The sequence below is a fragment of the Tamandua tetradactyla genome, chromosome 5, assembly GCF_023851605.1.
Source record: "Tamandua tetradactyla isolate mTamTet1 chromosome 5, mTamTet1.pri, whole genome shotgun sequence".
Taxonomy (NCBI): domain Eukaryota; kingdom Metazoa; phylum Chordata; class Mammalia; order Pilosa; family Myrmecophagidae; genus Tamandua; species Tamandua tetradactyla.
In genome coordinates this window covers 66,897,832-67,141,624 of record NC_135331.1, presented here as the reverse complement: position 1 = coordinate 67,141,624, position 243,793 = coordinate 66,897,832, and the positions used below count along the sequence as shown (strand labels likewise).

Here is a 243,793-nt window from a genome sequence, read left to right as displayed (position 1 = left end):
TTAGGGGGAAAATTTTCAGTTTTTCCCCATTGAGGATGACGTTAGCTGTGAGTTTTCCATATATCCCCTTTATCACATTGAGGAAGTTCTCTTCTATTCCTATCCTTGGAAGTGTTTTCAACAAGAAAGGATATTGAATTTTGTCAATTGCCTTTTCTGCATCAATTGAGATGATCATGTGGTTTTTCTACTTGGATTTGTTGATATGGTGTATTACATTAATTGATTTTCTTATGTTGTTAATTGATTTTCTTGCATACCTGGGATGAATCCTACTTGGTGATGGTGTATGCTTCTTTTAATGTGCTGCTGGATTCAATGTGCAAGAATTTTTTTGAGCATTTTTGCATCTATATTCATTAGAGAGATTGGCCTGTAGTTTTCTTGTAATATATTTGGTATGGGGGTGACGTGGGTTTCATAGAATGAGTTAGGTAGCTTGCCATCCTCTTCAATTTTTTTTGAAGGGTTTGAGCAGGGTTGGTACTAATTCTTTCTTGAATGTTTGTTAGAATTCACATGTGAAGCCATCTGGTCCTGGACTTTCCTTTTAATGACTGATTCAATTTCTATACTTGTGATTGGTTTGCTGAGGTCGTCTATTTCTTCTCCAGTCAATGTTGGTTGTTCATGCCTTACTAGGAAATTGTCCATTTCATCTACATTGTCGAGTTTATTAGCATAAAGTTGTTCATAGTTTCTTCTCATTACTTCTTTTATTTCTGCAGGGTCCGTGGTTATGTCTCCTCTTCCATTTCTGATTTTATTTGTATCCTCTCTCTTCTTCTTTTTGTCAACCTTGCTAAGGGTCCATCAATCTTATTGATTTTCTCATAGAACCAACTTCTGGTTTTGTTGGTTTTCTTGATTGTTTTCATGTTCTCAATTTCATTTATTTCTGCTCTAATCTTCATTATTTCTTTCCTTTTGCTTGCTTTGGGGTTAGTTTGCTGTTCTTTCTCTAGTTCGCCCAAGTGGACAGTTAATTCCTCGATTTTTGCCCTTTCTTCTTTTTTGATAAAGGCATTTAGAGCAATAAATTTACCTCTCAGCACTGCCTTTGCTGCATCCCATAAATTTTGATATGCCATGTTTTCATTTTCATTTACCACTGGATATTTACTGATTTCTCTTGTAATTTCTTCCTTGACCTACTGGTTGTTTAAGAGTGTGTTGTTAAGCCTCCACATATTTGTGAATTTTCTGGCACTGTGCCTATTATTGATTTCCAACTTCATTCCTTTATGATCTGCGAAAGTGTTTTGTATGACTTCAATCTTTTTACATTTATTGAGACATGCTTTGTGACCCAGCATATGGTCTTATCCTTGAAAATGATCCATGAGCACTTGAGAAAAAGTTGTATCCTGCTGTTGTGGGATGTAATGTTTTATAAATGTCTGTTAAGTCTAGCTCATTTATTGTATTATTCAAATTCTCTGTTTATTGATCCTCTGTCTATATGTTCTGTCCATTGATGAGAGTGGGGGATTGAAGTCTCCAACTATTATGGTAGATGTGTCTATTTCTCTTTTCAATGTTTTCAGTGTTTGCTTCATGTATTTTGGCACATTCTGGCTCGGTGCATAAATATTTATGATTGTTATGTCTTCTTGTTGAATTGTTCCTTTTAGTAATACATAGTGTCCTTCTTTGTCTCTTTTAACTGTTTTATATTTGAAGTCTAACTTTTTGGATATTAGTATAGCTACTCCTGCTCTTTTCTGATTGTTATTTGCATGAAATATCTTTTCCCAACTTTTCACTTTCAACCTATGTTTATCCTTGGGTCTAAGATGCGTTTCCTGTAGACAGCACATAGATGTGTCCTGTTTTTAATACATTCTGCCAGTCTATGTCTTTTGAGTGGGGAGTTTAATCCATTAACATTTATTGTTATTACTGTATGGGCAGTACTTTCTTCTACCATTTTGCCTTTTGGATTTTATATGTGATGTCTAATTTTTCTTCTTTTTACCTTTATTGATAGCCTTCACTTCTACATTATTCTCTGCACCTCTCTCTTCTGTCTTTTTGTATCTGTCTCTAGTGCTCCCTTTAGTATTTCTTGCAGAGCTGGTCTCTTGGTCAAAAATTCTCTCAGTGATTTTTTGCCTGAAAGTGTTTTAATTTCCCCCTCATTTTTGAAGGACAGTTTTTCTGGATATAGAATTCTTGGTTGACAGTTTTTCTCTTTTATTAATTTAAATATATCATCCCATTGTCTTCTCATCTCTATGGTTTCTGCTGAGAAATCTACACATAGTCTTATTGGGCTTCCCTTGTATGTAATGGATTGCTTTTTTCTTGCTGCTTTTAAGATTCTCTCTTTCTCTTTGACCTCTGACATTCTGATTAGTAAGTGTCTTGGAGTATGTCTGTTTGGATCTATTCTGTTTCAGGGATGCTGCACCTCTTGGATCTGTCATTTTAAGTCTTTCATAAGAGTTGTGAAATTTTCAGTACTGATTTCCTCCATTAGTTTTCCTCCCCTTTTTCCCTTCTCTTCTCCTTCTGGGGCACCCACAACTTGTATATTCGTGTGCTTCATGCTGTCATTCAATTCCATGAGTCCCTGCTCATATTTTCCTGTTCTTTTCCCTATATTTTCATTTGCTTGTCAGATTTCAGATGTCCTGTCCTCCAGTTCACTAATACTAACTTCTGCCTCTCGAAATCTAACACTGTAGGTTTCCATTGTTTTTTTTCATCTCTTCTACTGCGCCTTTCATTCCCATAAGTTCTGCGATTTGTTTTTTCAGACTTTTGATTTCTTCTTTTTTTCCTTCTTTGCCTTCTTTATATCCTCCCTCAATTCGTTGATTTGATTTTTGATGAGGTTTTCCATGTCTGTTCAAACATTCTGAATTGTTTCAACTCCTGTATCTCATTTGAATTATTGGTTTGTTCCTTTGACTGGGCCATATCTTCAATTTCCCTAGTATGGTTCTTATTTTTCCTGGCATCTAGGCATTTAATTGCCTTAATTAGTTTATTCTGGAGATTGTTTTCACTTTTTTAACCTAGGATTTTCTTGCTGGATGACTTTATTGTCTATCTGTTCTTTGACATTCAGTTCAGCTTATTCTGGACCTCTAGCTTAGGTTTTGTTTAACAGAGGAAAATTTTTCAGTTCTTGTTTTCTTGTTTCTTGCCCTGCCTGTATGGTGCCTTTTCCCCTTTCTCCCCACCTTAGAAGGGTCTACTTAGGTTTTATAGTCCCCAGCCAGATTTTCCCAGACCAAACTGGCCTCCTGTCGAGGAAAGAGTCACCTGCAACAGGTTTCCCTGTGGGTGAGACCCAGCAGATTGAAAGGCTTTCCTGTGAAGCCTCTGGGCTCTCCATTTTTCCTATCCTGCCCAGTATGTGTCACTTGTCTGCCTGCAGGTCCCACCAGCATAAGGTGATGCGATACCTTTAACTTCAGCAGACTCTCCCTGCTGGGGGCATGGTGGAGACAGAGGAGAGGTTGTAGTTTGGTTTTAATCACTTCACTTTTCCAGACCCTGGTGTCTGAATTCCTTGAGGGAGGGATTCCACATGAGCCGGGCCCCACCCCTCTCTTAGGGCAGGCACAGGCTCCAGACAAGCACTCAAACAAGCTTAATTCTGCCTATGTCAGGGGCAGCTGGAGCCTGAAAAGTCTTGCAGCTGTATCCAAATAGCCATCCAGCTGTAGAAACACAGCTACAAAAAAAGGAAAAGAAGAATCCTTTTCAGAGCAGGATCCCTGGTCCTTGGGTTTGCCAATCAATAGCTTAAGTTGGTACGTTGCTCTGTGTATCACCTGGTCCTATGTGCCCCCTCCTTTCCTTCAGGGCCCAGACCTTTTCAAATAAAAAAAACCCTGTGTTTATTTTTAGTAGTCAGAATTTGTTAATTAATTCCACAATTGGAGCTTGGTTGTACTCAGCCCCTGCTGCTGGCAAAGTCTATTTCCTTTCCCCTCTGGGAAGCAGCCTGTGGGGAAGGGGCACCGGCTGCCATGGCTTGGGGAAATCACAGTTCTGGGGGGGCTCATAGCTGGTCCAGCTGGTCCAGACTGGGGTATGCTGTGTGTCTGGTCACTGATGTGGCCCCAGCAGTTATTCTGTACTGTTTCTGGCTATTTATTAGCTAATCTGGAGGAGAACTAAATCTCACACCTTGCTAACCCAATGTCTTGGCTCGTTCCTTGGTGAGTAGCTTTGAATCTGTTGAATTTGTTCAGGAGAGGAGAGACACATGCCAGTTTCAAAGAGGTGGAAATAGAATCATATATATCCTCTCTCTGAGAAGGAGAATATTCAAGTTAGAAAAGTGCAACTTCCTTTAAGAAGGGATCCCATGGTAATTAAACAGAATTGATGGAACAAATTATGGTGAAAGTACTTTTTAATTGGCTTTCTCTGCTTATTATTGGGGACTGAATCACATCCCCCAAAAATGACATGTGCAAGTCTTAACCTGTGGGTGTGAACCCATTTGTAAATAGGACCTTTGAAGATGTTATCATTTCAGGGGGGTGGGGCTTAATCCACATAAAATGTCCTTATCAGGAGAAGCAATTCCAAGGCAGTCAGGAGGAACCAGAGGAGACAGAAAGAGAGAGACTGCCAGGTGATGGAGGATTGCCACCACCTCAGCACTAGATTACTACAGCTGTGGGAGGAAGCATGGCCTGTTGATGCTTTGATGATGATTTCTATGAGCCAATAAATTTCTATTGTTTAAGTCAAGCAGTACATGATAATTGCCATAGCTTCCCTGGCGGACAAAGATTCTGATAAGCAAAGCTAAAGGATAAAATACATATTTACAACTCAGGTTGTTAAACCAAGGGCTTGTTTGCTAAGTAGTCTGGTTCAGAAAACTCTAAAGCAAAGATGCAAGTGAAGATTTTGCTCCATCACAAGTAGTAGATTTTCTCTGGTTGAGTTTTTATGATATTCTTCTTAAAATAGGAGGACTCTCTTACTGTCAAATTCTTATATCTATCTGAATTGCAAACCTTTGTTTGTCAATAACTCTGAAATACGTGTAGAAAATTATGAAACTGAATATAAGGCTAAGATCAGAAATGATGGTTTATGCAAGGAACTATCGCCATCTCTTCCGATGTATCTGAACTTAAAATTAACATTGACATTGCCCACAAAAAAGCAGCCTTTTGTTCTCCAAAACAAAACAAAAAAATGTCAGAACAGCATTTGGCTTTTGAAATGTTGGCCACAATTCCCTGTCTCTTTTTTGTAAAAGTTTTAAAGCGAGCTTGAAAAAAATAAGATTTCTCTTCTGACAACTTCTAAATTTAAACATAACAAGGAACTTTGCTCATAATTCGCAATTGTAGCAAGGAAAGTTAGAGTGGGGAGGACCTTAGAAAGTAAAATAATCTTTAAGAGGCAGTAGAGATTTCTAAATGGTTCATCATCTGAAACTCCAACCTGAAATTGTCATTCCTATGAATTAAGGTTTGTTGAACCTATCAAAATGAAAATATGCCTGAGAAGAGTGACATAATGTTGCTAGCATTTCGTGTGAACCAGTAGTTTCCTAACGGATTGAAGGGACCAAGCAGGGACACTTTGTACCCTTCACATGACAGATTCTTCAAATGATGGGAAGTCATTTAGCCTTCCAATTATTTTCTATATTAGCTTTTAAACTTTGTTTTTGTAATGTCAGCACCTTTTATTGGAAAATAAAGTTTGAACAATTTTATTAGATACTTTATTATCTAATCGCTAATACATGTTAGATACCTATTAAGAGATTTATCCCAAAATTTCAGTTCTCAAATTAGACGCAAAAGGCTCAAGCTGACACCTTTAAAGAGTTTTGGTTTTATCACAACCACCTTCAGCTAGTCTTTCCCTTGTGCCTAAGAAATGAAAGGGGGGCAGGGCAAGTAGCTCTTCAGCTATGCAACATTAACCTCCTACCTTTTGTCTAATTTATACAAAATCTTGGGATTCTAAGTTATTTTTCTATAAGTACTTTGCATTACTAGTTTATCCAAAAAGACAAAGAAAAAAAAGGACAAATAGATTTCATCATGGCAGATAAACTTCTGATTTTATTTGATTTCCCAACTGGATTAATTTCCCTGGAGACCCTGGCACTGAAAAGATGATAGCACTCTTTGTAAACAAGGAAAAACAAGTCCAAACTATGAAATGCTAGCAGGGAATCTGACAAGGTATTTATATTTTGCATGATGACTACTTCGGTGATTTTTTTTTGGAAATATGAATTATCTAATTAAAAAATTTTGTTGGGGGAGGGGGAGAGTTGTCTCTTTTGCTGGAAACTTCAGCATATATTTGGCCTTGACCTTGGCTCATCCAGTCCACATTTTTCCATGACAAAACAACCACTCTCCACATGAAGCTGGCTCAGCTCCAGGGCTTCTGTCCCTTGGGAACAGGCTTACCAGTTAATAAACAGGTTTTTTTGTTTTGTTTTGTTTTTTTAATAATTGCTTATGTCCGCCACTGGGCCAGGTGCTGCAGGGAACTCCAAGAAGCCTTGTAAGTTTGAGGGTGGTCATTTCATTCTGAAGTCTGTAATCTGGTAGAGAAAGATGAATTATATAGAAAATGAGGCATTTGGGTTGTTGGGCAATGTGGATTTGGAGTGGGGTATATGGGAGGCACTTTAGAAAGAAGTTGAACTTGTGCTTTTTTTTTCATTTAAATTTTAATTTATATTTTGAGTAAGAGATACATTCACAAATTTCAAAATTCCAAAGGCCTTCCTTTCTACCCTGACCTTCAATTCGAATTCCTTTCCTCAAAATCAATCAATGTTACCAGCTTTTTGTATATATTTTTTCAGAGATAGTGGATGCTACAAATACAATTGTGAATTCACATGATTTCTTTCATCTTTAGAGTTACAAATGGTAGCCGCCCTGTGCCCTGCAATGTGGAGGAGTAATGTGGCATAGCTATTAAGTGCCGAGATTCTAGAGCCTGGGCTCAAATGAGGGCTCTGTCATTTCCTAACAATGTGACCTTGGGCAAGTCTTCATCTCTAAAATCAGGGACAATACCCACCTCATAAGGTTGGTGAGAAGATTATATTAATTACTAAGTGCTTAAAATAGCGAACCTACAAAGCACTGCAATGTGTTAGGTATTGTTATTTTTACTTAATGAATCTTGGAGATTGTTTCATATCAGCACAATTAGAGGAATCTTATTCTTTCTTCAATGGTTGCTTAATTTTGCATTGAAGGACATACTTTATTATACCTGACCTTGAGATTTAGGATTTAGAAAATTAGGAAAAGGGTAATGTTAAGGGCTTTCAGAAGGTAGATCAAAAGGAAGTGGTAACTATTACCCATCTTTAATTGGCTAAAATTAAAAAGACCGTCCATGTTGAGTGTCGGTGAGGATACGGAGCAACTGGAAAGCTCTCAACTACTGCTGGTGAGAATGTAAAATGGTGCAATGACATTGGAAAACAACTTGACAGTATGACAGCCTCTTATAAAATTAGACAAATATCTACCATAAGATTCAGACATTCTACTCCTAGGTACTCACCCTGTTACCATCAGAAAACACGGCCCTAACTATTCAGCCCTGCCTGATCCCACAGCAGAGAAACAAGTCTCTTTGTCTTGGTTGAGAAGGTGAGTTTATTGAAGATGCATCATCAAGGAACTGGAGGAAGAACTTTCCAAGACCAGTTCAGAGTGGGAAGGGTGATTTCGGTTTTTATAACCCCAAACGGAGAAAGAAATGGCCAGGATCCAGGAGAAGGCAAAAGAGAAAAAAAATAGAGGAGGAAAAACTGTTTGGTCAACACGTCCTTTTAACTTGTAGGCCCCTCTTGTTGTTGGCTACTTGGGCTTTTGATCTTGTCCTTCAAAAGGGAGGAAGGTGCTGTATTAGTTCATCCGATGCTGCACTCCTGCAAGCAGAGCAAGTTGGGGGTGTGCTTCTGGGAACAGAGAGTAAGTTTTTTGCTATTAGACCAACAGCAAACTATTTCAACAAGGGCTTTTTATGCTTCGAATAACTGCAAGCCTAACTGAGTGAAGTGATCATAAGAAAACATTTTTCAATCTACTGAAGACTATACTAAGCATTTTTAGTTAAAGGATTATATTGAGTTTTTTCTATTTATCCAGCTATTGATCTGAGAGAAATGAAAACATATGTCCACATAAAGACTTATTAACAAATGTTCGTAACAGCTTTATTTTCAAGAGCCAAAACCTGGAAACAACCAATGTGTCCATCAATAATGGATAACCATATATTGCTAGTTCTTCTAAACCAATGCATATGTACTAAGAAATGATGATCATGTATCTATGTGATGATGTTAAGAATTAATTATTGCATATGTAGAATGGTATGATCTCTAAATGTTGGGTTAATTTCTTTTTTTCCGTTAATTAAAAAAAAAAAAAAAAAGAGAAGGGATAATTGGAGCTGAAGGGATACAGACTGTACAACGGGACTGGATATAAAAACTCAGAAATGGACAGCACAATACTACCCAATTGTAATGCAATTATGTTAAAACACTGAATGAAGCTGCATGTGAGGTATAGGTTTTTTGTTTTTTTTGTTTTTTTTTTTTTGTATTTTTTTTCTTTCTATTATTGTTTTAATTCTTATTCTGTTGTCTTTTTATTTCTTTTTCTAAATCGATGCAAATGTACTAAGAAATGATGAATATGCAACTATGTGATGTTATTAAGAATTACTGATTGTACATGTAGATTGGAATGATTTCTAATTGTTTTGTTAATTCTTTTTTTAATTAATAAAAAAAAAATGGATAACCAAGTTTTGGTAAATCTATATAATAGAATACTACTGTCTTAGTTTGCTAAATGCTGCTGGAAGGCAATACACGATAAATGGACTGGATTTTATGAAGGGAATTTATTTAGTTATGAATTCATAGTTCTTTGGAGGAAGAACAGTTGGCTTTCCTCTGGTTTTCTCTGTTATATGGGAAGGCACACGGCAAAGTTTACTGGCCTTCCCTCCTGGCTTCTGGATTCACACGGCTTTTCCTGGGGTGATTCCTTTCTGCATCTCCAAATGTCTGGGTCTGAGCTTTCTCCAAAATGCTTCCCCTTTTAAAGGACTCCAGTAAACTAATTATGGCCCACCTTGAATGGGTGGGACCACACCTCCATATAATTAAAAGGTCACACCCAAAACTAGATGTGTCAATCTCCATGGAAACAACCTAATCAAGAGGTCCCACCCTACAGTATCAGGTCAGGATTAAATGAACACGACTGCCCCCACGAAATTGGATTAGGGTTAAAAGAACATGGCGGGCAGGCCACGGTGGCTCAGCAGGCAAAAATGCTTGCCTGCCGTGCCAGAGGACCTGGGTTCGATTCCCGGTGTCTGCCCATGTATTAAAAAAAAAAAAAAAAAAGAACATGGCCTTTCGGGAGAACATAACAGTTTCAAACCAGCACAGTTACTTAGCATTAAAAATGGGCAAATGATACATGCTACATGGAGGAATTCAAAAATATGATGCAAAAGTGTACATAATCTCATTTATGTAAAATTATAGAAAATACAAACTAATCTGAACTGAAATGCAAACTAATCTGAATCTGAAAGCACATCAGTGCTTGTTCAAGGAAAAGTGGGGGTGAGGAGAGAGATCACAGGGACACTGAGAAACTAGTTATAGTTATTTGTTATCTTGATTGTGGTGACAGTGTCACAGGTATGTACATTTTTCAAAATGTATCAGATTGTGTACTCTAATTTATCATGCTTAAATATACCTTAGTAAGGTTGGGGGATAAAGAAGAAAATGACCATACGTATTCAGAGCAAAAAGCATCAAAGTTTACCATAGCAAGCTAATAGAAAAACTACAATTTGTTGAATGCCCCCAAATAGTCAATTTGAATATGCATGCAAATGTGGCATAATATACCCAAATAATCTAAAAACACTTGTATTGTAGCTGTTATTTTGTGCTTTTCCTTCCCTGCTCCCATATCCAAACTAAGTATGTCTTTATTATTCAGTTGGGGAATTTTTTCTTTTAATTGTTTTGTTGAGTATCTTAATATTTACTTGTTGATATACTTTTTTTAAAGTAGGAGATGAGAAAAAGCTAGATTGGTGGTGTGTTTGCATGTGTTGTATATGGGTTATGTATGTTGTGGCTCTTTAGGAGGGAGGTGTGTAGAGAGGTGGTTGGTAAGTGGCAGTGCTGTCTCAGTACAAAGCATTGTTTTCTTATAGCAGTGGAATGTTTCAGCCTCAGTTCCATCTTTGCTTAAAAAAATTATTGCCTGAGTGAGATTAGCCAGAAACAAAAGGACAAATACTGTATAGTCTCACTGATATGAACTGACATTAGTGAATAAACTTGGAGAATTTCACTGGTAACAGAGACCATCAGCAGATAGAAACAGGGTAAGATATAGGGTAATTGGAGCTGAAGGGATACAGATTGTGCAAGAGGACTGATTGTAAAAATTCAGAAATGGATAGCACAATACTACCTAACTGTAATACAATAATGTTAGAACACTGAATGAAGCTGAATGTGAGAATGATAGAGGGAGGAGGGCTGTGGGCACAAATGAAATCAGAAAGAAAGATAGACAGTAAAGACTCAGTATAATCTAGGAATGCCTAGACTGTATAATGATAGTGACTAAATGTACAAATTTTAAAAATGTTTTTGCATGAGGAAGAACATAGGAATGTCATTACCACAGGGTGTTGAGAATTGATAGTAATTAATATTTTAAAATTTTAGCTTATGTGCGAGACTAAAGCAAAAAATATTTATTTGGTACAAAATTTATATTTTGACTAGTGCATTTCTTAATATAACTTATGTAGACAGCTTAATTGAACACCATAAGTATATGGAACCTTGAGTAGGGCATGAGATTTTGTTAGTTTGTCCAGAGTGATGCCCCGATGAATCCCAGAGTGATTTGAACAGTGAATAAAAAAGTATTTGCAAAGTCCCCTTTGGGGAATGGTGAGAACAGGGGAAAATTCAACTTTCCCAAGTTGAATTCTTGATATTCTCACAAGCAGTGCAGACAACCAAATCTATAGGCTGAGCCCCCAATCTTGGGGGTTGTTTATATGAAACTTAACCCCACAAAGGATAGGTCAAGCCTACTTAAAATTAGAACTAAGAGTCACCCCCAAGAGAACCTCTTTTGTTGCCCAGATGTGGCTTCTCTCTCCAGCCAACACAAGAAGTAAACTCACCACCCTCCCCCTGTCTGCGTGGGACATGACTCCCAGGGGTGTGGACCTTCCTGGCAACGTGGGACAGAAATCCTAGAATGAGCTGAGACTCAGCATCAAGGGATTGAGAAAACCCCTAGAATGAGCTGAGACTCAGCATCAAGGGAAAACCTTCTCGACCAAAAGGGAGAAGAGTGAAACGAGACAAAATAAAGTGTCAATGGCTGAGAGATTCCAAACAGAGTTGAGAGGTTATCTTGGAGGTTATTCTTATGCATTAAATAGATATCACCTTGTTAGTCAAGATGTAACGGAGAGGCTGGAGGGAACTGCCTGAAATTGTAGAGCTGTGTTCCAGTAGCCATGTTTCTTGACGATGATTGTATAATGATATAGCTTTCGCAATGTGACTGTGTGATTATGAAAACCTTGTGTCTGATGCTCCTTTTATCTACCTTATCAACAGACGAGTTGCACCCTTATATACTTTATACTGGTATGGTCCTTCAAACATTATTCAAAGGATAAATTTAACTCGTTTTAGTTTCACAGCATCTTATGGCATAAATTTATTGGTTATGATCCCCCACTTTGCAGAAGAGGGCACTGAAGAAGAAGGAAATAATTACCCTCGTCTAGGACACCACAGCTTGCTGGTAATAGAACTGGGACTGATCATTAGCTCATTGTTTGCTTTGTTATACTACGTTGCCTTTTCTCTACTTGACTCCTTTCTAAATAAGAAATTTTTTAATAAAAAAAATTATTGCATGAAAGTCCCTTGAGGGGTGGGGGAAAAATACGGAACTATTAAACTTTACTACTGTGTCAAGCCTTAGGGACACCCAAATCAATAGGCCATGCCCTCGATTGGGAGGCTTACTCTTGTGAAGCTCATGTAGGTAGCATAGAAGCTTAGACTACCTATAGGTATGCCTAAGAGTTACTTCTGGAGGACCTCTGTTGCTGCTCATATGTGGCCTCACTCTCTCTAAGCCCAACTCTGAAAGTGAAATCACTGCCCTCCCTGCTACATGGGACATGACATCTAGTGGTGAAAGTTTCCCTGGTGGTGTGGGAGATAACTCCCCGAGATGAATCCAGCCCTGGCACCATGGGATCAACAATTCCATCTTGATCAAAAGGGGGAAAAGAAGTGTAACTAATAAAGTATTAGTGACTGAGAGAGATCAAATAGAGTCAAGAGGCTACTCTGGAGGTTGCTCTTACACAAACTTCAGTTAGACATTGCTACCTAGCATAACTTGCCAAACCCTAACCAAAACCATTCCTGCCAATCCTAAAGAACACGTAGGGAAATTTGTAAGATTCCACAAGGGTTCCAGGCACTAGAATAACTTGCCAGAAACCTGCAACCTCAAGATGGGTCCCTGGTCCAGGTAAGTCCTGAAACCTAGCTCAGCCTCTCCAGGACATCAGACAGTTCCATCTCCCTACCCTATATTATTGATGGCCCCTTCCAACATGAAAAGTTAGAATGGGCGTAGCCCAAATACCCCTAAAGAGTGAGATAGAAAGATCAAATATGATGGTGGAATTATACGAAGAAGGTAGGGTTGAACAAGTGAATATGATTGCTGAATCATTAAATTGGTACTTCTTTTATTCTCCAGTATCTTAGAGCAGCTAGAAGTATAAGCCTAAAATTGTGAAATTGTAACCCATACCGAACTGTGAAATCTGTTCTACAACTAATTGTTGTGCTATGCTTTGAAATTTATTGCTTTTTTGTAAATATGTTATTTTTCACAAAAAATTTTAAAAAGTTGATTGTGATAAAAAAATATTTATTCTTTCTAGGCACTATGTTCTAGAGCAGCTAGAAAGAAAAATCTGAGAGGATGGTATGGTAGCCCATAACACACTCTGGAATCTGTCCTGTAACAACTTGTTGAAGAGTGCTTTGAAAACTATTGCTTTTTTCTTTCTTTGCTTTGTATGTATGTTATATTATCAATAAAAAAAGTTTAAAAAATTTATTACATCTTTAGAACACTTTTGTTTAAATGGGTTATGAGTATCAATATTTACTGTATTAGAAATTAAAACAGAATTCAAAAATATTTATGAATTCATTTTTAACAAAAATTCATTGCATGTTAACATTAGTAACATTTTTATTTTTCCAATACACAACAAACTTAGAAGAAAGGTATTGTTTTGTTTTGTTTTTACATTTTGCCATTCTCTGTAATGTCTGGCTTAAAAGAAGAAAACTGGATTCTCAGACCTGCTTCTTCATTCAATCTGTAGCAAAATCACATCTCATGTAGCCTCTTGGGAACTACTGTACAGACATGAGAGAATGAGAGAGAAAAGGGCAAATAACATCATAGTATTGTTATGAAAATTGTTTTGATGTCAAGGGCCTCAGTGAAATCATGTGTGCGTGCATGTGTGTGCATATGCGCATGTGTGTGCGTGTGTGTGTGTGCGTGTGCGTGTGCCCAAAATCTCTTCTTTGAGAACATTGAGTCCATGTGTTGGAGAACCACACTTAAGTCACAACATACAGCTGAACATGTTTTTGAAGAAAAGTATGTTGAAAGGAGGTCAACAACTTTCTCAATTTTACAAAATATTTACCAGATAAAACAGCTAGAAATGTTAGACTGGAAAAAAAATTGACTATGTTGGCAAACAACATCAGGAACATTGTATATCTAATTAACATTTGTCCCCAGAGCCTTATAGAATAAATCTAAAACTGGATCTTAAAAATTTTTAATTTTTAATATGGCCATACTTTGCTAAAAATTGTCCTACTGCCAATAAAACACCTCAAGTTGCTGTAGCAATAAAGAAACAGTCTCCTGACCACATTTTTCCTAAATGGCAACAGAGTTTCCAGCGTCTTCAGGACAACAACAGTTAGTCATTAGTGGCACATTTTGAACAGAACATGGTCTTCGTGGCATGTGTGAACTGGTGGATTCATTTAATGTAATTATGTAGCAGAAACCCAATATTGTGTGTAAATGATGCTGTTCCTTGCCACAGGATTTGGACATTAGTAGTGATTGGGCCTCCAGAATAGGTCTAACTTCATTTAATACACAAATTATATAAAGAATATTTAAGGAGCAAAAAAGTCAGTAGGCTTTGATTATGCATTGGTTCTTGTGGTTAAGCGCATGCTTTCCTCGTGGGGGAAAAAAATAAAGTACCCTCATTAAAAACCAAAGCAAAATCCCGATGGCAAAATCCCTCCTTTCCCACACCCCAGGAGTTCTCTTGGATTGCTTCTCTTTCCATTCAAATGTGTTTAATTTCATCCCATGAACGTAATGCGGAAGACATGTGATGAATAAGGGTAGAATGTTATTCCTGAGGATTTTCCTGGAACTAGTGGTACAGGACTTTGGAACTAATGAATGTGGGGAAGGAGGTGTGTTTTCTAAATTTAGAACAGCATAACTTAATATCATGTGTGGATCAAATAAATAAATATATGCAAAAGAAACCTACACAAATACAAATTGTTCCATCATCAGCAAATATTTATTGACCCCCACAATGTGCTGGGCCAGCGGTGATCAGTGTGTGCCATACTGGGCAATGTGCAAGATCTACTGAGGTGTGAAGTGGCCCCTACTCTTGGGATTTTCACACTCTAATTGCAGAGATCGGTACACGAGGTAATATTAGATCATTACAGAGGGGTGGCAGACAGTAAGAGGTCCAAGCCTGCCAAAGGCCAACAGATCACTCCTTCTGTCTGCAATTGTCCCAGATAGGTTTGTGGGTGTGCTGTAATCTGAGTACCTGGGACTGGAAGAACATGGGCCCCCAGAACGCATATGGACTGGATGATGTTATCAGCACTGCTGTTATTATTCGTGGCTTCCTGGTCTGAAGAGATTTAAGGTGGTGTCAGATGCTGAAAATGCCTGGTATAAACTTTACTCTCCTCTCTCCCGCCCATCCACCCTACACTCCCAACTTTTAAAAAAGAGAAGTTTCCATTGTGAAATGTTTTAATGAGTTTAGTGTAAATGATTCAGAAGCATAAGGATTCAATTTCCCTTCAAATAAATGGAGATTCCAGACCCAGGGGGAAACATCTGGCCTGATGCAGCTGCTGTTTCCTCAGGAGCATTTTGGGCACATGGGAGGGAGATGGGTGGGGAGGTGTTTGACCAGAGTGCTGGTATGGCTGTCTCTTTGCCACAGGTGGAGCCTATTGCTATGAAGAACCCTTTTTGCTATTTCAGAAATTGGTTGTTGTTCCCATTTTGTTTGAGTAAATTACTTTCTCAGGAGAGAAACTGGACATTTTAATTAGATGCTTCCCTAGAAAAATCTAATGGAATAAATTCTTTTGTAGGTGCATAGGCACATCTGAATGTTCTACAAAAATCCCTACCAGCTGAGCTATCCGATTCTGGCCTTGCTTAGTAAAGCGCAAGTTAGGATAAGACTCCCATCTTAATTCAGGAGAAAACACATTAAAAGAGAAGGACAAGGGGGAGGCAGGGCAAGATGGTGATATAGGAAGGTGTGGAATGTAGTTATCCTCTAGAGCAACTAGTAAATAGCCGGGAACTGTCTGGAACAACTGTGTGGGGGACACCTGTGACAGGACACACATTGCACACCAGCCTAGAAAGGGTGGAAGGGCTGAGATCACGTCACAGAACTGTGAACAAAGCCCCCAGAATCTGAAGGCCAGTGCCCCCCGCCCCCGCCCCACTGGCGTAGTAGGCTCAGTTGGAAACACTTCCCCATGGGAAAAAGAAGAGGTCTCTGCTGGGAGCAAGGAAAGGCAGCCCAGCCAAGCTTCAATTGCAGTTTTAATCACCAAATTTGGTCTGCTGAATACAAGCTCCAAGCACAGATAAACCGAGAGCCAGCAGGGAAGATATACTGAGATTTCTCTGGGCAGATAGAAGGTAGGGTAATTGAAAAGGTGGGGGGGGGAGGGGGGCTTTGGAGTAGGCCCAGCTCAGAATACTGGAAAAGGTCTGTGCCCTAAGGCATGTAGAGCCAGGTACCAACTCCAGCTGTTGACAGGTGAACTTTGAGGGCCAACAATTTTCAATTGTTGGCCCTGATCCAGGTGAGGGCAAAGTCAAGCTAGGTCTGAGAGTCAAATTAACAAGCCTAGTGAAGGAAATAAACTTCTCTAAAGGGTTTACCTTCCCTAGGAAAAGGAGGTGGGGGTGGAGGTGGGGAGCAGGGCCCACCTCAATGGGTAACCCTCAATCAGAGAATTCAGATTCCAGGGGCTAAGTCAAATTCCCACCTTTTATCTTAGCCTCTGTCTCAACCATGCCCCCGGCAACTACATGGTCAGCTTAGAATTAAAGGCACCACACCGCTTTATTCTGGTGCAGAGCTACAGGCTAACAAACACCACCTACTGAGAAGGATAGGAAAAGCACAGAGTCTGGAGGCTTCACAGGAATCTCTAAGAACCTGCTGGGCTGGGTCTCATCCTCAGGGAAACTTAAAGCTGGTTACACCCTCCTGCTGAGACCTGGGCCTATCTTGTCTGGGAAAATCTGACTGGGGTCAATGATACCCGGGGAGGTCATCATAAAAAGAAATAAGGCCCTACTTAGGCAGGGCAAGAAGCAGAAAAACAAGAGCTGAAAAATTTTGAACAGCTAATTAGAAGCTATGCTAGAGGTCTAGAATAAGTTGAAATGAATACCAAAAAATCAGATAGAGAACAAAGCCAACCAACAAGAAAATCCTAGGTAAAAAAGTAAAAATGACCCCCAGAATAAACTAATCAAGGAAATCAGATGCCAAGACACCAGAGGAAAATTATGAGCCATACTAGGATAAGCAAAGATATGGTCCAGTCAAATGAACAAACTAACACTTCAAATGAGGTACAGGAGTTGAAAAAACTAATTGATGTTCAATCAAACATACTAAATCAAATAAAAAATCAAATCAACAAGTTGAGGAAAGGTATGGCAAAAAAGAGATAAAGGATATAAAGAAGACATTGGACAACCATAAAAAAGAACTAGAAAGTTTGTAAAAGCAAATGGCAGAATTTAGGGGAATAAAAGGCACTAAAGAAGAGTTGAAAACACAATGGAGACTTACAGCAGCAGATTTGAAAAGGCAGAAGAAAGGATTAGTGAACTAGAGGACAAGATATACGAAATCCTGCACACAAAAGAACAGATAGGGAGAAGAATGGAAAAATATAATCAGGGTCTCAGGGAATTAAATGACAACATGAAGCACATGAATATATATGTTATGGGTGTCCCAGTAGAAGAAGAGAAGGGAAAAGGGGTAGAAAGAATAATGGAGGAAATAATCACTGAAAATCTTCCATTTCTTATGAAAGACGTAAAATTACAGATCCAAGAAGTGCAGCACACTCCAAACAGAACAGATCCTCATCTACCTACTCCAATACACTTACTATTCAGATTGTCAAATGTCAAAAGCAAAGAGAGAATTCTGAAAGCAGCAAGAGAAAAGCAATCCATCACATACAAGGGAAGCTCAATCAGACTATGTGTTGATTTCTCAGCAGAAGCCATGGAGGCAAGACAGCATTTCAGAAGATCATGAAAGAGAAAAACTGTCAACCAAAAAGTCTATGCCTGGCAAAACTGTCCTGGGACATGACTCACAGTAGTGTAAATCTCCTTAACAACACAGAACTTGCCTCCCAGGGATGAGCTTGGCCTTGGCATCATGGGATTGAGAAAGCCTTCTTGACCAAAAAGAGGAAGAAAAATGAAACAAGATAAAATTTCAGTGGCTGAGAGACTTCAAAGAGAGTCAAGAGGTCATTCTGGAGGGTATTCTTATAGCTATCCCTTTTTCAGTTTTTGGTTTATTGGAGTAGCTAGAGGGAAATACATGAAACTATTGAAATATAATCCAATAGCCCTGATTCCTGAAGATTACTGAATAAGTATAGAGCTTTAAAGGTGTGACTGTCATGTGATTGTGAAAACCTTGTGACTGATACTCCCTTTATCCAGTGTATGGACAGATGAGTAAGAAAAAAACAAAGACAAAAACATAAATAGTGGGGATGGAAGGTATAGGATGTTTTGGGTGTTCTTTTTCACTTCTATTCTTTTCTTTTTTTGGAGTAATGAAAATGTTCAAAAATCTATTGTGATTATGAATGCACAGCTATATGATGATACTGTGAACCACTGATTGTATATTTTGAATCATTATATGGTATGTAAATATGTATCTCCATAAAATTGCATTTAAACATAAAAAAATAAAAAATAAAGAGAATATTAAGGGCAGTTTGAAGGGAAAAGAGGACATATACATGCATAAAGATACCCATTGAAATATTTTTATAAGTGCAAATAGAGAACTGATTATATAAATTATACTTCATAGAGTGGACAATTGTGTATTTATTTTAAAAATCAGTGTGATGGTTAATTTCGTGTGTCATCTTGGCTGGATTATGGTGTCCACTTGTTTGGTCAAGCAAAAGCTGGGCTGATTGTTACTGTGAGGGCATTTCATAGATGGATTTATATCATTTATCAGTTGATTGTATCTACTACTGATTGCATTTACAATCAACAAAGATGATTGCCTTCAACAATGAAGAGAGTCTCTTCATCCAGTCAGTTGGAGGTCTTAAAGCCAGAACTAAGAATTTCAGAGGTCAGAAAGAAGCATTTCTATTTCTACTTCAGCCAGCCAAGTTCTTCTGGGGATTTCAATGTCACTTTCATTGAGTTTTCAACTTGCAGCCTACCCTACAGAATTCAGACTTGCCAAACTCCACAGTCATGTGAACCAATTCCTAAATATCTCTTTCTCCCCCAACCCCCATTTCTCTGGAGAAGTCTGACTAATACAATCAGGTAGATAAATGTGTGTCAATATGAAAAGATCAATATAAAAAAATTAGCTTATTGAATTGTAAGAGCAATGTACAAAGAATACCCCCTTTTCTCCCTTTCTCATTAGTTAGCTCTGAAAGAAGAGCATGTGCTTTAATGAAGAAGTAAGTAAAGTAGAAATTTAGGCATTTTCTTTGGGGTGATGTGTCCTAACTTGGGCACCAGGACTGGTAGTTTGTTTTGAGACTGGAAAGAGTAAAACAGAGAAAGAGGAAGAGTCACTCCAAGGTGTGTTAGGGAGGGAATGCTGCTGTGGGCAACAGTAGTTCACTTGCTTTTATTAGTTAAAAAAGCATAGAGAAAAATAAGTAGCTAAAATTCATAACAATGGCAATGGTCTAATATTTTTAAACAATATTTTCTTCTTAGTATGTGACATTCCTTTGCAAATCCTCCCTAACTGAAATCTTGTTTTGAGTTTCCCACAGAAAGTAGATAAGTCCAGACCCCATGACTGATTACTTAAAATCATGAAGTTTAGAAGTAACCCTGGGAAAAGCAAGACATGACCAAAGAATGAGGAAAACAAACTGTGATTAACACCAAAGACTGAGCTCAAACAATCATGGGTAAGTTTATGTGACTATGTCTTAGGTTAATTTAACCAGAGACCCATGCCTCTATGTATAAAAACCCTAAATCATCCCCACTTCAAGCCGGCTTTGGAAAGTCTCCCCCAGCCCCATGCCAGTGCACTTGCAATAAATTTTCTCAAGGAGAGGCATGTTTCTCTTTTGTAATGTCAGATTGGAGGGACCCTTCAGAAAAAGCCATGCTTGTGGCATCACTTTGCGGAACCCCTGATGAAACATGTAAAATGTACCTCAAAACTGTCAGTCCACAGGACAGAGGAGGGGAGCATGCATCTGCTGGCTCCATCCCTCATTGGTAAAGGTCCACCTGGAGAGTGTTAACTAATGGGCACTTCCAGACTTGCGCCCAAGTAGGACATCTGGACAGTTTCCACAAGCAAGTCCCAAGGCAGAGAGGAAGAGCCCCTGGGTTCAGCGAGAAGGGTCCTGTGAAGTTATGCCTTCATGTAGCTGATTGTCCCAGCAATGGCCAGAACACAATGTGGGCTAAAAGGATATGAGATGGAGCATAAAAGATATCTGATATGGAGTGGGCTTTTGATATTTATCCAAAAACTTGATTTCCTAGAAGAGGTAGAATTTCAGGAATCCCAGGTGAAATTAAGACCAAGGGAAGACTTGAGGTCAGAATGCAGCTGATAAAAGGGAGGCTAAAACTAAGTACCCCGCTTTCAACTTTTCTCATTTGTTGGTCTTTTCTACCGTAGCAGATAGGCTCGCCCCTTCTCTCTGCTGGATCCTCATAGCTGCTTTTGGTCTTCCCGTAACCTCTCTCAGGGGTTCCTGGGAGGAGTCTAGGCTTACAAGGCAGTGTCGGCCTCCACTATCTGAGTCCCACCCCCTGCAAGGCCAACTTGCCTTCCACCTCCTCCCAAGAGCCCGACTACCTTACTGCTTACACAGAGCTCTCCCTCTTCTGAAATTCTTTTATGGTCTGACCACCAACTCTATATTTAAACTCACATGGTCAAATATTTAGGTAATATCTGGAGGATTTACATTTTGTTTCCTGGGTGGGCCACAGTGGCTCAGCAGGCAGAATTCTTGCCTGCCATGCTGGAGACCTGGGTTCGATTCCCAGTGCCTGCCCATGCAAGAAACAAAAAAAAGACAGGGTTACATCTTGTTTCATGATGCAGAGCCATGAATTGTATCCCTTTGCATCCATTAATGGCAGGTAAAGGCATTATAAGCAATAGATGTTCAATAAATCTGTGGTTAATTGCTGATACAGGGCTGTATTCTGCAGAGCAGTAAGAGCAGCTGATTTCAGGGCAAATGAATGAGAACAAGAGTACAGCAGTTTTTCATGTGTGACAAAGTGGCTAAATCTGCTCACCCTCATGAAGACAATGAATAGACTATGAGCCAGCTTGGGTAGGCAAATTCTATTATCGAGCAATCACTCATTTTCAAGGGGACATTTCTGGTAAAGCCCTGAGTTTAGGCTGCCAAGATTCTGTGCATTAGCCATTAAAGAACATGACAATAAAAGTGACATGGGGAAAATATACCTTAGAGCAAAGAATACAATGGGCTTGCTTTAGGATATAAAACAGAAGTCACTAGCTAGTAGAATGGTCAATACTTTCCTCAGTCATTACCTTAATGTTTCCGTTAGCTTCTTGAGTACGGGGTTGCAGTAAGTATTACTACCGCACACCAGTATTTACAGTTCTTCTCCCCTTCCTGGATCTATCGGGGGAAGTCACTTTTCTGACCCTTTTGAATTCAGGTGGTCTTGTGGATTGCTTTGGCCAATGAAATGTTTGTGGAACCGATGCCCCTCACTTCCAGGGAAAAGCATTTAAGAGCCTGTGCCCAATTCCCCAAGCTCTCTACACTTGCCGCATGGGAACAGTCATGGGAACAGGAGTTCAGGTAGAGACGCAATCAGGTTGGAGCAGGGAGGTGAAGGAGTGCATTTCCTCATTCGGTATTTACTGAGCACCAGCAGTGGGTGCAGTTCTGCTAGACACTGGCTGTGCATTGGTCCACAAGGCAGACGGAGTGTCTGCTCTCAGGCACTTTCCTTCTGGGGTGCAGAAATCTACTTTTAAGTTATATAAATCATTATTTAATTGTCGTTGTGACCTATTATAAAGGGAGGTAGAGCATGTCTAGAGAGCACATGACACAGGGATCCTGAGGCCTGAGGTTTAATGGGGGATTGATTTAAGAATAAGTAGGAGGGGCCATGGTGGCTCAGCAGGCAAGAATGCCTGCCTGCCAGGCCAGAGGACCCAGGTTCGATTCCCAGTGCCTGCCCATGTTAAAAATAAATAAATAAATAAGTAGGAGACATCAATTAAAGGACATTCCAGGTAGAGGTTCTGAGGCAGGTAAGTGAAAGTGCAGAAAAAAAGAAGATCGGTGTGGCTGGAATAAGTGGGAACTGTCCATCAGGCTTGTGAGATGAACAGAAATCAGTTTATGTAGGGCTTTGTGGACTCTGTTTTAAGTAAAAAAACTTAGATCTTTTATTCCAAAACTTATTATGAGTAATCTTGAAACAAACAGTTAATGGTCACTTACCACCCTCCTCTTATGCTTTTCTTCACCCCCAGTGAGCCCTGTTGAGTGGCTCTGAGCGCCTCCTGGTTGGGAGGGAGCTAAGAGGGTTGAGAGACTAAGCAGTGCTCATTTTATGAGGTCTGTTAGTGATTTCTCCCACTCCTCCGGAAGCCACTGCCGCCCTCTGCCACCCCAGGAGGCAGGGCTCCTTGGCAGAGGCCACGATCTGCTCTGGCTAGATTTAATAGAAAGGGATTTGTTACAGCTATTAAATAGCTCAAAGAATCACGGAGAGGGCTGTAGAAACAGGTTTTAAGTTATGTTTCCAGGAAGAACAACTCAAATCATGCCACAAACCATGTTGTCCTTATAATAAAGGGCTTGGCTGGTCTTCAGCCTTGTTTCTGGGAATACCGTCTAGGACTTAGGAAAGTCCCACAGTCTGAGTGTCTTTTGTTAGGACCCTCTAGACCATACCTGAGGTGCCACTGAGATGACTCAGGGTGGGGCCGGTCACAGCTGTAGGCTTAGGGTGGGGGCTGGTCACACCAGAAGGACCAACCCTAAGACTAGGGCAGTGAGGCTGTTGAGCCAGGTCACGTCAGCCTGACTTCAAGGGAGGGGAGAGGAGACTGGAGATTGAGTTCAACCATGTGTGTGCTGAGTCAATAAAATCACTCCCAGCAATGAGGCCCAATGAAAAACCCAATGAAAAAACATGGATGCTCAAGTGCGCTTCCCTGATTGGTGATACACGCTGATGTACCAGAAGGGTGATGTTCTGACTCCATGAATAGAGGACATGGACACTTGGTGTGGGGATGTCCCAGACCTCACCCTATGCATCTCTCTCTCTTTTTTTTTTTTTTTTTTTTGGCTTCTTAATTGTATCCTTTTGCTATAGCAAAATTTAATCATTTAAGTATAGTGCTTTTCTGAGGGAGTGGTGGGAACCCCTAAGTTTGCAGCCAGCTGGTCAGAAGTGTGGATGGCCTGAAAACCTCCAAATCTGTGGCTTGTGTTTGAAGAGCAACTCTATAGAGGATTGTGCCTTTAACCTGCGGAGACTAATCTACCTCTTGGTAGTTGAGTCAGAATTGTATTAGGGGATGCAAAGATAGTTCAGTGGTAGAATTCTCCCCTGCCATGTGGGAGACCTGGGTTCAATTCCCAGCCCACGCACTTTCCCAAACAAACAAACAAAAAACAAACAAGTATTCAATAAGTGGTGCTGCAATAATAGGGTACTCACATGTACCCAAAGGAATGAAATGTGATCCCTGTCATACACGTGTGCTGGTTTGAAAGGAAGTATGCCCCCTAGAAAAGCCATGTTTTAATCAAAATCCCATTTCATAAAGGTAGAATAATCTCTATTCAATACTGTATGTTTGAAACTGTAATCAGATCATCTCCCTGGATGATGTGATTTAGTCAAGAGTGGTTGTTAAGCTGGATTAGGTGACAGCATGTCCTCACCCATTTGGGTGGGTCTTGATAAGTTTCTGGAGTCCAATAAAAGAGAAAGCATTTTGGAGAATGAAGGAGATTCAAAGAGAGCAGAGAATGCTGCAGCACCATGAAGCAGAGAGTCCATCAGTCAGCACTTCGGAGATGAAGAAGGAAAATGCCTCCCGGGGAGCTTCGTGAAACAGGAAGCCAGGAGAAGAAGCTAGCAGATGACACCATGTTTGCCATGTGCCTTTCCAGATGAGAGAGAAACTCTGACTGTGCTCGCCATGTGCCTTCTCACTTGAGAGAGAAGCCCTGAACTTCATCGGCCTTCTTGATTCAAGGTATCTTTCCCTGGATGCCTGTGATTGGACATTTCTATAGACGTGTGGCATTTTCTTGGTCTTAGAACTGTAAACTAGCAACTTATTAAATTCCCCTTTTTAAGAGCCATTCTGTTTCTGCTATACTGCATTCTGGCAGCTAGCAAACTAGAACATACAGCATACCAAAAAAAGTCAGAATTGCGTTGTTTTGGTGTCACCCAGACAGCTGCTGCCATGACACGGTAAGGACACTTCCTATTGTAACTAGAAGTGCTGCCCCAGCTGCTGGCTGGAAACCATGCATTGGGAAAAAGGATGTTATATGATTTGCCTCTCCCATATGACTAAGTTGCAAATTCAAGTTTTGCACAAAGACAAGGGATCAGCAGAAACTAAATCACACCCAGAACCTAGATTCAAGGGAGGATGGGAAAAATTGTCTTACCTTTTTTAGCCTCTGCAGTAAGGAGTATCACTAGAAGAGGGTTGAAAGAGAGGTTGAGTGTACAATTCACCATATTTGTCACACCGCATATCAGAAGCATCGATGTTGACAAGTGGGCTCCCCACTTTTGAAGGTCTTCCGATTCTCAATTTCATATGTATTGTGAATATAATTAATATCACTGAATTGTACACATGAAAGTGTTTAAAATGGGAAACTTGTGTAGTGTGTGTTACTACAATAAAAAGAAAAATTTAAAAAGAATGCAACCACTGTAAAAGAGTGCATTTCTCCATCTCGTCTGCACTTGGTTAATGCGTGTGTCTTTCTGTCTATTACTTGTTTTAGGAACATGAGAGGCTATAAGAGGGCTAGCTCTTCATCACAGATGAGCTTTGTCAGGATCCAGCACCCCCGTAATATACATATTGGTTTATTATACCAGTGCTACTTGTTTCATTAAGTTCCTCCATAAGTTGCTACTGACTCTTGGGAAAGTTTAAAAGGGAGCCAGGCAGTGCAATTGGGATGAGCTACGCTGAGCATTTAGTTTCAGAAACAGTGGTCAGTAGATATATTAGACTTTCCTGGGTCTATATTCTTTTGCATGACTACTTGGACAGTGCTTTTATGGCCCTCTAACTCTCTTCATTTCTTTCACCTTAGGCTGCTTTTGTGATCAGGATATGTTTAAATAGACCTCGGATTCTGAGGATTTTGTGTGATCTTGATATTTTCTTGGTGCTGGCCTTGGGGAGGTGATATGCAGGTTAGCAAAATATAGTAGAACCTCTAGATCCACCTGGGAACTGTTAAAGCTCAAGAGGATGTGTTCTGCATGTTACACCTTGCCAAAAAGGAGACAAGTTCATTAGAAGAGATACCTAAAAACATCTAAAGACCAAAATCCACAAAAAAAGACGTGAAGATCACATAGGCAAGCTTGGTCATATATCCTTGCTGATAAAGGGTTGCTCGGCTGCTTTGATGATGGCAGGGGACTAAGTGTGGAGGGTTGTGAAGACGTGGAGTAGGCCGGAAGGACCTGTATAAAATCTTGTCTAATTTTTATTTATTTTATCTTGTATTAAGAGCTGGCAATTAAGATCCTGTGCTCAAGGATGGTCTGTATTCTCTGTTACCTTGGGACCCCTTTTAGTTTTGTTTGTTTCCAATAGCATTGACTGCTATTCATTCATGTTAAATCACCCAAAATGATATCTTATGCATTTAAGTGCTCAATAATATAAATGACTGAACAAATCCATTTCAACGGATACTCAATATCCCACCTAGTAGGTCACTTCAACACAGCCTCATGACATTGCCACACCAAAACAGTACTTTATTTTGTAAATTTTGACCCATTATTACTCCCATGTTATGGGTGTATCATCTGCCAAGCGTCAAGGGAAGAAAAATTTTAGTTAAATGGGGGTTGCACCAGGAAAACAAATTTCTTAAATTCCATATACAGGCTTCAAAACTGCTGGGTTCCAAGTTCTTTGAACTCTAGGACTGCAGGTATCATGTGCGACATACTATAGGTAACCTACCTGATGAACTTACTAGTTCTGCATAAGTCAGGTCAATCAATGTGTCAACCTGTCACAGACTGAACATAGGGTCCCAAGGGGCGGGGCCCCACAGCCAAGAGAAAACATCATTCTTTCTCCCCCAGCAGTTATTTCTAGATCTGCACACGAGCATCAGATTAGTGCCGGTGGTTGGAGATGTCAGAGTAAAGGCAGCACCTGAAAGTCCTAGGAAGGTGATGGTGGTGGTGGTGGTGGTGGTGATGGTGATGATATCAGAATCTGGCCTTTATTGAGTGCCTAACACTATAATAAGCACCTGACATGTGTGATCTCATTTAATCATCACAGAAACCCTCTGGGTTTTATATTATTATTATAACTCCTATTTACAGAAGACGATATTGAGGTTTGCAGATGTTCAGGGTCACCCCAAAATTCTGACTTTTAACGACCCAGAGGTAGATCAGGCTCCCCAGGTTAAGGGCACATTCTTCTATAAAGTTGCCCTTCAGACACCAGCCACAGTTTGGGTTTTTCTTGACCACCTGCACTTCTGACCAGCTGGCTGCAAATTTGAGGGCTCCCATCACCCCCTCAGAAAAAAAAAGTGGTTGTTGAGGAGCTCTGTGGCGAAATCTCTCTCCACCCCAGTGCCACTTGAACATTTACGATGTTATTAGCTTTTATCCCTTTTTTGTGGAAAACAAACGCGGTGAGAAAAGTATGACTCTTGTCTAATGCTCCACGTAAATTACACCAAGAGCTATGCACACCTTTTCCAGCAAGTTAAATTTCATATAATACAACAAATGAAACAATGATTGTGAAATTCCTGGGATAAAGCTTCCAAACTATCTTACCCCTTAATATTATTAGTAATGACCTGAGAAGGAGCTGCCCAGGTCATTTAACCTGCCAGAGGTTAGATAATGGTGATAGGAATGGGTGACATCCTTGGCAGTTGTTCCTGCTCCAGGGAAGATAATAAAAAAAGGCAGAATCCCTGCTTTGCATGATGCACCTGGATGTAAGCAAAGCCTTGTATCCCACCCTCCCCAAAGCAAAGGGTTTGGAAAGTTGGACAATGCCTGAGGACTGCTTAAAATTCTTTTGGATAGAGACCATAGCCATGGAAGCAAAACCCTTTATCCCTCTCTCGAGGTCCTGAAATTTCCACCTCATCACTTATTTGAAAAGAAACAAATTTAGCCTCCCCAGAAGATGGTGTAGCCCCTGATACCAGCAAGATGGCCCAAGTGATGAATGGATGAGCACATCTCTTATCCACTCAGTCTACCATAGACTCATTTATTGGGAAATCTCCTGGCCTGGTGCTTCTGACCCAAAGTGGTGGCCAAGTTACCAGGGAAGACTGGCTCTGCCCACTGTCCCTGAGCAACCTGCTACATTTCTGGCTTTGTGACTTTGATAAAATCATTTCCTTCAGCTCAAATGCCTTCCTCTCTCCGTAATTTCTAGTGTCTTCAATTTCTGACATTTATGTAAAGAAGGAAAACAAGTGTTACTGAATCCCTATATGTGTTGGGAACCGCGCTAGTTATTTCCACATTTTTTTTTTCGCTTATCCTCACAGCCTTTCCTTGTCCTGTTCAACAGGTGACAGATTATGCATGAAGGCTTAGGAAGATGAAATGACTTGTCTAAGGCCACCCAGCCAGTTAGTGATGTCAGGTTTAGAACTCAGATGATTGACTCCAAAGTCTATGCTCTCTTTGGGTATGAATATTTTGATTTTCCCTTTTGAGTCACGCTCCTGGACGGCAGAAAAACTGTCTTATTCATGGCTATCCTTCTCCCTGCCTCCACTACCAAACCCTGGAGGAGCTCCTACAGGTGCTCAGTAATTATGTGCAGTTGCTTGAATACCCGTTGTATGAAAGAGACTTTGAGGCTGGATATCTGAGACCCGAGACACAATGTGATGAGGAATTACAAGGATGCCCTACACATACATGCTACACGAGCAGTGGGAGAGTCCAGACCCGCTGGGAAATAATGGTGGACCTTTGCTGAGAATCTTCCTTACTAGGCTTTGGAGAAACCACTGATTACCCAGCTAAGTCACTGATAAATAAAACAGATTAAATACTCGAAGAAATTCAGGCAAGGGGAATGTTAGTTCTTAAAAGCTGTCCTGGTCTCTTTTTGTGTGTGCCTTGGGGCCCTCAGCTGCCTCAGCGTGTGACCAAACAACTCCTTCCTGCCGCTGGCTGCCGGGAGCTCTCTGAAGTGGACAATGAACGCAAACTTGGTACCCTCGGTGAGAGGTGAACCGCCACAGAAGTTGCTGCTGACGCTCTGGGTGATGTGGTCCAGATCTGTGGTGGAAATGACAAAGCATGCTTCTCCATGAAGCAGGGTATCTTGACCCATGGCCATGACCATCTCTAACTGAGTAAGGGGCACTCCTGTTATAGACCAAGAAGAAATGGGGGGGAAAGCACAAATCTGTTCGGGGTTGGGTTGTGGATGCCAATCTGAGTGTACTCAACTTGGTTTTTGTAAAAAAAAAAAAAAAAAAAGAAGAGAAGGAAATTTCTGGACTGATACTACTGTGCCTCATCACCTGGGGCCCAAAAGAGCCAGCAGAATCCGCAAAGCTTTCAATCTCCCTAAAGATGATGATGTACACAAGGAAAGTTGTGAGAAAGCTGCTCAACAAAGAAGGGCTGGGAACCCAGGACCAAAGCACCTGGCTTTCAGCATCTGGTTACTGCATGGGCCCTGCAACATAAACGTTGTTGGAAGAAACAGTGTCTAAGAAAAATAAGAAGGAGGTTGCAGAATATGCTAAATTTTTGGCCAAGAGAGTGAAGGAGGCCAAAGAAAAATGCCAGGAACAAACTGCCAAGAGGTGGAGGCAGTCCCCTCTGAGAGCTCCTGCCTCTGAGTTCAGCCAAAGATAAGATTTTCAAAGAGTAACAAATAAGATCAGACTTTAAAACAAAGAAAAACCTGTCCTGGAAAACCAGTCTGTTGTAATTCTAGCCTCTAAAGGTCTTTAAATAATTTCCAATTCTTTGATTATCTGAATGGCAGCATATTTTCAAGAGAAAATTAAACATTTTTCCTAACTCTAAGTAAAATCTTATTTCTTTTACAACTCAGGAATCTTCTTTCTCTCTGTATTTGTTTTCATCAAAATTCTGAGGAATGCAATTAGGAAAAGATTCTATGTAAATTGCAAATTCAAACAAGTAAAGAAAATACTGAATTCATCTTTCACACAAACTACATATAACAAAGCTTTCAGGGATTTATAAGTCCCAGTCTTGCTCTTTGAGAATATGGTTTTGGGAACAAATTGTGTCAGCAGCATGTGAGGGTACCATGGCTCCAGGGTGGGGAGACTTAGGAAGTTTCTGTTTCTTGAGGTTGTGCCCTATCAAAATCTCTCTTATTTCTAGCTGCAGAATTCAATGAGTGTTCAAGTGTCAAAATTCTTTCTTTTCCTTTCTTGATAAGTAAACTCCTCTCACTAATGTCCTCGTGGCGCCATGTTCCCGGACTCCCTGCTATTGCACGATCTTGGCTTTAGGTACGACACCACCCGAGGGAAAACACACAAAGTCACACTCCTTTCTACAGAAGATGATGGAAGGTGCTTTATGGGTTTTGGAAAAGATTCCATTTCATCTCTTCTTGAGGTTAAAGCTTGAATATGCAAAAGGTACCAGTTGTAACTGGAAACATATATGGACACCAATATTACAGAGTAGATGGAGCCCTGTGCATGTCTCAAGGCTGGAAGGTTCTCTGCTTCAGATGCCAGTGGTCCTTGAAGCGATCTACTCTGCTCCTCTCAGTGAGTGAGTGGCGGTCAAGAGCCCACCCCAGAGTCGGTTATGTGTCCTGGGGTGGGAAATGCAATTCAACAGATAAACTTCTTCCAGATTTTAAACTAATTATCCAGTGGTCAGCCCTGTCCACACCCCACCACTTCAATGACTGAATCTTTGGGAATTCTGATTTTGACATCTGAAAATTTTGTTTCCCCCACTCTTGCAGGAACTTAACTTTAAAGGCACTTCAACTTATCCATCTGCTCTCTAGATTCCAGAATTTCGCTGAGCATATCCAGTTCTCTGTCTTTACAGATTTGTGAAGTTGATTTGTTTTTTTAATCCCTTTAACTGTTGTTTAAATGAGGTTCTAGAAACCTTCACCACGCTTTTTGTAAATTCCTTTTCTGCTTAAATTAACTGGGTATATTAGTATTAACTAAAGTGCTGGAAATATATCAACAGTGATGACTTTCCTGACAATCGTTCTGCAAAGGGCTGATTTAAGCTTATTACACGCTGCATACCACATCACATTTGAGGCTGAGTGACTAAGTTTTATGCAGAAAGAAAACTGCATCTCCTTTTGACAAGCATTAAAAGTATGCTTCACTCTGAAAAAAAAAAAGAATAAAAAGTTTTAGATCTGTGAAAGTATTCCTCAAATATTTTAGTTTTTTTTAATTAGAAGAGTCTTAGGTTTACAGAAAAATTGTGTAGATAGTACAGAGTTCCCATATAAAATCCCCTCCCCAAATGCAGTTTTCCCTATTATTAACATTTTCCATTGCTGTAGTACCTTTGTTACAATTGACAATGAAACATTAGTATAACTATTGTTCTAGTTTGCTAGCTGCCAGAATGCAATACACCAGAAATGGAATGGCCTTTAAAAGGGGGAATTTAATGAGTTGCTGGTTTACAGTTCTAAGGCAGAGAAAATGTCCCAATTAAAGCAAGTCGATAGAAATGTCCAATCTAAGGCATCCAGGAAAAGATACCTTGGTTCAAGAAGGCTGATGAAGTTCAGGGTTTCTCTCTCAAGTGGAATGGCACATGGCAAGCACAGTCAGGGCTTCTCTCTCTCATCTGGAAGGGCACATGGCAAACACGGCATCATCTGCTAGCTTCTTCTCCTGGCTTCCGGTTTCATGAAGCTCCCCGGGAGGCGTTTTCCTTCTTCATCTCCAAAGGTCACTGGCTGGTGGACTCTCTGCTTCTTCGTGTTGCTCTCTCTGAATCTCTTTCTCCAAAACATTTCCCCTTTTATAGGACTCCAAGAAACCAATCAAGACTCACCCAAATGGGTGGAGACATGTCGTCCCCTAATCCAGTGTAACAACCATTCTTGACTAAATCACATCATCCAGGGAGATGACCTGATTACAGTTTCAAACATACAGTATTGAATAGAGATTATTCTACCTTTATGAAATGATATTTTGATTAAAACATGGCTTTTTTAGGGGGCATACTTCCTTTCAAACCAGGACAATTATAATTAGACTATATTAGCTATAGTGCATAGTTTGCATTAGGACTGTACTTTGTATTATAGAATTCTATGTTTTTTTAAAATTTTTATTCTGGCAATATATATATATATATATATGATCTGAAATGTCACATTTTATCCACTATCAATTGTACAACTCAGTGGTGTTAATTAAAAATTTTAAATATATGTTAAGCCCAAGCTTATAGATGAAAAATAGAGTTAAGTTATTCTTCATTTTTGCAAAAATTAATAAAAACAGTTCAAGTGCAAGAGTCATAATAGATGTCAAATATGTATCTTTGTTGTGGTTTCATAGCAAATAACCTTACCTACTGAGAGCGTAGGAATTATGGGAAGTAACTGCTCAATAAATGTTGTTAAGTTGAATTGAAATGCCAGCCATTGGTTTTCCCAAAGGGCTCTTAAACTAATGTCTTTGGTCTTGGGAGAAGAAACAAACCCACAGTTTTTAGCTACTATGTTCTGTAGGGTTGTTATGCTGTGATCTGCAAATTTCCTCAAATACAATTTCTAGGATTCTTTACTTCACAAAGTAAATTCCAGTGCAGAGATGGGGGGGAGGGGGGATGGGAAGCCTATATAAGCAGGTTTTAAAAGTTTGAATCGGAATAGAGAGCCTGAGAATTTTCATCTACAGGGAAATGATCCAAACACATTTTGAAGAAAAATTATCCTTCCTGTGTGAGCATGATAACCTACCCCTTGAGAAATAGGTGAGATGCTTTCTCCTTTTCTCTCCCAAGTCTCCCTTCTGCTTCCTGGCTCCTTTTTTGATTCCTTCTTAGGCTCTCAGTTGCTCCCTTCTCCTGAGTTTACGTTCCTCTCTACCTTCCCTTTGTTCCCGCTTCTATCCCCTTGGGTTCCAGCGTTGATGTTTGCCTTCCTGGCTCCCCAGCTTCTGCTCCTTCTGCTACTTGTGTGCTAATTGGCACCGAGAGCCCAGCTGCACCCAGCAGCTGGGTGGGGTTTCACTTGGGTAAATTAACCACATCCTGGAGTGCAGTCCAGCTGGTATTTTCTTAAGCGTTGGGAGTTGGAGTCAGGTCAATGGAGGTGGGGTGGGGACTAGTGAAAACATTTATTGGAATAGTTCCCCAGAGAATGGCCCTGTATAAATCTCCCAAAAGGTGAAATTGGGTGAAAATGAAATGGAGGTAAGTGGATGTGGGCCTGAGGACATGCAAAGGAGAGGAGCCCATGGTGTGTGGGGAGAGCCAGGGTGGGGTAATTGGAAGACTGAGTTAAGGCCATTCAATGGGCTTTCCTCCTTCCCCACCCAATTCTCTAACGCTCTGAGCAGCTGTGGTGCTGCCGCCTGGGGGACTGCCTGGTGCCATCGCTGCCTGTGGCTGGGTGAACGTGGGGTGGGCCCTGCTCCAATTTGAAAAGAGAACGGATGCCTAATTGTGACTCCCAAAGCAGTGCTCCAGGTGCAGGGCATATCGCCCACTTAACCCCTTCCCCCAAAGTTCTCAGACACCCTCAAGAAGCAGAAAGGTGGGTTCTGCAAGGTCATTTTTAGGAGCTCTGTGCAAAATGTTTTCTGAGCCACTCTGGAACATAGCATTGCAGAAAGAGCTATTCTACAGGGAGGATGCCACAAGTATTGTAGTTTCAAGAATTCTTAACAGGCCCTGTCCAAAGACTTGATATGATCTAAATTCCATTTACAGGATCTGAAATTCCATTCATAGATTTATGCCTTTAAGTCTTTAAACTAATGAAATGTAAACAAATGTAAGCAAATCCCAGGAGGGCTAGTAAATTAACACTTATGAATCATTTTAGCCTCAAATCACAACAAGTTTGTCCCTAACCTCCATCCCCTATATCTCGTATTCCTGCAAAAGAGAATTCTTGCCTCGAGCCAATCCTTGGCTCCTTCAGACCTCCATGCCCCCAAGCCTTTGATCTGCTATTTCTTCTGCCTAGGACTTGCGTCCCTCTTTTGCTATTTAGGTAGTACTTCAAAATCCAGGCAATGAGAGCTGGCAGCCTCTCCAGAACATCAACTAGTTCCATCCCGCTACCCCATATTATTGACAGCCTCTACCAAAATGAAAAAGTTAGATTGGCCATAACCCAATCTTTCCTTAAAGAGTGGGAAAATATTGAAAGGTGATGGTAGAGTTATTATAGAGAAGGTCGGGTTTAACAAATGAGTATGATTGCTGAATCATTATACTGATATTTCTTTTAGTCTCCAGTATCTTAGAGCAGCCACAAGTAAAAACCTAAAATAGTGGAATTGTCACTCATACCAACTCTGAAATCTGTTCTGCAACTAATTGTGGCAATGTACTTTGAAATTTATTGCTTTTTTTGTATATATGTTATTTTTCACAAAAAAAAAAAGAAAGAAAAAAGAAAACCAAATTTCTTTTAGTCTCCAGTGTTTTGGAGCAGCCAGAAGGAAGAATCTGAAATAGTGGAAAGTAACCCATAATGAACTCCGAAATCTGTTCTGTATCTCGTGATTGAAGTTTACTTTGAAAACCTTTGCTTTCTCTTTCTTTTCATTGTATATATACATTATATTTAACAATATAAAACATTAAAAAAGAAAAAGAAAAATCCCAGGCTCAAAGGTTATGGCAGGCTTAGTAACGCCACTATAGCCCCTTATCCCAGTGTAATCATTGGCAGATAGGTACGTCTTCCCACCGGCTTCTCAAAAAAATGTTTATGGAGTGAATGAATTCTTTACTGTTAACATGTTTTTAATGGGGTGATGGTGCAGGGCTGAAATAGAGAAAGAGTGAGACCGACCTCCAAGAGAAAAAATAAGGATATGCAAAGATAAGAGAGCGGGTTACTGGACACAAATTCCTCTTGGTGACAGGAGGCATCCTAAATCCTTCCTTACTAAAGTCTATGAGAATGTAGCTCCCTGTCCACCATTTACGTTTAAAATGTATTGACACCCTTGATACACTTGTCAAAGTGGTGTTTAATAATCAATTCTCCTGCAATAAAATAGGGCAAAGTTAAAAAGTCAAATTTGCTTTGGATTTGTCCCTGTTACCACCCGTTGATTCCTGGATCCTGAGTTACATCATTTTTGTTTTTATGTTAAAACATTACCAGTGATAAAAACAAAAAGAAAAGTGGAAGAAGGAGACGAGGAAGAGGAAGACAATTGAGTAGGGGAGGATGTTTCTATTTCACATGGGTTTGAAAGTCTTACTTTCTTCTCAGAGATACTAGAAAAACAGGAAGAGGTCTTATGGAGAAAGATCCCCTTTAACTTGACCATGATTCAAACAAAGAAGAAAAAATCCTCAGGGGAAAAGACTAAACTCCAGTCTTCATTTGTCAACAAATTCTTCCCGGGCTCAGAACTCAGGTCCTTCAAAGCTGAAAGCAGAAGAGAGAGCAATGACCTTCAAGAAACTGATTCCCATCCCAGCAATGGGACACAGTTGACAGCCATCTCAGACAATAAGTAGCTGCTGACTGCTGTTATTTCTTTATTTTTGAGAATAATATTTTTTCCTAAAAAAATTTTATGGGCTAAATTAAAAGAAATCTGTCTCTGTTCTAAACATTTGCTATGTTATTTAAATGCTTTAAATTTCCTGATTTTACTTTTAACATACTCCAAAATAATTTAACACTGTAGGAAGTTTCAAGGAAAATACTGAATTTCCTTTCATCATAGCACAAATGACCATTTTCCCAAGATTTTTTGTCTTTTTTTTTTTAATGTATATCCATTTATTTGTTCAGTAAATCAGCCAATCAACAAACATTGATTGAGTGCCTAGTATGGGCCAGGTATTATTCTAATTGTTGGAATAGCAGCCATGAACAAAAGGAGCTTATGCAAAAAAAAAAAAGAAACAAAAACACATATCATTTCAGGAGGTGATAGGACTATGGAGAAAGATAAAGCCAGATAAAAAGGAAGAGAATGATGGGATGGTAGTGCTGTTTTAGATGGGATTGGAGAGGAGTCTCTGATTTGGTGGCATTTGAGCAGAGATCTGAATAGTCAGTCATTTAGATATTGGTGGGAATAGCTTTGCAAGTAAAAGGATGTGTAAGTGCAAAGGCCCCCAGGTGGGACTGAGCCTGGAGTATTTGAGAGAGAGCCAGGCAAGTGTGGATGCTTAGGCAGGATAAGAGCAGAGGAGAGGGAGAGTGTAGTAGGAGAGCTAGCGGGGGCCAGAGCCTGCATTTTTCATACAGTTGCAATAGTTTACAAACCCTCACTGAGCTTTCATGGAGCCAGGTATCCTACTTCTGTACAACATTCTCACACTACTATATTTCCAGATGTATATTTAATATGCATATTCCATTACATACATATGTCATGTCTACTTAATAAGTTCCTTTCCTTGCCTTTCAGTGAATATCTTTGTCTTTCCATCTCCTCCATCCCCTGCTTCATCGTATTTCAGCTATCTTAGTATAAATTCCCAAAATAGGTATTACAGATTCAAGGGTTATGAAACATTTTGTAGTTCTAAGTAAGTATTGCCAAATTTTGCCCGCAAGTGATGTATCCTATACAATGCTTTCAATCTATTATCATATTAAATTATCAACCCATGGCCAGTCTTGCTTCATTTATGCCTACCCATATGTATACAAGATTTTTTTTAACATCATATCCCAAGCATAACATCTTTTTTTTTTGTATGTTGTATGGCAGGGTCATATTTCATTCTTTTTCAGTGTGAGTATCCCGTTATTGCAGTACCGTTTGTTGAATTTTTGTTTGTTTTGTTGGTTGATTGGTTTGGGAAGCACACAGGCTGGGAATCGAACCCAGAGCTCCCACATGGCAGATGAGAATTCTACCACTGAACTACTCTCACACCCCCAATATCATTTTATCTGTAATTAATTAAGTGTATTTTTAAATGTTTTTCCATAACTAGTGTTCTAGTTTGCTAGCTGCTGGAATGCAATATACCAGAAATGGAATGGCTTTTAACAAGGGGAATTTAATAAGTTGCAAGTTTACACTTCTAAGGCCTAGAAAATGTCCCGATTAAAACAAGTCTAAAGAAATGTCCAATCAAAGGCATCTAGGGAAAGATACCTTGGTTCAAGAAGGCCGATGAAGTTCAGGGTTTCTCTCTCAAGTGAGAAGGCACGTGGCGAACACAGTCAGGGCTTCTCTCTCAGCTGGAAGGGCACATGGCGAACACAGCGTCATCTGCTAGATTTCTCTCCTGGCTTCCTGTTTCATGAAGCTCCCCGGGAGGCATCTTCCTTCTTCATCTCCAAAGATCACTGGCTGAAGGACTCTCTGCTTCGTAGTGTTGCTCTCTCTGAATCTCTCTGAATCTCTCATTCTCCTTTTATAGGACTTCAGAAACTAATCAAGACCCACTCAAATGGGTGGAGACATGTCATCCCCTAATCCAGTTTAACAACCATTCTTAACTAAATCACATCAACCAGGGAGATGATCTCATTACAGTTTCAAATATACAGTATTGAATAAGGATTATTCTACCTTTTAGAAATGGGATTTATATCAAAACATGGCTTTTCTTAGGGGGCATAGTTCCTTTCAAACCAGCACAACTAGGAAGTTAATCTCTCTTTAAAAGAAGGCATTTCCTATCTGAAAATTGTTCACTTGGCCCTAAATATGATTCGTAGCTTCAGGAAAGTGGTTAATGCATGTCTGTGATTGTGATTAAATTAACTTGACAAAATCAAGTAGCTGGTCACCTCTGTGGGGGCAGCCCTGACCGCTTGGCTTCTCCATTTCCAAAAATCAGTGGCTCCCCGAACTATGCGATTCGGTCCCTGAGAAGCTCTGGGGTCTGGTTCTTGCTCTCCATGGCTGTTGTCTGGAGCTCGCTGCCTCTTGTTCTGACCCCTGCAATCACTTCCGAACCGGCTTCCCTGCTTTTAGTCCTGCTCTCTTGCCAACCCGCCCTCCACTCTGCCGCCGGGTGCCCTTTCTGAACCACAAATATGATCACATCTCATCTGCTTAAAATCCTTCACTGAGTATCTCTAGCTTTGAAGAGAAAATTGACACTCCCAGGTCTGACCTTCGATGTGTTTATGATCAGTTTGGTATCTCTTCATCACTTGTGACTTCCCCAAACCCCCATCACGCTCCCACATTCTCCCTCCACCCCTGATATGCTGATTGCCTGCAATTTCCTGAACCGGTCACGCTTTCCTAGGCACTTCCCTTTGCCAGGAAAGTGCTTCCCTTGTGCCACACCCCTCCCTCTGCAACCCTCCCCTCTTACCTCTCCCCTCCCTTGCACCTACCTGGCTGGCCTCTGCACATCCCTTAATGTGCAGTTCAAGCAGCACTTTTTCTGGAAAGCTCTCCCAGACCCACCCACCATACCTGGCTTACCTGTTGTCACTAACACTTTCTGTCATACATCCTCTGTATCTCTTTGACATTACACTTCTCATTTGTATTATAACTGTGGCTTTCTTGTCTGCCTCCCTTGTTAGACAGATAGCTCCTTGAAAACAGGAACTTTTCTCCTTATCTTAGCTCCCTGGACAGTACCACCTATATTACAAAAAAAAAAAATCATATTCCATACAAGGGTGAGGATTCTTGGTTGTAAGCAACGGAAACCAACCCTGATTGATTTAAACTGGAAAGGAACTTAATGGGGACATGCCGCTTACCTGACAGAATTTACCTGTAGGGCTAACAGGTTGGTTCAGAGGCAAAGCAGCCAGGAAAAGACTCTGAAGCACTTCACATAACTCTGGGGTAACTTTTGCTTCCTCCACAGAAGACCAGTCCTCCCACCACCACTAACCCCTAGTAGCCTGAATCATCTGTTGTGCATATTGAGCCATGACATAACTTATCCGTTGATGAAAGGGTTTCCTAGATTAATAATAATTTAAAATGCACAGGGTTATGAGGAGGTGTCCAGAGGTTTTATAAGTTAGTACTCATATTTATACTTGTGTTTTAATAATGATTTATCAGGTTCATTTGTTTTGGTAATTGAGGAACTCTTAAAACATTAATTGTCCAATCATTCATTCATTCAACAAATATTTACCAAGTATCTTCCCGTGTAGAAATCTGTTTCAGATTGCTAAAGCAGCTGAATGCAATATACCAGAAATGGATTGGCTTTTATAGAGGGGATTTATTAAGTTACAAGTTACAATTCTAAGGCCATGAAAATATCCAAATTAAGGCACCAACAAGAGGATACCTTCTGGGAGGAAAGGCATCCGGGTTCCTCTGCACGTGGGAAGGCACATGGCGACATGTGCTGGCCCCTCTCTCCTGGGTTGGTTTCAAAATGGCTCTCTCAACTTCTGTGGGTCCTTCCGGCTTCTGCTGGGGCATTTTCTTTCTCCAAGCATCCTTCACTTGGTTCATCTCTCTGATCTCTCTGTGTTGGCTCTGAGCTCTCTTTATGTTTTCTGCCTTTTATTCTCTTCATAGAAGACTCCAGTAAAAGGATTAAGACCCACCCTGAATTGGGAGGTCCACATCTTCATGAGAACAATCTAATCAAAAGCCCCCACCCGATTATAACAGGTCTGCCTTCACAAGGTTGAATTAAATGAACATGGCTTTTCTGGGGTACATGACAGTTTCAAACCAGCACAAAGGTACTGCAGATTCTCATCTACCTAGGAGACATAAGTAATTTAACTCCCAACACTCTGGAGAAATGAACCAGGCAGGAACTATAGCCTCTCAGAGGTTAAGTGACTTGCACACCTGATGGTCCCCCAGCTCCAGTTAGATCTTCTGCCCTGCTGCCGTGGGCTTCTCAGTGTAATGGTATTAAACATCACTGAGTGCCCACGCGGGATAAAAATGAAAATGGAACGAAAAGAGATTTTGTAATCTTTCCATTGCTAGATCATAATTGGCGACCTTTGAGAAACAATTTGGGTAAATAAGTGTGACAACAGCAGTATAAAGGATTACTCAATAAATGTGGCAAGGAAATGGTGCCAGCAAAGATAAACCATTCTTTCAAAACATTTGAGAGTAAAAGAAATGATCAACAGAGCAGTGACTTGAGGAGTGAACAGAAAAAGGAGGAGGGTTTGGTGGGGCTGGAACTTGAGCATGATCATAGGTTGAATCTATGGTGATACGAAAAAAGGGCTAAAGCAAGAGTGAAAGCAAAAAGATGCAATGCTGAAAAATTCTTTCAAATACAAAATAAAACAGACTGCTCTGGGTTCAAATTCTGGCTCTGCTTCTTACTAATTAACGGTCTCGCTGGGTCTCAATTTCCAAATCTATGAAATAAAGTAACTGTGACTCCTTGCATTGATTTTAGACAGAATGTCCCGTGCTGGCTGGTAAGAAGCAGTCCCTCCAGTCCTCCATCCACACCTCCCTTTTGCCCCAGCCCAAATTGGGATTACCAGATAAAACACATGCAATATTTGGAACCCACTTTTACTAAAAAATTACTCATTATCTATCTGAAATTTACATTTAACTAGGTGTCCTGTTTCATGTTTCCTACCCCCTCTAAATTTGACAACCCTGCCCAAAATAAATAACCTTGTCTCCAATGTACCAATAAAAATTGAAGGCCAGGCAAGCAACAGTGGCTTAGTGGCAGAATTCTTGCCTGCCATGCCAGAGACCCGCGTTCAATCCCTGCAGCTTGCCCATGCCAAAAAAAAAAAAAAAAAAAAGCAAAAAGAAATGAAGGCCAGCATGAAGAAGTAAAATTCCACTCTACTGGTGGACTATGACAACAGCAAACATTCCAGCAAAGATGAGCACCCTATGATGGTTCTCTTAATAAAAAAAGTAAAAATAAAAATAGCAAGCCACACCTTAGATCTAATATCTTTTATCTAAAATTTTTTACTATTGCAATCCTACTATCTTCGTTTTCATCAGTACCAATGTTTCTTTTGACCTATGTGGTTTTCTACCTTTTTGTCAAGGTTAGTAGAATATTACTGCATATTCACAACTTATGGTTTCTTATTGGCCTCTAGTATACTTTTCCTTCATGCTTGTTCCAATTTAGCTCTTGAAGAGTTTAGGTCAAGATGCTTTGGTCTTGACCAAAGAACACATCAAGTGCGGAGTTAGACATGAATTTTATTAGGACTTACTAACAGGAGAAGATTCTTCCCCATGGCAGCCGTTTGGGAAATGAAGTCAGTACTCTGCAAGGGAGGGTGGGGTGCAAGGGGCAGCTTATCAGGGTTTAGGATGAGGACATTCCATAGGCTATGAGAACAGAGTTTCATCAGGGTTTGGAGATTTGTTATCAACATACCAGGGAAGAAGAGTTTCAATGCTTTGCAAGATAAGTGGTTTATCATACTATCTGTACATTCTTTTCCTCCCTGAGAAGGTCTGTTGATCTTTACTTCTGTCCAGGTTATGTAGGAGGCTGCGTGCAGCAACTTACTCTCCCTATGGAGGGGGAGCCAAGGTTCTGGGTCTCCACAATGTTTAAAATCGTACATCCTTACTTACAATATCACTTTAAAATCTGTATTAGTTTACAGGTTGCCAGAATGTGATAAACCAGAATTGGAATGGCTTTTTAAAAGGGGAATTTAATAAGTTGCAAGTTTACAGTTCTAAGCCTATGAAAATGTCCAATGTCCGATGTCCAGGGAATGATGCCTTAATTCAAGAAGGGCAGATGGGTTGAATGCCTCTGTCAGCTGGGTAATACATGGCTGGCATCTGCTGGTCCCTTGCTCCTGGGCTCTGTTGCTTTCAGCTTCTGTTTCTGTGGGGGACTTTGCTTCTCCAGAGTAGGCTTTTATCTCTTGGCTTCCCTTGGCTCTCTACAGATTCTGACTTGCTTAATATCTCATGCGTCAACTGTTGGGCTCCAAACAGTCTCCAAACATCGTGTCTCTGTTCTCGGCTTGTCAGCTCTGCTCTGAAGTTTCTGACTTTCACCAAAATGTTTCCTCTTTTAAAAGATTCCAGTAAACTAATCAAGACATACCCGGAATGGGTGGAGACACATCTCCATCTAATCAAGAGGTCACACCCTCAGTTGGGTCACATCACCATGGAGATAATCTAATCAAAAGATTTCAATCTACATTAGTGAATCAGGATTAAAAGAAATAGCTACACCCATAAGATCGGATCAGGATTAAAACATGGCTTTTCTGGGGTACATAATACTTTCAAACTGGCACAAAGTCACTGTCAGTACATGTATGCAATGTACTTAACATTGCATTTTTCAAAAACGTTTTCCTTATAAAAGTATGCTGTGTTTTAAATGTTGACACATAAAGTAGGGGAAGCACTGGTACATAGTACACACTGAATAAAATTTTACTCTTTGATGCTATGGTGATATGATGTCAGTGTTATTTTAGCGAAACTTGAATAGGGGGTCACATAAGAGGTCCTCTAATAACAAGAAGAACAAATAAGGCTTTTGGAAAGTATTTTCTGGCAGGAGTTTGGAATATCCAAAAGCTCCCCAGTGGCACTACCATCTCTGGATTTGTGCTTGCCAGTTGAATGGTCTACAAATCAAGCAGCAAATATTTCGCTCACTCTCTGTAACCATCTGAAATGCATGGCTGTGATTTCAACTCTTCCTCTCCTTCACCTCTTTGGTTTTAGGAGACAAAAACCTGTGCTCCCAACCCCACCCCTATCCCCAGATGCAATTATCAAAGATATCTGTGTCCTTCAAGCAGCAAGCATCTTAAACACTGTGCTAACAGATTTACCACTTGCCTAGAAACACAACATCTTCAAATGAGAAACCCAGGTCAGATCATGAAAGAAAAGCCATTTAATTTCTCAGACAATTTTATAAAAAAAGAGGTTACCAGAAGTGGTCAGTGCCTGAGCTGACAGCAGGAACAGTGGTGAAGTTTATCCCCTTTCTGAATTGAGTTTTACAAGGGACCCACTCATGGTTGTTCTCTCCTTTTCACTTGCTTTTTGTGGCCATTATGCATCTTTAATATGATTAGAGATTAACAGCAAATTCTACTTTATTCTTGATATAGCTTAGCCTCAGCCTCTCAGTTCAGAAGTGGAATTGGATCCCGGAGAGAGAAAAATGAGCAATTCCTCCAGAAGCTGGGCAGAAGGCTGTCTACAAGTGTCTGAATCTGAATAACTGTAGATTAGCCACGGCAGTGGGGGAACTGGGTCTGCAGGCAGTCCCCTAGTGTGGGGGAATATCAGGCCTTCAGGTGGAGACGAGCAAGCAAACACACTCAGTTACCACCTGGCAACTCCAAGGACTGATGGCTGGTCCCGGACCCTCCAAGGAATAACAGCTACACCACTTTCTTTTTTTTTTTTTTAAAGCAAACGGATTGATCCTCAAGCTTCAAAGTCTGAGCTGAGTTGAAGAGGAAAGCTCATTTGTTTTTCTGAGCAATTTTATCTACCTACTGATTGCCTCTTGCTCCCTGAAAAACATCTGTTCTTGCATATGAAATAAACTCACAAAATTCATCCATAAAATTGAGCCCACTGGGAATTTAAAAGAGTATTGGGTTTAATTATCTGTGGAATGAAAAGTATAACAACCATGTGCCTACTGTATACACCTTTTGCACACAAAAGTATGATTATCAATTGTTACCCTTAATCAGGAGCTTTGTTGTGAAGGTCCCCCAGCAACACACATACACACCACCATCATCCCCTTTTCTCTTCTACGTGCCTTAATCCCTTTTTTTTTTTTTAATATGCTTGTTCTAGTTTGCTAACTGCTGGAATGCAATATACCAGAAATGGAATGGCTTTTAAAAAGGGGAATTTAATAAGTTGCTAGTTTACAGTTCTAAGGCCAAGAAAATGTCCCAATTAAAACAAATCTATAGGGTGGGCCACGGTGGCTCAGCAGGTAAGAATGCTTGCCTGCCAAGCCCGAGGACCCGGGTTCGATTCCTGGTGCCTGCCCATGTAAAAAAAAAAACAAGTCTATAGAAATGTCCAATCTAAGGCATCCAGGGAGAGAGACCTTGGTTCAGGAAGGCCGATGAAGTTCAGGGTTTCTCTCTCAAGTGAGACGGCACATGGTGAACACAGTCACAGTTTCTCTCTCATCTGGAAGGGCACATGGCGAACATGGCACTATCTGCCAGCTTCTTCTCCTGGCTTCCTGTTTCAAGTGCCCCGGGAGGTATTTTCCTTTTTCATCTCCAAAGGTCGCTGGCTGTGGACTCTCTGCTTCGTGGTGCTGCAGCATTCTCCACTCTCTGAATCTCCCATTCTCCAAAATGTTTCCTCTTTTATAGGACTCCAATAAACCAATCAAGACTCACCCAAATGGGTGGAGACATGTCATCATCTAATCCAGTTTAACAACCACTCATGACTAAATCACATCATCCAAGGAGATGATCTGATTACAGTTTCAAACATACAGTATTGAATAGGAATTATTCTACCTTTATGAAATGGGATTTTGATTAAAACATGACTTTTCTAGGGGGCATACATCCTTTTAAACCAGCGCAATGCTTTATGGCGGGATCACATTTAATTATTTTTCCATGTAAGATTCCCATAACTGCAGCACCATTTGTTGAATTTTTTGTTTGTTTTGCTTGTGTTTTTGGGGCAGTGCATGGACCGGAATCGAACCAGGGTCTCCCTCAAGGCAGGCAGGAATTCTACCTCTGAACCACCCTTGCACCCCACCTGCCTTAATTCTTTAATCAAATTAGATGTGTTCACCAGAAGAGAATTATCCAACAAACCATGTTTTGAATGAAGGGCCCTTAACTATTTTAATTAAAATCCATGCGGGGTGGTACCAAGATGGCTCAGCGGGCAGAGTTCTCGCCGGCCGTGCCCGAGACCCGGGTTCAATTCCTGGTGCCTGCCCATGCAAAAAAAAAAAAAAAAAAAAAATCCCTGCCATTACATTTGGGCACAGGTCTCAAGAGATTCCATTGAATCTTTTTCTCACATAGTGACTTCACTTAACTAGCAGTGGCAGAGACTCAGAAAAGCTTCCAAACAGGCTTCCTGACCCTGTAAATCTCCACAAGGTGGTCCATGTAAATATGCGCAAAAGGTTTTCAAGGTGTGGCTGCCCAGGTAAAGAAACGGTAAGAGGCCCCACCCATCTCAGCGGCTCCAGCCCACAGAGCATTTCCCAGGTCAGTCGGCCCGCGGATCCGATGGGATGACGCTGAGGGATGTTAGCAGGTTTTGCAAATCAAAGGATTAGTGAACACATCACAGTAACAGCGGAAGCAGCTGTCCTAGCCGCGATAATAGTAGAATTAGCGCGATTATGACTGGGTTCAACTATGATAAAATGCGGTATGTGAAATCTTATGGAGTTATTGCATTTTCAGAGTGCAGTTATTTGGCAGAAATAGAAAATGCATCAAGAAATGGGATATGTAAATGTCACAATTTCTCCAATTGCATGGCTGGGAGGGTCCTGCTTTGCTGAAAACATCCTCCCCACTCCCCACCACCTTCCATCTTCGTACAGGCTATTTATCGCTAATCACAAATGCCATACGCAAATCTCTATTTTCTTCTGTTCACTTCTAGTTGCCTTGCTGTCTTTTCTCCCAGACTTGGAAGAACTGGATATTTCCTGGAATGATTCCATTGGGAGAACCCTTCATTCAGTCACCCAGCACATGCATCTTATCAGCAAATTAAAAATCCTGAGGCTGAGTAGTTGCAGACTCACTGCCGCTGATGTCCGAGCACGGGGTATGATGAATGAAACTTTAATCCAAACCCCCAGGGACAGACTGTTTATGGCACTGCCTGCGGGAGTCATGGATATGGGGACTCTACATGAGGTAATGCTGTGTAAGCAATCATGTACCTTCTAAACAAATAGCTATGAGACCCATGCCTGCTGTTGTGCTAAGCTCTGGGGATAAGAGAAAGAAACAAGCTGATCATGTAAGCTCACAGAGCTGGAAATGGAAGTAATCGCAAAACTTACCCGCTCTGATTCTTGGTTACCTCATCCATAAAATGGAGCATTTGGAGTAGACGATAAAGTTATTTTTCCCATTTCAAAATAATACTTCCCTCTTCTATTTTCCCATCCCCCTTTTAAAAATTGATCAAAACAAAAATTTTTAACTAAAGGCAATGGTTTCATTAGAGCCTTAATTAAGTTAGTCAATACACTGAATAAAATCCATAGTAAGTCATGCTACTTACCCAACTGCTTTACCAAAATGTTTGCTGGTTTGTTAGACGTCATTGATATTTTTATTCTTTTGGCCTAAAGTTTCTTATTTTGATCAGCTATATCTCTAAAAAGATTTCTGTAGAAACACCCAGATTTATGCCTAATGGTTATGAGAATGGAAATGATCTGCCAAAACACATCTCTACTAATTTTTCTTCCAAAAATGTGCAGAAACTACCAAAGCAATAAACTGGGTCTCCATGCCCTTCCTTGGTCTAGACCATTTTGTGTGTGTGTGTGTGTGTGTGTGTGTGTGTGTGAGAGAGAGAGAGAGAGAGAGAGAGAGCAAAGTGGATGGTTTGTACTAAGCCAGGAACTGCAGTGAACAAAATTGTGAGGCAGGTACGGTTTGGCTTTGCTCTCCTATTCACTCCTAGGCAGTGGAGGATAACGTAGCCCACCCATTCTGTAGGAAAATTAAAACCCTGGAGTTGGCCAGACTTTAGTTGAATTTCTAGTCCCATATCTACCTAGCTGTGGCACTATGGACAAATGAACTTTTCCGTGCCTCAGTTTTCTTATCTTTGAAATGGGAGTGATAGCCATCTCAAAAAAAAATTGTTGTGAGGAATAAATAATGTAATATGCAAAAAGTGCCTACTACATGCTGGCACACAGTAAATGCTCAATAATTGGTAGCCCCTTCTTTCCCTTTCCTCATCCAATATTAGCTTTCTGTGGGTTTACATGACCAACTTAGTCTCATTCACCTGCAGGGTGGTTATTGTGTAGCAGAGTTGCAAATTTAATATACTGCTGCTCAGATGTGAAAAGAAAATGTAGTATCTTTACTTTCTATGATTTGCCTAATCTTGTGCATGATCCTCTGCCCTTGGGAAGCCAGGAAATGCTTATTACTTCTGCCCTGTAACCTACCCCAAACTTTCCTGATCCATGAGGCAGTCTAGGAGAGAGTCTACCCTCTTGTCTCTCTAATATTTTGTGCCTTCCACCCTCTCCCAGAGCCTTCCTGTACTCTGGAAGGATTTTTGCATCCTCTCCCACCAGGAGACACTTGTCTTTTCATTTATACTCTGTCCTCCAACCTTAGCCTAAATGGCAGATGAGGTACAAAGAGAAAAAAAAAAAAGGTTTACTGATAAGAGAATATAAATCAGGAGGTACTCCAAAATGATCATACCTGTTTACAGTTGCTTCATGCAGGATGGTAAATCCTCCTATACAATGTCTGCTGACATTGTCTCTTCCTCCCTGATTCTGGAAGATGCCTCAAAGCTATAGAAAACCACCCCCGATCCACTGGCAACAGTGCTCGAGATGACACCTATTGAGCTTAACATGCTATGCATTTTAACCTGGAGCTCCCGGACCCCCAAAACCTTAATCCATGGAGCGAATAACCAATAGTGGAAGTTCATGCCCAGCTGCAGACAGTAGAAGAGAGGCTTCTGGACACGGAGGGCTTCCCAGTACCCTTGATCATTCAGTTGTTAAGAAGGGCTCTGCAAGTTGGGGATATTTTCCACGGGTATGTCTCTCCACCCTGCCTACCCTTAAGGCAGTGAAATCCTTCCTGCGGCTGATCTGTCTGGACTCTTGCCCTATTTTTTCCCAGCCTCTACACTGTAGTCAGTACTCGGATGCTTTCCTGTGAAACATGGTTTTAGAAATGTCCAGCTTCACCACTCCCTCACTGCACCGCCCCCCATCCCAGCAGCTGTCAGAAGCGGCTAGCGCCTGATGGCCTCCTTTTTTTCTCATCGTGTAGTGTTCACTTTCTTGTTCATGGTAAACACAAGCCTTTGGCATTTATTACAATTGCAATTAATTATGTGCCCTATTATTGCTATTAAATGTCCACACTAACATCCTACACTCAGTGGGTGGATTAAGACTATGTATTTTTTTTTCATTTATCATCACAATCGACCTTTTCTTTATTTTTTGTGTGAAAAATAATATATACACAGAAGCAATAACTTTCAAAGAACTGATATCCTCTTATTAGTTCCTTCCTGATATTCTTGATGTCCAGGTAAGCTTTACTCCATGGTGGCCATTTCTTTGCTTTGCCTCACCTCCACCTTCGTGACCAAGGTCGTTGGAAATGCTGGTCCTGTGGAAGGTGGATAAAAGAAAGTAGAGGGAGTGGTGCAAATATTTACTACTACAAAAATAACTCAGTAAAGCCACACTACCACTAGTAGTGGCTTTTTTCTAACAATGAGAAATTTTAGCTTGTAAGCATTGTTTCAGAATTTTAGAGGGACTAGAATTGTTATGTCTGTAAATAACGAGGCATGACCTGCCGTGCGTGGACAGAGGCTGGGACTCTTCTTCTGTTCCTCAGCAGCTAAGCAGCACTGGTCTAGCTTCGATACTCCATGAATATGTTGTCCTGGTTTTTAAATGAATTTCCTGTTCTGTGGGTCATCCATCAGCCAGCCTCTGGGCCATTTTGTAACAGACAAAGCCCTTAAAACAATCCCTGACTTTGAAGAGCTCAGTTTGTCCAGGAACAGCAAAGTCGGAGGGAACTTGCCTCTGATTCTCCAGAAGGTCCAAGAAGGGGGCAAAATACAAACACTTGAGCTTGTGGATTGTGACCTCACATGAGAAGATGGAGCCTTTGTTGGTAAGTGGGACTTGGAAGAGGCCTTCCCAGGAAGAAAAAAAAATGTGGAGATGCGTGATTGGATGGCTTGCAAGACTAGATTTGCTGTGTCTTCGTGTACCCTGAATTTCAGGGGTAGAGGGGTTGGTTGTCTATATCCTCAGGTCACACTAAACTGTATTCCCTCCTCCTCTCTGCCCCGACTTTCATTTTCACACGTTGGTAGAGCATTGCCTTTCACTTTTTGCTTTCCTTCTTCCTTCCGGGTGATTTGCTATCTATGTTGCAAAATCTCGAAGTACTAGATTTTTCCATTTACCGAAACATTGGAAGCAGTTTAAACAGTCTTGCTTGGAGATTAAAAAACACCTCAAATCTGAAAGTATTGAAGTTGTATTCATGTGGATTCTCACAAAAAAGTGTCAAAATATTGGATGAGTTAATAATGACTGAATTTAAGGCATGCATTTTTAAAAGCTGTTAGGAAATACAATGGCATGAAAAGGGTGGTTGTGTTGCAAAACGAGATTATGGGTAATTTAAATCCTTACGTTTTATTTATTTTCTAAATCTTTTACAGAGAACATATAATTTCACGATTACAAAAATAAGTGTTGTAACTGGCCGACAGGATATTTTAGGTTTGAGATAGACAGTGGGGGCAAAATAAATGTTTCTGTGCTACTGAAGCTGCCAGTTTTCCTCTTTGAAAATGCCATCATTAATTTATGTTTAGCAATGGGGAGGAGTTGGCTTTAGCGAAAGGAATGGCTTCAGTGGCATCTATGTTTAAACTGTCTCCTATATAGAATATCCACATTAATGGAGAATATGAAATGAAATTGTGTTTTTTCCTTTGATATACAGAGCCTATAAAATCATTCACTTTAATATCTATTAAAACCCTAATGCTCAAATGTAGAAGGAAGGGAGTCAGTTCCAAGATTCAGGTCAAAATCATAATCAATGCAGATAATGGAGAAAATGAAAATCATAATCAATGCAGATCACAGAGAGAATAGTTTTAAAATTGTAGTCAGGTCTGTAGAGCGCTGGAGGGTAGGAAGTCTATTTCTTTGGTTTTTGTTAACACAGTGCACTCAAATCTCCTTTCTTGCAGACACGCCCCTTTCCCTGCTACACTCCTTCCTACCACCTTGCAGTATGTCAGAATAGAACTTTGACTTTCTTTGCAGATACTGCTCTTCCATATTTGTGGGAGCTAAGAAAATTAGACCCTTCTTGCAAGAAGGAGCTGGGTGGTGATTCTGAAGACTCGGCAGCTCAGCTGGCTCCACTGAGGCCCCTGCAGGTCCCGGGTCCTCACCAGTGCTCACTCCCAGCAGGCCATAGAACGTCACTGAGGAACTAGATCCTGCAGAGTGGAGCAATGACTTTTGAACCCTTGGCAGATATTTGGAAACTTGGCAATTTGAGATGTACATGTAAACTTGATTTTTCCGAGGCAATTGGGAGATTTAAATAATAAAAGTTCTATGAACACCCCCAGCACATTATTTAGCTTGTATCAAATGCCTAGTAAATGTTAGTGAATCTAAATTCCTCCCGTACATGTCTATAAATGATAGGTCTGGCATTTGAAGGGAAAGAATTGAATTTATGTTGTTTTTTAGAAATGAATGTCAGTGTCACAAAGTTTATTACAAATGGGTCTATAGAGAGAAAGCCAAAACAAAGGATGTTGAGGCTTTTTGACTAAGTGAAGTTAAACCACTAAGCTACAAATGAAGTTACAGAAAACGTCAATGAATGCTCCCTACAACTTTGAGTGAGTATACTTACTTTCCAACCACAAATGTAGTCCTGTAATTATAATGTATACTATGTAAATGCAATTTCCCATGACAAACAGAGGAAGCATAGCCTTGTGATTAAGAGTTGTACGCCATCTGTGACCACAATAAACCTTCAAAATACATCCGGCATCTGATCACAGCTCACCATCTCCACCTCTACCACCCTACAGGTCACTGTCATCTGCTGTCACGATTATTTATTGCAAGAGCCCAAAACTGGTGTCCCTGTTCTTATATCACTCTACTTCTCTTACCCTTTCCCTGCTTTGACTCTCTTCTAGCCACACCATCCTTGCTGACCCTCAGACCCACCACCCATGCATGACTTGGGGCTTTTGCCCTCATTCTCCCTCTACCTGGGAACTCCCCTCAGCGTACTCTCCCACTTTCTCAGGTGTCAGTTCAATTATCACCTTATTAGTGAGGTCCTCATGACCATCCTATTTAATTCAACACTCCCACCTCCTTCCAACCATTCCCTATTCCCCTTGCCCATCTTCCTCGCTATTCAAAGTGTCTTCCGTGGACCAGCAGCTTGGACATCCCCTGGGAACTTGCTAGAAACACAGACTCTCAGGCCCTAGCCCAGACCTACTGAATTGGAATTTGTATATTTAAGATCCCGATGGTGATTCCCATGCAAGGTAAAGTATGACAAACACTTGGTCCCAGATCAAGATAGAATAGATGCACTTTCCCAATTCCTCCTGCTATGTTCAGCTAAAACTCTCTACAAAGAGATAACAAATGATAAACTAAAATGGAATTCTTAAAAAAAAAAAGCTTAAATATCCCATAGGCAGGCAGGAAAATGAAAACAGAGGGACAAACAGAAAAAAATTTAAATGGCCCTAGCATTGTAATAATTGCATTAACTGTAAATGGTCTAATTACACTAATTAAAATACAGAGGTTGGCAGAATGGATCCTAAAAACAGGACCCAACTGTAAGCAATGACATTTGCTAAATGAAAAAAGGCAAAAGGCCACATACTGTATGATTCCATTTATATAACATTCTCACTATGACAAAATTATAGAGATGGAGAACAGATTAGTAGTTGGTAGAGGTGAAGATGGGGGGTGGGTATAATGAAAGTGGGGTCACAATGGAGATCTTCATGGTGCTGGAATAGTTAGGTATCTGGAATGAGGTGGTGGTTACATGAGCTACATGTGATAAAATTTATAGGAAGACAAACATATTGTACCAACATCAGTTTCCTGATTTTGCATTATACTAGAGTTACAGAACATGTTACCATGTTGGGAAACTGGGTGAAAGGTACATGAGAAGGGTGCTGTAATGTTTTTTGCAACTTCCTAGGAATCTCTAATTATTTCAAAATAAAAATGTAGTAAAAACAGTGCCTAAATTTTTCTCTGTAGTCATAACATCATTAATATAAATTTGGTTTTTTGTATTAATGCCCCCCAACCAGAAGTGAAGCTCTATGAGATCAGGGACCTTGCTGGATTTGTTCATGGCTATACCGCTATGTGAGAGATTTCCTGGCTTGTAGAATGTGCTCATTTGGTATCTGCAGAGTGAAGGAAAGATTGCTGCATTTTCACAGTCAGTATATCTCAAGGGAAATATCCAGGAGATAATTACTTTATAAAAAGATACAGCATAAATAGAAATCAGAGCAGAACAGAACTTTACCCCAACTAAGCTTAAGATACTCTTATAATCTGTTAGATATTTATAATCTTTTATAAATATCCTATTCCTTTTGGTGTTTCCTAGCAAAAAAAAAAAGAAATACTGGCTAACACAACTTTTCATTTTCTTTTCAAAGCACCTGCCAATAAATCACACCCACCCCCACTCCCATTAAGAGTTCCTCATTAGCACAGCTAACTGCTACTTGGGGCTTTTGGCTTCATTTATGATTAGTAGCCAAGGATGAATCAAACATCAAATAAAATGGGGTTTATAATTTTCTGTTTCCATATAAGGCTGCCCTATAAATCCATGGGTTTACTAGTTGTGTGATTTAGATCCAGACACTTTTGTGTCCCTGAACCTTATTTCCTTCAGCTTTAAATGCTATAAACCCATGGGGTTCCCAGATTGAAGTCCATAGCCCCTTTCTGCATCTCTTCCTCCTATTTCACCAGTATTCCTGCCCTCCTTTTCAGTTCTTAGGAAAAGATCCGGTTGTATAAATATAGAGGGCACTGTGTGACTTCTCCCGAGGATATCTGCAGTGTAAGGTATCGCTCACATTTGGACCGAAGACTTTGTCTTCAACTAAGGAATCCAGGAGTATTAGGAAAAGAGTGAGGAGAGGCAGGCATCTTGCCCCCAGGCTTACACCATGCAGGCAGTCCTCTGCTCTTTCTGCAGGAATGGCCTGGCTGGCTTGGGGTCAGCTGGTGAGGAAGGCTGTTTACAGAGAGACTATTTTTAATGAGATGTTGGAAGGTGGTGGCAGGGACCCTTTGTTAGAGTGGAGTGATGGAAAAGGGCTGGGCATAGAGCCCAGTAAGCCCTGCCTCTGTGCTTACTAGTTGTGTAACTTAGTTCTATACTCTTGCATCCCTGAAACTTACTTTCCTCAGCTTTAAAATGGGGACCCCAATGCTGTCCTCCTTCTTCACAGGCCAGACCATGGGCTCCTCCAGGATAGGGGCATCATCTCTCCATTGTTTGAGCACATAGTTGGCAGCCAGTACATGCTTGTTGAATATGTGATTGAATGAACGGATAGAGAAAAAGAATAAAGACAATTTTAGTTGAATGCAGTTTGGGGCGGAAAACAGTAAAATGTTTTTTTACATCTAACATTTGTTTTTTTAGACCTGTTAAATTATTTTTCAGAGTCTCATCCATCATGTTGTGAAAATGAGAAGAGTTCAAGTCTTTCCTGAAGATTTTCATGTAACATAACAATTGCCTTTTGAGTTGTAGGTGGAGCATTATGGGATGCCACCATCCTCTTTTACTCATCATAGCATGAGTGACATCCCTGAGGAGACACCCTGTGCTGGTTTGAAAGGATGCATGTCCACTAGAAAAGCCATGTTTTAATACTAATCCCATTTTGTAAAGGCAGCCGTTTCTTCTAATCCCTATTCAGTATTGCATGTTTGAATTAGATCATCTCCCTAGAGATGTTATTTAATCGAGAGTGGTTGTTAAGCTGAATTAGGTGGAGGCGTGTCTCCACCCATTTGGGTGGGTCTTGGTTAGTTTCTGGAGTCCTATAAAAGAGGAAACATTTTGGAGAAGGAAAGAGATTCGGAGAGAGCAGAGAATGCTGCAGCACCACGAAGCAGAGAGTCCACGAGCCAGCGACCTTTGGAGATGAAGAAGGAAAACGCCTCCCAGGGAGCTTCATGAAACAGGAAGCCAGGAGAAAAAGCTAGCAGATGACGCCGTGTTCACCATGTGCCCTTCCAGATGAGAGAAACCCTGACCCTGTTTGCCATATGCCTTCTCACTTGAGAGAGAAACTCTAAACTTCATTGGCTTTCTTGAACCAAGGTATCTTTCCCTGGATGCCTTAGATTGGACATTACTATAGACTTCTTGTAATTGGACATTTTCTCTGCCTTAGAACTGTAAGCGAGCAACTTATTAAATTCCCCTTTTTAAAAGCCCTTCTGTTTCTGGTATATTGCATTCTGGCAGCTAGCAAACTAGAACACACCCATAAGTCTTCAGTCCATTAGATTCCAAATGAAGGATTCCTTTGACATAACTAAATAAAAACAAATACCACATGCTCATCTCTGTGTTAGAGGAACATGTTAGAGGAACTCAATTGGTATCACTCTTTACAGAGGGATTAGCCTTCCTTAGGTAGGTACAGAGGTGCCAACACGGTGAATGGCCTTGGAAAGCTAACGATTATTTAATAACTGTTGCAAATTGCATTGCTTTCCTCCTGTTTGGTTTTGGAAAGATAGAAATGGAGATGCATTCCGCTTTAAACATTGTGATGTTAAATAACTGAACATTCTTTTACCTGATAGCTCCAAGGAAATAGAATTAAGGGTCATTTAGCCAACAACTATTGATTAAACAGCTGATTCTGTAAGGCATTGTCATGTGGGCTACAGAAAATACAAATAGTTAAAAAGCTTGTCTAGTGGGGCAGGAATAAAACAATACATTTCTAGATTACATGGTGAAACACAAAGTGCTGAGGGAGATTTGCAGAGGGAGGAATCATAGCTGTTGAAATCACAAGTGCCAGTCTGCCCTTCACCTTTCTCTCCGCCCGGCCTCCTCCTTCCTTCCACTAACAGTTGTCACAGGCCTGTGGTCCTCTAGGTACTGACCTAGGCTTGGGACATGGAGCTGCCTTCTAGTGAAGGAAGACAGAAAATAAACAAATGCGTAAACAAAACAATCAGGTAATGGTGGGTGCTGTGATAGTGACCGAGAGGTCACTTTGGCTTGGTGGCCTTGGAAGTTTCCTTGGTGGAGGTGACATCTAAGCTGGGCTTTGCATGACGAGTCAGCCTCACAGAGATCCACGGAAACTGTTTCTTGGGTTGGTGAGAGCTAGGGCAAAGGCCCTGAGTCAGGAAAAGTAGCAGGAAGAAGGCTGGGGTATAATGAGCTAGGGGTAAGTACCTCCTGGCCTGGCAGGGGTCCTCAGGACCCCACTCCAGTGCTATTACCCACAGGTACCTGTTCTGATGGCCTGATACCATTGTCTGAAATTCTGAGGAAAGAATGATAATATACATTAGTTGAGCAATTATTATGTGCCAGCTGCTGTGTCAAGCACTTTAACATACCAAGTGATTTTACCTTCCCATTTCATGGTTAGAATATTGAGGTTCAGATGGGTTAAGTCATTTGTCGAAACTCCCACAGCTCTTTAGTAGCAGAGTCAGGATTAGAACCCACTTCTATCTACCTCCAGAGTCTTGACTCTTCACTTCTAGTCTGGAAAGTGGCTCGGAAGTAGAGAAGCACAAGCTGTGTACTGGGAAGTATGCTGGTTTGCATGGAGAGGGTGTGTAAGGGAGGGCAGGGGTCAAACTGGGGAGAGCTTTGGTTCCCAGATTAAGGAGTTTGTGGAAACACAAGACTCAGAAGACTTTTGGTGAGATGGTGCCTAAATCATGTCACTGTGTGATATTTTACCAGCCTAGATCATTCCGTTACTCTCGAATCTTCGAGAATGGAATTTATCAGCCAATAAAATGATGGGCAGCTCTTCTGATAACCTACTCAGCAGGCTCTGAGTCTTACCAGCATTGAAGTCATTGCTGATTAATAACCGTGAAAGTGAAACTTTCACAGCTCTTGGTAAGAGAATTTCCCTGGAAGTACTCTATAAAAATATGTGAGAGAAGAAGCCTCTTTTTACCTCTCTACATATGAATTTCATTCCAAGACTCAGTCATAGGCAGAGTTGTAGAGCACAAATTTGTCCTTTTGTCAGGAAATAAGCCCTCTTGAAAGAATCTTAAATGATTCTGACATTTGCAGACTGAACATTTAAAATGTAAAGTGTAAAGTGTGAGTAACCAACGCTGGAGGTCCGCTCCCATAGTAACTTGCAGCTTTACTGCGGGGTCCTGTGCCCTGGGGTTGTGGTGAGTCTCATGGGGAAAGTGAGACAATGACTAGTGAGTGAGCCCAGCTGACTGCCTGGACTTGCTCCACTCTCTCAGGAACCCAGGCCTGCCTGAGGGCAGTGTGTACGTCCCAGCCGAGGTCAAGGAACTACTGAAGCTGAAACTTCTGCTCACTCGGAGGCAAGAGCATGGTCATCAAGTAGAGGGAGATATTTTCAGGCACAGGGATCTTGCAGCACTTTTCTGAAGATATCACTCAGGCTGCCAACACGCCGTGCATATGGCTTCTAGTGAATCAGTGATTTGCTTGAAGGGCTCACAAGTCTCAGCATCCAGTTGGCTAATACTCAGGGCTAATCCTAATTAGAGTGAAGTGATACAAAGCAAGATCAGCTAAGGGAAGTGAAGTCCAGAGGAAACCAAGCACAAACTCCTGAGAGTCCTCTCCCAGTGGATGCACTTAATTCCTTCAGCAATGAGTTGTGATGGCATATGTGAGGTGTTTCTACCAGGGAAGCTCACTTAAGCCTTGGAGTTCAGGGTTTTTATTGGGGGTCAATCACAGAGCCACCCTCTGCCTAGCATGTATCAAAATTCCAGACTCCCAGAAGGAAAGCAGGTGTGGAGCATAAACCACATTGCTTGCACAAACCCATGAGGCTCAGTAAACCACCCTTATGACGTGGGGCATAGGAGGAGCACTCCCGAAATCCAAGTTCCCAGGTGCCAGACAAGGGCCAGCCCCGCAAATAGGCCTTTTTAAGAAAAGCTGTCTCTGACCTGTTAAGTTGGTTCTTTCCTGCACACATACACAGGGCTAGAGTTGGATTCTGGTACTTCCTGGATAATGAGGAGAACAGAGTCCTTCTCTCTGACCCTGTCCCAAGTGTTATGTCAGTTGACACTTCCTTAAAAATGAATTACACTATGGACCAGACAAAGACATGTTCTTTATCATTTCCATGGGTAAAGTTGAATGCATATTGCTTACCCCTGATTCTAGGAGCTCTGCATTTTGGGTACTCTTCCTCTCCTTGTCAGCCTAAGTATTGACTTCAACTCAGGTGGACCTGGTCTTTGCTGGTCACTGCTCCAGCCCCACCCCAAGCACCGCTCATCTAATCGCCCACGTGTCCGGATAGGGGAAAGCAGCTGGAGTCCACAGATGTGCTTTGGGGGGCGAGGGGTGGGGGGCTGGAACTTCCTAAAATTGAATTTGTGTGTGTGTGTGTGTGTGTGCATAATAAATTCTAATAAAGGTTATAAAGAAAAAGCCCAGGAGCTCTTAATTTAGATAGGGAGGTAGGTGCTGACTTAAAAAGGAACATTTACACTGAGACCTGAAAAATGAGTCATAGTTCATCACAAGGCTGGGGGGTGTGGGGGCTGGAGGGGGCAGGTAGGACATTCCAGAGAACAAGAAGTTCTCAAGACAGGAGAGGGACTGGTAATATGAAGGCAAAGAGAGAAGCCCACTGAAGCTGGGTTCATGGAGAAATGGGCAGAGGGGCCAAGAGCTACAACAGCCAGATCACCCAGGCCTTTTAGAGAACAGAAGGGAATTTGGATTTTATCTGAGGTACAATGGGGAGCTATTGACTTTCTTTCAACTGGACAGTGATAAGATACAACTTACTTTTTTTCTTGCTCCAAAGCATCTAGATTCAGACCGCTTGAATTCAAATCCTGTCTCTAGCTCTTGTGAGTTTGTGTATGTGATCTTAGGTAGTTCACATCTCTGAGCTTCAGTCTCTTCATCTGTAAAATGTAAAATGGAATGACAGTGGTACGTACCTGTTAGGGTTGTTAGAATTAAATGGGTTCATCCATGTAAAGTTCTTGGAAAAGTGGCTAGCACAGAGTAAATGATAGTCGTTAATATTTTTATGGGGCAAGAGTCTCTAACTTTCATTTTTAAAAGTAAGTTGTATCTTATCACTGTCCAGTTGAAAGAAAGTCAATAGCTCCCCATTGTACCTCAGATAAAATCCAAATTCCCTTCTGTTCTCTAAAAGGCCTGGGTGATCTGGCTGTTGTAGCTCTTGGCCCCTCTGCCCATTTCTCCATGAACCCAGCTTCAGTGGGCTTCTCTCTTTGCCTTCATATTACCAGTCCCTCTCCTGTCTTGAGAACTTCTTGTTCTCTGGAATGTCCTACCTGCCCCCTCCAGCCCCCACACCCCCCAGCCTTGTGATGAACTATGACTCATTTTTCAGGTCTCAGTGTAAATGTTCCTTTTTAAGTCAGCACCTACCTCCCTATCTAAATTAAGAGCTCCTGGGCTTTTTCTTTATAACCTTTATTAGAATTTATTATGCATTTATTTGTGTGCTTATTGAATGTCAGTATTTCCCCCAGAACGTCACCTCCTGAAGGGCAGGGATTGTGCTTATTCTTCATTTCAAACACAAAGCACGCTATAAGTATACTCTACATATTAGGTACGTAAGTAAGTAAATAAAGGGGTATGGAATTCTCCAAATCATTAATACACACACACACGCAAACACAAGCACACACACGTGCACAACAAATTCCAATGCTCAGACTAATATTCAGTTAAAGTTCCATTAAAAATACATTTGCAGGGTGTGCACGGGTAGTTCAGTGGTTAGAATGCCTGTCTTCCATGTGGGAGACCCAGGTTCGATTCCCAGACCATGCAGCACCCCCCCCAAAAATACATTTGCAGGCATATGATGTGTCATAAATATGCTTCCTGGTTGGAAAAATTTGAATTTTTTTAGAAAAAATATTTTAAATGTTTTAAAAAAAACAGCCCTTTAACATAATTAACAGCACCGAATTATATATTAGATTGTGGTTAAAAGGGGGAATTTTAAGTTATACATATGTTACTAGAATAAAATTTAAAAAAAACTATAAGACTTGACAACACATGAAACCTAATGTAAACATGGACTGTAGTTAACAGTGCAATTATAAAAATGTTCTTTCATTGATTTTGACAAACATTCCATACTAATACAAGGGGCTAATAATAGGGAGAGGGTGTATATGGGAACTCTCTATTTTTGGCATGATTTTTCCGTAAACCTGCAACAAATCTAATTATTTTTTAAAATTGCAGCCATCAACAATAACAGCTCCTTCCAGACATAGCTGTAACCCTCCAAAGATCAATAATCAAAAGCAAGTAGAGGCTACCCTAAATTACATCATGTCATATATCTACCATTCAATTTCAATTAGGATGTAAATTTAGTAAACACATATCTATCTACATCACTTCTAAAGAAAATGGAAAAAAGCTCCATTCCTTCTTCTTAATAGGTCTCTATGCCACATGAGTAGGATTTTCTTATTAGATAATATTTAAGAAAATATCATTTGTGCCTTAATTACATATTATTCTTTGGGAAAAAAGCAGAATAGTTTAAAATATAATTGACCATTATGCTTCAGAATAACTTGTTTAGGTTAATTTTAACTTTGGGGGCAACTGAGAATCAAGCAGAAAATCTTTTAATTTTCTTTAAAAATCTCTCTGAAGCACCTTAGTTCACTTCCTTGCATTAGTCATGACAGTTAAATAAACACAAATACACTTTGCTGTTTCCCAGTCCTGGGCGGTTTGGCCCTGCCTCTGAATTTCAGTGACAACTGTTCAGAGTCCTGCATATCAACCAGGACACACCCCGACATCTTGACTTAGCTGTCCCAAACCCTTTGCCTCTTTCTCCTTCCTAAATGTGAAGTGAAGGAAGGAAACCCCAGTTGACAGTGAATTCTATTTCATCAAGTTTTACTCTTCTCAAGTTTCCCACGCTGCCCCCCAAATAAACATAGCAACATAAATTGAGGCCATGAATTTCAGGCAGCAGGAACCATCCCCCACAATTTTCTCAACCCAAGTGATATTAATACATTGCCCCAGTTTATGTTCCTCAAACCCGAGGTCTGTGATCGATCAGGAAGCCTCAATTACTGCTTTTCTTATCATGATCACTTTTAGCTGAAGCCTCCATGCACCTCCCTGCCCTGGAAATACTTAACCTTTCTTGGAATAAGTGTGTTGGTGGAAACTTGAAGCTACTTCTGGAAACACTAAAGCTTTCTACGTCCAAGTGCCGAGGCTAAGCAGCTGTTCCCTGGCGGCAGAGGCCGTGGTTCTCCTGGGTCCGAATCTACTACTGTAAAGCGGTCTAGGCGTGCAGAGCCAGGTGAGCCTTCCCTGCAGAGCGCAGGCGCAGGAGGGCAAGGAAGGCGGGAAAGGCGGGCAGGGAGGGTGACTCGTCCCGGGCAGGCACCGCTGTGGGTCCCAGTGTCCCCGTGAGGGCCCGCCCCCCACCCCGGGGGGCGTGGGAGGTGCCACGCCATGTCCTCTCCTGCTCCCACTTGTGGACCCTGCCTACCCTTGAGTCTCATTTGCGGTTCCTGCCCGCTCCGTGAGGATCCCCTCTTCAAGCCTTTGGTGGAATCATGTGTTTGGGGGCCTTTGGAGGGGGCTCAGCTGCACTACACTCGTCTTCCAGTTTGCAGGCGAGGGCCTAGTAGGGAGGCTGTGCCTTCAGCCTGAATCCAAAGTCAGAGCCAGTCCGCCGCGCTTCACCCTTTTGCGGGTAACTCTGCTCCCTCGGTTGGGTCCTGGGTGACTTGCTTATTTTTTTAATTAAATACTCCTGTTTGGTTGTTTTTTTCAAAAAAGTGAGGGCAATTCCAGAGCCAAAAAAAGAAAAAAGGCAGTGTTTCATCAGAGGGGCTGGACACAGGTGGGTTGGACACAGGTGGGCTGGACACAGGTTTCATCAGAGGGGCTGGACACAGGTTCCCCCTACTCCGTCCCCCGCCCGCCCAGGTGCCTCTGTCCCACACCTGCCCCAGACACGAGAGTCCTGGCGCTCCCTATGCCAGCTCAGCCTTGCTCACTCTTCCCTCATCTACATTCTACCTTCACAAATGTTGCCCTGTCCACATGGTATCCGCATGATTAATTTTTTCTTGAAATGGACCCTTTGGCTCAAATGTATTTATTTATTTACTTACTTACGACCTGTTCCACAGGTTTGAGAACCTGAAAACCTCCCAATGATCACTGCTTCTTGCTTTTCCACCCAGACAGTGCCATTCCTTCCTCACTCCTCTCCCTTACCTGCAATGCGTCCCCTCCCCCTCTCCTCTGCATAAAACAAGAGAGGGCATTTTGTAGGGAATGCTGAGATAAGTATTGGGGTTTTTAATCATCCATGCCTGAATCATTAAACATGCACCATTGGAATGTAACATTGTTATCTAGTATGTCACTTGGTTATACTGTTTTAAATTAAAAAAAGAAAAAAGTGGTATATAAAAAAAAGAAATGTTGATCACAGCTGAAACATGGGTATCGCTGGTCATGGACATTATTAGGCAGCTGCCAGCTGAAGGCTCTGCATAGAGGCTTGTTCTCTCTTTGGTAGGAAAAGGAGATGAGAGTGTTTAAAGGCATACTATAGCACCAATATGAAATGTTCTCTGTGCCAATTTAGAAAGATGGAAAGAGAATTGAATAAGGAATAAATTTTGCACTGTGGGATTCCAGGTTATATAATATTTTACCCAAATACCCCCTAAAATCACTTCAATGCGTCCACCTCCCAATGGGAAACAATACATTTGAGACATCCCTGCTTTTCCATTAATGTTTGGACTCCATTAATGTTTGGCCATCAGCTACCAGATCTCTGAAGCAATGATCACCTCTCCAAATGAAGGGTCCAGAGCAGTCACCCCAGTCCTCGCACTTGTGTTTTCTGTGTAAATACAGCCAGCTCTGTTTGTGATATGCATTAAAAAATCACCGCACAATGGAAAAATCGCACAATGAAAACCACAGGACTTGCAGGAAATCAGGGCTAGAAGAACAATCCTCAAAAACATCATTCAGTGGCATTTAAAAAAATAGGAAATGAATAAATATGGTAGTACGGTTTGATATGCGTTAAATGGTTAAGAAATAGATGATGTTGCAAGCAAGTAAAAAAGTCCTGCGGTTTGCCTGTGGAAGTGGGCAGACAGCTCTCCTGCTGGCCTACTGGTCCCCAGGCTTGCCACTCAATGCGCAAGAGGGAGAGAACAAACGAAGATAGAAAGAACAGAGAACAGAGAGGAGCAGTACAAAATTGGTTGAGAGGATAAGGAGGGTTATCAAAAATGAAAAGATAAGTTCTAACTCCAGATGTGGCTAGGTGAGGTGCGTTGTTCGGTGAAGTGCGTGCGTGTGCGCATTCTATACATTTCCGTCTGCAGCTCTGTCCAGCTGGGTGCAGTTTTCTGCCTTCACCTAGTGTTTCTACTGGATGAATTGTGCACAAGCAAATGTGAAATTATGCTCAAATTGTTCCCTGCTATTTCCATCAGTTGGAACAAATTTGCATTTACAAAACAAGTATTATAGCAGAGCTGACTGTAATTAGAAGATGAAGAAAAAATGTGATTTTTAATTTGCATTTCCTAATGACTAATGACAGTAGACATTGTTTTTATGTGCTTGTTTGTCAACTGCATGTTTTTTTGGTGAAGTGTCTGCTCTACTCTTTTGCCTCGTCTTTTCATTCTTTTAACTGTGTCTTTGGCAGAGCAAATTTTCAATTATTGTGAAGTTTATCAGTTTTTTATTTCATGGATTGAACTTTGTTTTGTGTTGCATCTTAGAGCTATGCAAAACCCAAGTTCTCAAAGATTGTTACCATTTTTTCTTCTAGAAATTTCATATTTTATGTTTTACATTTTGCCTTATCATCCATTTTGTATTAACTTTTGTACAAGTTGTGAGATGGATAGAGAGTAATGTTTTTGGATGGCTATACAATTGTTCAAGCACCATTAATTGAAAAAACTAACCTTTCTCTGTTGAATTGCCTTTGCACTTTTGTCAAAAATCAGTTGGCCACTTGGAGATGATTGTATAATGATATAGCTTTCACAATGTGACTGTGTGACTGTGAAAACCTGTCCGATGTTCCTTTTTTCTATCTTATGAACAGATGAGTAAAACATATGGAATAAAAATAAATAATAGGGGGAACAAAATGGTAAAATAAACTTAGATTGAAATGCTAGTGATCGATGAAAGGAAGGGGTGAGGGGTATGGTATGTATAAATTTTTTTCTGTTGTCTTTTTATTTCTTTTTCTGAATTGATGCAAATGTTCTAAGAAATGATCATGATGATGAATGGGCAACTATGTGATGATATTGTGAATTGGATTATATATGTAGAATGGAATGATCATATGTTAAGAATGTTTGTGTTTCTTTCTTGTCATGTTTTTTTTAAAAATTTAAAAATTAATTAAAAAATAAAAAAATCAATTGGCCATATTTGTATGGGTCTATTCCTGGACTCTCATTGGTTCCATTGATTTACGTGTCTGGGCTTTGACCAATACCATACTGTCTTGATTATTGAATCTTTATAAAGAGTCTTGAAATTGGGTAGTATGAGCCCTCTAACTTTTTTCTTTTCAAATTTTAGGTTATTCTGGCCTTTCCATATAAATTTTAGAGTCAGCTTGTTGATTCCTACAAAAGACCCTGTTGGAATTTTTATTAGGATTGCACTGAATCAATAGATCAATTCAAAGAGAAACTTTGAATTCAGAGAGAGACTCTTATTGAGTATCCAACCCATAAACAAAGGATATCTTTCTATTTACTTTAGTAATCTTTGATTTCTTTCACTGATGTTTTGTAGATATTAGCATACAGATCCCACACATATTTTGTTAAATTTATATCTAAGTATTTCATTTTTAATACTGTTATTAAAAGATGTGATATAAAATTTTTGGATTCTAACTGTTCATTGCTGTGGTATGTAGAAAAACGATTGAATTTGTATATTGACATTTTCCTTTGACCTTGCTAAACTACTCTCCTAGTTCTAGAAAAATTTTGGCAGATAATCTATGGGATTTTCTACATAGACAATCACTCCATCTGTGATTAGAGGCAGTTTGATTTCTTCTTTTCCAGTCTGTATATTTTTATTTATTTTTCTTGGTTATTTAACTGGGTGGGATTTCCAGTATGATGCTGAATATGGGAAGTGTGGACACCTTTACCTTTTTCCCAATCTTAGAGGAAATGTTCAGTCATTTACTTTAAGTATGAAGTTAGTTATAGGCTTGTTTTTATTTTTTTTTATTTTCCATGGGCAGGCACCGGGAATCGAACCCAGGTCTCCGGCATGGCAGGCTAGAACTCTGCCTGCTGACCCACTGTGGCCCATCCTGTTTTTATTTTTGTTTGTTTGTTAGTATGGAGAATATTCATTGATTTTCAGTGTTGGATCAGCCTTACATTCCCAGGATAAACTCTGCATGGTCATATTTTTTATACATTGTCAAATTTTATTTGCTGATATTTTGTTGAAGTTATTTATCTCTATGTTCATGAGGGATAATGGTCTATAGTTTTCTCTTCTTGTAATGTCTTTGTCTGGATTTGGTATCAGGGTAATTTTGGCCTCATAAAATGAATTAGGAAGTGTTCCTTCCTCTTTATTTTCTGTAAGTACATAGAATTGGTATTTGTTCTTCCTTAAATATTTGACAAAGTTTATCATTCATTTGAGTTTGGAGTTTTCTTTGGGGGAAGTTTTTAAACTACAGAATCAATTTTGAAAATAGATAAGGGACACTATTTAGGTTATGTGTTTCTTCTCTAGTGAGTTTTGTTAGTTTGTGTCTTTAAAGGATCTATTTCCTTAGAGCCAGGAGAAAGCCAGCAGACATAGCCATGTTCACCTATGCCCTTCCAGCTAAGAGAGAAATGTTGAATGTCATCAGCCTCCTTGAGCCAAGGTATCTTTCCCTGGATGCCTTAGGTTGGACATTTCTATAGACTTGCTTTAATTGGGACATTTTATTGGCCTTAGAACTTTAAGCTAGCAACTTATTAAATTCCCTTTTTTAAAATCTTTTCTGTTTCTGCTATATTGCAGTCTGGCAGCTAGCAAACTACAACAGCTTTTGGAATGAGAGAGTGGGTTGCTGCTGCATTTTGCAAATACCAAACATATTGGAAGAGTTTTTTAAATGGATAAGGGGAAGATTTTGGAAGGGTTGTGAGGAGTTTGATAGAGAAGGCCTAGAATGCTTTGAAGAGACTGTTGGCAGAAATGTGGACTCTAAAGATACCTCTGAGCAGGCTCTACACAGAAATGAGGTGTGTTTTATTGCAGACTGGAAGGAAGGCGATCCTTATTTTAAAATGGCAAATAGTGCTTGCTTCAGCAGCACATATACTAAAATTGGAACAATACAGAGAAGATTGGTATGGCCCCCGTGCAAGGATGACATGCAAATTCATGAGGCATTCCATATTTTTAGAAAAAAATTTTTTTAATAAATTAATAAATTAATAAATAAAATGGCAAATAATCTGGCAAAACTGATTAGTGGCTTTAGCTGGAAGGCAGATTTTAAAAGTCATAAACTTGGATATTTAGCAGAAGAGATTTCCAAATTGAATGTGGAAAGTGCAGCCTGGTTTCTCTTTGCAGCTTACAGCGAAATGCAACAAGAAAGAGATAAGCTGAGAACTGAACTCTTGGATACAAAGAAACCAGATATTGGAGTTCTGGAAAATTCTGGGCCTCCAGAAAGGGAGACCCCAGAGAATGGTGCCCCACATGAGGATTTAACCAAATGTGGAACCAGCCAGCCATTTCAGAGAAAGCCAGGATCGGACATGGAGTTATCCAGGAAGGATTTGTGGAAACTCCTTATGTCTGATGGGCATGATCCGAAGCTACTGCATAGAAAGCCAATGAGAGTGTTGTGGGATCTGTATAAAGAGAACCACTGCCAGTTTGGACTGAGAGGGTCAGAGAAGGGACACATTGGAGGAAAAATAACTTCAGAGGCAAAGCCATGGAGGCCGGGGTCTAAAGTCAAGAAGCCTTGGACCAGGAGAGCGGACCCACCCAAGTATGTGGAGAGGGTAAGTTTGCCCCTCCATACTCAGAGGATGGGCCTTCCACCTCATTACAGTGGAAGAGTCATGCTGCCTCAGGCCTTGGAGAGGGTGAAGCATATTCCTTGGGTTTGGGGAGGGCCAGGCTGTCACCACATGGAGGGGTTGAGCATGTGCCTGGAGATGGCAAGAGAGCCTGGGTGCAGCCCCGATGCTTAGAGAGGGTGGAGCCAAGAAAAAGGTGGTTTCTCCAGTGTCCCCCAAGGTTGCGTTAGGAAAGAGGCAGGCTTCTGTGTAGGCCCTTGGAAAGGGTGGGACTGCCGCTTCCTAAAGCCCTGAGGATAAATGACTCTCAGACTTTGAAATCTAATGGACTTTGACCTGCAGGTTTTCGAAACTGCTTGGGTCCAGTGACCCCTGTGTTCCTTCCTCCCTATGGAAATGGATATATGTGTCCTATGAATGTTCCTCTTTTGCAGGTTGGCAGTAAATAACTTTATTCTGAGTTTTACAGGTCCAGAGCCAGAGGAGAATTGTGCCTTAGGACAGCCCATGCCTGCAACTGACTTTGATGAGATTTTATACTGTTTCTAACTTTGTATTGTATTTGTATTGTTAATGAAATGGTTTAAGGCTTTCTGATATTGTTATAGAATGAATGCATTTTGCATTTGGAAATAACATGTCTTTTGGGGGTTCAAAGGGTAGAATGTGCCAGTTTGAATTTGTGGTGGACCCCAGAAAAGCTATGTCCTTTAATCCTCATTCAATGTTGCTGGGTGGGAGCATTTTGATTATTCTCATGGAGATGTGACCCACACAATTGTGGATGATAACTTTTGATCAGATAGCTTCCATAGAGTTGTGACTCCACCCATTAATCCTTTAACAGAGGAAACATTTTGAGAGAGTGCCTTTTTGTAGAGCCACAAGAAAGCCAGCAGATGCCACCATGTTTGCCATGTGCCCTTCCAGTTGAGAGAGAAACATTGAACGTTGTCTGCCTCCTTGAACCAAGGTATCTTTCCCTGGATGCCTTAGATTGTACATTTCTATAGACTTGTTTTAATTGGGACATTTTATTGGCCTTAGAACTGTAAACTAGCAACTTATTAAATTCCCCCTTTTAAAATCTTTTCTGTTTCTGGTATTTTGCATTTTGGCAGCTAGCAAACTAGAACACTTAGTCTACCTATAGGTGTGTTTAAGAATTACTTTCAGAGATCATTTTTGTTATTCAGATTTGGCCTCTCTCGCTCTCTAAATCAACTCTGCAAGTGAAATCTTTGCCCTCCCCACTACATGGGCACATGACATCCAGGGGTGAATGTCTCCCTGGTGGTATAGGAGATGACTCCCAGGGATGAGTCTGGCCCTGGCACTGTGGGGTCAACAATGCCATCCTGACCAAAAGGGGGGAAATAAGTATAACAAATAAAGTATCAGTGGCTGAGAGAGTTCAAATAGAGTTGAGAGGCTATTCTTGAGGTCACTCTTACACAAGCTTCAGTTAGATATTGCTACCTACCATAACCTGCCAAACCTGAACCAAAACTATTCCTGCAGCTCCTAAAGAACTCCTGGGTCATTATATATGATTCTATAAAGGTTCCATGCACTAAGGTAACTTTCCAGAAACCTACAGCCTCCAGATGGGTACCTGGACCACATAAGTCCAGAAATGCAGAAGGGCCAGTCTCTCCAGAACATCAGTTAGTTCCATCATCTTACCCCATATTATTGACAGCCCCTTCCAACATGAAAAAGTTAGAATGGCATAACCCAAATGCTCCTAAAAAGTGGGAGAGAGATCAAAAGTGATGGTGAAGTTATACAAAGAAGGTTGTGTTTAACAAGTGAGTAGGATTGCTGAATCAGTTGATATTTCTTTCAGTCTCCAGTATCTTAGAGCACCTAGAAGTAAAAACCTAAAATTGTGGAATTGTCTCCCATACCAAACTCTGAAACCTGTTCTACAACTAATTTTTTTTTGCATGTGCTTTGAAATGTATTGCTTTTTTTCTATTTATATTATTTCTCACACAAAAAAATTCCTTTAGCCTCTAGTGTTTTTGGAACAGCTAGAAGAAAAAAACTGAAATACTGGGAATGAAACCCATAACAAACTCGGATATCTGTTCTGTAACTACTTGTTGAAGTGTACTTTGAAAATCATTGCTTTTTTTTTCTTTTCTTTGAATATATGCTATATTTTACAATAAAAACTTTTAAAAAAAGAAAGGGGGGGTGGGCCACGGTGGCTCAGCAGGCAGGGTTCTCACCTGCCATGCAGAAGACCCGGGTTCCATTCCCGGTGCCTGCCCATGTAAACAAACAAAAAAAAGGATCTAATTCACTATAGGGCTGTAGTGATGTCCCATCTTAATTACTGCTATTAGTAAATGTGGTCTTCTCTCCTTTAGTTCTTGGCAAGTTTGCCTAAATTTGAATTCATTTTCTATTGCTGCATGGCAAATTAATTTGTGGCTTAAAACAATACCTAGTTATTAGTTTATAGTTCTGTATATCAGAAGTCTAGCACAGTTTGTCTACACGATCTGCTCGGGGTATAAGGGTAAAAGAAAGCTATCCGCCAGGGTGAATTCTCATCTGGAGACTCTGGGGTGGATCCGTTTTCCAGCTCATTCTTGTTGTATGCAAAATTTAGTTCATTTCAGATATAGGACTAAGGTTCTCATTTCCTTGCTAGCTTTTACCTGGGGCTGCTCTCACCTATTAAAGGCCATCCGCTTTTCCTTGACTCCTGATCCTCTCATCTTCAAGAAGCAATGGAGTGTCAGTCCTTCTCATACTTCAAATCTCCCTGACTTCTTCTTTGACCCTCTTTCTCTTATGACACCAGCTGGAGGAAAGTCTGCTTTTAAAGGGTTTGTACAATTGGCTTAACCCTACTTGAATAATTTCCTTTAAGTCAACTGTGTCACATCACATAGTCTAACACAAGAATAAAATCCATCATTCTGAGAATGAGTGTGGAAATCTTGGAAGTCATTTTAAGACTCCACAAGAGGTTTATCAATGTTGTCTTCTCAAAGCATCAGCCTTTGTTATCATTGGCTTTTTCACTAAATTGGAAAACATTAAATATATTTATTTCACTTAAAGTATTTAATTAAAATTTGTTTCCCATTGGGAAAAGAAAACAATTACTATAGTCCACAATCCTACTACTCAGACTTTAAAAGCATGTAAAAATATAAAATATAATAGGGTAGTTACATGATTGGTACAGCATAGAAAGGTAAAATGAAAAATAAAAATCCTCTTCCTCTCTTAGCAGATCAGTGTCTCCTTCCTGAATGTACACATACACATGGTTAAGAAATTACTATTAATCTTATTTGATACCATAGAGTTCGAGTGACTATAAAAATAAAAGTTACTTATTTGTTATAGATGTACAATCAATTATAAGTGAAATGACTTATTTCATTTCTTTCTTTCTTTATTTCAGAGTGTCTTCTGCAATGAGTAACATTTAATCTAATCTAATCGCTAGAAGGCTTTTAAGGAGAACTCAGAAGAGACCATCACCCTTACCTCCCCACTATTGCCCAGCCAGCCTCTCTAGAGACTTCACTGAGGACCTCAAACAGAGCCAGCTTGTGACCTGCCCTGCAGACCTTGGACTCTACATCCCCATGGTTATGTGAGATACTTTTATAAATTCCATATTTACAGATATCTCCTGCTGATTCTGTTTCTCTAGAGAACACTAGCTAATACAGTGGATAATATGGGGGTTCCCTCTCTTATTTGAAAATTTCTACAAAACAAATTTTTTAAACGGAAAAAACATGCACATTGTCCATCTTAGTTTGTGAGAGCTGCTGCTGCAAGCACCACAAATGGGTTGGCTTAAACAACAGGTATTTATTGGCTCATGGTTTTGAGACTAGAAATCTAAAATCAAGACTTGCTTTTTGAGTGGACCACAGTGGCTCAGCAGGCAGAGTACTCGCCTGCCATGCCAGAGACCTGGGTTCGATTCCTGGTGCCTGCCCATGCAAAAAAAAAAAAAAAAAGACTTGCTTTTTCCCAGAGTCTGTTTATTCTGGAATTGGCTGCCGGCAATTCTGTGGTTCCTTGGCTTGTACATCTGTCTCCCGTGACATGGCAATATCCTCTCCTCCCTGGGTTCTGTGACTTCCTGGTTCTCCTTAGAAGGCCTCCAGGGCTCCATATTGAGAACCACCCTCATTCAGTGGCCACACCATTACTAAAAATAACATCTTTGTTTCAGTTTCCTAAAGTTGCAGGAATGCAATATACCAGAAATGGATTTCTGGATCCCCAGAAAGGGGATTTATTAGATCAGAAATTTGCAGTTCTAAGGCTGTGAAAATGTCCAAATTAAGGCATCAACAGGATGATACCTGGACACTGAAGAAGGCTGCCAGCATCTGGGATACCTCTGTCAGCTGGGAAGGCACATGGCTAGTGTCTGCTGGTCCTTGCTCCCTGTTTGTTGCTGTCAGCTTAAGATTCCAGGGTCCTGTCTTAGCTTCTCTAAGGCAAACTCGGGGTTTCATCTCTTAGCTTAGTATCTCCTGGGGTGTTTTATGTCTCCAAGCATCTGCGCTTTTCTCCAAAATGTCTCTCTGTTAAAGGACTCCAGTAAATGGATTAAGATCCACCTTGAATGGGTGGGTCACATCTCCATAGAAACAACCTAATCAAAAGGTCACACCCAACAACAGATCTGCCCCCACAAGACTGGATTAGAAGAACATGGCTTTGCTGGGGTACGTCACAGTTTTAAACCAGCACAGTCTTCAAAAGGTCTTATTTACAATGAGGTCACATTTACAGAGACACAGATTATGATGAAGTATATGTGTTTGTTGAGGTACATAAATGAACTGCCACAGTGTCTTTAAGAGTTTAGCTATGTCTTCAGAATATTTTGAGTAATGTTGTGAGACTGAAGACAGAAAGGAAGAGAGACACACTGGCATGGATACCCAGTGACAGACTGGGTTGTGCATAGACTGCTAAAATCTCAAATGTGCTGTGGAATCAAACTGTTGACAAGTACAAGCAATGGGGTTCTGCTTGGTCTGGAAGCCATGCCACATGGGGAATGTTTGAAAGAAAAGAGGAATGCTTAGCCTTACATGGAAAAGATTTGGTGGAGACCTGACTCTTGTATAAGGGTTTGCATGAGGAAGAGGGAGCTGAATTTTCCATCTGGCTGAGGAAGGCATGGGTGAAAGTCACCATCAGGCTGATTGAGGCTCAGAAGAAAGTGTTCCTCTTGCTGAGATCTGCATCACAACATTCTGGGCAACCTTGAAAGGGTGCTTGAGGCAAAAATAAGATGGTCACCATAGAGGACTGTGAAAGGGATTCTTCTCTTGATTGTTGATCAGGAAGTTGAATGAAGAGATTTCCAAAATCTCTTCCAGTTCCAGATTGTATGCTAGTCATCTGATCTCTGTAATCTCTTCCTGCTTCTGGGTAAAAAGGAAATTATGTGCCATTTGCCACAGGTTTCCCTCCTACCTCCTCTTTTGGAAGTTATCCTTTCTTGACTTCATCCTTAACTATTCTTTATTAAGTGCCATTGTAGATAGTACTGTAATATGCAGGATTAAAGGGGAAATAGTTCCAGTATCAGGAGTCTGTATTTTGAATTAAAAATTATCCAGATATGTTCTACACGTGGAAGGTGCCCAAATAAATAATTGTTGAATAAAGATTGACTGAATGAATGAGCAATGCACAATATAAAAGTATTAAGTAACATGACTATTTACAAATGATTTTCGACTAAAGCCAATGAGCCATCACTCTTCCCATCTAATTAGAGAAAGTCTAAAGGGAAAACCTGGACTTTAGTGGCAGAGAGCAAGACCTTGAAACAAAAAGAACTTTGGGTTGAAAGAGAAAAAAAAATCCATTTTCAAGATGTACAGGATATACTAGTGAGGGCTCTCCATAAAAACAGAAGTCCTTAAGTCCAAATTTCCAGGGGAAGCTGGCTGGCAGGAAATTCTGGTAGGAACCAATGTTGAAATTGAGGAGAAATTCTCCCGACCTCTAAAATCCTCAGTTCTGACTATTACGACTCCAATTGACTGGAAGAGGAAATGTCCACATCACTGATGGTAACCTCCTTTGTTGATGCAGACGCAATCCACTAATTGTCGGTACAAATCCCATCTATGAAATACCCTAAGAGTACAAGGAGGCCAGTGCTAGACCAAACAGTGAGACACCATAAATCTAGCCAAGCTGACCCATGAAATTAACCATCTCATGGTGGGATGTGCAAAATAAAGCTGGTAGATAATAAATTATACTTGATTCCTAATCTGGTCATTGTTAATTCTGGAAATAAAGTGTTTGGGGGAAGTGGAAACTAGCCACAGTAGAAAATATTCCCTGTATATACAGCATTTAGAGTTGATTTTGCTTTACAGCATCGGTAACACAGACAGGGTCATCTGGCCAAACTACAGAACCTCGACCTGAGCTGCAATGACAGCATTTGTGATGTAGAACGGGCCATCTTCTGCCAAAATATGCAGTTCCTCAAAGAGTTGACTGAGCTGGCTAATCGCCTTTGACCATCACATTTTTGAGAGTGTGGAAACGGCTTAGGCACTTGTTACATGCCATGACCAAACTTCCTGGAATTGCTGAAATAGGAATGAAAAGATGGAGTCTCCTAGCTTCCCAGGAGGAAGAAGTGAAACGCTACCTCCATGATCACAAAAGCTTTTCTTTGACCATAGCGGGTTTCAGTAAGCCAACCTGCCAAGTCTCACTGGGCCATAAATCATTATCCAAAGGAGGAAAAGAAAATGGATGAATCCCAAGGTCATCAGCTGAGTATTACCTTCTGGGCCTTTTAACTTATAGGAACTTTGTAAATATATGTGTATTGTGGTCTAATATGAATGTGCCTTTATTCTCTATCTTAGAAACAAGGATGACAATTTTCAACGGACTTTCATTTGTTTTGGTTTGGATGTATAATCAGTTCATTTAATGGTTAGAAAGCACGCTAGAAATGTTTAGAGTCTGGTAACGTATCTGCTTTCTTTCTTGTCTTGGAATTTTCTGCCTCTCTTCCTATATGTTAAATGTTTTTAATATAAGTATGTGTGTATGTGTGCGTAATTCTAATGTGAAAAGCACTAGCTATGTAAACATTTCATGTTATCTTTATTATTATTAAGTATATCATAATGTGGTCCGCTTACGTTTTTATCAGAAAGAATATCCTTCAGGGTTTCTTGATGAGACATTTTATGTTCTGATGCCGTTTATCTCAGATATAAACCATGAGCAGAAATAAATGTGACTGACATAAATCTTAGTAAAAAGTGGTAGAAAATTCAAAATCTAATACCAAAACACATATTACTAGAACAAAGCCTTTTATCATTAAAACAAACAAATTGTTAACATATTGCCTCTGGGCATTTCTTTTGCTTAGAATTTACAACCTAAAACTATTTAGTTCATTAAAGTTTTTGTGTTGTCTAAGGAATTTCTGAAGTTTCTGATTTTTCTTTCATTAATGCATGAAAGTTACTGCCCAGCAGGGATATTTTCTCACACATTTCTATTTGATATACTCTAATCAAATTTAATCTGATCTGTTTTGTTTTCATCTCGCAGTATTAATTAGTATTACAGTCACTGGTTAAAAGGTATGTAGGATTTAAAATCCACACTACTCCAACAGAAAAGATCATTAGGACCAGGGGTTCTGAGTGGTGTAAAGGAGGATGTTTTGGGTGATGTGGATGTTCTTTATTTCTGGGTGCATTCCCATGAATATCACAAACATCTGTTTCCATGCCAAGACCAACACACAAATGTTCACAAATGCTTGATTCGTTAACAACCCACACCTGGAAAAAACCCAGTACCCTTCAGTGGACGATGGTTAAACACTCTGTGGAACCATGGAATACTACTCAGAAATAAAAAAGCATGAACTATCGATACATGCAACAACCTCGACAGCCTTCAAGGGAAAAAAGCCAATACCGAAAGGTTACTTACCACACGATTACACTTATATGATGTTCTTGAACTACAATTATAAATATGGAAAACAGATTAGTGACTGCCAGGGGGCAGGGATTGGTAGGGTGGTACTGTAGCTACAAAGGAACAGCACAAAAGGGCCTTGTGGTTTTGTATCTTGTTTGTGATGTTGGTTACACGAAGCTACATGTGATAAAATTGTGTAAAAGTACACAATATAAGTGCATGCACAATAGGCTCTGTTGACTGGACCAATGCCAACTTCCTGGTTTTGTTACTGTGCTGTAGTTATGCAGGATGTCAACACTGTCAGAGCCAGGGTGGAGGGTGCATGGAACCTCCCTGTATATCTTTGGAACTTTTCTGTGAATCTATAATTATTCTAAACTAAAAGTTAAAATAAAAGCAGACAGAGCAGACTTCTCGCCTGCTATGCCAGAGACCTGGGTTTGATTCTCAGTGCCTACCCAGGCAAAAAAAAAAAAAAAAAAAAGTAGACAGAATAGCATAATGAATGCTGTGTGCTGATCACTGCTTCTACAGTCCGCTCATGGCCAGTCCTGTTGTACTGTAGCTGTACTTAGCCCACCAATATCATTTTTCAGCAATTCTCAGGCCTCATACAATTTTATCCATAAATATTTCAGTAAAGGTAAAAATATCTTATTTTACACATAATCATAATCCTCTGATTTAATTTAATGATGTAGGCCTCTAATTCCTAGATATTCTGCCTTGGTCTTAATCTATTAAAGTTCATTATCTCAGAAATAATAGAATTATTTCTTATTTCCCTTTAAAGGTTTTCCTTTTGTGGCCTTCTTTCCTTTCTTATCTTTTGGAGAGGTCTTCCCTTTCTTTCGCATTTTCTGTAGTTCTTCAAATCTCCCGTATCCCTTCCGTACCATCGTCCCACGCCACCAGGCTTGAATCTGAAAACAAGATAAACGCAAACTCGGCATTAGCTGGTGTCATGATCGTTAGGCAAAGGGTCATTAAGGAGTCCACAGGAGACAGCGAGTCAAAGCTGAACAGATTTATTGGGGAAGAGAGAGCAGGAAGAAGCAGAAGGGAGCCACCGACACAAAGGTCTGCGGAAGTTAGAAAAATGGCTCCAACTCTTTGTTCTGGGAGTTGTGTCTTAAAGGAAAAGTGGCGCCAGGAGGGGAGATGCCAGTTGGTGGTGCATTGTCCCTTGATCGGACGGGGGCTTGCTGACTAAGGGTATGCGAGATCGCTGAGGTATTCTCCTTTGATGTGCAGGTGCACCTATCGGGCAGGGTGAGAGGCTGGCAGGCGAGGGTGATAGAAGCAGCACCGTGTGAAGGATGCAATACTAGCTAGTATGGCAATTGGTTCATATCTGGGTCCTTGGATCTGCCAAGGACACTGAGGAGGGGGGCTCTGCATCAAGAGTTCCTTTTGCTCTTAGAATTATTTTTCTGAAATCCAACAATGATAAGCTAGAGATAGTATAATGTCTCTGTTCTGGTGTGTGGTCTTGAGAATCTGGAGAATCAGATATGATTAGATCCTCAGACCTTATTTCTATCTTTCTCAATCAGCCAGTCATTCAGGCAAATTTAAAAAAAAAATGCATTTAGTGCTTGAATATGCCAGGCACTATTCTAGACACTTGGGAATCAGCAGTAAAATATCAATGCCACTACCTTCATATAACTCACATTCTAGTGGGAGGAAGAGACAATAAACAATCAACTAGGCTTCTCCTGTTTCCTAGCTCCTAGTCCCTCTCACCATTCTGGAACATTCCTCCACATTAGCTCTCCTGCCTTCCATCTATCCTCCTCCTCTCCCCTCTCTGCTGGCTCACTCCTACATCACACAGATATGCTGTTTTTTCTGCCATCCTAAATACACAGACCAAGACCCACACTTCCCTTTCTAGCCACTGACCTAGTTTCCTCTTGTACAAAAATGTATCAAAGGTGTTGTCCAAACCTGCAGTTCTCCAATTCTCCTCTAATTATTGATGAAATCCGATACTACTCTTTCGGATAGTATCTATCCAAAATAGATAGATACTATCTTTTTATACTCTTTCTTAATCTCTCATCTAGATCACCCAAGACTGCCATGCTGCTAAATCCAAAGGCTAGTTCTTAGGATTTGCCAGTAGCATTTCACATAGCTGCTCCTCTCTCCATGAAACACTTTCTTTGCTTGGCTTCCAGGATGCCCACTAGTGGCTTTCCTTCTACTTCACTGGTAATTTCTTCTCAGTCTCCTTTGCTGGTTCTCTTTACTTTTCAATGTTGGCATGTACCAGGATTCACTCAGTCCTTGAAACTCCTCTCTATTCTCACTCCCTTGGAGGTATTAAAGTCTCAGAGTTTTAAGTACCATCTATACAGGTAGAAGACTTCAAATGTCTACCTCCATTTCTGCTCTCTCCCCTGAACTCCAAACTCATGGATCCAGTAATGACTGAATATCTTCCTCTTGAGATAACTAATGGGTATCTCAAACCTAGCCTGTCCAAGATAGAAATCTTGATCTCCCTCCTCCAATAAGCTCTAGTTTTAATTTTCCCCATTTTCGTTAATGGCAACTTTATCCTTCCAGTGGCTCTAGCCAAATATTCTGGAGGCTTTCTTGACTCCTGCCCTTCTACATCCCAGATCCATTCATCAGCAGATCCAATTGGCTTGACTTTAAAAACATATCCAGAATCAGATCACTTCTTACAACTTCCAGTAAAGGAGGTGATCAAGGCCATTTTTGTCATAGCCTTGTAATGCTTTCCTTGCATGTTCCCCTACACCCTATTCTCAAAACAACACCAGATGATCTTTTAAAAACATATATTTGATTATATGAAAATCCTCTGCTCAGTACTTTCTAGTGGCTCCCCATCTCTGGAGGAATAGAAGCCAAAGTACAATGGCTTATAGGGCCTTAGGCAATCTGCCCCTCCCCCTTACATTTCTGACTGCATTTTCTAACCCACTCCCCTGCCCCCACCTTTGCTTGCTCTACCCCAGCCATGCTGGCCTCAGACACGACAGCCCCAATGCAGGGCTTTGCATTTGCTACTTCTTCTGGCAGAAGCGTTCTTCTCACTGTCCATAGGGCTCACCCCTTCCACTTCTTCAAGTGTTTGCTCAGTTGTCATCTTCTCACTAAGGATGACCCTGGCCACACCATTAAATTAATTGCCCCACTCCCACCAAACTTCTGGCAATCTCAGTCCCCCTTTAGCTTGAACCGGTTTTCTCCAATACACTTATCACTTTCAAACATGTTGCATAAGTTTTATGTTTTATATTTAACATTTTTGTTCCCCTCCCACTAGACTTTAAGCAGTAGGAGGACAGAAATACTTCTCTTTTTTGTTCACTGATGTGTTTCCAAATACCTAGAACAAGGCCTGGCCCAATGAATGAATGAATGGAGGTGGGGAAGAGTTACTCTGTTTTATATAAAGCAGATCAGGGAAGGGTTGTCTGATAAGAGGACATTTGAGCAGACACTGAATGAAGTGAAGCTCCGAACTTGCCCAGCGGTGCAGCCCTGAGGCAGGAATATGCTTCCTTTTGGAATAACCTAGGGTCTTGCTGTGACTGAGGTAAAGTGAGAAAGGGAAAGGTGAGGAGGGGAGTGGACACAGCAGATCAGATCCTGGCTGATTCTCTAGGGAACAGTGTTGCCCCCTAGAGGCAGTTTGGAAATCTACAGGAACCTTTCATTATCTTAATGTTCAGCAGTCTACATTTGAGTGAGATGGACTGTGGTTCAATAGACAAAGGTGTGTAGCAGGGATGGCTTAGAAGCAATTCATTTCCTGATCTTCACCTTCCATGTGCACTCCTTCCTAAGACAGATCTGCCTGGGCACAGCACTGCCCACCCTCCATCCCACCTTCCCCTTCATGGTTGTCCCTTTCCCACTTTACAAAAAAAGGCAAATCTCTCACCCACTTGAGTAAGCCTAGGGTACATTGCTCTGGACTGTAAAACCTCTGGGACACCAAATAAAGGGACGTTCCGAGTAGTAGTATTTATACTGGGACAGTAAGTGACCGTAAGGACTAGGCAAGCAATAACAAGTGGTTTCCAACTCTTTACCTTCAAGAAAATTGAAGGAAATCCAACTGATTTGTTAGCTAAGAGCCCGCTGTGTGATTTTTTGGCATATAAACCTGGAAGAAGTCCAGGGATGTGAGAAGTACTGTAATTTAAAACAAAATATACAGTAAAAAGCTTCCTCCCTTCTTGTCAACTTATCTAAGTGAACACCATCTTATCTGTACAAGAAAAATAGTAGTAAGTAATATTTATGTATAAATACATAAATGAAGTGAATAAAGTCCCTCTCATTAAGGTAGGTATTTCTAAAAGAATTTGTGTCAGTAATTTTCAAAATTTATATTTTATGGTATACATATAGAGATATAAATTTATATTTATAAATATAATGCAATCCAGAAAGTTAAAAAGCCTTATTATGGTCACAGAAAAAAATTTAATTTTAAAACTTAATTTATATAAATATTTTTGTGGCCTAGAAGTATGAAAAGTTAAAAAGAAATATATATATACATATAACATTAGGACAAATTCTAAGGGGACATTAGAAGGGAAATGCTATTCATAAAGAAAAAAGAATGATATAAAATTTCTGCCTATAATATAAGAACTTGTTCAAGTATTTTATAAATTGATGTTGAATAATTTATATCAAATTATCATGGTATATTAGCATCCCTTGAACATATTAAAATATTGATCTAACAGCTCTATTTTTAAAAGGGCAATATTTAAAATTCACTGGAAACCATATAACTTGCAATGATTTAAACTTAGTGGCAAATTTTTAAAATATCAGATTTTAAATATTCGAGGTGGTACAGTAGGGCTTGCATATCCAAGACCTTCCACGACGGCTAAAACCGCAGGCATCAGCCAGCACCCACAGCCTATCACACACCGCAGCAGTACAACAGAAAAACGAGCACAAATTTTGTCTTTACTCTTCATTACTTCACGAATCAAAGAGATTCCTTTTTGCCACCCAACCTCAATCTCCAGATACGGTTTTCTTTCTTTTTCAATCATATCAGGAATTTTTACTTTTTCTCCAAGGGGAAGCACACTTTGTGGCTTCTCTGAGGCTTAGAAGCTACTCACTATGCTTTGGAGACACGATTACAGTAAATAAGGGCTTTCTTATACGAAAGTCCTACTTCAATGAATGGGATCAATGAGAGCACTAGAGGTAGACTGCGTGAAAGCGTGGGAATGGGGACAAAAGCAGATGAGTCAAACACTGGCCTGGCGGACTTCACCACGTTATAGCCTGTCCTTGTTTGGCAGTGGTTTGAAACCCTAGAACCATTAACTTGTTTATTTTCTGGAATTTTCCAATTTTTTCTTTTTCTTTTTTTTTTTTTTAATGAAAACTGAATCAGGGCCACAGTGGCTCAGCGGGCAGAGTTCTCACCTGCCATGCCGGAGATCCAGGTTTGATTCCTGGTGACTGCCCATTGGAAAAAAACAAAAACTGAATCAGCAGATACCAGATCAGTAGATATGGGGCACAACTGTAATGGATTCTCAAAAAATTTTGAGGAAATACGCAATAAAAAATTATAATTTTCATTTATCCTGTGTAGTTGTTCCTGAGTATGGACATACTGCAATAAATATTTTAACATAAATTACTTCTACTTTGTGTTGCTGTTTGGGCATTATTTTATTTATTAAAATTATGTGTATTGGTAGATTAAATCACCTATGAATTTAATTTCAGAATAAAGGAGGCATCACAAAATACTTGTTATAAAGTAGAAGAGGGGGCATTAGGAGTGATAGAGTTGAGGATTACTAATGGAGGGTCTTGTAGGCCAAAGTTTTTGGCTCTTATTTCAGGTATAACGGAAAATTGTCATTTTCAGCAGAGGAGTGGCAAGATTGGATTTATGTTTTAACAATTATGGGTCTGACTGCTGAGTAGGAAGTACACTGTAGGAAGAGTAGGCATGGAAACAGAGAGATTAGTTAGAGGACTATGCCAATCATTTTGGGTGAAAGATGATGCGGTTTGGACCAGTTGGGGAGTAAGTGGACATATTCCTGGTCTTTCTCGGATATTGCTGTTTCCATGGACTCAGCCAGCAGGAGGAAAGGACACTCCATTGCTTGCAATTTGCAGGTGAGAAAACCATGCCACAAGGCTCCTTAGTTTTTTTTATCCCAGTTAGTGGCTAAGTAGACTCTGGTCTTTAGCCCTCAATCCATAAATGCTTTTATTTCTAATGTTTCGGCCTTATACTACTTCTTCTATATTAATAAGGTTTTTTTTTTCTTTTACTTCAGTGAATAGTGAAGAAGTTTAGCCTGTTTTGGGACCGACTGAAGTTTGTGAGGTTTTTTTTGCCTGTTTTTTGGCTTCTTATTTGACTAAGAGATAAGGGACATGAAAAAGAAAATCGCTAGGGCTGATGTTAAAAAAAAATTCTCATTTAGCCTTGGGGATACAAAAGGAAGAGTTTCTACCCTCAAGAACAACAGGGTTTAAATGAATAAAGTACAACACCATAGGACAATGTGTGATAGGTTTAACACCAACCCCCTTCCAAAGCAACTGTGAATGTATTAAAAATTTTTGCTGAATGTACCTTTATTGCCATTCCTTTCCTATGTCTTTTTAGCCAAAGGTATCTCCATATAGCTGCATTGCCTTCAGTGCACACTTCTATTGGGGGCTCTTCCATGGGGTTGTCCATTAGTGTCAGAACCTTTAGATTCACCAGGTTATCCAAGTTCTCTGGAAGATGGGTGAGCAAGTTGTCCTCAAGCAGTAATTCTTCCAAAGCTGGAAAGATTTTTTTTTAATGGTGGATTTATCTTAAGATTAGCAAAATTAAAACATGCATCCTTGGAATATAGGTCTGTTATAAAAAGGAATGAAGTTCTGAGACATGCAATAGGACCTGGAGGACATCACGCTGAGTGAAACAACGCAGACGCAAAAGGACAGATACTGTATTATCTTGCTGATATGAAATAGTTAGAATAAGCAAATCACAGAGTCAGAAATTAGAATTCAGGTTAGCAGGGCATAGGGTGGTGGTAGGGATTGGGGAGTTTCTGCTTTATTGATGCTGTGTTTCTGCTTAGGAGGATGGACAGTGGTGATGGTAGCACACAATTGTGAGCATAATTAACACCACTGAATTGTATGTTTTAATGTGATTAAAAAGGGGAAATTTTAGGTTGCATATACACTACTAGAATAAAATTTTTTAGAATTACACAGAAGGAAAAGGGACGTGTCATGGTCAGGTTCATGTGTCAACTTGGCCAAATGGTGGTACCCGTTTGTCTGGTTGGGCAAGGGCTGGCCTGTCTGTTGCAATGAGGACATTTCATTGAATTAAATCATGATCACATCAGCTGCATCCACAGCTGATTCCATTTGCAATGAGTAATGCTTAATCTGATCACCGGAAGCCTTTTGAGGAGGATTCAGAAGAGATAGGCTCTTCCTGCTTCGGCTGGCGAGCCTCTCCTGTGGAGTTCGTTCAGACCCTCCATAGGAATTGTTGGCTTCACAGCCTGCCCTGCAGATTTTGGATTCTGCGTTCCCACGGTCAAGTGAGACACTTTTATAAGTTTTGTATTTGCAAGTGTTCCCTGTTGATTCTGTTTCTCTGGAGAACCCTAACTAATACAGGAAGCATAGCCAGAGCTGCAGGTGTTCCTTCTGCCTGTGGTATCATATTCATTCTTAAGGAACTGAGAACTTAATCTTCCAAAATGTCAAAAAGACCATCTTATGCCCCACCTCCCACCCCAGCTCCTGCAACACAAATGTCCAGTACACCAGGGTTTTTGGGATACAATCCATACAGTCATCTCACCTACAACAACTACAGGCTGGGAGGGAACCCAGGCACCAATAGCCGGGTCACAGCATCCTCTGGTATTACGATTTCAAAACCCCCCAAAGCTACCAGATAAGCTGCTAATGCCCTACATGAGGTACAGCAGAAAGGTCTGGGATCAAGTAAAGCCTTCCAACCCTGACTTAAAGTTTTGGGAAACTGGCAAGATTATTGGTGGCATGTGGCGAGATCTCACTGATGAAGAGAAACAAGAGTATTTAAATGAATATGAAGCAGAAAAGATAGAGCACAATGAATCTATGAAAGCCTATCATAAGTCCCCTCATACCTTGCTTACATAAATGCAAAAAGTCATGCAGAAGTTGCTTTAGAGGAGGAAAGTCATCAGAGACAGTCTCACATGGAGAAAGGAGAACCTTGCATGAGCATTCAGCCTGCTGAAGATCCAGATGATTACGATGATGGCTTTTCAATGAAGCATACAGCCACCGCCCATTTCCAGAGAAACCACCGCCTCATCAGTGAAACCCTTAGTGAGAGCATGGTACCACACGTTCGGTCAGTCACCATAAAAGCCAGAATGCAGGTCCTCAAGCGACAGGTCCAGTCCTTAATGGTTCATCAGTGAAAACTAGAAGCTGAACTTCTTCAGATAGAGAAGCAACACCAGAAAAAGAAGAGGAAATTCCTGGAAAGCACAGATTCATTTAACAACGAACTTAAAAGGCTATGTGGTTTGAAGGTAGAAGTGGACATGGAGAAAATCGCAGCTGAAATTGCACAGACAGAGGAACAGGCCCACAAAAGGCAGGAGGAAAGGGAGAAAGAGGCAGTAGAACAAGTTGGACATAATCAGAGCAGTACTGTTCCTGAGGAAGAGTAAGCAACTAATAAAATCGAAGAAAAGAAGGAAGATGAGAGCATTCCAATGGAGACAGAGGAGACACACCTTGAAGAAACAACAGAAGGCCAACCGAATGGTGAAGAAGGTACATCTACTGAGGACAAGGAGCGTGGGCAAGAGGGGGTTGACAGTATGGCAGAGGAAGGCACCAGGGATAGCGACACTGGCTCAGAGAACAACAGTGCAACAGTGGAAGAGATACCAACAGATCCCATACCAGAAGAGGAGAAAAAAGAATACATGTTGCCTTGTTTTATGTGTTCTAAATACTTTTTTAAATGAAATGATGTTTTTTGGAATTAAAAAAAATAGACATAAAACTATACAATACAAACAGTAAAGTAAACTATGGACTATAGTTAATAGTACAATTATAACAATACCTTCATCAATTGTAACATTTTGTACCTAATGCAAAATGTTAATAATAGGGTGTTTTAGTGTGCTAAAGCTGCTGGAATGCAATATACCAGAAACAGAATGGCTTTTAAAAAGGGAATTTATTAACTTGCAAGTTTACAGTTCTAAGGCTATAAAAATGTCCAAACTAAGGTATCCAGAGAAAGATACCTGGACTCCAAAGAAATGACTGATGGTATTTGGGGTTTCTCTCTCAGCTGGGAAGGCATAGCTTTCTCTCCTGGCTTCTCATTTTATAAGGCTTCCCTGGGGCATTTTCCTTCTGCATCTCGAAAGGTCTCTGGCTGTGTGGACTCGAAAGCTTTTTCCAAAGTGGTTCTCTCTTAAAGGACTTTACTAAGCAACCCCACCTTGAATGGGTGGAGACACATCTCCATGGAAACCACCTAATCAAAAGGTCAGTCCACAATTGGGTAGGTCATGTCTCTGTGGAAACAACCTAATCAAGAGCTCCCCCATAAACACTATTGATCAGGATTAAATAACATGGCTTTTCTGGGGTACACAATAGTTTCAAAGTGGCAAATTCCACCCTCTGGGCCCCTAAAAGACATGTTTTTTCCATATACAAAGTACATTTTATTCCATCACAATATCACAAAGACTTAAACCATTCCAGTAAAAATACAGGTACAATACAAAATCAAAACCAGCACAAAGTCTCATCAAAGTCAGCTACAGGCATGGTCTGTCCTAAGGCAAAATTCTCCTCTGGCTGTGGACCTAGAAATAACAGGACAAGTTATATGCTGCCAACATACAAAGGAGGGACAGTCAGACGACAGACATTCCCATTGCCGTCGTGGGGAGAGCGGAAGGAACACAGGAACACTGTATGATCTTGCTGATATGAAACAGCTAGAGTAAGCAAATCACAGAGTTATGAAAACCTGAGGGCAAACTCCATTAGATTTCAAAGTCTGAAAGTCATTTATCCTTGGGGCTTGATAGAAAGGCAGTCCTACCCTTACCAAGGGCTTACACAGCAGTCCTGTTCACTTAAAATGCAAACTTTGGGGACATTGGGGAGTCTATCTTTTTCTCAGCTCCCCAAACATCTGGGCAGCACGTAGGATCTCTGTCATCTCTGGGGTACCTGCTCAACCCCTCCAGACACTGGAGTGGCAGCCAGGCCCCTCACAATCCCCAGGGAATGTGCTCCATCCTCTCGGAGGCCTGGGGCACCATAACTCTTCCAGAACATCTAAGCAGAAGGCCTGCCCTTTGCCTTCAGAGCAAACTAACTCTCTTCAAGTACATTGATGGGTCCACTCTTGTTCTAGTTTGCTAGCTGCTGGAATGCAATATACCAGAAACGGAATGGCTCTTAAGGGGAATTTAATAAGTTGCTAGTTTACAATTCTAAGGCTGAGAAAATGTCCCAATTAAAACAAGTCTATAGAAATGTCCAATTTAAGGCATCCAGGGAAAGATACCTTGGTTCAAGAAGGCTGATGAATTTCAGGGTTTCTCTCTCAATGGAAGGGTACATGGTGAACACAGCATCATCTACTACATCTGCTAGCTTCTTCTCCTGGCTTCCTGTTTCATGAAGCTCCCCGGGAGGCATTTTCCTTCTTCATCTCCAAAGGTTGCTGACTGATGGACTCTGCTTCTCATGGTTATGTTGTTTTGCTCTGCTCTCTCTGAATCTTTCATTTTCCAAAATGTTTCCTCTTTTATAGAACTTCAGAAACTAATCAAGACCCACCTAAATGGGTGGAGATATGTCGTCACCTAGTCCAGTTTAATAACCACTCTTGATCACATCACATCTCCAGGGAGATTACGTAATTACAGTTTCAAACATACAATGCTGAATAGAAATGAGAAGAAATGGCTGCCTTTACAAAATTGGATTAAGATTAAAAACTGGCTTATCTAGGGGACATACATCCTTTCAAACCAGCACAACTCTCTTGGCCTGAGGTATCCTGGCTTCAGACCTTAGCGTCTATGGTTCTGCCTTTGAAGTTATTTTTCCTTCAATTTGTCCCCTTTCTGTCCCTTTTAGTCCAGACTGGCAGTGGTTCCATTCATACAGATCCCGCAACACTCCTGTTGGTTTTCTATGTAGTATACAAGAATCATAACTATCAGACAATAGGACTTTCCACAAATCCTTCCTCGATAACTCCATCTCCAATCCTGGCTTTTTCTCAAATGGCAGACTCGTTCCGTGTTTGGTTAATTCCTCAAGTGGGGCACTGTTATCTGGGGTTTCCCTTTCTAGAAGTCAAGAATTTTCCAGACCATCAATTTCTGTTTTTTTTGTACCCAAGAGTTCAGTTCTCAGCTTATCTCTTTCCTGTAGCATTTCACTATAAGCTGCGACGAGAAACCAGGCCGCACTTTCCACATTTAATTTGGAAATATTTTCAGATAAGTATCCCAGCTAATGGCTTTTAATATCTGCCTTCCATCCAAGCCCAGTAGTCAGTTCTGCCAGATTCTTTGCCACTTTAAAACAAGGATCACCTTCCGTCCAGTTTGTAATAACACATGCATCATTTCTGTCTAAGGCCTCATCAGTATCTTCAGAGTCCACACTTCTACCACTGGTCACTTCAAAGCATTCTAGGCCTTCTCTATCAAGCTCCTCACAACTGTTCCAGAATCTCCCCCTTACCCATCTAAAAAGCTGTTTCAACATGTTTGGCATTTATAAACAACAGCACTCCACTCTCAGTACCAAAATCTGTTTTGGTTTGCTAAAACGGCCAGAATGCAATATAGCAGAAACAGAATGGCTTATTTCTTATTTTATTATTATTATTTTTTTACATGGGCAGGCACCAGGAATCGTACCTGTGTACAATTCTGGCAGGCAAGAACTCTGCCTGCTGAGCTACCGTGTCCTGCCCCAGAATGTCTTTTAAAAAGGGAATTTAGTCCTAAGGCTATAAAAATGTCCAAAATGAGGCATCCAGATAAAGATACCTAAACTTCAAAGAAATGGTCGATGATGTGCAGGTTTCTTGCTTAGCTGGGAAGGCACATGGTGACATTTGCTAGCTTTGTCTACCGGTGTGCCAGTTTTAATCTGTGGTGGACCCCAGAAAAGCCATGTCCTTTAATTCTCATTCAATATTGCTGGCTGGGAGCTTTTTGATTGTTTCCATGGAGATGTGACCTACCCAATTGTGGGAGGTAACTTTTGATTAGATGGCCTCCATGGAGTTGCTACTCCACCCCTGCCAGGTAGGTCTTGATTAATTTAATGGAGTCCTTTAAAAAAGGAAGCATTTTGGAGAGAGAGAGTGTGACTGATGAGACTCACAAGAGCCCATGAAGCCAGAGACTGTTGGAGCTGGTCTCCTGGGGGAGCTTTCATGAAACAAGAGGCTTGGAGAGAAAGTTAGCAGATGTCACCATGTTTGCGATATGCCTTTCCAGTTGAGAGAGAAACTCTGAATGTCATTGGCCTTTCTTGACTGAAGGTAACCTCTTGCTGGTGCTTTAACTTGGACATTTTTTTATAGATTTTCTTTAATTAGGGCATTTTCATGACCTTAGAACCATAAACTTGCAACTTAATAAATTCCCCCTTATAAAAGCCATTCTGAAAGCTATATATTATTCAATCATCATCAAGAAACATGGCTACTGGAACACAGCTCTACGTTGTGACTGTGTGATTGCGAAAACCTTGTGTCTGATGCTCCTTTTATTTACCTTGTCAACAGATAAGTAGAACATATGGAATAAAAATAAATAGGGGGGGACAAATGTTAAAATAAATTTAGTTTGAAATGCTAGTGATCAATGAAAGGGAGGGGTAAGGGGTGTGATATGTATAATCATTTTTTTTTTCTGTTTTCATTTCATTTCTTTTTTCTGTTGTCTTTTTATTTCTTTTTCTGAATTGATGCAAATGTTCTAAGAAATGACCATGATGATGAATATGCAACTCTGTGATGATATTGTGAATTACTGATTATATATGCAGAACGGAATGATCAAAATAGGAATGTCTGCATTTATTTGGTGTTTTTTAGTACTGAAAAAAAGAAGTTTGAGGCTTATTTCTGGGCTGATGAAAATGTTTAAGAGGTGATGGCTGAATAATTCTGGGAATAGGTACATTTTGAAAGGGTGAATTGTATGGTATGTGAATTATATGTCAATAAAGTTATTTAAAATGTAAAAAAAAAAAAGCCATTCTGTTTCTAGTGTATTGCATTCCAGCTGCTAGCAAACCAAAACAAATGACTTCTTGCTTTATAAGGCTTCTCCAGGGGTATTTTCCTTCCACATCTCCAAATGTTCCTGACTATGTGGACCCTGAAGCTTTTTTCAAAATCGTTCCTTCTTAAGGACTTCAGTAAATACCCCACCTGGAATGGGTGAAGACACATCTCCATGGAAGCCACCTAATAAAAAGGTCCCATCCACAAGGGGGTAGGTCACAGCTCCATGGAAACAACTAATCAAAAAGATCCCAACATAATTGGGTGGCTCACATCCCCATGAAACAACCTAATCAAAAGATCCCACTATAAACACTATTGATCAGAATTAAAGAACATGGCTTTTCTGGGGTATACAACAGCTTCAAACTGGCATATAGGAGAAACTATGTGTGTGAGGGAAGCTATAGGGAAACTGTATTTTCTGCATGTCTTTTCTATAAACCTACAACTTCTCCTATATATATATATGTTTTTTTTTTTTTTTTTTTTGAAGCATAGACTGACTTGTCAGGTGGGCAGAACACAGCAGCCTCAGAATAAAGCTTTTTTTAAAATCAGGCCTAAAGAGCTTTACTAGAAAATTCTGCCATTCCAAGAACAAATATATGGTATGGGCCTGTGATAGGGAACTTGGCGACCACACCTTCTCTGATGCAGTGCTTGCTCCAGGATTTCCTGCTTGTCCCACAGCATCCAATGGAGGTGCCTCATCTCCTGCTTGTATTCAGCTGTCTTGCCAGCAAAGCCCTCCTGCTGCTCTATCAAATGGTGACTGATGTCCCCCAGCTTCAGTGTTGCCTGCTTTTTGTACCCCCTATTTCTATCTCCTGATGGTCTCTGTTACCACTGTAATATTCCAGGTTTATTCACTAATGTCAGTTCGTATCAGCAAGACCACACAGAATTTGTCCTTCTGTTTTTGGCCAATCTCACTCAGCACAATGTCCTTAAGTTCCATCCATGTTGCCACATACTTCATAACTTTATTCTATCTTACAGCTACAGAATATTCCATTGTATGCATGTGCCACAGTTTGTTTAACCACCCATCTGTTGATGGACATTTTGGCTGTTCCATCTCTTGGTAACTGTAAATAATGCTGCTATAAACATTGGTGTGCAAATGCCCATTTGTGTCCTTGCCCTCATGTCCTTTGCGTAGAGACAGCATATAGATGGTTCTTGTTTTTTAATCCATTCCCCCAGTCTGTGTCTTTTGATTGGGGAGTTTAATCCATTAACATTTAGTGTTATTACTGCATGGGTAGTACTTTCTTCTACCATTTTGCCTTCTGGATTTTATATGTCATATCTAATTTTCTTTCTTTATACCTTTACTCATAGTCTTCCTTTCTATACTCTTCTCCACACCTCTCTCTTCCATCTTTTTTTATCTGTCTCTAGTGCTCCCTTTAGTATTTCTTGCAGAGCCGGTCTCTTGGTCACAAATTCTCTCAGTGATTTTTGTCTGAAAATGTTTTAATTTCTCCCTCATTTTTGAAGGACAATTTTGCTGGATATAGAATTATTGGTTGGCAGTTTTTGTCTTTTAATAATGTAAATATATCATCCCACTGTCTTCTTGCCTTCATGGTTCCTGCTGAGAAATCTATGCATAGTCTTATTGGGCTTCCCTTGTACATGATGGATTGCTTTTCTCTTGCTGCTTTCAAGATTCTCTCTTTCTCTTTGATCTCTGACATTCTGATTAGTAAATGTCTTAGAGTATGTCTATTTGGATCTATTCTCTTTGGGGTATGCTGCACTTCTTGAATCTGTAATTTTAAGTCTTTCATAAGAGTTGGGAAATTTTCAGTGATAATTTCCTCCATTAGCTTTTCTCCTCCTTTTCCCTTCTCTTCTCCTTCTGGGACACCCACAACATGTATATTCGTGCACTTCATATTGTCATTCAATTCCCTGAGTCCCTGCTCATATTTTTCCATTCTTTTCCCTATATTTTCTTTTGCTTGCCGGATTTCAGATGTTCCATTCTCCAGTTCACTAATCCTATCTTCCGTCTCTCGAAATCTACCATTGTAGGTTTCCATTGTTTTTTTTTATCTCTTCTACCATGCCTTTCATTCCCATAAGTTCTGATTTGTTTTTTCAGACTTTCAATTTCTTGTTTTTGTTCATTCCTTGCCTTCTTTATATCCTCCCTCAATTCATTGATTTGGTTTTTGATGAGGTTTTCCATGTCTGTTCATATATTCTGAATTAATTGTTTCAGCTCCTGTATCTCATTTGAATTGTTGGTTTGTTCCTTTGACTGGGTCATATCTTTAATTTTCCTAGTGTGATTTGTTATTTTTTGCTGGCATCTAGGCATTTAATTACCTTAATTAGTTTATTCTGGAGATTGCTTACACTTCTTTTACCTAGTGTTTTCTTGCTGGATGAATTTCTTGTCTATCTGTTCTTTGACAGTTTAGTTCAGCTTTATGTGGACCTCTAGCTTAGGTTTCATTTAACAGAGGAGAATTTTTCAGTTCTTGTTTTCTTGTTTCTTGCCCTGTTTGTATGATGCCTTCCCCCCACACACACACACACTTAGGAGGGTCTACTTAGGTATTATAGACCCCAGCCGTATTTTCGCAGACCAAACTGGCCTCCTATAACGAGGAAAGAGTCACCTGCATCAGTTTTCCCTGAGGGTGAGACCCAGCAGGTTGAAAGACTTTCCTGTGAAGTCTCTGGACTCTGTTTTTCTTATCCTGCCCTGTGTGTGGTGCTTGTCTGCCTGCAGGTCCCACTAGCATAAGATGATGCAGTACCTTTAACTTTGGCAGACCCTTCCTGCTGAGAGCGTGGTGGAGACAGAGGAGAGGTTTTAGGCTGGTTTTAATGGCTTCAAATTACCAAACCCTGGGGTCTGAATTCCTTGAGGGAGGGATTCCACCTGAGTTGGGCTTCACTCCTCCCCTGGGGAAGGCACAGGCTCCAGACAAGCCCTCAAATGAGCTTGTTTCTCCCTCTGTGTGGGGCAGTTGCAGCCTGAGAAGTCCTGCTGTTGTATCCAAAGGCAGTCAAGCCTCTGTAGAAACACAGCCACAAAAACCTCTGTTTCCTTTTTTTTTTTTATTTTTCTGTCAGCCCTGCCCCCTTGGCACCGGGGCAAAAATGAGCGACCTACAATTTGACCAGGTTCACCTGAGCTGGGGGCCTATTTTTAGTAGTCAGAATTTTTAAATTAATTCCACAATTGGCGTTTTGTTGGGCTCAGCCCCTGCTGCTGGTAAAGTCTCTTTTCTTCCCCTCTGGGAAGCAGCCTGTGGGGGAGGGGCGCCACCTGCCACGACTTGGGGAACTCATGGTCTGGGTGGGCTTGCAGCCAGTCCAGCTGGTCCACCTGTAGTATGCTGTGTATCCGGTCACTGACGTGGCCCAGGAGCTGTTCTGTACTGTTTCTGGCTATTTAGTAGTTGTTCTGGAGGATGAACTAAAATGCACACATTGCTAAGCTGCCATCTTGGCCCGGAAGTCAGAATAAAGTTTTACAAATAAAAAAATGTGAATGCATGTTTAAAATGGTTAAGATAAGTTCTCCTCACCTATTTTTTTATTTTTGCTTTTTGTACTCCTGAATAAAAGAATCTACCTCTTTTTTAAAAAGTGCATTCTTTAGTACAGTAACAAAAGGCATCAGATTTAATGATGTAAACCAAGTTGCCTTCTTTATGACTCCTTTGGGTGAAATTTGTTGGAGCTGGTGTAAATAAATATTAGAGAGAGGGAAAAAGTAAACACTAAAAATTTTTGAAAACATTTCATTCCTCCAAGGATAGGGTAAGAATATATGGTCAGGAGCATTAGTAAGGAGTATTGGATATCTACTTCTGCCTTCAATTTTTTAATATCTTCTGGGTAGGAGACAGTGTCCACTCTCTTATTCCTTCATCCTCTTTTCATTAAAGGAAAACAACTATAGTTTGGAACACGTCTACGAATGTGGGGATTCTGCACTCTGTGACAAAAAACATCTTTTATCTGCCCCAGTAGGTGCTCAACAAAAGCTTGTTAAGTGGTTGGATGGATTGGCAGATGGATAGAGGAAGAATGGTTTAACCCAGTGGGCCACAGTGTGTACTTAAATATGAATCATGTGATTCCCCATGTCAGTCATGTGCTGCAAAAGTCCCCCTTGTTGATGAGCCTGTCCCTAGCACCATGTGATCAACAATGCCTGACCAAAAGGGTGAAAGGAAGTGTAACAAATAAGGTATCAGTGGCTGAGAGAGTTCAAAGAGAATGAGTCTACTCTGGAGGCTACTCTTATGCAAGTTTCAACTAGACATTGCTACCTATCATGGTTTGCCAAACTCCCAACCAAAACCATGCCTGCCAACCCTAAAGAACACCCAGGGCTTTATATGAGATTCTACAAAGATTCAATGCACTATGATTACTTTCCAGAAATTGCAACCTCCAGAGGGATTTCTAGGCCAGATAAACCCTAAAACTCAGAGAAGGCAGCCTCTCCAGAACATCAGCTAGTTCCATCCCCCTTTCCCATATTATTGACAGCCCTTTTTAACATGAAAAAGTTAGAATGGGCATAGCCCAAATACCACTAAAGGGTAGGAGAAAGATCAAAGGAGATGGTGGAGGTATACAAAGAAGGTGGGGTTTAACACATGCGCAGGATTGACAAATCATAATATTGATATTTCTTTTAGGCTCCGATATCTTAGCGCAGCTAGAAGTAAAAACCTAAAATCATAGAATTGTAACCTATACCAAACTATGAAATCTGTTCTACAACTAACTGTTGTAGTGTGCTCTGAAATATATTGCTTTTTTGTATATATGTTATTTTCACAGAAAGGAAAAAGAAAGTCGATTGTGATGATCAATGTACAGCATACAATTATACTGTGGACCATGATCCTACACTTTGGATGATTACATAGTATGTGAATATATAATATATATCAATAAAATTGCATTAAAAAATAAAGTCCCCTTTACTGATTTCACTACTCTGGGCTAATATTTTTACTTTTATTCAACTGATTAATGACCAAGATGCAAATTATTGTTGGTGGTATAAAGAATGGATGGATGGATGAATGATAAATTTTCTCAGCAGTTGCTACTTACTTCTCTTTCAACGACCAGCCAACAATTCAACTTCCTTTGCAAGGCTCTTCACTGTACTAGCTTTACTAACCTAGGCCCCTAGTTGTTCCCATGTCACAGATGAGCCTGCAAGGAGGTCATGGGGTGGGGTTCGGCTCTCCAAAAACTAAGCTCCGTCTTTAGTGACACAAAGAAGCCATTAATCATGAGAAACACTGGCCCCAAACTCTGTAAGGCTGCTGATCTATTAAGATTCCTCACCGTGAGCTTGGCCAATGGTATCTGGAAGTTGCTTAAGCAAATTGTGGCGGCAATCAAGAACTTCCAGATTAGGCAGTGAACCCAAGGATACCGGCAAGTACTCCAGGTGATTATTCTCTATATGAAGCTCTTTAAGATGCTGAAACAACATGAGAGTATACTATAATGATCCTTAACCTGATAAATGAGTTATAGCAACCAGAATCACCTGTGAGTTCCACACTCTTTCACTGGGGAAATTATACATTTGGGATAAAGAGAAAACATATCTTAAAACATATTATAAAAAATTATGAAACTTGTTTCCCTTTTAAGTAGGGGAAACACAACATGGCAATCTAGTGCTTATTTGTTTCACTAGAACTTCAGGGAAAAATAATTTGAATCATTTAACTACATTTATCATTTTCTCCCTTTCAACAGCTAATTTTCTCTGGCAGCTGCTATGGAATTATAATAGCCTCAAATATCGTCTCAACATTACCCAAATGGAAATAGCCAAAATGCACAGGTCAAGATATGGATGTACTCAATTTAACTATTACAAATTCACTGGGCAAAAAATGTAATGTTTGCATTTTACCCTAGGATTTTAGAGAGCAAGATGTACAAGGGGCAAGATGTTGATGGTGCTTTATGAAGACAGGGCAAAGGAATGTACACGAACGTGCCTCTGGAGAGAAATAACTGTGCTGAACATGCTGTTGCTTGGTTCCATGACTAGGGGTTGTGCAGTGGTCCACCCTACTTGATCATTATTAAGAGTGAGGTAACAGGAACAGACAAAAATAAGAGTTCTTTAAAGTATACCTGCATGGAGGCACACTGTGTGGTACTTTGAATGAAGCTGCTTTATCACAATTCAGCACAGAACCGTGGACCCATCTTCAGCAGGAATGTTGCACAACGGTTAAATAAACCACAATTTGCTGGACAGCAGGAGAAGCTGCCACCATGTAGGGATGGGGGTCAGATCATCCCTTAAGGAGAGTCCTGGGCTCCAAAATGCAGATTCTGAGCCATGTCACCTGTGTGATCTTTAAATTCAAAATAGTAGAATTTTCAGGGGGCTACTTATGAAAAGTAGAAATTAAAGGAAGAGATGTATGAGTCATCGCTCCATATTTCTGCAACTAAAACATGCCAAACCACACAGTGGAAAGAAGTATGGCATGATATATCCAATAGCATTCACAATAAAATGTTCTTTGGGTATGGATCTGGGAGTTGTTCAGTAAGACAGTGGAAACCTCAAAATGTGAAAATGTCTGCTTGTTTGGGGCTTTGTTGGAAATCTATGATCAGTTATCCCACACCAGCCTGCAGGGACCCCTACATGTTTTCTCAGTTATCAGCCTACTGAAGAAGTCAGTGATGTATGCTTCTTTGCCTGCTCACCTGGGGAGGCTTACCTGCAGTTTCCTAATGTGCTCTGGTATACAGGTAAGCTTGACTCCTTGATCTTGCCCCAGGTATAACTTCTCTAAAGACTCTAAAGCAAAAACTTCCTCCGGAAAAGAAAAGAACTGGTTTCCTGTTAGTCCAAGTATCTTCAGTTTTGAAAGTGAGCTGAAGTTTGAAGGTAGCTAGAAGTATTCAAAAAGATAAGTTACATTTCAGTTCAAAATTATTTTTTAACAGGAAGAAAATAAACTCGGCTTTTGGCTTTGAGGCAAATTGTTAAACAAAAAGTAGAGCAATTTAGCATCTCATACCGATGAAAAGTTTGCACATGTGCTGGCGTATATAAGTATATTCGTAGATCTGAAGTCAAGAGTTCCACTTTTTGTCCTGAGCCTCTCTGTTCTTCACTTTTATGCACTATTTTAAACTGGAGCAATTCTTAACCTACTTTATTGTAAATCTGTGAACTGTAGTATGGTAAATGCTTGACACCACTGAAAGAAAAAGTACCTGCATTATTTGTGTAAAATTACAGTGATAATACAATAAATTCAGTCATTGGAATTGGTAAATTTAGCTACATGACCCCTCACTTTAAAAGGCTTTAACTCAGCAATTTTGAAATTTTAGTTGAAATCTCAGTTGGAAGTAAATATATGTATATACTATTTCTAATCAGGATTTTTTCACTTAGACTATAATGATTGATTAAGACTATTAAAGTTATTATATATTGTCATGTTCCATCTTCTAATGAATACATAGGCTGTGTGTCCTATTCATTTACTAGCTAGGCATTTCACAAGCTGCCATATTTTTAAAAGGCCCTCTGTTCTAACTTTCTAGCCATCCAGTCCATATTCAAACACCTCCTGTAATGAAAAGTTCATTGCCTTCAATGGGTTACCTCTAATCAACAGATTTTTTGTTTTTGACAACCCCAAATCTGCTTCACTATCACAATTACCTATTGGAAAACTTAGATTCTTCTTGATACATTTGACACAATCACCCTACTGATGTATAGGGTGATGCCGCATTATCTTGTAGAAGGGAGAAGCCCAGCTATGTATCTCAACAGCTTCTTAATTCACGCTGAGCCACATTTTCTTTTATCTGGCTTGTTTACTAACTGGGAAGGTTCTCTGACTTTAGCTCTTGGGCTTTCCTTGCACCCATTCCCTAATCTGCCATCCTACTTTTCCTGAGAATGGTTAGAGCTCCGCTCAGTCCCCAACTTCTCTATAGATGGGTGGAACAGACAGATAATTGGTGAATTGTTCACTCACAGTTGAGAGTATAGGGGTAACTTATCTGTAAAAATCTCACACATCTGGAATCTCTCATAAGACATTTTTCTTTTAATTGTATAAGGTGAGGACTCATTTCCCCCAAAGTGCTATAAAATGTTTCCAGTTTTATTTATTTTTTAATCAGACTAAGTCAGTCTCTGGAGAAACTGATGCTTAAGCTTTCTTCGTTGTCTATTTCAAATTGTGTGTATAGTTCTGTGTGGCTTGAAAATTTATAAATGGTATCATAATGTGCTGCAATTTGGTGGCTTTTAAAATAAACATCTTGACTTTGAGATTTACCTATATTACACACATAAATCCAGTTCATTTAAATTATTGTAAAGCATTCCATATTATGATAGGCCACAACCTGTTGGCCCATAACCTTACTGACTGAAATTTAGATGGTCTCCCATCTTTCCTGATTATAAACAATGCTACGATGAACAATTCTGAACCTACCACCTGGTGTAAACATGGCAGAGTTTTAGGGACACATCTGTTTTTGCAGTTTCCCATAACTGGAATATTAAGGACTAAGGGTGTGTTAGAAAAGTGTGCCATTTAAGCAATCCCTGACAGGAGATGGTCTTTGTTAAGAATATAGATCCTGAAGCCAGCAGCTGTAGGACAAATCCTGGCTCTATCACATACAGGTTGTGCCACCTTGGTCAGTTAGTTAAGCCCTGTATGCTTCGTTTTCCTCATTTGTTACTAAGGATAATATTGCTCACAGCAGGAGTCCTGTGAGGATTCAATGGGACGATCCTTGTACAGCACTCAGCCCAGTGAGTGCCTCATCCATGTTCTAAGTAAACATTAGCAATCATTGTAATTACTATTGTTACTTAGGGAACGAGAGTAATATAAATTGCTACCCTGTTGGATATCTTAGTTAACCCCAGATCTTTGCCCATCTAGTGAGTTGGAATAAACCACCGAGATTGGAGCTGATGTTTAGACAGAAGGGCTCTTAACGAGAACATAGAGACAGAAGGGACTCAGTACCTGTTGTATTTTATTATCATCCAGTGCCAGGATCTCCAGTTTGTTCAGAGCACAGACCTGCAAAGGGCAGGTTTCCAGGTGGTTCTGGCTGAGATCCAGGAAGCGCAGGTTGACCAGGCGCCTGAAGGAGCGTGGGAGCGCGCGCAGCCCGGTGCGGCTCAGGTAGAGCAGGTGCAGCGACGTCCACCCGCAGAGGAGGCGCGGCACCCTCTCCAGCTGGTTCCCGCTCAGCCCGATCTCCCTCATCCCTGTCAGCTCGGAGAGGGTGCTCGGGATGGCGTGGAGGACGTTGTGGGACAAATCGAGCACCGTCATGGTGCTACAGCGGCCCAGCGACTCGGGTATAAAGAGGATTTTGTTGTAAGCCACATAGAACTTCTGCAGCCTGGTCAAGTTCCCAATGTCTTCCGGGATGAAACTGAGATTGTTCTCATCCAGGTCGATGACCTCCAGGTTGTAGAGAACGCAGAGCTCCTTCGGGAAGTCTTCAAACTTGTTTTGCTTCAGGTAGATCTCCCTCAGTTTGCTCTGGTTCACCATCTCCTTGGGCAGAGATCTCAGGAGGTTTCCGGTCAGCCCCAGCAGCTCAAGATGGTGAAGGGATTTGCAGATCGCCACGGGGAACTCCTGCAGGGCCATTTTGTAGAGCCGGAGCTCGCGCAGGGGACGGATGTAGCCGATGACCTGGAGCGAGGAGAAGGGCAGCGGGTTGCAGCTCAAGTCCAGGCCCTCCAGGCGGCTCAGCAGGCCCAGTTCCGGACACAGACTCCTCAGGTTGTTCTTGTTCAGGTAGAGGATCCTGAGATTCTTTAAATGGTGAATATCCTTGGGAATTGTTTCAATCCGGTTGTTTTCCAAATGCACTTCTTCTAAGTCCTTTCCTTCTAAGACCTCCAGTGGGATGGCAGTCAGACTCCCATTAGAAGCATCAATGAAGAATGTTCTGTAACTGACCTGTTGTGGACTATTTCTCTGATGAATTTTAGACAAACATTCTACCAGCTTTATGTCCTTTGACATTATTTTGAAGGAAAGTTCAACGACTCAAAAATCTGAAATAACATGAGAAGAAAGAAAGAAAGAAAAAGCAGAATTTACCTGCCACCAGACTTAGTGTCTCCAAAAAAAGATAAAATTACAATTTAGTTCATTAAACTTAGTACTTGGAATTATGACACAATATAAAATTTGGGCTTTTGCATTTTTTGGTCCAGAGACGTGTAGACTCCTCCTTCTCCTAAGAGAGTGACTCCTATGAAATGAAACGATTGTCTAATTTCAGTTTTTTAAAATGTCTATCTTTCTCACACCTTATACAAAAATTAACTCAAAATGGATCAAAGATCTAAACATTAGGTCTAAGACCATAAAACAGTTAGAGGAAAATGTAGGGAGATATCTTACGAATCTTACAACTGGAGGCGGTTTTATGGACCTTAAACCTAAAGCAAGAGCACTGAAGAAAGAAATAAATAAATGGGAGCTCCTCAAAATTAAACACTTTAGTGCATCAAAGAACTTCATCAAGAAAGTAGAAAGACAGCCTACACAATGGGAGACAATCTTTGGAAACGACATATCAGATAAAGGTCTAGTATCCAGAATTTATAAAGAGATTGTTCAACTCAACAACAAAAAGACAGCCAACCCGATTACAAAATGGGAAAAAGACTTGAACAGACACCTACCAGAAGAAGAAATACGGATGGCCAAGAGGCACATGAAGAGATGCTCAATGTCCCTGGCCATTAGAGAAATGCAAATCAAAACCACAATGAGATATCATCTCACACCCACCAGAATGGCCATTATCAACAAAACAGAAAATGACAAGTGCTGGAGAGGATGCGGAGAAAGAGGCACACTTATCCACTGTTGGTGGGAATGTCAAAGGGTGCAACCACTGTGGAAGGCAGTTTGGCGGTTCCTCAAAAAGCTGAATATAGAATTGCCATATGACCCAGCAATACCATTGCTAGGTATCTACTCAAAGGACTTAAGGGCAAAGACACAAACGGACATTTGCACACCAATGTTTATAGCAGCGTTGTTTACAATTGCAAAGAGATGGAAACAGCCAAAATCTCCATCAACAGAAGAGTGGCTAAACAAACTGTGGTATATACATACGATGGAATATTATGCAGCTTTAAGACAAGATAAACTTATGAACCATGTAATAACATGGATGGACCTAGAGAATATTATGCTGAGTGAATCCAGCCAAAAACTAAAGGACTGTATGCTCCCACTGATGTGAACGGACATTCGAGAATAAACTTGAAATATGTCATTGGTAACAGAGTTCAGCAGGAGTTAGAAACAGGTAAGACAATGGGTAATTGAAGCTGAAGGGATACAGACTGTGCAACAGGACTAGATACAAAAACTCAAAAATGGACAGCACAATAATACCTAATTGTAAAGTAATCATGTTAAAACACTGAATGAAGCTGCATCTGAGCTATAGGGTTTTTTTTGTTTTTGTTTGCTTGTTTGTTTGTTGTTGTTGTTTTTTATTATTATTACTACTTTTATTTCTTTTCTTTATATTAACATTTTATATCTTTTTCTGTTGTGTTGCTAGTTCCTCTAAACCGATGCAAATGTACTAAGAAACAATGATCATGCATCTATGTGATGATGTTAAGAATTACTGAGTGCATATGTAGAACGGTATGATTTCTAAATGTTGTGTTAATTTCTTTTTTTTTCTTTCTGTTAATAAAAAATAAAAAATAAAAAATACAATTAAAAAAAAAAAGGTCTATCTTGGTTCTTTTTCCAAGTAAGCTGTAGAGAAGACTGCAAAAGATCATAGTTCTTACCATAACAATGATAAAACACTAGGAAAAGTCATATTTTTTTTAATTATATTTTTCTTTAAACCATTTTAAAGTAGTGGATACAAAGAAGGTTAAAAGAATTAAATCTTAGACATGGACCAGGTCTTCCAAGGTGAGGAGAGATCAGTACGCCACTTTCATGGCTGGAATCTTTATTTTTTGGTCAAGTTTGGAGAACTAGCAGGCCGAGAAGCAAGCCTTCCATAGGCATGGGCAAAGAAAGTTTCTTAAGACCAGGAGAAACCAGCGCAAATGTTCATGGCCATGTGTAGGCTGGCATAGCAGACTGGAATCAGGAAGAGCCCTAAATGCAGTGCCAATTTCCCCCCACTAGACCATAGCTGACTGAGGGGCTGTAGGGGAGGTTGCAGGTTGAACTAAAGACCAGAGACAGAGAGATCCTGTAGATTCATGTTTTGGATTGCTAAGCCATGCTGAAGGGAGGGACTTAGATCCCTAAGCAAAATATTTAAAATTGCAGCAAATTTTAGCTGAAATTAACTGAAGCTGCAAACCAGCAGCATCTCAACTCAGCCCTTGATTAGACTGAGATCAACTCCTTACTCTAGCTATCTAATGGGAAAAAGGGTGTGCTCTTTTTTTGGAAAAATAGTTCAACTACTCAAAATCTGAAATAGTATGAGAAGAAAGAAAGAAAGAGCAGAATTTAACTGCCACCAGACTTACTGTCTCTAAAAAAAGATAAAATTACAATTTTTTACTCTACCCATCTTTTATATACAGTGACAATATAGGGTATGTAAAACAGCAGGAAAACAAGACCCACAATCAAGGGGAAAATGGTCAATTTTTGGAAGAGGCTCAAAAATGTTCCAGATGTTCGAATAGGTGGATAGGAGTTTTAAAATATGTAGTATAAATATGTTAAATAATTTTGAGAAAAGATGGGCAAAATATAGAGACTTTTAGAGAGCTGGAAATTCTAAAAAACAAAAGAAATAAATGGAGATTCTAGAACTGAAAAATTCAGTATCTGAAATGAAGAATTAATTGAATGGTCTTAACAGCAACTTAGACACAGCAGAAAGCAAAAGTAATGAACTTCAGGTAAAAAAAAATTATCCAGAGAGAAAAAAGAATGAAAACAGGACAGCACGTCAAAGACCAATGTGATGACATTAAGTGGTACAATATGCATGTGACTTGAATTCTGCTAGGAGAGCAATGTGTGGCTGTAGCAGAAGAAATCTTACTGCACTAGCTGAATATTTTAATTAATTTACCAAAACTGATGGAATTATCAGCCTATAGATCTGAGAAGATCCATAAACCCCACCCAGGGTAATTACAGAAATACATATCCAAAAGTCATGCTAAAGTACATCAAAATCAAACTGCTAACAACAAAAGAGAAAGAGTTCGGGTCTGGTGCCAAAAAAAAAAAAGAGAGAAAGAGACAATCCTAAAGCAACCAGAGGAAAAAAAACCTGTTATCTTCAGGCGTACAACAGTGAGAATGATAGTTGACTTCTCATTAGAAACAATGGTAGCCAGAACTCAATAGAATGACATCTGAAAGTGCTGAAAGGAAAAACAAACATCAACTGCCAACCTAGAATTCTGTGTATGGCAAAAATATTCTTCAAAAATGAAGATGAAATAATAGCATGTTTGGATAAATAAGATGAGAGAAATCATCAGCAGAAGATTTGCACAAATTCTCCAGTCTAAAGGAAATATCAGATGGCAGCACCAATCTGCAGAAGGAAGAAATGTGTGGATAAATATAAAATAATTTTTTCATAAAATACTTTTTAAAGCAAATATAATAATAATATGTTGTGGGCCTTATAACACATATAGAAGTAAATATATGGCTATGATAGCCCAAAGGAAGGAAGTGGAAAACTAGTGGAATTATCCTGTGGTAGAGTCTTACATTGTTCTTACATTTTTTCATGAAGTGATCTGATGTTAATTCAGGGTGGACTGCGACAGGTTAGAGATGCATATTGTAATCTCAAGTATAACAGCTAAAAATAAAGACGTATAAACAGAGGTGATAAAATGAAATAATAAAGACACTTGATTCAACCAAAAAAGGCAGAAAAGGAGGATAAAGGAAACAGAATAGAGGGAAAAATAGAGAACTAGAAGTAATTCTGTTATATGAAAATAGACTAAACACTCAATTAAAAGATAGATATTATGAGACCGAATAAGAAAAGAAAGATCCATAACCTATATGAAAGCACAGAATGGAAATAGATATACATACACCATGCAAACACTAATCCTAAGAAAGTTGGTGTGACTATATTAATAACAAAGTAGAGTTTAAAACAAGGAGTATTACTGTTAAGAGAAACATTTCATAATGATAAAAATGTTACTCATTAGAAAGATATAGCAATCCTAAATTAGTATATATCTAATAACACAGCTTCAAAATACATGAAATAAAAACTCACAGAACTAAAAAAGAAATAGGCAAATACACAGAGTTGGATATTTTAACACACCTCTCTTAGTAATTGATAAACAAGCAGAACATAAACAAACAAACAAATTAATTAAACAATTGAGGATTTAGTTGTGAACATTATTAACTGATTCAACCTAATCAGCATTTATAAACCATTACACAAAGTAACTTTTCAAGTAAACATGAAACATCACCAAAACAGATATTATGCTGGTCCATAAAGCAAATCTCAATAATTTTCAAAGAGCTGAAATGATAGAGTATATTCACTGACCATAATGGAAGTAAACTAGAAATCAAAACCCACAAGACATCTAGAAAATCTGAAAATATTTGGGAATTAATTTGCCAACACATTTCTAAAAACCTATGAATTAAAGAATGGAAATTAGAAAATATTTCAAAATGGAAAGACACAAAAAATTAAAAATTGTGAAATAAAGCAGTGCTTAAGGGGAAATTTATTACTTTAATACATGAACTAGAAGAGGTTACAAATCAATGGTATTAGAAAATAGACAAAAAAAAAAAAACAAAATACATCCCGATAGAAGTTAGAAGGCACTCAATATGGAACGACACAAAAAAAGCAAATGAATAAAAGTAGGCTTTCACGTAAGTGAGGAACAAAAAGGTATAAGGCTTTTAGGTATAAAGGCTAACCAGCAAAATGGCAGAAGAATGTCCTGTATTATCAATAGTGACTTTAAATCTATATACATTAAATTCTCCAGCCCAAAAGCAGAGATTGGCAGAATAGATGAAAAAAGCATAACCCAGTTATATACTGTCTGTAAAAGACTCACTTTAAAGTCAAAGACACAAATAGGTTGAGGTAGATACAATGGAGAAAATATATACCATGCAAGGAGTAATTAAAAGAGAGTTGGAGTGGATATATTAACATCAGATAAAATAGACCTTAAGTCAAAAACAGTTATGAGAGACAAAGATGGTCTTTATATACTGATAAAGGGGACAATTCAACAGAAAGATGTAATAATGTTACAAATATGTAACAGCAGAGCCCCCAAATATATGAAGTAAATACTGACAGATTTGAAGGCAGAAGTTGACAATTCTACATTAATAGTAGGAGACTTTAACACACTACTCTCAATAACGAATAGTTCAATAAGCAAGTACAGGACTTGAATGATACGCTAAACCAACTAGACCTAACAAAACAAACACATGGAGCACTGCAACCATTGAAAACAGAATACACATTGTTCCCAAGCGCACATGGCTCATTCTCCAGGATGAGATCATATGTTGGTTCACAAAACAAGACTCAATATAGGAAAAAATACTGAAATCATACAATGTATATTCTCTGACCACAACAGATTAGAGCTAGAAATCAAAATGGAAAAAAGGGAAATTTATAAATATGTGGAAATTAGACAACATATTCTTAAACAACCAATGGATAAAAAAGGAAATAAGCAAAAGTAGGAAATATCTTGAGATGAATAAAAATGAAAACACAAAATACCAAAACTTATAGGATGCAGCAAAGGCAGTACTGAGAAGGAAATTTATAGTTGTTTTTTTTTTGCATGGGCAGGCACCAGGAAATGAACCTGGGTCTCTGGCATGACAGGCGAGAACGCCGCCTGCTGAGCCACCATGACCCACCCAAATTTATGGTTTTAAATGCTTAGATTAAAAAAAAGAAAGACATCAAATCAGAGACCTAATCGCAAAAACTGGAAAAACTAGAAAAAGAAGCACAAACTAAATTCAGTGAGCAGAAGGAAGGAAATAACAAAGATTAGAGTGCAGATAAATGTACTAGGAAATATAAAACAACAGAGAGAATCAACAAAACCAAACGCTGGTTCGTTTGAAAGATCAATAAAACTGACAAATCCGTAACGAGATTGACAAAGAAAAAAGAGAGAATACAAATAATGAAAACCAGAAATGAGAAAGGAGACATTACTACTGCCCCTGCTGAAATAAAAGGACTATAAGAGGATACTATGCACAAGTGTTTGCCAATAAATTAGATAACCGAGGTTTAATGGACAAATCCTTAGAAAGCATACAAACTACACTCATTGACTCAAGAAGAAACAGAAAAATCTCAATAAGCAAATTACTAGTAAACAGATCAAATAGGTAATAAAAAATCTCCCAACAAAGAAAAGCCCGTGACCTTCACAGGGAATTCTATCAAACAGTCCAAGAAGTCACATTCCAATTCTGCTCAAACTTCCAAAAAATTGAAGAGGAAGGAACATTCCCTGAATCATTCTACAAAGCCAACATCAGCCTCATACCAAAGCCAGATAAAGATGCCACAAGTAGAAAAAACTATAAATCAATCTCTCTTATAAACAGAGGTGCAAAAATTCTCAACAAAACACTAGTAAATCAAATCTAACAGCATATTAAAAGAATTATATACCATGATTAAGTGAGATTTATCCCTGGTATATGAGTTTGGGTCAACATTAAGAAAATCAAATAATGTAAGTTATCACATGACAGAACAAGGGGAAAAAACACACAATCGTCTCAATTGATGCAGAAAAGGCATTTGACCAAATTCAGTATCCTTCTTGAAAAAAACACTTAGAAAACTAAGAAGAGAAGGAATATTCCTCAACATAATAAAGGGCATCTATGAAAGGTCCACTGCTAACATCCATTTAACGGTGAAAGGTTGAAAGCTTTTCCTTTAATATCAGGAGCAACACAAGGATGCCCACTATCACCATTGTTATTCAACATTACACTGGAAGTTCTTGCCAGAACAATTAGTCAAGAAAAAGAAATAAAAGGGAAATTGGAAAGGAAGAAGTAAAACTTTCCCAATTTGCAGATGATATTATCCTATATACAGAAAACCTGAAAAAAACTACAACAAAGCTCCTAGAGCTTAATAAATCAATTCAGCAGAGTGGTAGGGTACAAGATCAACACCCCCAAATCAGTAATGCTTCTATCTACAAACAATGAACAATTGGGAGGCGAAATCCAGAAAAAAAATTCACAACAGCAACTAAAAGAATCAAATACCTATGATACACTAACAAAGGATTAAAGGACCTGTACACAGAAAACTAAAAAACATTGATAAAAGAAATTAAAGAAGACCTAAATAAAAGGAAGAGTATTCTGTGTTCATGGATTGGAATACTAAATATCATTAAGATGTCAGTGCTACCCAAACAATTTATAGATTCAATGCAATCCCAATTAAAATCCCAACATCTTTCTTTGCAGAAATGGAAAAGCCAGTCATCAAATTTATATGGAAGGGTAAAAAGCTCCAAATAGCTGAAGTCCTAAGGATGCATACCAGGTTTTTAGGGAAGAAATATCAATCTTTCACAAATTCCTTCAGAAAATATGGAAGAGGGAACACTTTCCAACATTTTAAAGAAGCCAGCAAAACTCTGATACCCAAACCTGATAATGATATTACAAGAAATACACAGGTATTCCTCCTGAAAATAGATGCAAAAATCCTAAACAAACTTTGTCAAATTAAGTCTAACAGATAACATTTATGTTCGCATGGGGTTTACTCCAGGAATTCAGGATTCATCTAACATTTAAATATCAAACCACGTCATTTTTTTTCAAACCATGTGATTTATTACATTAACAGAATATAGGGGGGAAATATATGATCTTCACAATAGATACCAAAAAAGCCTTTATACAATTCAGATTTAAAAATTGCCATCAAGCTGAAAATAGAAAATAATTTCCTCAATATGATAAAAGTAAATGCAAAAAAATTTGTAACATCATTTTTGGTGAAATATTGAACAATTTCACCCTACAGCTGGGGACAAGACACTTTATTCAACATTGTGCTAGAGATTCTAGCCAATGGAGAAAGGCAAGAAAAGGAAATAAAAAGCAAAACGATTGGAAAGGAAAAGGTAAAGCTGTCCCTATCTGCAGATGATATAATTGAATATAATTATGATAAGTGAATTTTTTCTGGACCATTAGACAAAATTTAAATATAAAAAATTGTATTATAAAATGTGGTAGATACATACAGTGTAATATTATTTAGCTATAAAAAGGAATGAAGTAGTTTTACACACTATAGCACGGATGAACCTTGAAAACATTATGCTAAGTAAAATACACCAGTCACTACTGATACATGTAACAACATGGGTGAATATAATAATTACTCCAAGAGAAAGAAGCCAAACAATAAAGGGCAAATACTCTATAAAAAAAGACAACCCCAGTTACAAAAGGGCAAATATCTGGAATGATCTCACTTTTATTTGGTTAAGAATTCATAGAGTCAGAATAGAGTTAGAAATTAGTATACAAATTACCACAGTCAGGGGTACAGGCAGGGAATGGGTATTTAATGCTTAATTGGGAAAGGGTTTCTGTTTGGGGTGATGGAAAAGTTTTGGAAAGGGATGGTGGTAACAGAACTTCATTGTGGATGCACCAACACCTCGGAACGGTGGACTTGAAGGTGGCTAAACGATTCACTCGAGGTTGTATACATGTTACCAGAATTTGAAACAAAACAACACAAAACTGTATGACACAAAAAGGGAACCTAATGGAAACTATGGGTTAAAAATATAATTATAATAATATTGTTTCATACGTTGTAACAGAGGTACCACTCTAATGTAAAATGTTAATAATAGGGAAAACCACGTGTGTGTTGGGAGTGGTGTACTTGGGACCTCTGTACTTTTTGTATGCTTCTGTAAACTTACAGTTGCTCTAATAAAAAATTGTTTTTAAATTTAGTTGTATTCCCATGTACCAGCAAAAACTGAAAAATAAAAATAAAATACCATTCCTAAGAGTATCACATGACTTCAAATACCTAGAAATAAATTTAACAAAAAACATAGCAGGACTTTACACTGAAAACTACCAAACAGTACAGAGGAAAGTAAAGATGACCTAAACAAATGGAAAGATAAATTATGTGTATACATTAGAAGGTACAGTAATGTTAAGGTGTCAACTCTCCCCAAATTGTTCTGTAGAGTCAGTCAAAATCTTAGTTAGTTTGTTTGTTTGTTTTTTTGGTAGACATTGACAATCTGATTCTAAAATCTATATGGAAATTCAAAGGACCTAGAAATGCCAAATAGAATCTCAAACTATAAGAACAAAATTGGTGGATTCACTCCATCTGACTTAGAAACCTTATAAATTCAAGACATTAATGTTATGTGGTGGAAGACTATTATTTTTAAAACTATTATTTTACGCCTGTTTTACAGATAAAGAAACTAAATAACTAAAAGGGTTCTTCTCAATATAACAGGAAGTAGGAGCAAGAGCAGAAAATTTGACCTGACCTCTCCTAGGTTTTTAACATCATTTTTTTTTTCTACAAGAAGCCTGGCTTTTATTAAAATCATTCTCCTAGAGTTTGACGTTTCCGTCTTGATTTTCTTTTGCAGACTTTCAGCAGTCATCTGGGGGAAATTCATGTGGACTGGCCACACCGACCCAAGTTAACACCGGGATGTCTGAGCTTGCAGGCACTTAAAAGCATTTATTTCTCCTGACATCCTGCTCCATGATTAAACCTACCTAGAATGTCTGAATGTGTGTGCAGATATATTGTTTCTCCTTAACCGTAAATCCCACGTGTCTGGAATCAGTTTGACAGACCAGTGAAAGCTATATATATATCTATATTGCGCATCCATTAGTGGACTTAATAAAAGTAGATCATAAAGGCAGGATTTATAATAGCTCTGCTGGTAATTCAGCTACAGTCAATAAATTGGGAAGTTTTCTTCCTAATTGGCCATTTTTTTCTAGGGACTGCTACGTGAATGTCATCAGATTAATTTATTATTATAATCCAATGTTACCGTGGGGTTTCAAAGCAACATAATTGTTGCATGCTCATTTCAAGGAAGCAGGGTCCTGCTATTCAATAACCAGTCCTCTGTGTAATTCTAACGCCTGAAAAAAACCACTTAGGAAACTGATCAACCCTCTCAAATTTGCTCTGAATGCTGCTATACACAAACTATAATAATGTGGTGTATAAGTCTCTCTGATTGTGTAAGTAACGATTTCCAGTTGTGTAAATAACCACTTCCAGTTAAAATAAACTTCAAGATTTTGCTTAAAACTTCACCTGTGGGTACCCGGGTGGTTCAGTGGTGGAATGCTCGCCTTCCATGAGGGAGACCAGGGTTGGATTCCCGGACCATGCACGAAAAAAATCCCCAAAACCAAAAAACTTCACCTGTGAGATCTTTTTCCACTAACAGTATACCATTGGGTCACAGACAGGCTAAAAGTAGGCAGAATAGATTTATGATTGGAGAATCATGTCATGGTCACACTACTCTCTATTGAAATAAAAACTTCTGGGAAACTATAAAATCCCTGGAAAAATGTTCACATCCCCTCTCAGGTGGTACTGAGGTGAAGTCCCGTATAGACCTCATACTCCAGGGGAAATAATTTTATAAGCAAGCAACTGAGATTTGGGGCAGGGAGTAGGGGCTCTCACAGGCTCAGCCAGGAATAAAAGCAGAGTCTGGGATATTGAAATCCTTGATAACGTTTTCTTCTTAAAAGAAATAGGAGAAGGAAAACAAAAATACGTATTAGATCATGAGCCCTGCAAGGTTTGTAGAGTGAAGTTTTATGAAGCTGTCCTATGAAAACCTCTGTGCAGTCACCTAAGGATGTAACAGGCCTTGCCCAAATATCTCTTCACCAGAATGATTTGTCCTTGTGCCGAGCAGTGCCTGCCCTCATCCTCACTCTCTCTAAATCATTGATCTGAAATAGGTTCTCAGGACCTGTTCTCTTGAAAGAGCCTCAAAAGTGGCATTTCATCTGTTTTCAAAAATGTTTCGATTATTCATTCATCTCCTGTCCACACCAACAAACTACAAATCTAGTCATGTATAGCCCCCCAAATATGTTTTGAAGAATTTGATGGTTCAAACTATTATTTTGCATGATGAGTGTGGTAGATTGAATTATGTAACACATGTTCTTAATCTTAACCTGTGTCCCATGAATGTGAACCCACAGTGAAGAGGACCTTCTGAAGATGTTGTTTTTAGTTAAGGTGTGGCCCAATTGGATTATGATGGGCCTTGATCTCTATTATTGGAGATTTTATAAAAAGCACTCACAGACCTTCGGGCCAAGATGGCGGCTTAACAATGTGCACATTTTAGTTCGTCCTCCAGAACAAAAACTAAATAACCAGAAACAGTACAGAACAGCTCCTGGGGCCACTTCAGTAACCAAACACACAGCATACCCCAGTCTGGACCAGCTGGACCAGCTGCGAGCCCCTGCAGAACCGTGAGTTCTCCAAGCCGCGGTGGCCAGTGCCCCTCCCCCACAGGCTGCTTCCCAGAGGGGAAAGGAAAGAGACATTACCAGCAGCAGGGGCTGAGCCCAACCAAATGCCAATTGTGACAGAACAAATTTTGACTACTAAAAATAGGCCCCCCAGCTCAAGTGAACCTGGTCAAAGTGAAGGTCGCTTATTTTTGCTCTGGTGCCAAGGGGGCAGGGCGGACAGAAAAAGAAAAAAAAAAAAGGAAACAGAGGTTTTTGTGGCTGTGTTTCTACAGAGGCTTGACTGCTTTTGCATACAGCAGCAGGACTTCTCAGGCTGCAACTGTCCCACGCAGAGGCAGAAACAAGCTCATTTGAGGGCTTGTCTGGAGCCTCTGCCTTCCCCAGGGGAGGGGTGAAGCCCAACTCAGGTGGAATCCCTCCCTCAAGGAATTCAGACCCCAGGGTTTGGTAATTTGAAGCCATTAAAACCAGCCTAAAACCTCTCCTCTGTCTCCACCACGCCCTCAGCAGGAAGGGTCTGCCAAAGTTAAAGGTACTACATCATCTTATGCTAGTGGGACCTGCAGGCAGACAAGCACCACAAACTGGGAAGGATAAGAAAAACAGAGTCCAGAGACTTCACAGGAAAGTCTTTCAACCTGCTGGGTCTCACCCTCAGGGAAAACCGACGTAGGTGGCTCTTTCCTCCTGGTAGGAGGACAGTTTGGTCTGGGAAAATATGGCTGGGGTCTATAATACCTAAGGAGAGCCTCCTAAGTGTGTGTGTGGGGGGAAAGGCACCAAAAATGTGGGGCAAGAAACAAGAAAACAAGAACTGAAAAATTCTCCTCTGTTAAACAAAACTTAAGCTAGAAGTTCAGATAAAGCTGAACTGAATGTCAAAGAACAGATAGACAACAAATTCATCCAGCAAGAAAACACTAGGTAAAAGAAGTGCAAGCAATTTCCAGAATAAACTAATTAAGGTAATTAAGTGCCTAGACACCAGCAAAAAATAACAAATCACACTAGGAAAACTGAGGATATGGCCCAGTCAAAGAGCAATTCAAATGAGATGCAGGAGCTGAAACAATTAATTCAGAATATACAAACAGACATGGAAAACCTCATCAAAAAACAAATCAATGAATTGAGGGAGGATATAAAGGCAAGGAATGAACAAAAAGAAGAAATCGAAAATCTGAAAAAAAAATCACAGAACTTATGGGGATGATAGGCATGATAGAAGAGATGAAAAAAACAATGGAAACCTACAATGGTAGATTTCTAGAGACAGAAAATAGGATTACTGAACTGGAGGATGGAAAATCTGAAATCTGACAAGCAAAGGAAAATATAAGGAAAAAAATGGGAACAAGTGAGCAGAGACTCAGGGAATTGAAGGACAATATGAAGTGCACAAATATATGTGTTGTGGGTGTCCCAGAAGGAGGAGAGAAGGGAAAAGGAGGAGAAAAACTAATGGAGGAAATTATCACTGAAAATTTCCCAACTCTTATGAAAGATCTAAAATTATAGATCCAAGAAGTGCAGCATACCCCAAAGAGAATAGATCCAAATAGACGTTCTCCAAGACACTTACTAATCAGAATATCAGAGGTCAAAGAGAAAGAGAGGATCTTGAAAGCAGCAAGAGAAAAGCAATCCATCACATACAAGGGAAACCCAATAAGACCATGCATAGATTTCTCAGCAGAAACCATGGAGGCGAGAAGACAGTGGGATGATATATTTAAATTACTAAAAGAGAAAAACTGCCAACCAAGAATCCTATACCCAGCAAAATTGTTCTTCAAAAATGAGGGAGAAATTAAAACATTTTCAGACAAAAAAATCACTGACAGAATTTGTGACCAAGAGACCAGCTCTGCAAGAAATACTAAAGGGAGCACTAGAGAGAGAAATGAAAAACAAAAAAGAAAGAGGTGTGGAGAAGAGTGTAGAAAAAAGGAAAATTAGATATGACATATACAATCCAGAAGGCAAAATGGTAGAAGAAAGTACTACCCATACAGTAATAACACTAAATGTTAATGGATTGAACTCCCCAATCAAAAGACACACACTGGCAGAATGGATTAAAAAACAAGTTCCTTCTATATGCTGTCTACCGGAAACACATCTTAGACCCAAAGATAAACAAAGGTTGAAAGTGAAAGGTTCCGAAAAGATATTTCATGCAAATAACAACTAGAAAAGAACAGGAGTAGCTATACTAATAGCCAACAAATTAGACTTCAAATGTAAAACAGTTAAAAGGGACAAAGGAGGATACTATGTATTAATAAAAGGAATAATTCACACGAAGACATAACAATCATAAATATTTATGCACCGAATCAGAATGCTCCAAAATACATGAGGCAAACACTGCAAACACTGAAAAGGGAAATAGACACATCTACCATAATAGCTGGAGACTTCAATTCCCCACTCTCATCAATGGACAGAACATCTAGACAGAGGATCAATAAAGAAACAGAGAATTTGAATATTACAATAAATGAGCTAGACTTAACAGACATTTATAGGACATTACACCCCACAACAGCAGGATATACCTTTTTCTCAAGTGCTCATGGAACATTCTCAAAGACAGACCATATGCTGGGTCACAAAGCAAGTCTCAACAAATTTAAAAAGATTGAAATCACACAAAACATTTTCTCAGATCATAAAGGAATGAAGTTGGAAATCAATAATAGGAAGAGGGCCAGAAAATTCACAAATATGTGGAGGCTCAACAACACACTCTTAAACAACCAGTGGGTCAAGGAAGAAATTACAAGAGAAATCAGTAAATATCTCGAGGCAAATGAAAATGAAAACACAACATATCAAAACTTATGGGATGCAGCAAAGGCAGTGCTAAGAGGGAAATTTATTGCCCTAAATGCCTATATCAAAAAAGAAGAAAGGGCAAAAATTCAGGAATTAACTATCCACTTGGAAGAACTGGAGAAAGAACAGCAAACTAACCCCAAAACAAGCAAAAGGAAAGAAATAACAAAGATTAGAGCAGAAATAAATGAAATTGAGAACATGAAAACAATTGAGAAAATCAATAAGACCAGAAGCTGGTTCTATGAGAAAATCAATAAGATTAATGGGCCCTTAGCAAGATTGACAAAAAGAAGAAGAGAGAGGATGCAAATAAATAAGATCAGAATGGAAGAGGAGACATAACCATTGACCCCACAGAAATAAAGGAGGTAATAACAGGATACTATGAACCACTTTATGCTAATAAATGCAACAATGTAGATGAAATGGACAACTTCCTAGAAAGGCATGAACAACCAACTTTGACTCAAGAAGAAATAGATGACCTCAACAAATCAATCACAAGTAAAGAAATTGAATCAGTCATTCAAAAGCTTCCCAAAAAGAAAAGTCCAGGACCAGACGGCTTCACATCTGAATTCTACCAAACATTCCAGAAAGAATTAGTACCAACCCTGCTCAAACTCTTCAAAAAAATTGAAGTGGAGGGAAAGCTACCTAATTCATTCTATGAAGCCAACATCACCCTCATACCAAAACCAGGCAAAGATATTACAAAAAAAGAAAACTACAGACCAATCTCTCTAATGAATATAGATGCAAAAATCCTCAACAAAATTCTAGCAAATCGAATCCAGCAACACATTAAAAGAATTATACATCATGACCAAGTAGGATTCATCCCAAGTATGCAAGGATGGTTCAACATAAGAAAATCAATTAATGTAACATACCATATCAACAAATCAAAGCTGAAAAACCACATGATCATCTCAATTGATGCAGAGAAGGCATTTGACAAAATTCAACATCCTTTCCTGTTGAAAACACTTCAATAAAGGAATACAAGGGAACTTCTTTAAAATGATAAAGGGAATATATGAAAAACCCACAGGTAATATCATCCTCAATGGGGAAAAACTGAAAAATTTCCCCCTGAGATCAGGAACAAGACAAGGATGTCCACTATCACCACTGTTATTCAACATTGTGTTGGAAGTTCTAGCCAGAGCAATTAGACAAGAAAAAGAAATACAAGGCATCAAAATTGGAAAGGAAGAAGTAAAACTATCACTGTTTGCAGATGATATGTTACTATATGTCGAAAATCCTGAAAAATCCACTGCAAAACTACTAGAGCTAATAAATGAGTCCAGCAAAGTATCAGGTTACAAGATCAATATTCAAAAATCCATAGTGTTTCTATACACTAGTAATGAACAATCTGAGGGGGAAATCAAGAAACAAATTCCATTTACAATTGCAACTAAAAGAATAAAATATTTAGGAATAAATTTAACTAAAGAGACAAAAGACCTATACAAAGAAAATCACAAGAAACTGTTAAAAGAAATCACAGAAGACCTAAATAGATGGAAGGGCATACCGTGTTCATGGATTGGAAGACTAAATATAGTTAAGATGTCAATTCTACCTAAATTGATTTACAGATTCAATGGAATACCAATCAAAATCCCAACAACTTACTTTTCAGAAATAGAGAAACCAATAAGCAAATTTATCTGGAAGGGCAGGGTGCCCCGAATTGCTAAAAGTATCTTGAGGAAAAAAACGAAGCTGGAGGTCTCACTCTGCCTGACTTTAAGGCATATTATAAAGCCACAGTGGTCAAAACAGCATGGTACTGGCATAAAGATAGATACATTGACAAATGGAATCGTATAGAGTGTTCAGATATAGACCCTCTCATCTATGGACATTTGATCTTTGATAAGGCAGTCAAGCCAACTCACCTGGGACAGAACAGTCTCTTCAATAAGTGGTGCCTAGAGAACTCGATATCCATATGCAAAAGAATGAAAGAGGACCCATATCTCATACCCTATACAAAAGCTAACTCAAAATGGATCAAAGATCTAAACATTAGGTCTAAAACCATAAAACAGTTAGAGGAAAATGTAGGGAAATATCTTATAAATCTTATAATTGGAGGCAGTTTTATAGATCTTATACCCAAAGCAAGAGCACTGAAGAAAGAAAGAAAGAAATGGAACTCCTCAAAATTAAATGCTTTTGTGCATCAAAGAACTTTATCAAGAAAGTAAAAAGACAGCCTACACAATGGAAGACAATATTTGGAAACGACATATAAGATAAAGGTCTAGTATCCAGAATTTATAAAGTGATTATTCAACTCAACAACAAAAAGACAGCCAATCCAATTACAAAATGGGAAAAAGACTTGAACAGACACTTCTCAGAAGAGGAAATACAAATGGCCAAAAGGCACATGAAGAGATGCTCAATGTTCCTGGCCATCAGAGAAATGCAAATTAAAACCACAATGAGATATCATCTCACACCCACCAAAATGGCCATTGTCAACAAAACAGAAAATGACAAGTGCTGGAAGGATGTGGAGAAAGAGGCACACTTATTCACTGTTGGTGGGAATGTCAAATGGTGCAACCGCTGTGGAAGGCAGTTTGGCAGTTCTTCAAAAAGCTGAATATAGAATTGCCATATGACCCAGCAATACCATTGCTGGGTATCTACTCAAAGGATATAAGGGCAAAGACACAAACAGACATTTGCACACCAATGTTTATGGCAGCGTTATATACAATTGCAAAGAGATGGAAACAACCAAAATGTCCATCAACAGACGAGTGGCTAAACAAACTGTGGTATATACATACGATGGAATATTATGCAGCTCTAAGACCGAATAAACTTATGAAGTATGTAACAACATGGGTGGACCTTGAGAACATTATGCTGAGTGAGACTAGCCAAAAACAAAAGGATAAATACTGTATGGTCCCACTGATATGAACCAACATTAGTGAATAAACTTGGAATATTTTATTGGTAACAGAGACCATCAGGAGATAGAAATAGGGTAAGACATTGGGTAATTGGAGCTGAAAGGATACAGACTGTGCAAGAGGACTGAATGCAAAAACTCAGAAATGGACAGCACAATACTACCTAACTGTAATACAATTATGTTAAAACACTGAATGAAGCTGAATGTGAGAAAGATAGAGGGTGGAGGCCTGGGGGCACAAATGAAATCAGAAAGAAAGATAGACGATAAAGATTGAGATGGTATAATCTAGGAATGCCTAGAGTGTATAATAATATGACTAAATGTACAAATTTTAAAAATGTTTTCACATGAGGAAGAACAAAGGAATGTCATATTGCAGGGTGCTGTAAATAGATGGTAATTAATATTTTAAAATGTCACCTTATATGTGAGATTAAAGCAAAAAATGTTTATTTGTTACAAAATTTATATTTTGACTAGTGCATTTCCTAATATAACTTATGTAGACAGTTTGATTGAACACCATAAGTACTTGGAATCTCAGGTAGGACATGAGATTTTGTTGGTTTGTCCAGAGTGATGCCCCAATGAATCCCAGAGTGATCTGATCAGTGAGTGGAAAAGTATTTGCAAAAGCCCTCTTTGGGGAATAGTGAGAACGGGGAGAAATGCAACTTCCCCAAGTTGAATTCTTGATATTCTCACAAGCAGTGTGGACAACCAAAGCTATAGGCTGAGCCTCCAGTCTTGAGGTTTGTTCATATGAAACATAACCCCACAAAGGATAGGTTGAATCTACTTAAAATTTAGGCCTAAGAGTCACCCCCAAGAGAGCCTCTTTTGTTGCTCAGATGTGGCCTCTTTCTCCAGCCAATATGATAAGCAGTCTCACCACCCTCCCCATCTCTGCGTGGGACATGACTTCCAGGGGTGTGGACCTTCCTGGCAACGTGGGACAAAGATCCTGGAATGAGTTGAGACTCAGCATCAAAGGACTGAGAAAAACCCTAGAATGAGCTGAGAATTAACATCAAGGGATTGAGAGAACCTTCTCGACCAAAAGGGGGAAGAGTAAAATGAGACAAAGTGTCAATGGCTGAGAGATTCCAGAGTCTAGAGGTTATCCTGGAGGTTATTCTTACGCATTAAGTAGATATCACCTTGTTGTTCAAGATGTAGTGGAGAGGCTGGAGGGAATTGCCTGAAAATGTAGTGCTGTGTTCCAGTAGCCATGTTTCTTTGTTTTTGTTTTTTTTTTTTTTACATGGGCAGGCACCGGGAATCAAACCCGGGTCCTCAGGCATGGCAGGCAAGCGTTCTTACCTGCTGAGCCACCGTGGCCCGCCCGTAGCCATGTTTCTTGATGATCATTGAACAATGATATAGCTTTCACAATGAGACTCTGTGAATGTGAAAACCTTATGTCTGATGCTCCTTTTAGCTACTATATCAACAGAAGAGTAGAACATATGGAATAAAAATAAATAATAGGGGGAACAAATGTTAAAATAAATTCAGTTTGAAATAGTGGTAAATGAAAGCGAGGGGTAAGGGGTATGGTATGTATAGCTTTTTTTTTCTCTATTATCATTTTATTTCTTTTTCTGTTGTCTTTATATTTCTTTTTCTAAATTGATGCAAATGTACTAAGAAATGATGAATATGCAACTATGTGATGATATTAAGAATTACTGATTATATATGTAGAATGGAATGATTTCTAAATGTTTTGTTTGTTAATTTTTTTTTAATTAATTAAAAAAAGATGTAATGGAGAGGCTGGAGGGAACTGCCTGAAAATGTAGTGCTGTGTTCCAGTAGCCATGTTTCTTGAGGATGATTTAATAATGATATAGCTGTCACAATGTGACTGTGTGATTGTGAAAACCTTGTGTCTGATGCTCCTTTTATCTACCCTGTCAACAAATGAGTAGAACATATGGAATAAAAATAAATAATAAGGGGAAAATGAGGGAGAAATTAAAACATTTTCAAACAAAAAAATTGCTGAGAGAATTTATGACCAAAAGACCAGCTCTGCAAGAAATACTAAAGGGAACACTAGAGACAGATACGAAAAGATGGAAGAGAGAGGTGTGGAGAAGAGTGTAGAAAGGAAGACTATGAGTAAAGGTAAAAAGAAGGAAAATTAGATATGACATATAAAATCCAGAAGGCAAAATAGTAGAAGAAAGTACTACCTATGCAGCAATAACACTGAAGTTTAATGGATTAAATTCCCCAGTCAAAAGACAAAGACTGGCAGAATGGATTAAAAAACAGGACCCATCTACATGCTGTCTCTACTCAAAGGACATGAGGGCAAGGACACAAACAGACATTTGTACACCAATGTTTATAGCAGCATTATTTACAATAATATAGCTAAACAAACTGTGGCATATACATAAGATGGAATATTAGGCAGCTGTAAGACAGAATAAAGTTATGAAGTATGTAACAACATGGATGAACCTTAAAGACATTGTGCTGAGTGTGATTAGCCAAAAACAAAAGGACAAATACTGTATGGTCTCACTGATATGAACTGACATTAGTGAATAAACTTGGAGAATTTCATTGGTAACAGAGACCATTAGGAGATAGAAATAGGGTAAGATATTGGGTAATTGGAGTTGAAGGGATACAGATTGTGCAACAGGACTGAATGTAAAAACTCAGAAATGGACAGCACAATACTACCTAACTGTAATAGAATTATGTTAAAACACTGAATGAAGCTGAATGTGAGAATGATAGAGGGAGGACATCTGGGGGCACAAATGAAATCAGAAAGAAAGATAGACGATAAAGACTGAGTTGGTATAATCTTGGAATGCCTAGAGTGTATCATGATAGTGACTAAATGTACAAATTTTAAAAATGTTTTTGCATGAGGAAGAACAAAAGAATGTCATTACTGCAGGGTCCTGAAAATAGATGGTAACTAATATTTTAAAATTTCAACTTATATGTGAGACTAAAGCAAAAAATGTTTATTTGGTACAAAATTTATATTTTGACTAGTACATCTCCTAATATAACTTATGTAGATACTTGGTTGAACACCATAAGTACATGGAACCTTGGGTAGTACATGAGATTTTGTTGGCTTGTCCAGGTGATGCCCCGATGAATCCCAGAGTGATTTGATCAGTGAGTGGAAAAGTATTTGCAAAGTCCCCTTCGGGGAATGGTGAGAACGGGAGAAAATTCAACCTCCCCAAGTTGAATTGTTGATATTCTCACAAGCAGTGTGGAAACCAAAGCTTTAGGCTGGGCCCCCAGTCTTGGTGTTTGTTCATATGAAACTTAACCCCACAAAGGATAGGTCAAGCCTACTTAAAATTAGGCCTAAGAGTCACCCCAAGAGAACCTCTTTTGTTGCTCAGATGTGGCCTCTCTCTACAGCCAACAGAACAAGCAATTTCACCACCCTCCCCCTATCTATATAAGACATGACTCCCAGGGTTGTGGACCTTCCTGGCAACGTGGGACAGAAATCCTAGAATGAGCTGAGATTCAGCATCAAGGGATTGAGAAAAACCCTAGAACGACCTGAGACTCAGCATCAAGAGATTGAGAAAACCTTCTCGACCAAAAGGGGGAAGAATAAAATGAGACAAAGTGTGAATGGCTGAGAGATTCCAGAGTAGAGAGGTTATCCTGGAGGTTACTCTTACGCATTTAGTAGATATCACCTTGTTAACCAAGATGTAATGGAGAGGCTGGAGGGAACTGGGTGCAAATGTAGAGCTGTGTTCCAGTAACCATGTTTCTTGATGATGATTGTATAGTGATATAGCTGTCACAATGTGACTGTGTGATTGTGAAAACCTTGTGTCTGATGCTGCTTTTATCTACCTTGTCAACAGATGAGTAGAACACATGGAATAAAAATAAATAGGGGGAACAGATGTTAAAATAAATTTAGTTTGAAATGCTAGTGATCAATGAAAGGGAGGGGTAAGGGGTATGGTATGTAAAATTTTTTTTTTCTGTTTTCGTTTTTTTTCCTGTTGTCTTTTTATTTCTTTTTCTGAAGTGATGCAAATGTTCTAAGAACGATCATGATGATAAATATGCAACTAAGTGATGATATTGTGAATTACTGATTATATGAGCATATATTAAGTATATATTAAGAATGTGTTTCATTATTGTAAATTTTTTTTAATTAATAAAAATTTTTTAAAAAAATGAAACACTAAAGAAAAAAAAAAGTACGAGAAGGCAGAGGGAGAAGTCAGAAGTCAGTAGAAACTGGGGGGAGGGGGAGGCAAACGCCAGGAGAGCTTGCCCACTATGTGGCAGGAGGCAGAGCTGTCAGCCAAGGAGCCCCAAGATTGCAGCAAGCCAGCACTAGAATGCTGCGGTCTTTGGGGAGAAAGCGTGGCCTTCCTAATATCTTGATTTTGGACTTCTAGCCTTCCAAATGGCGAGCCAATAAATTCCTGTCGTTAAGCCAATATGTTGTGTGCTATTTGTCATAGCAGCCCGGCAAACTAAGACAATGAATAAGATGGTTTTAGGTAGTGTTCTCATACTAATCACTGCTATATGTCTCATCTCATCACAAAATAAACATGTGAACTTTTCATACGGCTCATGTCCTTGTTATCCAGGGGACAAATAATTTTTTAAAGAATGCAACATTAATTTTGTCACCTGCATATCCAGTGCCTAGACAACACGCATACATGAACAAAACCAGAAGTCAGCACTTCAGATATTCATCAGGAAATTCAACCAGGAATGTACTCTGTTTACTAGCACTTGCTAGTAATTTGGTTAAGCCATTTGATAGTTGGAAAAAATAGCTAATGGATATCTTAAATATTAATTTCCCCAGATCCTCTAGGTTCTATGTCCATAATATCAGAAAATAACATAGCTAGAGAAATTTTTCCTAGAGAAATGATTTCCTTACATTATAATTTAAACACCATACTGGTGGCTTTTATAATAAAGTCACAACAAAAGGAACAATCACTTGAAAAATATCTTTGGATCATCTACAAAACTATAGTCATAGTCTATGAAACTACTTATATACAGATACAGGTACTAAATAGATTGAATTATGCACTCCAGAAATACATGGTATTAGTCTTAATCTATTCCTGTTAGTGAGAACCCTTTGTAAATAGGACCCTTAGAAGATGATATTCTTAGTTAAAGTGGACTGACTGAATCTGCATGGGCTTTAATCCAGATTACTTGGAGACCTTTATAAGCAGAATGAGATTGAGATGGAAAGGGAGAGCCAAAGGGAGAAGCCAGAAGTCAATGGAGCCTGGGGCAGAAAGGAGAAGGCCATCACCATGTACCTTGTCATGTGACAGAAAAGCCAAGGGCCAAGGATCACCAGCAGTCGACCCTAAAACTACACAGTCTTCACGGAAAAAGCATCACCTTGCTGATACCTCGATTTTAGACTTCTGTTAGTCTCAAAATTGTGAGCCAATGAATTTTTGCTTTTTAAACTAATCCATTGTATGGTATTTGTCACAGAAACCAGGAAATTAAGGCACCTTCTTAGTATATAAACTGCCAGGGGAAGTACCTATCAGAGAAAAGGAAATGCCATCTTTAATGGGGAATGGGACTACGTGCCCTTATGCATTCTCTTCTGCTCTCACTTCTAGAAAGCTCAGATTTATATTAGACCTCCACTCTGGATTCCTGGCAAAGAAGTACTCAGTGAACCCACTCAAGTTTCCGTGAAGCTCAGCAACTCCCTCACCCAACAGTGACTTTTAAGGGAAGGTTTTAAAAATTTGTTTTTTAAAACTGTCTTCCTCAACTGGAAATCACTGGGGGTAAGGAGAAACGTACTGACGGAAATGGATTGTGCATGTGTTCAGTCTCTTTTTGACTATCTAATTTGTTAATAATACTTTGATATTGTGAGTTGTAATTCTGTGTAAATGCTATTATTATTTTCATGCTTATTGTTTTTGTCCTCCTCGCCGGCCCCATGGCAGGCAGGGATAACAGGGCTGTACAGTACTGTTTGTCTGGATAGAGCAGCTCTGTTCTGTTTATTCTATTCTGACCCTGTTGATTAGTCACTCTCTAAAACAAAAGTCTGATTCTGTACTTCTTACTTTCCTCCCTGCAGAGGAGCAATTAATTCTCAACCTCTCCTGTCTCTGTCCTCTTAATTCAAAATAAGACTATAAACCTATAACTTCTCTAATTAAAAAAAATAATAATAGGAGGAATAGGGAAGAGTAAATGCAGAATTGTACCTGGGCTCACACTTGCTTCTTTTATTCCAAGCCACCTCTCAATTTTGTTGCCAACAGATCGGATAAATGAATACATAATTGTCTATTTTTTTTAAATCACCATCATGCCTAACTTGAAGAAATGACATTTGAAGTGATACTTAAAATCTGTAGGCTATACAGGATTTCAAGAGAACTCTACCTTGCCTAGCACAGTTTCATGACAGTGGAGGGCTGCTCTGGAATTGCCTAGCCAAGTAGCATGAGAAAGAGAAGACTCGGATGTTGTCACCTTTTAACTGTGTTCATAAACGGCCTGGTTTGATCTTAAGGGTCTTCCTTCACCTTCTCTCCAACTTTGCAAGCTACCCTAGTTAACTTCTGAGTCTTCTACACACTCCCTCAACCTTCTCTCATGTTCCTGGCCACGTCCAAATTGAAGACCTTTCCCTCACTACTTCCTCTTCCTTCCCCGCCCGAATGCCAAATCCTGATCAAGCTACCCGGTAATATTTGTAATATCACTGAGTTTTATCTCCTCTTCCTCCCCTCCCCCCTTCCCTCGTCCCCCCTCTCCTCCTCCTTCTCCTCCTCATTCTGCAACCCCCAGCCTTATCTCCCTGCCAGGTCATATCAAATGCAACCTCCATCCTGCTACTCCCATAATAGCCTTACTCATTGGAAGATTCACAGTCTCCACGTGGATCTTTTCCACTCTCGGTATTGCACTGAGCACGCAGTGTACAGATGCGTCTCCAGCACGCACCAAGCAGATCCTCCTTCGGGCAGGTTCACTAGGACCAATCTGCATGTCACCTCCTCCAGGAAGTCCTCCCAGATGTCCCCGTTCCTCGTTCCTCCCAAGAATCGTCTATGTGCTCCTTTATGTTCCCGTAACCCCGCACTCTTAATACATGCTGGTGCGACTGTCGGCTTCTGCGCTTAGCTCGGGCAGATCTGTGCCCACTTTGCGGAGGGGACTGTGTCATAATTGTCTTTGTAGGCCTGGCCCCTAACCCAACAGCAGTGCCCCCCAAACCTCGGAAACTCTTTTTCCTGCAAAGGGGCCGGAGCGCCCCCCTTTCTTGTGCTTTTAACCCAGGCAGTGGTGACTTGGGCCCGACGAGGTGACAGAGGGGCCCGCACAGAATCGGTGCTCACTGTTCGCCCAGGCAGACCTCCGGGGCCAGGCAGGGGTGTGCACGGGCGCCCCAAGCCAGCTCCTCCCCGCGATCCGGGTTTGCGCCTTCACTCCGAGCCCGCGCGCTGCGCGCTCCCGACGCAGTGGGCGCGCGCCGGCAACCGGTGCGGGGCGCGCGGGGTCGCCATGGCGATGCAGGCGCCGCGGCCAGCGAGGTAGAAGAGCATGTGGCACAATTCCGAGGAGAAGATCGCGTCCTCCTCGGCCCCGGAATCCACGCCGACTTGGGCCCCGGGTCCTACTCCGGGCCCTACTCCGGTCCCCACTCCGGTCCCCAGTCCGACCCTGGCCGCGGCCGAAGAGCTGGGTAAGAACTGGGGGCTCTTCAACGTCGGCCTGGTCGGGACCCAGGGGCCGCGCAGCAGCCGCCTCTTCCTTGCTAGCAGGTTGCGGGCCCGAGGCGGCGGGGCGAGAGGGTGCTTCTGGGCAATCCCGGTAGTGGCCGCAACTTTGGGACGCCCCCAAACACTAGCGGGAGGGGAGCCCGGGGTCCCCGCGGCGCGCCGCCCTTCGCGCGCAGACTGAGGGGGGGAGGGTGCCACACGCCGTGCACTTACCGTCTCGGGCTGGGGGGTCCCGGGGCTCTCCTCCCGACCCGGTCTTGAGGAAGCCCTAGAGAGCAGGCCCCAAGTGGGCGAGACTTTGCATCTCTCTGCCACCTCCGCTTTAAAGATTTCTGCGCCTTTGAATTATCTCCAGCAAATTAAGCATCGCCCGCTCCCACCCCCATCCCTACCCCTTCCATTTCCATTTCGGATCCCTGTTTAAAGAACGTGTTTGCACTTAAGGAAGTCGGAAGCCTGATTTAAACCTCCCTGCAAGCATGAGATGGGCATTCTTACGCTCTCCCTTTAGCAGAAGAGGAAGTTTCACCTCCAAGAATTTAAGCTCAAAATCACACAGCAGGTTGTGGAGAGGCGCCTGTGTCTGACTGTCAAAACGACGGTTTTCCAGCGGCTGGCTGCTCCTGCACAGGAGAGCATAGGGAACGGTCTCCAAAATTATTCCCGCTTTTAGAAAGTTTAAAACATGCTGCCAGGGAAAAGAAATAATTATCTGGAATTCAAGGCTTAGGCCATGAATGAAAAACGAAATTTGGGTTAAATTCTTGACATAGTCTTACGTAGCTGATTATTCCGTAGTTTTTGCTTTACATTTGCAAGACTGAAATATTGTTTTTCTCTTAACATGAATACAGTATAGGAAATAAGGTTATTAGTGACAAAATACTTAGTGAATTTTAAATAAAAGGAAGAGTAGCAGAAAAATTTAGCATAACTTTAAAATACTTAAAATCTGTGACTAATTAAATAATATTCTTGTCATTTTCTTTAGTTATATTTAGCTGGTAATCTAAGATTCCTTCACGCCTTCACAAAAATACGAGTTGTAAACCTGACACATTTTTGTGTGCCCTGGTTGGGGTGAGGGCAGCTGAGGGTAGGTACTTTATCTCAGAGAGATCTTGAGGCAATTACTCTCTTCTTTTTAATATCAAGAACACCAGAAAGTGGAAAGAGGCATTCCAAGTGAACATGATCATATAAATCTGGGAAATGCAGAATTCTTAACACCTTCATGCAAGTTCAACATTTTGAAGTCTTGGTGACACTGAGTGTTTAAAATATCTTGAAAAGTGTTTGTGGATTGGAATGTTGAGCTCTGTTCAATCCAGCACTTTCCAAACTTATTTGACAATAAAACCCATCTGTTTGGAACATCTTTCATGATCTTGTAGAAAAGTAATATCCTACAGAACACAGTTTTGGAAATATTGTGCTAAAATACTACTTAAATGCGTGAACATTTCCTAAAATTGGTGAAGGGTTTGGTGGTGTACATCCATATGACAGAAATTAGGTTGAAATTAAAATTTTTCGAAGATATCTAATGACATTGAAAACTCAGTATAGTGTTAAATGAAAAAAGCAATATGTAAAACTTTCCTGAAAGATTCCAGAATATTTTTAATCTTTCTAAAGGTTAATATTTATATATACATATAAAAGAAACACAATTAGAAGGAAATGTCCCCAGACCTCAATGGTGGTGGTTCTTTGGCAGTAGGACTCCTGATGTTTCTCTTTTTGATACTGAGATTTCCAAATAGTTTGGAATAAGCGTGTGTTAAGTTTATTTTTTAAAAGGTTATTTAAAACAAAATTATAAAACTTTGCTTTCATTCTTAATAAAATGTTCTTCCTCTTAAATCTTGGGCTGTAAATTTGCTTGGCTAACTCTTCATAGTTAGTGCAGGAATCCATTCAGCTAAGGATATTTCTGATAAGTAGAGACAAGGGGAGAAGCTGGCTCTAAAGAAACCAGGCTAATTTAAAAAAGTAATAAAGAAAGAAAGAAAAAATAAATAAAGAAACCAGGCTGGTTGAGCAGTGAGTTCTCTGAGTACAGATTTTTAAAGATATATACAAAAGGTAGAAGGATAGAAAACAGACTGTGGCATGTGCTTATAGGAAAAGAAGCAACGTAGTTTGCTTTCTTCCTGGGTATTGTGAAAAACACTTTTGAAATAATATAAAATAATATTGATAACAGAGTTGCAAGGGTACTTCAGCCTTCCAGGCGGGAGACCTGGGTTGGATTCCTGGTCCATGCACATCCCGCCTGTGCCGGTGTGAATCTGTGGTGGACCCTAGAAAAACCATGTCCTTTAATCCTCATTCAGTATTGCTGGGTGGGAGCATTTTGATTGTTCTCATGAAGAGCTGACCAACCCAACTGTGTGTGGTAGCTTTGGATTAGATGATTTCCATGGAGGTGTGTCTCCACTCATTGAAGGTGGAGTTGCTTACTGGAATTCTTTAAAAGAGGAAACGTTTGGAGAGAGAGTCCCTTTTTGTAGAGCCACGAGAAAGCCAGCAGACACCACCATGTTCGCCATGTGCCCTTCCAGCTGAGAGGGAAACATTGAACTTCACTGGCCTTCTTTAACAAAGGTATCTTTCTCTGGATGCCTTAAATTGGACATTTGTATAGACTTGTTTTAATTGGGACATTTTCTCAGCCTTAGAACTGTAAACTAGCAACTTATTAAATTCCCCTTTTTAAAAGCCATTCCGTTTCTGGCATATTGCATTCTGGCAGCTAGCAAACTAGAATACCTCCAAAAAACAAGCAAGCAAAAGAAACAAAAATTCAGCAAATGGTGCTGCAATAATGGGATACTCACATGGAAAAATATTGAAATGTGACCTTGCTATACAGCATAAAAATAGATAGATAGATAGATAGATAGATAGATAGATAGATAGATAGATAGATAGATAAACAATGAGAAAGCTGCATTTATAAAGGAGGAAAGTGATCTCAGCTTCTGCTTTGTTTCTGTTCTTCTTAAGAACTGAACAGAGAAGATTCACCTTTGAAAGAGGAAATGTAAGGCTAAGAGAGGTGAACAAGTACTATCAGCCAGGCCTTAGCTTGGAATGAGGAAGAACTGACAAGAGCTATAATCAAAGATGCCATCAATTTGGGATTGTGTAGTGGGAATTCAAGAAGCATATGGGATATGGTAATTTTTCAGACTCTTTTGAGTTTAGATTCCCTCCTACCATTGAAGCCATTATAAGAAACTATTCTAAGAAACCTTGAATAACCCTAACTGGTATAGCACAGTGGAAAGACGCTTTGGATTCAGAGTTCGTTTCTGCACTCTGCCCCTTATTAGCTGTGTGATTTTGGACAAATGATTCACCTTCTTGGGATGCCAATTTCCTTAGCTACCAGGCCTGGTACATGATTGAGGTTAGTTCTCCCTATGTCACTTCCTTTATGTTACTGCAGCCCTTTTCTGGCACGTGGTAAGGTCTGCTTTAATTGTCTTAGTTCTCCAAACAGCATTTTAATTCTTTCTTTCCCCCTTTCTTCACTTCTCTTTCTCTTTTCTCCTCCATCCTTAGTTCCTTCTGTTTCCAACCTCCACTATACATACAGATGTTCATCATTGATTGAAATAATTATAATGGGGGAGAGGGAAGCATTTAGATTAATTTGTATGATATGAAGAGTAATGTAATTATTTTTCAAACATTCCAGTATCCATTCCCAGTCTCCGAGAACATTATTGTAATCTTTGTACGGAAAAGTCCCAGAAAATTAATCCATTTATATTGAATATACTCCAGGAAGTGGATGAAGAAAGTAAAAAGAGGTAAGGAAGATAAAGAGTTGATAACATCAGTAGTATTCACTGATACTCATCTATGTGAAAATCTCGAAAATCAGGTTTTTTTGGCCATTTAAAAATGCTTCGTAAAATGGACATATCCTTTGATTCAGAAAAGTGACCCTGCTGGCAGGTCTTAGAGGCAGTGTAGTATAAAGGGACGAGCACTAGCCCAGAAGGTCTGGTCTCCAGATTTGACCTTGACTCCTGTGAGATGGGCGGATTTAGGCATATCATTGAAGTCTTTAATGCCTTTATACTGTGGGGAAACTGGGTTTTTGTGAAAACTTGAATGATATAGATTAAGGTGTTTTGTAAAATCTATAAGGATATCCAGCATTATTTAAAATTATCTTGTGTAAATCTACCACATTGTAGTACGTGCTTGGTTCCGGTAAATGCTGTCGATGATGTTACTATTTACACGTGAAGAAAAAAAAATACTTTCATTTCTTCACTGGATTTCTTTCTTCGTATTTCAAAATCTTTTTCTGTATTTTAAGACTGGAAAAAAGAATCACATTAAACATTGCTGGTAACAATCGCCTAATGCCCGTAGAGAGAGTAACAGGTGAAGATTTTTGGATTCTTTCCAGCATTTTAAAGAAAAATCCGTATATTATTGGTATGTCTCTTTAAGAATCAATACCTCCTGCTTTTCACTGTCCTGATTTTAAGTATTATAAGGAATGTCATTGCTATTCATCTGTGTCTTTCAGGTTTGGATGTTAGATATAACCTCCTCAGTGATGTGGGTGCATATTATGCTGCAAAACTTCTTGAGGTATTTTACTACAGAATATTCTTAGTTCTATTTATGGTACAGCCACTTGGTGTAATGGCACACATAGAAAACACTAGTTTTCTAGTTTCCAGGGGTCCTGCCTCTGTGCTCTTGCACCCAAAATACACTGGAAACACATTTGTGTATTTGGTCTTAGTAGAGCTCATACCTAGAGCTCCTGAGTCAACTTTTGCAAATTTGTTGTACACCATAGTTAAATAAATACATAGAACACATCCATTCATTCAATCAGTAATCAAGGCTGAATATACAGTCTTTTTCTTTTGTTTGTATTGCAATTAAATTTATTTTAAATGAGAATGGTGAATTTTTTTCCTCAGTGGTAGTTACCTTTGCTAGATTCTTTTCCTGAGTTATAAAAAAAGATTTTCTGTAGAGGTAAAAGGCTTATTTAAAGCACCTCTGAAACATATATTATTGATTGATTTCTGATAATAGATGTGTAATAGCTTCTTTTTTCTCTTTATTATAGAAACAACATAATATTACTTATTTAAATCTTATGTTTAATGATATTGGGCCCGATGGTGGAGAATTGATTGGTAAAGCGCTACATGTAAGCATTTATATACCTCAGACTAGTATTTTATTTGGGAATGTTCACCTTGGATAGTTTGTCTCCAAAAGAATCAAATGTTAATGTGAATTTGTTTTAATATTGTGGGGATATATGTTTTTAAAATTTTGTTTTATTATTTTTAAGTATTTTTATTGATAAACAACATACAACACAAACATACTTTTTTTTAGGTACAATAGTAAATATTTATTTAAAATAAGTAAAGAATAGATTACATTTTAAATACTGACAAAAATAGTAGACATTACAATATCTGGAAAAATAATAATTTTTTTTAAATACAAAGAAAACAAGCTCAAACATTCCTATTTTGATCATTCGGTTCTACATATATAATCAGTAATTCGCAATATCATTACATAGTTGCATATTCATCATCATGATCATTTCTTGGAACATTTGCATCAATTCAGAAAAAGAAATAAAATGAAAACAGAAAAAAAAAATTATACATACCATACCCTTTACCCCTCCCTTTCATTGATCACTAGCATTTCAAACTAAATTTATTTTAACATTTGTTCCCCCTAGTATTTATTTATTTTTAATCCATATGTTTTACTCGCCTGTAGATAAGGTAGATAAAAGTAGCATCAGACACAAGGTTTTCGCAATCATACAGTGACATTGCAAAAGCTGTATAATTATACAATCATCATCAAGAAACATGGCTACTGGAATACAGCTCTCCATTTTCAGGCAGTTCCCTCCAGCCTCTCCATTGCACCTTAACTAAAAAGGTGATATCAATTTAATGTGTAACAATAACCTCCAGGATAACCTCCCGACTCTGTTTGAAATCTCTGAACCATTGACGCTTTATTTTGTCTCATTTCACTCTTCCTCCTTTTGGTCGAGAAGGTTTTCTCAATCCCTTGGTACTGAGTCCCAGCTCATTTTAGGATTTCTGTCCCACGTTGCCAGGAAGGTCCACACCCCTGGGAGTCATGTCCCACATAGAGAGGGGGAGGGCAGTGAGTTTGCCTGTCGTGTTGGCTGAGAGAGAGAGGCCACATCTGAGCAACAGAAGAGGTTCTCTTGGGGGTGACTTTTAGGCCTAATTTTAAGTAGGCTTGACCTATCCTTTGCAAGGTTAAGTTTCATATGAACACCCCCCAAAATTGGGGGCTCATCCTGTTGCTTTGGCTGTCCCCACTGCTTACAAGGCAAACATTCTTAACATATAAACATTCCATACATGGTATACAATCAGTGGCTCACAATATCATTGCTTAGTAGTATATTCATTACCATGATCATATTTTAGAACATTTGCATCACTCCAGAAAAAGAAATAAAAAGAAAAAACTCATACATACCAGGCCCCTTACCCCCCTCCCTCTAATCGACCACTAATATTTCCATCCAGTATATTTTAACCTTTCTTCCCCCCCTTTTTTTTTCCCTCCTATACCCCTTACCACTCCCTTTCATTGATCACTAGTATTTCTTGCTGTCTTTTTTTTTGCATGGGCAGGCAAAAAAATCGAACCTAGGTCTCTGGCATGGCAAGCGAGAATTCTGCCACTGAGCCATTGTCGCACCGCCCTTCATCACTAGTATTTCAGTCTACTCAATTTGTTTTAACATTTGTTCCCCCTATTATTTATTTATTTTTGATCCATATTTTTCACTTATCTGTCCATACTGTAGATACAAAGGAGCATCAGACACAAGGTTTTCACAATCATGGTCACATTACAAAAGTATATCATTATACATTCATCTTCCAGAAACATGGCTACTGGAACACAGCTCTACAATTTCAGGCACTTCCCTATAGCCTCTCTAATACACCATAAACTAAAAAGGGAATATCTATATAATGTGTAAGAATAATCCCCAGGATAAGCTTTAGACTCTGTTTGAAATTTCTCAGCTACTGATACTTTATTTAGTCTCATTTTGCTCTTCTGCCTTTCGGTTGAGAAGGTTTTCTCAATCCCTTAATGCTGAGTCTCACCTCATTTTAGGATTTCTGTCCCACATTTCCAGGGAGTTTACATCCCTGGAAGTCATGTCCCACATGGAGAAGGGGAGGGCAGTGAATTTGCTTGCCATGTTGGTTGAGAGCGAGATAGGCCACATCTGAGCAACAAAAGAGGTTCTCTGGGGGTGACTCTTAGGTCTAATTTTAAGTAGGCTTAGCCTGTCCTTTGTGGGGTAAGTTTCATATGAACAAACCCTAAGATTAAGGGTTCGGCCTATTGATTTGGTTGTCCCCACTGCTTGCGAGAATATCAGGAATTCTCCAAATGAAGAAGTTGAATTTTCTACCTTTCTCGCCATTCCCCCAAGGGGACTTTGCAAATACTTCTTTATTCACTGTTTAAATCAGGGATGTATGTTTTTTTATTGCACTTTAATTTATTAAAGTATGGACATTATATGAGTACTTTTGAATTTTTTAAAAAAATAATCAGCTTTATTGAGATATAATTCACTTACGTAAAATTCACCTTTTTCGGTTAACAGTGATTTTTAGAAGTCAGGGTTGTATAAGCATCACTATTACTGCTGTCTATTTTTATAACATTTTCATCACCCCAAAAAGAAGTCCCATCTCCAATTTTGTTCCATTATTCTATATATCTTTCCTTAAGCCAGTACCACACTCTCTTGGTTACTGTAGATTTGTAGTAAGTTTTAAAATTGAAAAGTATGTCATCCAATTTTTTATTTCTTTTTTCAAAATTGTTTTAGTTATTTTAGGTACTTTGCATTTCCATATGAATTTTCAGTTCAGTCTGTCAATTTCTGCAAAAAGAAGGAGCTAAGATTTCTGTAGTAATAGTCAAGAAAGAGAATTTTGAAAGCAGCAAGAGAAAATCAATCCATCACATACAAGGGAAGCCCAATAAGACTATGTGTGGATTTCTCAGCAGAAACCATGAAGGCAAGAAGGCAGTGGGATGATATATTTAAGATTCTAAAAGAGAAAAACTGCCAACCAAGAATTCTATATCCAGCAAAACTGTCCCTCAGTAATGAGGGGGAGATTAAAATATTTTTAGACAAACAATCACTGAGAGAATTTGTGACCAAGAGACCAACTCTTCAAGAAATATTAAAGGAAGCACTAAGGCAGATAGGAAAAGGCAGGAGAGAGAAGTCTGGAGAAGAGTGTAGAAATGAAGACTATGAGTAAAGGTGTTCTAGTTTGCTAGCTGCTGAAATGCAATATACCAGAAATGGAGTGGCTTTCAAAAAGGGAAATTTAATAAGTTGCTAGTTTACAGTCCTAAGGCCAAGAAAATGTCCCAATTAAAACAGATCTTTAGAAATTACCAATCTAAGGCATCCAGAGAAAGATACCCTTCAATAAGGCCGATGAAGTTCAGGATTTCTCTCTAAAGTGGAAAGGCACGTGGCGAACTCAGTCAGAATTTCTCTCTCGGCTGGAAGGGCACATGGAGAACACAGCCTCATCAGCTAGCTTCCTTTCTAGCTCCCTTGGAGTTGTTTTCCTTCTTCATCTCCAGAAGTCACTGGCTGGTGGACTCTCTGCTTCATGGTTCTGCAGTGTTCTCTGCTCTGTGTGAATCTCCAGCTTTCTCCAAAATGTTTCCTCTTTTATAGGATTCCAGTAAAGGTAATCAAGACCCACCTGGAATGGGTGGAGACATGTCTCTACCTCATCCAGCTAAGCAACCACTCTTGACTGAGTCACATTTCCAGGGGAATGATCTAATTAAAGTTTCTAACATACTATACTGAATAGGGATTAGAAGAAATGGCTGCCTTTACAAAATGGGATTAGGATTAAAACATGGCTTTTCTAGGGTACATACATCCTTTCAAACCAGCACAAAAGAGAAAAAAAAAATAGATATGACATATAAAATCCAAAAGACAAAATGGTAAAAGAAAGTACTGCCTTTATAATAATAACATTAAATATTAATGGATTAAATTCCCCAATCATAAGATATAGATTGGGTGGGCCACTATAGCTCAGCAGGCAGAGTTCTTGCCTGCCATGCCGGAGACTGGGGTTCAATTTCCGGTGCCTGTGCATTTAAAAGAAAAAGACATAGACTGGCAGAAGGATTAAAAAACAGGACCCATCTATATGCTGTGTATAGGAGACTCATTTTAGAACCAAGGACAAAATAGGTTGAAAGTGAAAGGTTAGGAAAAGATATTTCTTGCAAACAACAATCAGAAAAGAGCAGGAATAGCTATACTAATATCCAACAAATTAGATTTCAATATAAAACAATTAAAAGAAACAAAAAACAAAGAAGGGCACTATACATTAATAAAATGAACAGTTCAACAAGAAGACATAACAATCACGAATAATTATGCACCAAGCCAGAGAGTGCCAAAGTACATGAGGCAAACACTGACAACACTTTGAAGGGAGAAGTAGACACCTCTACCATAATAGTTGGGGACTTCATTTCCCAGCTCTCATCAATGGATAGGACATCTCCACAGAGGATCAATAAAGCAACAGGAGATTCGAATAATGTGACAAATGAACTAGACTTAGATGTTTATAGAACACCCACAACAGGAGAACACACATGTTTCTCAAGTGCTCACATATCGTTCTCATGGATAGACCATATGCTGGGTGACAAAGCAAGTCTCAATAAATTTAAAAAGATTGATATCATATAAAACATTTTCTTGGATCATAATGGAATGAAGTTGGAAATCAATAACAGGCAGAGGGCCAGAAAATTCAGAAATATATGGAGGCTAAACAACACATTCTTAAACAACCAGTGGGTTCAGGAAGAAATCACAAGAGAATCAGTAAATATCTCGAGACAAAAGAAAATGAAAATACAAAATATCAAAATTTTGGGGGTGAAGCAAAGGCAGTGTTTAGAGGGAAATTTATTGCCTGACATGCCAATATTAAAAAAGAAGAAAGAATAAAAATCGAGGCATTAACTGTTCACTTGGAAGAAGTAGAGAAAGAACAGCAAATTAACCCTAAAGCAAAAAAGGAAAGAAATAATGAGGATTAGAGCAGAAATAAATGAGATTGAGAACATGAAAACAATTGAGGAAATCAACAAAACCAGGAGTTGGTTCTTTAAGGAAGTCAATCAAAATCAATGGATAATTAGCTAGGTTGACCAAAAAAAAAGACAACCGAATTTAACAATTGGCAAAAGACTTGAATAAACATTTTCCCAAAGACGATATATAAATGGCTAAAATGCACATGAAACGATGCTCAACAGTATTAGGTCTTAGGGAAATGCAAATTAAAACCAAAAGGAGATACCATTTTGAACTCACTACAATGGCTGTTAAAAAAAAAACAACAGAAAATAGCAAGCATAGGAGAGGATGTGGAAAAGCAGGAACACTTATTGTTGCAAAGATAGTAAAAAGGTTTAGACTGTGCAAAATATACGGCAGTTCCTTAGAAAGTCAAGTATGGAATTACCATATGACCTGCAATCCCACTTGCAGGTATATAACCCAAGAAATTGAAAGCAGGGACTCAAATAGATGCTTGCACACCGATGTTCACAGAAGCATCATTCAAAGTGCCAAAAAAATGGAAGCAACCCACATGTTCATCAGCTGATGAATGGATAAGCAAAATGTGATATATACACACAAAGGAATATTATTTGGCCGTGAAAAGGAATGAAATTCTGATACCTATGACAGCATGGATAAATCTTGAAGACATCATATTGTGTGTAATAAGCCAGACACAAAAGGTTAAATATGTACTCTTACTGATATGAAATACAATAAGTAAATTCATAGTCAATAGGGAATTAGGATGCTTGATTGGTACAGAGTTTGTGTTTGTGGTGTTGGAAAAGTTTGGTAACGGATGGTGGTGATAGTAGCACAATATCGTAGATATAATTAATACCACTGAATTATATATAGTTGCCTGTGGTTAAAGGGAAATGTTATGTTATAATATGTTACTAGAATAAAAATTTTAAAAACAATACATAGGACTGTACAACACAACCAGTGGACCCTAATGTTAACTATGACCCATAGGTAATAGTACAGTTTTTGTAACAAAGGTTCCACGCTAATGCACAGTGGTAGCAGGGCAAACTATGTGTTTGAGAGTGGATATATGGAACTGCATTTTCTGCATGCTGTTTCTGTAAACTGATCACTTCTCTAATTAAAAAAAGTCCCTGACATTGTCCAGATATAATCTGCTCCTCCGTACTGTGTCTATTTGGGGCTGAGCTGCAGTTGTGATGCTAAATGAAAGAAAATAAAAAGATGCCTTGGGTAAACACACACACTCAAAATTAAAAAGAGAGGTGGAAATAAACACTGCAGATGTGAACACATCTGTTTAGTCTTTGTTGGGGTAAGTGGGTATCTGTTTATTTATCATCTTTCATCCTTTTCTGTATATTCTAGATATTTCAGAAGTAACTATTTTAAAAATAAAATTTTGAATAATTTTTTTGAAGTTATTTATGGGCGATGGAGAGTGACTAATGGTGTGAATCTCTTGTAGATGATACTAATGACTAGATAAAGATGACTGTTGTACAACATTGTGAATGTATAAATGGCACTGAATTATACTGTGAAATTGTTATTAATTTTATGTGAGGTGAATTTCACCTCAGTATAAAAAAATAATTTTCTTTGAAGATAAATTTACAGATTTTCCAAAAAAAGGATAGTTTATCAAAACCTGCTTCACTAAATTCAACTTACCCAAGTGAAGAATTCTTGATATTCTCACAAGGAGTGGGGACAATCTTCGGGTTTGTTCATATGCAACTTAACCCCACAAAAGATAGGCTAAACCTACTTTAAACTAGGCCTAAAAGTCACCCCCAAGAGAACCTCTTCTGTTGCTACTCCCAGGGGTGTGGACCTTCCTGGCAATGTGGGACAGAAATCCGAGAATGAGCTGGGACTCAGCACCAAGGGTTTGAGAAAACCTTCTCGACCAAAAGAGAGAAGAGCAAAATGAGAAAATAAAGCATCAATGGCTGAGAGATTCCAAACAGAGTCAAGAGGTTATCCTGGAAGTTATTCTTACGCATTAAATAGATATCACCTTTTTAGTTAAGGTGTAACAGAGAGGCTGGGGGGGAACTGCCTGAAAATGTAGATCTGAGTTCCAGTAGCCATGTTTCTGGAAGATGATTGTATAATGATAAAGCTTTCACAGTGTGACTGTGTGATTGTGAAAACTTTGTGTCTGCTGCTTCTTTTATCTGTGATATGGACAGATGAGTAAAACATAAGGATTAAAAATAAATAAGTAATAGGGTGAACAAATGTTAAATTTAGTAGATTGAAATGCTAGTGATCAATGAAAGGGAGGGGTCAGGAGTATGGTATGTATGAATTTTTTTCTGCTGTCTTTTTATTTCTTTTTCTGAATTGATGCAAATGTTCTAAGAAATGATTATGATGATGAATATACAAAGAAAAAAAGAATGTTCATATTATATGTTGATTGGTTTTATTAATAAAATTTTTTTAAAAAACTGCTTCACTGGCTGGTAATTTTTTGGAATCTGTTTTCCTGAATATTCTTACTACTAAATTATTAAATTAGGTTTTTATTTATTGTAAGAAATGGAATGTTACCGTGTAAGGAATATATCCTATTCTATCTCTATAAAAAATTGATGAATTTGCAAATGTAATATAGTCTCCAACTCAGGCAATTTAAAGATAATTCTATGGATTAAAATTTAAATATCTAAGTTTTGATTATTTTACTTTTCAGAAGAATACATCTCTAAAGTACCTGAGAATGACTGGAAATAAGATTGAAAATAAAGGGGGAATGTTTTTTGCTGCAATGCTACAAGTTAATTCATCTTTAGAGAAATTAGATCTGGGAGACTGTGATCTTGTGAGTAAATGGTTAGGAGAAAATCACCCCTATATTGAATTTCATTCTCATAAGAAACCAGATTACAGGCCACTAAATTACACTCTTATGAATGATTAACATTGCCCCTGTTTAGTATCATAGAAAGGGTTTTTTCCTAGACAAAATAGTGCTGTTAATAAATCAGAATGTAGCAAATTACACCTTAGAATATCCAGTATAATATAAATATTACTAAGCTTCCATCTGTAGCCCACTTAACTTGTATGGGATTTTTAAAGAAAAATCATGTTAATTTTAATTAAACATACGCTTCCCAAATTTAAAATGATATAATTTAATTTTTTTTAAATGTGCAATGAATAGTCAAATTTTATATTGTAGCATAAAAACCTAAAATGTTAATACATTTTACAGGCTGCTCTGATCTTCATTTGATCTGGTAATGAGAAATATGTGTTTTTTGCCTGTCTTCGAACTTGAGGCTTCACTTTCCCAAACATGCTTTCAAACCATGAGGCTTACTCTTGGGAACCTATGGTCAGCACTAGGTTCAGCCCAGTGTTGCAAAGTCACTGGGACATGTAAACAATAAATGGGCTAGGAGGCTCTTGGGGGAACAGGTTCTGAAGTTATTACCTTTTTAAGAGGGTAGAGACAGCTAGTGTGGTACTGAGAAAGCATTAATTCAGCATTTATGGTCAGTGTGTACAAGACGCTATGCCAGATACTAAGGGTACAGCATGAGCTAGATGTGGTCTCTGCCTTTTTGGAGCTTATATTTTAGTTTGGAAGACATCAATAAGCAAATCAATAGAGAAACGTGCTATGAAGATGACAAATAATGTGCTTTGAAAACGGTGTGAAAGAAACCTGCTTACACAGGAGGGTCACCAAAGACCTAACTGAGGGGGTAATATTTAGGAGTTGCAAAGGATGAGAAGAAACTGCCATTGAGAAGGCCCCAAGGAGAACATTCCAGGCTGGGGGAACAGCATGTGTAAAATCTTATACAGTGGTTCCATAAGTGTGGTATGGATAGCATGACTGGTGCAGAGTGTGGTGATTTTAGTTCACATATATTTATTTTTACTGATACTTTCTATTTATTTCAAGGGATTCTGGTTTTTCATTTAAGGCACTTTATACAAAGCATTATCTAAAAATAAATACAAGTGGAGGGCAGGACACAGTGGCTCAGCAGGCAGAGTTCTCGCCTGTCATGCCAGAGACCCAGGTTTGATTCCCGGTGCCTGCCCATGCAAAAAAAAAATAAAAATAAATGAATAAAGTGGAATAGGGAAGTTGATTTAATGGAAAAGTATTAAACAAAGTGTTACGCAGATATGGCAAAAACATGAGGGAGATACATGAATAATGAAACTGCTTGAAAGCAGGAGTCTGGCAGGCTTGAGAACTGAAATGGCAGTGTGACTGAGCAGAGAGAATTAAAAGAATGCCTCAGAATGAAGGTGGAGGCATCTGCAGAGGAAGGTCATGCAATAAGGTCACATGAGTTGGGTTATGGACATGGGGAAAGGAGTGGAGAATGTGTTGCAAATGCAATGGAAAGGCTTTAACTTGAGGAGTGATGTGATCTGATTGATGTTTTTAAAAGGTCACTCTGGTTGCTCTGTGGGGAATAAGAAGGGAGCAAGAGGAGGCTGACGGCCACTTACGAGGGTACTGCGTTAGTCCAGATAAGAAATGATGATGAGTGGGATCGGGCAGTGGCCATGGAGATGGAGAGGAAGGGAATAATTTGAGACATCTTTTGGAGGTGGAATCTACAAGACTTACTTATCAACTGGGTGGGAGAGTAAGAGGGGTGGCGGAGTGAGGGGAGGCCCAGGTTTTCTGGCATAAAAACTCGGTTTGTGTGTAGAGCCCATCACAGAGATGGGAAAGAACTAGACCCTTTCCAGTAAGGTAGAAAGGGCTGGGCCTCTGGCAGCTATGAAAAATGATTAGTAACTCTTCCCTACCACACACACCTTTATAAATTAGTATGAATAAAAAAGAATGCCTGAACATGGGGGCGTATATAAGCAGTATGAGCCCCTACCCGAGAACCCCATGTGTGTCTGTACATCTGAGGACTGTGTCACTGGGCGTCACATAGAACCTTGAGAGGTTAGGAACAAACCTAGAAGCAAACACACTAGGAATAATGGATACTGAAACTTTAAGAAATTCCCCTTGTATATTGTAGATAGATTTTAGGGCAGGGAGAAAAGAATACAGTAACTGTTCGTTTCTGATTTTTATTAACCTCCAAGTAAAAGAGCAGGAACTGCTTAAACTTTTTTAAGAATAAAAATTTTGCTCTATCAGAATTTGAATAATTGATTTTGAAATATTTATTTAGGAAGATTAATTTATATACTTTGTTAGTTTCCTTAATGAATTTACCTGTTTTTGTAGGGAATGCAAAGTGTGATAGCATTTGCTACAGTTCTAACTCAAAACCAAGCCATTAGGGGAATAAACCTAAACCGTCCTATATTGTATGGTGAACAGGTATGTATTCAAAATGATAGCAGTTAGTATAATATCATGCAAATAAAGTTAAGGACTCAAAGTTATTTCAATGTCACAAATCCATGTTTTTGGAATTGTACTTACTATATCTGTAAACTCCTATTTATGTGCAAAACATTTTATTTAAAGAGAAATTATTACATAAATTCCTGATAAAACCTTTATATCTAAATATGATTTTAGATGTTGTTTATTTAAGAAGCAGGCATATCATCTTTTTTCTCATAAACTCAAGTTCTGACTGAGTAAATCTGTAAAGGACAAAATTCTGGGAGAGGGAAAAAACCTTTGCTATTTCTAACACTAGTTCTTTCCTTTAACAAGAATGGGTACTCTCAGGATTGTTGGCCTAAAAGTGCAATCACGGCACAAATACAAATATTTATTGGTATGTCCTGTGTGCCAGGTGCTGGGCAGAGCCATACTGGGACCCCTAAGTGGTCAGGTTTAATTATTTTATGATCCTAGTATCCCTTTTGCATATCTTTTCAAAGCCAAAGCAATAATCTAAACAAATCAAATATATAATTATACAATACTGACCACTTAATTAAATGCTTTGCAATTTTTCTATTGTACAGAGCACTTATTTTGTGCCAGCTACTTTTCATTTGTTAACTTACTTAATTCTCTGAGGAGGTCTAATTTTATCTATTTTACAGAAGTGTACATTGAGACTCAGCTCAATGAGATCATTTGCCCTAAGTCATATAGCTAGTAAAAGGTAAAGCTAACTTCTGGGTAGTTTTGAGTGTTATAGAGCTCATAGACTTTCTGCTATTGCTATGCAGTTTCACACAATTTTTAGTGTTTTTCACTAAAGTACTTATATAATGAGAGCAAATATCCATGTTCATACTTAGCATTTTCAATCACCATAAAACTTAATACATATAGAGCTATCATGCAAGAGAACGTCTCTTTACTATAAAATACTTCAGCCCATGTAAGACATGTTTTGATTTTGTTAAAAACTTAAGATCCTAAGTATTCAGGTTCTCACTGAGGTTGTATACTTTTTGCCCAGAAGCAACTAGATTGTGGAACTTTAAAAAAAATAAAAGTAGTCTTCCAGTAACTGGAAAACGAAACTAAAATATATTTTGGAAATGGGGGATAATTATAAAAAGGAGGAATAAGGTATATCACAGTTATTGAATATGTTTTACAGATAAAACCAAGATTGGGAGATGTGTTTGTATTTTGTCTAAAAACTATCAAGAGCGGAGACCAAACTCAAAGTTCAGTAACATATGGAGGGTGCAAAAAAGGTTCAGAGGTTCTTAAAAGGACAACAGCGGGGATGATTATCTGATGGACCATTTGTTTTTAATTTTTCCCCCTTCTGCAATGACTGTTTAGTTATTGTTTTTTAAAAATCACATGAACCAGGCTTCTTCACATTACTTAGTCACTATGTCCTACAAATGCCAATGCCTCCTGCTGGTTTCTAAAAAGGTAAAGATATCATTTGTGGTGAAGATGATTTTTTTAATGACAGGCCAAACAAATGCAAACTGTAGATGATAGTCTTAGCCAATATAATTTTTTAAATGGCTTAGCATGTTTGTAATACACATGTATTACTTCAAAGGTAGAAACAAGATTTTTATTTATTTTTAGGAAGAGTCCACAATCCATATAGGTCATATGTTAAAAGAAAATCACTGTCTTGTTGAACTTCATGTGAGTAAGCATGATATAAAAAATTACGGGATAAAACAGTTATGTGATGCACTCTATCTGAACACTAGCCTACGCTACCTTGATGTCAGCTGGTAAGTGATAACTTATACATTAAGTAATTCAAGAGTTAAGCAATGGGGGAGTGATTTATAAATATTCCTATAGTACATAAGACTGTTAGACACTAAGTCCAATGATTAGAAAATACAACAATTGTTAACCTTTTATCATGTCTTAATATTTATTAATTTAGTTTATATTGATATTTTATTTCTTAACTTGAATGAATTCTGGTTCAGTTAGGTAAATCAGAATGGAAGCAATAATTATGCCAAATTTTCATTAATTTTTTTTGCAAATTGAGTGATTTAAATAAAGCTTTACTAAAATATAAAGTATAATTTGGCCTAGAGTGGTAATTGTTATTCTGGGTTTTGAGGGGACTGTTTTATGTATATATAATCTGATATTTAGAGATAAGAATGAAGCTGATCAGGTCAGCATTAAGGTATTTCAGCATACAGGGGTAACAAAGACATTGCCTGTATTTTAGAACTTCACCTATCCTTTGAGACCAAAGGAAGAAAGTTTTATGTCCAGAACCTAGGTTTTCTGTAGCACCTAATCTAACTCCATGTGTCTGGATAGATCATTTAAACAATCCAAACACAGGATTATTGTGTTTAATAAGAATAAGAGCCTTTAATCCTGTATAGTTTAATGTACTGCCTGGATACATGCCAGAGTATACTAAACAGATAGTCAAAAAGTATTGGTAAAGTCCCTTGAGGGATGGCAGAAAATGCCAAATTCTCTACTCCTGTAGAGAATATTTCTGAATTCAAAAAGGCTGGCACCCAGACTGTCAAATTGGAAGACTCGTATGGCTATGAAGACAGATTAGAGCGACACACAACAGGCGCCTACAGGAGAATTCCCACCAGTGAATGAGATTTCAACTTGAAATCAGTCTTTTTACAAGAAGATGATCCTACTGAAGAGTATCTTAGTAAATATGGTATATATAGAAATCCTTTTGAAAAGCATTCAAATCTAATTGTACAGTTCGGTAACCAATCAGATAATAAAACTTCTGTGTATAACGAAGGCAGGACAACATTCAAAAAAAAAAAAAGCCAAACATTAGGGATGCCAAAATCAATAGATCAAGCCCTTTATCTTGAGGCTCGCTCTTGTGAAGCTTATGTATGTAGTGGAGAAGCTTGGCCTACCTATAGGTATGCCTAAGAGTTACTTCTGGAGGACCTCTTTTGTTGCTCAGATGTGGCCTCACTCTCTCTAAGCCCAACTCTGCAAGTGAAACCATTGCCCTCCTCCTACATGGGGCATGACATCCAGGGATGAGCCTGGCCCTGGCACCGTGGGATCAACAATGTCATCCTAACAGAAAGGGGGAAGAGAAGTGTAACAAATAAGGTATCAGTGGCTGAGAGTTCAAATAGAGTCAAGAAGAAACACTGGAGGTCATTCTTACGCAAGGTTCAGCTAGACATTGCTTGCCAAACCCCAACCAAAACCATTCTTCCCAATTCTAAAGAATACCTAGGGAATTACAGAAGATTCTACAAAGGTTCCATGCACCAGAGTAACTCTCCAAAACATACAACCTCCAGATAGGTCCCTGGACCAGATAAGTCCTGAAATGCAGAGGGTCCAGCCACTCCAGAACATCAACCAGTTCCATCCCCCTACTCCATATTATTGACAGCCCTTTCCAATATGAAAAAGTTAGAATGAGCATAACCCAAAAACCCCTAAAGAGTGGGAGAAAGAACAAAGGTGATGGTGGAGTTATACAGAGAAGGTTGGGTGTAACAAATGAGTATGATTGCTAAATCATCCTGATATTTCTTTTAGCCTCTAGTACCTTAAAAACTGGAATTGTAACCCATATCAAACCCTGAAATCAGTTCTACAACCAATTGTTGCAATGTACTTTGAAATTTATTGCTTTATGTATATGTTATTTAAAGAGGAGGAGGAGTATAACAGAGAAGATAGGATTAAACAAATGAGTATGACTGCTGAATTCATTATATTGATGTTTATGTTGGTCTCCAGTGTCTTGGAGCAGCTAGAAGGAAAAAACAAAAAATTATGGAACTGTATCCCATACCAAACTTTAAAATCTGATCTATAATTACTTGTTAAAATGTGCTTTGAAATTTATTGCCTTTTTGTATATATTTCACAATAAAAAAATGGAGTTAAAGTAGGTTTTCAAACATTTTATCTCTAAATAAAAGAACAATACTTTATACTTTTAAATATAACCAAATATTTTTCTTTTCCCAGCAATAAAATAACTCATGATGGAATGGTGTATTTGGCTGATGTACTGAAAATCAATACTACCCTGGAAATAATAGATCTTTCTTTTAACAGAATAGAAAATGCAGGAGCAAACTATCTCAGTGAAAGTCTTGCTTCACATAACAGGACTCTTAAAGCGTTAGTATGATTTTTTTTTATATATATACTGTATGGCAGGGTCACATTTCATTATTTTTCTATGGGAGTATCCTGTTATTGCAGCATCATTTGTTGAATTTTTATTTGTTTTGCTTATTTCTTTGTTTTCTGTGAAGTGCTTGGACCAGGAATTGAACCTGGGTCTCCTGCATGGCAGGCAAGAATTCTACCACTCAACTACCCTTGCAGCCCCAGTACAATTTCATATTTAATCATATAACTGTTTTAGAATACTAACCTCAAACTATTTGGTTTTTAAGATTATTATGAAATACAAAAATCCAATTTCCAAACTGATATCACAATAAAAAACAGTAACAGTTTAATTTCTTCTATTTTTCAAAAGCAACGTCCTTAAAAATTAGACTGACTTTAGATATGATTGCTTCTTAAAATAAGAAAATTCTTATTGCTTATATTATCCTGGGTTTCAACAGAAAAATCATAAGCATTCAATGTAATCAAGACTTAAAAATAAGAATGAATCAAAGAAGAAAACAATACTTGGATGACTTTATCCTGAAAAATGTATCTGTAAACCACCCAAACATTTACTGAATAACTAACAGAAAACAACAGTCTATCTTCAAAATGTAACTAACTGTATTAGGTACATGAAGCATTCAATTAGAAAACTAAGTTGCTTAGATTTTAGGTACAGTATTGTCAACATTTTGACCACTACATTTAAACATATTGAAGAATAATGCTAAGACTTTATACAATAAAATGTTTGCAATTAAAGTTGCTAACTTTTATTCTTTCTTCATGGAACTGCTGGTTTCTAGGGTAGTGACTTTTTGTTTCTCCATAGGTTGTCAGTAGTTAGCAACAACATAGAAGGAGAAGGACTTGTTGCACTTTCACAATCAATGAAAAAAAATCCCACACTCACTAACATCTACATTTGGGGAAACAAATTTGAAGAGGCTACATGTGTGGTAAGTTTTTTTCTTCACTGAAAGCTTTGTATGGAATCTTTTCTATAACATCAGATATTATTCACAACTTAGAAAGATGCCTTAGAAATTGTTACAAAGAATAATGAAATACTGCAGGTCTAATAAGATTTAATTTATCCCTAAAAATTAGCTACCAGAAAGTTTTGTCGCTGAAATAGCAAAAGATATCAAGTACCAGATTAGCATAAAGGTCATTGAATTACACATTAAAATTCTTCCAAAGTTGAAAAGGCTACTCTTAATTGTTGATTTGTTCTAAATTTGATGTGGCAAAATTTCCAGTCTGCTGAATAATTAAAGCAGGACATAAAACTTGGAGAGATAATAACAAACCGTTAAAATATTTGGTTTGTAACATAAATACAGAGTGCTTAATACCACTTTCAAAACAAACAAAAAAGAAGGCAACAGTTTTCATTTGGGGAGAATTAAGGAAAAAATTAGAGATATAATTCTCAAAATTTGTAAAAGGACTAATCAAAATTCCACCACTAAAATAAATTAAAATGTACACTACTACTATCTTAAAAATTCTTAATTTTAGATAAGCATCTATACCTTTTAGTAGTTCTACACACCAGAAGCTGAATAAGTTGTCTGGAAAAAAATGACAAAAGACAAGCTAAAAGCAGAAAGCAACCAGACTTTTAAACTTTTTAAATTTCTCACTGTATTGTGGCAGCCATATTGACAAACCAGTTCAACATGTTTGCACGACATCCTTCGATACCACAGATCCACAAGGATGTACAAAGAATCTTCAACAATGAAGAAATAATAGGCCAGCCAGGCCAGAAGTTCAGGATCAAACACTATGGAGATTTCTCTTAGCCTAAATCTGTAGATTAGCTTCTGGAGGTACATGCACTTTAAACAATTCTATGCCAAAACCAGAGATTCTGTCATCTGTCCACAAAATTGTTAATACAGAGAACTGCTAACTCTGGGACTCACAAAAGAAACATGCCTAATACATTATATATAAGCTTTGCAAAATTATAATTTCATTGTGTAAAATTAAATGACAAAAAAACTATCTTCAATACCTGGAAAATATTAAAGTTCAGCAATGCTATTCAGACCATTTTAAACTAAAAGTCAGCACAGCTAACTTGAATATTTAAATTTGTTTAAGCACTGTAAAATGAATAAACTATTTTCTTAGTATGGCTGTTTTCTTAAAAATTTTAGGCATATTCAGACTTAATTCAAACAGGCCGTCTACAACCAGACAATATAGATGTGGAGCCATTTGTGGTGGATGACCATGTTTATCTTGCAGAAGTCTCCAATGGACTTAAAAAACATTATTATTGGACACCAACTTACGGAGAAGCTTATGGCCATTCATCTAATGCAGGTTTTGCCCTTGTACCAGTAGGTCACCATCTATGAAAAACAAATTCTAAAATAATTTTTATACATTTGTCTTATTACTTTCACAGTCCAGTCATCAATATTTTATTGCCTATTCATTTTCTTTCATAAATTAGAACAAGTTATTTTTGTCAAATGTGTAAAAGATATGACTATATTGAACTCTAATTGTCCATTGTGTAAAACTAACTAATGTAATAAGAAATTTTACAGTGTAAAATTTTTAACTCTGGAAAGTGAGACCAAGGACCTAATATCCTTTTATAATGAAAATACAACCAAGTAATGAAACAGCATAAGAAAAAAGGTCACTACAAATATCCTAACTCAAAATTATTCAGGTGGCCGATTCTCAGTGAATTTCAAGCAGTTTCAAAGTGCAGAAGTTGAGAAAGTATGCTATATATCCCATTGTGTATTATACACGAGTGTTAATTGCAGTTTCACAAACATAGATTCATATATATATATATAAATATATAAACCCTTTCAAAACAAATCAGTGCTACTAATGTTTAAAGAGAAATTAGGATAGTTCTCTGTTGAAGCATGCCAATAACATTTTAGTATGATGGTAAACAGCTATTGTCCATGGCTCATCTTGTTTTCAAATTAAGATGAAGAGCAATGATGTAATCATTCCTTGATAACAAACCTGTTATTCACAACATTTTTATTACTCATACACAACAAAAGGAGATTGCTTAATCTGAATGATTTATTACTGCCCTAAACCAAGCAAAGTATGAAAAAAATATGTGGAAGTTTAAAAGGTTATTTTAAGATAAGGTTCTGGGGCAAACGTTAAAAATACAGATTCTTAGAAAATCTCAGGATCATCTGGGGAGCTGCATTTTTACAACCCAGGTCATCCCTAATCTCATTGAAGTTTGAGAACCAATGTTCTGATTTCTTCACTCTTCCAATTGGTTGTTTTTTTTTAATATTTTAATTAAGTATAGCAATCATATTGAAAATGATGAATTATCATAATGCTAACACATTCGGGTTATCATGACTCAGGGTAAAGAGAGTAAATGGCACCAACTTCCCTGAAGCTCCCACTCCTCCTCCAATAGGCAACCACTCTCCCGACTTAAATTTTATATAAATGGAATCGGACAGTATGTACTGTTTTTGTGTCAGGATTCTTTTGGTCAACATTGTATTAGTGTGGTTCATTCATGTTGTTTAACATAGCAGTAGTTCATTTTTCATTGTTGGAAGTATTCTTTCACATGTGGGTGGGTAGTAGAGGAGTCTATAGGATTCTGGAAAGAGTATCTTAGGCTAGGACACAGACACATCAAAGAAAACCTTAGCAATGTGGATTTCAGAAATGGAAGGCTTGAAGGCTACTCTCTGTTACTGTGTACTAGGAAAAGAGTGGTCAAATACCCATCTTCTTCCGAGGCAAGACTCAGAAGGTAGCTGAATTAAAAATCAGGAGGCTTGCTTTGAGCCTGCAGTGGAGTGGCATGCTGGATGCTTGAGAGAGATGCATGTGATAGAACATCAGAGAATTCTCCATATCCAAGAAGACTGAGATGAGGCCTGTGCAGCCAAAAATGACTAGGCCTTGACTAGACTAGGAGATCTGATCACATATTTTACAAGTTGTTGCTACTGCAGCAGAGGTCAGTAATGATGTCCAGAGAATGGAGGAGCTAAAAACCCCGTCTTCCCATGTCATTATGTTATGTAAATCCCCTCCATAAACCTGAACACCATTTTAGAGAAAGACAAAGAGTGGAAATAAGAGCAGTTTTCCCAAAGATTAAGATTAACTAAAGGGGACAATTATATCCCCTTTATATCAGAGATTAAGTTTTAAAGTAGTTAGGACAAAAATTTTACTGACTGTGTAGATATTTAAGAGGAAGGACAGATTCTTTCCTCTGCACATCTGCATTGTGAAGTTGCTACCATATCACATTATAAGTGTCCTCCCATTTTCCTCTTAACAATCATCCTTTAAAATTCAGCTCAAATATGGCCTCATTAACAGTGTTGCAGATCATATTGTTATGCTTATCAGTTTTGTGTTTCAAATTTAAAAGCAAGAAATAAAGGGTTTATAACTTAGATCTTTGATAAAATAGTGATCTTTTTCATTATTCTCTACTACTCAAACCGTATCACTCTGGCCTTTATTCCCACTATTATACTGCAAAAACCTGCCAAAGCATCATCAATCAAGCCCATCAACTAACCTAATGCTGTCTTTTATCCACTCTTTAATGTCTCTGTACCATGTAGTACCTTTGTCTTTGAACTCGCACTACCCTGATTTTTTTTGTTTTCACTTTTCATCTCCTTTTTTGTGTTTTGTTTATCCTGTAGAGGCATTTTCCCCAAGATTTTGTCATCTTCTGTTGTCCTGTTCCATCTCCCAGGGCCATCTTAATAATTTCTATCACAATAATTGTTAGCCTTATGCAGATGATTCCAAGATCACTATCTCTAGCTTTAACTTCTGAATTTCAGGCTCCATTTCCAAATTCACCTAGGTATTTCATCACCAAAGTAAGCACAGCCTAAATAAAATTTTCCTCCCACAAATATATTCCTTGACTTACCTTCCCTATCAGTTATGGCGTCACCATCTTCTCAGTCACCCAAGCTCAGACCTTAGGCATCTAAGGTGGGGATGTTTTATTGCAAGCAATAAGATTCTGACTTAAGCCTGTTCAAGAGCAAGTAAGTTGACAATGTTAAAATAAATTTAGAGTGAAATGCTGGTGATTGATGAGGGGGAGGGGGAGTATGTTATATATGAATTTTTTTCTGTTTTCTTATTTCTTTTTCTGAGTAGATGCAGATGTTCTAAGAAATAATCATGATGAATATGCAACTATGTGATGATATTCTGAATTACCGATTATATATGTAGAACAAAATGAGCAAAAATTACGAATGTTTGCATTTGTTTGGGTTTTTTTTTGTATTTAAAAAAAACTTTAAATTAAAAAAAAAAGAACAAGTGAGTTTACTGCAAGGATGCTATCATGGTCAGGTTCATATGTCAACTTGGCCAAGTAGTGGTGGTGGTACCTGTTTGTCTGTTTAGGCAAGTACTTGCCTGTCTGTTGCAATGAGGACATTTCATAGAATTAAATCATGATCAGGTCAGCTGCGTCCACAGCTGATTCCATTTGTAATCAGGCAAAGGGAGTGTCTCCTGCAATGAGTGATGCTTAATCTAATCACTGGAAGGAGGATTCACAAGAGACAGGCTCTCTTCCTGCTTCCGCTGGCAAGTCTCTCCTGTGGAGTTCATCCAGACCCTCCATCGGAATCATTGGCTTCACAGTGTGCCCTGTGGATTTCCCACGATCACATGAGGTACTTTTATAAAGTTTATATTTGCGAGTGTTCCCTGTTGATTCTGTTTCTCTAGAGAACCCTAATACAGATGCATCCTAAGGACAGGAAATAAACCACAGCTGTGCTCCCTCAACACTGGGCCTACAAAGCCGGAAACCAGGGTCACTCCTATCTCCTACAGAGCCTCAGTCTTTTGGCCCTGCTTTCTTGCTTCATTCCCTTGCTGTGCTCTATAAATCAACTCTTCTGCTTATCCATCATTTCCTGTAGACTTTAGTTGGTTCACTGTCACTAGGCTAGTTCTAAATGACCTTTTCATTTACCTGATAGTCTCTGAATTTTGTAACTCAAATTTTTGAGAACGATTCTGACCAGCTCAGTCCTGCATAATTGTTTCTCCAGTTAACTGTGATTGCAAGTATGGAATCAGTGTTACAAACTTGACTGTCTAATCCCTGTCCTTCAGCAGTCAACTTTGATTGACGGTTTGAGATCACAGATCATATATGTGGGTTTCTAATCTCACCCATTCAGCACAGGCTGTAAGTGGAGGGCTATTTCAAAAAAGACTGCATGGACATAGTCTTTGACTCCTATATCCTTTCCATTACATACTTTCTCTTGATTCTGCCTGTCTTACTTCCCAGGCAGCTCTGTGCAGAACCTCCCCTCAGCAATCTCCTCTTGTTTGCCTACCCAGGTGAGCAATGGCTGAGCAGCATTTTCTTTCTTGTCTCCTTCCACTACAACACTCAATATTCTGGCTTGTTTTATTACTATCTATGCTTGTCTTTCCTATTTGACTGTAAACTTAAGGGTAGAATTAATCTATTCATATTCATGGCTTATGTGTTCTGATGTCAGTATTTTTCCAACATTTGAAATACTGACTAGATACTTTTATGCAAAAATGCATTCATATCCATGTTTCAATTTAGTACTCTTCTTGAAATTAAATATCCTAATTCTTGAGAGCTTATTATGTTTACATAATTATCTAATTCCTTAAAGAAATATACCAAACCTCTTTTTAATGATGGGGCATGGGTTGCAAAGGACAGAATAGACTGTATCGTTGTCACAAGAAATTAATGCTCCAATAAATAAATCTCTATACTGTTCATAAATAGTGAATGAAAATGTAGAATTTACAGTAACTGCATTAAAACAGAATTCCTTTCTACTTGTTCTAAAGGCTCAAAATATTTGAGTAAAAGATTTATATGAATTTATTTTTAACTGCTTCCCCAAAATAGAACACTAAGTAATATTTAGACTAATAGTTCTTAATGTTTGGTATACATTAAAATCACCTGTGGGGCTTTTCCAGCATATATATGCCCTAGAGACTGTCTTATCCAGTAGGTGAAGTGGGGCAGGGGTGGGCTAGATATATATTTTTTATGTTTCTGATATGCATCAAATGTTAAGACCATTACCTTATTTAAAAAAAAAACAAATCCGTGCACATTAATTGTCTTTATATAAGTACATTTCAACTACTCTCATTTGCACAATTTCTGTAGAATTGAAATATACAGAAAAGCATTAAATTCTGTTGCAATGGAACTGACAGAACTTTTTCCTTTGAAAAAATAAAAACAATTTTCTAAAATCCGTTTTTAAAAATCCTGTGAAATTAAACCTAAAACAAATACCATTTAAAAATGGCAAAAATCATTTATATATAATCTAAGATTTCTGTTTAGAAAGTCTAAAATCTAACATTATAGAAGGAATAATCTAATACAAATACAAAACAATTAAATTCATTTAGAAAATAATTCAATTCTCAGTAAGATCTTCAACATTTTTAAGAAAGACTTTCAACCAACTCTGTAATACTTAATTAAGAATAGAACTTTCTCAAAACGCTTACATTATAATAAATGCATTTAGTGAAAGATGAACTTTGGTCAAAAGATAATTATGGATGTGAGCATGATACCAGATACAACTAAAATATATGCATATTACGTAAAGAATAGCATATCGTTATGAGAATAACAACAAGAAGGGTTAATCGGTCCTCAAGCTTTCTTTACATATCATTCTAGAATAGCAAATGATAATGGTTCCTCAAGTCATGTGAATTTAAAATGAAGTTATTTTAGCTAAGAAGTAGATAATATGATGAAAAAAATACAAACAGCCTAATTCACTCTAATCCTATAAATATTATTTTATATTATTAATAATAATAAAGTTGAGGATTAATCTATGGAAAGGCAAAATATTAATTATCACTATATTAGAGCAAATTTGGTAACTAATGTCCTGGTATAATTATGATACTACTGTAACAGTTTTGAGAAAGAAATTTTGTTTTGTTAGATGCTTGGATTAGTTTAGATGTAAACATAACATCTCCATTTCAGCAGACTTCTTAAAAAAGCTATCTTTTAAGGTTCTTTAATTTCTTCACATTCCAATAAATTTCTACTGAATTTAAACCAGAATTGTAGTGCATTTTATACCTTTTTTTAATCATTTGTATTTAATCAAGTATATTAGGTTAATAAACATGTGTAATTAGATTTCTTAGATGAATAAATACTAAGTGATGTGTATTATGCAAAGGCAGTATTTCAAACTCATTCAATTAAATTAATTCCACTGGTGGCAAGTTATGTAAAAATGCTAAATGTGCTGTGAAATGGCGATGATTCTCTATAAAGTTTACAAGAATCTGTATTATGTCTCTACCTGGTTCCTAGGACTTGGACCCCAAACAGAAAAATTACAATGAAAAAAATCAATACGATAGAAAATACATTAACTTTATTATGGGTGTAGTTTAAAACCAGAGAACAAATAAGCTACAACTAAATGCATGGCAGAAATAAGAAATAATGTCATGATGGTGTCTGATCAGGAATATAGGAACTGACTTTGTGAGACTGATAATTTTATGTCCAGTGATCAGGCAGTGAAATAACCAATGAGAGGGAAAACAGAATGGGGAAGAATGGTAGAAAATGTTAGGATAATACTGATTTTCCACATTCATTAGGAGGGAAAGGATCACTGTGAAACTGACAACAATCAAATGCTGTAGTTTAATGTATAAAATTTTAAAACCCAAAGCTGATAGAAAACTCAAATATAAACTGTTTAATAAACTGGCTCAAAATGTTTTTATAATTGAAGTTAATTTCTTACTCTTTTTGTAATAAAATGTTATCAGATTCAGAAACCAAGTTATTTAGAGTATGCTTTAAGTTCGTATCTAGAAATGTTTTAGAATTTAATGTTCATTTTAAAAAGTGCATAACAGGCATGAGAGGCTTATCAAAAATTTTCAAAACTCAGTATATTTTTCTGATCTCCAGCAATTTGGAAACCCATTAAAATATAAAATTCTGAAGCTGCCTTTTGAAAGGATAAAAACACCAAATAAATATTTAAAATTAATTTTGAAAACATAGATTCAGTTAACTCAAGCCAAAAGTACTGAGCATTGATTTTTTCCAGAATACTAAGTTTCTAAATGAACAAAAATTTATATATAGTTTTCTAACTTCAGAGAAACATTTTTTGTTCATTAGAAAAGTTACCTCTAAAGGAATATATTAATAGAGAAATAGCATAATTTTTTTTAATGCCTAAATTTCTTAGGCAGAAATAAGAAATTTTATTCTTTCATCCCTACCCCCATTTATGTATTGAACTATGGGGCATATAAACAACCCTCTTCAGGGCTGATACTATCATGTATTTTGCTTAAATTTTGAGGGGAGAAAACTAAAAATCCCACAAGTCAAAGCCAAACTGATGGATTCTACTTCAGTAAATGAAGGGCAATTCTAAAATGCAAAATAAAAATCAAACTAAGGCCACTATGAAAGAAAATAAATTATCCACCCAAAATAGTTCTACCATAGTACAATCCATACCTAAAAAAGCTGTTTGTGTATAGTCTAGCCATAAAAGGTAAAAATCAAAACAAGCATTGCACAGTTATGATGCGGCATTAGTGCTTTTACTTCAGTGAATGAAAAATAATGGTCATGACTCAAATGAATGGTAATTTAATGTGAATATATTCACCTTACTAGAGATGTTTTATGTTTACTATCAGAGATGATTGAGAAAATTCATATTCCTCACAAAGTCAATATAACTGTTGTAAAAAAATCAACTGTGGATCTGAATACCCATTCACAGACGACCTTAACAGAGTATCTGATGCAGGAGACTGATTCTCTGGGACAGGCAGGAGCATGTGGTGGTCCTCACTTCCAAGTGGAAGAGCTAGTGGTAAAGTCATATCAGAAGGTTTCACATCCATAGTTTCTGATAAAGGACTTTTCTGAATGGAATCTTGTTCACTTAAAGTATGATCCTCTACACTGGAATCTAGAGTTTTCTCTGCACCTGAAGTAGAAAGGGGAAAAAAATTACACTATTTTTAATAAAACACACCAAAATCCCTGCTAAATACTCTATACTGTTCCCAGAACTTGCATTCTAACCTCCACACCTTTATGCATGCCGTTTCTTTTTTGCTGATTTACTTTCCTTATGATTTATAGAAATCCATTCTGGCTCTCAAGGATAGGTTGAAGCACCTGTTCCATTATAAATATGGACTCAATCATCCTAGAGAAGGGTGTCTTCATTTTATCACTCATTTGTCAATTTTTCACATACTGCCTTGTGACAGCAAAATCTTTTACTATTCAAAGGTGATGGTAGAGTTAAACAGAGAAGGTCAGGTTTAACAAATGCGTTAAACTGAATCATGATCCTGATTATTTCTTTTAGCCTCCAGTAACCTTAGAGCAGCTAGAAATAAAAACCTAAAATTGTAGAATTACAACCCAGACCAAACTCTGAAATCTGTTCTACAACTAATTATTGTGATGTACTTTGAAATGTATTGCTTTCATGTATGTATGTTATTTAAAGAGAAGGAAGAGTATAACAAGATAGGATTTAATAATGAGTATGACTGCTGCATCATTATATTGATATTTCTGTTGGTCTCCAGTGTCTTAAAGCAGCTAGAAGAAAAAATGAAAAATTGTGGATCTATAACCCATACCAAACTTTAAAATCTATTCGATAACTACATGTTAAAAGGTACTTGAAAATTTATTGCTTTTTTGTATATATATTTCACAAAAGAAATCAGGGAAAAAACCCAACAATGTTCTATAACAATGAATCAAAACTATAAAAAAAATATTTTACTACTATTCAACATTTTACCCAGGTATGCCTTGAATCCTCAGCTAGAATGCAAATCCCTTGAGGGTAAATGTCAAGTTATAATTCTTCAATTCCTTCAAAGTGCTTAACAAAGCTATACCTGTAATAAATACTCTATTTGATCTTTGTATTGATGAGTAGTCCATAATATTCTGTGAGTTCAAGTTCACTTGTTTCACAGGTGAGAAACTGTGCACTATTCAGGGAATAATTATAACTGATTAAACATTCATTTTTGCCTTTGTGCTTTCACCAGTTTTTAAAATGCTCTGTCACTCCAAAGTGTTGATATGATTTCAATCTCACTATTCTAGATAGACAGACAGAACTGCATATTTGCCTTTATAAAATTCTCTATATTCTTCCCCTCACTTTTTTTTTCCCACATAGGTAGACACTGGGGAATCGAATCTGGGTCTGTGACACAGCAGGTGAGAATTCTGCCACTGAGCCACTGTCATGCCACCCTATGAAATTCTCGTTATTCTTACAGGACTATGCCACAGTTTGACCATCTTACAAAACTATGCCACAGTTTGACCACCAGCCGAGAATACAGACAAAGCTGTACTTTCCAGGCTCAGTAACTCTCTTCACAATGTTCTCGCTCCCTGGAATGAACGCTCCTTTTACCATTCCATCCTCTGAACTGTTCTCCACACCTCATGTGCCCTCTAAAATTAAGTCTTTGCCAACACCCACCTCAGGAGGAATTAATCTTTTCATCAGCACACTTGTGTCTCCATTATGCCAATGTTGTAATTATAGTTATTAATTAGATTTCTGTTTGCCAACATCAGGTTTCAAGATCTTTGAGGGCAAGGACTATCCCTTGCTCAATTTCACATTCCCTGTGTAGTTACGTGTACTTTATTGCTATTTGATAAATGTTTGCTGAATTAATGACTCACTGCTGTTCTCAGATGTTTTTAACTTAATTCTTATGAGGAGCCTTTTATACACTAAAGGAGCCTAATCTTTTGTTTTTCCAATCATGACAGAACAGAATGATAAGCACAGGAAACATGGTGAGAATTCATTTTAAACCTGAGCCTTAAAATTTTGTAGTCTAGTGTGATTGTGAAAACCTTGTGTCTGATGCTCCTTTTATCTACCTTGTCAACAGACGAGTAGAACATATGGAATAAAAATAAATAATGGGGGAAACATATCTTAAAATAAATTTAGTTTGAAATGCTAGTGATCAATGAAAGGGAGGGGTAAGGGGTATGGAATGTATAAATTTTTTTCTGTTTTTGTTTTATTTCTTTTTCTGAATAGATGCAAATGTTTCAAGAAATGATCATGATGATGAATATGCAACTATGTGATGATATTGTGAATTACCGATTATATATGTAGAACAGAATGATCAAAATAAGAATGCGTTTGGTGTTTTTTTGGTATTTTAAAAAAATTTAAAAATAAATTTCCATTTTTATATATTATAACAATTTTGGACTACCTGTTTCCCTGTTTCCTCCTACACATTTCTGAGCTGGTGTTCATGATGCCTTTTTTATCACACTAATCACAGTAAATCCTGGGTACTCTATCTAGTACAGGGAACAGTGGTATATATTCATTCATTCTTTCCTGAAATGGTTCACAAATCAAGTTTTTGAAAGAGGCAATATTTTAAGTATTATTAGGAATTCAATAAGAAAAGGAATCTAGAATTGAAGTTCTTGTTTGCACATTATAAAGCTATTTTCCTCATATATGTCTCTTTAGTTAATTGAAATAGGTATCTGTTTTAACTGTTATAATGAGCACTTCAACCATTATAGTTTAAGAAACAGCATATTCTTTAAATTTAAGAGTATGAAATTAAAAACAAACAAACAAAAAACGTTTACCAGAGTGGACTTTCATTTTGTGCTTTTTTAAATTTTTAATATCTGTGTATGAATTTCCACACAATTCGCAGATAAATGGTCTTTCTCCTGAAAAACAAATTAAAAAGTTTAGATTTCTATATTTTAAAAATTGCTAGCCAAGATTAAAATATCAATGTTTATGACCACAATACAAAAACTATAATACTGTTTAAATCTGACTTCAAATTACCATTTTAATCATTTGCTTCTAAAACAGTGAAGTGAAAAAGTATATATAAATAGGAACTCCTTTGTTTTATATAGAGATCCCTATTTTGGGGAAAATTAAGTATTTTCAAAACAGAAATGTATCTGCAAATAAAAAAATAACTTCCTACTTTCGTTCTATCACATATTTGGTGAGTTCCAATTGAATGCCAGACCCTAGCTAGAGATATACCTGGTGGGAGGAGGGGAGCATAATTATGATTTCTGCTCTCAGGTAACTCTCAAAATACTGACAATAAAATGCTACAAAATTATTATTTTGAAATAAGAATTGCTCAATGCTTCATACTGTGAACTAAGGAAGAAGAGAATATTGAATTTGCCAATAATTTAGTAAACCTCTACTATAGTACTCAACTATTCTAAATATAAATTAAAAGGAATAATTTTTAAAAAGAAAATGAACATTACATTTTCAAGGTGGAGTTTTCTGTTTTTTTTTTGTATTTTTTACATTTAGTATTCTCTTCATACTATTTACAGACTACATTTTACATTAAACATGAAAATTTATTCCTAATACTTGTGTACTAACCACTATTTTATAAGAAAATCTGATGTTATCTTGGTATTCTCTGTTTCTTTTCATTTTGTGGTATATATGTACAATTTAATCCAAATCATTAACGAATACTGATTACCTGGCATATTTCTTGAAAAATCTACACAATTCTTGACCAAACTTAATTCACACTCCCAACAACTAAAAGAACAAAATAAGCAAATAAAAATTTGATATTTATACATCAAAATATTGCTATAGGTAGAGCATGACTAAATACCATATAGTCCATAATGGTTTAAAAGTCAAGGTTTACATAAAAAGAAATTAGAACAAAAAATAATACGTTCTCCCTAAACACAGACCTGTATGGGATCGAAAGTGTTTGTTGAGCTCTCCTGAGGAAATAAAACTTTTCCCACAAATACCACATATGTATGGTTTTTCACCTAGATGGAAAATAAAAGATAGCAAAGTGGTGTACAATACCAATATAAGATTTATCAGTTACAAATGATCTAAAGTAAGTTGTTCTAAAATGTTATTTAAATAAATCCCTCTTTCTATTGTACATTAGAGGTATTTTCAATCTAACAAATGAATATTAGTAATTATTCTATACTGTTCATGTAACCTGATGCTTTCCATATAATACAACTTTATTTCTGCAAATACTCTTCTAGAAAGATTTTCAAGTTGGGCAAGGAGTTTTATTTTTATATTATTAAAAAAAGTACATTCATCAATCTGTATTTCAGCTCTTGCTACCTACTATATTAAAAGGGAACAAAAGCATTTAGGAAAGATTCTATTAAAAAGTGTATCATACAAAAACTGAACTCTGTAAGTGAAATAGATCTATTTGTTTCTACTTTGCTTCTGAAGTACCTGTTCATAATATTTAATTTGCAAACCTCAGAATGTCTATAGTAGGAAAAAATATATAAAATCAATGTTCTAAACCAAAACCACCCTCACCCCTTAATTTCATTCCACAGTTCTATCCAAAGAAAATGAAGCTCAAGAGTCTAAGGAACTTTCTGAAGACATAAAACATGTCTCAATTCACATATATATACTGTCAAAATTAACTAATTTTAATGTATGTAAGCTATGTAATAAAAAATTTCACCATTTGAATTATTCTGAAAAATAAGTTAGCTTTAATATCAAATATTTATATGAAAATCATAAATATAGAAAGCTTCTAGAAGTACAAGTACAGAGATCCAACGACAAAGCCTACAATCTACTTGCTATAAAGATCTACTTTCTCTTTCTCTTGAGTCTACAACAACTTTCCTTCTTTTAAGCAGTTTGTGTCAACTCTTACCTGTATGTTTTCGAGAATGAGTGATAAGAGAACTAGAGACAGCAAATGCCTTCCCACAGGTATCACACACATAAGGCTTTTCTCCAGTATGCCTACGAACATGATAGGTCAATGTACTGGCCTGGGCAAACCTCTGTCCACATCTATCACAGACATATGGCTTCTCTCCACTATGCTTCCTATTAGTAAACAAAAACTAGGTTATTTGCTGGTAAGTAAAACAATTTGGGGCTCAATCTATATAGATAAGCCTTTTTAGTACAATTTTTCATATAGTATTTTATTTTATTTCATCTTGGATGAAATCTGTATTTACAATTGGCAGTTGTTTCATTGCTGTTTACTGTTCTGAGAGCAGTTCAAAAAATTCTGCCATCACCCTTTATATGGTTGTCAAGTGAGTCATTAATACTGCCCAACAATTGTTCTTGTTAGTCCATTCTCCTCCTACTCTGCTACTTATTCTTCAAACCTCCAACACGTCCTCAACCATCCTCACACTTAGCAATGTTCGTGCGTCCTACCTCAATGAGGAATATTTAAGCAATCAGAAGAAAATCCACCATCACAACTATCCACTTAACTGGCATCTGTACCTCTATAGCTTGTTTTCCTCTTGTTAATTATAAGGGTGACAGTTCATTTGAATCCAAATATTTGTACACTAGAGACCCTATCTCTGCCCTGTTTTTAACACATCTTAAAAACAAAAACAAACAAAAAACAACCACCCTTGACCCCACTTGCTCCTCCACTTCTTTGCTTTTATTTATTAAACATTTCTTCAGTCTCTAACTTTTCTACTTCCATGTCTTCTTACACCTATTTTAATTGGGTTTTTATCTCTACCCCTCAACTAACACTGCTTTTGTCAAGAGCACTGCTGAACTCTCACTTTATTAAATATGTTCAATTCTCAGTCATCATCTCCCTATCAGCAGAATTTGACACAGCTGATCACTTCCTTTGGGGATCTTTTTTCCTTCACGTTTGATTCTAGGATAGCCACTCTCCTGGCTTTCTTCCTATACTAGCTGCTCCTTCCCAGTTGCCTTTGCTGGTTCTCCTCCATCTGCCAGAACTTCTAAGGTTAGAATGCCTCAGTCCTTTGATCTCTTTTATATCTATATTCACTCCATTAGTGAACTCATCCAGTGTTGACTTTAAATACCATCTAATGCTGATAACTCCCAAATGTATTATCAGCAGCTCAAACCAGTCCCTTGAACTTCAGGCTTAGACAGCCAATTATCTATGGTACACTGCCAATCAGATGTTTAAAAGTCACCTCAAATTTAACATGTTGAGAACTGAACTCCTGATCTTTCCCTCTTAAACTCCCTCCTGATCTTTCCTGTTTAACCCACAAACTTTCATCTTAGTTAATGGCAGCAACATCTTTTCAAGTGCTCAGGACAAAAACATTGGAACCATCTGTGATTCTCTTTCGTTAACATCCCACAGCCAATCTTTCAACAAATTCTACTGGCTCTACCTTTAAAATATATTCAGAATTTAACTACCTTTTAACTCACTTCCTCCACTGCTACCACTCTGGCCTGAGTCATCATCACCTCTCACTTGGATTTTATCTATAGCTTCCTAAAATAGTTAACACTGTTGCCATTCTTGCAACTCTACAGTCTTTTCCTAATATAGAACCTGAGTAATTCTTTTAAAATGCAAGCAAGATCACATCATTCTATTCTCACAAGCAGTGCAGACAACCAAAGCTACAGGTTGAGCCCCCAATCTTGGGGTTTGTTCATATGAAACTTAACCCCACAAAGGATAGGACAAGCCTACTTAAAATTAGGCCTAAGAGCACCCCCAAGAGAACCTCTTTTGTTGCTCAGATGTGGCCTCTCTCTCTCTCCAGCCAAAACAAGCAAACTCCCTGCCCTCCCCCTGTCTATGGGGGACATGACTCCCAGGGGTGTGGATCTTCCTGGCAAAGTGGGACAGAAATCCTAGAATGAGCTGAGACTCAGCATCAAGGATTGAGAAAACCTTCTGGACCAAAAGGGGGAAGAATGAAATGAGACAAAGTGTCAATGGCTGAGAGATTCCAAACAGAGTTGAGAGGTTATCCTGGAGGTTATTCTTATGCATTAAGTAGATATCATCTTGTTATTCAAGATGTAATGGAGAGGCTGGAGGGAACTGGGTGAAAATGTAGAGCTGTGTTCCAGTAGCCATGTTTCTTGAAGATGATTGTATAATGATATAGCTTTCACAATGTGACTGTGTGATTGTGAAAACCCTGTGTCTGATACTCCTTTTATCTACCTTATCAACAGACGAGTAAAACACATGGAATAAAAATAAATAATAGGGGAACAAATGTTAAATTTAGATTGAAATGCTAGTGATCAATGAAAGGGAGGGGTAAGGGGTATGGAATGTATGATTTTTTTTTCTGTTGTCTTTTTTTCTTTTTCTGAATTGATTTAAATGTTCTAAGAAATGATCATGATGATGAATATGCAACTATGTGATGATATTGTGAATTACTGATTATATATGTAGAACAGAAAAAAAAAGTAGATCACATCATTCATCTCTCATCCGAAGAGTAAAAAAGCTTTATAATGGCTTAGAAAAACTTATACCATCTGGATGCCCTATCATTGTTTTGTTCTTATTTCCTAGTATTTTCCTCCCTCCTCACTCATTTCCCTCTAACCACCATGGTTTCCTTGTGGTTCCTTGAATATGCTAAGAATATCCTTAGGTAGAACCACAATTAGACCTCTAACGTCCTGAATTGCAATTCATGTAGTCTATTCATAGGACTATGATGAATGATGGACTAAAGATCAAACAACTCTTTTAATTATTTTACCTTGCATGAATCTTGAGATTGCTAGAAGTTGCAAATTGTAAATTGCATACATCACATTTATAGGGTTTTTCCTCACCATGATGCATGCGACTATGGAAGACTAGCTGGCATTTCTGAGCAAATCCTTTATCACATAATTCACATTTGTATGGCTTCTCACCTAAAGGAATAAGTAAATCACATTTGTATTTAGAAGGAAATATTCTCTTTTAGTTGCTTCAGCTATATAAACTTTTAAGAGTTCATCAGTGGTTTTAGTTTTGGTATTCAGAAAATGTTAACTGCTAAAAGTAAACACAAATAGATTTCTAGATCCACTACTGAAAACACCAAAAGGGTTAAAAGAAATTTGTGTTTCTCAATTCATAATAATGAAAATCAATCAATAAGAGAAATACATATTGCTTTTTAAAAAGCACAACTCTAAGTGTACCAGTGGGTGCTCACACTTTACCATCAGAAAGAAAACATACAAAATAAAGGTAAATGTAAAGGCCGAGGAAATAAAGTACATATAATTCTAAGAAACATAGTCAGAAGTTGACAAAGTCTAGAACGCAGGTAGTAAATGTTTTGGCAGAATATCAGAAGTAGACTGAACTGTAATTTTTATCAGTTTTAATATCTTTGTCTTTGTTAAATAGTTAGAAGCTATCAAGTTTATTATTACTTTAACTGTGAGGGAAATGGTATAAAGAGCTCATGCATTCGGACTTCTGGGCATCAGTTATAATAAAACAAGTAGCCATTAAATATTTTGTTATTATAAAATTAGGAAAGCTGGTATTTGACTAATTGACTTACTTACCTAGAAAAGTTATTATTATACTAAATGGTATTACAGATTTGTATATGCTTTGCAAAAGATGAAGCAGTACACAAAGGTAGGATGATAGAGGAACAAAAACACACACTGAAATCAATCTCAATTAATTGAAACTGCTCAACTCTCAAGGTCGGGATTTCTTCACTTCTAAAAAACAGTAATGATTATAGTGATCGCTTTTTCATTTTCTTCACATTGTCTTGGGTATTTTCCAATTTCTTTGCATTTTTTGTATAAACCACCATTGACTGAATACTTTGGATGGGTGATTTGGTGTGTGAATACATCTCAATAAAATTGGAAAAAACATACATACTTGGTTACAATGACAAAGAACTTTCAACAGTCAAACATGCTAAATACTTTTATAAATATAAGAACATACCAAATTTTAGTCACAGTAGTCAACAATTGCTATCCTTATATACTCTCTATAAAACATTTATTTATTTATTTATTTATATTTTTTGGCATGGGCAGGCTCTAGGAATGGAACCCAGGTCTCTGGCATGCCAAGCAAGAATTCTGCCACTGAGCCACCACTGCACTGCCCAAAACATATTTTAATCAGTATAAAAGCAGTTATATATCCCCACACACCGGTCTTACCTGTATGCGTTCTTACATGTGTTTTCAACTGGTTACACTGAGTAAATGCCTTTCCACACAAGTGGCAGACGTAAGGTTTGACTCCTTTATGTATTCTCATGTGCCTTCTCAAGCTGCTAGCTTCTGAAAACACTTTGCCACATGTGTTACACATTGGCTTGGCCTTGGAATACCTCTGATCCAGCTCTTCCCCAGAGCTTTCTAGCTCATAAGGATTCTTCATACCGGCTATATTAGACATAGAGTGTTCTTTCAGAGCACAATTTGGCTGTGATTTCCCACGTTTCCGTTTCACTGTGACAGTTTGCACAATATCTTGTGCTGGAAAAGTATTTTCTACAACTGATGTCAATTCGAGTTCTGAATTATCATTTCTTTGTGCAACTTGTTCCATTATGGGTGTGGATAATTTATTTGCATCCAGGAATAATTCAACAGACGCATTCTCTAAAATGTCACTGGGATATTGCACTGTTTTATTCTGCCCTGTTTTGGGGGAGTTGAAAGCTTTCTTCTTCTTTTTAGTTTGAGACGACTTTTTTGCTAAAGCTCCTTGTTTAGGATTTGCCTGAACTAAATCTGTAGAAACTTCTGATTTCTCCCGATTGTTATAATCTCGTAGAGTAAGGAGACAAGTCTGTTGGTTCAACTCAATGTTTCCAGTAATACTAGATATCTCTGTAGAAGAGGGATTAGCAATAAAAGCAAAATCTTCCATCTTTATTTTACATTTAGTGACCACCTCTTCCACTTTGAGATAGTCAGCAGCCTGATGAATTTCTTTAACATTCCAACTGTAAGGAAACAAGGCTAAATGACAATATTCTGATCAAGAAAAACTGCTTTTGAAACAGAATTGCACATATATTTCAATGTCTTTTAAAGAACTGTAATGAAATAGAATACTGAAAAAGGCATAACTAATGAGAATTAACAAATGAACAAAATTAATTCATTCCAATAATGTTCAGGTAAAACTTTCCCATTAAATAGAACTAAAAAAGATGAAAAATAATGACTATGAACCACTACATAAAAACAAAAAGTTAAATTTTCTGGCTGTTTTAACACTTGAAACATGAAAATAGCTGTCGGCGACAACTACTTCCTCCCATTCATCCCCTGGCCTCTTTAGACAACAACCAACTTTTAGGGATTGACAGAGGAAGACTCTAATAAAAGTTTATTATTTCCTTCTTCTGGTCCCTGGCGGGGGATTTTAATTGTGCTTCTCAAAGCTTAAGATTCCTGTAAATCACCGAGGGATCTTGTTAAAATAAGATTTTGATTCAGTAGGTCTGTAGCAGGGCCTGAGATTGTGATTTTCAAATATATTCCCTGGAGATGTTGATGCTACTGGTCCATGGAACAAGGTTTTCAAATATACTAAGCTCTTTAGTGTCCTCCCACTTTTTTTGTGATACTGAACACAAGTGAGCTGGAGACAAATTGTTATAGCAGAGTTTTTTTATGCAGAAAGATTTAAGTTACCTTGTTCAACATCCCAGTCAATATTTACTGAGCAACTACCATGTGTAGTACCGAGAGGGCTATTAAGAAATACAAAATAGTCCTTGCCTTTCCAAAGTTTAGACAGTAGTAAAAGGTGGCTTGATGAGTCTAATACTGGCTCTGGCATTAATGCCTGAATTAAATAGGGTAGTTACTATCTTTGGGGACTCCAATTTCCTTGGCTATGAAATCAGAAAATTGGTTAGTATTACAATAAAAATGTGACCCTTTAGTCACAAACAGGACACAGAAGGATATACATATATCTTCAAATAATCTCCCTACTTGCCTCCTTTTACAAATATTGTTTATTTCTTCAGGAAAAAAAAATCTCTTTCCTATTTTCCTTTTTCATTACATATATGAACCAAAAAAAAAGGGTCTTAATAATACCTGATAACATACTATAGTTCTGGCATGGGCAGGCTCCAGGAATCTGGCATGGCAGGCAGGAATTCTGCCACTGAGCTACCATTGCACCGCCCAATATATTTTGCTTTTTTTTTTTTTTTTTAAAAAAAGGGCTTAAAATTTGAAACAATTAAAAAGAATTAGTATTATAAACCTCTAAAGTTCTTTGAAAGTATATTACACCACAACGTATCTCTATGTATTTCCTCATCATCTTCTAATTAAATTTGCTTTTCCTCAAGTGCCAACTGTATGCTTCGTTTTACTTAATTTAGCATCAAAATGACTTTTTAAAAAATAGCCTTTTATCACAAACTGTTTTTCAGCTCATTACAAATTAAGCAGATTTATGTGTTAGTTTAGAAACCTAACAACCACTTTTTAGAATATTTTATTTTCTGGGAAAATCTATCCCAAGTTCCCAAATATACTTCAAATAAACTTTTGGAACACAACCTGAAAATTGGGTCTTTTCTCCTAGATAAGAAACCATTACCAAACATATTCTTTACTTATGGCATTTGACTATAATTTTGGAATATATGATGAGAGGTCTTTGTCAATAAGTCAAGTGTTTATTTGAAAAGAAACGGCACAAATGCCCCAAATATAAAAACAATCTTAATCATCTTTTATACAAAATGCTTTCTGCATTATATAGCATTACCCTCGAAAAACACTGTTACGTTACATTCTTAATCATTTTTATTGGTTTTGTTACACGATCTATTACAAAATACAATGAATGTCAGATACCAACTAGAATGAAAATCAAATATACTCTACCACCTACTATGCTTACTGAAACAGATATCTTGATCTCAAACTATAATTGTATTTAGTGCACCAGCCAAGAGAATACAAGGTCAGGTAGCCTTTAAGACCAATAAAAGCTAGCATTAAGTCACACAAATTGTTCAGTACCGAAACAGTATTCAATTTATCTGTCAGAGATATCCTATAATCTCAGTCACAGTTAAGAAAACCAATCAGTATTTGTTTACCTCAATAACCAATCTTCTGCTTTTGTTTACAAACTATGTTACAATGTTTGCAAACTTGCTTTCATTTTTTGAACAGTCACAAGGACAATTTATAATAATACACCTGATAATATTGTCAGGTATATGGCTAAATGCTTTACATCATAAGCTCATTTAATTCTTAGGACATGCCTATGAAGTCTATTATAGATTCCATTTTAAATACAAATGAAAAACCAGAGGTTCAAAGAAATTAAGTAACTTGTCCAAGATCAAAGAGTACTGGAACTAAGATCTGACTTACGCAATCTGGCTGTTAAGCTCATTTAATTCTCTACTATTCTGCCTGTTTTCTTAATCACTAAGCTGTACAGCCTTTCCATTTTGGTATAAGTTTTCTCTTGCAATTCTGGCTGGACTTGAACAATTAGCACCCCAGAACAGGAAGGGTATTAAGCAAAACACAGTGAACAAAACATCTGGCTCCTCTTCACATTTGTTCTTTGCATGAAGGTTCAAAGAAAGGTACTCTGCAGTGTACTCAAATCAATTCAATGACATTTATCCTGACATAGAACTGAGAAAGAGAATCCACTAAATTGAAGTCTAACTGTATAGTCAACTATTAAGTAAATTTAAATAATTTGTCATATGAAATTAATCTAAGACCCTGCTCTGTTCCTTTAATCACCTTTAACAGAACTGACTCATGTAAAGATTTCATTATACCAATATTATTTTTTAAAATTCCAAAATAGTATGAATGCTTCCTTTTCAAAAAGATTAAGCAGTATCCTGATTAGAGGTTTACTTTAAAGTACATTTCCATGATAAAGTGAGGATTTTTTGCTTGGTGTGTAAAGGCATTTTTCTACAGAGATTATCTGGAAAAGTGTGAAAGAATATGTAATAAAATGTTAATGGTTCAGATTTTTTTGTTGTATGCTTTTTTTCCCCCAATTTTTCTCCCAAAAATGTGAAGTTGATGGGGGAGGAGAGGATACAGAAAAGAAAATAAAGGAAGAAAACTAATATTCACCGGGAGGTGGGCCTTCAAGTGAACTTTTATTTAATCTTCACAGGTGTTATCATCTCATTTTTACAATTGGGGAAACTGAGGCCTAGGGAAGGTGCATCATGGTCATGGAGATACAGTAACTAGCATGCAAGACCTAATTTTCTTAAGCAGTGGTACAGATAGCTTTATATAGGTAATAGAAGTTACTGCCATTTATACTCCAATGACGCTGTTTTCAAGAATCAAGATCAGGAAGACTTCCTACATGTTACTATTTATGGCTGAATATGAGAACATCCTTAAATGAGCACAGTTCTTCCTTCCTTCTCCAACTACACTCCCATCCTCATCCCAACCATTTTAAGAGGTAAGGGATAGAGAGTTAAGGAAAGAAATAAGACCAGAAGTTTATAAAGACCAAGTAGCAATGGGATACTGGAACTCAGAATTTATTGTTTGATCTTCAAGTTTACATAAATAAAACGACACTTTGTTTCAGCAGATAAATGAAATGTGTCAGAAGCAAAGGTTTTTTTTTTTGTTTTTTTTTTTGGCATGGGCAGGCACTGGGAATCGAACCCGGGTCTCCAGCAGCGCAGGCGAGAACTCTGCCTGCTAAGCCACCACGACCTGCCCAGAAACAAAGTTTTAATCTTATTTAATCTCATTATTTTTGTATTTATGAAATGTTATGTACTTTTTCTATTCCAAGTCAATTATAGTAACTTCGTTGTTAAAAATACAAAAACTATGCACATCAATATTTGAAGACTCTGAGTTCAGTGACTGAATGGAATAAATACAAATCTGCTCTAACTCTGACAAATTTTTATAACTGAAAATAAAATGTGTACTTTACCTGTCAAGGTTTAAAGTTCCTGTGTATATAAACTCCAACAGTTTCTGAAATCCATCAGCTTTCACCTGACTTTGATCAAGAAACACATTGTTCTCCGAAGTGTTTCTGTAGATCGCACCAAAATACTCACTAAATGAGGCAAGCACATTTCTATGTGCCTTAAACTGGAACTCTCCAATCACTATGGTGCAGTCACAAAGAAAACCTGCTTCCCGTTGTTTATTCAGTCTCTCTAAAAGGTGCTCACAGTGGTGGGAATACTGCATTTTTATATCAGAATATAATTTTATTCTTGTTCTAAAAGTCAAAAAAGAAATATGAAATCAGTAAACATTAGTTTTCATCAAACATTTCACTCAAGAAATGGTGAGGGAAAACGGAACAGAGGAGACATTGTGAGTAAGAATAGAGTCAGCTTTTATTTTATCTTCATAGAAATCTATATCAAACAGACACATTTTAAAAGGTTGAAGGGATAATCTTTCTGTTTCATCCTGGCAAACTAAACATTCTTTGGACACATAAAAAAAAAAAATGGTGATAACTAAAAACACTTTCGCAAGCTAGGGGAAAAAAACAGCGCAAAATTTCACGCTTGCATCAGTTGAACCCTCGACTCTTTCAACTTCAGTAGGCATATATTAGGAAAAAAATTAACAAACCAACTAAGAGATTATTCTTTAAAGACATGATTTAAGGACGGGGTACCGGATTTTATAAATTGCTTTCAAATCACCGAAACCTGTTAGCTTCCGCGGCGTACACACAGCCGACCTAAAACGAGTACCCAGGCGGCAGAGAAGGCGTGGGGCCACCGGTTGTCAACGCGTCTGTCACTCGCCCCTAGGAGGCCACACCCCCTCTCCTCGCAGCAGGAGCGGTGACAACCAAAACCGGTCCCGCCCCGGCTTCTGTCACCTTGCCCTCGGCTCAGCTCCCACTCCCGCGAACTCCCACAGTAGAGGTTGTGGCCAAGGCCAAGCTTTCCATATCAACACCTTCGCCCCGACCCGCGCTCGAACGCCGAGGCACCTGGCCTCCCATGGCCCGGGGTCCCGAGAAAGTGGGAACGGCGGGCTTAGGGGTGAAGACAGAACTCACCGATAGCAACCAAGGGGGAGCACTTTCTTCACTCTCTCTCCGCCATCTTGAGAGGACGTCACGGCGCCACGCTCCACCTCCCCCTTCTTCCTCCACGCAGCGTCACGTCCGGCTCCGGGCAGTCCATGGCAACGTGGGACTCAAAGGAACAGTGCAGGCCCGACGCTAGCCAGTGCCGGGCGGGGGGGAATCCCTGAAATCCCACACCCCAGCAGGCCCGGGGAATCCCACAGATCAACAGGCGTCATGAATACAAGAACTCAGGACTCGATCGCAGCACCCCGCCAACCTCTCATATTCTGAGCCTTCGGGTCGGCCTGGGTTCTGGGCGGAGAAATGGCTGACAGCACCGCGGGACCCAGCCAGCAGCCGAATTGTGCACTGCATGCTGGGGCTTGTAGTTGCTTGTCCGGTCCCTTCCCGTCCTCGGGGTCCCATGAGTGGAAACAGCTGCTCTGTGTTCTTTTGGGCTCTAGTCCGTAGGAGATTTTGGAGCCGATCACCATTTTACCATTTGCGTACCCGAAAATTCTTGGGACCCCCCCTGAGTTTCCTGCATCACCCAACTGTAGCCCAGTTTCTAGGATACCCTTACCTGGTGGTCGTAGGAGTCCGAGATGCGCGAGAGCTAAGTAGTTGGTTACACTGGGCATGCGCAACCTTAGAGGAAGGTGGGCTTTATACCGGAAAGGGTTTTCCTGTGTCTGGACAAGAAAAATGTTAATGCAATGAATAACATTGAATTCAAATTTTGTATTGTGAAAGCAAAAGATTTTAATTATCTCCCGAATATACAAAAGGAATAGAAACGGAAAGATAAGTCATGTTGAAATGTCAGGGGGAATTCATCCCTAGGAACCAAGGGCAGCATAATTCTCAGAAAACTAAATCTATTTCATCTTACTTCCTGGGTTCCATATTATTTTTTCAGTTTTGGATTGCACTTCGAAATCACTTTTTCAAAACCTGGACTTATCCTTCCATGTGACAAGTGTAAAATAATATTTAGTGAAGGAATAAAATGATCTGCACGTTGCTACCAAGGTTCTGTGTTTTAAAAGCGAGTATTGTAGGATCCCGTTTGAAGTAATCTGAAGAAAAAGGTTGTTTCCGCCCGGTTTCGAACCGGGGACCTTTCGCGTGTTAGGCGAACGTGATAACCACTACACTACGGAAACTTGACTTGTAACAGGGGCTCAAAAAGCCCCTGATACTGATGTGACAGCATACAGTTCACAAAAATTCAGCCGAAACAATAACTTGTAACAGGAAAAACAATTGGAAAAGAAAAAAAAAAATCGTATACCGCATTGTGGGTGCTGAAAGTATTTCAAAAGTTTGAATTTGTGTGCATTCTTTTTCAAAGTCCCTAGGTACCGCTGAGAAACCAAGCTCCCTCTAAATGGCCTTCCTTTGGGTGCACCCCCTTCTTCTCCGAGAAAGGATTTTCTTACACAACTTTACCAGGTCCTGTGGGAATCCAGGGCGAGTTGCCGAGCGTCGGGGAGCGGGGAAGGGGCGGCGGCCCGCGGTCCCGGACCAGGCGGAGTACAGCAGCAAGCGCCGCTGTTGGCTTTTAGCTGGCGAGAAAGCGCTCTTTTCCAGCCTCTAGCGTAAGAACGTGTAAAGCTTTTGAATTTCCTCCTTTTGCTTCTTTAAACAGAGGTTCTAATTTGTGTAGTTGTTTTAAAATCCTCTACAGGATGTGCAAGATGGAGTAGGGAAAAACAAAACAAAAAAACCAGACACAAAAGATGCAGTTTTTGTAACGCAATATATTTAAATTTTTCTAAACTTAAGACGTTATATGACATAACGAATCTCACTTTTCCTCTCACGCCTAATAAATCAACACTACAAAATAGGAATAAGTTTCCAGATTGCAGCGGTGAGTAAACAGCAAGACTGCTAGAAGAATGTGAGGTGCTACCATTTGGGTTTTTATTGGGTACATCTTTAAAAACAAAACAGGAAGGAAACACGGGAAAGAAGGCATGGCCCAGTGTACAGAAGCAATGGCAGGATTTAAAACTCATTTTAAATCCTAGCATTTCCCCCCCTTTTCAGAAATTGATAAGCCTTTCAGAGGGGAAGGCAGTGCCTCCGCCCTTTGGGCAGCTTCCCGCCCAACACTCGCCCCTTTAGTCTCCAGAGCGCATTTGGAGCTTCCCGCAGGTCGGGTCGGGACAACCGCAGCAACACCTCACCGGCCTGAGGAGATAGTGCTGTCTTCGCAGCTCCTGGGGAAGCTAGGGCAATGGACTTGTGCAGGGCTAGTTTGTCTCTCTCTTTGTGTACGTGGGGGGGGGGGGGGGGGGGGGGGGAGGGGGGGGGCGGGGGGGGAAGGGTTCCCGTTTCCCGCGGGAGCCCAGCGGACTCAAGAGGCCATCGCCGCAGGCCCTCCTGGGCTCTGGGGCGTCCGGGGAGCGGTGGGGCCCGCTCCCTCCCCGCGCCCACCCGCACCAGCCGGCGCAGCCTGGGGCAGCTCCCCGCGGCCTCTGTGACGCCCGGTTCTACGCCGCCGCCCCCCGCACAACACTGGGACCGGGAACCGCGGCCCATTGTGCCCTCGGGTTGCAGCCCCGAGTCTGGTCAGCTGGGGAGGCGCGGGGACCCGCCGCGACGGCGGGCATGAACTTCTACCAGCTACCGGTGGTGATCGACAACGGCTCCGGAGTGATCAAGGCGGGCCTGGCGGGGTGTCGAGAGCCCCGCTTTGTCTACCCGAACATTACTGGCCGCGTCAAGAACCAAACCTGGGCGGCCGATGGCTTGCAGGAGCTGTACGTGGGCGACCAGGCGCAGGAGAGGCGCGGCTCCCTGTCCATCAGGTGCCGCCTTTTCCGCTCAGGGCCGGCCCGGCTGGGCGGGAGACTAGAGGTCGACGTGGCCGGCCTGGGGCGGGGTGGCGGGGAGAGGGAATGAGAGCCACGATGAAGGGTGCGAGAGTGAAATGTCGACGGTGATGGGTGCGAGAGTGAAACGTCGAAGATGTGAGGGACAGGAAAGCCTCTGCCAGCGGGCTTTATTGCAAAGGGGTGGGCCACAGATCTCCAAGGGTACCAAGCATCTAAAGAGTGACTATTACATGCTCCCTGTATCTATATAGATGTGTGCAAACGTATACAAGTTGGCGCTCATAAAATCCAAGTTCGATTATGAATGTTTCTTAATTCATGGTACCTTTGTCATTACGGTTATTTCGTTCAATTAACTGATACTGAAAACTATTTCTGCGGGACACAGAGAGATGATAGGATGATATAGCAAATGTAATAAATGTTAAAAGCTCATAAATCTGGGTTATCCGGGTGGGGGTATATTGGAATTCTCTGTATTTTTGGAACTTTCTTGTAAGTTTGAAATAATTTCAAAATAGTTAAAAATAAATAAATTTAAGTTGAATTATTGATATTTTCACAAGCAATGTGGACAACCGAAGTTATAGGCTAAGCCCACAATCTTGGGGTTTGTTCATATGAAACTTAACCCCACTAAGGATAGGTCAAGCCTACTTAAAATTAGGCCTAAGAGTCACCCCCAAGAGAACCTCTTTCATTGCTCAGATGTGGCTTCTCTCCCCAGCCAACACAAGCAAACTCACTGTCTTCCCCCTGTCTACGTGGGACTTGACTCCCAGGGGTGTGGACCTTCCTGGCAATGTGGGATAGAAATCCCAGAATGAGCTGAGACTCGGCATCAAGGGATTGAGAAAACCTGACCTATCCACACAGATGGGCCCATTCTTTCCTCTTTACACACACACACGCGCGCGCACACACACACACACACACAGAGGTATATTTTTTAAAAATGCACTACATCTATTATACTATTATATGGGGATTTCCAACTTTATTTTTTCAAGTCACAAAGGGTCTCCCAAATGGAAGACAACATGGAAAAGCAACAAAAATTGCAGAAAGCAGATAGCTGTGCTAATTTTTGCTGACAGTTGCCTTCCCTGAGAGTGAAGTCACTATCCATAATGGTAGTGACTATCCATAAGGAATACTGGTATTAATATGAGAATTAACCCAGCTTTGAGGAGAGTATAAACCTGAAAAACAAAAAGCTGCCACTTACCTTATTACTTTCCCTACAGCTACCCAGTGGAACGTGGTCTCATCACTTCCTGGGGGGACATGGAGCTCATGTGGAAGCATGTCTATGAACATAGCCTGAAGCTCAAGCCCTGCGATGGTCCCGTCTTGATTACAGAACCGGCACTGAACCCACTGGTCAGCCGGCAACGGGTCATTGAGGTGTTTTTTGAGCACCTGGAGGTTCCTGCCTTCTATATGTCTATCCAGGGTGTGCTGGCACTCTTTGCTGCTGGTTTCACAACTGGTTTTGTGCTGAATTCAGGTGCCGGGGTTACCCAGTGTGTGCCCATCTTTGAGGGTTACTGTCTGCCTCATGGTGTCCAGCAGCTGGATCTGGCCGGCCTTGACCTCACCAACTACCTCATGATGCTGTTGAAGGACCATGGTATAATGCTGCTCAGTGCTTCAGACAGAAAGACTGTCGCAGACATTAAGGAAAGTTGTTGTTATGTGGCGATGAACTATGATGAGGAAATGGCCAAGAAAACCGATCTTCTGGAGAAAGTTTACGAACTGCCTGACGGGAAGACCATCAGACTCCATGATCAGCTCTTTCGTTGTCCCGAGGCCCTCTTTTCTCCACATCTCATGAACCTGGAGGCCCCTGGCATTGATAAGATGTGCTTCAGCAGCATAATGAAATGTGATGTGGATCTGAGGAATTCCTTCTTCTCCAATATTATTCTTTCTGGGGGATCAACCTCTTTCCCTGGATTAGACAAACGGCTAGTTAAGGATATAGTAAAGGTGGTGCCTGCCAACACCCCTGTGCAGGTTACAGCTCCCCCAGAAAGGAAAATATCAGTGTGGATGGGAGGGTCCATTCTTGCATCCCTATCTGCCTTCCAAGACATGTGGATCACTGCTGCAGAATTTAAAGAAGTTGGACCCAACATAGTGCACCAAAGATGTTTCTGAAATACAGATAAAATGGTTAGAGGAAAACGTTTTGAGTATATGTGACAAAGAGAAAACTTTGGATATAACATGATTCTGGGAAACCAGAAAATTTGTCAGTGATTGGGATGCCCACGTGTCTGTTGGCTTTCTATAATGGTGAAGCAATCAAACCACAGATGTTTATTGAGCAGAACCAAGTTAAATGCCAAAGGAAACACTATGCTTGACCTTAGAGAGTTTACATTTCCCTTGAGGAGAGAGCAATTTATGGTAAGATATGATATGTGCCAGATAAGTATTGAAGTTTAGGAAAAGAAGATTGCTGTGGTAAGGAAAGATTTCATGGAGAAGGTATGCTATCATGGAGGGGTGTTGTTAGGATAGGTGAGGAAAATAAGGGCAAATGGAATGGAATGATCAAGGGGCTAGAGATGAGAATAAATTATATTTAGGGCATGCTTAGTAGACTGATTTTGTTAAAAGAGTTCATGAGGAAGAGTAAACTATGTCTAGGAAGGTAGATCAAGGCCAGGGAATAAAAGGCTTTAAGTGTGAAAGGGAAAGGGAAGCACTGAGATTTAAAAGCAGGAGACATAAGGGAAATATATTAAAATGAATGTAAAATGAATGTAGTGGTAGTTTGCATGATAAATTAGCCTGAAGTCAATGATCAGTTAGGAAGCTATTAGCCAAGATATAAAGTAGTCAAGTTCCGTATTCAAGATTATAGGCAATAGGTATTAAAAAGAAGTTTATGAAAAACTGATAAGGCTTGGGGACTAATTACATGTAAATGAAGGGGAAAGAGTAGTCTGAGATGACCTGGGTAGCTGGGAGAATGGTGGCAGTATTGACACATAACACAAAGCATCTAGTAACTACTCTGTGCACTCTGCTAAGGGTGATGAGTTCTAAGTCAGAAGTTAGATCCTGTCCTAAGAAGGCATCAGGTTAGTAGAAGAGGTGACATTCACATCTAGAATATAATAATGCAAGGTAGAAAATGATTTAATTTCTTAAAAGAAGTATAAAATGCTCTGGGAATTCACAGAAGGGAAATTACCATTCGAATAGCTCAAGTAAGACTTCCTGGTAGATTTGGCTTTGGGGCTGGGTCTGAGTGACAGGTGGAATTTAAACCTAATGGAGTGACCTTCCCCTCTTTATTGAGGAACAAATGCAGGTTTAGGTACAGACCCTGCCACTTACCAGCTATATGACTTTAGCAAGTTGTTTAAGCATTTTGATGATGAATTTTCTCATCAGTAAAATGGGAATGATAATTGCTGTTCTGTCTCATGGGTCATTGTGAAGTCAAGTGAAATAATGTCCCTAAGGGCCCTTTTAAAGTATAATAAAGTGTTATTTTTTGCTTATAGAATTATAGAATTTACATGCCCAGTTCAGATGCCACTTCCTCCATGGAGTCAATGTGTTTTTGGCACATTATATTATTTGTATTCTATTAACCACTTAATTCACGCAGCCTTAGCTTTCTCCCTTACTACATATAAGTTCTTAGGAAACAGGAATTATACGCTTTTCCTTTTCATCTCTGTCCCCTTTCCTCATGTCTTGCCTGGTGCCCTCCAAGTAGGTATACAGGCATATAGAATTGACCAGAAGAACATTTCCTGCAGAGGGATTAGTTGGGCAAAGACACCAAGGTGTAAAAATGATGGATACATACATGGAGCAGTAAGGAACTCGGTTTGGTCCAAGTTGCGCATTTGTGAAGAGGTGTATTTCATTCTTTGGCATATTCTCCCATTTTAGTGACTGTTAACAAGATGAGATTGGAGAAGGTATAGAAAATGATTACCTGAGGGTAACTTGAACAAGTGATGCTCTTTAGTTACATAAGCACTACAGCCAGACTATCCAAATCCTTCCCTATAGAATTCATATATATAGCACTTTTTCTAAAGCATATAGGGATGGACATATATTATCTAATTTAAACTTCAATGTTCCAGAGAGATGGGCAAGGCTGGTATTAATCTTCTAGGAATTTAATAGTTCTGGCTCTTATATTTAGATTTTTGATACATTTTGACTTTATTTTTGTATATGATTTGAGGTAGAGTTCTACCTTCATTCTTTTGACATCCAGTTTTCCCAGTATCATCTGTTGAAGAGCCTTCTTTCCTCACAGCACAATTGGCACCCTTGTCGAAAATCATTTGCCCATAAATAAGATGGTTAATTTCCAAACTTTCAATTTCCATTGGGCTATATGCCACTACCATGTTTTGATTACTGTGTTTTTGTCATAAGTTTTAAGATCAGGTAGTGTGATCTTTGTTCTTAAGCATTCCACTTTTAAGATCAGCAGGATGAACTGGGCGGGTTCTATGTTTAACTGCCTCAATACTGGCCATTATAAAATCCAGTACAATTTATGGCAGATGGTTCCTCCTGTTTTATTTAATCATGACATGGTATTACTTTATAAAGTCTTTATTTCCTAGTAAGGAGATTTAGTCCTTATTATTAAGATTAAGACATTGTCGAAAAATAACTCTGGACTAGGTGAGGGGGGACTTTTTTCAAAAGGATTATTCCAAGGGGAAAGGGGGCTATCGCAATGAAGGAAAACTATTGCAAAAGTGAGAACTCTCTGATCATCAGAGCAGCAAGCATTTCAAGAGTTAGTCAAAAAAGGTCATATATATATATATACAGAGGAAAGAACCTGGTGTGGGAGATGGGATGAAAGTTTGGCGTGAAAAGATAGTACATCAGAGAAGAGTTTATGCTGAAGCAGTTTATTTTCTGGAAGGCGCCTTCAAGTTCAGGGACCTGAAGGAGAGAAGCTTATCCAGTTTGAATTAACAAGCATTTTTTCCCCACTGGTTAGTGGCAACATGCAGCTCCGCTAATCGTTTGTGAGACAAAGAACGGGAATTTGCAGGGTTTGTGTCTGGACTTGTCACAAGTAAATAGGGGGGAGGGTGGGGGTTGGGCATCTGTGACTCTTAAAAGCAAAAGCGTGTCCTTTGCCTTAAACCCCGTTCCGGAATACAGAGGGTAGAGGGATTTCTTAATCTTCCCTGTTCAACTTTGTCAAACACAATGAATTATACTGAAATCAACATAGCAGGCATTCCAAGGAGAGTATTTGGGCCCACCTACCTGAGATTCTGATTTGGTGCGTCAGGGAGACGCCCCGGAATACATTTTTATGAAATTCTACAACAAATATGATGTTAAAGCATTCTTGGGAATCCCTGCTCTACACCCTTCAGCCAACGCGGGTGCGCCGCTGAGACGCCAGGCGTGTCGGGACCGTTGGAAGTGGAAAAACCCATCAAGTTTTCACTTTGAGGCCCGAAAGCCTTCTCGAAAGGAAGGTGGGGGAGGGGTGGTGACTGGATTTTAAGTCCGGAAGCAGAATACAAAAAATATGTATCTTTGGGTGCTCGGCTCTCGCGAGAGCCGATGGCGGGCGGGAGGGCCCCGGCCAATCCGCGCGGGCGGCCTCTGCGGCTTTATAAGGGGGTAGCGCGCGCGGAGCCTCGGGTTGCGGAGGGTGGGCCCGGAGGGGCGTGCGCCTTTCTTTACCTAACCCTAACCAAAATGGGCGTAGGCGCCGCGCTTTTGCTCCCCGCGCGCTGTTTTTCTCGCTGACTTTCAGCGGGCGGGAAAAGCCTTGGCCTTCCGCCGTCCACCATCAAGTCTGAAGCAAACAAAAAATGTCAGCTGCCGGCCTACTCGCCCCTCCCGGGAACCTGCGGCGGTCCGCCCGCCCACCCAGCCCCATCCCCCGCGCTCCGCCTAGAGGCCGCGGTCCGCCCGGGCCCTCTCCGGAGGCGCCCACTGCAGCCGCGAAGAGTTCGGCTCTGTTAGCCGCGGATCCCGCGGGGGCTGAGGGTGAGGCGCGGGCCGCCAGGCCGCAGGAAGAGAAACGGAGCGAGTCCCCATGCGCGGTGCACTTCCCTGAGCTGTGGGACGTGCGCCCGGGACTCGGCTCAGACACGTGTAGCCTGCCGAAGTGGGGAGGGGCTTTCCCAGTGGGGAGGGGACGTCCTTTGTGCGGAGTGGACACCCCTCACCGTTGGTGTTGGCCTTGTGGACGCCGACTGATGGGACTAGTGCTAGTTGGCAGGAGACGGCGAATGCGCCGCCAAAGTTGGCCCAAATGAATGGGCAGTGACTCGGGGGTGCCGAACAGCCGCTCCTGCCTGGGTTTTTTTTTTTTTTTTTTTTGTCCCTCCCCACCCCTAGACCATGGTTTTGTTATCCTTTATCGTTGCATCGCAACGGAGATCGTGCTCTGCCGGGAGATCTTAAGCTAGATCTCAGCCAGTTCTCTCCGTCTGGAGTGGAAGAGCAGTGCTTTTTGTGAGATCGTTAATATTTCGAAAGTGTTAGGTAGAAGATCTAGTATGTTCTCTGGACAATGGAGATTGTTGTGCCTTTAAGATTGTTGGGTTCCTTGGAGGTCGTTGCTTTTCATATTTGTCTTCACTTTTGGATGCAAAATAGTAAGTGATAGGAAAAGACGTTTATAGAGTAATTTATTCCCCACTCCTAAAGAATTGGGCCTTTCAGAAAATAGGATGAGCTGACGGCCCCCTGGGTTAAAAGAAAGCTGACCGGCCGTTCCGCCCACTAATCCCCAGCTAAAGGCTTTGTGTGAACGCATCCCAAGTCAGTGCCTTCATTTCCTTAAAACAGCTATTATGGGGCAATTGCAAGGATTTAAAGGCAAGCCATCAGAGTGATCGAGAGTCTAAAATCTGACATTTGAAAGGAGGAGTGTGTTATTGAATTTATGAACATGTAAGTTTACAGCATCTCTCTTATTCCAAGTAGGTCCCTCAAAATTGTCTAACATTTCTTAGCTGTAACTTCAATAAGGCTAAGAAATGAAAAAATAAAAAACCGAATCTGCTGTTGCTGGTATTGTTCTTTCAGGAAAAAGAAAAAATAATTCTCCCCGGTCAGTGTGATTTATTGGAAATAATACAAAGTAAGTCAAGAATGAAGTTCTAGTTCTGATTTTGCCTGTGGCTTTCTTAGATTCTCCACTAAGCTTGTATTTATTTACTCAGAAGGTGATCTGACTTCTCTTGATGACTGCAAGGATTCTTTGAACCACGAACAAACAGATGTCTTTTATTCCTGCTCCATCTAGTGGTACTTTTGCTTCTTCACATTTAGAAAACTTGGTTGGGGCTGGGCAAGTAGGGGCATAGAGTGGGAATGCTTTTTTCACTTTTTAAAAGAAAATAGTGATTTAATAAATGTAATTAAAAAATAAGCCCAAAGGTGGTGTAACATTCCAAAGGAAAATTATAAACGTTTGATATGTTTTTCTTTTGGAAAAATGTATTTGCTTCCTTCAGTTACATAATTTTAGAACAATGAGGCTTCAGGGCCATCCAATGAAATAATTTACATGAAAGCCTTTTCCAAGTAATAATTATGGCAAATATGACTTACTGTCAGAAGATTTGAGTCCCTCTAGCAGGTACTTAACTGATGCTTAGATGGGTTTGAATGACTTGCCTAAATTAAATTTTTGCAGAGTAAGTGCCAGCAACTAGGTCTCCCTACTTCCAAGCCATTGGTCTATTCACTGTGTCATTTTTTAATTCTGTGTTGGTATCCCTGGAAAACATGGCTGGCGTTAACTCCACCGTCATTTTCTGGTTTTAAATAAAATAGCGTTCATAATGATTACTTGCCTGTGAACTTGGCTCCCACTCTTTGCCCCTGTCCCTCCACGACATTCTTTGAAGTGATTCTGTACTGAAAGTCCCATGTGTATTTTCCTTTTCTACAAGTACTTCAGGGTCTGTGTGATCACCTGCACCTGAGAGAGAGGCCAGGTGTCCATGTGGTCCCTGATGTACTGGGGGCTTGGGTCATGCCTTTTATGTTATTTAAACCAGTGATTCTCAAAAGGGGGTAGTGGAGGAAGGGGTATATCAAGTTTGAAAATGACGCTATATGTTCCATTTATCCATGCTTATTTTTGCTGAATTTCAAATAAGGTAGAATGTGAGAATTTTATGCTTAGGAAGGAAGCTGTAGTTTTAAAAATACTGAAAAATGTGGCTTTTGTTCTGTCCTTCCTCAGAATGGGAGGTTTCTTTTCTAAGGTCCTGACTTGGCTGTGCATTTTGACTCTGAGGATGACTTTGGTTTCAATTCAGTTTGTCCTGGCTCTCAGTAAAAAAATTCCGTATGAGCCTGGCTCAAGATATAACAAATATGCAGAGTTTCTGTTTGAGGCGATGAAACAGTTTTGGTGATGGATGCGGTGATGATAGTACAACACTGTGAATGTAGTTAACACCAGTGAATTGTATATTTGAAAGTGGTTAAAGTGGGAAATGTTAATTGTATTTATTGTGGTGGCTTGAGTTATATACCCTGAATTTAAACATGTTCTTGGACAAATTTAAATAAGTTCCACTTCCTGGGGGTGTGAACCCATTGTAAAAAGGATCTCTTGAAGATGCTTTGTATTTTTTTTTGGTCGTGACTCAATTTATGTGTCTGGGTCCTAATCTGGATTCTTAGAGTCTTTTATAAGTAGAAGAAACTAAAAAAAATAGTACAAGAAAGCCATGGGGAGGAAGCGAAAGCCAGAGTCAACAGAACCTGGAAGAGAAAGGAGAGGACTTCGCCATGTGGTGGGAGAGCAAGGGGACCCGAGGATTCCAGCCAGCCGGGATGCTGCTGACCCAGGAAGAAGCAAGTCTTCTAGCCTCGGAAACATCATACCCAATAAAATCCTGTTAAGCCAACCCATTAGGTGACATTTGTCATAGTGACCAGGAGACTGAGCCAGATATGTCACCACAATAAAAACTTTTTAAAAAAGACCATAGCTGATATAGGCACCTGTGTAAATGCACATGCAGTCATATGAAATGTAGAAGGGTAGTTTTAAACTAAGATAAGACTGAAATGACAAAAAGTACCACATTCCTTCCCCATTCATTCTTTTAAGGTAATAATATATGGTGGAAGTAAAGAAGCAAATTATCTGAGGCTTTTAGGCCAGACTTTGCACATTTGAATGTCTACAAGAAACAGAAGTGAATCACACTAGGAAAATACAGACTATGGGGAAAACAAGTGTCCCTTCTATTCAGGGCAGCGGCCTTGTGGGAATGGAGGCCTAAAATTGCCAATATTTCAAGGAAAGGCAATGATTTAGATTTTTAATGTGAATGATCTAAAAATATTGTTAGCCAATTGGGAATAAAATTTAAATGCTGTATAGGCCAAGGAAACAAAAAGAACCTTTAGAGATAAAATCAGGCTCATTATAGGCTATTAACTTGTGACCTTTGCAAATTCAATGATACTGCACTCCCACCTCTGTATAAAGTGATTCTTCTGGCTAGTAATCCCTCTTCCTCCCACTGTTGGTAATCACTGTGTTGATGAATAAAATAATTGAAATAGGTATCACTATATAATGCACATTTTTCATCTTTTAACTATTTATTGTATAAAATAAAATTTTAAAAAATGACAGAAGTCAGCAATGCCTTCCCTAGAGATGTGATGGTTTCGCCATCCCACCAGTTTAGGATCTACCTAAAGTGATTGTATTGAGGGGGGGGCGGGGTGAGTCTATACTGTTGGCATCTTTCATAGTCATGTGGTGGTTTAAAGCTGTACAAATCCCAGAAAAGTATGTTCTTAAATCCATTCCTCTGGGTGTAGACCCATCTTAAGTAGGATCTTTTGGTGAGTAGGTTTGTGAGGTGTTAGCCACCTCATTCAAGCTGGGTCTTAATCCTCTTACTAGAGTCCTTTATAGGAAAATGAAATTCAGAAGAAAAGAGAAGGTCATGGAAGCGAGGAGATAAAAGCAGTGGAACCTGGAAGAGGAGAGTGAGACCAGCAGATACCTCCGTGTGCCCTGCCATGCGACAGAGGAGTCCAGGATTGCTGCAGCTGGGCTTTGGGAAGAAAACATCACCTGACCATTTCTTGATTTGAACATTTTTCTCAGCCTCAAAACTGTAAGCTTGTAAGTTGATAAATTCCCATTGTTAAAGTCAACCCATTTTACAGCATTTGTGTTTCACCCCTTCGAATGTCACTAAAGACAGAAATGTCAAAAGTGGATTTTAATAATATTCTGAAAGTAGTGCTATTGCTTCTCCAAGTCTAGCATCTATGGCATAGTTATGTGTTGAAATTATAGTAGTGATCTCAAATCCCAAAAAAAATATTGTCAACAAGTTGAGTAAAACCCCCAAATATTGCAAACATGTTGATCACAAATAGAATGTAACAAATTGAGAAAAACATGTTTTTTTTGTGGTAAGAGACCAGATATTTGTGCGGATAAATGATGTGGACTGGCTTGAAGCCAGCCAGATTCAGTACTTCTTATAAAAACCCTGTGTAGACACCGTTTGGGGGCAGGCAGGCTGAGGCATGTTGACACCGGTCACTCTGACTCCGGGCTTGAGTGCTTATGCTGTGCTGCCAAGAACCTTGCTGCCACCCTCCCTGCAGCACCGCGACAAGGGCCTCCTGCCCTTGGCTTTGGAACCCCTGCTGGGCGCTGTGGGGGACCTTGCTCCCCAGACCACTCCTCAAAGGCGACCGCCTGCAGTCCGCTGGGTCTCAGGCCAGTGGACTTTAGACTCCGGTGTCCTCCGCCTTTAAATGTATCATGTGTCCTTGACCTGGCTATTGTGCTTTAGTTGTATTGGCAGCATGCGATTAAGCAAGCGGATAAATTGCATAGAGCTTTCAAACTGGAGTCATTGGATCTGCTTTCAAGTGCAAAATTTACTTTCAATTTCAGGCTGCTTTCAGTTTGCTATGACTGACCCGTTTACAGACAGGTGTCTGCCCAGTGGTTCTGCAGGAGGAATGGCTTCTGTAAGGCTTCTACCATCTCTTGGGGGAATTGAGGCCATTTTCCCATTCCCTTCCTAGGAGGCCATCAAAGAATGTAGTGTCTTCATTTGTATTGCTTCAAATTCTCATTTCTTCCTTGAGAGAAAAAGGGAACAGGAGAAATGGGAAGGAGGGTATCATCATGCTGAGGGGCATAGCCTTAGGGGTCACACTAGCCTGTGGGAATCCCTCACTGAGGAAATCAAGTACAAGTCACTCAACTTTAGATCCCACCTCTGTAAATGGGATATGTTAAGACTTACCCTGAAGTGTGTTAGTGGGAGATTACTCTAGTTAACAATCGGTATGTAACTCGAATGAGGGCATCCGGTATTATTAAGTAAAAGGTCTGTCTTGTTCTCTCACTTCACGAACAATGACTTTCCAGCCCCCTCATGGAGGTGCTGTAGCTTTTCAGAGCAGGAAGTGTTCCTGATTTGTGTTGGGTATGTAGGTAAGGAGTATGTGGACAAGGTGGAATGCTAATGGGTTGTGATTTTTTGAATATAGCACTAATTGTGAACTTGATGCACATCTGCCATAAGAAATGTTGTTGAGTATGTCTGACTATTTTGTATTTTGTCTTGTGGGCTTGTAGGTTTTTACTTTGGTGATATTTATACGTGTACTATGGCTGTCTGTAGTGGATATAGACATACTTATAGCTGATGAGAATTAAAGTGTGTAAGTATAGCTATTAAAAGCAATTTAAGGAAAACCCGTCAGAAAAAAAAGTATAGCAATGAAGAAGTAAAAATACTTTATTTTTCATATGATCAATTTTTCAGTGAGAATATTTTCAGTGAGAATATTATATTCAAAATGAAAAAAATGACATATGCAAATCATTTGCAGAAAACAATTGTATTTGCATCTTAGTCATTTTTTAAAAGTGCAAGTAGTTTGCTAAAGTAAACTGAGTAACTTATTCCCAACATTGGAAGAAAAGCTCAAAGCCACAATTGAACTGCAGTGGTATCAGGGAGTTCCACTTGACCTCATATACTAGATGATAATCATCTTTCAAATGTACAAACAAGGAAGCATAGTTATCAAAGAATGAGAAAATACATTTGTTCAAAGACCATTTACTGCTTTAACAAGAGGTGAAAGCTTGCCAGAAATATATAAACACCTAACCCAGGGTTATTTGCTAGTCACTGATTTAACATGTTCAAAGACTTGGGGGGTGGGGGGCAATTTAAAAATATCTTTGAAGTTGTGGGTATTCATCATCACATCTAATAATGCTCACTTTCTAGAGCCCCTCTCCAAGGAGGGGAAAGCAATTTGTCTGATTTATTTTCATGACATCCTTGGAAGATTAGGCAACCACCATTATCTCCCTTTGGCAAATGGAGAAACTGAAACACTGGGAGGTAAAATCACTTAAGGCAGGTCAGTGACAGGCCCAAGAATTTAAATGCGCACACAAGAGCTTTTATCTCCTGTTTCATTTTAACTACAGAAAACAAACAGAAAAGAATTAAAAAATAAGAATCTCATACTTTCTCATTCTCTTTTTTAAGTTAAAGAATGATTAATGGTCAATTCATATTTCCTTGTAAGGAAAACTGGTGAAAATCAGGTCTTCACAATAACTAGAATCTTTTCACAGTGGGATGAATGAAGTATTACAGCAAAGCTGTAATATTCATTTAATAAATTTACTGAATGCGTGCTTTGCAACTTGTTGCGTTGTTCAGGCTGCTGAGACTTTCAAGGTGAGAACCATATTCTCCATCCTTAAGGATTTCCCTGCAGAGGATTATATAAAGATTATGTATTTGCAGTTCAGTGTTATTTAAATGTAATGAAGCTCTTCATTTTATACTCCAAACCCCTATTTTCTTCACTTTCCCATCTTTGTAAATGCCACACATCTGGTTGCTCAAACAAGTGACCTGGGCATCATCCCTATGCCTCACTCTTCTCTCTCTCCACAACTGAACCGTGTTTCTTCTCTGTAGGACCCTTCAGTGGTTTCAGGGTGCCCTGGGAATAAAGTCCAAAATTTTTATTGAGGCTTTGCATGATTTGATCACTGCTAGTCCCTCTCCCCTCGTTTTAAGCTCACTTTTCTTCCCCTGTGTCCCCCACAGCAGCCTCTTCTTTTCAGTTCCTAGGACTTGCCAAGCTCTTTCTCACCTTAGGGTCTCTGCTTCAAGTACTCACTCTCTGTCCTGCCTCCTGCAGTTCTTTGTACCTTCTCATCTTCAGGTCTTAATGCAGATATTTCCTCGGAGGCTTCTCTGACCCCTTTTCAAGCAGTTCTGCTCCCCTAGTAGGCATTCTGTTGGTTACCTTCATAACACTTTTCCTGATTTGTAATTAATTATTTGCTTGCTTTTCACTGGGCTGTAAGCATAAGGCAGGGGCCAAGTCATTTAGCTCATCTGATATATATCCTTGGTACCTAATGCATATTATGTGCTCAATAATTATTTGTTGAATAATTATCCTGTACAGAGGACAGACCACCTAACGGTAACTGTTGTTTCCTCAGGACAGAAGCAAATTGCCGAGTAGGTACCTGCCGATTATAATGCTTTCTATTTTTTTTTAATTATACAACTAACGTAACAGTATCACAGAAAAAGTAGAAAATCACACTTCAATAAGACTTACATTACCATTTGGTATATTTCTTTTCAACCCCTTTTTACATGTATATTTTACATAATTATATTTGATTAGTACATTTTATATAATTATATTTCAGATTCTCCTTTTTATACTTAATATTAAATCTAAACATTATTCTGTGTTCTTACAGAGCCTTCAGAATCATTATTTAAAATTGTTGTCTAGTGTACATTGAATGGATGTACCATAATCTACATAATACTTCCCCTACTGGGAGATGCTTATTTATTTTTTTCCGTTGATTTGTGGATAAATATTATGCAGAACATTTTCCTTTGTTAAAGATCATTCCTTTACTTAGTCACTAAGTGTGCATGACTTGTGTAGTCACTGTTCAAGTTACTTCTGGGTAATCTACCTATTTTGCTTTCTTTCTAGAATTTCCCAAAATAGAATTTTTTCTGGTGGCCTCATACCTCTGCTTGTTCATAGCATTAGATCTGGCGAGAGCTGCAGAACTTGAACAGCTGTGCAGATGGAATCACTGGATACTTCCCAGAGTCCTTCTACTGCTAAAGTGAAGGACACACTCTCTTCCTGTCTTATCTTTCCTCATTCTCTTCCCTTCCTTGCTTGCTTACTCACCGCTAATCAGTTTTTGACAACGCAGAAGGTAAAGATAACTGAGAGCAAGGGAGAGAGAGGAAATGGTTAAGAACACTGAATAAAGTCTGTGTCTTAAATTGCTTAGTTTGTAGTTCTAAGTCTCGGGTCAGGAAGTGAGTGTAGGGGCTGGACATCGACATCAGGGAGCCTCTTCCACCTCTCACCTCCAGCTTTGAGTGGCAGCTATGTGCTTTAAGTAGGATTGAGAGGCCATCCCTGTATCTAGGTATTGTTCTAATTTTTTCTCCCTTACCATAGTGACCTGCTGCGGGATGGCCCAATTGGAAAAAAATGCAGCATTTGGTTTAATGTATGAATAAAGTGAGGGTTTCTTCCTTTGGATGGAATAGAGAAGCAAGTAACCAATGTTTCTGCTCTTAGCCACTTGCAATTAAGAGGTAAGCCAGCCTGAGGACAGAGTCAACAAACAAAGTCAGAGCCCAGAGAAACACAGAGATAAAGACATGGTGTCCTGAATGAGCTGTTCTTAAAGCTTGCCCTACCTCTGCACTTTTCAAATACGTGAGCTGATACATCACCTTTATTTTTTAAGCTAGTCGGAGTTGGGGGTTTTATTGCTTCCACTTAAAAGCACCTTAACCAATATGGGAGGATTGGCATGATTGCCATATGATTTCTATCTTACAAAGTAATCATAGTGTGACATTGTCCTAAAAAGGAGTTAAGGTGGCTTCTGTTCTAGAAGGAAATGTTCTTATAATAACAGAGGCCTGCCTCAAAGATTTGTAGGCTCCTCTCTGCTCCCACTTTGTACCCTTCTGCCCTGTACCTGGTGTCAGGGAGCATTACCATTTCTAGAGGTAGGACTTATGAGCTTCAGATGCTATCTTTGCATTAGAAGTTCTCTAACATCCAAATAGCATGGATATGGCTTGTATTATACAGTTTATCATTCACTGATTTTGTGATTATTTATAATATCAAATAGCAGAGTACGTGGGCTATAATTCTGGGGCAGAACCAATCTCAACAACAGCCTTATGCAATTTAGGATTGTAAGCCCAAGAGCTAAAAAGTTGGGACCGCTTAGAATGTTTATTCGTTAGAGGTGAAATAACCTTTTTTTTTTTTTTAAATATCCTATGTGTAGCTTTTTAGCAATGAAATATACAATACTGAAAACTCACAAATCTTCTCTAACTCCCACTTCCAGTTCTAGCTCTCATCTTATTTAGTTGTTTGTTTATTGCAGAGATTTTCAAATGAATGATGTTATAACTAAAGTGAGACTATCTAGTTTAATTTTTGTCTTAAAATTATTTTTAAAAACCTGTTTATATTAAACTTTACCATCAGGGAATCCCCTGATACCGTGTTAAACATTAGGGACACTCAAGCCTTTGATCTTCAGGTTTACTCTTGTGAAGCTTGTGCAAGTAGCAGAGAAGCTTGGCCTCCCTATAGGCATGCCTAAGAGTTACTTCTGGAGGACCTCTGTAGTTACTCAGATGTGGCTTCACTCTCTCTAAGCTCAACTCTGTAAGTGAAATCATTGCCTTCCTCCCTATGTGGGATATGACATTCATGGGTGAAAATCTCCCTGGCAGTGTGGGAGATGACTCTCAGGGATGAGTCCAGTCCTGGCACTTGGGATCAGTAATTCCATCCTGACAAAAAAGGGGAAAAGAAGTGTAACTAATAAAGTATCAGTGGCAGAGAGAGGTCAAATAGAGTTGAGAGGCTACTCTGGAGGTTGCTCTTATGCAAGCTTTGGGTAGAACTTGCTACCTGTCATAACTTGCCAAACCCCAACCAAAACCATTCCTGCCAATCCTAAAGAATACCTAGGGCAATGTATAAGATTCTACAAGGGTTCCACGCACTAGGGTAACTTTCCAGAAACCTACAATCTCTAGATGGGTCCTTGGACCAGATAAGTCCTGAAACCTAGAAGACCCAGCCTTTCCAGAACATCAGCTAGTTCCATTTCCTTACCCCATATTACTGAAAGCCTCTTCCTACATGAAAAAGTTAGAATGGCCATAGCCCAAATACCCCTAAAGAGTGGGATAAAAGATCAAAGGTGATAGTGCAGTTATTCAGAGAAAGTAGGGTTTAACAAATGAATATGATTCCTGAATCATTAAATTGATATTTTAGTCTCCAGTATCTTAGAGCAGCTAGAAGTAAAAACCTAAAATTGTGGAATTGTAACCCATACCAATCTGAAATCTGTTATATGACTAATTGTTGTGTTGTGCTTTGAAATTTATGGCTTTTTTGTATGTATGTTAGTTTTCATAAAAAAGAAAGAAAAAGTAAATTATGATGATAAAAAATATTTATTCCTTTTAGCCTCCTACATTCTGGAGCAGCTAGAAGGAAACATCTGAGATAATGTCATGGTAGCCCATGACAAACTCTAGGATTTGTCCTGTAACTACTTGTTGAAGAGTTCTTTGAAAACTACTGCTTTTTTCTTTCTTTGCTTTGTATATATGTTATAATATGCAATAAATAAAGTGAAAAAAACTGTTTAGTCTCTCTCATGGTCCGTATTAAAATTGTATTTACATTAAAGATTCAGTGTTCTTTCCAGATATACTAATACAGAAAACATTGAGGGTATATCATTCTTGTTTGGGTTTTTACAACTTTTTGTGCTTTGAGAGTTCTTAAATCCTATGTAATAAATATTTTTCCTATTCTGCCAATACATTTGGATATGTAGGAAGAAAAATGTAACTGCTTAAATAAATTATTGGATGATTGTCTAACGTGCCATTCCTGTTACAGAATAAATCTTTTTCGTATTTATTGCAGCTACCCAAATGTAGCAAAAGATAGTAATGCTGATGATGTTTCTGAAAGTTTGACTTCCACCTTAACACATCTCCTCTGTGTTATACAGAATGGTATTCCCTAATTAAAACTCCCTAAAGATTGTTTAACGTGTTCATTAATGTAATCTTCTCTGCTGGTGCAAGATATGGTATTAAAACAGGGTTACAGAGAGAGCAGCTATCAAGGAGCAAATAGAGGGAACTGTTAGAATTCACCAGTTCTCTGAACTCTTCTCCACTCCCACCCTCATTCTTACATTTCCTCCATACTAACTTATTTGTTGTTTGGTTTTTGTCTCAGAGACTTTTTTTTTAAGCATGGGCAGGCTCCAGGAATCAAACCCAGGTCTCCAGCATGGCAGGTAAGAATTCTGCCACTAAGCCACCATTGCCTGCCCTGTCTCAGAGATTTTAATGCTAGTATTTTTTTTTTAATTTTTTTTTATTAATCAAAAAAAAGAAAAGAAATTAACACAACATTTAGAAATCATTCCATTCTACATATGCACTCAGTAATTCTTAGTATCATCACATAGATGTATGATCATCATTTCTTAGTACATTTGCATCGATTTAGGAAAAGAACTAGCAAAACAGCAGAAAAAGATATAGAATGTTAATATAGAGAAGAGAATTAAAATAATAATACTAATATATATATATATATATAAAAAAAGGAAAAAGAAAAAAAACAAAAGATACAAACAAACAACCAAACAAACAAAAAACTATATTTCAGGTGCAGCTTCATTCAGTGTTCCAACATAGTTACATTACACTTAGGTATTATTGTGCTGTCCATTTTTGAGTTTTTGTATCTAGTCCTGTTGCACAGTCTGTATCCCTTCAGCTCCAATTACCCATTATCTTACCCTGTTTCTAACTCCTGCTGGTCTCTGTTACCAATGATATATTCCAAGCTGATTCTCGAATGTCGGTTCACATCAGTGGGACTATACAGTATTTGTCCTTTAGTTTTTGGCTAGACTCACTCAGCATAATGTTCTCTAGGTCCATCCATGTTATTACATGCTTCATAAGTTTAGTCTGTCTTAAAGCTGCATAATATTCCATCGTAGGTATACGCCACAGTTTGTTTAGCCACTCGTCTGTTGATGGACATTTTGGCTGTTTCCATCTCTTTGCAATTGTAGATAATGCTGCTATAAACACTGGTGTGCAAATGTCCGTCTGTGTCTTTGCCCTTAAGTCCTTTGAGTAGATACCTAGCAGTGGTATTGCTGGGTCATGATCCATTCTGCCATTCTATGTCTTTTGATTGGGAAATTCTGTCCATTAACTTTTAGTGTTATTACTGTTTGGATAATATTTTCCTCTACCATTTTGGCTTTTGTATTATATATATCATATCTGATTTTCCTTCTTTCTACACTTTACTCCATACCTCTCTCTTCTGTCTTTTCGTATCTGACTCTAGTGCTCCCTTTAATATTTCTTGCAGAGCTGGTCTCTTGGTCACAAATTCTCTCAGTGACTTTTTGTCTATAAATGTTTTAATTTCTCCTTCATTTTTGAAGGACAATTTTGCTGGATATAGGAGTCTTGGTTGGCAGTTTTTCTCTTTTAGTAATTTAAATATATCATCCCACTGTCTTCTAGCTTCCAAGGTTTCTGCTGAGAAATCTACACATAGTCTTATTGGGTTTCCCTTGTATGTGACAGATTGTTTTTCTCTTGCTGCTTTCAAGATCCTCTCTTTCTCTTTGACCTCTGACATTCTAACTAGTAAGTGTCTTGGAGAACGCCTATTTGGGTCTATTCTCTTTGGTGTGCGCTGCACTTCTTGGATCTGCAAATTTAGGTCTTTCATAAGAGTTGGGAAATTTTCAGTGATAATTTCTTCCATTAGTTTTTCTCCTCCTTTTCCCTTCTCTTCTCCTTCTGGGACACCCACAATACGTATATTTGTGTGCTTCATATTGTCATTCAGTTCCTTGATCCCCTGCTCAAGTTTTTCTATTCTTTTCCCTATAGTTTCTGTTTCTTTTTGGGATTCAGATGTTCCATCCTCCAGTTCACTAATTGTAGCTGTCTCTTTGAATCTACCATTGTAGGTATCCATTGTTTTTTCCATTTTTTCTTCTTTGTCCTTCACTCCCATAAGTTCTGTGATTTGTTTTTTCAGATTTTCTATTTCTTCTTTTTGTTCAGCCCATGTCTTCTTCATGTCCTCCCTCAATTTATTGATTTGGTTTTTGAAGAGTTTTTCCATTTCTGTTCGTATATTCAGCATTAGTTGTCTCAGCTCCTGTATTTCATTTGAACTATTGGTTTGTTCCTTTGACTGGGCCATATCTTCAATTTTCCGAGCGTCATCCATTATTTTCTGCTGGTGTCTGGGCATTTGATCAGATTTCCCTGGGTGTGGGACCCGGCTGGTTGAAAGGTTTTTCTGTGAAATCTCTGGGCTCTGTTTTTATTTTCCTGCCCAGTAGGTGGCGCTCGTGACGCTCGTCTGTCTGTGGGGCCCACCAGTAAAAGATTCTGTGGCTCCTTTAACTTGCCAATCCGAATCTTGCAGTCGGCCCGGGAAACTGCACGTGGAGGGGGGGGTCGCCAGCCGCCACGGCTTGGGGGAGTGCCGGTCCAAATTGCCCAGCTGGCCCGAGACGCCAAGCATGGTGGGAGGGCCCCGCTATCCAATGTTCCCAGTCAGACCAGGGAGTCACGTGCGTGGAGGGGACCCCAGTCGCCAGCCGCCCTGGCCGGGAAAATGCGCGCCCCTCGGGTATCTCACCGCAACGGATTCTCCCTGCCCATTCAGCCGTTCCAGAATGGGATACACTGTCTTTTTGGTCTCTGTCGTGGCTCCGGGAGCTGTTTCGTATTGTTTCTGTTTCTTTAGTTGCTTTTCTGGAGGAGGAACTAAGACCCGCGCGTCTTACTAAGCCGCCATCTTCTCCGGAAGTCGCTAGTATTTTTTTTTAACTTTTTTTATTAATTAAAAAAAAATTAACAAACAAAACATTAAGATATCATTCCATTCTACATATAAATCAGTAATTCTTAATGTCATCACATAGTTGCATATTCATCATTTCTTAGTACATTTGCATCGATTTGGAAAAAGAAAAAGACAACAGAAAAAGAAATAAAACGATAATAGAGAAATAAAAGATTATACATACCATACCCCTTACCCCTCGCTTTCATTTACCACTAACATTTCAAACTAAATTTACTTTAACATTTGTTCCCCCCTATTATTTATTTTTATTCCATATGTTCTACTCTTCTGTTGATATAGTAGCTAAAAGGAGCATCAGACACAAGATTTTCACATTCACAGAGTCTCATTGTGAAAGCTATATCATTGTTCAATCATCATCAAGAAACATGGCTACTGGAACACAGCTCTACATTTTCAGGCAGTTCCCTTCAGCCTCTCCACTACATCTTGAACAACAAGGTGATACCTAGTTAATGCATAAGAATAACCTCCAGGATAACCTCTCAAATCTGTTTGGAATCTCTCAGCCATTGACACTTAGTCTCATTTCACTCTTCCCCCTTTGGTCGAGAAGGTTCTCTCAATCCCTTGATGTTAATTCTCAGCTCATTCTAGGGTTTTTCTTAGTCCCCTGATGCTGAGTCTCAGCTCATTCCGGGATCTCTGTCCCATGTTGCCAGAAAGGTCCACACCCCTGGGAGTCATGTCCCATGCAGAGAGGGGGAGGGTGGTGAGACTGCTCGTCATGTTGGCTGGAGAGAGAGGCCACATCTGAGCAACAAAAGAGGCTCTCTTGGGGGTGACTCTTAGGCCTAAATTTTAAGTAGACTTGACCTATCCTTTGTGGGGTTAAGTTTCATATGAACAAACCCCAAGACTGGGGGCTCAGCCTATAGCTTTGATTGTCCACACTGCTTGTGAGATTATCAAGAATTCAACTTGGGGAAGTTGAATTTCTCCCCGCTCTCACCATTCCCTGAAGGGGGCTTGCAAATACTTTTCCAATCACTGATCAAATCACTCTGGGATTCATTGGGGCATCACTCTGGACAAACCAACAAAATCTCATGTCCTACCTGAGATTCCAAGTACTTATGACATTCAATCAAGCTATATACATGAGTTATATTAGGAAATGCTCTAGTCAAAATATAAATTTTATAACAAACATTTTTTGCTTTAGTCTCATAAGGTGACATTTTAAAGTATTAATTATCATCTATTTTCAGCACCCTGCAATAATGACATTCCTTTGTTCTTCCTCATGCAAAAACATTTTTAAAATTTGTACATTGTACATTTCACTATTATTATGCACTCTAGGCATTCCTAGATTATACCATCTCAATCTTTAACATCTATCTTTCTTTCTGGTTTCATTTATGTCCCCAGTCCTCCTCCCTCTATCATTCGCACATGCAGCTTCGTTCAGTGTTTTAACATAATTACATTACAGTTAGGTAGTGTTGTGCTGTCCATTTCTGAGTTTTTGTATCCCGTCCTGTTGCACAGTCTGTATCCCTTCAGCTCCAATTACCCACTATCTTACCCTATTTCTATCTCCTGATGGTCTCTGTTACCAACGACATATTCCAAGTTTATTCACTAATGTCAGTTCATATCAGTGAGACCATACAGTATTTGTCCTTTAGTTTTTGGCTAGTCTCACTCAGTGTAATGTTCTCAAGGTCCATCCATGTTGTTACATACTTCATAAGTTTATTCTGTCTTAAAGCTGCATAATATTCCATCGTATGTATATACCACAGTTTGTTTAGGCACTTGTCTGTTGATGGACATTTTGGCTGTTTCCATCTCTTTGCAATTGTAAATAATGCTGCTATAAATATTGGTGTGCAAGTGTCCGTTCGTATCTTTGCCCTTAAGTCCTCTGAGTAGATACCTAGCAATGGTATTGCTGGGTCATATGGCAATTCTATATTCAGCTTTTTGAGGAACCGCCAAACTGCCTTCCACAGTGGTTGCACCATTTGACATTCCCACCAACAGTGGATAAGTGTGCCTCTTTCTCCGCATCCTCTCCAGCACTTGTCATTTTCTGTTTTGTTGATAATGGCCATTCTGGTGGGTGTGAGATGATATCTCATTGTGGTTTTGATTTGCATTTCTCTAATGGCCAGGTACGTTGAGCATCTCTTCATATGCCTTTTGGCCATTTGTATTTCCTCTTCTGAGAAGTGTCTGTTCAAGTCTTTTTTCCATTTTGTAATTGGATTGGCTGTCTTTTTGTTGTTGAGTTGAACAATCTCTTTATAAATTCTGGATACTAGACCTTTATCCGATATGTCGTTTCCAAATATTGTCTCCCATTGTGTAGGCTGTCTTTCTACTTTCTTGATGAAGTTCTTTGATGCACAAAAGTATTTAATTTTGAGGAGCTCCCATTTATTTATTTCTTTCTTCAGTGCTAGTATTTTTTTTAATGAAACATGAAGATCTAGTTAAATAATTCTCAATTTCATACTATTTATGGTATCATCTTTCCAAGGGTGTTCTGCAGAGTATTTATTTTTTTCCATCTGTTTATTCTTGTATCCACTCATTTCTTCATTCTGAAATCGAATAATCATTCACTGAGCACCTGTGTGCAGCTGCATTCTGCTAGGTACAGGGAAAACAGGCACTGGGTGAACAAACTTAATGGTCCCTAAAGTTTGAATTTGACTGCAAACTGAGAGGATAGTCAGTGAGCAAGTTAAACTAGCAAATTATAATTACGGATTGTGAAGAAAATGAGCCAGGTGTTGTGCTAGAATATAATAGGTGGGTGAATAGGAATGAAACAGTAGATAAAAGGGGAGAGAAGTGGATTTATTTGGGATATACTTTCTAGATAGATCTATGAGAGAGATTTTATGGAATGGATATGGAAGAAAGGGGAGAAGAGGGCAATTGGGGAGATTCCCAGGTTTCTAGACTTGAGTAATTGAGATGGATATGAAGAAGAACATGTTTTGTAGGAAAATTGATTCAGTGTTTTCATGTTGAGAGTGAGAATTGAAATGTCCAAGTGGAAATATGGAAATATTTATAGTGCCCGTATATCCCAGTTGGTATATGGCACAGATCCTGTTTGTGCCTTTTGTTCTAGTCCAAGTATAAATAATGTTCCTTTTCATTTTCAGAAATCTTCGTTTGAGCAATTCGTTATATGGTCATCCTGTCTTTTGGTAAGATTAGTTTTAGTGGCTTGGGAAGACAAGAAGCCAGTATGCAGTAGATTAAGAAATGAGTTGTGAGCTTGATGTAGAGATCGTTGGTATAGACAATTTTGTACTTTGGCTGTGAAAAAGAGATGAGAAAAAGGAGAGTTAGTTGATAGGGTAATGAATTGAGGGAGGGTATTTGGAAAGACTCTGCTTATATGCTGATAGAAAGGGAGCTGTGAACCAAAAAAAAAGGTTGATGATAAGAGGGAAATGTTCTTAAGAGGACAGTGCAGCAGGAGAGGCATTAGCCTCAGAAAAGCAAGGAGCACCTTTTTCACTGCAGCAGGAGGAAAGAAAGTGCCCCATCAGATAAGGTCAATTTGAAGATTTGATGGTGGGAAATTAAGGATATTTATTTCTTACAGCTTCTTTCTACTCTGTGAAATTACAGCCTCAGTCAGTCCTTCATTCTCCTAATATTCAAGCTATCTTTAATCATTTTAAAGGGATTATTTTATTTTAGTAGTAAAACAACTCTGTATCATAGCTATGATTATATGAGTTTTATATAGGATAAATTTGAAAGTAAGGTCTGTGATCTTCTCCTTTAGGTAATGCTACCTTTATCCTTCCATCTCACTTTCCACCCCTTCCCCATGTGACTCATTAAACTTCTCTTTTCCACTCTTTAGTTGGTGGGTGTGGAGGGGATAAGAGGGAGCCATCATTTTGTGAAACTGACACTTAGAAAATTAGCTTGAGTGTCTGAACTGATTCCTGCTTTGGGGGGGGGGTCTTCTCACAGTTTTTATTATAGTGCTGGATATTCTAAATTTCAAACAACTCTTATGTTGGGGACACTGTGACTCAATATGTAAAATCTGGACTGGCCCACAAAAAGCAAACTTACTGTTCCCAGAGGTAGAAAGAATACTAAATTTAGAGAGCTAATATCTGAGTTTAAATCTCAATTTTACTGCATAATTTCTTGGTGACCTTGGGAATTCACTTAAACCTGAGCCTTCAGTTTTGTTCTTTTTCAAGATGCCTTTGATTATTTGGGGTCTCTTATTGTTCTGTAAAAATTTGATGACTGGCTTTTCCATTTCTGCAAAAAAGGCTGTGGGATTTGTATTGAATCTTAAATTGCTTTGGGTAGAATTGACATCTTCACAATATTTAGTCTTCCGATCCATGAATACAGAATGTTTTTTCATTTATGTAGGTCTTCTTTGATTTCTTTTAGCAATGTCTTGTAGCTTTTGGTATACAAGCCCTTTTCATCCTTGGTTAGATTTATTTCTAAATGTTTTATTAATTTAGTTGCTATTATAAACGGATTATTTTCTTGATTTCTTCTTCAGATTGTTCATTACTCGTATATAGAAACACTACTGATTTTTAGTGTTTATTTGGTACCCTGCCACTCTGTCAAATTCATTTATTAGTTCCAGAAGTTTTGTTGTAGATTTTTTAGGATTTTCTGTATATAAGATCATGTCATCTGCAAATAGGGAAAGTTTTACTTCTTCCTTTCCAATTTGGATGCCTTTTATTTATTTTTCTTGCCTAATTGCTCTATCTAGGACTTCCAGTACAATGTTGGATAGCAGTGGTGGTAGTGGGTATCCTTGTCTTGTTCCTGATCTTAGAGGGAAAGCTTTCAGCTTTCACCCTAAGTATGATGTTAGTAGTGGGATTTTCATAGATGCCCTTTATCATGTTGAGGAAGTTTCTTTCTATTCCTAGTTTTCTAAGTGTTTTATCGGGAAGGGATGCCGGATTTTGTCACATGACTTTTCTGTGCCAATTGAGATGTTCACGTGGCTTTCTCTCTTTGTTTGGTCAATGTGGTGAGTTAACATTTATTGATTTTCTTGTGTTGAATCACCCTTGAATATCTAGGCTAAATCCCACTTGATTGTGGTGTATAATTTTTTTTAACTTTTTTATCATATAGTATAATATATATACAAAGCAAATAAATAAAAAACCAACAGTTTTCAAAGCACATATTTCAAGGTATAAATTTCCTTCTCAACACTGCCTTTGTTGCATCCTGTAAATTTTGGTGTGTTTTACTTTCGTTTGCCTCAAAAATATTTCATAATTCCCCCTGTGATTTCTTCTTTGAACCACTGGTTGTTTAAAAGTACTGTTTGATTTCCGCAGATTTGTGAGTTTTCCACTTCTGTATCTGTTATTGATTTCATTATGGTTGAAGAAGATACATTGTATGGTTCCCGTACAGGCATACCTCATTTTATATTGTGCTTCATTTTATTGTGCTTCTCAGATAGTACATATTTTACAAATTGAAGGTTTGTGCAATACTGCATCAAGCAAGTCTGTTGGTGCCATTTTTCCAAAAGCGTGTGCTCATTTCGTGTCTCTGTCACCTTTTGGCAATTCTTGCAGTATTTTTAACTTTTTCATTACTATTACATCTGTCATGGTAGACTTAATCTTTGATCTTTTGTTTCACTATTATAATTGGTTTAGGGTGCCATGAACCACACCCATATAGGACAGCTAACTTAATCAGTAAATATTGTGTGTTCAGACTACTCCACCAACCAACTGTTCCATCTCTCTCCCTCTCCTCAGGACTCCCCATTCCCTGAGATACAGTATTGAAATTGAGGCCATTAGTAACCCTAGACCAGCCTCGAAATGTTCAAGTAAAAGGAAGAGTCACCCATCTCTCACTTGAAATCAAAAGCTAGAAATGGTGAAGTTTAGGGAGGAAGGCATGTCAAAAGCTGAGATAGGCTGAAAGCTAGGCCTCTGGCACCAAACAGCCAAGTTGTGACTGCAAAGGAAAAGTTCTTAAAGAAAATTAAAAGTGCTATTTTAGTGAACGCGAAAATGATAAAGTGAAACAACCTTATTGCTGCTATGGGGAAAATTTTGATCTGGATAGGAGATCAAACCAGGCAGAACATTCCCTTAGGCCAAATCCTAATCCAGAGCAAGGCCTCAACTCTTTTCTGTTCTATGAAGGCTGAGAGAGGTGAGGAAGCCACAGAAGAAAAATTTGAAGTTAGCAGAGATTGCTTCATGAGGTTTAAGGAAAGAAGCCACCCCGATCTTCAGCAACCACCACTCTGATCAGCAGCAGCCATCCATTTCATGGCAAGACCCTTCACCAGCAAAGAGATTATCAGTTGCTGAAGGCTCAGGTGATGGTTGGCATTTTTTTTAGCAGTAAAGCACTTTTCTTCTTTTTGGCATGGGCAGGCTCCAGGAATTGAACCCAGGTCTCTGGCATGGCAGGCGAAAATTCTGCCACTGAGCCACCATTGCACTGCCCTCAATAAAGTTGTTTTAATTATGATCTGTACGTTTTTTTAAAAAAGGCATAATGCTATTGCACACTTATTAGACTGTACTATAATGTAAACATAAGTTTTATATGTACTGAAAAAACAAAACATTCTTGTGGCTCTGTTTTATTGCAATATTAATTATATTGCAGTGGTCTGGAACTGAACCTGCAATATCTCCAAGGTATGTGTGCACTGAATTTATTGAGAATTATTTTGTGATGTAATATGTGGTCTATCCTGAAGAATGATCCATGAACACTACAGAAGAATGAGTGTTTTGCTGCTGTTGGGTGAACTGTTTTATATATGCCTATTAGGTCCAGCTGGTTTAGCATATTAAGTCTTCTATTTCCTTATTGATGTTCTGTCTGGATGTTTTATCTATTATTGAAAGTGGTGTATTATAACCTCCTACCATGAATGTAGAACCATCTATTTCTCCCTTCAAATCTGTCAATATTTCCTTCAAAGCTTTTGGGGCTCTGCTGTGAGGTGCATACGTATTTATAATTGTTATATCTTCTTGGAATAATCCCTTTATCAGTATATAATGACCCTCATAACAGTTTTTGACTTAAAGTCTATTTTATCTGATGTTAGTATAGCTACCCCAGCTCGGTTACCATTTGCATGGTGTATTTTTTCCATCCTTTCACTTTCAATCTACATGTGTCTTTGAATTGAAAGTGAGTCTCTTGTAAACAGCTTATTGCTGGGTCTTCCTTTTCCCCTATTCTGCCAATTGCTTACTTTTGACTGGAGAGTTTAATTCATTTACATTTAAAGTGACTACTGATAATGCAATACTTTCTTCTGCCATTTTGCTGCTTTGTCTTTGTCAATCTTACACCTTTTTTGACCCTCAGTTCTTCTATTAATTCCTACTTCCATATTTATTTGTTATTTTTTTTATCGTGCCATTTTGAGCGCCTTCTCATTTCTTTTTAAATATATTTTTCATATTTTTTGTGTCACCGTAGGATTCAAATTTAACATCTTAAATCTATAACAATCATATTTCATACATACCAACTTATCTGCAATAGCATACACTGTTCCTCTACCCCTCTGACCCCACACCAATTTTTTTAGTACTTGCTACAAATGATATCTTTGTATATTGTATGTCCAAAACCATCAACTTATTATTACTTTTTATGCATTTGCATCTTAACAAGTTTACCATCGGTCTTTGTTTCCTTATGCTGCTTTGCTTTACTGTCTAGTGTCTTTTCCTCTCACTTGAAAACTCCTTTAAAGTTTTGCTTTATAAACATTGCTTATAGAACTAGTCTAGTGGTAATAAACTCCCTCGACTTTTAACTGTGAATATCTTATTCTTTCCCTCATTTAAAAAAAAAATTTTTCTTTTTTTTTACATGGGCAGGCATCAGGAATCGAACCCAGGTCCTCTGGCATGGCAGGCAAGCATCCTTGCCTGCTGAGACACCGTGGCCCTAAAAAAAAAATTTTTATTGACAAATCTTCACACACATACATTCCATACATGGTGTACAATCAGTGGCTCACAATACCATCACATAGTTGTGGATTCAGCACCTTGATAATTTTTTACAACATTTGCATCACTCCAGAAAAAGAAATAAAAAGAAAAAATTCATACATAACATACACCTTACTCCCCCTCTCACTGACCATTAGTATTTCCATCTACCCAATTTATTTTATCCTTTGTCCCCCCCATTATTTATTTATTTTTTTATCCATATATTTTTAATCATCTGTCCAACCCTGGATAAAAGGAGCATCAGACACAAGGTTTTCACAGTCACACAGTCACACTGTAAAAACTATATCACTGTACAATCAACTTCAAGAGACATGACTACTGGAACACAGCTCTATAGTTTCAGGCATTTCCCTCTAGCTTCTCTAATATGCCATAAACTAAAAAAGGGGATATCTATATAATGCATAAGAATAACCTCCAGGATAACCTGTCAACTCTGTTTGAAATCTCTCAGCCACTGACACTTTATTTTGTCTCATTTCTCTCTTCCCCATTTTGGTTGAGAAGGTTTTCTTAATTCCTTGATGCGGAGTCCCAGCTCATCCCAGAATTTCTGTCCTATGTTGCCAGGGAAATTTACACCCCTATGAGTCATGGCCCACGCAGAGGAGGGAAGAGCAGTGAGTTCGCTTGCCATGTCGGCTTATAGAGAAAGGTCACAGACGAGCAACAAAAGAGGTTCTCTCGGGATGACTCTTAGGCCTATCCTTTTAAGTAGGCTTAGCCTATCCTTTGCAGGGATAAGTTTCATAGGGGCAAACCTCAAGAGTGAGGACTCAGCCTATTGATTTTGTTGTCCCCACTGCTTATGAGAATATCAGCAATTCTTCAAATGGGGAAGTTGAATTTTCCCCCCTGCCTTCCCATTCTCCCAAGGGGTCTTTGCAAATATTTCTTTACTCACTGTCCAAATTACTCTGGGATTTATCACGGTATCACACTAACCTGGACAAACTAACAAAATCTCATGACCTATTCAAGGTTACATGGGAACATTTTAATGTGCTGGATTCTGTGACTCAGATGCATTAGTTTTGTGACAACTTTTTATCCTAAAGGAATATTCTCTAAACTTGAGCTTAAATGTGTATTAGATATCTAAAGATAACTAAGGGTTAGCTATTCTGTTTTTCTGAAAGAAAATTTATTTATAACTAAATGACTATGTTATGCATTTCTAGTGGTTTTATGGGAAAATGAAGAATATGTTAATCTGTTTGATTAACTTGAAATGAAGCTAAGGTAATTAAAAAGGAATAGTTTGCTTATATTTCTTCAACTTCATTATAATATCTAGTATTGTGGGCCAAATGGAAACAAAGAGAACGTGATTTACTTTCAACCTTTAATCAAAAGTAAGAATAGCAATTTTTGTGATATTAGGGAAGAAAGTTTCCTGGGTTGCTTTGTTTTTTATTTTCCTTAGTTTTCAAACTACCTTATGAATACTAAACAGCTATCTAAGCTAGGAGATACTATTCTCTCGACTGCTTTCATAAAACTAATTTTTTCTACTTTAAATTTATGATCTTTCATAACCTTACTAAGGCTAAAAACTTTCCACTTAACCATTTTATTTTTTCTCAACAGTAGATGGCAATAGATGTTCACCTGTAGCAAAAAAACCCCAATCACATTAATGACAGTAGGGCTTAAATGTTTTATTCTCTTGCCCTATAGAGTGAATTCAGTCTTTCAAATTGTAAATGGCAATGTCAACACAATCTTGCTTTTCAAATTTTGATTGAAAGGGTACAAAAGTAAATGAGTACATGAAAGATATGCCAGAGCAGAGAGGCTAGCAACTCTAGAGAAGGTGCTAGATGCTGGTAAACAAAGAGAACCTAGAGTTAAGAGTCTGAGGCAAGAGTAGGAAAGATTAAGCTAATGATTTTTAGCTAGTTCTGTTAAAATTTATGCTCAGATCTTACTACGTACCCATAGAAGTCATTTGCTTTTTTAATTATGATTATTATAAAGTATTGTTTTTCCTGGATTTGTTTTATATTTCACAAAGTTTTATTTCAGAGGAATATAATAAGGAAAAAATAGTGCCAACTTTGTACTCAAGGTCCATGTTTACTTTTTTCTTCTTAAGGAATTAAGGTGGAGGGCATCCAGGCTAGGACTTAGGAGAGATTTCCTTTAGAACTGACTTTCTCTTTGACCCCCTCAACTAGAGCAGTTATAGTTTTATTAAGGTGGATTTCTAGTCTTCATTTGAAGACACGGCTTTGTATCTTTACCTAAAAGTTTTTTTATTTATTAATTTAAAAAATTAACAACAAATAAACAAAAATATTAACATATCATTCCATTCTACATATACAATCAGCAATTCTCAATATCACATAGTTGCATAGTCATCATTTCTTAGAACATTTGCATGTATCTTTAAAGAGTTTCAAAATCACAGCTACTGTATGGATTAAAGTTTGCTTCTGTGATAAAACAATAAACAAGCCTTGTTTATTTAAAGGGTCAGTGTGTCATCTTATACCCCCCTAACATCTCACAGCAATGCATCTGGAAGCTCTAATGTATTGCATTGTGCTCTATGATGAGAGAAAACATTGATATTCCTTAACTCTCTAGTTTTTATTTTAGGAATTTCCATAAGAGTGTTATCCTTCCTTAAAATCTATCTTTAATATGTAATATTTGGTACTAGTTGATTACTTATTGGTTATAACTTTGTTTCCTTTTTGATTTTATGGCAAGTCTTCCATTTATCAACATAGTTCCATTGATAATTTGCTGTTTGGAAGACAGTGGATAGAACAACAGTTCTGCTTTCACGTACAACTGCTGGGAAGCCTGGCAAGAGGCTGTTACTGCCTTCTCAAGCATCAAACTAGATTCAAAATATAATACAAGAAGAAAAAGCAGGTTGAACTGGTGGTATCAAATAGGTCTAGATTCCATGACATGGTTCTAGCTTCCATGACATCATATTGACCAAGACTTCCAACATGAGCTTTAATGGCCCATATTAAAATTGGGCCAGTTAGCTTTCACAAAAAATTGACTTGTTCTCTTGCTCTCAGGGTGATCATCAACCTCTCAGAATCAATATCTGATTATAATCCTTTTGGAATTTTTCTTCAAATGCCCCCCTCCCCCCCTTTTTAAGAATAAACTGGTTTACTTTCATTAGCTAGATTTTAAAAATAAATGTTTTGAGGAACCAGTCTAGATCAGTCTGTGTTGGCTACTATTGATTTCAGTAGAAAATTCTTCAGTATCCTGGAGATCTGAATCGACTCATGCATCTGTCAGAGAAGAGGCCCCACACTGGCTGGCTCACCACTTAAGAAGGCTCTAGCATTTCTCAGTAACTGAACACAAGGACTGCATAACCTTACCCCTTACCACAAAGTTCTGATGGGTTAATGGTCAAATGAAGGGAATTTTTGACTATTTTTTAGTGGACATTATCCACAGAGCGTGACTGTGTTTCTGTCTCTATTTACTTTGAATTGATGGATTTCACAATGTAAACCAACCTATTTTTAGGATCAGTGGACATCTGGCCAGTATTTCTATTTATTATATGTTTTCCTTCAGGCAAAAACCCAAATCTCATCATCTCTTTCATCATATTAACATAAACTAATGCACTGTGGAATCTACTGGACTTAGCTGAAGAATACCTATGTTTTTCATCACAAGAAGCAGTTTGAATTTCTTTATCACAACTCTCGTTTCTGTTGTCTCCACAGGTTTTTGTTGTTCACCTGGGTTTTTTGACCCCCACAATAGGGAGGTAAGTATGAATCTAAGAGCAGGCCTTATGATTGTAAACTCTCCCACATCGTAACACGTTGAAGGTTCCATTTAATGTTATGCAACTGTAGGCAGATTTGAAAAAACAATATATGGTATTGAGTATAAACTGGTAAAGCTGACTAATTTCTCTTCTTTTCCATTTTTTGGAGTGTATGGGCTGGGTATCGAACCTGGTTCTCTCACATGGCAGGCAAGAATTCTACCACTGCACTACTAGTACACACACACACACACACACACACACACACACACACACACACACCGTTTCCATTCCCTCTTATCTCAGATTCTCCAAGGTGGGACTTTTATCTGCAAGTTTCCAAGAAGGTGTTCAATTAATAACTGAGAAGAATTAAGGCTGATACAATCATGTCAAGCCTTAATTTAACTGTGATACCTAGACTACTGGGGAGGGAGAGAGTACCATTTTCTTGTTTTATTATTACTTTTTTAATTCTAGGTTTTTACCCATTGTGTTTGTCATTTAGTATTTTCCTCTCAGTAACTTATTCCAGATAGTCTGGCATTTTATCACTTATCCACCGAGCACATAACTAAACTTAAATTTAGGTGAATAATATTTAAAATGTAAACCTGTAATCTGTGTAGGGCTTGCTCAAGCTTGGGGGTCCTTCCCTATTCAGAACAAATATCTCTTGCTAAGGTGTCCCCATTTGATGCCTCTTATGTACCATTCCTCCCAAGCTTTCTCCTCTAACCCCAAACTATTATGTTACCCCTTCTCCTGTCAGCTCTAGGTTCAGGGTCCCCTGGGTCCTGCCTTAAGCTTTTCCCCAGCCCTCAGAGAGTTGGGATGAAAGAGCTGAGATGAAAGAGATCTATTGCAATCAATGTTCAGCTGCGTCACTCCATCCTTTAAGATTTAATTAAACTGACTCAACCCTTCGTTCCATGTGGTGGAAGGAGATATCCTTGCCACTCTCCACCCTCTTCATTCCCACTATCTCTGAGGACTCTTGAGGAAGCTTGTACTTTGGACCCAGACTCTTTGATTCTAACTTTCTTCTTCCTTCTCCACTCTGCATTTTTCCTTTCTGTATTTTCTGCCCCTTTCTGCACATCTTCTTCCTAGATATCATGTCAGTTGCTACAGCGCCCAAAGTTCAAAGTTTGGGGCACAGGAAGGGGAGTACATGGCATGAAACCCAAACAACCCCCTTACAAATAAGTTCAGATATTTCTGTTCTCAGAAGCCTTTGGTCATTCCTGCCATGGGGAGTTGCACTCTTTCTTTCAACTGCAAGGAACACCTAGCAGTTCCTGGAATTCAAAGACTGCTTTTCCTTTCCAGGCTAGCAGGAGCCCCAACCCCCAAATCCTTGCTCTTTTCTTATGCAGAACAGTTTTTTTTTTAATTAAAAAAAAATTTTTTTTAAATACCAAAAACACCAAACAAATGCAAACATTCGTAACTTTTGATCATTCTGCAGAACAGTTTTTTTGGTCTTATTCTTGCTTTATCCAAGGACTTTCCCTCTCTCAGTATTTCTCTAACATGAATTCTTCTACTAGCTACTGATCTGTTTAATGTGCGCTGCTAAATGCAATAGTTAATGGATCAATCTTCTTCTAGAAATATTTGCATGATAACCAGGGCTTACCCTAAGGAACCCGCTGAATTCTTAAATAGAGCTTCTGGACAATTTGTGCATCTCCTTTGGTGAGATGTGCCCGGCTTAGCAGCCTTTTTCTTCCCCACAGATTGAGCCAAAGAGGGTGCTTATTTCTCTATTTAGCCTGTATTCCTCCTCTTCTTTTTTTTTTTTTTCTGTTGCAGATATTTATATCTACATGAATGTGGAGAGAGACATTTTAAGGAACAGTTGATTCATCATCATCATAATAGCCGTCTTTCATCAAGTTTAAAGATATGTCTGGCTAAACCGTTTATATGCCTTATTTCATTTAATTCTGAAAACAACCCCATGAGGAGTCTACTGTGTGATGGGAAACAGTCTCCTATGAAGAAACTCACCCAAGGTTGTGCAGATGGTGGGCTGAGTTTCCACGGGTCTTACTCCAAAACCCTGTGCCCTTCACAACTAGGCTAGAGCACTATCCATCAAGTAACTTTTCTCCATAGGCAAGTTTATTGCATTTCTCCGAGGGCAGAGGGCCACTGGCTTCAATGTGCTAATTTTTTTAAGACAGTCAATATAGCATTGCTTAAACACACACTACTTCCTTATATGTGAACAGAATCAACAAATTGTGGGATATGTTGGTTGTGTAACAGTTTAAACCAATAATGAGGTATTGAGATAGTGTAATGTTACGTAAAAATTAACCTCAATTCCTTTATAAATAAATTTGTATGTGTATGTATACTACACAATATAAAATCTATTTTCCTCTTTATCTTCCTTTACCTGCCCCCCATTTCAAGAAATTGGTATATTCATAATATTTGGAAATTTTTGTTTGTTAACTTAAAATAAAATGATAAACTTTATGTTAAAGTTAAAGATGAAATATCAATTCCTATTCGTAATTGAAATATAATTACCTCTATTGTGGTCCTATTAGAAATCAGGTTTGTTACGAGTATGTTTACAAAGTCATTTCATGGTGAAAAAAGGTTATTTCCCAATAATTCTTAAAGAAAATAAGTTCATTTAAAATTTAGTTTAATTTTTTTCAAGGAAATGTTCAGAAGTCCAAAGTTATTAAAAGGTATACAGGGAAAATTCTCCTTCTCACTGCTGGTCCCCACCTCTTCTTTCCTGCAACTCATTCCTCTTTTTCAGAGTAAGGATTGTTTTAAATATTCTTATGTATTTGAATATGTATTGTTACTTCCTCCCCTCTTATACATAAAAATTAACATAGTTAAACTCTCTTAAGTACCTTGCTTTCTTTATTCAGCTATATATCCTGGAATTTTTTTTCACAATAGTCAGTACATAAAGAGTTTTTTCCTTTTCTCTTCAGTTGAACGATATTCAGTTATATGGATGTACCATACTTTATTTAATCAGTTCCCATTTAAGGGATGTTTGGTTGTTTTCAATCTTTTTTTTTTTTTCATTTATCAAACATACCAACATACAAACGCTAACATTCTTACCATATGATCATTCCATTCTACATATATAATTGGTAACTCACAATATCATCACATCGTTGTATATACATCATCATGATCATTTCTTAGAACATTTACATCAATTCAGAAAAAGATATTTTCAATCTTTTGTTATTTTAAACAATGCTCCAATGATTAACCATGTTATTTTGTACATATGCAAGTATCTATAATAAGTGGCATTGCTGGATCAAAGAATACAGGCATTTGTAATTTTGATAAATATTAGGCAATTGCCCACCATAGAAGTGTTGCTCATTTATAACCTACAAGCAATATGATAAAGTTCAACTAAGGTACAAAATTCCTGATTACCCACAGCCATGCCAACAGGGGGTTATCAAGCTTTGTTTTCTTGCCAATTTAATAAGTGAAAAATGGTAACTTAGATTATTTTTTACGTTTTTTCCTATTTTGTGTTTTTTCTATTATGAATGAAGCTAAATTTCTTTTCTTATATTTTAAGAACAATTGGTATTTCCTCCTCTGTGAGCTGTTTGACCTTATCTTTTGTCCATATTTTTCTATTGGGTTATTGTTTTACACTTATCAAGTGCTATTAGGGAGATTTTGGCTGTCATATGTATTACAAATATTTTCCCTAGCCCTACTCTTCAGAGGTAACCATTGTTAACAGTTTGAGATTGGCATGAATTTATAGATTAGTTTGATTTCATATAATGGATTTTCAGAATTGCTTTTTCCTATCCAGAAATAACATCTGCTTCTCAGGTTTTTTTCAAATCTCATCTATTGTTTTTATTTATTTGTTTGTTTTCTTATTACTTTTACTTTGGTCTCAAGCAGTTCTTGTCATACTTATTTCTTGATATTTTATGTATTTTTTTGTTGTGACTATTTTATTTTTGATCCAGGAATATCCTATCATCTTTCTCATGTCAGTGTCATAGTGTCCTGGGGTATAGAGCTGTCACTGTTTCGGTACTTTTTTGGGGGAGGAATATCCTGAATTTTCACATAACCATTGGTGGCTGAAGAAAAGCAGAAGGAAAAAGGCCAGCCTGATTCTTATTTATAACTGTCAACTCAAGGAACTTCACTCTCATAACATTCTTGGGTGAGTTTCTTCATAGGTAGGAAAGGTTCCAATTCTGGAAGTATCATTGCTTAATATAAAAGAAACAGTCTGCCTAAAATGAAAATGCAGTGCAGGTAGTCTTCCGATTTACCTCGAATGGATTAAAATGCAGATAGTGGTTTTGAAAGCTATTCCTTAGATTAATAAGGACTGCAAAATAGACTTATTTTAATGAAATTCAAGATTTTCCCAATGGTCACATTTCTAGAAAGTCTTTCCCTTATTCAATGAAACATGAGCCTCCCTTTTACTCTAAATAAGCAGCTGTTTTAAAAAGCAAAACCCTGTACTGGGTTAGTCCTGTGCACTGGGACATCCTCCATTCTGGGAACTAGTAAAAAATCCATGACATTAAGAAATATATATATTTAATCCATTGATCATCAAGTTCGTTGATTTATTGAACATTTTTCCCTTTAAATTTTTATTGTGGTAACATTATACAACATAACTTTTCCTATTTTAATTACTTTAAAGTATGCAATTCAAGGGTATTAATTATATGCACAGTGCTGGGCTACCATCACTGTCATCCATTACCAAAATTTTCCGTCACCACAAGCAGAAGCTGCCCATTAAGCAGTGACTCCTCGTTCCCCTACCACCCCCCATTCCTGGAAGCCTATCACCTGCTTTCTGACTTTAAGATTTTTAATTGGTCAGATGATCACAGTTAAGGCGATTTCTTATTCCTTGGGAATCCCTGTACTTTAAAAACAAATAAACCACATATCCCGGGGGAACATGGTAAAGTCTTACATTTTGCCCAGGCCTGTTCATACAGATTCATCTATTCGTAATATCCAACATTTATGTTTATGTAAAGCAGCTATGTATTTGTAAGAATTATGCCAGGTATTTTAAGTTATGTAAATTAGTCTCCAAAAAGCTTTTCTTTGCTACTTAAAAAAATCACCTGTGACTATGAATTCTGAATAAGTTGTTTCCCCCCATTTCAAGAATTTCAAAAGACAATCTTTTGAAATTCTTTATACTAAGGGTATAAAGCCCCAGCTTCTGTGTGGTCAGTTGAACATGCCCCTTGGCCCACTATATAGAGAACTGTGGTTTTCTGCAAGTGAATGGCTAGGTGGCAAGAATGTGACTTCTGTGCATCAGAACATGGTAGCTGGCTTAGTGACTTGATCTGATGGGAGATTTTCATGGAGGGAGCAGTGTCAGTGTTGATGATGTCCCTCTAATTCAGGTGCCGCTGCTTCATTGAACACAGCTAAACCAGATTTGAAAGCAAACGGGAGACAACGTGGTAAACCACAGGCAGAAAGACAGAGCTCTTGAATCTTCCTAACCAAATAAAGGGACTGATGAGGAAGAATATGTGCTGACAGTATTTCTGAGGACATGCTTCAAGAACCACATTAGAACATTTCCACAGAGCATAGGCTTCAATCAGCAGAAGATGTTCTTCTATTCCAAGGACTACGGGGTCGAGTTTTCCAGTGACCCTGGCAGAGTAGCCAACACAGGGAGCTGCAGGAGTCATTAAACAGATTTCATTAAGTGTCAGCAAAAACTCAGCTATTAGACAAACTCTCAAGCATCATTACGGTCAGGTCCTTCCAAAAACATTCAGGCTAATCTAATGGAATTAGATATTGAAGTAAGGAAACATTTATTAAAGATTTGTTCTGCTGCCTCAGGTGACTGTTGTAAGAAATCCCTCTGCTTTATTTAATTTGTAAAATATGTAAGTGGCTGGGATAAACTCTCCCCAATGACACTTTGCAGACAGATGCATATAGTCTTTTCTAGAAGTTTTACCGACTTTGGGTTCCTGTTCACCTAGCAGTTGTTGAGTTTCAATGATTGTTACCAGACATTTAAGTCTAACAAACCATAATGTAGGTATTATTCTCCAATTTTGTGGACAAGTGGAACTCAGAGAGGTTAAATACTTTATCCAAGATCACCCAACCAGTAAATGGTCAACCCAGTTTGAACTTTGTAGGCTAGTTTACAGGCTTCTTAAATAATTTTTTAATCATATTTTCTTTAAAAGCAGTTGGTATTATATCAGATGTGTTTGGCCTCATCTCATTGGTGAACAGTCGATCTATTTGATGTGATAAATGTTTCTCCTTATCACACTTACCAGGAATTTGTTGATAGAACAACACAATCATTTTCCTATCCTAGTTAGCTTACTATGTATTTTTTCTCATTGGTTTTACCAGTGGGGGGAGAGGGGAATGGGAACAGTTTGACTGTGAAGCATTGCTGCCAAGTCAGTAAGATGGGATGTTTGGACTGTGGCCATTAGCTTACAATTCTCAGACATGGCTTTTATTCTCCCTTTAAAACTTGTGGGCTATGGAGAAGAAGCATGAGGAATAGAAGCATGTATAATAGCAGTGGGGTAGAATGGGGTAAAATTTGAGGGAAAATAGCTTATGAACAATTTGGTTTCCCTTAGAGGATACTTTTTGGGTTTAGTTACGGTATCTTCTTATTATTTCGGGCTTGAGAATTCATTGAGAGATGACTGTATCCATTCTCCATCTCAAGCCATCTTCAAGTTAATAGTCTTGAATAGACCAGTAATGTTTTTAAAACTCCAGAGAAATAAATCCCCCATTTTCTCTGGTAACCTATGCATTCCAGTGCCAGCCCACTCTTTTTTAATTGAACAGTGTCTAAAATAGTATCTAGCACATAGTTGTCAATTAATAAATACTTGTTGAATGAAAGAATCAAACATAAATCCATTTGTTATTCTCAGAGGAGATGGAAAGGCAAGAAAGCTCTTTGCAAAAAGGAACTGCATTTGGGACTAAGAGAAAATTGGATTAAGATCAGACTGTGGTGGTGGAGAATAGAACTGAATTGCTATTGTCATTTTTGCTATTGAAAAAAAAACACAGATTTTTAGGATTTTTCTTTTAATAACACAGGGGAAAAAAATCAGTTTTAGTAATTTTGCAATTCAAATATAACTCACTGCTCTAGTTTGCTAGCTGCCAGAATGTGATATACCAGAAACAGAATGACATTTTAAAAGGAAAATTTATTAAGTTGCAAGCCTGTGAAAATGTCCAAGTTAAAGCAAAGCTATAGAAATGTCCAATCTAAGTCCCCAACAAGAGATTGCCTTCACTCAAGAAAGGCCGATGAAGTTGAGGGTTTCTCTCTCAACTGGAAAGGTACATGGTGAACATGGTGACATCTGCTAGCTTTCTCTCCAGATTTCTTGTTTCATGAAGCTCCCCTGGGGTCATTTTCCTTCTTCATCTCCGAAGGTCTCTGGCTACAGGGACTCTCATGGTCCTCGTGGCTCTACTGCTCTCCCCCAAACGCTTGCTCTTTTGAAGGATTCCCCTAAACTAATCAAGACTCATCTGGAATGGGTGAAGTCACATCTCCCTCTAATCAGAGGTTAATACTCCCAATTGAGCAAGTCACAGCTCCATGGAGATAATCTGATCAAGTTTCCAATCTATAGTACTGGATAAGGATTAAAAGAAACAGCTGCCTCCACCTGATGGATCTGTATTAAAACATGACTTTTCTAGGCTGCATGATCCTTTCAAACCAGCACACTCACTATCAAGTTGAAATACTAGGAGAGCAATAAAAATACAACAGGGACCAGTTATGAAACAATAAAGCTTTATGACCTTATGTTAACATCCATATCATTTCTAGACTCAGTGGAATTGTATGTCTCGAGCCTGGGCTGTGCGTGCACAAAACAGGTCCAAAGCTTCATAATAAGGATTGAGAACTGATGTTTGACATAAATCACAGCACAATTCCTAGACTAACTCCTGAGAAGCACCTGTGTGGGATAGAGCTAGAACAACGTAGCAAAAGATTTGAAACAGAACTGACATTGAAACCAATTACCAAGGAAGGCAAGATAGAATTTACAGTCTGAATCTAACCATGATTAGATTAAAATATTAAATATTTTAATATTAAAACAAAAATAGTCAACATTCCCCAGAGGATTTTAACAGGACCCAGAGTCTCATAGTATAATATTTGAAATGTCCAAGATTCAACCTAAAATCACTCAACATACAAAGAACCAGGAAAATATGTCCAATTATCAAGTGAAAATACAGGTGCCAGCCATGAGATGACCTGGATGTTAGAATTATTAGACAGCCTTTAAAGCAGCTATTGTAACTATCTATGAACTGAAAGTAGACACATGTGAAATGAATAAATGGTAGAAGTTTTGAACAGAGAAATAGAAATTGCATATCTAAAAAGAACTAGATGGAAATTTTTGTACTAAAAAATACAATGTGTGAAATAAAAAAGCAATCACTGGATGGGCTCAATTGCAGAATTGAGATGATGAAGAAAAGAGTCAGTGAGTTTAAATATCAATCAATAGAAACAATCTAATGTGAAGAATTGAGAAAAAAAAAGATTTGAAAAGTGGACATTTCATTGAAAATCTATGGCACAATGTCTTAAGATCTAACATTTGTGTTACTGCAGCCCCAGAGGGAAAAGGAAAAGAGATTGGTGTAGAAAAATATTTGAAGATATAGTGGCTGAAAACTTTCAAATTTGGTGAAACACACAGGTTATAAGGTAGAAAACTAACACCAGACAGATCATAAACTGAGAAAAACAAAAGAAAAAGAAAAAAAAATCTAGAACTCAGACTGAGAAAATGATACACTACATAGAGTCCAAAAGACAATTGAGCAATATCTTTAAAATGGTAAAAAGAAAATAACTGTTAACCCAGAATTCTACATCCAGTGAAAATATGCTTCAGGAATGATGGAGAAATAAAGACACCCTTAGAGGAAGAAAACTCATTGCCATCAGACCTGCTTCAAAAGAAATGTTATGGACTTTCTTCAAGCTGAAGGGAAATAAAACAAGAGGGAAAATAAGATCAAGGAAGAGCAGCAGAAATGGCACATGTTTGGGTATAGTTGAGTATTTTTTTCCTCTTAAATTCTCTAAACTACGTATGACTATTGAAAGCAAAAATGGTAAGTTTGGGGTTCATTGTATGTGGATGTAATACAAATGACTACAGTGTAAAGTGCAGGAGGCTAAAGAGTCATATAATTTTCAGGCTGCTTCTACATTTTTCTTGAAGTGGTAATATTAACTCTAAAAAGCAATTAAAGGTAATGTAGGTATAGTGTAATCCCTAAAGCAACCACCAAAATATAAAAAGAGACATAACCAAGACACCAATAGATCAACTTAAATGAAAGAATAAAGCATTAAAATAATCCAGAAGAATGCAGGAAAGGAGAAACAGAGGAGACAAAGGGAAAAAAAAAGATAGATCTAAATCCAATCATTCAGTAATTAAACTAAGCTTATATAGCCTCAACACCAATTAAAGGAAGAAATTTCCATTTAGGATAAAAAAAAACAATATCCAATAATATCCTTAATACAAGAAACCCATTAATTATAGTGACATAAATAGGTTAAAAGTACAAGGATTTTATAAAAAGTAAATCATGCAAGTGCTATTCAAACAAAAGCAGCAGGGGCCATTTAATACCAGACAAAGGACTTCAGAACAAGGGAAATTACCAGGGATAAAGAGACGGGCATGTACATAATGATAAAAGCATCAATTCACTATGACGACATAGTCTCAAATGTGTATGCACCTAAGAACAAAGGTTCAAAATACATGAAGCAGAAATAGACAAATTCACTGTTATATTCGGAGACCTTAGCACTCCCCTCTCTGTAATTTATAGAATAAGTTGACAGAAGTGAGCAAGGACATAGAACTAAACAGTATTCTCAACCAACTTGAGCTAACTGAAGTTTAAAGGACATTGCACCTCAAAACAGCAGAATATACATTCTTTTCAATTGTGTGTTTAATATTTGCCAAAACAGACTATGTTCTGGGAGATAAAATGAACATTAACAAATTAAAAATAATTGAAGTCATACACAGTAAACTTTTGTAATAAAATTAAACGTGCTGCAGGTTCTCTGAGAAGCAGGTACTGAGATACAGTTAAGGATGCAAAAGTCTTGTGGAGGAGTAATACCAGTGACAGCATAGGTAGGACTGGGCAGCAGCAGCTTTCAGACCACGATGCAGCTCTGACAAACTCTTTGCCCTCCCACCCAGGAGCTCCGGAACAGGGAAAGCCCATTAGAGGAGTCCTGCACTGGGTGGAGTGGCTGCACCCTTGAACCACCAACTTGCTCAGTCATTGGCTGGGGGACACTCCGAGAAGAGCACGAAATCCCTTGGGAAGCTGAGGCTGACCCTGAGAGAACACACAGCAGGAGGCTGTCAGCTCACTGAACTCATGTAGCTGGGCAGCCAGTCATTTCTTGAAGGGGAATTTGAGCAGCATATCTGAGCAGCATAGCTCTCTGTCTACCACAGGTACCTTTGTGCAAGTTAGAAAAGGCACTTCCTCAAGGAGTTCACATCCCTATGGTCATCTGGCTTGATGAACAAAAGGAGCATTGACTGGGTTTGGTGAGGGGGAGGAGGCACCCCTTTCTCTGGGAAGACACAGCTGTGTACAAAGGAACACGGATTGGTGAGCAGAGCGGCCCTTAATCACCCCTTTATCCAAGCTTCTTGGGCAGTGTGCCAACTGCAGAACTGCATGCGGTGGCCCTGGTGGAGGGACTGTGAAGTCAATGGTTGTAGCAGCTGTCCGCCTTCTTTCTCCTACTCAGAAACCAGCAGATATCTTTTCTCTTCCCCATCAGCACATGTGGCTCAGAGGAAAGTGATCTCTGCCCAGCTCCTGGACAATCTAAGCCCATGATGGAAATCCCATCCCCTTTGCCAGGAATTGGTTCAAGAATTTGGGTTTAAGCCAATCACTTTGTTCATTTTCCTGTTATGGATCCAGGGGTAGGCAGGTAACTAAGTTGGTCCAATCAGACATGGCTGAAAGAGAACCTTCCCCCCACCCACACAGACACAGTTTTTCAACTAGTCACACTGTAGACCAATAAACACAAAACTATTTTTTTGCAACTATCATCAATTTTATATAATTACTTAAATTTATTTTCTTTTTATAAACACCTACAATTTTGAATATTGATTTTTTTCCCACTTAATAAATATGCAACTTTTGCTACTATTACTTAGTCTTCATAACTGTAATTTTTTTATTAAATTTTTAACTTTTTTAAAATAACAAAAAAACACCAAACACAAACATTCTTAACTTTTGATCGTTCCGTTCTACATATATAATCAGTAATTCACAATATCATCACATAGTCTCATATTCATCATCCTGGTCATTTCTTAGAACATTTGCATCTATTCAGAAAAAGAAATAAAAAGAAAATAGAAAAAAAATCATACACACCATATCCCTTACCCCTCCTGTGGTAGTTAGATTCAGTTGTCAACTTGACCAGATGAAGTCACCTAGTTCTGTTGCTGTGGACTTGAGCCAATGGTACGTGAATCTCATCTGTTGCTAATCACATCTGCAGTCGGCTAGGAGGTGTGCCTGCTGCAATGAATGACATTTGACTTAATTGGCTGGTGCTTAAATGAGAGAGCACAAGGTAGCACAGCCTAAGCAGTTCAGCATCCTTCATCTCAGCACTTGCAGCTCAGCCCAGGCCTTTGGAGGTGCAGAAAGCAATCACCCCAGGGAAAGTTGTCAGAACTCAGAGGCCTGGAGAAAAGGCCAGCAGAGACCATCCTGTGCCTTCCCATGTAAGAAAGAACCTCAGTGGAAAGTTAGCTGCCTTTCCTCTGAAGAACTAACAAAATAAATCCCCTTTTATTAAAAGCCAATCTGTCTCTGGTGTGTTGCATTCCGGCAGCTAGCAAACTAGAACACTTCCCCTTCATTCATCACTAGCATTTCAATCTAAATTTATTTTAACATTTGTTCCCCCTCTTATTTATTTTTATTCCATATGTTTTACTCATCTGTTGACAAGGTAGACAAAAGGAGCATCAGACACAAGTTTCTCACAATCACACAGTCACATTGTGAAAGCTATATCATCATACAATCATCTTCAAGAAACATGGTTACTGGAACACAGCTTTACATTTTCAGACAGTTCCCTCCAGCCTCTCCATTACATCCTGACTAACAAGGTGATATCCATTTAATGCTCAAGAATAACCTCCAGGATAATCTCTTGACTCTGTTTGGAATCTCTCAGCCATTGACACTTTATTTTGTCTCATTTCACTCTTTCCCCTTTTGGTGGAGAAGGTTTTCTCAACCCCTTGATGCTGAGTCTCACCTCATTCCAGGATTTCTGTCCCACGTTGCCAGGAAGGTCCACACCCATGGGAGTCATGTCCCATGTAGACAGGGGAAGGGTGGTGAGTTTGCTTGTTGTATTGGCTGGAGAGAGATGCCACATCTGAGCAACAAAAGAGGTTCTCTTGGGAGCGACTCCTAGGCCCAATTCCAAGCAGACTTGACCTATCCTTTGTGGGGTTAAGTCTCATATGAACAACCCCCAATATTGGGGGCTCAGCCTATAGCTTTGGTTGTCCACACTGCTAACATAAAATTATTTCGTATCCAGGAAAAATTGAGGAATTGAGGAAGAAAAGCTGGAAATGTCATTCTTGAGGAAGCAGGAATTGGGAAAGAGCATGGATTTGTGGTGATTCAGTTTGATTTGTACCCTTTGTAGACCAGAACTTGGGAAACATGACCTCAGAAGTAGTGTTGGGATGAAGATCTTTTCTTTTGAGTATGGTGAAGGGTGGAACTGAGGTGCATGGATGTGATGACATTTGAGGGCGTCCTGGGGCATAGAGAACTAGGTAACAGTTACAGGAAGTAGGCGAGGCTCAGGCAAGTGGAAGCTGGGGAGGGGGGGATGATAAATAAGGAGCTTGACTTTTGGAAGACTCTTTAGGTTGACCACATCCACGATTCCAAAGGGGTCAAATGTCAGCTTTGGGGTCCCCTAGGGCTTGGTTCAGGCACTCATCAGAGCACCCAGCCTCATGTTACTGACAGAAACAGCCTAAAAAGGAGTATCACAATTCCTATTTTAAGTAAATGTATTTTGCTTTTCTAACTTTATTCGGGATATGCTCATTTGCATGGAGGAAACATCTAGTTCACTGGTTTCTGACATAGGCCCACCTGAGGGCACCTATCTTTGGAGCCAGCTACCAGAAAAGAAAGACTCCCTCTCCTTTTCTCATCATGGGGCCTGTTGTTAATGTGCTGCCAGGTCTCTAGCAGTTTGTAATTATGTTTGTGTCCACTGCAGTGAGTTCCTGAGTGAGATACAGGGAATTCCTGAAACACTGGCGCTGCAGAGCTGTGTATGTCCAGAAGTTATGCCATTGCTCTGCTTGGGGCAGAAAAGTAAAGAGAAGAATCAGTGGACATGGAGTGCAGGCATGAGAGCTTTTGCCAAGATCAAAATGTTCCCCATCGCTGCAAGCAGATGAGATCTTGGAACCTGGAATCAAACAGTCCCAGCTCCAGCAGGGCTTCTGGCAACAGCTCCAGTGTCTTCAGCTACAGACACCACCTCAGTGAGTGCCAAGAAAAGCAAACACAGGCCCCAGATCTCCTGTTGCACCAACTGGAAAGAATCCTGCAGCAGAGGAGCTGAGCTGTGAGGACAGTCTTCATGTAGCTGTTAAATTTCCACCATCTTTCCTCCATTCCCAATCAAACAAACAAACAACAGACTTGTAATAAAATGTGCAGGTGTGACTGGTTTATATTCTAGGATTCTCTTTTGATGAAATTCCCTACAGAATGCTGTAAAAAAATGGCGAATAGAGCTGGATGAAATATGTCTAAGACCTTGGCGACTGAGTAGAAGGGGAGGGAACACTGCAAAAGCAGAGATTTCTTTACACCCCAGGGGAGCTGGTTCGTTTTAGTGGCTAAGGATGGTGTCACTTAAGTGCCCTCCAGCCAGCCTGAAAGAAATGTATTCTGAGTTAGGGCTTGGAGTGGGATTGGGGGTGAGAGGATGGAGGTGGTTTTGTTAAACTGAAAGAGAAAGGCCATGAAGTGGCCCCTTGAAGTCCTGGTCATGCAAACGAAAATAATTTGGGAAAACCATTTGGGGAGAAAGCTTCCCTCAGCTTTGGGGAGAGAGAAATAGAATTAATAATATCAAGAGTGACATCAGTCATCTAGGAGAGGAAAATGTTATAGTTGCTAAAGTAAACTGTGAGCCACTGCTGGTACACAGGCAAGTGAGGAATCAGATCTGATGAGTTCGAATTCCTCACAACAGTCAAATGGTCTAGCAGCTGTGGGTGACCGAAGCCTTATAGAGACTCCCAAGTCTTTAGTTGTGATTAAATGAAGTGTAGTCCTATTTCCAATAGAATAAGATTTCAAAATTAAAATCAATCAACAAATGTATATTGGGCATATTTAAGGCATGAGGTGCCAGGTGTTCTTTGGACTAGTTCTAGGATTTGGTCCTCCACCGTTAGCTTTTCCATGACCACTGGGCACCCACTGGCCTCCAGCATTGCTGCTCTTCAAATTCGTGGCATCCTCCCTCCATACCTTTGTCATACAGTTCCACCCAAAATACTTTCACTTCTTGGCTAGCGAAATTTCCAGACATACAAAAACTATGCAGAGAGTAGACCAACAGACCACCATACCCATTGCTCAGCTTCAAGTCATACCAAAGTTTTATGAATCTTCTTTCATTTACCTCCCTTATTTCAAAACAAATTCAAACAGTGTATCCTTTATACCATTGAACACAATTTCTAACTGGTTACTTCTGTTCACAAGCCATGCTCTGTTTGTTTAAAAAAATTATGAAATAAACAATTAAACAAAAGAGTGTTTACAATCTATAGGAATGCTTAAAAGAAACAAAAAATTAAATGAACACTCATGTACCCACCTCCCAGGTTAAGAAATAGAATGTTCATCCCTTTTCAGAAACAAAGGTGGAATTTGACTTCTGCTTCTGACTTTAATGTTAAACTAGTGTGGATTCCTGGCTGGTTCTCCTAAGTCAAACCAGCAGAAACTATAGCAGTGAGACCATAGCTGCTGTTGCCATACGCCCAGCAACACTGGAGGCTCGGTTTTGCCACATCCACCCTGAACAATCTCAGACTGGCCCTTCCTCTGGGCTTCATCCCCTCAATGTGCAAAACACTGAGTGGGAGCATCTGGTGGCCAAGCGTAGGTCACATGATTATGTTCTGATTGCCGATAAGGTGGGAAAGCAAATCTCTCCCCTACTGGTCTCTCTTGTGGGAGGAGGGGACCCAGCTCTCACTCATCTTCCTCTCATCCTATTTTTCCAAAATAGGGAGGGAATTCAGATACTGGACACAATAATGGCAAATGTCCACTGTACCATCAATATCTTTCCAGCTCAGGCTGGAAAGGTCTCCTGAGCTCTAGCTGGTATGCCCAATACCCTGTTTCTCAACTCCACTTGACTCTTCCCCTGGTGTCTTGAACTTAGTATATTCAACTCTGAACCAATCATCTTTCCCCAGGTCTCCCTTCTCCTCCTGTATCCTTTTACTTGGTAAATGGCACTGTCATCCATCCAGTTGCCCAAATCAGAAATCTGGGAGCAATCCTAGAATTCTCCAATATCATCCTCATTTAATCTCTTACCAAGTACCTCTTAATTTCTCTTAAACGTATCTCCAGACTTACTCCTTTTGTCTCCAACTCTACATTCCCTGTTTGATTCAGGCTCTCAACATCCTTTAGCTATGGCAGCCTTGGCTGAGTTTGGGGTTCCTCCAGAAGTAGATGCTGAGAGGAAGATTCAAGTGCAGGTAATGAAGGACACACCAGTAGAGGTGCAGGGAAGTGAGACACAGAGGGGAAAGTAGTCAAAGGGTCTGTTATCAAGCTGGCTACCACTGTGGGCAAATGGAGTTTAATCTTACTGGGATATGCCCCAGAGTTACACATTAGCTCTCCTCAACCATGGGTTGAGGATGCTGGAGGCATTAGATCAGGCTGAAGAAGTAAGCAAGGGTGTTTTGAACTTCGTATAACTCCCTCATGTTATAAACCTGTCCCAGGCAGCCAGAGTGAGCTGCAGCAGCAAGAGAAAGCTCTCAGGTGGCAAAATGCAGTTCTGGCAGCTGGAAGACTCATGGTGTGCAGTGCAATCCTAAGCATGAGGTGATAAGGGTTGGGTGCTTGCAGCATGTCATACAAGCTTCCCAACTATCTCCCTTGCATATGTCACACCCCTCCCACTAACCCAATTTTCTGTTTTTCAGCCAGAGTGATATTTTTAAAATTGAAATCTGATCATGTCATGACCCTGCTGAAAATCCTTTTAAGGCTTTCTATAGCTTTCTGTATAAAAGCCAGATAATTTAGTAAGATGTACAGGGCTTTCCTGCATCATCTCTCCCTTGCTTACTTCTTGAGCCTGATCTCTCACTTCCTCCTCTTTCTATCCCCTCACAAATATGACATTCCATTCTTTTGGAACCACTTGCAGTTCCCAGAATGTTCTTCATTGCTTCTGGGCCCCTGGACATTCTGGCTCCTTCCCTGGAATACCTTCTCCCACTCCTCTGTTGGCTCTCTCCAGTCTTTGGGATTCCTGGGCATGTGGGGCTCTGGCTAGGTTACCACAGCTTCAATCAGAACAGAGAAAGAGAAGAGCAGAGAAATTTATACATCTATGTCCATTTATATATCTATTTATCTATGCATGTGTTCTTTGAAAGACTTTATCCTGAAAATCCATCCTGCTGCTTACAAAATAAAAATAAAAATGGAAAATCACTGAATAGTTAATCAAAATTCAGGACCATCAAACATTTGAATCATACAAATAACTCTCCTTTGAAATTTCTCATTGCTCACCAAGCAACCTTCTGGTTATAATCTGATTTAAATATAAACTGCCAACAGGAAAAGTACAGCTCACACCAAAACTAGCATTCTTTTGTGTGTCACAGTTATATATTTCTTGTGTAAATGACTTAACTGTATTCTGATTTACATATCAGTCCCCTGTGTGTTTGGTTATCATGAAGCAGACTACTTGAATTTTATAACTGTGGAGATTATGTTTTTGAATCTGTAAAGCAGAGGGGCAAACCTTGGACTGCCAGGATGTGATCAAGATTAAGGCTCACCTGTCACCTAACAAGCCAGTTGGTAGCTTTCTTGCAACAGCACTTTCTTATCATGGTGCAGTGATTCACACGCAACTAACTTTTGCTGAGTGATTTGTTTGTAAGGCCATATTCTAAATATACCATCTTCTACATCCAAAGATGTGGCCACTGACCATCAGAACGACATGTTTTTGTGACTTAATTTTCTGGGAGTGGGTTACATGTAGAATTAAGCCACGCACACTCTGTCTTTAGTTCACCCTTTGGCCCACATATATACATATTTTTTTTCTTTTGGGGGAGGGGGGGAAATGGGCAGGCACCGGGAATTGAACCCAGGTCTTCTGCATGGCAGGTGAGAACTCAGCTACTGAGCCACCATTGCACTGCGCAGACTGTTGCACCACCCCAGCCAATATATTTTTGAGACTGCTAACTGAACATGCTGCACCATTGGAAAGAATTGATTTCTGGGCAATATGCAAACTGGGAGATCCATGCAGACTTACTCTGTGGCCTTATCCAACAGGCTAGCCTAGATGAGATGTCTGAAACCTTGAATCAAGGGTAGAAGCTTTCTAATTTGTTTTTTCAGGAAAACCTCATTCATGTAGGAGAAAAGATTATGGGGGAAGATTTACCTTCTGTGATTAAATGATGCCATAAAGGATATTAAACTAATAAACAGTTACATTGTTAGCATTAAGTTTCTACCCTGAGAAGTTTTGTGTTCTTAAGCATATTAAATAAACCCACACTAAACTCAGTTTAGGAAGTGATTCTAGACAGGCCATAACCCTCCCTATTGGATGTGGAACATAAAAACATACTGATGTGAATGTCTGATTTGCAAAGCCCAATTTGATATTCAGTATCTCGGTTTACCAAATTGCAAGATGATCCACGATTTGTTTTATGGAGTGTAACTACCTTTAAGCAGAGCTAACTTTGAGCAGATAAAATTGTCCTGCTCCTCCTCCATGCTCTTTCCCTTTCCTCAGGCTAGATGCAGATGATGAAAAGATCCTACATGATGACAGAGCCACACGATGGAAGGAGCTTGAGTTCTTGAATGATCATATAGACAAGAACAAATGCACTGGCCTGAATTCCCTTCCAGGACTGTTTCAGGAGCAAGTACAACTACTGGGTCTATTGCTGGAGCCATTTCATGCTTTGGTCTATTTGTTATGTCAATTTAGTCTACCCTGTTGTTTTAGTTTGTAAGTTGCTGGAATGCAATACCAGAAACAGAACAGATTTTTGAAAAAGGGAATTTATTAAGTTGCTAGTTTACAGTTCTATGGCTGTGAAAATATCCAAAATAAGCCAAGGCTATGAAAATGTCCAAACTAAGGCATCCAGGGTAGGCTACCTCGATTCAAGAAAGGCTGATGTGTCCAGAACACCTCTGTCAGCTGGGAAGGCACGTGGCTTCCTCTCCTGTCTTCTCATTTCATAAGGCTTCCCTGGGAGCATTTACCTTCTGTATCTCCAAAGATCTCTGGCTATGTGCACTCTGTTGGCTCTAAAGCTTTTTCCAAAATGGCTCCCTTTTAAAGGGTTCCGGTAAACAAACCCACCTTGAATGGGTGGAGACATATCTCCGTGGAAACCACCTAATCAAAAGGTGCCACCCACAATTGGGTGAGTCACATCTCCATGGAAACAATAAGAAAGATGCCACCCAGCAATACTGAATGAGGATTAAAGGACATGGCTTTTCTGTGGTACATAATAGCTTTAAACTGGCACACCAGCCTTATGCATTAGGGGAAATATAATATGTGAAGTGAGTGAAATCAGGGGACAAGTAAAATCACCAGGGCCCTATGAAGAAATAGAAAAGCAGTGAGGGGAGCTGTAGGATACTCACAAAAGTGAAAGCTTGATCAAGGAGAGTTAAGGTTTGGTAAAGGCCAGATATACATTCATCATTTCTAGTTTCACTGGTAACCCGTCCTCTGTCTCAAGATACTATCATAATAAGAAAAATCATATAAAAACAAAGTAAAAAGACCTGAGAGGTCCAGCATGCCTGTTCTTTCTAGCTTCACCTGGGGAAAAGGCCTGAGGCAGAGTCGGGGAGGAGTTTGCGCTGAGACAAAACATGGGGTGGAAAGGGAAAGGAGTTGAGGTACCTATAAAAGGGTTAAATTGAGCCTGCATGTTTGAGATCTTCTTGGGAATCCTAAGGGTTTGTTTCATTGCAGACTCTGGTCAAAGTCAACAAAGATAATAGACCATACAGTGCCATGTCCTTCTTGTCGTCACGGTTGGAAAATGTGGGGCTCTCTGTGTAAGTTGTCCTGGAATTATGGCATTTGTGGCAGCAACTCCTTAGACAGCTCTCCTTGCTACTGGCTATTGCCCAGAGGGTTGGGCCATTGAGGAGCAAGAGGAGCCCAACAGAGTCAGCTGCGTTTTTTACTATAATTAATTTAGCTACTCTCCTGTTCATGGATATTTATGTTATTTTCAGTCTTTTGCTAGACCAAACAGTGAAGTGAACAACCTTGACTGTTAATAGTCACTTTCTGCATGGATATAGGAGTATTTCTGAAGGTAAATTTCCAGAAATGAACTGTATCTGCCGCCCCCCTCCCCCGCTTTTTATCATGTCACTTTGTGCTATTATTTTTCTTAACTTCTCAATATTTTAATTTTTTTTTTTTTGAAGAATAAAACTATGAACCTCAGTGCTTTGGCAGCAAGTAACAGAAAAACCAGCTCAGAATTGTTTTAAAAAAAGAAAAGGAAATGCTATTATCTTACATAAGATGTCTCAAAATATAATGGATTCAGGATTGATTCATTAAGTGGTTCTCCATCGTGATGGACTGAGGTTTGCTCCATCTTTCTACCACGCCAGTGTTGGTATGTTGGTAGTCTTCAGGCTCCCTGACCCCATAGTGTCAACGTGGTTGTAACAATTGTGGGCTATGTTCTGACGAGGCAAGCTCTGGTTGACAATAGATGTGCCTCTTTTTTAAGAGAGAGGCTATTTTCCCCAGCGACTTTCCCTCAAATTATGCACATGCATGTGCCTGAACCAATCGTTGTGAGGGGAATGGGGCCTCAGGCTGGTCTTAGACCAATCAGGAGTCACGTTGGGGGCTGGGGCGGGGCCAACCTCCCCCTGGCAGAAGGGCTGGAGCGGAAAACTGAGCTTGTAGCTGTGAAGGTTCTGTAAGGAAGACAGAAGGAAAAGATAGATAGATGCTGGGTAGACAGCTAATAATATCAATTTCAAATTATGTATGCTATCTCTTATTTCAGCATAATTTGAAGCTTTGGTTATTCTCAATAGACATAAAAATTGGATTTCTTCTCCATTTTAGGTAGCATTTCTATCAATATGTAATGGAGGTATTATTGAAGTGTTGACAACCACATATAACGCCAGAGATGGATTTAAAATAAAGTTACATCCAGTTTCAGTGATTGATATAACTGATGTAGATTTATTTAGGAGATATGTAAAGCTACCTTTAAACTGGTATAAATTGCCCCTGTTCTTTTGAAACCATGTTGCTCAACCTCTGTTATAATGGTCATGGCTTAAAGAAAGATCCTATCTGTGTAAGAGAAGTCTTGTTTGCAGTTTGCAAATCTTTAGCTATGTTCATTTAAAATGGAAACCCCATCTTAATCTGTGTGCATGCCAACTTATTTTAAAATACTAATTTGGACATGAAGATTTATATCATGTACTTTTGGAGTAGGCAAATGCTGCACATTAAGGAAACTGGATTTAGAGATAGTTTATTGGCTTCACATAGATTCAAAAATTCCAATTCTATTTTACATTATGACTTCAGGTTCCAATTACTGTTCATCTCAAATGGCAGCTAAATTTGACCCCTTGCTTGGTGTTTTAAGGACATTAATTACGTAAAAGAAAAAGGGAAGGAGACGTTACAGAATTGAAAATATGAGAGACAGTTGAGGTAGAATATGTTTGAAAAATGTTTTTTTAAAAACTTTGAATATTTATAATAAAAAGTTTATATGTCTATGTAAAAAAAGATGGGCAACCATTATCTCCAGTCCAGTGCTCTGCTCTAAACTCTAGACCTATATTTCATGTCCCCTGCAGTTCCCCTCCATTTGGCATCCCAGGCACTAGTTATCACTCCCTCCTCCCTCTGCCACTCCCCTCCCCCAAATCTGGTTCTCTGTGCAGTCAGCAGCTTGTTTAGTGCTGATATCATACACCCAGCTGCCCAATCCTGAATTCCAGGGGTGACTTCAAAATCTTCCCTGTCCCTCACCAAAATCAGCCAGTTGCTCATCTATGTCTTGTGCATTCCATCTTCTAAATGTCACTAAACTTTTGTTCTCTGTAAGAAGCTTTTGCTCTTTTTTGTCTGCTTTATTTACTCCCAGTTTTCCTTTGGAGAATCTTTTCTGCTGTCATTCAAGTGGTTGGGGTGGAGCTGTAGGGCTGGCCACGGAGCTCAGCTTGTCCAATCAGCATATTCCATCTCCTTGTCCATGGTGATAGGTTAGAGTGATGGACACATGTTCCAAGTTGTTCTGATGAAGTGCATGCTCAGGATTCACTGGAGCAGCTGCAGCTGCTGATAGGATGGGATAGAACCTGAAAGCTGCTTACTGTCTATTGCAGAATCAAAGGATAGAGAGAAAAAAAGAGAGATCGAGTTTGGTGACATCATCTGAGGCTTGGAGCCAGCCAAGCCTGAAACATCAACTCTAAGTTTTTGGTTTAATTTGCACTGCTGTCAGTGGTAACTGAAAATGCTTTTATGAGCAATCATTTTTTCCCATTCCTAGTTATCTCCAGTCCCTCTACTGAAGCAGTCCTTCCTTTGATCTATCCTGAAAATTCCATTCTTTGAAACTCAGTTCAAGTGTCACTTCGCCAGTGAAGCCCTCCATGACCCCTCTCCTAACTGGGCCTGAATACCTGCATATACTCCTGCAAAACTTCCAGTGTCCAAGTCACTTTCTAGTTAATTGTCAATGCTAGTCTATAGCTAACAGCGAAACAGACTGCTTGTGGCTCACCAACTGTATCCCCTTTTAATTCCAGCAGATCCCTTATTTTGTTTGGTGTGGCAATATGCCTAGCTTAAATACTTGCCTTTCCAGAATCCCTTGCAGGTAGGGGTGGCCTTGCCACACAGCTCTGGCCATGAAACAGGGACTTCTGGGGGAGAGATTTTGTTTTCCTGATTCAAGCAGATTTCCTTCCTTCCCTTCTTTCTGCCTCCTCCTTCTTTCCTGGCAGAAGGCATGAGGCTGGCTGTAGAGCCACTACCTGGCAGCCTTGAGTGACAAGGTTGTGGAGGAAAGCTATGAGTTAGTGAGGTGGGGCAGAAAGATCACTGGAATCTAAGTTTGTGTAACTCTGGATTGCCCACCTCTGGACCTAATTCTGGGAGGAAAATGAACCCTATTTAATTAAGCCATTGTACTTGGGTTTTTAAATTGATGTAGCTGAATGCAACTTGATAGGATTGCATCTGCCCCCTCAATGGATAGTCTTGCTCGAGGTTATGAGTTCTTTAAAGATGGAATCTGGATCCTTATCTCTGAACCCCCAATACATCTAGTACTGAAAGTGGGATCCAAGCCTCAGATCCATTCCAATTCTGTGGTTTTATGGTTTTAGTATCTAAACAAGCTCCTTTGCCTGTTCTTCCACCAGCCATTCTACTACATGTTACTAAAGAGAAGCCCCAAATCAGGAAGCAGAGATTGGTTTCCACTTCCCTGTAATGAGGGTTGCTGCTGCTATCTCCCCCCTTGCTTAATATATTTCTAACCATTTATCAACATTTATTCTTGTTTCTGTTTCATATATGGGTCCTGTAAAGACGCTTCAATGAAAGATTGAAACTTCGGGTTTCTTAGAATATGGTTTCACAAAGAAAACAATTAAAACAACCATTCTGACATAGGAATTTAGTATATTAATAGCTGCCAGCATCGGTCATCAAATTTGGCTCCCAGCGAGGCTGCCCTGGACCTCAGGTAAAATTCCTCATCATCCTAGATAAAAATGTATTTCCTTAGGCTCTGACTTGTGTCCCAGGAGACAGATCGGGCTGATGGTGATGATTATTGTAATAAGCAGTAATTACTGTTAGCTGAACACTGATTCCAGAATTTCTGAAGTTAAAACAAAACAGCTATTATTATAGCAGGGAAGAGTTTATTCCATGGGACATGTGCTATTTAATTCTCATTAGCAGTAAAGGAAAATTATCCATGTGTACTTTTCATTCATCAGTGGCATCAAAGAATTCAAAGTGGGCATCTCCCAGTTAGCATCAACTTCTGAAAGCAGAAGTAGTGTTGTCACTCAGGAGGAGGCAAAACTAGTGAGGTCCTTTTAAAAAGAAATTTAGTGGAAAAATATTCATTTCTTAAATTAAGCATAGGAGTTTTTACACTATAAGAAAAAAAAAAGACTGAGGTTCTTAAACTGCTACTAAAGCCACTCCAGGTCATAGATGCTGATTTGTTAAACTGTCACAAAAGGAATCAAAGAAATCCCCTGAGTTGGTGACTTCTTGCTGAGATAGAGGAACATAGAATATATGATCCCCAATTCCCTGGGCTATGTGATCTAGTAAAACAGAAAACCTAGCTGAGAGATAGAGCTAGGGCTGGTCATACTGGACAAATTTCAAACCTCCCCCAAGGACATTTGGGAGGGACAATAGAACATACCTGTGTAATTCAGACACTGCTCTGAAAAGTGAAGTATTGTTTTCAGGCTTCCTCAGAGTTCATCTTGCCCAAAGGGTTTTCCTTATTAAGCTAGTCCCTGAAGAATATCTTTAAAAGTAGCTTTATCTACTCCTTTTTAATGCAATTTTGTTGAGATATATTCAAACACCAAATAATCTGTCCAAAGTATTCAATCAATGACTCACAGTATCATCATATAGTTGTGCATTCATCACATACTCGATTTTTGAACATTTTCATTACTCCAAGAAAAAATAAAATAAAAATAAAAAGAACACCCAAATATCCCATACACTTTATCCCCCCCATTATTTATTTGATTATTGTCTTTATTTTATTACTCATCTGCCCATACACTGGATAAAGAGAGTGTCATTCATAAGATTTTCACAATCCAATGGTCATACAATAAAAGCTATATGGTTTTTCAATTATCATAAAAAATCTAGTCTACTGAGTTACAGTTCAACAATTTCAGGTATTTCCTTCTAACTTTTCTAATACCTAGAAACTAAAAAGGATTATCTATATAATGCATAAGAATAACCTCCAGAATGACCCCTTGACTCTATTTGAAATCTCTCATCCACTTAAACTTTGTTTTGTTTCATTTCTTGTCCTCTTTTTGGTCAAGAAGTCATTCTCAATTGCATGATGCCAGAGCAAGACTCATCGTTATGTCTCATGCAGGCAGGAGGGCAGTGGGTTTATTTGCAGAGTTGGCTTAGAGAGAGAAGGCACATCTGAGCAACAAAAGAGGCCCTCTGGGGGGGGTGACTTTTAGGCATAATTACAAGTAGGTTTAGTTTCTCCTTTGCAAGAATAAATTTCTTAAGGTCAGGCCCCAAGATCAAGGGCTCAATTTATTAAATTGCGAATCCTTAATGCTTGTGAGGATATCCGGAATTCCCAAGGTGGGGAAGTTTAATATTTCCATATTTTTCCCCAGTCATTCAAGGGGCCTTTGTGAATATATTTTTATTTTCTGCCCAAAATACTCTAAGATGTGTATTACAATATTAATACTCTAGGGTATTAATATTGACTTGTATAGAATAACAAGATCTCATTTCCTATGCTAGGTGCCATGTAATTATGTTGTTTAAACAAACTAGCCATATGGGTTAAATTAGATAGTGTGCTACAGAAAATATAAATTTTGTACCAAATTAAGATCTCTTCTTTTGGTCTTACACTGAAGTTGAAGTTTTAAACTGCAGGCAATATCATCCATTACCCTGTATTGTGATCTACCTTAGTACTAACCAAGTTCATTTCAGTTACTATCTCTAATTGAAGTCTTCTTTCTTTTTCAGCTTCTTTAACAGTTGCAGTATGGAGTAATGCTGACTTTCAGAACTGCAGAGCTAACTTTGCTTCTCAAGCGTCCGTTTATAGCCAAAGTTCCAAGGAATTACCAGGTTATACACAAATAGCTTAGCATGTCAGAATTTAGGAATAGCAGTTAAAACTCAGGAATAGATGTGACTGCTGTAAGAGTTTACAATCTGGGAACCTTTACAATAAGCATTATTGAACATTCTGTAGTCCTTAATCATTAATCGTCCAATCTCTGCCCATGTTCTATCCCCTGATAAACTGTGCTCACAAATTCAATTCTCAGTTTATGCTCATTATTGTTAGTCTTTATTGGTGAGGACTTAAGATATTTGTCTTTTCGCTTCTGGCTTATTTCACTGAACATTATGTCCTCAGGGTTCATTCACCTAGTTGCATGCCTCACAATTTCATTCCTTTTTTTAAAAAAAAATTATTTATTAATTAAAAGAATAAACCAAATAAAACATCAACATATATAATCTGTAATTCACAATATCATCACTTAGCTGCATATTCATCATTTCCTAGAACATTTGCATTAATTCAGAAAAAAAATAAAAAAACAAGAGAAAAAGAAATAAAACGAACACAGAAAAGAAAAAAAAATTATACCTACCATACCCCTTACCCCTCACTTTCATTGATCACTAGCATTTCAAACTAAATTTATTTTAGCATTTGTTCCCCCTATTATTTATTTTAATTCCATATGTTCTACTCATTTGTTGACAAGGTAGATAAAAGGAGCATCAGACACAAGATTTTCACAATCACACAGTTACATTGTGAAAGCTATATCATTATTCAGTCATCCTCAAGAAACATGGCTACTGGAACACAGCTCTACATTTTCCAGCAGTTCCCTCCAGCCTCTCCATTACATCTTTTTTTTAAAATTTATTTATTAATTAAAAAAATTAAGAACAAACAAAAACATTAACATATAATTCTGTTCTACATATATATTCAATAATTCTCAATATCATCACATAGTTGCATATTCATCATTTCTTAGAACATTTGCTTCAATTCAGAAAAAGAAATAAAAAGACAACAGAAAAAGAAATAAAACAATAACAGAAAAAAAAGATTATACATACCATACCCTTTACCCCTCACTTTCATTTATCACTAGCATTTCAAACTAAATTTATTTTAACATTTGCTCCCCCTATTATTTATTTTTATTCCATATGTTCTACTCGTTTCTTGACAAGGTAGATAAAAGGACCATCAGACAGAAGGTTTTCACAATCACACAGTCACATTGTGAAAGCTATATCGTTATTCAATCATCCTCAAGAAACATGGCTACTGGAACACAGCTGTACATTTTCCGGCAGTTCCCTCCAGCCTCTCCATTACATCTTGAATAACAAGATGATATCTACTTAATGCATAAGAATAACCTCCAGGATAACCTCTCCACTCTGTTTGGAATCTCTCAGCCATTGACACTTTGTCTCATTTCACTCTTCCCCCTTTTGGTCGAGAAGGTTTTCTCAATCCCTAGATGCTAAGTCTCAGCTCATTCTAGGATCTCTGTCCCACGTTGCCAGGAAGGTCCACACCCCTGGAAGTCATGTCCCGTGTAGACAGGGGGAGGGTGGTGAGATTGCTTGTTGTGTTGGCTGGAGAGAGAGGCCACATCTGAGCAACAAAAGAGGCTCTCTTGGGGGTGACTCTTAGGCCTAAATTTTAAGTAGACTTAACCTATCCTTTTTGGGGTTAAGTTTCATATGAACAAACCCCAAGACTGGGGGCTCAGCCTATAGCTTTGGTTATCCACACTGCTTGTAAGAATAAGAAGAATTCAACTTGGGGAAGTTGAATTTCTCACCACTCTCACCATTTGCAAATACTTTTCCACTCACTGATTGAATCACTCTGGGATTCATCGGGGCATCACTCTGGACAAACCAACAAAATCTCATGTCCTACCTGAGATTCCAAGTACTTATGGTGTTCAATCAGACCATCTACATAAGTTATATTAGGAAATTCACTAGTCAAAATACAATTTCATTCCTTTTTGCAGCTGCTCAATATTCCATTGCATGTATTCACCACAGTTCACCCTTCCATTCCTCCCTCAGGCCACCTCCATCCTTTGCAAATCATGAATAATGCCGCCATAAGCACCAGTGTGCAAATGTCCATTTGTGTCCCTGCTTTCAGTTCTTCCAAGTACATGCCTAATAACAGAGTTGCAGAATGATATGACAACCCTATATTTAGCCTCCTATGGAGTCAGCGCACTACCCTCCACAGGTGCTGCACCATTCTACTTCCCTACCAACAGTGATTAGGTACTTCTCTCTACATTTTTTTCCAGCACTTGTATCTTTCCATTTCTTTTTTGAACAGTTTTATTCACACACCATACAATCAATCCTGAATAAACAATCAGTGGCTCCCAGAATACTCACATAGCTATTTATTCACCACCACAATCTATATGAAAACATTTCCATTTCTTCTGAAAGAAAGAAGAGGAAAAGCTGTAGAATAAAATAATAAAAAGGAGGAACAACATCACCACCAAGAATCCCATACCCCTCCCTTATATTCCCCTCTTATTGACATTCAGCTTTGGTATATTGTCTTTGTTACAGTTGATGAAAACATAATACAATGCTACTGTTAACTATAGACTCTAGTTTGCATTGCTTGTATTTTTTCCATATATTATCCCATTTTCAACACCTTACAATGATGACATTCATGTGTTCTCCCTCAGGTAAAAACTTTCTTATATTTGTACATTTAATCATCATCATTATCCATTCTAGGTTCTGCTAAGTTATTCAGTCCCAGTTTTTATACTCTATCTTTCCTTCTGGTGTCATACATATCCTTAGCTTTCCTCTTTCAACCATACTCACACTCAGCTTTGTTCATTATGCTTACAATATTGTGCTACCATCAGATAGTACTGTGCTTTACATATCTGGAGCCCTACAATAAGTTCTGTTGAACATTCTGTACTTCATAAGCATCAAATGTTCAATCTCTACCTTCATTCTATCTCCTGTACTGATAATCATTATTTCTACATTCTTTTCAAAGTCTCTCTCTCTTGTCTTTTCCTATCTACCTGTAGTGCTTCCTTTAGAATTTCTTGTAGAGCAGGTCTCTCATTCATAAACTCTCTCTGTGTCTGTTTGTTTGAAAATATTTTAAGCTCTCCCTCATTTTTGAAGGACAATTTTGCCAGATACAGAATTCTTGGTTGGCAGTTTTTTTTTCTTTCAGTATCTTAAATATGTCATACTACTTCCCTCTCACCTCCATGGTTTCTGCTGAGAAATCCACAGTTAGTCTTATTGAGTTTCCCTTGTATGTCATGGATCACTTTTCTCTTGCTGCTTTCAGAATTCTCTTTGTCTTTGACATTTGACAGGCTGATTAGTAAGACTCTAGGAGTAGGTCTGTTTGGATCTATTCTAATTAGGGTATTTGTGCTTCTCAGGTCTGTAATTTTATGTCTTTCATAAGTGTTGGGGAATTTTCAGTGATTATTTTCTCCATTATTCTTTCTGCCCCTTCTCCTTTCTCTTCTTCTGGGACACCCATAAGATGTACGTTCATGCGCTTCATGTTGTCATTCACATCCCTGGGAACCTGCTCATATTTTTCATTCTTTTTCTTATTCATTCTTTTGTGTGTTAAATTTCAGATGTTCAGCCCTCTAGTTTGCTAATCCTTTCTTCTGCCTCTTCAAATCTGCTGCTGTATGTCTCCACTGTGTTCTTCATCTCTTCCATTGTACTTTCATTCCATATGTTCTTCCATTTGTTTTTTCAAGCTTTTAGGTTCTTCTGCATGGGCACACAGTGTCTTCTATTTGTCCTTCATCTCTTTTGCCATATTTTCCTTCTGCTCATTGATTTGAATTTTGACTTGATTTAGAAGATGTGTTTGAACATCTTTAGTAAGTTGTTTCCACTCTTGTATCTCATTTGAAGTGTTGGTTTGTTTCTTTGACTGGGCCATATCTTTATTCTCCCTGTATGACTTGTGATTTTTTTCCTGGTGTCTCAGCATCTGATTTCCTTTGCTAATTTGTTCTGGAGATCATTTTCTCCTTTTACCTAGGACTTTCTTGTTGGTTGGCTTTGTTCTCTATTTGTTCTTTGACATTCAATTCAATTTATTCTAGACCTCTAGCATAGCTTCTATGTAACTGATCATAATTTTTCAGCTTTTGTTATTCTGGTTCTCATTCTGCCTATAGGGACCATTTTTTTGAGGAGGGTCTCCACAGATATGGTTGACCCCAATTAAATTTCTCCAGAAAAGACATGCCCATGTCTCAGGAAGAGTGTGTTATCCAAAGGAGGAGGCCCAGCAGAGTGCCAGTCTCTTCTGAGAAACCTCTTGACTCTGTGCTTTTTCTAAACTGCCCAGCAGGTAGAGCTTGCCAGCTGTCAGATCCCCACCAGTGTAAAGTGATGCAGAGCTTTAAATCTCAGCAGATTCTGTCTCTGTCAGCGGTGTGGTTAAGACAGAGGCTGAGGTAGAAGGTGGGCTTAAGTTATTTCTGTTTTCCAGCCCCTGGGGTCTGAATTCTCTGAATGAGAGCTGCCGCTTGTGCTGGATCCTGTCCCCACCACCACACATTTTTCATGGGGAAAGATATGCCCTTTAGGGGATTGCCTTCTTCAATTGACTATTGACTTTGTCTCTCAGACATACCTTGACTCTACCCTTGCCTAGGTCAGTGCTGACAATTGAAAATGCTTGAGGTTTTTTTTTTTTAATGAACTGCTAAAAAAGTAAAAAAAAAAAAAAAAAAAATCCTTTTCAGAGCTACTCCCCAGCCTCCTGGGTTCACTAGTCAAGAGTCAGAGTTGGTACCTAGCTCTGTGTGCCCCTTTTCTGGAGACACAGCCCTTTTCCAATGTTCTGAGTTCAGCAGACTCCAAAAGCCTTTTTTTTTTCTCACTAGCCCTGCCTCCTAGCTGCTTGGAGAGACCTCACGGGTTTGTGCTTTCTCTGGGTTTATCTGTGCTCAGAGCTTATATTCAGCAGTCCAACTTTGTTCAATGGAGCTTGCTTGAGCTCTCCTAGCCTTGCTTCTAGTAAAAACTGCTTCTTTTTCCCATGGGGAAGTATCTCCAAAACAGTCTTCCATGCCATTCTCCCTGGTCTGGAAGACTTTACTTATAGTTCTGTGCTGTGATCACAGCCCTGCTACCCATTCCAGACTGGTCTATGATGAGTGTCCAGTCACAGAAGTCCCCCAAATAGTTGTTCCAGACAATTTCTGACTACTTACTAGCTGTCCTAGAGGACTAACTAAATTCCACACCTTCCTATGCCACCATCTTGGCCTGCTTCTAAAGGGTGAAAATAGGTTTATCTACTTTTGGATATCAGTTAAAGTTGCTTTAGTCATTGAACAAGCACTATGAAGTAAAGAAAACTTAGAAATGCAGTAAAAAGTGATGGGTTGGAGATTGGCTACTTTAGAATGAATAGCAGTGAAGAATATGACTTTTTTCCCCTTATGGATTCTTTTTTTTCTTTATTAGAGGGATTATGGTTTACAGAACAATCAAGCATAAAATATAAGATTCCCATACACCACCCCACCAATATAACTTACTTTGGTGTGGACCAATTGTTATAATTGATGATAGCACATTTTCACAATTGTACTATTAATTAAAGTCCAGGGTTTAACTTATGGGGTCACTGTTTGTGTAGTGTAGTCCCATGATTTAAAAAAATTATTTTGTTGCCATATGTACAATCTAACATTTCCCCTTTAATCATATTCAGATATATATTTTAATGTGGTTAATTGTGTTCCTAATGTTGTGCTATCATCACTACCATTCATCACCAAAGCATTTCTATTATTCAAAATAGGAACCCTGTACATTTTAAGCCTTAATTTTCCATTCCCTATTTCCACCCTGTCCCTTGGTAACCTTTTATCTAGACTCTTGACTCTATGAGTTTGCTTATTCTAATTTGTTCAAATCAGTGAGATCATACAATATCTGTCCTTTCGTGTCTAATCTTTTTCACTCAACACAATGTATTCCAGATTTATCCATGTTGCACATGTATCAGAACTTCATTCTTTTTTTTTCCTTTTTCTTATTTTCTTTTTTTCTCTTTTTTTTCTTTTTTTCATTTTTTTATTAATTAAAAAAAATTAACTAACACAACATTTAGAAATCATTCCATTCTACATATGCAATCAGTAATTCTTAATATCATCACATAGATGTATGATCATCATTTCTTAGTACATATGCATCGATTTAGAAAAAGAAATAGCAAGACAACAGAAAAAGAAATAAAATGATAATATAGAGAAAAAATAAAAATAAAAAATACAAAAATATATAAAAAAAACAAAAAAACTATAGCTCAGATGCAGCTTCATTCAGTGTTTTAACATACTTACATTACAATTAGGTAGTATTGTGCTGTCCATTTTTTTTTTCTTTAGAAATCATACCATTCTACATATGCAATCAGTAATTCTTAACATCATCACATAGATGCATGATCATCGTTTCTTAGTACATTTGCATCGGTTTAGAAGAACTAGCAATACAACCGAAAAAGATATAGAATGTTAATATAGAGAAAAAAAATAAAAGTAATAACAGTAAGAACAAAACAAAACAAAACAAAAACCTATAGCTCGGATGCAGCTTCATTCAGTGTTTTAACATGATTACTTTACAATTAGGTATTATTGTGCTGTCCATTTCTGAGTTTTTGTATCTAGTCCTGTTGCACAGTCTGTATCCCATCAGCTCCAATTACCCATTATCTTACCCTGTTTCTAACTCCTGCTGAACTCTGTTACCAATGACATATTCCAAGTTTATTCTCGAGTGTCGATTCACATCATTGGGACCATACAGTATTTGTCTTTTAGTTTTTGGCTAGACTCACTCAGCATAATGTTCTCTAGGTCCATCCATGTTATTACATGCTTCGTAAGCTTATCCTGCCTTAAAGCTGCATAATATTCCATCATATGTATATACCACAGTTTGTTTAGCCACTCGTCTGTTGATGGGCAGTTTGGCTATTTCCATCTCTTTGCAATTGTAAATAACGCTACTATAAACATTGGTGTGCAAATGTCCGTTTGAGTTTTTGCCCTTAATTCCTTTGAGTAGATTCCCAGCAATGGTATTGCTGGGTCGTATGGCAATTCTATATTTAGCTTTTTGAGGAACCGCCAAACTGCCTTCCACAGTGGTTGCACCATTTGACATTCCCACCAACAGTGGATAAGTGTGCCTCTTTCACCGCATCCTCTCCAGCACTTGTCATTTTCTGTTTTGTTGATAATGGCCATTCTGGTGGGTGTGAGATGATATCTCATTGTGGTTTTGATTTGCATTTCTCTAATGGCCAGGGACATTGAGCATCTCTTCATGTGCCTTTTGGCCATTTGTATTTCCTCCTCTGAGAGGTGTCTATTCAAGTCTTTTTCCGATTTTGTAATTGGGTTGGCTGTCTTTTTGTTGTTGAGTTGAACAATCTCATTATAAATTCTGGATACTAGACCTTTATCTGATATGTCGTTTCCAAATAGAACTCCATTCTTTTTAATGGCTGAATAATATTCCACGTAGGTATATGGAATTTTTATGATATTTATCCGTTCATTGGGTGATGGACACTTGGGCTGCTTCTATCTTTTGTCAATTGTGAATAATGCCACTCTAAATATCAGTGCAAAAATATGTGCTTGAGTCTTGCTTTCAATTCTTTGGGGTATATACAAAGTAGTGGGATTTCTAGGTCATACTGGTAGTTCTATACAGCTTTTTGAGGAACTGCCAAACTGTATTCCACAGTAGCTGCACTATTTTACATTGTCAACAATAAAGTATGAGTGTTTCTATTTCTCCACATCCTGTACTATACTTGTTATTTTCCTCTTAAAAAGATATTTTTAATAGCAGCCATTCTAGTGGGTGTGAAATGGTATCTTGTAGTTTTGATTTGTACTTCCTTTATGGATAGTGATGCTGAGTCTCTTTTCATGTGCTTTCTGGCCATTTGTATATTTTCTTTGGAGAGATGTCTGATCAAGTCTTTCGTCCATGTTAAAATTGGATTGTTTGTCTTTTTGTTGTAACTTGAAAGAATTCCTTATATATTCTGAATATTAATCCTTAATCAGATATGCAGTTTCCAAATATTTTCTCCCATTGTATAAGTTGTAGTTTTACTTTCATGATAAAATCCTTTGGTTTTTAATTGTTATAAGGTCCTATTTATCTATATTTTCTTTTGTTGCTTGTACTTTGAGTGTAAAGTCTAAGAAACCATTGCCTAAGATGCTTCCCTACATTTTCTTCTAGGAATTTGATAGCTCTACCTGTTATATTAAGATCCTAGGTCCATTTTGAGTTGATTTGTGTAGAAGGTGAGAGGTAGGAGTCCTTCTTCCTTTTTTATTTTTATTTTTCCAAATGAAGAAAAGCTGGAAATCCATTTTTTCTAGCACCGTTTGTCAAAGAAACTATTCTTTTCCAAATGAATGTTCTTTGACATCTTGTCAAAAATCAGTTGTACATAAATGCAAGAATTCATTTCTATTCCATTGGTCTATTTGCCCATCATTGTGCCAGTGGTAAGATGTTTTGATTTCTGTGGCTTTTGTAATAAGTTTTAAGATCATAGTATTGGCATCTTAATGATATTTATTATTCCAACCCAGGAACACAGAATGCCCTTCCATTTATTTAGCTCTTCTTTAATTTCTTTTAGCAGTGTTTTGTAGTTTTCTATGTACCCATCCTTTGAGCCTTGGTTACATTTATTCCTAAATAGCTGATTCTTTTAGTTACTGTGATGGACAGGTTCTGGTGTTAACTTGGCCAGGTGATGATGCCCTGTTGTCTGGTCAGGCAAGCCATTGTTGCAAGGATATTTCATGGCTGGTTGATAAACTGGAAGGCTGGTATATTAAATCGTCAGTCAGTTTATTTCGTCTGTGGCTGATTACATCTGTGATCAACTAAGGCGTGTCTCGAACCAATGAAATAATCCAGTCAGGTTGGAGACTTTTAAGGAAGAAGAGAAACTCTTTCACTGCTTCCTCAGCCATTGATCCTTTCCTGGGGAGTTCATCCAGACCTTTCATTGGAGATACCAGCTTCACAGCCTGCCCTGTGGGTTTTGGACTCTTCCATTGCCACAGTTGCATGAAACACCTTTATAAATTTCATACTTACAGATCTTTCTTGTTGGTTCTGTGTCTCTAGAGAAAACTGCCTGATACTGTTACTATTGTGAGTGGAATGTTTTCTTGATTTCTCCATCTGATTGCTCATTGCTTTATACAGAAACATTAATGATTTGGGGAGTTGATCCTGTTTTCTGCCACTTTGGCCTCATCCCCTGCATTCCAGGCCACACTTCATACCCTGTGCCCCTGCTTTCTGCACCTTGCTCCCCAAGCCTTGTGCCTTACCCCATGCCTATCCAGCAGACATTTCCAGGTTGGCTGTGGACAGGGGCAACTGACATACTCTGTCCCATAATCCAAGGTCATTCCAAGCCTGGGGGCCGCCAACCCATCAGACCCACAAGAAAATCTCCACTGAGGTGCACACTGCCCAATCCCCAGTCCCAGGGTTGGTGGCTTTCAGAGCACACTAGGACCAGCAGACATGGCTAGAATTGCACAGGGTCTCTATCGAGCTCACCCAGCCAGCTGCTGTAGTTGGGGAGAGGTGGGCCCTGAGGGGGAAGAGGAGCCCCAAAAGTGCCCTCTCTTGGCTAGAAAGGGAACGTGCAGTCTGGCAAACTGACTGTCTAGCTTCAAACAGATCCTCAGGTAGAGCTGGAGTCCCTGCATGAGGTCTGGGCCTTGGTTTGGCAGGGGATTACTGATGAACCAAGTGCAAAAGGAGGCCTTCAACACAAATCCAAGCAAATACAAAACCTTAGATGATTGAAGGAAATCAATTTCCCAAGTAACCCTGTCAAAATAACTAAATACCTCAAAGCCAACAGAAAATCACAAAGCATATAAGATGCGGGCAGAGACAGCTGAGCCAAATGACCAAATTAAAACACCAGAGGAGACATAGATTTTGGAACTAATCAAAGATGTTCATACAACTCTCCTAAATAAATTCAGTGGGTTGGCTAAAAGAGCTTTGTAGGTGATTTTAGGTGCAACTATGATCAAGCACCACTGCCTAGTAGGAAGACGGACCGTTAGTTAATCCTCGAGGAAAAATGTTTAGCTGGAAGGTGTGGGACCATTGGGCAACTGTTGTCTTTCACACCTGGCAATTGTATAGCAGCCTGGGGGTGACCTGGGAATGGACAAATGTTTCCTTTAGGGGCTCTCTGAGCTTGTTGGTGTGTCAATCTGAGAGAGAGAGAGAGAAGGACAATCTCATGATGGCAAGCTCTGAGGGCCCTCTTGGGGCATCCATTACACAAGTCTCTGAGGTATTCCATGGACCCCTCTCCTCTCTTGCATTGTGGAGGAATAAGTGTCACCCTTGTGGGTGTACAGTCAAAAACGGAAAATGAAAACAACAGCAAACCAACCCAAAGTGAAAATTCCTTATCAACCCTTTTCTCCCTATTTCATAGATTAAATGCATGATAGGGTGTCACTTATATGGCCTAACAAGATAAAAAGAATTTTCTACATACCAATAAAAAAAATATGGTGTCAGAACAAAGTCCTAAAAATTAAAAAGTGCATTCGTGATATACAAGCCCTAGTTCCTAGTCTTGTTGAATTCTGCACCTAGGAATTGTCAGCACAAGACACATTTCACATGAAGTCTTCCATGGAAGGGCCTTTCTGCACTGACTCCATCTAGATGGAGGAACCAGCTGGACAAGTCCCCAGGTTCTAAAGTCAGTGTTGAACCTCTTACTCACCTGAATGGCCAGCAAGGAACCACATGGCAGAAAAGAGATGTGAAATCAAGGAAAACTGTCATGTAGAGTCCGATTGTGGCTGGGTGTGAAATTTATGAGCATCGAGTGAATGTGGCCAAAGAACGTATAGAAGTTTCTCAAACACTGCTTTCTCTGCTTATTCCCATCACTGTGTGAAGAGCCAGGAGAACAGCAGCAAAAAAAAAAAAAAAAAAAGACAAAAAACCCAAACCATAAACATTTTAAAAGAAAATAAACTGCACGACTTTTAAAATATTAAGTTACGCATCCTGTTGTTTTTAATCTAAGATGGAATTTATCAAAAAGAGATGAAAATGATCAAACAGTGTCCAGAACGGTAAACTTGAATGTAACTCAAGTAAATATTAACTGGATGATAATCCTGGCTGCTAACATAAATACATTTCCATTGTTATAAACATTTGGTTTAACTTAATCCTTGGGATATATTACTGCCAAAAGTATTCTCATTGACAAGAGTTAATGCATTGGTTATTCAAAAATATGACTTCTTAAATGTTGACTTACTGATAGTGTTTGTCATGGAAAGACTCTTTTCATTATCACTGTCATCAATCTCAGTGAAGTTCAGAGATGTTTGCTTGTAGTCATTGCAGCTTGTGCTTTGCTGGGTAGAATACACATGTGTGAACAAGAGACCAGGGATTTGAGTGCTGCCACATTTCTATCAGATGACAGTGTGACTGCAACTGGGTCTGATGTAAATGTTTCACTGGACTTCCAATCCAGATTCTTTTGATGTAAAGCAAACAAGCAAGAAGAAGCAGAGACAAAATGCACAGTAAACTCATCTAAAAAATTTTTGTATGATCATCTTTGCTTGGAAGTGCTGAGGGGTTGGGGTAATGGGTTGGTGTTCTCCAATATTTCATTCCAGCTTCTCATATACTCCCCAGTCTCAGATTTGCAAACATCTCTCAAACTCTCAGAGCCACAAAAAGAGCAAATTAGAAAATATCACCAAAACTTCTTCAAGTCTACCATTTAAATGAAATAATGTAATATGATGGGAAGACCTTGGGCCAAAAATAGATTCAGGAGATGTAGGTCCAGCCCCAGTTCAGCCATCAAATAACTCTTGACCAAGTCATTTCCTCTCTGTGCCTCAGTTTCCCTGATCAGTACATTAAGAGGTTAATGCTTCAATGGTGTGTAAATAGTGCTCGCCCAAACCATTCAGTAGGGGAGCAGATGGGGACCCCTATCTAAGTGTATAATTTATTTTATGTATCAGAACTTCTATGAAAAATTTATTTGAAGAAAGAGTTTTACTATCAAAGAAATTTGCAAGCCAATTTCTAATACATACAAATTTCTAATACATAAAACTATGTATTAGATGTTCTTTAAGGTCTCTTTCAAAGGAGTGCTCTTTGAATTCATAGCAGTGATTTCCAAACCTTTTGATTATGCACCATAATCAGTAAAAATTTTCAATGCTTTTCTAAATAGATATTCATAAACTACATCCGCATTATTGTAAAATATATTATATCCCTTATAAAACATTTTCCCTGAAAGGACATTTCAAGAAGGAGATAACGATGAAACTTGTAAAGTAACAAGTGCATTTATTACTAGTTAAAACCTTTCATTATCAATATTAATACTTGTATTATTTTAACATTATTAATATTAACTTTGAAAGCTTTAATGAAATTATTACTACCTGAATATGTCATATCTGGTTGGTTGGTCATTGTTTTTAATATTACTGTATAATAACTGTTAATTTTTTACTGCTTGTGCTGGTTTGAAAGGATGTATGTCCCCTAGAAAAGCCATGTTTTAATCTAAATCCAATTTCATAAAGGCAGAATAATCCCTATTCAATACTATATGTTTGATGATGTAATCAGATCATCTCCCTGGAGATGTGATTTAATCAAGAGTGGTTGTTAAACTGGATTAGGTGATGACATGTCTCCACCCATTTGGGTGGGTCTTGATAAGTTTCTGAAGTCCTATAAAAGAGGAAACATTTTGGAAAGTGAGAGATTCAGAGAGAGCAGAGCAGAATAACATACCCATGAGAAGCAGAGTCCACTAGCCAGCGATCCTTGGAGATGGAGAAGGAAAATGTTTCCCGGGGAGCTTCATGAAACAGGAAACCAGGAGAAGAAGCTAGCAGATAATGCCCTGTTTGCCATGTGCCCTTCCAGATGAGAGAGGAACTCTGTGTTTGCCATGTGCCTTCTCACTTGAGAGAGAAACCCTGAACTTCATCAGCCTTCTTAACCAAGGTATCTTTCCCTGGATGCCTTAGATCGGACATTTCTATAGGTTTGTTGTAATTGGGACATTTTCTTGGCCATAGAACTGTAAACTAGCAACTCATTAAATTCCCTTTTTTAAAAACCATTCCGTTTCTGGTATATTGCCTTCCGGCAGCTAGCAAACTAGAACACTGCTATGGTAAGGCTCATAGTATATCTTCCATATTCATAGCACTCTGTGTCAGGACCTAGAAATAAAGTTAAATCATCAGACTACAGTTTTAAGATTTTTCTGAATGATTCACAGGTCATAAGATGTTGGAAGAAGGTGAATTCAGTATTCTTAATTCCACAAAATAATCCACTCTAGTTAGTATAAGCAGAAAGTTTTTATTAAAAGATACTAGAAGGTTTACAGAACTCTGGGAGGACCAGAGAATCAGGCTTGGATGTTTCACATAGCAACTACAAGAAATGCCATCCCAGCACAGGACTGACCTGGCTAAACACCAATGTAGTTACTCCCTGCTTCTCAACACCCATGATCTGGGGACCAGATGTGAGAAGCTCCACACAGCTGCTCAGGAACACCCAATGCTTTTTCTCTAAGCTTGCCAGGAGAGCCAACTGCTCCCTAGTGATCATTGCCCTACATTATTCCTTCTGCCTCCATATCTCTGCAGGTATGTCTGCTTTTACATGATCTGGGTGAGACTAATTGCAATGGAACAGGGCGGTTTTAGCCTTCTGGGAAGGAAAAGGACCTAATAGGGAGGATGGTTGGGGGTGAAAAAAGAGCTGTCCTCCACCAAGGAGGATCCAGCATCCAAATCACCAAGTCTAAAACCAGTCCTGGCAGCCTGGACTGGAACTGGTCTTCAAAGCAGGTCTGAATAAGGTGCAGAAGCAGGGCTTCTGAGCAGCAGCATCAAGGCTCAGCTTTTGATCAGAGGTGTGGCTGCTCTAAGTGGGTTGACAATATGCCAGAGTCAACATAAAGGATGGTATAGTCAAGGTCTAGCCCCAAGGAAAGGGAGCAGCAGTAATGAATTAAGAGGTCACTTGTTCTCAGCTCAGTAGGTTTGGTCCAGGCCTGGGCCAGGACAGAGGGCCAGAAATGCAGACTCAAAGCACAGGGTAGGAGCCAAAGGGTCAAAACATATTCAGCAGCAGAAATCCATTTGAGGCACACTTTAGATTCTGGGTAAGGGATAAATCACCTTCATCACTGGGAGAAAGGAGCTCCCATATATTACCAGCCTAGCCTCTAGTGGTTCTGATTTAACCAAGCTATAGTTGTTCCTGTCAGTGACAGACCAGATGAAGGCAATGCTCCAGTTATTTACTGCTCATTAAAAACCACCCCAAATGTTGTGGTATAAAGCAATAATTATTTTATTATGGTCAAGGAGAGTGTGGGTCAGGAACTCAGGGCAGAGCAGAATGACTTGACTCTGCGCTACAAGATCTGGGACCTCAGCTGGAAAGACTCAAATGCCTGGAGGTGACTCAAAGAGCTGAGGGGTGGAATCATCTGGGGGCTTCTTTTCTTCCATTCCTGGTTCCTGGGCTGAGATAACGCAAAGGCTCTGCTCAGCTGGGACTGTTGACCAGAAAACCGACACTGAGGCTTCTTCACATGGATTGGGCTTCTCACTGCATGCTTCTGAGATGGAACACACCAAGAGGAAGCATTCAGAGACCTAAGCAGAAGCTGCATGGGCTTCCATGACCAAGCTCTGGAAGTCACATAACGCCACTTCTGCTTTATTCTACTGGTTGAAGCGGGCATAAGCCTGCCTGGATTCATGGAGAGGAGAGAGATTCCACTTCTTGAAGGGAAGAGTATGAAAGTATTGGGACCATACTAAAACTGCCACTAAGAGAAACATAAAAGCTCAGAAGCACATCAATTGCACATAATAAGTATTGACCAAGATTTGACTAAGTTTATTTTACTGAAAGGAAAAAAATATTGAAGACTTTTCATGTATCACGTCCTGTGCTATGGGTAGAGCTAAGGCACAGCCCTCAAGAAAGTTTATAATCCACAGAAGAAGACAGCAGACATTGTAACTGAAGGTCAAATGAGGTATAGAAGTGCTGTAAAAGCCTAGGATTAAAGTAATAGAGAGGCTGTGTTATCTACAGGGAAGCGTATGAGGTTAGGTTAGAAATTAGTCAGATATGAATTTGAATCCCAACCTCACCATTTGTTAGATTGAACCATATAAAATTGTTTTTCTGTGTATGGATAAAAGCAGTTGAGTATCAGCAATTCAGCTCAACCCAATACTAGCTGGGCCATCTTGAACAAGTCACAACTTCTATGAACGTCAATTTCTTCACGTATAAAACAAGGTTAAAATGTCTTAAGTTTATTTAGAAAAAAAAGATGGCATATGCAAATGACAGTGTAGTGCTTAACACAGGGTAATTACTTAAGAAATGGTTGCTGTTGTTTTGTAATTATTATTGTTATAACTATGAAAAGCATTAGGGAGAAGGTTGAATCTGAGGTGACATTTGAAGGCTGAACATGATTGTTTTTTTTTTGGTATGGTGTGTGGCAGGGTCACATTTCATTATTTTTCCATGTGAGTATCCTGTCATTGTAGCACCATTCGTTTTGTTTTTTGTTTGTTTTGCTTGCTTGTTTCTTTTTTGGGAAGTGCATGGGCTGGGAATAGAACCCAGGTTACTGCATGGAAGGCAAGAATTCTACTACTGAACTACCATCGCACCCCCTGAATATGATTTTTTTTTTTTATTATATAGTATAGCCTAAACACAAAGCAAAGAAATAAAAAAGCAATAGTTTTCGAAGTACTCTTCAACAAGCAGTTACAGGACAGATCCCAGAGTGTGTCATGGGCCACCATACCATCATCTTAGATCTTTCCTTCTACTAAATATGATTTTGATGGCCAGAGGGCAGAGGTAGGGTGAGGAATGTTAAGCTGATCAAAAATCATGTGAAAGGGCTGCTATTGTGCTTCTACTTTTATAAGTGACATCTGGTTCTGCCTTTGTTTTGGGACTTTTTGCATGAAAGGGTTCAAGAAAAGGGAAAATTGAAACTGAAATTTCACTGAAAGAAAACCATTACAGGTATTTCCAGGTCTAGACTTCCCAGTATTTGTACGGACTGTGTTAGTTTCCTTGGCTACTCAAGCAAATACCATGCAATGGGCTGGCCTAAACAATGGGAATTTATTAGCTCACGGTTTTGAGGCTAGGAGAAAAGTGCAAATCAAAGAGTCGTTAAGGTGATGGTTTCTTCCTGAAGACTGGTGTCCTGGGGCTGGCTGCTGGTGATCCTTGGTCCTGGGGGCCGCTGTCACATGGCCCTGCGTGTTGCACCTCTCCTGGCTTCTCCCTTTTCTTCCACATTCCATCGACCTTCAGCTTCTTGCTTCCCATGGCCTTCTTTCTCTCTGTCTGCGTTTTATTCTGATCATGAAGGACTCCAGTAATAGGATTATGACCTATCCTGGTCACACCTTAACTGAAGTAACCTCATCAAAAGGTCCTACTCAGAGAAATGACTCCCAGGGGTGTAAATCTCCCTGACAACCTGGGACCTGACCCTCAGGGATAAGCCAGGGTCATGGGATTGAGAAAACCTTCTTGACCAAAAGGGGAAAGAGAGAAACGAGACTAAATAAAGTGTCAGTGGCTGAGAGATTTCAGACTCAAGAGATTATCCTGGAAGCTATTCTTATGCATTATATAGATATCCCCTTTTTAGTTTATGGTGTAGTGGAGTGGCTGGAGGGAAGTACCTGAAACTGTTGAGCTGTGTTCCAGGAGCCTTGAGTCTTGACGATTACTGTATAAAGATACAGCTTTTACAATGTGGCTGTGTGATTGTGAAAATCTTGTGTCTGATGCTCC

General features: G+C 38.8%; 5 protein-coding genes, 1 long non-coding RNA gene, 2 other non-coding genes and 1 pseudogene across 15 annotated transcripts; 6 read left to right on the top strand and 3 right to left on the bottom strand.

The window, feature by feature from the left end:
• The first annotated feature begins 15,939 nt into the window (after window positions 1–15,939).
• LRRC31 (leucine rich repeat containing 31) lies at window positions 15,940–72,059 on the top strand. Its single transcript, XM_077159375.1, is given in 15 exon segments — window positions 15,940–16,121; window positions 19,520–19,660; window positions 34,480–34,726; window positions 42,241–42,317; window positions 42,320–42,385; window positions 44,762–44,929; window positions 47,854–48,026; window positions 48,272–48,437; window positions 49,200–49,346; window positions 54,892–55,092; window positions 59,341–59,442; window positions 59,445–59,520; window positions 71,746–71,903; window positions 71,906–72,025; window positions 72,028–72,059. Coding segments are annotated over 14 exon segments (1,737 nt in total). The 5' UTR covers window positions 15,940–16,121; window positions 19,520–19,656.
• LOC143685305 (U6 spliceosomal RNA) lies at window positions 64,591–64,697 on the top strand. Its single transcript, XR_013176552.1, has one exon. It is a non-coding gene; the product is annotated as a U6 spliceosomal RNA (small nuclear RNA).
• A 1,932-nt stretch (window positions 72,060–73,991) lies between the features above and the next one.
• On the bottom strand, window positions 73,992–121,599 carry LRRIQ4 (leucine rich repeats and IQ motif containing 4). 3 transcript variants are annotated; one of them, XM_077160983.1, is made up of 6 exons: window positions 121,062–121,599; window positions 95,751–96,802; window positions 93,456–93,629; window positions 92,044–92,182; window positions 79,954–80,150; window positions 73,992–74,245 (listed from the first exon to the last, which is right to left on the bottom strand). In XM_077160983.1, exons 2-6 carry the CDS (start codon window positions 96,768–96,770, stop codon window positions 74,093–74,095), a joined length of 1,683 nt encoding a protein of 560 aa, XP_077017098.1. In that variant the 5' UTR covers window positions 96,771–96,802; window positions 121,062–121,599; the 3' UTR covers window positions 73,992–74,092. The 3 variants fall into 3 exon arrangements, with proteins under 3 accessions (XP_077017098.1, XP_077017099.1, XP_077017100.1); XM_077160984.1 differs by lacking the exon at window positions 79,954–80,150; XM_077160985.1 differs by lacking the exons at window positions 79,954–80,150; window positions 92,044–92,182 and having other exon boundaries at window positions 121,062–121,598.
• On the top strand, window positions 81,061–82,369 carry LOC143682174 (SWI/SNF-related matrix-associated actin-dependent regulator of chromatin subfamily E member 1 pseudogene; annotated as a pseudogene).
• An 84-nt stretch (window positions 121,600–121,683) lies between the features above and the next one.
• On the top strand, window positions 121,684–153,959 carry LRRC34 (leucine rich repeat containing 34). 6 transcript variants are annotated; one of them, XM_077160990.1, is made up of 11 exons: window positions 121,684–121,894; window positions 125,641–125,755; window positions 126,274–126,395; window positions 126,490–126,554; window positions 127,048–127,131; window positions 134,867–134,995; window positions 137,399–137,494; window positions 139,139–139,293; window positions 141,518–141,673; window positions 142,509–142,635; window positions 153,068–153,959. In XM_077160990.1, the coding sequence occupies exons 1-11, from the start codon at window positions 121,753–121,755 to the stop codon at window positions 153,083–153,085; spliced, it is 1,209 nt and encodes a 402-aa protein (XP_077017105.1). In that variant the 5' UTR covers window positions 121,684–121,752; the 3' UTR covers window positions 153,086–153,959. The 6 variants fall into 6 exon arrangements, with proteins under 6 accessions (XP_077017105.1, XP_077017102.1, XP_077017101.1 ...); XM_077160987.1 differs by lacking the exon at window positions 153,068–153,959 and adding an exon at window positions 143,848–144,188 and having other exon boundaries at window positions 134,870–134,995; XM_077160986.1 differs by lacking the exon at window positions 153,068–153,959 and adding an exon at window positions 143,848–144,188.
• Window positions 150,120–167,324, bottom strand: MYNN (myoneurin). Its single transcript, XM_077160982.1, has 8 exons — window positions 166,682–167,324; window positions 165,581–165,877; window positions 160,798–161,591; window positions 159,363–159,522; window positions 156,518–156,696; window positions 155,550–155,633; window positions 154,434–154,520; window positions 150,120–151,737 (listed from the first exon to the last, which is right to left on the bottom strand). Exons 2-8 carry the CDS (start codon window positions 165,844–165,846, stop codon window positions 151,475–151,477), a joined length of 1,833 nt encoding a protein of 610 aa, XP_077017097.1. The 5' UTR covers window positions 165,847–165,877; window positions 166,682–167,324; the 3' UTR covers window positions 150,120–151,474.
• A 462-nt stretch (window positions 167,325–167,786) lies between these two features.
• TRNAV-AAC (transfer RNA valine (anticodon AAC)) lies at window positions 167,787–167,859 on the bottom strand. The gene has a single exon. It is a non-coding gene; the product is annotated as a tRNA-Val (tRNA).
• Window positions 167,860–169,193: 1,334 nt separating this feature from the next.
• Window positions 169,194–172,989, top strand: ACTRT3 (actin related protein T3). Its single transcript, XM_077160994.1, has 2 exons — window positions 169,194–169,512; window positions 170,787–172,989. The coding sequence occupies exons 1-2, from the start codon at window positions 169,313–169,315 to the stop codon at window positions 171,703–171,705; spliced, it is 1,119 nt and encodes a 372-aa protein (XP_077017109.1). The 5' UTR covers window positions 169,194–169,312; the 3' UTR covers window positions 171,706–172,989.
• A 49,522-nt stretch (window positions 172,990–222,511) lies between these two features.
• On the top strand, window positions 222,512–226,993 carry LOC143682485 (uncharacterized). The gene is made up of 3 exons (XR_013175157.1): window positions 222,512–222,622; window positions 224,516–224,672; window positions 226,712–226,993. It is a non-coding gene; the product is annotated as an uncharacterized LOC143682485 (long non-coding RNA).
• The last annotated feature ends 16,800 nt before the right edge of the window (window positions 226,994–243,793 follow it).

Bases quoted from the DNA above. Each gene is read 5' to 3' on its own strand.
- LRRIQ4 (XM_077160983.1), bottom strand. From the start codon at position 96,770: ATGTCAAAGGACATAAAGCTGGTAGAATGTTTGTCTAAAATTCATCAG. The intron at 93,630-95,750 runs GTACTGAGTCCC...GAATACTTCTAG, and splicing joins ATGATAATAAAATACAACAG to CTACCTTCAAACTTCAGCTC. The intron at 74,246-79,953 runs GTACATTCAGCA...TCTTGTTTTCAG, and splicing joins GGAAAGGAATGGCAATAAAG to ATTCAAGCCTGGTGGCGTGG.
- LRRC34 (XM_077160986.1), top strand. From the start codon at position 121,753: ATGTGGCACAATTCCGAGGAGAAGATCGCGTCCTCCTCGGCCCCGGAA. The intron at 139,294-141,517 runs GTAAGTGATAAC...TTCTTTTCCCAG, and splicing joins CGCTACCTTGATGTCAGCTG to CAATAAAATAACTCATGATG. The intron at 141,674-142,508 runs GTTAGTATGATT...GTTTCTCCATAG, and splicing joins CATAACAGGACTCTTAAAGC to GTTGTCAGTAGTTAGCAACA.
- MYNN (XM_077160982.1), bottom strand. From the start codon at position 165,846: ATGCAGTATTCCCACCACTGTGAGCACCTTTTAGAGAGACTGAATAAA. The intron at 159,523-160,797 runs GTAAGACCGGTG...TTATTCCTTTAG, and splicing joins ACATGTAAGAACGCATACAG to GTGAGAAGCCATACAAATGT. The intron at 156,697-159,362 runs GTAAAATAATTA...GTTTACTAATAG, and splicing joins AATCTCAAGATTCATGCAAG to GAAGCATAGTGGAGAGAAGC.
- ACTRT3 (XM_077160994.1), top strand. From the start codon at position 169,313: ATGAACTTCTACCAGCTACCGGTGGTGATCGACAACGGCTCCGGAGTG. The intron at 169,513-170,786 runs GTGCCGCCTTTT...CTTTCCCTACAG, and splicing joins CGCGGCTCCCTGTCCATCAG to CTACCCAGTGGAACGTGGTC.